At 39.9% G+C, this 288358-nt stretch overlaps 4 protein-coding genes, 1 non-coding gene and 2 pseudogenes across 15 annotated transcripts in view; 3 read left to right on the top strand and 4 right to left on the bottom strand.

The window, feature by feature from the left end:
• WWP2 (WW domain containing E3 ubiquitin protein ligase 2) overlaps positions 1-109669 on the bottom strand; it is a 145487-nt gene extending 35818 nt beyond the window's left edge. Inside the window, exons 1-8 of one of the 3 annotated variants that reach the window (XM_067719815.1) lie at positions 109497-109669; positions 87839-87923; positions 80406-80553; positions 79943-80064; positions 51374-51511; positions 49081-49177; positions 25424-25545; positions 13226-13436 (exon numbers count right to left, since the gene is read on the bottom strand). In XM_067719815.1, the coding sequence (XP_067575916.1) occupies positions 13226-13436; positions 25424-25545; positions 49081-49177; positions 51374-51511; positions 79943-80064; positions 80406-80553; positions 87839-87908 (908 nt within the window). In that variant the 5' untranslated portion in view covers positions 87909-87923; positions 109497-109669. Of the gene's footprint in view, positions 1-13225; positions 13437-25423; positions 25546-49080; positions 49178-51373; positions 51512-79942; positions 80065-80405; positions 80554-87838; positions 87924-109493 lie in introns of all 3 variants that reach the window. The other 2 variants (XM_067719814.1, XM_067719813.1) reach the window with 2 other exon arrangements.
• On the top strand, positions 86198-86306 carry LOC137215764 (5S ribosomal RNA; annotated as a pseudogene).
• TRNAW-CCA (transfer RNA tryptophan (anticodon CCA)) lies at positions 99707-99779 on the bottom strand. The gene has a single exon. It is a non-coding gene; the product is annotated as a tRNA-Trp (tRNA).
• A 4859-nt stretch (positions 109670-114528) lies between the features above and the next one.
• Positions 114529-126531, top strand: NOB1 (NIN1 (RPN12) binding protein 1 homolog). The gene is made up of 9 exons (XM_067718336.1): positions 114529-114733; positions 114855-114987; positions 116837-116967; positions 119384-119455; positions 119664-119792; positions 119887-120087; positions 120693-120790; positions 122953-123097; positions 125836-126531. The coding sequence occupies exons 1-9, from the start codon at positions 114671-114673 to the stop codon at positions 126103-126105; spliced, it is 1242 nt and encodes a 413-aa protein (XP_067574437.1). The 5' UTR covers positions 114529-114670; the 3' UTR covers positions 126106-126531.
• A 12018-nt stretch (positions 126532-138549) lies between these two features.
• Positions 138550-148845, top strand: NQO1 (NAD(P)H quinone dehydrogenase 1). Its single transcript, XM_067718408.1, is given in 7 exon segments — positions 138550-138555; positions 138737-138797; positions 145012-145176; positions 145287-145440; positions 146439-146453; positions 147727-147744; positions 148309-148845. Coding segments are annotated over 7 exon segments (828 nt in total). The 3' UTR covers positions 148718-148845.
• Positions 148846-154427: 5582 nt separating this feature from the next.
• NFAT5 (nuclear factor of activated T cells 5) lies at positions 154428-286500 on the bottom strand. 9 transcript variants are annotated; one of them, XR_010938927.1, is made up of 16 exons: positions 286078-286499; positions 284309-284362; positions 213384-213509; positions 198875-199433; positions 193947-194139; positions 191488-191678; positions 189803-189975; positions 184034-184168; positions 183856-183908; positions 179312-179444; positions 175341-175424; positions 166969-167117; positions 163656-166161; positions 162758-163001; positions 158392-162309; positions 154428-157120 (listed from the first exon to the last, which is right to left on the bottom strand). XR_010938927.1 is itself a non-coding variant. In XM_067718329.1 (15 exons), the coding sequence occupies exons 1-14, from the start codon at positions 286148-286150 to the stop codon at positions 162766-162768; spliced, it is 4662 nt and encodes a 1553-aa protein (XP_067574430.1). In that variant the 5' UTR covers positions 286151-286500; the 3' UTR covers positions 154428-162309; positions 162758-162765. The 9 variants fall into 9 exon arrangements, 8 of the variants coding, with proteins under 8 accessions (XP_067574430.1, XP_067574429.1, XP_067574434.1 ...); XM_067718329.1 differs by having other exon boundaries at positions 154428-162309; positions 175341-175421; positions 286078-286500; XM_067718328.1 differs by having other exon boundaries at positions 154428-162309.
• On the bottom strand, positions 167143-174110 carry LOC137214483 (proline-rich protein 13 pseudogene; annotated as a pseudogene).
• Positions 286501-288358: the final 1858 nt, after the last annotated feature.

The following is a 288358-nucleotide window of genomic DNA, read 5'->3' as shown; positions in this document are numbered from 1 at the left end:
GGTCCAGTGGTTAAGACTTCACCTTCCAATGCAGGGGGTGCAGGTTCGATCCCTGCTTGGGGAACTAAGATCCCACGTGCCTCGTGGCCAAAAAACCAAAACATAAAACAGAAGCAATATTGTAACAAAATTCAATAAAGACTTTAAAAATGGTCCACATTGGGACTTCCCTCGTGGTCCAGTGGCTGAGACTCCATGCTCCCAATGCAGGGGGCCAGGTTCGATTCCTGGTCAGGGAACTAGGTCCCACATGCCACAACTAAGAGTTCACATGCCTCAACTAAAGAGCCCACATGCTGCAACTAAGACCCGGTGCAGCCAAATAAATAAATATTTTTAAAGTTATTTTTCTTTAATGGTCCACATCAGAAAAATCTAAACAAACAAACAAACTCAGCTCTGACTCTCTAGCCCATGAGTTTTACCATGTCACTCTGAAAGGAAGAAAGGAGGAAAAGGAAGGGCAACTGGAACTTATAAGGAACCCACAACCCAGCAGACAAGGTGCCAGGTGCCTTTCCAAAGCCCACCTCAACGTGAACAGCTTTCCCTAGCACAGGAGTCTGGGTAGGGGGACCTATAGGATCAAGACGACTGGGGAGAAATTACAGTAAGTCCACCTAGTTAATTTCTAGGCTCCATTTTAATCACAACCCTCTGCTCAGATACAATCTATGGGAAGAGGCTGCACCTTTTGCACCACTGGGAGGCTTAGCCTGGGAGCAGTGAGGTCTGGTAGTTCCAGACTCCCTCCTTCCAAAAGGGATCAACTACTGTGTTGAGGACCGGAGTGCTATAAACACCATTAAAATGGGCTCGAGAACATTTTCTCTCCTGGGTATTCCCGCTCAAGGTTCTGGTTGAAGCAGATACTGGTGACTTGGCCCAGGTGCCCTGGGTTCCTCCCACTGCAAAAGGAAGATTCTTGCACTTCAGTCAGTATTTTATTGAAAGGGCAGAATCTTCTGACAAAACTGACCAGGTGAAAATAAACACAGGGTAAAGTTAAAGCTCTTCTCCCTCTCGATGCCCTTCTGAATTAAAGACAAAAGAGTAAACAGATATTGCCAGCTCAAAAGACTGGTAGGGATCTGGTGGGGACCCTTCAGCAAAAAGGCTAACATACTGTGATTTCACACCAGCTCTCTAAATTCCTCCTGTCTGCTGGGTAATCAAGCAGCAAATCCGATACCCTCTTTATTCATCTGAATTTGGAAATAAGGAAAGCCTTGAGAAAGATACTTGGCTTAAGGGTAAGTAGTGAAATATGGAAGCTCCTCGGGCAAGGGTAGCAAGCCACTCTTTCATAACATTTGCTCCTAATAAAGACTTAAGGAGCTGAGAATTCCTCAGCATTTCCTAAGAAATTAGCTCTATCCTTCCTGTCCTTGGCAATTTTGTGGCACAAAAGCACCAATAAAACAACTTTGCTCATTTTGCAGTCACTAATTGGAAAACTGACCATAATTGGTGGGTGGGGCTGCCCCTTGAATGAAGACAAAATATGTGTTGTTGCAGTTGGAGAGAAAAGGTGCTAAAACACATTTTTTCTTTATTCCAACAATTCTTTTGTTACAACTTTCATCTTATAAGTGGTCTCGACTTCTGGCTTCTTTTCTATTTCATTTGAGGCAAGGAGAAAACTTTGGTTTTATTATACGTTGGCTAATAGTTTCATTTGAAGATGGAATAATTCTTAAAATTCCATGAATTAAATGCCTTGAATTGACACAGTGGTCTTCCTGCACTGCCAGAAAGGAAATCGGTGTGAAGTCCTCTTTGCTTATATTCAAGAGTTATGACGGCTCCTCCCAAGCCTTCACAAGACCCGTCTATCCTGTCTTTGATCCCAGCTGATCCTAGAAATGAAAGGCTGTCTTTTGGGCACTGTTATTGTCCAGCGAATCTCAGTGTCCTTCTATGAACCCTCTCAATTGGCTTAGCTAGAAAAATAGTTACCAAAATGAACAAGACCTTTCTTCCATTACCTTTCTTTTGATATCTACATTCTTCCTTTTAAAATTGGACTCCTGCTCGGATTCAATGTCCATGTGGGTCCTCCCTGATCCGTGACCTGGCCTAACTGCTTTCCTTAGAGAACTCTCAACTCCTCCCTACCTGCACGGCTCCTCAGAATTCATACAAATCCCTCCCCTCCATTTGTGTAGCAGAGTCGGTTGATTCTATCGTCAATCAAACGAGCCCCCGGATTCTCATTTCTCCGCTGTAACTGCTGACCCATATAGACTGAGCCTTCCGACTGTCTTGGTTTGGTCTCCCCATGCCAAGAAAGTGATACTGGAAGTGACCTTGCATCGGCACATCCCTGGCAGGGGTTAGGTTTCTGAACCTTATAAGCATCTTCTTCATGCTGAGATTAAAAGGCTTTTCAATCAAACTACCCATGGGTCTCGATACTGCATCCTGGTCACGTGGGTCATATCCTCTCCCACTGAATAGCTTTCTTTGATGTTCTCAGAAACAGTGTTCAAAGCACCAAGCTTGATTCACGTCCCTTCCCAACACACTGCTCCTTGGCTTTCGATGTATAGCCTTTAGTTGGAACATGGACTACACAGGGTCTTTCTATTTTGAAAGTACTTAAAAAATAGTCTCCAATTTCAATTAATCTCTGTACTTTTTTTTCAACCTAAATTCCCTTTGCTCCTATGGATTTTAACTGTCCTTTATTCAGTTTGTAATAGGGAAGAGCAAATCTGACTCCATATTAGATCAGTTTCTTTTACTTTAACCTTAGTGCTCTGTTGCCTGTGCTTAGTCATGCTGGCTCCACACCTTTTGTAAAAGAATGTTGCCTATAGCCTGAAATATACAGGATAGCCCATTCTCAAGACTCTGACCTTTAAGAGTCCATTCATTTCGAGATTAAAAAAAGTTGCAGAACAGAGAGTAACATTTGTCTTGTTGGAGGTTTACAGGAACATTGAGACTTGACCTACAGGAGCACTGTGACTTGACCTAGCTGCATGAACAAAGGATTCCAACACCAAGAAGTCTGAGACAACTAACCATGCCCCTCCCTCACCTTGCCTTTAAAAGTGCTTTGCTGAAACCCTTCGAGGAGTTCAGGGTTTGCTGGGCACAAGCCACCCATCTCCTTGCATGGCCCTGCAATAAACCTTTCTCTGCTCCAAACTCCAATGTTTCGGTATTGTTTGGCCTCACTCTCCATTGGGCGCATGAACTTGCATTTGTTAACAAGTTGTATATCTTCCATGCCCATGCCCCCATCCCCCCCACTATCATCGTTAAAAAGGTAAAGGATGAAACTCTCAATTCCATTATTAGGATGGCATCCAATCATTTCTCTCCTATGTTATCTGAAAGGAAATTGTCTGGTCACTAACAGTGACCACACTTTTTTTTTTTTTTGGGTGCACCACGCAGCTTATGGGACCCCAACCAGGGCCCTCAGCAGTGAAAGGACGGAGTCCTAACCACTGGACCGCCAGGGAATTCCCTGAACCACATTTTCTTGTGGAAGGTTTCCTAAAAGGTCTTCAGGAAATCAATTCTCAGTTACTTGCCGTTACAGTGTATATTCAACCATCCTGACCAACACACTTCTTGGTCAGATTCCCCTAAGTTTGGACAGAATCACAGTTTCACCAAGAGTCGGATTAAATTGGGAAGGAATTTAAAGCTGGATAATCCGAGGATTTCAGGTTAGTATCAGAGATGCTATCATCACACTCACAAATTCTTAGTAAGAACATTATTAATTTGTATTATTTATAATTTGTTAATAAATTTTATTAACAAAAGCACTGGGCATTAGTAAAGCTGACTCTCATTCAACATACACTCTCTCCATCAGAAAACAAAGTCATGCCAGAACACTTATGCACCAATAAAGAAAAGATGCCTTGCTGGTTACCTGGACAAAAATTAAACTTCAGAAAAATACACTGAAAGTATTCAGGTATTCTTAAAGCTGCCTATGTAGAAGTTCAACTCCCCTCAGGCAAATATTACAGGGAATTCATATTTTCTTACTTCATGCTCTTATAATAAATTTAAACTCTGAACCAAATCCTATTCCCCAAACTCTGGCCACTTCCTGGGTGAACGGTAAGATTTATTTCCCCTGTAGGGACATTGTCAGACTGTTTTATGAGTCAAAAATCTGTGTGCAGTGGAACACATCTCCTACTCACTGTTTTCATTGCTTCAGTAGGTCCTCTGTAAACTGGGTAGGAAGTGTGTTAAACTCAGACCTTCCCCCAAGAACCCTTCTTGAAATACTGAGCTTTCCTTTAAATCCAAGCACACTAACCCCCTTTTTAAAACTATCAACAACCAGCACTTTATGCCCCTTAATCACAGGGGGGCACAGTAGTAGCTTCTGAGGACTCTGAATTAAGGTCTGTTTTTCATCTCTTTCTTCTTCACCCATCCCATTTTCTTTGCCTTGGAAAAGTCCCCATAGCTCTTCAATGGAAGACGGCAACTGCTTTCAGGACTTCCCTGGTGGCCCAGTGGTAAAGAATCCGCCTTTCAATTCAGGGGACGCGGGTACGATCCCTGGTCAGGGAACTAAGATCCCACATGCCGTAGGGCAACTAAGCCTGTGTGCCACAACTATTGAGCTTGCACGCCTCAATGAGAGAGCCTGCATACCACAAACTACAGAGCCCATGCACCCTGGAGCCTGCGTGCCACAACTCGAGAGAGAAAACACACACGCCACAACTAGAGAGACACCCGAGCGCTGCAACGAGGAGACCGTGCCCCGCAATGAAAGATCCTGAGTGCCACAACTAAGACCCAACACAGGCAAAAAAAATTAAAAAAAAAAAAGATATGCTCTCACAGACAGGCAAGACAATTCCTAGAGACGGTGTCTATTAAAAAAAATTTTTTTAACATTATTGCAGATTTTAAAAACTGTGCAGATAAGTTTGGCAATGCAGGGAAATAGCCACTCTTAAAAAATAGTGAGGGACTTCCCTGGTGGTCCAGTGGCTAAGACTCCAAGCTCCAAGCAGGGGGCCCAGGTTCGATCCCTGGTCAGGGAACTAGATCCCACATGCCACAACTAAAGATCCTGCACACCACAACTAAAGACCCCACATGCTGCAACTAAGACCTGACACAGCCAAATAAATAAATATTTTTAAAAAATAGTTAGTGGGAGCAAAAATGGGTATACTCTTTCCTAAGGGTAATTTGGCAACTCAGTCAAAAACATTTCCTACATGAATACCCTTTAATTCAGCAACTCTGTTTCCAGGACATATCCTAAGGAAATAATTATGTGTCAAAAGATTTAGCTTTAAGTGCATCCATCACAGTATGTTGCAGCATGTTACAGAAAAACTGGAAACAACCTAAATGCTCCAAAGTGGAGGATTAGTAAAATAAATTATGTTCATTCTATAATGGGTATTCCATCATTTAAAATATCATTGTGGATAATATAGATTTGTACAGATGTTTACAATATATTGGGTAACAAAAATAAGTGAAAATATAACATGCATAAGATAATCAAAATTTTGTTTAAAAATTATAAAAATATACTATTTTTCATTAAATCTAAAATGCCACCAATTGTAAGATTTTTTACATACCACCAAGAAAGAAAAAAATGCTGCCAATTAAACTATGACACTCCAATGTTTGTAAATCACATCTTAATTTTTTTTTTTTTTGCCGTACGCGGGCCTTTCACTGTTGTGGCCTCTCCCGCTGCGGAGCACAGGCTCCAGACGCACAGGCTCAGCGGCCATGGCTCACGGGCCTAGCCGCTCTGCGGCATGTGGGATCTTCCCGGACCGGGACACGAACCCGTGTTCCCTGCATCGGCAGGCAGATTCTCAACCACTGCGCCACCAGGGAAGCCTACACATCTTGATTTTAAAGAAGGTAAATGTGAAATAACATGCGTATCAGAATCTACAAAACATGGGGGCAGGGGGATCACGTATGCGTGTAAAATTTTTACAACATCAGAGTAAGGAAGTATTTCAGACAGACACAAAAGGCACGTGAAAAAGATGAACAGATTTGGCTATCTAAAAATTTGAACTCCTGTACAATAAAAAGCAACATTAAAAAGTGAAAAGAGGGCTTCCGGTGAGGGCCGGTGAGGGCCGGTGAGCCATGGCCACTGAGCCTGCGCGTCTGGAGCCTGTGCTCTGCAACGGGAGAGGCCACAACAGTGAGAGGCCCGCATACCGCAAAAAAAAAATAGTGAAAAGACAAGGCACAGACTGGGAGAAAATATTTGCAATGCACATAATTGAGAGGGGATTAGTATCCAGCATATATTAAGAAATCCTGCAGATTAAAAAGACAGATAGCAAACAGAAAAATGGATAAAAATATATGAACAGACAATTCACAAGAAAGGAAACTCAAGAACCAAATTAAAATAACATGTAAGAAGAGGTTTTCAAATTAAAACCAGCAAAAGATACCCTTTCACACCCATTAGACTGGCCAACATGAAAAAAAATCTGACAATTCTAAGTTTTAGCAGGAATGCTATGCATGCTCATGGGAGCATGAACTGGTGAGCTGACTCAAAAAGCAATCTGAGGGCTTCCCTGATGGCGCAGTGGTTGAGAGTCCGCCTGCCGATGCGGGGGACACGGGTCTGTGCCCCGGTCCGGGAGGATCCCACTTGCTGCGGAGCGGCTGGGCCCATGGGCCATGGCCACTGGGCCTGTGTGTCCAGAGCCTCTGCTCTGCAACGGGAGAGGCCACAACAGTGAGAAACCCGCGTACCGCAAAAAAAAAAAAAAAAAAAAGCAATCTGATAGTGTCTACTAAAACTGAAGACCTTCATCTTCCTACAAAGAAGAAACCCTAGTTCTAGTACTTGCACTAAAGAAACAAACATGCACACAAAAAGGCATACACAGAAAAAACTTCATTGTAGCATTGTTTATAAAGGCAAAGATGTAATTATAGTATAAATAAACACAAATATAGAATGTTATTTTTTATATTTTACATTTATATGATATAGAATATACACAGTACATATAAATAAATTTTAATTATAACATAAATAAAATTTTACCTATTCATACAACAGAAGACCATATAGCAGTTTAAATGAATGTACCAAGTTCCATGTATCTCTGTATATAGGGAATGGGACCGGGGAGGGGTTCACAGGGACTTTCAACTTTATTGACAGTCTTCATCAAGAGGTTAAAAAACAGGGGGGAGGGGCTTCCCTGGTGGCACAGTGGTTGAGAGTCCACCTGCCGATGCAGGGGACACAGGTTCATGCCCCGGTCTGGGAAGATCCCACATGCCGCGGAGCGGCTGGGCCTGTGAGCCATGGCCGCTGAGCCTGTGCGTCCGGAGCCTGTGCTCCGCAACGGGAGAGGCCACAACAGTTAGAGGCGTACCACAAAAAAAAAAAAAGAAAAAAAACAGGGGGGAGGTTTATAGCAAATGCAGCATAATGCTAAAGTTTGATACGGCTCGGTAGGGGAGCCCACAGGTATTTCTTATATTACTTTCTATTCTTATCTGCATGCTTAAAATATTTTACAATTAAAAAATAAAATTTAAAAGCACATACCCTAAGACTGTCAAAAAATTTTGGTAGATGCGTGTTGACGTGTACATGTCTGTGTATGTGGTCTTGGGCAAACTGCTTAAGGTTTCCTCATTTGCAAAATAAGGGTGAAAGTAGCTACTACACAGAGTGCTGTGAAGACCGAAATAACCCACGTATGAAACCTAGCACTCCCCAGCACTCTGGAAACATTTAACATATGTTAACTCTCACCAATGATCAGGCAAAAAAATACACAAGGTGCATGAAAAGCACCAGTGGTTAAATCTAGGTGGGTGTGTGTTTGTTATTGCTGTTGTTCTACTTCTTTCTTCTATTTTTGTTTCTAAGTTTCCCCCCTCCCAAAAAAAACTGTAAAAAATTGTAAGAGCTATTGAGAATGAAAACACTTATCCAGTCATTCAACAAACACTTCTCACTCCAGCTCCCTAGGAGCCAAGTGTCATGCTAGGTGCTGGGAATACAAAAACCCAATAATCCCAACTCCTGAGGAGCTCTCAAGAAAGTGTAGCAAAAAATGAAAATTCCTGGGCTTCCCTGGTGGCACAGTGGTTGAGAGTCTGCCTGCTGATGCAGGGAACACGGGTTCGTGCCCTGGTACGGGAAGATCCCACATGTCGCGGAGCGGCTGGGCCCGTGAGCCATGGCCGCTGAGCCTGCGCGTCCAGAGCCTGTGCTCCACAACGGGAGAGGCCACAGCAGTGAGAGGCCCGCGTACAGCAAAAAAAAAAAGAAAGAAAGAAAATTCCTAATTACATATGAATACATACATATAGCAGGGCGAGAACTTCTCATGGGCCAGTCCCAACAACAGTAGAATCTTTGGAAACAAGGCTTTCGTCCTGAGATGAGGAGGAGGGAGCCAGGAACATGTACTATCTGCCATTAACTAAGCATGTAATAATCCCTGCAGAGTTGAGAACTAAACCATACTACTTAGCAGAAAGGCACAGATTCTCCAGTATAATCCTTTAATCCTTTGCTACTGAAGTATGGTCCATGGCTCAAACTGTTACTATTCAGCAACCAGAAAAGTACAGAAGCTTCTAGATGTTTAGAAACTTTTGTACCAATATGACATTGCCACAACATCCAAATATGTGATCTGTAGATCTGCCTCACTGAACAGAACAGAGGACAAAAGTAAAGGTTCATAAGAGATTGAAAAAAAATAATTAAAACAGAACAAACAAAACCAGAAGGAAAAAAAAAAAAAAAACAAGGACTAGTTCTTCACAGACAGTTTCAGAAGCACTGCTTTAAAACTCCTTGGGTAAGGATCTTTGGCTAGCGCCAAAATTGAGTTTGGAATGAAATTCAGTGGCAGCAGCTGTTTTATAACTTAGCAGAAAAGCTGCAAATTCCAACGTCTCTTAAAGTGTCTCTACAAAGAAAACATCAAAGAACTCTTACCAGGTTGTCATCCTTGATAGTGTGTCAAGGACCACCTGGAGAAAGGACCTCTGGGTCTCCATTACTGGGCCTGGGGGTAGGGGAAGATGGCAAATCAAACAGATCCAGAAAACACCCTCCTCAATTATTTCTACTCTGAGGCAGGAAACGGCCAGGGCAGCCAATGACTGCAAGAGGAGAGGGATGGTGTGAAGTGGCAGTGCTGAGGTAAGTCGGCAGAGTCCAAACACAACGGCCTCCCTTATGTAAGAAACCACAGCACAGCGCGGGCTGCCAGGGTGAAATAATGTGCCTCTGTGTGAGAGGGCCTGGGCGAGCTGCAGAGCCTGGGACGCACTTGGAGTTTATCTAAGCCATGTACACACGGTCTGTTAATGAGCATTTGGTCCCCAAAGTGGGCTCCCTGCTGATAAAAACCAGATGCAGGGCCAGCTGATCAAAGTGGCCTCCCTCCCCACTGCCCACTGCCCGGACCACTATCTCACCATGTCTCCCGAGCCTTCCTGGCAGGCACCCCCTCCTTTAACGGACATTTGCCAGCTGAAAACACCATGCCCTTCCAACTAGCTTCTTTCGTGCTAATTAAATTAAAAGGTAGGGAAAGCAGGAGGGTTTGGAGACAGGGAGAGAGAGGAAAGAGATAAAGGGTGTTCTATTTGGATTTATGTGGCCCAGTTTTCGGTGGCCTTCGGTCACTAAAACACACAGACGGACGTGACATCTTTATGTCCAGTCTCATCTGCTGCAAGTTTTAGAAAGGCAATGCAGCAACTGGAAAATTAAGCCCTTGGGATCCCCAAATGAACTGTGCACGATCCCTCTGTAAAGGAGATTGAGAAGGTAAGGTTAGAAAGAGACAAAGTCAGCTGGATGCCATGAAAAAGCAGTCTAGCATGGCTCAGAAATGCCTTAGCAAAGGGGAGACAAGGTTCACAGTGTCTCCCAGGGCATGAGGACCCCTAATGAGCAGGGAAGAGCATCCTGACCCTGTGAGAGATTCATACTTGAACCCAAAGCCAGACAACCTAGCCTAGTTAGTAACCCCTTAGGGTCTTGTTCTTGGGAAGAAAATGCAGTATTCCTGTCATAGTTCCTCTTTATTTGAGGCATCAAAGAAGCAGAAAACATTCATCCAGGTGGAGAAAAAAAAAAAAAAAGATGGCATTTAAATCGATTCATTAATTCACTACAAGTATGTCTTGGGGGCCGACTTTGCGCCAGGCTTCTTGCCATCTTGGCGTTTACAGCCCAGCAGGGCAGAGAGACGCAAAACATGCAATTACACGTGTGAGAAGTTATAGTACACAGGGTGGTCTGACCTTGTCTACCAGGGATAGAGGAAGGATTCCCAGAGGAAGTGCTGATTAATCTGAGACTTGAAGATGGATAGAAAGTAATGGACAAAATTGTGAGGAAGGTTTCAGAAAGGGTAACCGGCATGGCAGAGGGTCCCAAATCCAGAGAAAGGGTGGTACATCTGTCAAACTAAAATAAGTTACAGCTACAGCTTAGAGAGCAAAGCAAAGAATGTCTTCCATGGAAGGCCTGAGGGGTAGATGAGGTCCTACACTGCAGGGCTTTTTAGGTCTTATTAAGATTTGAGAATTTATCCCTAAAGACAATAGGAAGCCATTGCAGCATTCTAAGTGGTGAAATGTCATGCTCGGAGTTTTATTTAAAAAGGTTAAAAGTGGTCCCCTGACTCCTGAATACAAGATACCAGAAATAACAAATGTCGTATATCAACGCATCTACGTGGAATCTAGAAAATGGTACAGATGCACCTATTTGCAAAGCAGAAATAGACACACAGATGTAGAGAACAAACATATGTATACCAAGGGGGGAAAGGCGGGGGTGGGGTGAACTGGGAGATTGGGATTGACATATACACACTACTATGTATAAAATAGGTAACTAACGAGAACCTGCTGTATAGCACAGAGACCTCTACCCCATGCTCTGTGGTGACCTAAATGGGAAGGAAAGCCAAAAAAGAGGGGATATATGTATGCATATAGCTGATTCATTTCGCTGTACTGCAGAAACTAGCACAACACTGTAAAGCATCTATACCCCAATTAAATAAAAAATTTTTTTAATAAAAATAAAATAAAATAATTTCAGAAAAGTTAAAAAAAAAAAAAGATACCAAGAAAAGAGGAATAACTCATCTTGTCTGAATCTCCTAAACTTGTAAATAAGCTAGGGCGGGGACGGTAGGTCTGTGAATTGGAAGGCTCACAGTGGAAAGTGCGCCCTTTCTGGCTTGCTGTCACAGAGCCGAGAACTGAAAGCCTGCCATCCTCACCGCCACACACTCAGCAGTGCCGTTGGCAATCTCCAGGCCCTGAGACAGCCCGCAAAGTACCGGAGCTTCCAGTGGGCACCTGGATGTCCGTCTGGGCTGGAAAACTGGGTCTCGGTACCCTTCTCTGGACCATGATACATGTTCAGGTGGGGAGTGGCCTCCCCAGACCCACACACGGGGCCTCATCCCATTCTAAACGCTCCACGGAGAAGATGCTGTTCAAACTGTACTCAGGAAAAGCGTTTCAGCCTCTGGTTGGGCGGGGGTGGGGGGTAGGAGAACAGGCTGCTCAATCGCCAGATGCAGAATAAAGGGTGTTTTCAAGGCCTGGAGTTTTCCAGCTGCCTGGAAACAGGAAGAGCCCAATCCAGGAGAACAGTAACCCTCACACACGCCCTACATAAAGACGCGTTGAGCCATTAGCCCTAATTGCCTGTGACTGACACCGGGAGTGAAGCCCGCCCTCCAGGCATTTGCTCAGCGCAAAGCAAACAAACAGCTCCTGGAGCACCCGGGCAGCCATTTTCTCTCCTTTCTGCCAAAATGATTCTGCCCTGCTCCCCCCAAATTATATACAGATTTCAAATTATAAACCAAACAAAGGTCTTTCAAGTATTCCTTACCACGTACGAAAGAGAAAAAAAAAAAAAAAAGAACGCCTCTGTAGGGAGGAGTTACACACAAGCAATTGCTTATGAATCTTTTCACAAAATCAAAAACTTCACAGAAGACTTTTTGGAGCCACCTCTCAATACCCCCAACTCTCTCCGGGTTTGAGGTATTAAAAGCTATTTGCAATACTTTTCACGCGTTCATTGTATTTTATTAAGAAACATAAGTTAAGTTGTGTGCCAAATGCTGGGGATCGCAAATGCCTTCGGATTTAGGATTTTTTGCTTAAACAACTGGGTTTTCTAAAGTGGTTTAAGAACAATACAGAATGTTATACATCAAGCAAGAGACCATCCATCCTTCCCTTTTCCTTTGTGAATCAGCCCCACACCACCACCACTGGCCAGACCATGGTGACTGTGGTGATACGGACATTGGTTTCCTCAGTACCAACTGATAAACAGGATGGGCATTGGGACCACAACGGGACTGGCCCTGAAAGTGATCAGTAGTCCTTAGAGAAGACTCTGTTTCCCAGTTCAGAACTGTTCTGTTCCTTTATGCTTCCTTCACACCCACTTAAAAAATATCATTCACCAGGTAAAACACCCACCATTGGGTGAGGGCTGTCTTATCTGAGTCCCTTAACTTCCTGGGGAGATAGATATGCATGATTATTACCTCCACCTTACCGAGATGGTAAGTCACGCAGGCAAAGTCATAAAGGGTTGAGTGGGGAGTTAAACCTAGATCTACTTGATTCCCAGGTCCATGCTTTTAATCTCCACTTGCTTTTGGCCTGCTGGGGCCATCTTCTTGTCATTCAAGGCCTTCAGCATCAGATTTAGTTCTGAACTAAAGGGAGGCTCCAAGAAAACCAGGAGCCCGAGCTAACGTCAGCCCCGGCCATGGGAATAACATACAGTAATATTCAGAGCCTGAAGTCCTCCATGGGCCATTGAGATAAAATGCAAGGGAGAAAAGCTGTTTTCTAGGCAGGATCTAGGCAAATCCAGTGATGCTGGAGGGCAAAATGAGCTCCTTGTTCCATAAAAGCCACATTCTTTGAGTCAAGCTGTGCATTTCAAGTCACGGTATAAGGTACCATTGATTCTGCCCTAGATGGTTTAGATCCTTTTCAAGATTTATGCAGAACGAGCAGTTCTCCCACACCTCCCTTGTTCCTATGCATGGCAGCCTCCCCAGAGACTACTAGCCACCAGGTAATAAATAACCACGTTGTTTCTATGCTGGTGAAGGAGCCTCAGTTGTTTTTTATTTCAGGGGGTGGGGAGGGAGGTGCTGCTGTGGGACAGAAGGCTACTCACCCAGCAGGCAGAGCATCAGGGGCTTGGGCAGCCGCTGGGAGCTGCTGGGTGCCCGAAGTGCTGGGCTCCTCTCCTTCCTCCGGCGTGGCCGTGGCAGGGAGAGTCGCGGTGGCGGGGTTGGGGACCGCACTCGATGCCGCAGCAGGCGGGGACACCACAGCAACAGCAGAGGGTGCTTCAGGGTCAGTGGCTGCAGTGGGTTCGTCATTCACTGAAAATACAGGAACCGTAGTTTAGAGATCAACTCAGCGTTGTGTTCACATTCACCAGGTTTCTCGCTTGACATGGTAACACAGTACCTACAAGGTGACTGTACATGTTACCTGGTGACGGCAAAAAGTTTTACAGAACATAACTTTGGAAAGGACAGCAAGTCAGTGAGGGCCTGCCGGAAGAACAGTGGGAGATGGAGCTGAAATAAATGGATTATTAAATATTACCTCTTTTATATAACTTCACTAAATTTTTCTAACATGCCATGGTTACGTTTACAGCGATAAAAGAGTAGCAGAAAAAATAATGTACCAGCACTAATGTACCAGCACTAACTAATGTTAGTGCTACATGGAGCAAGGCCAAAGCCAAGTTCATAGGGTTGTATACTTTTCTTTGTCACTTGTCTGCTGGGCACAAATAGCACCTTCCTTCAAAAAGCTCCATACACACTAAGAGGTAGAAAACTTCCAATAATGTGCTTGTTCTTTTAAAGGCTCGTGCTCAAAGTGGGGGGCAAGGATTAACACCCTAGACGGAAAAGATGGGGCTGTGAGAGAAGGGACTTGTCTCCAAGGAACAATAGACAAAGAGACAGAAGTGAAATAAGCTGATTCCTGAGTCTCCTCATTTTTCCATTCCTTTGATGATCACTCATGTTCACAAGGATCCCAAGGCACTGCAATATCCTCTCACTCAGAAAGGGATCAAACGCGGTTTCAAAGAATTAAAATTCTTTGAAAACGGATAAGCCATAAACAGAGAATTTTCTACATATGTGATTGCATATGTGTACATTTACACTGGAATTTCGTAGGAAAACCCCTTGGTTTAGCCTCATCTTCCTAATTCAGAAACTCTTTTTGCAGTTCCCCTAACAAATGGCTATCCAGATTGAACATTTCTTCTGACAAACACCTTGCTACAGAGCCATTCCACTGTTGAACACATGTAGCTGCCAGAAAGATTTTTCTTATGTTAAGCTGAATTCCACTAGATGGTTTTAGTCCCCACACCCCAAGCAATACGAAATAAGTATCCGGCCATCCTGTTTCTCATTCACCCTCTCTATTCCAGTAAAAGGCCTATTTCTTTAATGTCTCTAGGTTATTCCTCTCTTCTTATGATCTGGCTGCTCTCTTGTAGATATTTTCTTCTATTGCCTCCCATTTCTAAATAATGGTATCATGAACTGAACATAATAAACAAGATACCATCAGACCAGCAGAGTCAGATTTCCAATATAAATGATATTAGTTATATTTATAGAACACCAGTTATATTTATAGAACACCAGAATGCCAGCCAAAGTACACATCATTGCTTTTTGGATTATCTCATTTAAGCCTCATACACAAGCCCATTTTACAGTTGAGGAAACTGAAGCTCGAAGAGGTTAAATAACCTGCCAAGGTCACAGGGCACCTAATTCACACCCCTGCTGTCTGCCTCCAGAGCCTGAACCCTCATTCACTACACTCTACTTCTCCCTCTCTGCGCATCCTCTAATGCAGCCCGGGATTATAATAACTCAGAAGCAACCACATGAGCCTGTCGGCTGACGTGACACTGGTGGTCAGCTGAAACTAAAATTTCTTCACATGAGATGATGCCAAGCTTGATCTTAACGAACAGCAAGGAGCCTAGGAACTACCTACGATTAGTTTAAATAATCTGCTTTCTCTTCAGCATATGAAATATTGTCTGGCACACAGACTAAATTAGTTGTTTAATAAATGACTATATTTTATGCAACTGATGTTTCCTCAACATAAATGCAAGAATTTTTATTTATATTCCTAGTCTGTCTCGGCTGAGTTAGTAAAACACAACAGATGTCAATTATTTTTATGCAAATCTATAAATTTTACTCAATTCCAATGAAAAAACCATCATGACATTTATGAGAACTAAATAAATTCATTCTAAAATTTATAAGTAAAACTAAACACAGAAGAATAGCCATAAACATTCTAGAGACGAAGAGTCTTGTGTGCATGGGGTGGGGGAGAGGGGAGGAGATAGTTTTCTAAGGTATTAATTAACCCATATTATAAAGCTACAACAACTAAAACAATGTGGCACTGATATATGAATAGGCAGATGTCGATTAAATAACAAGATAGTTCAGAAACAGAATTAAATACACATTGGAATTAAGGAATTTAGTATATGACAAAGGTGACATCTTAAATTCCTGAAGAAAAGACAGACTATTCAGTAAATGGTACTGTGACAAGTGGGTAGTGTATTGGACAAAAACTGAGACATATTCCTACCTCACTCCTTACATCAAAATAAATTCCAAAGAGATCAGAGATTTTGACATAAAAAATGAAATCACAGAGGAACCAAAGAAAATGGAGAACAGTTTTATAATCTCAAAGTGGAAAAGACAGAATCTAAAAGTCATAAAGTATTGATGAATTCAACTACATTAATTTTTTTTTTAATCTAAATGGCAAAAAACCACCATAAGCAAAATTAAAATCAAAAGAAAAACAACAAACTGGGAAAGATTATTATCAATTCATATTACAAACCAGGTGCTAATTTCTTTGATATGAAAAAAAGCGTCTACAAAACAGTAAGAAAGGGACTTCCCTGGTGGCGCAGTGCTTAAGAACCCACCTACCAATGCAGGAGACACGGGTTCGAGCCCTGGTCCAGGAAGATCCCACACGCCGTGGAGCAACTGAGCCTGTGCGCCACAACTACTGAGCCTGTGCTCTACAGCCCAACAGCCACAACTACTGAGCCCACGTGTCACAACTACTGAAGCCCACGCGCCTAGAGCCCGTGCTCCACAATAAGAGAAGCCACCGCAATGAGAAGCCCACGCACAGAGACGAAGAGTAGCCCCCACCTCGCTGCAGCTAGAGAAAGCCCACACAGCAATGAAAACCAAACGCAGCCAAAAATAAATTAATTAATAAAAAAAAAAACAGTAAGAAAAAGACCAAAAATATGCAGACACTTCACAGTTAAGGAAATACAAATTACCCCTAAACATACGAAAAGATGCTCAACCTCAATTATGAGACCAAAAAATGCAATTTAAGGCTATAATGAAATGCCATTTTTTAACCTATCACACTAGCAAGAGTGAAAAATATTCAACCACACTGATAAGAATGTAAGAAAAACTGGATTTTCACATACTGCTGGTAAGAGGAGAAACTGCTAGAACCTCTGTGGAGTGCAGCTGGGCAATACCAAAAATTTAAATACAATAATTGGGAGGTGGGGGGAAGCTTGGGTGGCTACAGAGAGAGGTCGGGGGGCCTACAGGTGAAATTAAAATGGCCATGAGTCAATAACAGTCAAAGCTGGGTGATGGGTTCATTGTAATATTCCTTTTTACTTTTGTACATATTCAATGTCTGTGGCACAGATGGAGTGTGTACTCCCATCAGGAGAGGCACATAATGTCTGGTCATTTCTCTTTTGCAATGTTAGCAGCCATTGATGATTATTGCCTAAATCCACTAACTGGTAAAGAACCGAAAAATAGTAATATTCTAATTCTATCACGCCTCTAAAGAGAAATTTCCCCTATCAACTATCTGGTTACCTTGAGGTTCAGTTTGTAAAAAAAAGGCAAGAGAATTGCTTGAGTCTTTCCTTTCATTTACCAGTTTTCAGAAGAATGAGTTAATACTCTCATGTTCTCCAAAAACAAACAGTGAACTTTTGCTCTGTTTAAAAATCATTATGAGTTCTTGGATTTAAATATATTTAAAGCATTTCAATCTTTTGTGATTATTGTTCTTATTGAAACTAAAATTGTCCCCATCTTTGGCTGGGGTTAGCAGAAGAGGGAAGGGCCAAAGATCTTCAAGGTGGCTTCAAGTTCTTTGGAAAAAATTCTAAGATAATTAATAAGTGGTAAACTGCAGAACAGCATATATATTGTGCTACCATTTGTGTGTGTATGTTCAACGAATATGCTTGTATATTCAAAGAATATCTTGGAAAGAATCATACGAAACACAACAGTGACTGCCTCTGGGGAGGGAAGGGGAAGCTGCAAGACCAGAATAGGAAGGAGACTTTCTTTACACTGTTTAAGCTTTTATACCTTTAAAGTGTTGACAACATATATGTACTGCTTCTTAAAAAATTTTTAATGAAATTTTCAACCAGGAAAGGAACAAAACCAGAGCCCTGTAGCATGCCAGTGGGAAAGACCGCCTAGTCAATACTATTTGGACCTGACCGGTCATGCCGCTGCAAATCTAGTTAGAAGGGTTCCCACCAGGACTGCATCTGTCCACAGAGCTTCCCGAGAGCCTTTGATTCACCAGAGCAGCTCATCTGTTTAAGAGCTTTGTGGTTTCTCGAGTTTAGATTTGGAAACTGAATGTGAAAGCCAGATATCCTAGCGTTGAAACTTTATGTGTCCATGCTTAAACTCTCTGCTCTCAAAGACTCTGTATGTGTGTGCGTACGGGCATACCTCAGAGATATTGCAGGTTTGGTTCCAGACCACCACAATAAAGCAAATATCGCAATAAAGCAAGTTTTTCAGTTTTCTGGTGCGTGTAAGTTTTGTTTACGCTATATTGCAGTCTATTAAGTGTACAATAATAGCATGATATCTTAAAATACAGTGTATACTTTATTGCTAAAATGCTAACCATCATCTGAGTGAGTTGTAATCTTTTTGCTGGTGGAGGGTTTGAGATATTGCAAGAACTGGGGAATTCTCTGGCGGTCCGGTGGTAAGGACTCCGCACTTTCACTGCCTAGGGCCCAGGTTCAATCCCTGGTCAGGGAACTAAGGTCCCACAAGCCACACGGCATGGCCAAAAAAAAAAGAAACATTGCAAGAGTTACCAAAATATGACACAGAGACACGAAGTGAGCAAATGCTATTGGAAAAATGGTGCCGGCAGATTTGCTTGATGCAGCGTTGCCACAAACCTCCAATTTGTAAAAAAAAAAAAAAAAAAAAAAAAGAAGAAGAAGAAAAAATGTAATATCTGTGAAGCACAATAAAGCAAAAAGAGATAAAACAAAGGTATGTCTGTATATACACACATGTTCTTAGAACATAAGGGCTTGAAACCTCAGAAGTAAATCCAAACCATCACAGCTTACAGTCAGAAGAAACCAAAGTTCAGATAATTCAGTTACTGCGTCATGGCCACCCTGGTAAAATAAGTGACAGAGCGCCACACTTGAGCCATGACTTCAAGTAGAGAGAAAAACTGGATTGACAAAGACGAAGAGTTACAATTTCATCATGCCTTAGAAAATTGCTGTATTTTACATTTAAGCTCTATTCAGTATAGCCAGTGTTCTCTATTAATCATAATTATTTGATGTACACAACTTATCTCCCCCAAAACACAGCATCCTTCTTGAGAATGAGGGCAAATTTGTTTTCCTTCATTTTTTGCTACTTCCATTCTCTACCTACTACATTCTTGTCTCCACCCCTTTGCTCACTTCAGCCCTCCTTCCCTAGAGGCTCTCCCCACCACTTCAGCCCAGACGGATCCCTTTGCAGAGCCTACAGCACCTGTGGCCTTGGCTACTCAACCTCGCAGCCCCTGTGACAACTGCTGTGTTGGTACTTGGCTGACTGGGGTTTTTCAGCTTCTTTCCCTGAAACAGACTATAGGGCAGAGGCCTTATTTCATACTTCTTCACACTGTCATAGCACTTAGCAAAATGGCATTCAATAAATATTGATTGAATAAATACTTGTTTAATAGGCCTAATAATCTAGCAAAAGATATATGAAATAAAACCGCCTCACATTTGGGTAACACTATCACTTGCAAAGCAGGTTCTTTTTAAATTTTTTAAATTTTGGAATAGTTTTAAATTTATAGAAAAGTTACAAAGATAGTACAAAGATAGTACAAAGATACTACCTTGCTGAACTACGGCACATTTGTCAAAACTAAAAACATAACATTATTACTATTAATTAAATTCTAGAATTTATTTGGATTTCACCAGGTTTTCCACTAATGTCCTTTTACTATTCCAAGATCCAATCCAGGATCCCGTGCTGCTTTTCACAAGTTCATTCTCATTAGCTCACTTATCCTCCTAATAACCCCATGAGGAAGGTAGTATTATTCCCATTTTACTGAAGGTAAAACTGAGGTTCCCAGAGGTACCACTCAGAGAGGTGCCAAGCAAGTAGCAGAACCAGCACTCAAAACCAGAAGACTATTAAACAAAAACAATGGAAGGAGGTGGGAGGAGGAGAAATGAAGATGGCTTAGATGGCTTTCCTGTGTGGGAAAGAAAAGCTGGGTACCAAGATGAGAGGGTAAATGGGATAAGGTGGTAAAATGGCTGATTTCTGCAACTGTGGGTATTTCACAAGGTTCCCTCTGTGATGTTGGTTAAACATTCTAACTTTCTGAATCAGATATTCATTCAGGACTAAGACATACTCTAGTCACAGTTGGCAAAAAGAGATCAGGAATTGGAAATTCTTTTTCTTAATCCTAGACAGGCTGCCAGCTCACTGTGTGTTCCAAGATCTTTAGGTGTGTGTGTGGTGTAGCACAGACTCTCACTGGACACACAGGTCTTTTCAGCCCCCTCACTCGGGCATGGAGAAGGCGACTGCCGACAATGGAAGCTTTTTAAACTGAAGATCAGCTCGTAACTTATGATACACGGTAAAGCAGTCGGTATCTCTCACCCGTGAAACCCAAGCAATGCCTTCCAATGCAATCGATCAACTCAGCTCTTCGAGGGAGCAGACCAAAACTAGAAAAATATTTCATAATTAGTATGACACAGGGTGGGTGAGGATTATATTTTTAAAAGCAATTAAATTAGATGGAAAAAAAGAAGAAAAACTTAAAAATGGATAAAGCCATACCATGTCACCTGATGGGAAAGTTCAATCTTTCCTTGCTCAATATGTAGATTCATACAGTTTCCACTTACATTCCACCATGCTTCTAAGCATTCAAAGTCTGAAATTTGTTTTGAAAATGTATAAACTATCAAAAAATATCACGGAGAAAAAGCAATAAGGTAGGACTAACCCTTCCAGACATTAGAAAAACATCCTATAACATGTCTATAATCAAAATCACGCAAGACTGGCTCAAAACCAGAAATAAATGGGATAAGTAAAGAGTCCAGAAATGAATACTCACTGCATATAAGAATACAGTAAGTGATAAACACTGAGTAAAACCACAGAAAGAAAAAAAGTAATTAATGTTTACAGGATAACAGGACCCTGCTATAGAGAAAAATTAATTGAAACCCAACTTTCATTATATTTATGAATGTATAGATACAGATAAACCAGTATAATTTCCAGTGGGATATTTTTAACATGAAAAAAAAGTAAAACAGAACATATTTATTCCATCTAGAGACAAGAGAATCTTTTCACTACTGAAGCAAAAGTTAAAATTATAAATATTAAAAAAATGCTCAGGCACAATTTTTTTTAAGTTTTTAACTCCTTTGCTACAAAAACCATAGAAAATGAGACAAAAGGCGAAACAATGATATAGGGAGAAAACTTATAATCATACAAATAACAGATATAACTTGTACCTAGATACTTCACACCCATTAGGACGGCTAGTATGGGAAAAACAAAACAAAACAAAACAAAAAAACCAGAAAAAAACAAGTGTTGGCAAGGATATTAAAAAATTGGAATGCTCATTCACTGCTGGTGGGAAAAGACAGTACAGCTGTTCTGGAAAACAGTTCGAGGGTTCCTCAAACGCTAAACATAGAATTACCCTATGACCCATCAACTCTACTCCAAGGTATACAGCCAAAAGAATTGAAAGAACACACTCAAACAGATACTTGGACACCCATGTTCACAGCAGCATTCACAATAGCCAAGGAGTGGACACAACCCAAATGTCTATCAACAGATGAATGGATAAATTAAACATGGTAAAAACATACAACAGAATATTATTCAGCCTGAAAAAGGAATGAAACCCTGACCCATGCTACAACATGGATGAATCTTGAAAACATTATGCTAAGTGAAATAAGCCAGGGACAAAAGGTACCTAGAATAAGCAAATTCATACAGACATAAAGCAGAACGAAGGTTACCAGGGGCTGGGGCTGGGGGGTAGGAGGAAGGGAGAATGTTTTTGTGTAAAAGGTACAGAGTTTCAGTTTGGGATGATGAAAAGGTTCTGGAAATGGATAGTGCTAAAGTTGCACAACACTGTGAATGTGCCCAATGCTACTGAATCATACACTTAAAAATGGTTTATATGGTAAATTTTATGTTATGCGCATTTTGCCACAATTTTATTAAAAACCTGTACTTAGACTATATAAATCTCTAAAATAAATATCTATAACTCCATGAGACAAATAACTGAACACCATGAAAAAAGTCACTTAAGAGAAAAGCAACTGATAATTGTAGAAATGCAATGAGGTTAAACGATGAGGTGGCACCCAATACCTGTTAGCAAAATGACAAACCAGTATTTACAAGGTCAAGGGAAAAATAAACCTCATATGCCATGAGGAAAATTTTACAGTGCCTTGGGATGTATGATTATTTCAAACCTTTTGGAAGGCACTCTGGTAACACACTTTAGATTTTAAAAATTTGCATCCTTTGACTCGAGAACTCCATTCTGGAAGAAACAAAGTTGTATGCAAAGAATGTTTACATCAGGATTTTGTTTTACAAAAGGGAAATACACAAGCACTGCAAAATGGTTATATGAGTTATGGCATATTAACTATGAAATAGTATGAGGCCACTAAAAAAAGGTAAACAAGAAGACCACTGATACATGAACACGTGTAACAAAAATAATGAAATGGAAAAAAGAATACCTATTCACGCTGCATAATTATAACCATATGAAATTATTCTTAAAGACAAAAGCTAACTGAGAGCTTACTATGTCCCAGGCACTGTGCTAGACATGCTACATGTTTTATATAATTTATTCCTTATAACAACGCTATGAGATATATAATCTTGTCCTAATTTTACTAATGAGAAAACTAAGGCCCAACTAGTCCCTGGGTCTTACACACGTGCTATACACCGGGGGCAGAATCTGACTGCAGTCAGTGTGACTCCCCACCTTACATGCATGGAAATCACATTTAAGGGAGGAATGAGTGAGAGATGTAATTTTTTTTTTTTGCGGGGGGGGGGGGCGGGTAAAGTTTTCAAGAAAAAATTAGAAAGTAAATCATTGCACACAAGTCCCAATAAAGTGCTATACCATTAGCCTAGTCCTTGATTCCACCACTTCTAAAACTCAGAGATATAATATTTATACAGACAGACCGCCATTCACCTTCTTTTTATAAAAACGGATACTTTACAGTTGTGATGTGAAAAAAACACCTGGAAGTCAGCTCCGTCTTTGCCCCAAATGTCTTTTTCATGCATAGCTGCAGAGCACAGCCAAAAAGCCTTGCTAAATAAATCTTGTATGTCTCTGGAAACGTTTCCTGGAAGCACGGCTCTCTACCACCACCATTTTGGAACTGGTCCTAGCAGTTCGAACAGCAGTATATGGAGATGTCCATATACCTGTATGTCCATACAGGGATGGAGATGTCCTCAATCAGCGCCTCAACCCCCTTCTAGTTTTACGCTACCAAAGAGGGGCGCTTCTGTCTGCTCCCCAAGGAAAGGTGAGATCTTTCTGTACCCCCTGGATAGACATTGAAAAGCCTACAAAGTCCAGGCTGGCTGTGAGCCAAATGTGAACCGTCATCAGAGCAGAAAGGAAACAAGATAGGGGCCAAGCCCTGTATTTTAACAGGCAGAAATCCCTAACATTCAATGACTGTCCTTCACAGACATGTTTGGGAACAGTTTGGGCATTCAGACACAGCACCATAAGACATCTCCAAGGCAGTTTGGGGTTACAGATATTTGGCTTTCGGAAGACGTGGCTGGCACGTGCCTCATCTGCTGAAATACATAATGTTCCTGGAGATAAGGACAATACACAAAGGTACCTAAAAATAAGAGTAGGGGAAACACAGACCTGTTTAAATGTCCAATGAGAGTTACTCAAAGACCATCACCACAGAAAGGCAATTTACCCATAGGTGTTTTTTGGGTTTTTTTTTGCGGGGGGGGGGTTGTTTTTTGGGGGGGGTTTGGCTGTGCCACGCGGCATGTGGGATCCTAGTTCCCCAACCCGGGATCGAAGCTGCGCCCCCTGCATTGGAGGCATGCAGTCCCAACCACAGGACAATCCGGGAAGTCCTACCCATAGTTTTTGTAAGACAAGCAGAGATGGCTGGGGGAGACCAGCATCACAACGATGCAGGCCCCTGGAGGAACAAAGAGGCTGGTATCACACCTGTGGCATCCAGGAAACAACTGGTTCCAAAGCCAGTTCCCCTTGACCGTTTGTGAACACCGGCCCTCATCTATGAGTGGCTTTTTTATTTCATCACGCCACATGGCTTGTGGGATCTTAGTTCCCGGACCAGGGGTTTAACCTGGGCCCTGGCAGTGAAAGAGCCAAGTCCTAACCACTGGACCACCAGGGAATTCCCACAAGTGACTTATTTGCTTAAGAGAAACATGTTTACTGGTGCTCGCGGAGCTGCATACAGTATTCTGTAACGCAGTCCACAGCCCCCACCTCGCTGTCCCCACCACACAAACGGGAAGCCAGGCCACCCCCGGCTTCTGTAACTGGCAGTTCCAGCACTTGCACACGATGGTTGGCAAAGGAGCGCCAGGCAGGCTGAGACAGCTACCGCTTATGCCCCTCACCTCCAGCTCACCCTCGTCCTCAAGCCTCGGGGCGAGCTCGCTAACTCAATTCCTGCAGGCGGGTCCCAAACTCCAGGGAGAAAGTCAGGCCACTGCACACACAGTGAGCCTTGCGGGACACAGGCCACTCCACCCTGCAGTCTGCCGCAGACGACAGTATAGCCAAGCACCCTGAGCTATCAAAGGGGCTCTGCAGCCCTCATGCAGTGCTGCAAGAGAACTAAAAGTCATTAGAAAGTAACCCCAATCGACTTCTCCTGCTCAATAAGTTTGTCACACAAAGGGCAGGAACAGTACCATGGTAACGCTTATGTGAAGAAGCTGTGCTGCTCTGAACTTCCCGTCCTTCCTGCCACACCTCTGTTATCACGAGCATCTACAAAATTATTTCAGTGTCTCTTACTGATTTAAACACCTGCATTTCCCCCACCTCCAGCTTACCAAAGCAAATGCCCGTGTCCCTTCCCAACTGCCCCAAATTAAGACAAATTACCAAATGACCAGCAGTCACAAAAGATATGACAATCTTCAAGATGTTTAGGAAAAAAACCTTTTTTTTGGTCCCTTCCCCTTTTTAATTCAACACTGTCTGGATGAGACAGAAGGAAAACACGACAAAAATGGATTTGTTCTGAAATAGGTCCTTCTCTTCCCACTTGTGGGGAAGCAGGATCAAGTGCAGAGAGGTTCCATGTGGATGTGGAAGCGCTATCTGCTCTCAAATGGACCAAATACTCTCAGTGGAACAGCCACAGGAGGCCCCCCAGTGGCAGCTGGGCTTTGCTCCTGGTCCAGCATCCCAACCTGCTCAACAGTGCTGCCATCTTCTCTAAGCCAGCTCTTCACAACAATACTTAGTCTTCTTTCTCCCTAGTCTGATTAGTCCCTTAAATTAAGGAAATGAAAAAACGTGTCATGTGTAAGTAAGATATCGCCCCCCCTCGCAAAGAAATCCAATGTTGATAAGAAATGAATTTAAATATCAATACTTTTCATTTCTGTACAAAGGAAGATTTCAGACGAGCACAGTCATGTGGAGAATAACCTTGGCTGTACACACTATGCCAGAGAGAAAAGAAGATGGGTCATGGAAAGACTGACGGATTCAAATTCCATCTTAGTGTGGGAGTCTTCTCTCGCCCACCCTGCATCCTGACACAGCAGGCAGGGTCCCGACTCCATGTGAGAACAAGTTAGAGGCCATGCTTTAGTCTGGGCTGGTGCTCTGCGCTGTCACTCACCTGTGCCATTGGCCAAGCCACTGTGGCTTGGGTTCTTGAGAGGCTGATGCTGTCGGCTGCTAGTACCGGGGCTCTGCTCACCAGTTGCTGTTCTGGCTGAACCACCTGAATGTCTGTGTGTCCTGGGGGTTCAAAATATAAAGCAGACAGATATAAGTCACTGTGAAAAAGACAGAGGTGTGCCCCACCTAACTCACTGTATTCCCTCTCTTGCTATTTATGGGAAATAAGCCCCGTAATAGTCCTTCTGGTCTTTGACTCAACAGAAGCTGGCCCTGAATGGAGAGACCCATGTAAGCTTCCTTCTTGGTAAAAGCACAGAAGGCAACTTTCGGTAAACTTTTCCATTTGAAGTAAAAAAATCCAGAGTGAATTTCCCCCACATTTGAAATAACTGGCAAAATATCCCGTGACCATCACATTATTTTTATTGGGCTTGAATGTAAGAAATAAACAAGAATCACTGAACAGGCTACAGATGACATGTTTCTCCCATTGGCCAAAAAAGAGCCCAAAACTTATCCAAATCCATATTCTCTATGGCTAGAAACATGCTTGCCTTGGGAATAAAAGTCAAGGGGCATTAGACAACTGCAACCAATGTGTATGTTGACATGTTTTATCTAGGAAAGGTGATTCAACATCCATGCAAGTAAATGAGGAACAAATGCAGAGAGGGATCTGTACCGCAAGGAAAATGGTGGAATACAGCGGCAGAGGCTCGATCTAACATCTTCAGAGGACACAAGGCAACAGACAGTACATGTTCTCACGGTCCTGTGGTAGCTTGATTTTGTTCACTTGATGGAAATGTCTAAGCTTCCCTGCCTTTCTCAGTTTTGTCAAAGGAGGTTATTCTACTTCCTACTCATTATATACTACTTTTCAACAGTGAGATGATTTAAGTACTACCCAGTGAAGAAAAGACCACCCCTCTCCAGGCAGAGAAACAGAGATCCAGAGAACAATTTACAACCACGGGACTCGGGGCAGTGACAATACCACCAACAATAAACGTGAAAACAATGACTATGGAAGAATTTAATATTCATTGAGCTGGAATATTATGTTCCAGGTACCTGTGGTGTGCTGTGCACTTTGCATATATTATCTCATTTAACCTGGCAACCCTAGAGGTGGCTTACTATTATTATGCTCATTTTACAGGTGAAAACAGACACCGAGAAAGTGAGCAATGGAGCAAAGATTCGAATCCAGATGCTCTAAGGTCAAGAGCCCACGCTCTCTGGTTGGAGGCTGGGGGTGGGAAGCCTGGACTTAAGCTGAATCCCTTCCAGGTTATTCATTGGTCATTTGGTCAATGGCGAGACGAAGACCTCTAAAAGAAAGTTCCCAGAAATAGTCACAAATGTAGAAAATAAACTTATAGTTACCAGGGGATAAGCAGGGGAAGGGATAAATTGGAAGACTGGGATTGACACATACACACTACTATATATAAAATAGATAACTAATAAGGACCTACTGTATAATAGCACAGGGAACTCAACTCAATATCCTGTAATGGCCTATATGGGAAAAGAATCTAAAAAAGAGTGGATAGGGACTTCCGTCGTGGTCCAGTGGTTAAGACTTCACCTTCCAATGCAGGGGGTGCAGGTTTGATCCCTGGTCAGGGAGCTAAGATCCCACACGCCTCGGGACCAAAAAACCAAAACATAAAACAGAAACAATATTGTAAGAAATTCAATAAAGACTTTTAAAATGGTCCACATCAAAAATCTTTAAAAAAAAAAAAAAGAGTGCATATATGTATAACAGATTCACTTTGCTGTACACCTGAAACTAACACAACTTTGTAAATCAACTATACCCAAATAAAATTTTTTAAAAAATAAACAGCAACAATAAGAAAGAAAGAAAGAAAAAAGAAAGAAAAAAAGAAAGGAAGAAAGGAAGGAAGGAAGAAAGGAAGGAAGAAAGAAAGCTCCCCCCACTGGGAGGCTCCATACCCACCAGAACATCTCTGCTGGTGAGACATTCTGGTCCCGTATGTTGGGACAAACTTACAGCGCAACAAACTCAGAGATTCCTGGAGGAATAAGAAGTGCCTCCACTGACTACCTTCTCCAACACGATGAGTATAAACCAAAATGCTAACAGTGATTATCTTTGGACGTTGGGAATATGGATGCCTTTAGTGTTTCCTTTGTGCTTTTCTGGGTTTTTCTGATTTTCTTCATTAAGCATGTCTACTTTTGAGCAAGGAAGAAACACAATTATTTAAAAAGAAAAAATAAAGTTTTTTCTTGGGGCCAAAACTACAAAAAAGAAAAAAAAAGAAGAAGAAAAAGAAACCTAGCAAACCCTGGAGCCCTTTGTACCTAAGGCTGCATGGCACTTAAAAATGGATAGAGAGAGTACGACTGAGCTGTGGAAATAAAGATTTAATTTGGACTCTCTTTTTCCGTCTTATTTTTCCCTGAGCTAATTTCATAAATCAAAGCTGTCAATCACACCTCAGTCAAGAAAAATATCTCAGAGTCCCCACTCCATGGGAAGGAATATTAATATTGAGCATTTCACCATAAGTCCTCTTCGAAAGCAGAATGAGTGCAGACTGTTCCAAAGGGAAAGATGGTCGTTAGCCACTGGTGAATGTGCGTATATGTGTTGAGGGCAGAGAGCTTGAGAGAGATCAAATTGGTTAATAGAAGGTTTATTTCAGACAAGAATCCCCTTAAAAGGACAAAAGAAGGGCTTCCCTGGTGGCGCAGTGGTTAAGAATCCGCCTGCCAAGGCAGGGAACACAGGTTCGAGCCTTGGTCCAGGAAAATCCAACATGCCGCGGAGCAACTAAGCCCATGCGCCACAGCTACTGAACCTGCGCTCTACAGCCCACGAGCCACAAATACTGAGCCCGCACGACACAACTACTGAAGCCCGCGTGCCTAGAGCCCATGCTCCGCAACAAGAGAAGCCACTGCAATGAGAAGCCTGTGCACCGCAGCAAAGAGTAGGCCCCGCTCGCTGCAACTAGAGAAAGCCCGCACGCAGCAACAAAGACCCAGTGCAGCCAAAAATAAATTAATTAATTAAAAAAAGAAAAAGGACAAAAGAAAAAAAGCCTCTGTGATTTTTGTACTCACAGCCCACAGCAGAGGGCTCACCCCTCTGGGCGCAGCAGGCCACAAGGCAGGGGGTCGGGGGGCAGCATAGAAAATGCGACACTCGTTGTGTCACACGCACGGACTCTGACAGGCCCGTGATTCCTTCTAAGGTCCTGGGCTCCTTGTCCCTCTGCAGAGCAGCTGGGCGTGACAACAGGGTGGGTCCCATTACTCTCCTAGCCCCTCCCTCCCTTCCCCAAAGGGGCATGTGGTCAGAGTTGAGAGAGAATACTTTCAGAAATGTTCAACCACTAATGACAGCAGCACACTCTGAATGACAGGCTGGTGCAGAGCCGGGATTAGCCTGTAAGCCAGGGGCAGCTGGGACCACTTTGTGTGAATTGCCACCTCCCTGCCCGTGGCCCACGGCCACCCAGCTACCCACCCACCCCATACACACACACACACACACACACACAAACACCCTTCCCCCAGATTCTTCTCTTGCCCTAAATCTGGAGCTTCCACTGTTCCCCTCTTGAATTACCTTTAAAATAAGACTCTTAGAAGGAAGAGAAGGCCTCAAAGTTTGAGGACAATCTTCTCTTCAGCAGTTTCCTCTCTGGGAGGTCACTCAACCCTTAAAAGATGGGACTGTGTTGTGATTAAAAGCTGGCCCAAAAGCTGAAACCACACACCATAAGCCAAAATAGTACCAGGACACAAGCGGGGCGATGGGGTGGAGATGAGCTGGGCCCCACCACAGGCAGCCTGGCTTCGGCTCTGCCAATGACTTCAACCTTGGCCTGATCCCTCCACCACCTTGGGGGCGGGAGGGAGGAGCTATGCAGCCCCTGGGGCAGTCAGAAGAAGGCAGAACGGCAAAATTCCATGAATGGTTTTAAGTCACCTAGTTACAGAGATTCAGCTCTCACTACCCCACGTGCCTCTCAAAATACTGGTGTGAAGTTACCTAAGTTCCTCCCTCAGATCAGAAACTAAGACCCCCCTAAGGAATGCCAGTCAAGGTCAGGGCCCTGGGATTCTCTCTCCACTCTGCAGAAAGAGAACTGATGCAGGTGAGGTCCCCAGGAGAGGGCTCTTGGCTGTCCCTTGCCATTCAAGCTTTGACATTCGTAGCACTGGCCTCAGTCCTCAGCTGACCCTGAGAGCCACAGCCTCCAATGTTGTGGGACACCCTGCATTGCTCTGCATGAAGGCCAGAGAATTGCATTCAATCATTATCTTCTGAGCACTAGGTCCTGTTCTAGGGCTAGCAACAAAACAGAAAGAGTCGCTGATCTCAAGGAGCTTACATCTTAGTGGAAATGCGGTAATTTGTACTTCTGCTCAGAAACAAATTTGCATCACACCCTACAATGCCAGTGTGTGAGAGAGCCACTTGTCTAGTGAGTGAGCCTGCCTGATAACTTGGCATTGTCACCCAGTGCAGCTTTGTTGCTCATCACATATGTAATAGTTTATGTGGGGTAATTAAACAAAACAAAACTTTGTTTAAATAAAAAAGCCAGCCCTAGCATCAGTAATGCAAATGAAAACAAAATGAAGAGTCAAAAAAAGTGATGGCTCACAGACACGAAAACAAAAATTTTTGCTAAATTAAAAAATGAAATTCTAAATTTGGTGGTCACTCAGAATTTGGGATTGATAAATCTACCACATCCTTTATGAGGAAATGGATTTAAAAAGTAGTCGGTGGCTTCATCAAAATTTAAAACTCCTGCTCTCCCAAAGACACTATCAAGAAAATGAAAAGACAGTCCCTAGACTGGGAAAAATCATTTGCCAGATACCTATCTGATAAAGGATTTATTTCTAGAAAAAAAAAACTCAAAACTCAATAATAAAAAGAATAAACCAATAAAAATAATCAAAAGATTTTAAAAGAGAAGATCTACAAACAGCAAATTAGCACATGAAAGATGCTCAACATCATTAGTCATTAGGGAAATACAAATTAAAACGACAATGAGGTACCATCACACAACTGTTAGAATGGACAAAGTAAAAACAAAACAAAACAAACCTAAAAAATCACACACACACAAACAAAAACAAAACAAAAAAACCTGCCAGTAACAGTAGTGGTGAGAACACAAAGCACCTGGGACTCTCAAACACTGCTGGAGGGAACACAACGTGGCACCATCGCTTTGGAAAAGAGTTTGGCAGTCTCTTATAAAGTTAGACATGCACTTAGCATACGAACCAACAATCCTATGCCTAGGTATTTACGCAAGAGAAATGAAAACGTTTACGTGAAACCTGTAGGCAAATTATAGTGACTTTATTCATAATTTCCAAAAACATAAACAACCCAAACTGGTGAATGAACAGACAGACTGTGGTACATCCACACAGTGAAATACTACTCAGTAAATAAAGGGATTGAACTACTGATGATGCAACAACATAGATGAATCACAAATGCATTATGCTAAGTGGAAGAAGACAGACACAAAAGGCTACAGAGTATATCCATCCATTTTTATGACATTTAGGAAGAGGTAAAACTGTAGGGAAAGGAAGCAATTAGTATCTGCCAAGAGCTGGAGAAAGAAGTAGGGGCTGACTATAAAGGGGCATGAGGGAACTTCTGGGGGAGATGAAACTTTCAATATCTTGATTATGGTAGTGGTTACCAGACGCTATACTTTTATCAAACTGTACATTGCATAGGGGGCGTTTTATTGTATACCTCCATAAACCTATCTTCATTATTTTAAAAAGCAATTTGTGTGTTTCAGTCACTGCAAAAACAGCTCATCATGGGCTTCCCTGGTGGCGCAGTGGTTGAGAGTCCGCCTGCCAATGCAGGGGACACGGGTTCATGCCCCGGTCCGGGAAGATCTCACATGCCACGGGGTGGCTGGGCCCATGAGCCATGGCCAATGAGCCTGCGCGTCTGGAGCCTGTGCTCCGCAATGAGAGAGGCCACAACAGTGAGAGGCCCGTGTACCACAAAAAAAAAAAAAAAAAAAAACAGCTCATCACGTGAGAAAAAATTAAAGTTTTAAAAGGCAGGTAACTTGGGACTTCCCTGGTGGTCCAGTGGTTAAGAATCCGCCTTCCAATGCAGGGGACAAGGGTTCGATCCCTGGTCGGGGAACTAAGATCCCACGTGCCGTGGGGCAACTAAGCCTGTGCGCCACAACTAGAGAGCCCATGCGCCGCAACTACTGAACCCACACGCTCTGGAGCCCACGCACCACAACTAGAGAGAAACCCATATGAGGCAATGAAGAGCCTGTGCACCACAATGAAAGATCCTGCGTGCCGCAGCTAAGACCCGACACAGCCATAAATAAATAAATATATAAATTTTTTTAAAGGCATGTAACTTATGGTATGAGGATAGCCCCCTCCCAAAAATAAAACACCCAGAAAACAAGAACCTTGATGGGAATGTGATTCAGGTAATACTCAGGACTCTACAAACACTCTGTATTAATAAATATAGGGATTCTTCAAAGCCTGGGGACACATCTCTCCCAAATGTCAAGAATTCGTGGCTGAGCTTCCCTGGTGGCACAGTGGTTGACAGTCCGCCTGCCGATGCAGGGGACACGGGTTCATGCCGCAGTCCGGGAAGATCCCACATGCCGCGGAGTGGCTGGGCCCGTGAGCCATGGCCGCTGAGCCTGCGCGTCCGGAGCCTGTGCTCCGCAACGGGAGAGGCCACAACAGTGAGAGGCCCGCGTACCGCAAAAAAAGAATTCATGGCTGACTGGATACCGGGTGCCAAGCATACTTTTCTATCTTGGTAAAAGAGGCCCAGGATACTAAAGGGAGGTTCTTTGACCTCAGAATTCAGGCCCATTAGCTCAGCAAAAGAGAAGTTTCAGGGTAGAACTACTGATGGTGGGGTTTTCCTCCATTTAAATTAAAAAAAAAACAAAAAACAGATACAGAAGTTAAAAATTGTCTAATAATCTTTTTTTCTACATCTTTATTAGAGTATAATTGCTTTACAATGGTGTGTTAGTTTCTGCTTTATAACAAAGTGAATCAGTTATACATATACATATGTTCCCATAGCCTAATAATCTTAAAACTCTTCTCACACTCCAATCCAGGGAATCGATTTTTGCCTGGATGACTAGAACCAAGAGGGCGGCCCCTCCTCCAAGTCCTCTTAACTGGGCATTGTCTTTTAATAGCAGCATGGAAACAAAACTGAGTGAGGCTGGGCTGGTTTCCAGTAAAAGAACCAGAAAAAGAAAAAAGAAAAAAACAAAAAAAAACACCAGCCACTTAAAATAGAAGCATGGAGGGAAAAAATGGGAAGTGGTGATGGGAAAAGAAACGTTTTCCACCATTCAGAGAGGTGTCACTAAGCAAACCTGCTCCCACCTACAGCCGCCTCAATTCTTCCTTCTCATTCAAATGTGGAGGGGGGGCGGGGGGAGGGGGAGGGGGATAAAAAGGAGAGGTGAAAAGGGAAAGGCGCAATTAGAGTTAAAAATGGGGCCATCCGAGTCATTCCAAGGGTAATTTATGGCTCCACTCCACACCCTACCTCTAGCTTCCAGCCTCAGAAACGACAGGAAAGGTAAAAATAAAACTGCTGCAAGTCCATTCTACGTGACAGAAAGACAAGTGATTTACTTTTGCCCAACCTGGAATATAGAGCAAGCTTCTCAATGGTGGCAGCTTCCTGAGACTAAAAAAAATCATTTTAAGAGAGAAAATACAATAAATTTTGACTCACCTCATCTCATCCCAGGTTGCATGTTGGGCTTCACTAAAAAGAACACTCAAACGCCCCCCCAAACTTGACCGAGAGATGAAGTCCAGGGGAAGCGGTCACTGTCTCGTTCCACCCCACCCCCGCTCGGGGCAGGAGGGGATGATCTGAGGTTCCTTGAACACAGAGGGCAGTCCCTGACTTATTTGTCCCATGTCCTGAGATGGTACAAGGGCATGGGATGCTCTAGCAGCTCAGGAGATGAGCGTGGTGGACCATCTGCCTCCACTGACATGCAGGAGGAAGCTGCACAGGGCTGACCCTGAATACGGAGCTCCAGCTTCTGCTACAGGTGGGCCAGAAAAGTATCTCCACCTTCTTCCTCCCGGCATCACATCTTGTTTGAACTGGCCCAGCCCAGAGTGTCCCTGTGCTACAGCCCCAGACCTGAAAGAGCCACAGGGGACCCTGCGGAACCAGGGATGACAGTATACGGGGCGTTATTTCTAAGTGTTCTGACAACGAATCGCAAAGGCAGGGATTCAGCAGGAGGGAGGTAAGCTCCTAAAAGAATATGTTCAACGGACATTCCTCCAAACCTCCCTCTAAACTCCTCCCAAGGAAAATTCAGAGCCTTTGCAGATCTACTCGCCTGGCATCCTCTTCTCTGGACTCTTCACCCAGTTGGCTTCTCATCCAAATCTTAGTCTAAATGTCCCTCACCTCCCAGCCTGCACTAAACTCCCTTTAATTCTTTTCACACAGCATTCTAAACTTTTCCCTTATGGCACTTCCATTTGTGATTATATGTTTATCTGTTTAATGTCTGACTTCAACGAGGCCCATGAGGGTAGGACCTTGTCTGTTTTGTGTACCTTTGTATAACCAGCACCTAGAATGCGCTTGGCCCCAGAGTAGGCATATAAAAACATTTGCTGAATGAATAAAAGAAGCAAGCTCTCAAGCACAAAAGCACTCTTGGGCCTGTAACCTCTAATACTTCCCATGGTTGTGGCAACCAGTCCTCACCTCCCCATCTCCCTCCACCCTTTTAAAGAATGGAATCCGTGCTAAGAGATGGAATCCACAATCTACCAGGTATTGAGAAGTGTCAGAGCTAGTGTCTTCCAGAAAGGTTAGCCCTGAACATCATGTAAAAACATTCTCTAGGGCTTCCCTGCTGGCGCAGTGGTGGAGAGTCCGCCTGCCGATGCAGGGGACACGGGTTCGTGCCCCGGTTCGGGAAGATCCCGCATGCGGTGGAGAGGCTGGGCCCGTGAGCCATGGCCGCTGGGCCTGCGCGTCCGGAGTCTGTGCTATGGGAGAGGCCACAACAGTGAGAGGCCCGTGTACCGCAAAAAAAAAAAAAAACATTCTCTAGCATCAGGGTCTACAGATAAAAATCATTTCATTAGACTCATTACTAAAATTGCAAGACAATCTTCAAATCCAACCAAATTTTATTTTTCATGGTTTTTTTTGTTCTAGCTATAATTTTCAAGTGCTCTCCAACAGGTGAAGACTAGGCAAGTGATTAAATATGGGATTTAAGAAAGATACCTTCTGTGCTCGGCAGAATTTCTAAAATGCCCCTCCTCCCAAAGACACCCCACCCTAATGCCTAAAACTAGGGAATATGATGATATATCACACCCTTGATTATGTTATTATATGGCACATGATATTACCATAATAATATATGATAATATTATGATATTATATGGCACAGCTGACCTTAAGAAAGGGACATGAGGGAATTCCCTGGTAGTCCAGTGGTTAGGACTCGGCACTTTCACTGCTGGGGCCCAGGTTCAATCTCCGGTCGGGACTGCCATGCCGTGTGGCCAAATAAAAAATAATAAATGTATTTAAAAATAAGAAAGAAAGGGATATCATGCAGATGGGTCCAATCTAATGACATAATCTAAAAGCAGAACACTTTCTCCAGCAGTTGTCAAAAGTGGAGGGCAGAAGAGAAAATCAGACGGATTCAAAGCACGAGGGAAATCTGACACACCCTTGCCAGCTTGATGATGAGTGGGGTGGGGGGGGGTACATATGAGAAGAAGTGTGGATGGCCTTAATAAGGAGCTGAGTAAGACCTCACTGAGAGCCAGCGAGGAAATGGGAACTCAGTCCTACAATGACTCAGTCAATGGCTCGAATCAGCTTTGAAGCAAATTCTTCCTTAGTTTCCAGATAAGCATGCAGCCCTGCTGACACCTTGATTTTGGCCTTGTGAGACCCTAAGGAGACCAGTCAGCCAGCTATGGTGTCCTCATCTTCTGACCTACAGAACTGTGAGCTCACAAATGATGCTGTTCTAAGTCCTAAATTCGTGGTCATTTGTTACACAGCAGTTGAAAACTAATAGATCCTCTCAGCACAAATAAATGTCAGTTTCCACAGAAGAAGATACTAATTTTCAAATATACGGCTAGGTAATTCTTGCTGAGCACCCCACCTCACTCTGTTAGAAGGCCTTATACAGAGATGGAGATGCCCTATGGAATCAGTGCTCATCTCATAGGGACGCATTTCCACGATCCAAATGTCCTTTATGAGACACGCATTCCTCACATTCAACCATCACTTGGGGATTTGAACAGCTATATATATGTGGGACATTACTGTTCTCAGAGGGTAAGTAAGTAACTCTCTTTCCTGGTAGAGTTCAGGCACATGGACTTCACACATTCTTTTTCCAAGCAAGACGTATTTATGTGTCAACTTATCTCTGATTCCAACGTTAACCTTAAAAGTTGCAAGGATTTGAGTAGAACAGTCCATGTAAAGGGTTCAAAGTGGAAATATCAATCATGAAGAAAAAAACAGGAGGAACAGGAGGGACAGAGCAGGCAGTGGGAACACACCACATTCTTGGTGGTCCGGCTAAGCCTTGGAAAGCACAAGGCCGTCCTGATAAAAAGTCTCCCCTGTAACCTGTGCCCCTGAAACCGCCACTTCTCAGGGAGTCAGGGTGCCAAGGAATGTAAACCAGTAGGAAGACCCACCCCAAAGTCCTGGCAAGTGAGAAGCAGGAACACAAGACTCTTTCAACTCAACAAGGATTTATTGAGCTGCTGCTACGTGCGGCAAAGCACTATTCTAGGCCCTGGTAGGGACACAAAGATGCATAAGGTCCAGATGAGTTTGGCTGAGAACTCAGCACCACTCCCCCTGTACCGCTCCCCACCTCCAAAAGAAGGAGTGCTGTAGATGGAAGAGGAAAAACTAACTCCTCAGGAGTCCCCAGTTCACCATTCTTTTCTAAGTGTAAAGCAAAATTGTATGATGTGATTTAAAATAAAGCTTTTTGCTTACCTTTTTTAAGGTAAATTTTTTAAGGTAAAATTTTAAAGAAAAAGAACCATGTCCTCATCTCCCCTTCTCCTTCACAAAATAACAATTATTCATACCATCTCCTATTCTAGACTTTTGCTAATCTCATGTTAAAAAGTGTTGTTGTTTTCTCATTTTAAAGTTGTACCTTCAAAGGCCATTTATAAGCACACAAAATAGACCCAACACGTAGATGTGCCATAAAAGTCCAAGTAAAGTCCAAGTCCAAACAGAAAATCTTCAGACAGGGAGCCTGGGTAGAAATTCTTGTTCTCTTTACACTGTTAGGTGCAGAATTTCACACTCCATTATCAAATAATCAGTGAGCCAAAGATACCTTCAACTCATCAAGACAAAGAAAAGGCAGGCCAAACACAAAGTTAGCTTAGCAAAGGGAAACAAGGAAGGCAGGACAGATAGCAATTAAAAGGCAAGAAGATAAAAAGATAGCATCTTTGGAGAAGACTCCAAAGATCTCGAGAATCACAAGAAACATAAATGGACTAACCGTGAGAGCTTAAAGATAAAAGGTATCATATTGGTTTGGGGTTTTTTTCAACCTTTTTTTTTTTTTTTTTTTTTTGCGGTACGCGGGCCTCTCACTGTTGTGGTCTCTCCCGTGTGGAGCACAGGCTCCGGACGCGCAGGCTCAGCGGCCATGGCTCACGGGCCCAGCCGCTCTGTGGTATGTGGGATCTTCCCGGACCGGGGCACGAACCCGTGTCCCCTGCATCGGCAGGCGGACTCTCAACCACTGCGCCACCAGGGAAGCCCTCAACCTTTTTTTTTTAATTTAAATATAGTTGTCATATAAATTACATTAGTTTCAGGTATACGACATAGTGGTTCAACATTTATATACATTCCGAATTGATCACCACAATGTCTAGTTACCATCTGTTACCATACGAAGTGATTACAATATTATTGACTACATTCCCGACATCGTACATACGTCACCATGATTTATTTTATAACTGAAAGCCTGCATCTCTTAATCCTCTTCACCTATTTCTCCCAACCTCCCACGCACCTCATACTATTTGTTAAAAATCCCATTAAATGCTGTTGCAAGCAACACCATCTAATATATAAGCATCCAAAAGGCTGAAACTAAATGTGTAGGGAAAAATATGCTGAGAAAACACAAAACAAAGGTCAGCTGGGGAAGCTATGTTAATGTCAAACCAAACAGATTTTTTTTTTTTTTTTTTTTTTTTTTTTTTGCGGTATGCGGGCCTCTCACTGTTGTGGCCCCTTCCATTGCGGAGCACAGGCTCCGGACGCGCAGGCTCAGCGGCCGTGGCTCACGGGCCCAGCCGCTCCGCGGCATGTGGGATCCTCCCGGACCGGGGCACGAACCCGTGTCCCCTGCATCGGCAGGCGGACTCTCAACCACTGCGCCACCAGGGAAGTCCCCCAAACAGATTTTTTAAATGATTTTTAAAATTCAGGCATATTTATTAATACATATAGTCAAATTCACCCTTTTTAAGGGTGCAGTTCAGTGAGTTTAAACAAATGCATACAATCGTGTTACCACCACCACAGTGAAGACATAAAACATTTCCATAGCCCCCCAAAACTTCTTGGTGCCCTTGGCAGTCAATCCCCCCCTCAATTCCCAACAACTGCTGACTGATTTCTGTCCCAATAACTGTGCCTTTTCCAGTATGTTATGTAAATGGAGTCACATAGAATGTAGCTTTTTGTGTCTGGCTTCTTGCACTTAGCATAACGCTTCTGAGAATCACCCATGTTGTTGTAGGCTGTTCCTTTTTATTGCTCAGAGCAAATAAATTTTAAGAGAAAAAACTCTAGAAAAAGAGAAGATCGTGAGATAAGGATAAAAGGTTCAATTCGCCCACAAGACGTACTTCAAATTTGTATTGTGGACAAAATAACCTTGAAATACATAACGCAGAAATTCATGGGAATTCCCTGGTGGCACAGTGGTTAAGAATCAGCCTGCCAATGCAGAGGACACAGGTTCGAGCCCTGGTCTGGGAAGACCCCACATGCCGCGGAGCAACTAAACCTGTGCGCCACAACTACTGAAGCCCGTGTGCCCAGAGCCCAACAAAAGAGAAGCCACCGCAATGAGAAGCCTGCGCACCGCAACAAAGAGTAGCCCCTGCTCACTGCAACTAGAGAAAGCCCGTGCCCAGCAATGAAGACCCAACGCAGCCGTAAATAAATACATTTATTTTTTAAAAAAGGAAAGAAATTCATGGATATAATCTGGCCCTACCTGTTACTGCTGTCACCTCCTATTTTCCCTTCACTCCCTCCACTCCAGCCAGACTGGCCTCCTTCAACTCCAAAGGCACACTCCCAGCTCGGTTCCTTTGCAAGAGCCATTGTTCTGCCCAACATTCTTCCCTGAGATAGCCTCATGGATAACTCTCTCACCTTCTTCAAATCTTTGCTTATAGGTCACCTTCTTAATGATACCTCTCTTTTTGTTTGTTTTTTGCGGTATGTGGACCTCTCACTGCTGTGGCCTCTCCCGTTGCAGAGCACAGGCTCTGGACACACAAGCTCAGCGGCCATGGCTCACGGACCTAGCCGCTCCACGGCATGCGGGATCTTCCCGGACCGGGGCACGAACCCCTGTCCCCTGTATCGGCAGGCGGACTCTCAACCACTGCGCCACCAGGGAAGCCCTAATGATACCTCTCTTGACTGCATTATATAATTGTGCATCCTGCTATTGTGTAATACATTTATATATATATATTTTCACGTGGATCAAATTTGTTTTTTAAATAATGAAGATCAATAAAACCAGAAAAAAGAGGAACACTCTGGGATTCCACACTACTATAGATGCCAAGGCAGGCTACTTTTCCAGAAAGGATGAGTCCACAAGGTGAAACCTGCAGACAAGTCAGCTGGCCTTTTGTGGCTGTAATTTTGGCGGAATGATAGAGGCGGATGCTAGAATGAAGCGAACTAATACACAAATAGAGATAAGGATGGGAGACCCATAGAATATTAAGACTAATATCTTCACTATATTTTCAGTAAGTTATGGGTACATAACAACTTCAGGAACCCCTGTGGCATGTAGAGCGTAAAGCAATATAAATTCCGTGCTTCAGTTCTGTGACTATTTTTACCTAACGCAAAATGAAAAAGCTAAATATAGAATTGTTCCAGTGTTTGAAAGGAGTCGTTCTATTTAGGTTATGGAGCATGCCATCATAAAGACAGTCACTAAACCAAACCCCAAATCTCCACTTCCACAGACCTTGGCACTTTCAAAAGGAGCCATCCAGTGCCAACAGAATCCTAAAGGAAAAGTCTAACCTCACCTCACCAAACCACAACCACAAACACCATGGCTTCAGCAACCCTTTCCCCCACCATCCACATCTGTCCAAAGCATTTGCAGTCAGTTCTATTCCAATCTTTGATCATCCCATACCCAAACTGCTCAAGCTCCCATGACCAAAAAATTCTTTCTCTGAGATGCATACTCTTTTTATTGGTTTCTCTCTAAACTCTTTCCCTTTCAATCACAATTTTCTGGGACTGAGAAGTGCTAAAATCCAGACACAGATCTAGTTAAAATACAATAGAAATTTCACCCCATCCCCTAAATCGTGGAGACACTTATATTGGCCCCGTTGTTCACTGTCAGGAATACACTTTGATGTGCTCTAGATCTCCTAAGTTTGTTTTGCCCTGCATTCCTCCTCCTATGGATACGCTTTTAGAGGAATGACTCCGTCCCAGGTCCACAGAGCCTGCTAAGCACCAATCACAACCGTCATGGGGGATGCCACCTTAAAGTGACAGCTTCATAAGCTGCTCCCCTCCTGCATTTCTTATTTCCATGAATGGCGTCTCAATCCAAGAGCCTGGGAGTCCCCTATATGCCTCCTCATCCTCCACCCTGTCTCACTAGTGAGTCACCCAGTCCTGCTCAATGATTACACCTCCTATAGGTCTTTCTCCTATTTCCTCCCTAATCTGCCACCACCCACAGCTAGTCATCCACTCCTATCTCACCAGTTCCCACAGCAGTCCTCTTATTGGTCCCTGAGTCTAGCCTCAACCTCCACTGTGTCAGACATTCCTACCTTCTTCTATTCCACATGTGTCCCTTGTCGTGTCCCCTCACTGCACGGGCTAGAAAACTCTCAGACTACCATGCCCCTAGGTTCTGGAAGTGATTTAGGTTGCACCAATGAGAAGCTCTTGCAGGAGATTTGGAAAGCAGAAGAAAGGGAGAGACCACTCTTCTGGTGGTGGTGATGGCTGTCAGTAGTTCCAGCAGTCTCCCTGCTTCACTGCCTGGACACCACTTCATGCACATGCAGTGGTTGGAGGGGCAGAAGTTTCCTGACATCTGTCTGGATTGCCACCACAGGACTATGACCTTGAAACCAAGGATGGGGAGGGCCTCATTTCTCCTCCAGCCCACCCAGTGACTTTTATAAATACCTAATTCCCCATATTAAATCCCTTTCTGCTCAAAATACCTAGAGTGGTTTCTGTTTCCGGCAATGAACCCTAACTGATACAACTTCAAATTCATCCAGCAGATACTTACCTGCATAATTTACCACAGAAATAACACAACATGCCCTTGCTCAGAACTCAGTGGTTTCCTATCTCCAAAGAATAAAATCTGAAGTCCTCAGCAAAGCATAACCCTTTGTGAACTGGTCTCACCTTCTTACCATCTCCCACAGCGGGATCAGCATTCTGTAAAGGGCCAGACAGTGAATATCTTAGGCTTTGCAGACCATATGGTCTCTGTCACACCTATTTAACTCTGCCATTGTAGCGTGAAAGTAGCCATAGATAATATGTAAATGAATGAGTATAGCTGTATTCAAATAAAATTTTATTTACAAAAAGAGGTGGTCAAGAGAATAAGAAGACAAGACATAGACTGGAAGAAAATATTTGCAAAAGACATATCTGATAAAGGACTGTTATCAGAACTCTTAAAACGCAACAATAAAGAAAGGAAAAACCTGATTTAAAAAATGGGCAAAAGACCTGAACAGACACCTCACCAAAGAAGATATACAGATGGCAAATAAGTATTTGAAAACCTGCTCTACCGCGTACATCATCAGGTAAATGCAAATGAGATACCACTACATGCCTATTAGAATGGCCAAAATCTGGAACACTGACAGCACCAAATGCTGGTGAGGATGCAGAGCAACAGGAATTCTCATTCATTGCTGGTAGGGGTGTAAAATGGTACAGCCATTTTGGAAGACAGCTTGGCAATTTCTTACACTCTTACACTCTTACCATACAACCTAGCAATTGCTCTCCTTGGTATTATCCAAAGGAGTTGAAAACACATCCACAGACAAACCTGCACAGGGATGTTTACAGCAGCTTTATTCATAACTGTCAAAACTCAGAAGCAACCAAGATTTCCTGTAGGTGAATGAACAAACCATGGTACATCCAGATAACGGAATTTTATTCAGTCCTAAAAAACAAATGAACTATCAAGCCATGAAAAGACATGGAGGAACCTCAAATGCACATTACTAAGTGAAAGGAGACAATCTGAGCTACAAACTTTATGATTCCAATTATATGACATTCTAGAAAAAGGCAAAACTATGTAGACAGTAAAAGGATCAGTAGTTGCCAGGAATTAATAGGGAGGAAGGTATGAATAGGCAAAACACAGGAGATTTTTAGAGCCCCGAAAGTATTCTGCATAATACTACAATGGTGCATGCAAGTCACTATACATTTGTCAAAACTCACAAAGTGTACAACAGCAAGAATGAACCCTAATATAAACTATGGACGTTGGGGGGTAAAGTCCCTCATTATCATTTGGGATAATGATGTGTCAATGTAGGTTCAGCGATTGTAACAAAATGTACCACTCTAGTGTGGGATGCTGATAGCAGGGGAGGCTGTGTGTAAGTGGGGCAGGGGGTATATGGGAAATCTCTGTACCTCATACTCAGTTTTGCTATGAACCTAACACTGCTCTAAACAAACAAACAAACAGGTGGCAGCCTGGATGTGACCTGCAAACAATGGTTTGCTTCAGCTATCATCCTGAATATCTATGTGTCCACGTTACCAAATGACTAATATGTCCTCGAATATGCCAAGTTCTCTTTTTCTCCATTGCATTTTCCCACGCTGCTCCCTCAGCCTGAGTGACTTCCCTTACCCCCACTTCAATGGTCTGCAAACTCCTTAAAAGTACAGCTCAAATGTGTGAGGTTTTCCCCTAAACCCCACCAGGTGGATTTAGGTAAACTTTCCACTGCCACTCACCATCACTATGGGGTCCATTGCACTAAACTAGAATTCTCACCTGTGACTCTGTCTCCTACTGGGTGCCAGTCCTCGATGTCAGGGGCTGTGGCTTTTCTTTTTTTTTTTTTCGGCTTTTCATCTTTTTATCACCACAACCTAGCTCACAGCCTGGCACTCATGTCTGTGGAACAAATATTGCCTCCAATTGCAGATACTTCGGATACTTGCCTTACTTTCTGGCACATACCACACCTCTCTGGGCTCAGAAGAGATGCCCAGTAAAGACCAATGAAATAAATGGATCTGAATAAATAAACGTATAATAGGGAATTCCCTGGCGGTCCAGTGGTTAGGACTCTGTGCTTCCACTGCCGGGGGCCTGGTCGGGGAACTAAGATCCCACAAGCCTCGCAGCATGGCCAAAAGCAAACAAAAAAAATGTACAATAATGTATAATGCATAATTTTAATTAGTGCAGATTTAATAAATAATAATTGATTAATAAATTAATAATTAATTAATGTATAAATTAATGTGTAATTAATCTCCAGGATGACTTTTCGATGTCTGCCTTTGAGAACGCAGTGGGGCTCCTGTCCACAGTCTCAATCCTATTCCTTATACACCACCTGCTCAGAAGAGAGCCCTGAAAGCTCCTTGTGTGCAGGGACCGGATCTTAGCTATCAATGAACGAGTAAATGAAGTACACGTATTCCTTTTTTTACTCCTTTCTCATCCCCAGTAATCGTAGTGAGGCTAGAGTTAGATTTTAAGTAAAAGCTATTGGATGGGAGGCCTGAACTGTAAAGATGCTGGGTTCAGTGTCATGCTGACAGGGTGACATCGCCACATGACTACAGTTCCAAATCAATTAGCCTTTAGTCATCTCAGTGGAAGGACAGGTGAAAGTGGCCAACAATGACAGAGTGCCTGAAGGCTCAGTTCCTATCCACCCCTCGTTACCCCATTAGTTTTGCTTCCCAGGACTCCCAGCAGTGTTCCCAGCAGTCTCAGGCCCCGTTAAGTTTATTTTTCTTTCCTTTCTGGGCTAGGCTGTCTGCAGACACAGCTGATGAGCTATTTAGAGCTCACCAGAGACCTTGCGCCTTTCTATGCCGCCGAGATTACAGCTCTTTTACATCTCCAGAGGTCACTGATTCCAAGGCAAGGGAGTCAATAAATCGGATATGTTTTCATCAAAGCAGGATAAAAAGGGAGAGAGGAAAGGAGGCTGGATGAAAACTTATTACAGGAGGGTCTGAACTTTCACATGTAAAAGAATCGTGGGGGGGTTTGTTAAAATCTAGATTCCAACCAACACTGCCCAGTAGTGACAGTTGATGGAGGACGGAGGCCTGCAGCCCTTCACACCAAACACATGCACACACTCACGCACATTCACATATACTCTTACAATAAATATGTACATAATACATAATAAAGAAAAATTAATTATTTAAGCCCCTATGTCTAGATTCTTAACCAAGATCCCTTTCACAGTTTTCAGACCTATTAATGAAAAACTTTAGGAACCTAAAAGCAAGTTCAATGCATTCTTCCATTTGTTGGTACCGTTTCCCTGTGTGACGATGGAAAATCTACGGGGATTCTGGATGGAGGAGCTAGTTACTCAAGTCAGAAGAAATCTTAAGGCTATGCTTGGAGCAGCAGCAGTGCTCACGGGCAGTCCTATGGTTTCACCCATTAGGTGACATCACCTTAACTCCCTGGTTTCATGTAATAGCTGAGGAGTGGGGAAAAAAATCACAGGTGATGAAGAATCAGCAAACCACAGAGGGACTCCAACGCCCTGGCTTTTCTAACCTAGCGGTAGCTCTGAAGAAAGCTGCCGGTACCAGAGTGGATCCCCTTGCTGGGTTCTTTCCCCCTCCACGTCCACCACAGCACTAGCTCTTCTAGTTCACTAGTTAGCACCCTCACGTGTTAGCCCCTAAGACACTGTACTGAACCTTTGGACAGTGGACAAGTCTCTCTGCAAACCCACGCCCCCCCTCGCCTCGGTCTCTCCCTCTCCACATGCTCATCTCTCCTCTTTCTGAGCTTCCCGTGACACTCGCCATTTCATATACATCGTGTACACCATGAAGACTGTGCGCTCACTGTGGAGAGCAGACACCATGTTTCTGGCAGGCCTCGTGCAAGGCGATGTGTGCACGACACCGCGCACACATGAGAACTGCAAAGCCTGAATTGACTTAGGCACAGTTCCCAAGCTGGCCCTCATTCCAGCAAAATAAAATAAACACTGGGGGATTATTAAAGGGTGTGGTAGGCCCTCCCTGTGCCAACTAGCACACACTCTCCCAGGGGACTCCATAACACACTGGAATAAGGAACGCTGGCTGAGGACGCAGGGCAGGATGGCACACTCACAGACAGAGCCCTGGGTACACCACGTAATGGCCCCTGCTCCAAACACCAAAGGGCCTCCTGGGCCCCCAAGATTACTGCTGTTCTGACACATGATCTGGCAGTGACCAGCTTTCATCTGGAACCCTTTCCCAAGGCCCAAACTAAATTCTCCCACCTGAGATTTCTAAGTAACAGGAGCACAGCCAACAAGGCCAACGTGAAGCATCGCCTTAGAATCCCTGGCTCCACTGCTATAAAGATAAACTGGGCAGAAGAGAAATGAGTGGTCATTATCGAGCCTGGAGAATCCCTAAGTTCTGAAATCTGTCTACCTCGATGGCACACAACAATTTCTCCAACCTAACACCATCACTATACAGTTTACCTAGGTTGGTGGATGACAGTTTTTGTATTATGAAGAATACAGTGTAAACCAAAGAATATATTAAGTATATAGTCAATTGAAAAAAGAATAATAAAATGAACACCCAGGGCCAAGAAATAGCATCCCCCATACCCAGAAGCTTTCACTGTGCTTTTTCCTCATTAAGCCCACCAGTGACAACCATCTTCCTGAATTCAGGGTTAATTCGCATTCCCTTCCAATTTTTATAGTTTTACCACCTATGAAGGTATCCATAAAAAATACATGGTTTCAGTTTACATTTTTGAACTTCACATAAATGACATCATACTATATATTTTTTCTGTGATCTGCTGCTCTTGTTCAACATTATGTTTCTGAAATTCTACCACAGTGATGCAACTATCTTTCCTCCATTTTTGTTATGGGATGCCATTTCATTGTAGGACTAAACAACGATGTACAATATTAACTCTTTCTTTACTCAGCCAGACCCACCGACTGGATACTAACATGGTCTGTCTGCTAATAAATTTATGCCATCGGTGGCGATCCTGTGCTGGCTTCCATGTGGCAGCTCAGATGGCAAAACAACTAGAGATGTTTCACCTGATGATCCCTAAATAGTGAGAAAGATCCCAGTAAGAGACGGAGCTTTGAGGCCTTGTTTAGCAAGCACGTGGTAGCTTTGCTGGATGAGCTTGGGTAGATGAACCTTTAAGATAAAACTCTTACACGGTTCCAGTTCTATGGCTGTATAAAGCAGGGGAAGGAGAGGAAAAGGCTGCTTTCACATTGTAATCTTCACCTTCACGGGCACATCAGAGCACCTTTGATCATGGAGAACAGCACCCAAGTCCAAGAAAAACTAACCATTCAGACGGCGAAAGCTAAATATTTAGTCTGGGAGGCGGCAAGCAGAAGCCCGTCATTCTCTCTGCCACAGGAAACCAAGGACAGCGGAGGACTGTCCCTGAATCCTGAACGTTAGATTCACCACCCTCCTAACTACAGTCTCCTGGACAGGAATGCTTCAGTAATGCCGTGCTTCCCAGGTTTGGGTGTGGGGATGTGGGGCGCAAAAGACCGTCTCCAGATGCAATTCCTGGCCACCTTCACTGAGCGCTCCCAGTGTGCAAGGCTCTCAGACTGACAGAACTCATCTCAGTTAATTCCTACAGTGACCCTGTGAGGCAGGCGATGTCCCCATTTCATGCCTGAAAAAACTGAGAGGCTGAGCATTTCAGTGACTTGTCCAATATTGTATAGCAAGTAAATGACAGGCCAGGATTCAATCTACATCTGATTCCAGAGCCTCACACTCATCCAGCAGACTACTCTGCTACCCCGTGTGCACGGTGACCTTCGTAACTGCGGCAGCAGTGGGGAAAGGGGGGTCTTAAGGATGCAGAAGAGACTGCCTTTGGGCCATACATCCAAAAGTGTTTGCTGCTGAATGGCAGCAGGTTCCATGCGAACACACAATAAATACTTAGATGGAAGAGGCCTGTGAAAATTCAGAGGCCATGCATGGAAAATGCTGCAGTAGCTGGGCAGGCGGAGGAGGACTCCCACACGGCTTCAGCTACCTAGAAGGCAATTTGCCCACTAACAATTAACTAGCATTGAACGTCCGCCATGTGTTATGGGCAAAAATGCGTCCGATTTTCTGTTGAAGTCTGCCTGCTGTTGTAGCACTCAAGAATCCTCAACACATCAGCAAAGAAGCGCTATCCAGACACGTAAATTTCAAGACCTATCAACTAGAGAACTTCAGAGAGCAACAAATAGGTCAAGAACTTAAGTCCAAACGTTAAGAGCTGAACACTGCCCTCCAGCCCCAAATTAAGTGACATCAGTTGTGTTTGACACCAATTTTCCAAGTCAGCTAAAAGACTAAGATGGTAGTTACTAGCACCAGAGCTAAGGAGGCATCATTCTCAGAGTGAATGTCTGAGGTGTTCCTCTCCACCAGCTACTCACCATTGAAGAGATTTTCTTTTCTCTAACTCTGGGCGCCAATCATGCCTTTGTTGATATAAGATTTGCCAGTTATATCGTTGGTCCTTACCCTGTGAGAGTCGACTACTTATCTCAACCTTCAAATCACTCTTCTCTGTGACTCGCTAGATGACTAGTCTTCATGGTATGAGGTAGTTAAGACCTTTGCAGAGGCTTGGAGAAAAGATGACAGGCAAATAGCACCTCTGCTTCTAATGATGCTATAGACAAAAGATCCAAACATCCAACCCCCTCTTGTTCCTGACGCCTGCCAAGCATCAAGACCTCACAAACCCTCAAAACAACCAAATCCAGAGAGGCTGAAGGCTGTCCTCAGAGGGATCTTTCCAGATGTTGTGGGTATTGGTTAAAATATGCTTTGTTTCTTAAAGCATTATTCCCCCACCGCCCGGGATTTGTTTGGGAGGATTTTTACCAGTTATTCGCCTACTCTCTGCAGATACAAACTACATTCCATATGATTCTTTTCCTTAAAATTTCCTTAAAATGTCTGGGGATTTTGTACATTGTAATAAACAATAAAACAGGTTCCCGGGACTTCCCTGGTGGTGCATTGATTAAGAATCTGCCTGCCAATGCAGGGGACATGGGTTCGAGCCCTGGTCCGGGAAGATCCCACGTGCCGCGGAGCAACTAAGCCCGTGTGCCACAACTACTGAGCCTGCGCTCTAGAGCCCGCGAGCCACAACTACTGAGTCCGTGTGCCACAACTACTGAAGCCCGTGCACCTAGAGCCCATGCTCGGCAACAAGAGAAGCCACCGCAGTGAGAAGCCTGCGCACCTCAACGAAGAGTAGCCCCCGCTCGCCACAACTGGAGAAAGCCCATGCACACAGCAACGAAGACCCAACGCAGCCAAAAATAAATAAATAAATAAATTTATTTATTTATTTAAAAAAGCAGGTTCCCAACCTCCTCCCCATCTCTCAAATACACTTAAAATTATTCCTCTGCCTGGGAATTCAGTGACCGTGGAAAGGAGTTTGCACCATTAACACAGGTATAAGATGGGAATGTCGATAAATAAAATTAAGTCATTTGGGATGTATATAACAAGTATAATACAGGTCAGACTCTGTGTGCAGGAGGTCTTAACCAACACTCCAAAGGGAATCATGGATCACCCCCCGCAAATAGAAATGTACAGACAGAAAATTTCACATACAAGGAACCACTGCTCTGAGTGTTCCTATGTGCATCCTGGAAGGATAACTGTGGCTACTGTACCTGATGCATAAAAAGCAGTCAAGCTCTGTTCAATAGTTCCTCTCGGCCAAATAACCCACTGAGTCAGTCCCAAGCTTTGTCAAGGCACCCTTGACCCTTCCGAGAATCCTGAGTTTTGTATTCCTCTCTGGGCCATCTTAACATACTTATAAGTCAGTTATAAGCTCTCTGGAAATTTCCAACAGTTTCTAACAAAAATTGTTCCTCGCCGCTTCCCAACATGTTTTCAAGAGCTCTAAGCAACTTCCAGGCTCCTCCTCATTCACAAGGAGGGAGGTGTCTTACCGGGATCTCCCACCAAAGCAGTTTGTGCTGGGGGGCTGGTGCCGGTTCTCTGGAGTGACAGCCGTCCCGCTGGATTCTCTCGAAGGCGGCTGTGAACCTGGAAAAGGGAACAATCGCACAAAAAAAAGACAGAAACGTTGAGAAGCTCACACCTCTGTTTGAGATGTGGGTACAGGAACAGCGCTAAGTGCATGTTTTAAAGTTACCCACCCCAGGGGGACACCAACGGTCCAGCAAGCTGCAGCCTCCAGCATGACAAGGACAGGGACGGCTGGGTGAGGTCTGATCAGGGCTGCGGAACAGAGGGGCTCAAACCTGGGAAACAGCTCTTCCCAAGACCTTCAAGAATGTCTAAGGCACTTACAAGCATGTTGCCTTATACGTTAAATGAACCACACCCCGTGAGACAGAGGATAGATGCTGGCCATGCAAAGTGGAAGCAAGGAATTGGGCATCTCTCCACATCGCAGCAACCAGAGAGCTTTTAAAAAGCCAAATCAGATTCTATCTAAATCAAATCATGATACTCTCCTGATTAAAAACCCCTCAACAGCTTTCTACTTCTTAGGTTGAGGTTCACAATCCTTACCAAGGTCTTCGAGGCTGTGTGACCTGACTGACCTCACCTCCCAGCACCTCCTTCTCGCTCCCCACGATCCAGCTGCCCTGGCTGCCTCTGTACCCGCTGCAGGCCACGTTCGCTCCCACCTCAGAGCCTCTGCATGTGAGACCCCTCCACCTCTTACTCAGCCGCCCCTACACCCCACACCCCCTGCCTTGGCCTGTCCAAACTCCTTATACTCCAGCAGGACTCAGTTTCCTCAGGGAAACCTTCCCTGGCCCCCCAATTTAGATGAGATTCCCCCTCAAGTAAAGGAATCTCATACCACCCAGTACTCCTCCTTCATAGATTTGTTCACAGTTACAGTTATATAATTATTTCTGTGTTTACTCATTTGATATCTAACATCCCCTGCCCCTGCCAAGTAGATCACAAGCTCTAGGGAGTAGAGACCGTGTGAATTTTGCCCCTGACGTCTGGCTAGCACCCGGTCCAAGAGCTAGTACACACCAGGTGCTCAACTGTGGATGTATGTGCTGAATGAGTGAATGATGCAGGTTTTTCTAGATGCACCAAAAGTACCCCAAGCACCATGGAGGTCAGTTGAGGGAGGATTCTCAGACGTCAAGGCCCATCCAATCACTGAGATTCCACTCAAATGCCCTTCAGATAGAATTCAAACCCCACCCCTTGAAGCTACAGAAAGCCTGCTTGGGGCCTGGAAGGTGCCGTAGTTACATCACGCTTAACAAGAAAAATTATGGAGAAAGCCAACCGGTTTTGGACCTCAGACTTCATGAAGTAATTTCCTGCTAGATCCAAAAGTGACTAATTTCAAACTAGATGAAAAGAAACAAACCGCCAACATTCAGGACAGAGCAGGAGACACTCCAATTTCCCTGCTTCTTGCCTGTATTCAGCTAGTGTGAATCTCTGAGACACACAGTTCCCCTTTTCCAACGAAGGCCATCTCATAAAAGACACTCTCAAGCTCTCCAGGAAGTTTAACTGGATTGAGAAGAAGAAAAATGGGCCCAAGTAACATTTAATAAAGATGTTTTATTTTACAAAGTCCATTTGGGATGAAAACATGTTTTTCTCTGCTCTAGAACCAAAACAACAACACGCTTACAAAGGCTTGGTATTTATTTTGGTCCTTTAACAGAAAACAGTCCTTGAAAAATCATGTCCTGATTGTGATCCATGATGCTAAGAAGTGTCAGGGGGCTTCCCTGGTGGCGCAGTGGTTGAGAGTCTGCCTGCCAGTGCAGGGGACGTGGGTTCGAGCCCTGGTCTGGGAGGATCCCACATGCCACAGAGCGGCTGGGCCCGTGAGCCACAACTACTGAGCCTGCGCGTCTGGAGCCTGTGCTCCGCAACAAGAGAGGCCGCAATAGTGAGAGGCTCGCGCACCGCGATGAAGAGTGGCCCCCACTTGCCGCAACTAGAGAAAGCCCTTGCACATAAACGAAGACCCAATACAGCCATAAATAAATAAATAAAATTTAAAAAAACAAAAACAAAAACTGAGGCTCAAAGCAGTTAAGGGACTTGCCCAGGACCCCTAAGCCTCAGTTTAAAAAAAAAAAAAAAAAGAAGCATCAGGGCTGGCTGTGCAGTACCCAAACCCAGGTACCTGGTAGAGAACCAAGATCTGGGCACCTCCTCTGCCCCGCCCTGCCCCGCCCTGCCCCATCCCGGCACAGCCCTGGGGAGCAGGGCGGCACTCACCATCCGTCACGGCGCTGCCATTAGGCACGCTTCCCAGATCAACAGCCGGCCCATCCAGGAAAATTGTCAGCTCACCACCCGAGACAACACCGCCTTTGTTCTCTGTCTGCAGGTTCAGGGTCAGCTGTGTGTTCTCCACTGTTGGACACAAAAAGCAACATGGATGGACAAAAGCAAATGCACACTGAGTTCAGATTCTGTAAGTTATAAGCTCCCACTTCACTGACTCTGGCTTTCCTGCCAACTTTCTTCTACATCTTCAAACTTGTCTCGTGGCACAGAAAAAGGAACGGGAAGGAATATGCCTAACTGTCACCACGGTATCAGGCTGGTGGGGAAGGCTGTGCTCATTTTTTTCTGAACATTTTATATAGTTAGGTTCACTAGGTAATTTCTACTTTATTTATTTGTTTGCTTATACCTGCAGGACCGTAAGAAAAGAGTAAGAGATACTGACGGCATACAGAGGAAGAAAGCAGTTACAAATAGCATCCCCCCACCCACAGGAAGAGGGGTGGCAAAAAGAATCGAAACAGGTCAGGAGACCCTAAAGAAATGCTATCAGGAGTCATCTCTAGATAAAGGATTTCAGGGACTTATTATTTGGGCTAAAAAGTGTTTTTTAATTTTCAATCCGGAAAATGTTTCACTTTGAAATAAGGCGGAAAAAAGTTTAAAACAACAAAAGTTCAGTACAAGCAAGTCAGCCCCGTCGTTACACGGTCCTGGGTAAGTCCCACAGGGAGAGACTAGTCAACACCTGGCTCCATCAGTGAGGTAAGAAGGCAGCTCAGAGTCACCCAGCCCCTGGAACACTAGGCAAATTCAGCCCTGTGGGTGAACAAGAAACAGAACTAACTGGCACGAGGCAGAAGCACCAAACCCTAGGCAGGCTGGAAACTGCTGCACACACACCCCTGACCCCACCCACCAAGCCTGGCCACACCGAATGGCCTCCATCCAGTTACTGCTGAGGACCCAGAGCCTCCAGTTCAGAGCTGTTCAATAATTACCAAGAAAGAGCAGCGTTTATGAAGATTTCCAAAGAGTATGCAGCCCTTCCATGCCACCCCACATCTTACAAAGCCAGACCAGGAAAGTGCCACATATTCCAACCTCCTTCCCCACCCACAGTATCCATCAAACCGCCACTTCATTTTCTCTCTTTGTTGCTACTGTATTATTATAAGCTGGTTTTCTAGAACAAGGCAGGGCATGTATAAATAACTACCTCCATGAGCATTTCCTAGAGACAACCTCCCCTCACCAAAAAAGTCTACCCTGCATCTCTCCAAGAAACAGACACAGCCCTTTAAGAACCTAGCAAAAAAAAAAAAAAAGTCTCGATCAATTCAAGGATCTACTATAATAAGGTAGAAACCAGTTTTCCCTCATGTTTTCAAGCTCTTGAAGCACCTCTCCCTCCCCTTAACCTTTCTTCCCTGTGATGGATCTCTCCAAATCCTTTTGAGTCTGTTTTCAGTCAGTTTTACTAAGGGGCTTGGTGAGTTCCAAATATTTCTATAAAAGAACACTTGCAACCTGAAAACTAGCTCCTTCAAAAGTCCAAGAGAGGGAAAGAACTGAGGCCTTTCAACCAGCACCACATGCCCGCCGTGCAGACGAGCCACCTTGGAGATGGATCCTCCAGTCCTGGTCTAGCTCTCAGATGATTGCGGCCCAGCCAATGTATCGAGTGCAACCTCGTGGAAGATCCCAGGCCAGACTGCCCAGCTAAGCCGCTCCCAAAACCTGACTCACCGAAACTATGAGGTAATAAATGTTTATTTATTTATTTTTCTAAAGTCAAGGAGCACCTCCCTACTCTATCATACTGAGATCCAGGGTATAAGTCCCTAGCAGGCAGCAAAGCACAGAGGTCGAGGGTGGGTACCAGTCAGACAGACTGCATTCAAATCTCAGTTCTATCTAGTACTATGCGGTACTACACAAATTACTTAACTTGAGCACTGGTCTCTCTACCTTGCAAAACAGGAGCAGTAAGAACACATTGTTCAGGTAACACATGTAAAGAATTAAACAGCGCCTGGTAAATTCCCAATAAACTGTCATTTTTATTATCTCCCTGTTGACTCTCCTGTTTTTAGGCTGAAAAGTCCTGATTTCTCTCAATCTAATTTTTTCATTGTATACTTGCTCTTCTCCTGACCTTTCCAAGCCTTTTTCAGCTTTCGACAACAAACTCCAAGGTCAGCAAAAATCTTCCAAGATCACCCACATACCTATCACAAGGACGTATGGTCCTCTCATCTTGTATCTAGGACACTTCCTAAAGATGTCCGGTACACCACTCTCAGGAACATGCCGGGATGAGAATTCTAGAAGGGCTCCTTAATTCCCTTCTTGATATCTCAAAGGCCATCACTTTACAAATGGAGTGTGGGTACCTTTCCCCTCCTTTCTGGAAGAATGATAATGTTCAACAGGAAGCTGGAAGAGCCCAAGGCCTCTTGCTGCTAATTTCAACCTCCTAACAGCCACCCTGCCATGGTCCTCTGACAAAGCCAGGGGCAGAGCCCACATTTTCCTCTCCACGGTCTCAACTCAAAGCTCCAACTCAGCTCTTCTGTCTGGTTTACCTGCTCATCATGTCCAGCAGAGTCATTATATACATATAGGCTTGGAAGTTACCTTGCAACTCTTAGAGACACATCTGACCTTCAAAAAGAGCCAGTGACAGGGGAGGTTTTTTTTTTTCTTTAAACTAAGCTTTTGAGAACAAAACGCTCTACTGTTCTATTTACTTAAAAGAGAAACAGTTCAGAGAGACCTCTAAGCATCACTTCGATCATAACCAAGTGATCGAAGTGAGCATCACTCAGAGCAAGACAACTCAACACCCACATGCTTCCTTACATGATACAGGATGAAGTACACAACATCACTTTTTTTTTTTTTTTTTTTTTTTTTTTTTGCGGTACGCGGGCCTCTCACTGCTATGGCCTCTCCCGTGGCGGAGCACAGGCTCCGGACGCACAGGCTCAGCGGCCATGGCTCACGGGCCCAGCCACTCCGCGGCATGTGGGATCCTCCTGGACCAGGGCACGAACCCATGTCCCCTGCATCGGCAGGCGGGCTCTCAACCACTGTGCCACCAGGGAAACCCACAACATCACTTTTAAAGTCTTCTTTCAAAAGCATTTAACCTGAATCCAATCAAGCCTCGAAACCTCTTTCCCAGCTTACATGAAATAAGGGAATAGAGGAATAAATTCAGCGATACCACGAGGAAGCAATCAGACCAGCCCAGAATATGGGACATCCATGCGGTAACCATCCCAGACTCCTCGAAAAGTTAATGTCATTAAATAAATTTAAAAGGGGAGCGGGGGCAGGCAGGAAGAAGACTCTTTTAGATTTAAAGGAACAAAAGTACCAAATGCCTTGCATAAATTTTGACAAAACCTTGGTTTGAAAAATACATTCTTGGGACGATTGGAGAAATTTGCATCCAGACTGGATATTGAATGATGTCTGAAATTACTGTTGATTTTCTTAGGTTCACTAATGGTACTGTGGCTGTATTTAGGAATGGTCTCATTCTCGGGAGATCCAAGAGTATATTATGATGATGTCTGCACTTATTCTCAAACTGTTTTGTAGGAAAATAGGCTGAAGTATTCAGGAGTGACGTGTCACGATGTCTGCAGTTTACCTTCAAATGGTTCAGGGAAAAAAACACACACACCCCCACAGGCTCACACATACAGGTAAAACAAATGCAGCAAAATCTTAAGAAGTGTTGGTTCCCGGTGAAGGGCATTTGGGCATTCATTGTGTTATTCTTTCAATCTTTTGTATGTTGGAAAATTGCATGATAAAACATTGGGAAAGGGTTGTGTTTTTTTTTTAATTGGCACAGCTATTAAAGAATTAAACCTCAAAAAAAAAAAAGAATTAAACCTCTGACAATAGAACATTGTTATTCTCTTAAAAAACAAAACCAAAAAGAACACACCTGAGCCAGGGGAGCACTACAATGCATAATGGGACTAAAGAAACCATTAGCTAATTGAGTGACAGACTTGAGCATACAGGGGAGGCTGAAAGGAGTAAGTGTGGCTGGAAAACATATACTGGAATCTGAGCTATAAATAGCAGCATTAGCCACCTCTCCTCTGGGGCCCTCGGGTTTCACTGCGGCAACGCCATCAACTCTACAAAGGGCCTTTCTCTTGCACCAGGTCTTCCCCCACCTTTTCAGGCACTGCTCAAAAATCAAGAAACTGATGAAAACATGGGTGTAGTAAGTCAAGTTCCAGAACTAGAACCAGATTGAGCGTAGGAGGCTCACCAGCCACCGTCCACCTCATCCGGCCCTGCTCCATCTGTAATCATGCAGTCCACACGTGTGCAGCGAGCACAAACTCTTCTGGTCGGTGAGATTCAACAGGCACAGAACAGACAAAAAGCTGTGCCCCGGGGGGTTTATATTCTGGTTGGGGCAAACAGACACTAGGCAATGTTTTTTGTTTTTAAAGTAAATTGCACAATCTGTTAGTGGCAAATGCAGTAGAAAAAAAATGAAAGGAGGGGAAGGGATGAAGAGTGCTAGAGGTGGAGGAGGGTCTGGGGTGGTGAGAAAGTCTCGCCAGGAAAGTGACAATGGAGCAAAGACTTCAAGAAGGATGAGGCAGGGGAGCCACGTAAGTATCTGGAGGAAGGATATTCTAGGCAGAGAGAGAATAAGACACAGAAGCCCCAGATGGGGGCACGCCTAGCAGATCTGAGGAATGGCAGGGAGGTCAGTGTGGCTGGAGTGGATGGGGAAAGAGAGGAGCAGGAGAGGAGGGTGGTAGGAAACCGGAAGGTCACAAGGAAGGCCTCGGAGCACTGGCATGGTCGCTGGCGTTTACTCAGCGGGAGATTGGGAGCCACTGGAGGCTCCTGAGCAAGGAAGGGACGTGACTTCTGTTGCAGCGCAGTCACTCCAGCTGCAGGAGGAGCAAGAGATGAAGCAGACAAGACCGGGGAGGAAGTCACTGCAATACTCCAGGCGGGAGTAGCTGGTAGCTTGGGCCAGGCGATGGCAGTGTCTTCTGGGAGCAGGGTAGCAGAAGGGAGACTCGCCCTTTCCCCCCTTTCCAGCACGTGTTAGGAAAGCCCCATGGCTCCCCACTGAGCACACTGATCAGTCCCCACAGGCCCATCAGGCCCTTGGAATCAAAGCTTTGGGCAAATCATAGGCAGGGGCTGCAAAAAGCACAAACGTAGAGCATGGCTGGGGGAAGTCAGATTCAATTACGACCAAGTGGAACATATACAATGAAAATATTCCGATGGTAAGAGACTTTAGTTCCTCCGAAAAAGCCAAAGTCATGAGCTCACGCTAACTTCAGCAAATGTCCTTCTTCTCTTCTAAGTACCCACTGGTTACCAATACCTTGTAACGCTACTTTATGGAGGTCAACATACAGCGGTAGGGCTGGAGATTAGAAGCTAGGGGAAAAGAATTAGGAAAATCCTCAAGGACTGTGCCAGGAGATCCCTTTAAAAGCCGGCACACCAGAAGAGACAAGAAGACATAGCGTGCTTCCTGGTAGAAACACACACCACCTCATTAAAAAGAAAAAAATAAGAACCTGGATCAGATCAAGTCTCTAGATCTAGATCTCAACAGGTATGAGACTAAAAGAAACACAGAGGGACAGAGGAACATGTTAAAACACATTTCAGGGACACAAACAGCAAAACCCAATATGTGGGAAACTACAGGACAAACTGTCCAGTTTCTTCAACAATGAACTGTAAGGGATAAAAAGAGGAAGGAGAACATATTGGTTAAAAGAGAAAGAAGAAATTCCCTGGCAGTCCAGTGGTTAGGACTCCGAGCTTTCACCACCAAGGGCCCGGGTTCCATCCCTGGTTGCGGGGCGAGGGAGAGGGACTTAAGAGACTTATCAATCCTGTTTGGATCCTGATTCAAACAAACCAATGGTGGGGGGGAAATAATGTTGAAGACAGCTGGGGAAACATTAAAAACTCTCTGAATATTTGATGAGATTAAATAATTACCATTAAGCTTCTCAGGTATGAAGCTGGTATCATGGTTATGGTGTTTAAGAGCCCTTATCTTTAAGAGATCCATACTGAAATATTTGTAAATGAAACATGTCTGAGATTTATGTGAAAATAACCCCGTGGAGGGTGGGGTGGGAATGGCCACCTGTAGCCTGCTGTGGATCTGAGTGATGGGCACATAGGGGTTCATGGACTATTCTTTCTACTTTTGTGTATTTTGACATTTTCCATAATAGCTTTTCTTTTTCAAGCCAGCATACCTAAAGAACAAACAGTGACTGTAAACTAAAAAACGTACACAAATTCAATGTTAGATACACATTTTGAAATATGAAAAGGTAGAAAATATACAATCAAGCTGCTTAGGGAGTAGCTCTGATGGTTATTTTCCCTTACTTCAAAGCCTCAGATTTGCAAGTAGCTTCAGGTTAATAATTTCCTATTGGGAAGAGTTGTTACGTGCAACAAGGATGAGTAATATTTTTCTAAGACTTACTTTTTCCCTTTCCTGACATGGACTTTTTAATATGCTGTTTGCATATGGTACCAATAAGTATAGATAAATAGGGCACGGAAGTTGCCTTCCTCATTCCGACAGAAGAAAAAAACTACATAAACCAGAACTGCCAAACTGTGCCCCTACAGTGCAATTCAGTTAAGTCCAGAAGCCCTGCCTGGGCAGTTTCACTGCAGTGTATGAAGGAACTTTCTGCTTTAGAATCTTCTATCATCGCTGTCCTTCCCTGCTCTCACACCACCAAAATGTATGTGCATGTATACGCTTATATCGTTTAAGAGAAAAAATATTTTCTTCCTAACTCAGAATACAAATGTAAGGATTTACCTGGAAATTTGAGAAAAACAAAACAGGACACAAAGTAGGATATTTTTAAGGGAGACCAAGTACTCTCCGGCCAAGAGTCTCAGAAGCCCGAGGAAGATGTGATTGATTGGCCTTAACAGAGCTGTTCAGTGGAACAAACAAACCTCCTTCTTCCGGCCTCCTTCTGCCCTCAATCCCATAGGCCCATCAAAAGAAAGTGAAAATAAACAGGGCATTCATTAACAGGTCAGTGTTCATTCTACACGTAGCTGTGAAACACTGGTGCACAGAGGAACGGAACTGGAGGAAATTCCAGAAGGGCAGAGAGTAAACAGTCTCCTTTCCCTTCCCTGGCTCCCCGTTAACTCAGACACACACAGACTGGAGGCTACCCCAGGTTTAAAGAGAACACTGTTTCACATTCCCTTCGCAGTAAAGAAAGCCAGAGGCTTCCAGGATTTACTGCTACGATGTCTCTTTGGCTTCCAACCTTAGCCAGAGCCTAACAAGAGAAAGCCTCTTCTACCAAGCTAGCGGCACGTTGTAGACACTGGAATTCTTGTTAGGGTACCAAGGTTGACTCTGCTTCACCCACCTTCCCTCGGCCCCCATCACTCAAGCCTTGGCAGAGACTTCCCAGAACACATGGTGTAAGGAAGCGTCTACCTTGGCCTTGAAGCTTCTTCTGTAGGCTGCTGCTGGGAACGTATCCTTAATTATCTCCAAATTAAAGTCTTGGCTGGGGCTTCCCTGGTGGTGCAGTGGTTAAGAATCTGCCTGCCAATGCAGGGGACACGGGTTCAAGCTCTGGTCCGGGAAGATCCCACATGCCGCAGAGCAAGTAAGCCCATGCGCCACAACTACCGAGTCTGCGCTCTAGAGCCTGCGTGCCACAACTACTGAGCCCAGGCGCCACAACTACTGAAGCCCGCGCACCTAGAGCCCGTGCTCCACAACAAGAGAAGCCACCGCAATGAGAAGCCGCACACCACAACGAAGAGTAGCCCCCACTCACCACAATTAAAGAAAGCCCGCACGCACCAACAAAGACCCAACGCAGCCAAACATAAATAAATAAATAAAAGTTTAAAGTCTTGGTTGACTGACGGTTGCATAAACTCCTCTAAAAATGAAAAGAGCTTCATTTTACAAAGCCAGTTTTTAAACTTTTATTTTTCTCCTTTTTTTCTTGTGCATTCATTCAAGAAGCATTTTCTGGGCATCCTTTATGTGCCTGACACTGTGCTAGAAGCTGGGTTATAATGAGGAAGGTAAATGGACATAGTCTCTGCTTTTAGGAACCTCACAAGTCAGTGGGAGAAACAGAAGTAACTAAATAATGTCACAAAGAAATGTAAAGTTGCAACTGTGAAACAGATTTCATGCAAGAGACCTTATGGTCCCATCAGGATATTTGGTGCTGGATATTTGGCCTGGTCAGGGCATCAGGAAAAGTTTTCTGAGGAACTGACAGCTCAACTGTGATCTGAAGTTTCAGGCAAAGAGCTAGCACGTTGCGGGGTGAAGCAGGTTGGGGAAGAAGACCAGTCAGAGAGGCAGGAGCGAAGTCAGAAAGGAGCCCTGAGAAGGCAGGAAAGGGTGGGCTCCAAAGCATGGATGGAGAGTCTGCCCTTCACATGGGAGGAAGAGGGACGGCTCGCCTCCAACCACAAGAATGATGGAGGAGAGATTAGGCACATGCATCCTCGTTTCGGTACATGACAGATTCGTCAGTCATGATCGTTCTTATTTCTCTTGATTCAGGGTCACAGTGTTCTACAGTCCAAACCCCTGAAGCTACACATGCTTTTCTTTACTTACAAAAAAATAAAAAACAAAAAAAATGGGGCTTCCCTGGTGGCGCAGTGGTTGAGAGTCCGCCTGCTGATGCAGGGGACGCGGGTTCGTGTCCTGGTCTGGGAAGAGCCCACATGCCGTGGAGCGGCTGGGCCCGTGAGCCATGGCCGCTGAGCCTGCGCGTCCGGAGCCTGTGCTCCGTAACGGGAGAGGCCACAACAGTGAAAGGCCCGCGTACCGCAAAAAAAAAAAAAAAAATGCACTGACACAGACACTTCAGAACTGGCTATTCATCTGAGTCATCTATCTAATAAGGTACATTATAGACAAAGAGTCCCTCTTGAATCAACTGAGGGTCCCCTTCATGTAGGAAACAAAAAAAAGCCTCATCTGTCTTGGTGAATCTCACTGTTTGTAAAGCTATAGCCTATTTTTAAAGTGATTTAGAGGAAATAAATACAGATCTGGGAAAGTTGCATTTTTAGGATAAACTGTCAGTTCACATTAATTACTGTGGCCTTGTCATTGGAGCTCCTCTATCCCAAGGCGGGGGTGGTCCTCATCACCCATTAATTCGGAGGATTCCTAGACTAGTCCCATCTGAGCAGCTCATCCATTATCTGAGCAGCTCATCCATTCTCTGCGCTCTCAGGGAACCTCGGTGACTATACCACCTCTCCCCGTTGCACAGAATTGAGGACGTGTCTGTAAACACAGCAGAGAAAGGGTTTCAATGAACAAACCTCCTTTTCAACGGTCTCGGAATAGTGAAATGCAGGAGCCCAGCTAGAAGAGCGCTTTCAAGGTTAAGGTTCTGCTTTTAAACAAATCAGCAAAGTGGAGGAATTGGATGAAGGTAGCCAAAAAGTACAAACTTCCAGTTGTAAGATAAATAAGGACCAAGGATGTGATGGACAGCGTGGTGACTACAGTTAACACTGCTGTATGATCTACTGGAAAGATGCAAAGACAGGAAATCCTAAAAGTTCTCATCACAAGGAAAAAAAACACTTTTTTCCTTTATTCTTTTTGTATCTACCTGAGATGATGAAGGTTAACTAAACTTATTGTGGTAATCACTTCACAATAAAAAAAATTCCCCCTTTTAAAAAATGGCTTTTGAAAAATTAGAAATCTCAAATGAGTGAAATAATATGCCACAATTAAGATTTGGATGGGGCTTCCCTGGTGGCGCAGTGGTTGAGAATCTGCCTGCTAATGCAGGGGACACGGGTTCGAGCCCTGGTCTGGGAGGATCCCACATGCCGCAGAGCAACTAGGCCCGTGAGCCACAACTACTGAGCCTGCGTGTGTGGAGCCTGTGCTCCGCAACAAGAGAAGCCGCCATAGTGAGAGGCCCGCGCACCGCGATGAAGAGCGGCCCCCGCTTGCCACAACTAGAGAAAGCCCTCGCACAGAAATGAAGACCCAATACAGCAAAAATAAATTAATTAATTAATAAACTCCTACCCCCAACATCTTAAAAAAAAAAAAGATTTGGATTAATGATTATGAAGAATGAACAACATGGAAAATCATTTACACTACAATGTTAATTTAAAAAAAAAACAAGAACATGAAGTTATAAAAAGCACCCTATTATTAAAACCCTGTAAAAATAAGTATGTAAAGGGGCAAAGAAATAAATGAAGCAGAGAAAAACAATAAGTTGTGTTTGAAGAGTCAGATTATGAAATAATGGTTTCACTTTTTAAATTTCCATTATCTGCACAGTGCATATGTATTTTTTCTCAATTTCCAATATCAGTTACACACGTATACAGAAGTGTTTACAAATGAAATGACATGATGCCTAAGATTTGCTTTCAAATACATCCCCAAAAAGTGGGGGCTAGAGATGAAAGACAACTGGACACGTGCTCCTCATTGTTCAAAGTGGGTAATGGATACAGGATGACTCAGTCATTATATGATTCTCTCTACTTTTATTTATCTTTGAAACTTTCCATAATAAAAAGTTTAAAAATGTCCCCATTTATGCTATATAATATTTGCTCCACAATAAATAACATTAACTTACAATTTTTTAAACAACATGCTTATTATTAAAAATTCAAGCAGAAATTCAAACTATGAAAAAAAAGAAAAAGAAATTCAAAATATGATGTAAGCACACACATTCCAAACCCTTTCCCCATGACATAGGTCACTGTCGTCAACTTTGTATGAAGTCACCAGACTTGCAAACACCAACACAAAAACACACGTATAAACTACACATGCAAAAGTGAATTCACCCTAGGCCCACAAGTTGTGCCCCTTGACTTGTAAAGTATCCTAAGAATCTTTAAAAATATATACAGAAGCAATCTATCTGTTGAGGAGGGTTTTAGGATTGAGGGAGCAGCACGTTCAAAGGGAATTCAGCCTTTACCACAAAGTCCCCGGCCCCAAAAGAATGAATTCATGTAATACCCGTGTAAATAAACATTAATCAGTTAATTAGGAGTGGGAGGGAGGGAAGACACAGACGTCATATTCTGAGAACTGTGTGCCTTGCTATCCTGTACATAATAAACAGCATCCCCCAGGCCGGGCCTGACGCTAAGGTGAAAATCTCCACTCTGTACCTGACCGTAGCACTGACCGCACCACGCGTGTAACTGTGGCACTCTCACTCTGATCCAGGATCGCTTTCCCTCCCAACTCACCACTCTCCTACAAGAGTAAGTCTCCTGCTCTAAGAAAAATGCGCCTAGAATCCCAGAAGATTGAAGGAAAAGAGGAAATCATGTACTCCGATGAGCTAAACAAGGTCTGATCTTCGTATGACCCCAGCAGCCGCGGTGTCTCCCCTGAAGAACCTGGGAGACTGGATGGGCAGGCAGGCGGGAGCCACTCTCAGGGAACTGGCACAAGGAAGAGGCCCCGTCATCAGATGCAATGTTTCAGGGTTGGTTTTTTTTCTGGCAAGCGGAAGGAAACTGCTCATATCCAGGCAACAGTCTCATTTTCCTATCTCCAGACTGAGATATGCTGGGCGTGTAAATGACACACCAGATCTCATGTGTTAAAATGATAACATTTGGTATATATTGGACTAAAGAAAATAGATCATTAAAACGAATTTTCCCCCTGTTTATTTCTGTTTTTACTTTCTCTAATGTGGCTACTAGAAAACTTTAAATTGTGTCTGTGGTTCACATCACATTTCTACTGGACAGCGCTGCTTGGGCGCCTCCTTCCTGCTGTTTTTGGTCATAATCTTGAGCAGCTGTCTGCCAAGGCCCGGCCAGCCCCGGGGGCCTTCTCTGTGTAACTTGACTGAACTAAGCTTTTTCCTGCCTCCAAGCTTCCTTCAGCCTGGAATGCTTTTCTCCTTGTTGGCCTGGACAATCTCTTGTCATCCTTTTGCAGTTCTGGTGTCACTTCCTCGGGCAAGCCTTCCTTGACACTCCCTGACCCCAGGTTGACTCAGGACTCAGGACTCTAGGTTGAGTCCTGAATGATATACTCCCAGAGCACCCTGCACTTTCCTCCATCGTGTCTGTCACAACTGGAACAGTCTGCACCAGTTATTTGTCCAACATCTGTCCGCTTTCCTCTCTAGATCCTAAATTCCGAGACTGTCTGCCTTAGTTCACTGCTGCATCTCCGGCATCTAGCCCAGTGCTCAAAGGGATTTACTGTGCAAATGCTGGTAAATAAACTTCACACCCACCCTGCCCCCACCCCCGACTCCGCCGCAGGCCCCTCTCACAACCCTAAGAAAATGCCCGATAGAAAAGAAGGAAATTTCCAGTTATACAAAATCCTGATCCAACACTGACAAATTCACAAGTCTAAAAAGAAAAAAAAAAAAAGAAAAGAAAAGAGAGAGAAAGAAAGAAAAGAGGGGAAAACTGTCTGACCAAATACTATGGATTAAAATGCAAAAGTTTTCAATATACCATTAGAAAAAGAAAAGGGGGGACGACCTCAGCCAGCATTCGTGTTTTGAGGGGTGGCATCACTCTTTGTTCAAACAGGCATTCCCACGAGGCTGACGGCCCTCCAAAGCCAGTAAGTTTACAGAACACTCTGGAGGCGGCCTTAAAGCCCAGGCCACACTGAGGCAGCCACGTACAGGGGATGGCTTTCCTGACAGAAAGCTTTTCTTCTTTTTTCAAGTGAGGTTTCACAAGGCAGCCTCTCAGCCGGTGACACAGAGAGCAGGTCTGTTTTACCCTGCGTTGCAGGGGCCTGTGTGTTTACTTTCGAGACTCCTGGCTAAAAGGACCTTTTCTTTCGACCAGCTCTCCACTGACACCAAAGCCGCGAGCTGGGCCCAGCTGTAACTTTGAGAAGCTGGGGGTCTGGGGTCGGGGGAGGGGGTGGCTTTTGGCTTCTTCAGAAATTCCTTGAGGTTCTGGCTTGGCCGTATCTGCCTGAGGTGCACAATGATGGAAAGCAACACACAGGGAGCTTTTCAGAGACTATTAAAGATGGTTTTAAATCCCAATGCCTGGCATCTGGTGCCCATCAAGGAAAGAGGAGTCACTGATACAACTGCAACTGGATGGAGGTAAAATGAAACAAAGCCTTGCATTTGGAGGCTAGGGACGGATTCTGCCTGATACCTCCCCAGAGAGGGCACCCAGCACTTCCCTGGTCCTACCTCTGCCTCAGCGGTCAGCCACGACACTGGCCACAAAAACCACAGTCACATAAAAAGATGTTCATCCTCACTAATCTAATTAAATATGTATATTATATATATACTAATATCATATTATTACATTACATTGTATAATATCATATTATGTTATGGTATATATTATATTATATTATATTATATTATATTATATTATATTATATTATTAGTATCTTCTTTGTGTTCTGGGCACAGGAATGAGGGGATGTACAAGAGTTAACAAAAACCAAACAGTGCCTGCCCCCATGGAGCTCACATTCTAGTTGTAGAGGCCAATAAGTCAGATAAATAAACAAAATATATATATACTATATGGGGATACTGCTAAAAAGAAAATAAAGCAAGGAAAGGAATAGGGAATGTTGTGTAGGGAGGAACTGAAATTAAGGTGGTTTGGTCAGGGCCACATGTATGATTCCATTTGTATAAAGTGTCCAGAAAAGGCAAATCTACAGAGACAGGAAGCAGCGTAGTGGTTGCCAGGGGCTGGGCTGGGAACAGAAACTAATGGGAACCAGAGCTAAGTGAGCAGGAGGGATCTTACTGAGGTGGTGGGAAAGTTCACGGTGATGTTGCACACCTTGGTAAAATTAAAAAAAAAAAATCACTGAATGGATCAGGGAAGCCCTCACTGAGGTGACATCTGAGTGGGCTGGAAGTGGGTGAGGGAGAAAGGCAGGAGGACACACAAGGAAGAAATATTTTGGGAAGAAGGTCAGGGCGGTGCAAAGGCCCTGAGGCAAGAGCAGCAGTGGCCTGGAGGAAGAGCACAAAGGCCTGTGGGCAGGAGGCGGTTTGGTGAGGGTGGAATGATTGAGATGGGGTAACAGAGAGGTGACAGAAAGATCAGGGAAGGCTTTTTAGGCCGTTTGGGAAGGACTTCAGTTTTTACTTTTAGTGAGAAAGGCAACCACTGGAGGAGGGATGTGATTCGACTCATGGGTTGGATCATTCTGGCTGCTGGGCTCAAAAATGAAGTGTAGGGAGACAAACGCAGATGATGCCAGGAGACCAGTTAGGAGGCCTTTGCCTCCTGAGTTGAGAAGTGGTGGTGAGGTGGACATGGGTGACGGCAGCTGTCAGGGTGAGAAACAGTCAGTTCCTCCAAGGTCTCTCGAAGGTAATGAGGGCAGGACATGTTGATGGACCGGGTGGGGGTTGTAATAGAAAGAATGGCGTCAAGGAGGACACCCAGGTTTTCAGCCTGAGCAACACCAAATCTCCATCTCCATTGCCTTAGATGGAAAGCTGATAGCTCAGCTTTTAACATGTTAATTCGAGGATGCTGATTAGACATCTAGAAACACGGTCTCAGGTTGCCCGGAGAAAGGTCCAGGGTGCAAGTCATAGGTGAACGGACCAAATTTAAAGCCGTGAGGCTGGATGAGATCATGAAAGGAAGAGGTATAAATTAACAAGTGGATGCAGGACTAAGCCAACTTGGGGTATCCCAAGGCTTCTGGACCAGCGAGGAGAAAACCAGCAAAGGAGACTGGAAAAGAGTGACTGGAAAGATAGACAGAACACCAGCCGGGCGTGGTGTCCTGAAAACCAAGTGAAAAGAGTAGGTCAAGTTGGAGGGATGGATTCCTTGTATCCAGTCTGCAAGGCAAGTGAGTTGGAAGTGAGAACTGACCCTGGATGGAGTCACACGGAGGTGACCGGAGACCTGGTACAGCATTTGCAGCAAGGCAGCAAGGACAAAAGTTTACCCAGGAGTTCCTCAAGAAGGAAAGGGAAAGGAGAAAAGAAAAGAGATGCAAATTAAAATAACAAAGAGAAATCACTGTCACAGCCGAACAGACTAGCAGAGGTTAAAAGACTGGTAATGCCCAGCGCCACTGGGGGAAGGGAAACAAGTACACGTGCACACACACGGTGGGTTGTGTAAACGGGTCCAGTCTTTGCAGCAGACCCAGGCCACAGATATCACAGAACTTGCAGCGTGCCTGCCTTTGGACCCAGCAATGCATGCCTAGGAATTTACTACCCTAAGGGAAAAAAAGGACAGGAGAACAAAGATATCATTACAAGAATTTACTGAAAAGTCTTGCTTGTAGTAGTAAAGACGCAGAAACGGCCAACAATAAAAGATCTGTTAAACTATGGTGCATTCATACCAAAAAATGCTGTTGTAGCCATTAAAAGGATCTAGTTTCATTGAGGTAGAAAAACTGGGTGGAAAAAAAGCAAGTTATAAAGCAATATGTAGAGTGAGTTCCCAATTTGGGGAAAAAATTAGACACTCACACCTATATATATATATTATATATATATATATAAAATTTATAAAATATATAAAATTATATATATATATATATATAATATATATAATATATATATATAGTTGACATACCCCCAAAAAGCTGAGTGGATATATAACAAAGTATTAACCGGGTTAGCTCTGAATAAAAAAATTTCCATGTACCTTCTCAATTTTGCTGTGAACTCTAAAATTGCTCTCAAAAATTGTCTTTAAAAAATGCAAACAGGGGCTTCCCTGGTGGCGCAATGGTTGAGAGTCCGCCTGCCGATCCAGGGGACACGGGTTTGTGCCCCGGTCTGGGAAGATCCCACATGCCGCGGAGCAGCTGGGCCCGTGAGCCATGGCCGCTGAGCCTGCGTGTCCGGAGCCTGTGCTCCGCAACTGGAGAGGCCACAACAGTGAGAGGCCAGCGTACCACAAAGAAAAAAAAAAAAAAAATGCAAACATTCAATGGAGTTCATAATAACGGAACAAGATTTGGTAGCTTCGTGGGGGGAAAAAAAAGAATTTCCAGTGATTTTTAACCTTCTCCTTCTTTGGAAGGCAGTATATGCAGAGGTTGCAGGCAAAGTCTCTGAGACCAAAAAGGCCTGGGTTAAATCCCAACTCTGCCACCACCTACTATGTGATCTTGGGCAAGTTACATAAAATCTGCCTATTTCCTCATTAAAGGGGATGGCAGTACAACCTACATTATAGGTATGCAGGAGGATTAAATGGAAAGAATAGATATAGACATAGATAGATAGATAGAGATCAAGAATTCAGAACAATGCCTGATACATACTTAGCACTCACAATGTTCTTTGTCTTTTTTTTCAATAAGCATAAAACAACAATAATAATCAGAAAAATAACAGTAACATTTTCAGTTTTAGGAGCATACGTTGCTTTTATTATCAGAAAAAATATTAATAGTCAGCCTCCCCTGCCACATATCCACATGCTCCATATTCTCAGATACAACCAAGTGTGGATCAAAAATAGTCAGGAAAAAAAATTCCAGAAAATTCCCAAAAGCAAACTTTGAACTTGCTGTGCTCCAGCAACTATTTACAAAGCACTTACATTGTATTGGGTATTATAGATAATCTAGAGATAATTTAAAGTATACGGGGGTATGTACATAGGTAATATGCAAATGCTATGCTATTTTATATAAGGGACTTGAGCATCTGCGGATTGTGGTATGGGGGGTGGGGGGGGCACATCCCAGAGATACAATTATACTATTTTCAATTTGGGGAGCAAGAGAGAATTTCTCAGAAATCTTCTGTGAGTATTCCATGAGACTGAAATAACTAGGTCTTAGTGGTTTACCAGGCTCATAAAAGTAACTACTTGGCTATGCAGAACTGGTTTGGCCATTCTCCCATCAGGCCTAATCAAGGCACTGGAGTTTGTAGCTATGCCCTAAATAATAGCTCCCTACCAGCTTACAGGACTGTCACATCCTTCCTTTCACTTTTGTCTCTTGCCCGCCTCCTCCTCATCTGAAGAAACAGTGAATAATTTCTCAAACTTAAATTTAAAATTGTTTTTAACTTAGGAGCAATTTTTTAAAAAGTTTCTCTCTTCTCCTCTGACTCAGGTTCCAAGGATCAGTGGTTTATTTCTCTTTTTGTTGAAAAACTGGAAAAACAGTGTGGTGTTTACTTTAAAATAAATGCATGCACTGTCTGTCAGGCCTGCCTCCTTGAGATGCATGGCCCACCCACCAGAACACTTCATCCTCATGGAAGAGGGAGGGAGGTGGTACAGCACTCGTGACTGGCCTATCTGTTCTTGGAACATAAAGTGCAGTAACAACCCTCTGCTTATAAGATTTTTAAATAAATAGGGAGCTGTTTGCTTTTTCTCCCTCTCTCATTTTTTTTTTTTTTTTAAATCTGGGAGACACACATGGGGAAAGAAAACAGACACGCATAGAAAACGAAGAGCATAAGCAAAAAGCTTTTCGAAGGTACTTCATTTTTCACAGTGGTCTGGGGACAGCAATTCTCTAACCGCCTCCTGTGCATATAGAAATGAGTAAAGATGTGGATGATGGTGAGAGCCAGGGCTCTAGTGGGGAAAGGAGGAAAGTTAGGAAGAACTCTGTGAGGTTGAATTAGAATTGGAGATTTTAGCATAAACTCATCACCTTGAATATATAGACACAGAATAGATATTTATGTGTGTGTGTGTGTATACATAAAGTCTTTCAGGAAAAATGAAGGCTCAAGAGCCAAGAAAGTTTTGAAGAAAAAGAGCAGTGAGGGGATTTCCCTGGTGGTCCAGTGGTAAAGAATCTACCTTCCAATGCAGGGGACACAGGTTCAATCCCTGGTCGGGGAACTAAGATCCCACATTCCGCGGGGCACCTAAGCCTGCACGCCAGAGCTCGCGCGCCTCAACAAGAGAGCCCGCGTGCCACAAACTACAGAGCCCACACGTTCTGGACCCCCGCGCGCCACAACTAGAGAGAAGCCCGAGTGTGGCAACGAAGAGACAGTGCGCCACAACGAAAGATCTCGCATGCCTCAATGAAGATCCCACATGCTGCAACTAAGACCCAACGCAGCCAAAAAAATAAAAATTAAAAAAAAAAAGCAGTGAGAATAGGTATGTCCAAACTGATACTGGCACTCCCTCCAGTGAAAACAGTGACACCGTAAAACCCATAAGGAAAAAATACAACTAGATCCTTGGCCTACACCATACACCAAAAAAACCTCCAGATTGATTAAAGGGTTAAACGTTTAAAAACTAAATAAAGAAAACCAGCACAAGTGTCAGTGTAAGGAAGGTATCTAACTGTATTTTTTTCCCAAGTGGTAACTCAGTGGTTCTAAGACTTGAACCGGCATCAGAATGCCCTGGAGCATTTGTTAAAACACACATTGCTGGGCCCTATCTCCAGGTTTTCTGATTCTGTAGGACTGGGAGAGGGCCTGAGAATTTATGTTTCTAATATGTTTCCAGGTGACGCCTATGCTGCTGATCTGGACACCACACTTTGAAAACCACTGGGTTAACCAATGGTCCCAATTTGTTCACCTTTCTTTACTGATTTTAAATGCCACCTTTATCACATAGTAAATTCTATCTATGTTGGATGATGTTTGGAAAAAACTATATGATGGGGACATGTCCAAAGGATACAGGAGGGGTTCCCTGGTGACGCAGTGGTTGGGAGTCCACCTGCCGATGCAGGGGATGCGGGTTCGTGCCCCGGTCCGGGAGGATCCCACATGCCGCGGAGCAGCTGGGCCCGTGAGCCATGGCCACTGGGCCTGCGTGTCCGGAGCCTGTGCTCCGTGGTGGAAGAGGCCGCAGCGGTGAGAGGCCCATGTATCGCAAAAAAAAAAAAAAAAAAAAAAAAGGATACAGGAGCAAGCTTGAAGAGGCACCCACTGGCCAAACCAGGGATATTTTGAGCATAAAATAATGGCAGTAATAAATTATAACCCATGCATAAAATAAGAATCCATGAGTTGAGACTGATAATACATACCTACATAAAGGAAAAAGAAAAGCTCTTCCTTGCAGCAGTATGTCAACTTATAAATGTAGAAGGAATGACTAAATTGGGAAAAAAATTTTGCGACCATCAGAATATTAACTGATTCAGACAAAAATCATTAATGAATGCAAATACTAGTAGGTGAAGGTGTGATGAGGAACAGATATTTACATAGTCTCAAAGTATGGTATCTCCCCATAAAAAACGTCTTAGTTATAAAGAGAAAATAGTCATTTTACAGTGGAGAGCCTGGCAGACACAACCCTAACCCAATGGTCAAAGTTCACATCATCAATAATGAAACAAGCTGAGTTGTGTGCCCCCTGATCTGACACACTGAGAAGGACGCAACATCACTTCTGGAATGCTCCTGCCAAAAATGTGTAGTACTCTGAATCTAAACTGAGGAGATTCTACAAAAAGACAGCCTGAACTCTTTAACAATGGCAGTGTCATCAAAGACAAAAATAGGCTGAGGAACTGACTCCAGATTTAAGGACAACCAAATGTAATGCACAATCTTGCATGGGATCCTGGAAATCACCTGAAGTGCATTTTTGCAACAATTAGAAAATACAAATTACATAACAATACTGTAAAAATGTTAGATTTCTTGATTAGGTTCATTTATAGTGGTTAGGCAAGTAAATATCCTTCTTAGGAAACACACATTTAAATATTCAGGGACAAAGATGTATAAGATTTATAATTTAAAATGATTCAGCAAATCACCATACATACATATACAGACATACAGACGATGTTAAGGCAAATGCATCAAAATATCACCACATGGATGAAGAGTATAGGGGAGTTCTTTGTCCTAGCCTTGTAACTTGTCTCTGAATTTGAAATTATTTTAAAATAAAGAAGTTTGGATATATTTTTTTAATCTACTTCAAGCCGTATTTCCCTCCTTGAAAGCAGGACAATCTGGTAGTGCCAAGGTCTGCAGTGTTGATGAGTCCAACTACCAGAGAGGAGAGCTACAAGAGAAAAGTGGGTCTCAACTCCTATCTGCTACCAAGCCAGAAAGAAATGAAGATCATCCAGTGGGTGGGTACAGATGAAACATGCTGGTGACTACTGGGGGTTGGGGATTATGTTTGAAAATTCCCCTAATAAAAAGGTTTTTAAAAATCGGTGTTCAGGGCTTCCCTGGTGGCGCAGGTTGGGAGTCCACCTGCCGATGCAGGGGACACACATTCGTGCCCCAGTCCGGGAAGATCCCATATGCCGCGGAGCCGCTAGGCCCGTGAGCCATGGCCGCTGAACCTGCGCGTCCGGAGCCTGTGCTCCGCAGCGGGAGAGGCCACAACGGTGAGAGGCCCGCGTACCGCAAAAAAAATAAAATAAAATCGGTATTCAGGGTACTTCCCCGGTGGCCCAGTGGCTAAGACTCCGTGCTCCCAAGAACTCCAGACGGGGCCAGGGTTCGATCCCTGGTCAGGGAACTAGATCCCACCTGCCGCAACTAAGAGTTCGCACGCTGTAACTAAAGATTTTGCAGGCAGCAACGAAGATCCCACGTGCTGCAACTAAGACCCGGCGCAGACAGACAGATAAGTAAGTAAATAAATAAATAAATTTAAAATTCGTATTCATTCAATTTTTTTAAAAATAAATTTTATTATTATTATTTTTTTTAAAGCATTGGTTCTTGCTTCAGGGACTTAACTTTTTTTAAGATTTTTTAATTTTTATTTTATTGTATTTATTTATTCTTTATTTTTTGGCTGCATTGGGTCTTAGGTGCGGTACACAGGATCTTCATTGCAGCATGCAGGATTTTTTGTTGCAGCTCGCGGGCTTGTCTCTAGTTGTGGCATGTGGGTTTTCTCTCTCTAGTTGTGGTGCATGGCCTCTGTAGTTTGCAGCATGCAGGCCCTCTAGTTGTGGCGTGCAGGCTCAGTAGTTGTGGCACGTGGGCTTATTTGCCCCACAGCATGTGGAATCTTAGTTCCCCGGTCAGAGATCAAACCCCTGTTCCCTGCATTGGAAGGCAGATTCTTTACCACTGGACCACGAGGGAAGTCCCCAAAAAATAAATTAAAAAAAAGCAATAGTCAAACTCAAAAGCTGGCTTCCACACAGAGATGACTAGAACCATCCTTAAGAACCAAACCAGGACTTTTGGTCAAGTCCTCCATGCAGCCACTGCCAGGTCAATGTCCCTGCAGAGTCAGCCAAGGCTGACCATTACGTAACTGCTGGACTCGAGTAAAACCCTCCACTGCAGCATCCCTCGACCAGGGGGAGGCAGGAAACATCAGCTGGGTCTCCCAGTCAACCTCCAAGTCCACCCAGGGGAAAACAAGGGAGCAAATGAAAGAATGAATTATGTCCCATGGAGCAGAAAAACACCAGGTGGGGTAACCGCTACCCGTCACTCCCTTTCCCAGGAAAAGTGGTTTCAGGAAGACCCAGCCACAATGAGAGGAGTCACCTCACCTACTGTAACCCACTACCCTACGAAACCGTATTCATACTTAGACACCACTCTGCAAACATTTCCCGTCCAGCAGCTCCCCAAGGAGCGCAGGCTCCAAGACTGTGGTGCTGGAAAATGTCACATGTTAATAATGGCCTCCCCACTCCACACCCGCAAAGCTTTTGCATTTGTCCAGTCTTAGAATTCTCTCTTGGAACAACCTCAGGGCTGCCTCCCAGTTAGGCAAGGAGGTCCCATATCAGGAAACTGGGTCTCTGCTGTCCATCTCTGGGATTCGTACCTCCCAATCTTTGGGAAGGAAAATATCAGAGGAGACAGAATAATAACTACCATTACTACTACTACTACTACTATAGTATGAACATGTGTCACATACTGTTGTTAGCTCACTTAATCTCAAAACAATATTTTACAGACAAGGAAACAGAAGCACTGAGAAGTTAAGTGTCTGATGTACAAAGCTGGTGGAATCAGGATTCAAACCCCGGGAGTCTGACTCCAGAGTCCACATGTTCTTAACCACTTCTCTACATGACAGATTTGCAATCATCAGAAACAGCCTTGCTCTATACAGAGGGCTTTAGGAAACACAGCCAGAATATTATCTATATTGTCATCCTAGATATGTTTTTCTAAGAAAAAGCAGCCCACTGCCCAAATTTTCCATCAGATTCGGATCTGATGTGCCTCACTACTAAACCCAGCCACACACTCAAAGTGCTAAGGCTGGCGTCAGCAAGAGCAGTAGAAGCTGCAGCCACTGCCACAAGCAACACAGCCCCTGGGAGCCATAGGAAACATCCTCCTGAATCACGCTGGGCTCAAAGAGAAAATCACAAGAGCAATTACAAAAAAGGAGCAGAACACAGCAAAATGTAGGGGATGGCAAATTGGTTCTCCACCAGACAGTCTCTACTAAAGCTAAACATACATCCACCCTATGAAACAAGTCCCCAAGATAGATATAGATAGATAGACACATAGATAGATTTAACAGAAGTGTATGTCTGTGTCTTCCAAAATTCTTGTAGAAGAATGTTCACAGCAGCTTTGCTCACGATGGCTAAAAACTGGAACTAACCCAAATGTCTACCAACAGGAGATGAGACAAATAAATTGTGGTATATTCATACAATAGGATACCATACCCCAGTAAAAAAAAAACAAACTCTCATTACATGCAAAAGCACAGATGAATTGATTTCACTGATACAAAATTCAAGAATAGGCAAAACTAATCAATAGTGATCAACAGTGATAAAATTCAGAATAGTTGTTATCTCAGGGCAGGGCAAGCAAGGGACATGGGGAAATTTCTGGGGTTCTGGGAATGTTCTATCTCTTGATTTGAGTGGTGATTACACAGATGTGAACACATGTAAGTATTCATTGAGCTGTCTCACTTAAGATTTGTGCACTTTTCTTTAACAGAAAAAATTTTGAATACAAAGTGGGGTAAAAATCAAAGACAAATTTAAAGCAAGAATGTTTTTATTATTAAATAAGATGGGACAAAAATAAATGCACTAAGCTTTCAACTCAAAAAGCTATAAATGACTGACTATTGAATAAATAAAGCAAAAAGATGAAAAAGATTAACCAAGTTAAAAATAGAAATTAACATTAGAAAACATGGTATAATTGATAAATAAGTCCAAGTAGTTGTCCTCTGAAAAATAAATTAAAAGCCAAAAGTTAAAACAAGAATGTTTATGCCAGTCAAGAAAAAAAAATGGGGAAAAAACACACAAATACCAACATTCTTAAGTGAGAAAAATTAGAAACATTTTAAAAAATGAGAATGCTATCTCAAATCTTTATATTAATAATTTGAATATCTCATGAAACAGTTTTCTTAGAATATATGAATTAACAAAATTGACACAAGATGAATCAGAAAAGCTGAACAAACCAATCATTATGGGGAAAGAACTGAAAAAGTCATCAAAGAATTATTTCAGAGAAAGCTGCCAGACCTAGTTGGTTTTATGGGTGAGCTCTTTCCTGCACTCATGGAACAGATAATTCCCATGTTATAGAGTCTATTCCCGAAGTTGGAAAGCACTTCAATTTACTTTATAAAATTAGCCTAGACTTGATTCCAAAGATGACAAAAATAGTACAAAACTACAAACAAATGTCACTTATGAATTAGATGGAAAACCCCCAAATAAAATATGAACATGTAATTCTAAAAAAATTTTCAAGGAATAATCTACCATGAGCAATTAGGTATATTCTAGAAATTCTAAGGTTGTTACTACAAGGAAATTAATATAATACATTGAAAGGAGAAACATATAATTATCCCAATGGTTGCTTAAAAGCTATTTGCTGCATGCTGCAACTAAAAGATCTCGCGTGCCACAACTAAGACCCGACGCAGCCAAATAAATAAATATTTTTTAAAAGATAAAATAAAAACATTTGCTCAAAATTCAACCCTTATCCTGATTTTTTTAAAAAGACAACAATGATTAGTAAACCAAGAAGACAGGTTACCAACTAATACCCAACCTGACACCTGAAGAAGTCACTATAAGCTTAGTTATTAGGGGAGAATGCCCACTCCATCACCACTAAAACAGGAAGTTGTATACAAAGCAACTAACAAAGAAAAAGAAGTAAAATTATCTCCTAAGACGATCAAAATTTTTGATCTTAGAAACCACATAAACGTCTACCAAGAAAATCCAAAAGAAACTGTTGAAAACCTATACTAAGAATTCAGCAAGTGACTGATTATATAAAAGAAAATACAGAAACAATAGTCATATACCAACAACACTAAGTTAGAAGACATAATAGAAAAAGATCCCACTGAAAATAATATCAAACCTCCTTTAAAAACTAAAAGAATCTATCTGAAGATAACTTCAAAATGATTTGAGTGAATTTAGAGACATTCCATGTTCCTGGTATGAAAATTCTCCATAAAGAAACTTTACATATGATAGATTCCAACAAAAATCTCAAGAGATTGGGGGTAGGAGAATAGGAAGAGGGGAGAACCTGACAAAATAATGTAAAATTCATGTGATGATGTCATCCATGCAAAGAAAAGAGGCAGGAAGATTTTGAAAAGAAGAGAAACTTGAACTGTCAGATATTAAAAACATAACATAATGTTATACTAGCTAAGGCAGAGTGATTTGAAAAGGCTGATAAAAAACAGCAATGAATGGAAAGTCCCAAACAGGCCCAAATATACATATGTTTTTAATATATGCTTAAGGTAGCAACTCAGATACATGGGGATATAGATAGGTTATTTAATAAGTAGTGCTAAAGTAATCAGTTAACTATTCAGGAAAAATTAAATTAGATCCCTACTCACACTGTACACAAAGATAAATTCATTTGGATGAAGAATTAAATTAAAAAAATAAAATCACAATGAACTAGGGGAAAATAGAGATGATCATTTACCTGATCTCAGAATAAAGGAAAGCCTTCCAAAACATAAAAGAAAAGGCTGAAAATATAAAAGGTAACAGACTTGACTACAGAAAGTTTAAAACATCTGTATGGAAAAAAGAAAAAGCCTGAAAAATTAAAATGCAAATGAAAAACTGGGAAAACACAAATTACAAGACAAAGAATAACAGCCTTAACATATAAAGAGCTCTCTCAAAACCAAAAGAGAAAAATGCACATTTCAGTAAAAAAATGAGCAAAGGACATTAATAAGGCAATAAACACACTTTAAAAACATTCAGGGCTTCCCTGGTGGCGCAGTGGTTGAGAGTCCGCCTGCCGATGCAGGGGACACGGGTTCGTGCCCCGGTCCGGGAAGATCCCACATGCCGCGGAGCGGTTGGGCCCGTGAGCCATGGCCGCTGAGCCTGCGCGTCCGGAGCCTGTGCTCCACAACGGGAGAGGCCACAACAGTGAGAGGCCCGCGTAAAAGAAAAAAAAAAAAAAAATCAGTCTCCTTGAGTAAATTACAGCTTTAAAAAAGGTGGAGTGGAGGGGGAGTGGGGGGACTTCAAAGACATAACCACCAAATGCAATGAGGGGACGTTGCCCAAATCCAGGTTGGGGCAAACCAACTGTAAAACAACACTTTGAGATAGATGGTGAAATCGAATATGAACTGGGTATTAGGTGATAATGAGGAATTCGTGTAAATATTGCCAGGTGTGATAATGGTACAGTAATTATGTTAACAAAAGTCCTTTTTTAATGAGATGCATGCTGAAGAATCTAGGATAAAAGGTTGAAACACCTGTAATTTACTTTAAATACTGCAACCAAAAAGAAATAGATGAAGCAAATCTGGCAAAATGTTAATTATAAAATAGGCTAAAAATATATATATATTTTTTTACAAATAAATCCAATAAATGTTAAAGTGCAATAGAAACCAGCCATCTCAGCTACTGCTGATGGAAGGATAAATGGGTAGAACTTTTCTGGAGGGTAATCTGGCAATGTGTCCAAAACCTTGAAAAATGTTTAAATCCAGCAAGACTATGTTCAATAATTTAATACACATTTTTAACAATTGGTATAAAGATTTGTAAACTTATAAGTTTATCAAAATAGCATTATTTGTGACTGAAATACTGAAAACTACCCAAATGTTCAACCTTAAATTTTCACACAGCCATCTGATAAGACTACTACCAGACAGTCATCAAAAACTGACTTTTGAGGAACAATTAAATATTTTATGGTACAACAGCTATGGAAAACAGTATGGCGGTTCCTCAAAAAATTAAAATAGAATTACCATGTGATGCAGCTATTCTACTTCTGCATATATATCCAAAAGAACTGAAAGCAGGGACTTGAAGAGATATTTGGACACCCATGTTCACAACGGCACTGTTCACTACAGGCAAAAAGTAGAAGCAACCCAAATGTCCTTGGATGGATGAATGGATCAACAAAATGCGGCATATAATGCAATATTATTCGGCATTAAAAAGGTGATTCTGGGGACTTCCCTGGTGGCGCAATGGTTAAGAATCCGCCTGCCAATGCAGGGGACACGGGTTCGAGCCCTGGTCCGGGAAGATCCCACATGCCGCAGAGCAACTAAGCCCATGCACCACAACTACTGAGCCTGCACTCTAGAACCCACGAGCCACAACTACTGAGCCGTCCAGCGGTTAGGACTCCGTGCTTTCCCTGCCGGGGGCCCAGGTTCAATCCCTGGTCAGGTAACTAAGATCCCACAAGCCGTGCAGTGTGGCCAAAATAAAATAAAATAAAATTTAAAAAGAAAGAAAAAAAAGGTGATTCTGATACATACCACGTGAAAGAGGCTTAAGGACATTATGCTGAGTGAAAGAAGTCAGACACAAAAGGGTAAATACTGTATGATGCCACTCATATGCAGTACCTAGAGTAAGCAGATTCATAGGGACAGAGAGTTGAATGGTGTGGGTTGAGAGAAGGGAGGGAGTTACTGTTTAACGGGTACAGAGTTTGCGTTTAGCAAGATGAAAAAGTCCTGGAGACGGATGGAGGTGATGGCTGCAGAATCCTGTCAATGTACTTAATGCCACTGAATTGTACATTTAAAAATGGTTAAGACGGTAAGTTTTACGTTATGTGTTTTTTTTAATCACAATTAAAAATAAAGATATAGTAATACATTTTAAAGAGAAGAATGCATGTTGCAAAATAATAAGTTCATGTATGATCTCAATTTTGTTTCACTGATGTCTTAAATATTAATACACTGCACACAGGGAAAAAAGGCTCAGAAAGGCATGTATCAAAATGTTAACAATAATTATCACTAGGTACTTTGCTTCCAGGAGAATTTTATCTTCTTTGTGTGTCTGTGTGCTTTTGTGTGATTCCCAAGTTTTCAACAATTACTTTTGTAATTGAAAGCAAAAGTATGCCAACTGGACAAATGAAAAAGGAGAGAAAAGGACACTCATGTCGCTTGCTGATCCTAATGTGAGAATGCCCACAAGTCTATTTCCAAATGACATAGTAAATATAATCCTCCTTGAGAATCAAATTATAAAAGGCAGGCTAGCATTTGGGAAAATAAAGACCGACTCAGAAGACAGAGCAGCGGGGTGTTCCCTGCAGAATTAGAATAGAGGCAGATCCTCATTTCAGACGATTCCCGAGTCCAGAGTGGGTTCACCACATCAGTGTGTGCCCAGCAGAAAGAAAAAGACCGGGGGAGCCTCACACCCCATTCAAGAGGCCCATCAGAAAGGACAGGCTCAGAAAGGAAAGACTCTTGAATCAAGCAGCACTCTCCCTGGGACTCGGGGCTCCCCACCCACACATCTCTCTTAAACTAAATCCACGTTCAGAAAATATTTGCTAGACAGCACACATCAAGAAAAGAAGGAGCCTTTCTTTCTGTGGCATTCCCTCGCCACATCTGGTACTGCTCTGAATAGAGGCTTTATGAGGGAGGATCCAGATACCTCCGCCATGGGTTACTCCACTGACCACAAACAGCAATAAACAGACGTGAGGATTTAGATTTCCGTGCAGCCGAGGCATGCTGAATAATCATGATAGAGCTTCCACTGCATTCCAACAACCAGGAAATGTTTATCGAGCGCCTTCTAAGCACAGGGCACCATTTGTAACACCATTCCACGCAGACAGGCAGGCACACATGTACACACCCACCCACAGACGAAGCTCCTTTGTTGTGTTTGAGGGATCAGACTAGGAAAGTAATGATTTAGGCTGGAGGCATTTGACAGTTTGATTTTACACGTCACACATCAGGATCAGAAAAAGAGGGGCAGAGGGAAAGTATGCAGCCCTGAGGAAGGATCACGGGGGGGACATCAGTGCATCCCACCACTAGGGGCCCTGGACCAAGGGGCTGAGTTCCGCAATAGAGGCAGAGAGTAGCTCTCAGCCTTCCTAGAACTCCACGGACCACATCCACGGGGAGTACAGTAACTGCAGCCTCTGGTCCTGGAGGAAACTGCATCACCAGGTTTATCCACCATGTGAGAGACATCCATGCCTTCACATTCTTTTCCCCACCCCCACAAATGAATGACGTCAGGTACCCCTTCCTTGTACATACTTTTGCCCCCATTGTTCTTCAGGACATTGGAGAGGTTGACAGAGGCGGTGCCTAGCAGTTCATTTCTCAAGGTGTGGCAGCTCCAGACCTTCAAATCTAAATGACTCTGGGCCGTGACATTCCTGGAAAACAAATACTTGATTCATCATATCCAAGCAGATCAGTCACTCCTGTAACTTAGAAGAAAACAGAGAAACTACCCTGCTGACATCTTGAAGGTGGGGGGAACCCCAAAGAGGAAGACACTCACATATACCCTTTCCCCCTGAGAGCTGACCCTGTAACCATCTAGCTAACAATGAACACTCTGTGAGCTCAATGATGTAGAAACACCTGAAGAGAAGGTGCCTCAGGTACCAAAGGCGGAAGGCCTAGAGGCTGCTACAGGAAACCTGGATCTCCCACAACCCCTTCCTCTATTCTCCCGGGGGGCCGCATTCGGAGAGAAGGGGTTTTCTCTTACAAAATGATGATCTCGTTCCAGAGAAGCTCGGAGCTCCCAATTCGCTTCCCAGTCTTCTTGGTCTCACTGGGGAGTCCATCCACTGCCACTTCCACAAACGAGTTAATTCGAGGTTGACGACTATGCACCTTGGGCTTTGCTGACACCACTGGACAGGAAAGACAGAAGAAGTCAAGGATGAGTCAGAGGGCTCCCAGCTGCCCCCCTGTGGCAGATGTTCTCCCTCTTTTTTTGTTGTTTCTTTTAAAAAAAGAAATTTTGTCTTTTCCTCATTCTAAAAAGACTTCTTTTTTAATGTGAGGATATAAAAAGAGCATAAGAAAAGAAGCATAAGAGAAAAAATCACTCCTAAACGGAAAACACTGGGATAATTATCATTAAGATGTTGGTAAATACAGACTTTCTAGACTTTCATCTTTTATGTCTCCAATTCTTTAAAAAGTCCTCTCCCCCCAAAATCCATTTTAAAAAGCTGCAATATAAGCCCATTACAAGCATACACCATAATTTAGGCAACTATTCTTTCACTGTTGAATAGATTGCTTCCAACTTTTGGCTCGGGGAAAATGACCACAAATGTATATAGTATCTGCATGCATTTCTGAGTATTCTTCCAAAGGATATGAACATTTTTTAAAGTTCTTAAAACTGCTCAGTTCCTTTCTAAACCCATGTAGACACCTATCAGCACTATAGGAATATATCCATTTCACCAAACACTGCATAGCACTGAGTACTATGTTTTTTTCACCCTTTGCAAATCATGTAGGTAAAAAAAAAATAGTATAAAGATAATAGCTAAGAGTTAATGAGCACTTATTACAGATCCTGTGGTATGCACACATTATCTAACCCAATCCTTACAATGAGGCAGGAAATACATCATCATTCCATTTCACCCAGGAGGAAACAAGCTTGGGGAAGCTAGGTCATTGCCCCAGGCTACACATCCAGGGAGCTTCGAACCACAATGTGCACCCGGCAGCCTGACTCCACACCATGCTATATGCCATTTCCAGACTTTGCTTATTTGTTCTAATGCTTTTCTTCAATTACTAGCCAGATTGAATAGTTTTTCCATGTACTTGTTAACCATCTGCATTTCCTCTTCTGTTCATTTCCTTCATGTGGCAGCATTTCTGATGCTTACACGGCACCAGCAAGCGAGGGGCTCAGCACCAACTAAGCAAGCATAGGCCCAGGGCTGGGTGCTAGACAAGCTCCTTTTGTAGCACTTATCAGCCATGGTGGAAACTCCAGATCACTAGGACAAAACCCATCTGGATGTTTTCTATCCTATGCCCCAAATCAGAGCATGTAACTGACGTTCCTTACCCATGATGACAAGACTGCCTGAACCTGAGTTCCCATCAAGAGTTAGCAAACCTCTCCCTCCTAGACCCTTCTGAGGGATGACAGTCCTATAAGGGTCCACAACTTGGCAAAGGGCAAAGCCACCTCTGATTGTTTTTTAGCAATACGTGTCTTCTCCAGGACCAAAAGAACACTAGAGAGAAAGTCAAGGAACAACAGCAACAAAAGCTGTCGTGAAGATTAAGAAGCAACAAGAGTTGGTACTAGGAAAAAAGGTCGTAGAGCTGGGAAATGTGGCCCAGAGTGGGAAAATGAAAATACTACACACATAGACCAAGGTTAACTGAGGCCACCTGGTGGTGTGAGCGCAGACCCTTAAATGTAAAAATATAGATAAAAAATAGGGACTAGTTATATAGAGTCCTACCATTTTGAGCTAGACAGTTTCTTTGAAATCAACAAGTTCAAACCCTTTATTTAATAGTTGGGCAAACTAAGATCCAGGGAAGTGAGACATATCCAAAATCACGGAGCTAGTCAAAGGCAGTGCTAAGCCTGGAACCAAGCCTCCCAGCTCCCGGGCTGATTCTTTGAACCCTTCCATCAAATTTCCCTTTTGGTCCTTGTTTTTTTAGTATCTACTTTTAAAAAAATTTTTTTTTGATATAATTTCAGACATTTAGAAAAGCTGCAAGACTAATACAAAGATTTCTTATAAACCCTTCACCGGGGACTTCCCTGGTGGTACAGTGGCAGAGAATCCCCTTTCCAACTCAGGGGACGCGGGTTCAATCCCTGGTCGAGGAAGTAAGATCCCACAAGCTATGGGGCAACTAAGCCCGTGCGCCACAACTACTGAGCCCACGCGTCTCAATTAGAGACAGAAAACCTGCACGACACAACTAGAGAGAAGCCCACGTGCCACAACAAAAGATCTCACATGCCACAAAGAAGACCCAACGCAGCCAAATAAATAAATAAATAAATAATTTGATTAAAAAAACCCTTCACCCAAAGTCACCAAATATTAACTTTCTACACTACTTGCTTTATTACTCTCTCTTTTTCTCTCCCTAAATACTTCAGTGTGTCTTTTCTAAGAACTAAGACATTTTCTAACGTTACCATAGTATAAATATCAACACTGGGAAATTCAACATTCTTTAATACTATTATCTAAGGTACAGACCTTATTCAAATTTTGCCAATTACCCTATCAATGTCCATTACAGCAAAAGAGAAAAGATTTTTTTCTAGTCCTGGACTCAATCTAAGATCACATGGTGCAGTTAGTAGTTTTTTGTGAAGTTTCCAATTTACATAAAAATTGAAAGAATAGAATAAATAATTGCACATTATTTACTAACTGCTATCATTTTGCCACATATGCTTTTCTGTCTCTCTCTCAGCGTCTATCATCAATATTACCCAGAGAACTTCCGCAATAATAAAAATGTTCTACACCAGCGCTCTCCAATACATTGCCATGAGATACATGTGGCTATAAAGCACTTGAAATATGGCTAGTGAGACTGAGGACTGGAGCTTTAAATTTTATTTAATTTTAATGTAAATAGTTCTATGTGGCTATACTTGCTACCCTATTGGATAGCACAGGACCCAGATATATATATGACATCTGTATTTAAAAAAAAAGTTAGTTGGAGATATCATGACAGATCGGCCCTGATTACTTTCAGAATGCAATTCCAAACAATAAGGGCATTCTTCCACCTACCACACCACCATTATTATACCTAAAAAAAAAATGTATAGTCACTCCTTCCATCATTTTATACCCATTCCATATTCAAATTTTCCCAGTTGTTCCCAACTTTTTTTTTTAATATTTATTTATTTGATTGTGCCAGGATTTAGTTGCGGCTCTCCAGCTCTGTAGTTGTGGCACGCGGGCTTCTTAGTTGTGGCATGCCAACTCTTAACTGTGGCATGCATGTGGGATCTAGTTCCCTGACCAGGGATCGAATCCATGCCCTCTGCATTGGGAGCACAGAGTCATAACCACTGCGCCACCAGGGAAGTCCCCCAAACATATTTTTATAGCTGTTTTTCTCCCAACCCAGGATCCAATCAAGATGAACAAACTGTACATGTGGGATCTTCCCAGACCGGGCACGAACCCGCGTCCCCTGCATCGGCAGGCGGACTCTCAACCACTGTGCCACCAGGGAAGCCCCATGACAATGATTTTTAAAGACTTCCTTCCACCAGCTGTCTTATAGAATGCTAAATCCTGCATTTTTCTGATTGTTTCCTCATGGTTAGATTTACAGTGAACATTTTTGTCAAGAATACTAACTACACAGGTTAGGTTGTATACTTCTTACTGTACACACCAGGCCATCCTCCTACTGGGGATACTAATTTTGATCCCATGGTTAATGTGGGGTTTGCCAGGTCACTCCACTGTAAAGATACATTTTCCCCGCAGTAATTTATAATTAATACGTGGGGTGATATTTTCAATGTTTCTTGTTCTTAAAAGACAAGCCAGGGCTTCCCTGGTGGCGCAGTGGTTGAGAGTCCGCCTGCCGATGCAGGGGACACGGGTTCGTGCCCCAGTCCGGGAAGATCCCACATGCCGCGGAGCGGCTAGGCCCGTGAGCCATGGCCGCTGAGCCTGTGCGTCCGGAGCCTGTGCTCCGCAACGGGAGAGGCCACAACAGTGAGAGGCCCGCGTACCGCAAAAAAAAAAAAAAAAAGACAAGCCAAAATACAGGTCTCAAGTTTATCTAGAAAGTTTATTTACTATTTGATAAAATATAAATGTCAGTTTCTTATACATGGAGTCACATCTTCACATAGGATTTAGCTTTTAAAGTCAACAAATAAGGCAAAAAATCACATATTTCCAAAATTATACCCCTGAAAAGCTCTTAGGAAGGCAACAGAATAGAGTGTGGCATATTATCCTTCTATAGGTTCCAAACAGCCAGTTTTTTGCTTTGCCGTGCTGTGTTTTCAGTGTTCCTTCAGTTAAATATCAGATAAAATAGTTGGCTTACGTTTGAGGACCTTAGTGTGTTTAAAAAGTGTATTGTAAAACTCTAGGACTGGGGGAGAAGGATAAATTGGGAGATTGGGATTGACATATACACACTATTACTATATATAAAATAGATAACCAGGGCTCCCCTGGTGGCGCAGTGGTTAAGAATCCGCCTGCCAATGCAGGGGACACGGGTTCGAATCCTGGTCCAGGAAGATCCCATATGCCACAGAGCAACTAAGCCCGTGTGCCACAACTACTGAGCCTGCGCTCTAGAGCCAGAGAACCACAAGTACTGAGCCCACGTGCCACAACTACTGAAGCCCTCGTGCCTAGAGCCCATGCTCCGCAACAAGAGAAGCCACTGCAATGAGAAGCCCGTGCACCACAACGAAGAGTAGCCGCCGTTCGCCGCAACTAGAGAAAAGCCCGCGCGCAGCAACAAAGACCCGACGCAGCCAAAAAGATAAATAAATAAAATTAATTAATTTAAAAAATAAATACAATAGATAACTAATAAGGACCTACTGTATATAACACAGGGAACTCTACTCAATATTCCTTAATGACCTATATGGGAAAAGAATCTTAAAAAGAGTGGATATATGCATATGCATAACTGATTCACTTTACCATACACCTGAAACTAACACAACATTGTAAATCAACTATACTCCAATAAAAATTTTTAAAGATAAAAAATAAAAAAATAAATCTCTAGGACTGCACTAGAAGAGGCACAGGGAACTGAGGCAGAGAGGGGACAGCATAGCAACAGCTCCCAAATTACACCAGAGGCTCTATCCACAAAATGCACAGGAGGAAGAACCACCCACACTGTTTAAATGGTTGCTTCTCTCCTCTTTCTCCCCCACCATTTTCCTGGATGGTATTATCAACTCCCTATAGCTTAAGTGCATATATAACGAGGTGCACCTGTATTATCAAGTTAGCTCTCTCCACACTAGTGAGAAAATACACATCAGGGAAAGGCAAGAGAGAAACCTTTAGAAGTCAGAGTGTGTTCCTGAATAACATGGTCCCAAAACAGGGACCTCAGGATATCACCAGTTTCCATGGGCAGGCTTCTGTTCTGACCTAGCCCTGCTAATTATTAGATAGGCAGTAAAGGCTGTAGTCTCGAGTTCAAAACCCTACCAGTTCACTCTATTCCTTCTCCCTTCTCAAAAGGGCTGGAGCAGCCATGAGACACCAAGAAAAGTAATTAAAATATATGAAGACTATAAAAAAAATCAATAACTCAATAAGAAACAGGCAAAAAATAGACACAGGCAACCCACAGAAAAGGAAATACAGATTTACTTAAACATATGATAAGACACTAAACATCACTTATCATTTAATGAGAAGTAAAACTATGCTGAGAGCACAATTTTTTTTAACCAACCAGACTGGCAAAGATAAAAAAAAAAAATCTGACAACATATCATGTTGGTAAAGGTGTGGGGACTACAGCCGTACCACCCTGAATGCCCCCAAACTCGGAAGCTAAGCAGGGTTGGGCCTGGGTAGTACTTGGATGGGAGACCGCTTGGCAATACCAGGTGCTGTAGGCTTAAAAAAAAAAAAAAAAGATGATGTGGGGAAAGGAGCACTCATTGATAACAACAGGTTCCCTCCAGGCGAGGGAACTGGGGAGCTGCAGGAATGGAAACAACTGTAAACTATGTGAGTGCATGAAATAAATGAATAACATTTCCATTTTTCAAACAATAATTTAAAAATTTGGACCAAAGATACAATTTTGTCTCCCAATGATCATGCTGAGAGGCCTGAGCCCAGATACTGAATGCCACTCCTCTCTCCCCAAGCATCTTGTGGTCCCGTGACTCCTCCTCCTAAAGCTACTGGAGCAGCAGGCTTTCATCCGTGTGATATTTACTGAGGCCTCACTATGTGTCAGGCACTGTTCTAGGCTTTGGGGCATCAACAGTAAGCAAAACAGACAAAAACCCCTGTTCTCGTGGGGCTTACATTCTACGGAAAGAGACAGTGAATAAATGAAACAGATTCCAATAGGTCAAACATTAAATAGTGACAGGGGCTGATAAGAAAAAGATAAGGTGATGAAGGGGAGAGACATGAGGGAATCAGGGTAGGGAGCCTTTAGATGGGGGAATCAGGGAAGGCCTCGTTGAAGAGAGTGACTTTGGGGTAAAAACCTGCAGAAAGTAAGGAAGCAGACCAGGTAGATAACTCAGCCAAAAGAGCATTTCATTCAGTGGGAACAGCAAGTGCAAAGGCCCAGGGGTGGGAGTGTACCTGGTAGAGGCAATGAATAGCACGGGAGGTCCATGTGGACCTGTGCATCTAGCCAAAGAGGAGTAAATGTGGAACAGGAAATGAGAAATGGAAGGGGTCATATCACGTGGGATCTTCAGCTTGTATGCGGAGTGAGATAGACAGTCCTTGATGTGTTTGAGCAGAGAAGTGACAAGAGCTGGCTTACACTGTAACAAGATCACTGGCTGCTGTGCGATAAACAGAATGAAGCGGGGCAAAGGGCAGAAGTAGGAAGCCAGGTTAGGAGGCTACCACCTTAATCTAGGGCAGAGATGATGCCAGCTGGTGGGTCAGCAGGGGTGGTGAGAAGTGGCTGAACGCTGCCCACATTTTGAATGTAGACAAAACCAGATTTGCTGAATACAGGATATTGAGGAAAAAAAAAAAAAATCAGGTCAGTTCCAGGCATGTCACATTTTAGACGTTTACTAAGCCTTCAAGTGGAGATGCCAAGTGGGCTATTGGATATAAAAACCTGGAGTTCAGAGACAAGGCCAGGCTGGAGATACAAATGTGGCAGTGATCCTACTATTTGGTGGCATTTAAAGTGATAAGGTTTGGATGAGCTCACCAAGGGAATGAGCGTAGATAGAAAAGAGCCCTGGAGAAGGAAGGATTCGCCATTTTATATAATTCTTTCCAAAAGTTCTTTTTTTCCCCCTCCTCTTCAAAAACTCCAGCTATAATATGACAACCCTATAAGAATGAATAGTTATGCTCGTAAGCCAAAGTGTGGTATAATTCCACCTCTTTCCCAAAGATGGGGCTGGACCTGAAATGACAAACTTCACACAGTGCCACTCACCTTTCAGAATAAGCTGAGACTTCTCAAAAGGCAGGGCGACCCCTGCCCGGCTGGAGCTGGCAGATGCCATGTCATCACCAGGAAACTGAAAGACAAACAAAGCAGCAGGTTTAGAGGATATCTGATAAGAGACTGAGGAACTGAACCCAATTTTAATATCTAAGTCTAAAGAGATAGAAGCAAGAAAATATAAACATCCAGGACTTCTCTAGTGGTGCAGTGGTTAGGAATCCACCTGCCAATGCAGGGGACACGGGTTAAAGCCCTGGTCCGGGAAGATCCCACATGCCACGGAGCAACTAATAAGCCCGTGTGCCACAAATACTGAGCCCGTGTGCCACAACTACTGAAGCCCACACGCCTAGAGCCCGTGCTCCTCAACAAGAGGAGCCACCGCGATGAGAAGTACATGCACAGCAACAAAGAGTAGCCCCCTTCACCGCAACTAGAGAAAGCCCACGCGCAGCAACAAAGACCCAACACAGCCAAAAATAAATAAATAAAATTTATTTAAAAAAAAAGAAAATATAAACATCTAAGCAACTGCAGCCACGCTGCTTCAGGCAGAGTGATGTCTGTCTCATAATGACTACTGAATCTGGGTAGGACTTGGATGGGCTAAGAAGGACACAGCACTGCTATATCAACCTCTTAAGGATGGAGAGCCTAAAATAATATCTCCAAAAAGAAAGTCACAGTTCAACAATTTTTTAAAAAGTAGGGACCTTCCCGGCAGTCCAGTGGTTAAGACCCTGAACTTCCACTGGAGGGGGCACGGGTTCAATCCCTGGTCGGGGAACTAAGATCCCAAATGCCTCATGGTGTGGCCAAAAAATAAATAAATAAAATTTTTAAACATTAAAAAAATTCTAAAGTAATATTAAACCAATTTTTTAAATGGACAGAAGATTTTAATAAAAGTTTCTCCAAGAAGATATACCAGTAAATGTGTTTATTGGCCAAGGAAATGACAGACCAGGATTCAATCTACATCTTCTGATTCCAAAGCCCAACATTCATCCAGTCGACTACTCTGCTATCACCTGGATGTGCACATAGGCCTGGCCAACAAAGCACATGAAATAATTTTTGATGGACCTCATTAGCCATAAGGCATCCCTGTCACTCCATCTTGGCTAGAAGCAGAAGTCTATCTTGCATTTTGAGTGGATCTTTTACTCATACATAATTGTGTAACATCGTCATTTGTCATTTGGAAAATATTTGGTTCACTGAGTTCTATAGATATTCCAAATGTTGACCCATTTCATTATACCCTATCCAAAATATCACATTTGTGAATGTCACCACTGATCTCATCAGACAAGTTTTTGAGTATTGGGAAGCTGTCAAGCTCTTTGTGGTAGATGGAAGTCTTCCAAATTTCTAATTTTCACTTAAAAACTCATATTCTATCATTGGCAACAAGCACTGTCGGTTGTTTTCCTTGAAGTGACAGGCTCACTTCATTCATCTTCAGGAAAATGTCTGCCAAACACCCAAATCTATTAACGCTAGTTTATCTGTTGATTTTTTTTTTAAGTAAAAATGGTATTTCATGAAAAAAGCAACTATGTAATACAGCTTTTAATTCAGTCATACAAGTGCTTTTTCTCAGCACAACAATTATACTTCAGTATGCAGGAGAACCTCAGGTCCTCTTTGCGCATTGACAATACTGAGCTTCTGATACTCGCCCTCAATCCTGTTCCACATCTCAGTTAATGACAACTCCCTCCATCCAGTGGCTCAGGCCAAAATTCTGGGGCTCATTCGTGCTTCCCCTTTCCCTCTCACACCCCACATTCAACCCATCAATAAATCCTATTGATTCTACCTTTAAAATATTTCCAAGCTCAAACATTTCTCTCCATCTGCACTGTCACTGCCTTGCTCCAAACACCATCATCTCTTAGCTGGGTTATTGTTTTTCCTGCTTCTGCTCTCTGCCCCCTTCAATCCAATTTCTACGTTCAGCAAGAGTCCTGTCTTTTAATATGTAATCAGATCATATCACTGTGCTATTCAAAAGCTGGAAGCTATCCAGGGGCTTCCCATCTACCTCAAAGTCCTTGTAATGACCTTAGAGGGACGGCGTGATACACTACCACACACCTCTCTGACCTGGCCTCCCATTTCTTTCCCCTCTCCCTACCTTCCCCATGGGCCTCCTCGCTGTTGCTTGAACATGCCAGCCACGTTCCCCCATCAGACTTCTACCTCTCTGTCTAGAATTCTCTTTTCCCAACTGTCCACATATACAGCTTATTCCTTCACTGCCTTCAGGCATTAACTCAAATGTTGCTTTCTTAAGGGGCCTTCCCTGGCCACCCTGTCAACCTCACCTCTCCACACACACTGTACCCATCCTTCCCTAGTTTACATTTCTGCCTTAGCATTTATCACTGACACGGTTCATAGTGTATTGATTTCTTGTGTGTACTGTCTCCCTCCTCTAGAAGGTAAGCTCCATGAGGGCTGAGATGTGTGTCCCCCTCTTAGCCCTGTAGCCTACTATCTGGAATAGTGCCTGGCTCCTAGTAAGAACTCTATATTTATTGAATGAATGAAGAGGTGCATCAACTTTCTGAAATTCAAAAGGATAATGTTTTGACTCCCTTGAAGTTTTTTTGGTAAAGCAATAAACATATCAACTCTTTTACCCATCAGATTAGCAAGAGATCAGAAGTCTGACAATAGTGTTGCTGAGAAGTCTCACAGGCTTCTGGAAGCAGTGCAAGTTAGACGGTACCTGGCAACCTCCGATAGAGTTAAAGATGCATATATTGTAGTTCCCAGGATTCCACTCCTAGGTATTTGCCAATAAAGATGCATATATTGTACTTCCCAGGATTCCACTCCTAGATATTTGCCAGGGGAAAATCTTCCAACAAATGCAGAAGCAACCGTGTTCAAAATGTTCATCATGGCAATGTTTGTAACAGCAAAAATTTATAAATAACCTAAATGTCCATCAATGAGGGAATGCATAAATTGTGAAATAGTTATAAAATGGGATGCCATATAGTTCTTGAAATGTATGAATTCAACTGATATGTACAAACCCCAAACTATAATACTAAAACTAAAAAAAAAAAAAAAAAAGCAAGTGATAGTTTAAGTGTAGGGCAGTGCCATTGGTATACACTTGAACTTTCACAAAACAATTGTATCTACTGTTGTGGACACACATAAATGGTATGAAAGTATAGAAGCATGGATGGGAAGGAACCACACCAAGTTCAGGACAGAAGTTACCTCTGGGGTAGCGGAAGAGGGAGCAGGGGAACTGCAGTGAACAGAGAGACCAAGGGAACTTCGACTGTATCTGCAACATTTCATGTTTTAAAAGAAGAAGTTCTGAAGCAAATATGGCAAAATGCTACTATTCATTAAATCCAGATGGTGGTTTTTATGACTGCTTGTTATCTTATTCTCTGAACCACTTCATATGTTTGATCTTTTTCATAATTTAACAATAGTTTTAAAGGGGATAAAAAGATGATATCTTGAGTAATGAAGGAAAGATTAATGATTGTAAATTAAGCCTCAGGGCTTTTAGTAACAGGTTAAAGCACTAAAAGCTGGAAATCCATTATTTATAGACTTTAAAAAGAAAACAATTTTAAAATGTTTACATCTACTGGGACTCATTCTAAGGGTAGAAGCAACTTGACTAAGGGTAGTTTTTAAACTAGCTTGTTCTCCCTGAGCTTTAACTGTTTTTAGCCTTTGCTATGAACTAGAGAGAATTCTGGAGAATGAAACGCAAAGCCCTCGCATGGCCTGTTACATGGGAGAAAGACCAAACCTTTCGATCTATACTTCGTGGCTCCAAAACAAAACCAATCAGATAAATTCCAGAGGCGGCTCAGAACAAAACCAACAGGGAAAGTAGTAGAAATAGAGTAGATAAGACTACCATGTTTTCTTCCTCCCATGTCTTTCATAATTACAGGCCACTGTTTACTAACAATAGCCCATGTTATTTATGCACGGCTTTGTCTCCAGATCCATTAGCAAGATACCACCCTAACACTACAAGGTAGGTATCTTTTCTTTTCTTTTTTCTAAATAAATTTATTTATTTTATTTATTTATTTTTTTGGCTGTGTTGGGTCTTCCTTGTTGCGCACCAGCTTTCTCTAGTTGCGGCGAGCGGGGGCTACTCTTTCGTTGCGGTGCACGGGCTTCTCATTGTAGTGTCTTCTCTTGTTGCAGAGCACAGGCTCTAGGCGCATGGGCTTCAGTAGTTGTGGCCTGCGGGCTCAGTAGTTGTGGCGCACGGGCTTAGCTGTTCCACAGCATGTGGAATCTTCCGGGACCAGGGCTCGAACCCGTGTCCCCTGCATTGGCAGGCAGATTCTTAACCACTGCACCACCAGGGAAGTCCGGCAGGCGGATTCTTAACCACTATGCCACCAGGGAAGCCCCAAGGTAGGTATCTTGAATTGAACCTTTGCAATCCATGTATAAAGACAAATAACCATTACTGTTGAAGGGAAAGTACCCCAAAGTACCTATAATTTCTGTCTCAGGGCCCCATATTGGACAGGATTTCCAATGGGCATGAGGTCCAAACTCCTACTAGCCACTTTAGGAAGCTTATGAAACCTGAGACCCAGATTTTACTCTACACCTGTCTCAGCAACACAAATAGATGACTCTGTACATGCACTCAAGTAATTTTTTCCCCTGCTAATAGTGATGAGAAGTGTTTGCATTCAAATCACTTCCACAAAAACTGAGTTAGCATAAGCCTGGGGCAGGCAGGGGGAGGAGGGAGAACATGTTTAAAACATCACCAAAGGTTATAGATGCTCAATGAATTTCATTATTCAAGGAAGTCATGGATTTATCAGGAGAAAAAGGGGGAAGCCAGAACTAAGTGTGGTAGATCTACCCAAATTTCTTGAAAAAAAAAACAAAAACATTATCCTCTGAACTTAACCTCTATGTAAATCTCGACAAGCACTTTTTAAAATAAAATATAAAATAACAGAGTAGAAAATATTAAAGTACACCATACATAAAGGAAAGTATTATTTCATAAAACGTTTGTTCAGATAAATGTACATTTACATCTTCATGTATATTGGGTCATGATATAAAATATGTATATGTCTTACTAAAGATTGTAGTCAAAACCTCTTGAGAACAACTGCTCTACAACAATCCTATCTTACTTAGGGTTTTGGATTAGAGAGACACAAACACTAAGCAAATAGACAAACACTAGATTGGGGACTAACTAGTCACTCAGAGAAATGCCATCGGTTTATTATTATCATTTTAGGTCTGAGAAATTTTCCCACATCTAGGTAAAACAGTATTTATTCAATCATTCAATACATACTGAGCATTTATTCTGTACCTTATACTGTTTTTGGTGCTAATGATACATCAATGAATAAAACATTTAAAAAAAATTCCTACCCTATAAGAGTCTCCTGGTAAAGAGCCAAGAATGCTCCTGGCTCTGGCAGGGGGATGGGAAAAGTAACCATTGTGCTGTATGCCCAGAGTGTTCTCTAACAGCAGCCTTCACTCCAGGAAAAGGACTCTACCAGGACTTATCCCAACTGCGGGGGAGGAAATTTCCCTGAGGCCCCCTCTAGACTTCTTATCGCACTGAGAAAGGAAAACAGTTCATAAACACTTGTAAAGGTCACAGTCCAGGGACAGAGACCCCCTAAAAGACTGAGATTTAATCATAAAATTATAAAATGCTTTCCCTCACCCACACTCTGCCACCATATCGAGGGTCCAATAAAATAACAGTGGATTACAGCTGAAAGAGCTAAAAGGTGTATACTCTATTTAAGAAAGAGTTCTTAGGGAAGACCAGAGATTACAGGGGAGACGAAAACAAGGATACTAGCATAATTTGAGGCCTCTGGTACCTACAATTACATCAATCATTAAACACAAGCCAACTCCTAGCCAGATTACACAAAACTCCCAACTAGATAAAGGCCTATTCACCTCAGTTCCTATTACTTAATACATCCTGCCTGGCTTTCAGTTAGAAATTATAAGTTATGCTAAAACGTAAGAAAAAATAGTGTGAAGAGACAAAGCAAGCATCAGAATTAGACTCAGATATGACAGACTTTGGAATTATCAGACAGGGAATTTTAAATAACTATGATTAATATGTTAAGTGCTCTAATGGAAAAAGTAGACAACATATAAAAACAGATGGGTAATGTAAGCAGAGACATGGAAACTCTAAGAAAGAATCAAAAGAAAATGCAGAACATGGTAACAAAAATGAAGAACGCCTTGATGGGCCCATGAGTAGACTGGATGTGGCTGAGGAAAGAATCAGTAAGCTTGAAAATATATTAACAGAAACGTCCCAAACTAAAATGCAAAGAGAAAAAAAGAATTAAAAAAAAAAAAGAAAATACAGAACTGCCAAGAACTGTGGGACAATTTCAAAAGGTACAAAATACACATGACTGGAATATCAGAAGAGAGAACAGAGCAAAAGAAATATCTGAAGTAATATGGTCAACAATTTCCCAAAATTAACGACATAACACCAAATAATAGATCCAGGAAGCTCACAGAACATCAAGCAGGATGAATACAAAAATCAAAAAATAAACTTAAAAAAGAAGCAAGGACAGAGTGCAGTGAAATATTTAAAGTGTTAAAAGAAAAAACCCGGGACTTCCCTGGTGGTCCAGTGGTAAAGACTCCGCGTTCCCAATGCAGGAGGCCTGGGTTCGATCCCTGGTCAGGAAACTAGATCCCACATGCACACTGCAACTAAAGATCCTACATGCCACAAGCAAAGATCCCGCACGCCGCAACGAAGATCCCGAGTGCCACAACTAAGACCTGGTGCAGCCAAATAAATAAATAAATACTTTTAAAAAGAAAAAAGAAAAAACCCACCAACCCAGAATTTTGTATCCAATGAAGTTACCCTTTAAAAGTGAAGGAGAAAAAAAGACTTTCTCAAACAAAAACCTGCCCTGCACGAAATGTTGAAAAGAAGTTCCTCAGAAAGAAGGAAAATGATATAGATCAGAAACTTCTACCTACACAAAGAAAAGAGCATGGCAGAAGGAATAAATGAAGCTCCAACCACTGGCTTCTTTATACAGTAAAAGACTAATGCTTAGGGGAAGGGCATATGTGGGAAGCGGATGCCAAATAGGGAACAGACAAGAGAACTAGAGAGGTGATGAGAGGTATGGGGAAACACCATGCAGTGAAAGAACACAGGAATTTGGGAGGGGGTTGGAAGTAGAAATGTTGAACATTGTGGACAAGGCAAGTCTCACTGAGAAGGTGACTTCTGAGCAAAGATCTGACGCAGGAGAAGGAGGGAACTGAGGATATCTGTGTTAGAACATTCCAGGCAGATAAAAGGGCAAGAGCTAAAGCTCTTCAGATGGTTGCATGTCTTGAAAGTGTAAGGAACGAAAGGGGGCCAGCGCACGGCTGGAGGGCAGTGAAAGAGGAGGAGGAAGATAGTGATAAGAGATGCACCTGGAGAATTCCCTGGCAGTCCAGAGGTTAGGACCCTGTGCTTTCACTGCAGGGGCCATGGCTTGGATCCCACAAGCCACATGGTGCAGCCAAAAATTTAAAAAATTAAGAAAAAAAAAAAGATGCAACTGAACTTATCCTGTTAGGTAAAATCATCCTTAATGAAATATGAAATGCCTTGGAGCAGTGGTCCTCAATTCTTTCTACACATTTGAATACCTGGAGAGCAATAAAAACAAAATGAAACCAAAAAAACCCCACTGACAACCAAACCCTAACCTCAGAGATTCTCATTGGATTGGTCTGGAGTGGGCCGGGGACAGCTGTGTTATTTAAAAGCTACCCAAATGATTCCAAAGTGAAGTTGTGGTGAGAACCACTGGATCAGTGTTACTGAATCAGCTGAGGCTTCAACTAATTTGACTGCACTGAAAGTAGGACTTTACCTCTATCAGAAGGCTCAAGGTTAAACTAAAATTATGTCCCAAAATTGCAAATGAAAAAGTTGGGGGAACTTCCTGGTGGTCCAGTGGTTAAGAATCCGCCTTCCAATGCACTGGATGCGGCTTCAATCCCTGGTCGGGGAACTGAGATCCCACATGCCGCAGGGCAAATGAGCCCACGTGCCACAACTACTGAGTCCTTGCGCCGCAACTACAGAGCCCACATGCTCTGGAGCCCGCACGCCACAACTACAGAGCCCGCATGCCACAACTACTGAGCCCACACGCCACAGCTAGAGAGCCTGCATGCCACTCTGAGCCCGCACACTCTGGAGCCCGCATACCACAACTAGAGAGAGGCCCGCAAATGAAGAGCTGGCACGCTGCAACAAAAGATTCCACTTGCCACAACTAAGACCCGACGCAGCCAAAAAAAAAGAAAAAGAAAAAGTGGGGTGATATGTAACTCTAGGAACAGAATACAGTGGAGGAGCTGTTCCAGGAGTGGTTCCAAGGAGACTAAGTATTGCACCACCTTCCTTGATGCCAACTTTTCCCACAGAGAGTCTTCCAGGGGCTCTCAATGAACATGACAGATTAAACACCTATATTTATCTCTGCTCCCTTCTCAAACCCCAACAAAATGTCAGGAAAGAAACACAAAGAATGTAAACCCACTAAAAAAGAATGGAAAAGGAAACAACAGAGATGGCAGCAACATTTTGGAAAGTGGCAAGTGAGTCAAAACTGAAATCTAACTGCCTGCGATGGGGGAAGTGGGGTTAAAAACAGGAGGGCTGGTAAAAACCTGCATGGAAAAGAGTGCCAGACTCCAGTCCCCACCCACTTCAGCTAGGCACTCATCCCTCCCTAATCCCAAACAGAGAGTTAAATTTTAATCTCTGGATAGGTTAAATCAGACCTGAGAACTTAAGGCATGGTTGAGAGTAGGGATAAGGCACCATATTGATCCAGGGAGATAAGAGAAAGTCTATATCATGAACTATGAGAGGTTTCCCCATCCCCACTTACCTTCCCTCATTTGGGTCCTAGCACGCTTAAGCATACACAACTGTGGAGAGACTCAGACATAAAAGCCAAATATCAAAGCAAAGAGGAAAAAAAAGAACTCATTGGATAAGCTGATCCTCAAATTCAAAAGGAAATGCAAAAGACCCAGAATAGCCAAAATATCTTGAAGAAGAAAGTCGGAGGCTTCACACTTGCTAATCTCAAAATTTACTACAAAGCCACAGTAATCAAGACCGTGTGGTACTGGTATAAGGAAAGACATACAGAGCAATGGTATAGAACTAAGAGTCCAGATACAAACCTGTTGCAGGAAGGCGGACCCCTTCCAGGGCCCGAGAGAGGGCTCCTGTCTCACACTCGGAAATGAATTGTCCAAGGAGAAACAAGTGCTGACAAAGCAAGAGACTTTATTGGGAAGGGGCGACCGGGTGCACAGCAGCAGGGTAAGGGAACCCAGTAGAACTGCTCTGCCACATGGTTCATAGTCTCAGGTTTTATGGTGATGGGGTTAGTGTCCAGGTTATCTCTGGCCAATCACTCTGACTCAGGGTCCTTCCTAGTGGCACACACATCGCTCAGCCAAGATGGATTTCAGTGAAAAGGAAGAATCCTTCTCACTAGAATCCAGAAGGGAGGTTGATAGGACATATGGACTGGAGTCTCCTCTCTCCTTTTGACCGGTTGCTGGTAGCTTGTTAGTTCCGTGTTTCTTACCAGGACCTCCTATTGTAAGATAACTCAGGCAAGTGGTTACTACTGTGCCTGGCCAGGGTGGGCAGTTTCAGTCAGCGGTTCCCTTAACAATCCCACACTGATGTTCAAGTGATTTTAGACACAAGTGCAAGATACAGTAAGTCCCCTACATACAAATGAATTCTGTTCCGAGAGCACGTTCGTAAGTCCAATTTGTTCATAAGTCCAACAAAGTTAGCCTAGGTACCCAACTAACACAATCAGCTACATAGTACTGTACTGTAATAGGTTTATAATACTTTTCACACAAATAATACATAAAAAACAAACAGACACAAAAAATAAAGAAAACATTTTTAATCTTACAGTACAGTAATCTTACAGACAGACACGTGAACTAACTTACATGACTGGACATGCAAACGCACGTTTGCATCTTTGAAAGTTCGCAACTTGAAGGTTCGTATGTAGGGGACTTACTGTAATTCAATGGGAAAAGAACAATAGTCTTTTCAACATATGGTGCTGGGGCAACTGGATATGCATGTGTAAAGGAAGGAAGTTGGACCCCTCCCTCAGACCTTAGACAAAAATGAACTCAAAATGGATCAAAGACCAAAATATAGGAGCAACTATAGAAGAACCAATTGGTGTAAATCTTCATGACTTTATCTTTTTTTAATTTTATCGAAATATAATTAATTCCATGACTTTATATTAAGAGATGGTTTCTTAGATATGATAGGAGAAACACAAACAATGGAAGAAAAACTAGATAAATTCAACTTCATCAAAAATTTAAAATGGGGCTTCCCTGGTGGCGCAGTGGTTGAGAGTCCGCCTGCTGATGCAGGGGACACGGGTTCGTGCCCCGGTCCGGGAAGTTCCCACATGCCGCGGAGCGGCTAGGCCCGTGAGCCATGGCCACTGAGCCTGCGCGTTCGGAGCCTGTGCTCCACAACGGGAGAGGCCACAACAGTGAGAGGCCCGTGTACCACAAAAAAAAAAAAAAAAAAAAAAGGCAAAAGATTTAAACAGACATTTCTCCAAAGAAGATATACAAATAAACAATAAGCATATGAAAAGATGCTCAAACACCATTAATCACTAGAGAAATGGAAATTAAAACCACAATGAGATACCACTTCACACAAACCAAAATGGCCAAAACCAAAAAGCATACAATAATAAGCACAAGCGAGAACTTGGACAAATTGAAATCCTCATACGCTGCAGGCAAGAAATGAAAAATGGTGAGCAGCTTTGGAAGAGTTTGTTCAAAAAGTTAAACACAGAATTACCATTAAGACCCAGCCATTCCATTTTGAGGTATACACCCAAACGAACTGAAATGTGTCCACACAAAAATTTGTACACAAATGTTCATAGCAGGATTATTTGTAGTAGTTACAAAGTGGAAACAACCCAAATGTTTATCAACTGATAAATGGATAAACAAAATGTAGTATATCCATAAAGTGGTATATTATTTGGCCATAAAAAGGAACGAAGTACTGTTTCATGCTGCAATATGGATGAACCTTGAAAACATTATGCTAAGTGAAAGAAGCCAGAACAAAAGACCCAATTATCATATTTCATTTATATGAACTATCTAGAATAAGTAAACCCACATAAACAGTAAGTAGATTAATGGTTGTCCAGGGCAGAGGGTTGGGGGTCGGAGTGACCGTTAAGGAGTACACGTTTTCTTTTGGGTGATGAAAATATTCTGGGATTGGATAGTGATGATGGTTGCACAACTTTGTAAAAAATACTAAAATCCACTGAGCTGAACATTTCAAACTGGTGAATTTTAAGGTATGTGAATTATATTTCAATTTTTTTAACTCATAGTTAAATGTAACCGTGGTCAGAGAAAACCTCAAAACAATTCAGAGAGATAAGAGAAAATGTTTCATCCATGAAACAAAAACAGAATGTAATTTTAAAGGAAGAAAGGAAGGGAGAGAGGGAAGTTGGTTGGTTGGTTGATTCAGAGAATAAGCAAATGCTCTTGGAAAGGACAGATCTCATAGCAGAAATGAAGTTGATAAAGTGAGGACATATTCTAAGAAATAGAACCAAAAGAAAAAGAAGATGGTAGATAGGAGAGAAAAGACTTTTTTTTTAATTCTTCCTTTTTGTTTTCTTTTTTTTTTTTTTTTTGGCCATGCAGCTTACAGGATCTTAGTTCCCCGACCAGGGATCAAACCTGGGCCCACAGCATTGGAAGCTCGGAGTCCTAACCATTGGACCACCAGGGAATTCCCAAGACTTTTTTAAAATAGTAGATTCATTTAAAATGTCCAATGTCTGACTTAGTCCAGAAATAGAAAAGAGGACAAAAAGAAAGACAGCAAAGAAACGTTACAGATTTTTCTTAAGCTGAAGGATATACATTTCTAGACAGAAAGAACCTGAGTGCCCAGAACAATGAATGAAAAACAAAAACAAAAAAACACACTAAGACAAAACGTCATGAAAGTTCAAAACACGAGAACAAAGAGTATACACGCTTCCAGCCACATTTACAAAGAACAGGAATCAGAATGGCATCAGACTTCACAGTACTACTGGATGCTAGAAGACAATGCAATGCTTCACATTTCAGATAAAATTATTTCCAATTATTAAATAAAATGATTAATCCCAATTTATAATTAAAATGATTTCCAATCCAGAATTCCATAACCATCAGTCAAGCATGACAGGAAAACAATGATATTTTCAGCTTTGTAACGTGTCAAAAAAATTGCTTCCAAAGCTCATTTTCTTATGAAGCTACTGAAAGATACGCTCTAGGGGAGTAAATGAGAAAGTTGGAGGACAGTGTGTATTCACATTGGAGAGGCAAAAGGAATTCCCAGATTAACGATGAAGAGAAATCCCAAGGCATTACTGTCCATTAGCCTAGAGCGCAACCAGTCCAGATGAGAGAGTTCATAAGACGTGTCATCTTTAGATGAAAGAAAAAAACTGACAAAATAGATTAGATGAGGCATCTGATTGCACTGAAAGAAGTATTATTTTAGCTCTATCAGAATGTTTGGGGCTGAGGTAGTGATAGGTACACAGAAAATTATGCGAATGAAAAAATCAGGAAATAAACAACTCTAGTAAAAACAAAAGCTATTATGAGAAAGGAAATGTAATCCTAATACACAGTGTGGCTCAGCTGTGAATAATATTTATAATCAAAATAGCATGAACAATTTAATCAAAACTTGTGATATGGCTGTAATCAGAAGGTGGGGGTAGAAGAGTACATTTGTGGAGACTGGCCAGAAAGAGAGCTCAGCATCCATCCTCAGTGGTTAAAAGGCAACAGATAAAACTGACAAGCTAAGAAATGATGGTGTACGGATGCCATTTAGAGAAGCAGAAGTCTATACCAGAAAAGAGCTCAAAGAGTTAAAAAGCAATAGATAAGGGCTTCCCTGGTGGCACAGTGGTTGAGAGTCCGCCTGCTGATGCAGGGGACATGGGTTCGTGCCCCGGACCGGGAAGATCCCACATGCTGCAGAGCGGCTGGGCCCGTGAGCCATGGCTGCTGAGCCTGCGCATCCGGAGGCTGTGCTCCTCAACGGGAGAGGCCACAACAGTGAGAGGCCCGCGTACCACAAAAAAAAAAAAAAAAAAAAAAAGCAATAGATAAAACTGACAAGCTACACTATTTACAATAGCCAAGACATGGAAGCAGCCTAAATGTCCATTGACAGATGAATGGATAAAGAAGATGTGGTACATATACACAATGGAACGTTACTCAGCCATAAAAAAAACGAAATAATGCCATTTGCAGCAACATGGATGGACCTAGAGATTATCATACTAAATGAAGTAAGTCAAACAGAGAAAGACAAATATCATATGATATCACTTACATATGGAATCTTTTAAAATGATATAAATGAACTTATTTACAAAACAGAAACAGACTCACAGAGATGGAAAACAAACATGGTTACCAAAGGGGAAAGGGCGACAGAGGGAAGGGATTAAATTAGGAGTTTGGGATTAGCAGATATAAACTACTATATACAAAATAGATAAACAACAAGGTCCTACTGTATAGCACAGAGAACTACATTCAATATCTTGTAATAAACTATAATGGAATATATATATGTGTGTGTATATATATAACTGAATCACTTTGCTGTACACCAGAAACTAATAGAACATTGTAAATCAACTATACTTCAATTAAAAAAAAAACTGACAAGCTAAGAAATGATGGTATAAGGATGCCATTTAGAGATGCAGAAGCCTATACCAGAAAAGAGTTCAATGAGTTAAAAGTCATTGACTCTACAGAACAAGAACCAAGAACAAAAGGGAGTGAAACAAGGAAGTGCTGTTGCGTTATGAGCCGTGTAATGCTATTGGACTTTCTAAACTAAGTGCGTGTGTTATTTGGGGCATAAATAAAATTTAAATTCAAGAAAGGAAAAAGGGTCTCTTCAAATCAGGTCATACAATGATGTCCTTATTTAATTTTTACAAGAGCACCCAGTCTACATTTAATTAGTGTAGTGGGTTGAACTGTAGTCCCCAAAAGATATGCCTAGGTGCTTACCCTCTTGGAACCTGTAAATGTGACCTTATTTGGAAATAGATGTAATTACGTTAAAGCTCTCAAGATGAGACCATCCTTTAGGGTGGGCCCAGTGTCCTTATAGGAGACAGAAGAGAGAAGACACAGACACAGGGAAGAAGGCCATGAAGACTTGGACTGAAGAAATTCCCTGGGTGTCCAGAGGTTAGGACTCGGCACTTTCACAGCCATGGCCCGGGTTCAATCACTGGTCAGGGAACTAAGATCCCACAAGCTGTGCGGCCAAAAAAAAAAAAAGACTGGGGCTGAGATTTGAGTCTCACAACCTCAAACCCACAAATGCCTAGAGCCACTACAAGAGGCAAAGCAGGATTTCTCCCCCAGTGCGCAGAAGGATCTCAGTTCTGCTGACACAGTTGACACTTTGATTTCAGACCTCTGGCCTCCAGAACTATACAGGAACAAATTTCGGTTGTTTTAAACCACCAAGTTTGTGATAATTTGTTGCACACAGGAGGAATTGGAAATGAACACGATTAAGGACAAAGGCTTTTGAAAGATGTGGATTTCATGACAGCAAGCTGAAACTGAAAAGCCTCTTCCAACAACACATCCTTGGGGCACTAGATTTCCATATCCACCTGGACCCAGGTCCGGCTGTAACCCCCCTTAAGAAATAGCCCCTGCAGGGATTTCCCTGGTGGTCTGGGGGGTAAGACTCCACGCTCCCAATGCAGGTGGCCTGGGTTCGATCCCTGGTCAGGGAACTAGATCCCACATGCATGCTGCAACTAAAAGATCCTGTGTGCCGCAACTATAGACCCAGTGCAGTCTAAATAAATATTTTTTTAAAAAAACAATAATAATATTCCATTTGTAAGGACAGACCACATTTTGTTCATCGATTCATCAGTCAATGGACAACTCAACATTTGTCTTATTAGGACGGGTTTTCTTTTTTTTTTTTTTTGCGGTACGCGGGCCTCTCACTGTTGTGGCCTCTCCCATTGTGGAGCACAGGCTCTGGACGCACAGGCTCAGCGGCCATGGCTCACGGGCCCAGCCACTCCACGGCATGTGGGATCTTCCCGGACCGGGGCACGAACCCATGTCCTCTGCATTGGCAGGCGGACTCTCAACCACTGCGCCACCAGGGAAGCCCCCCCCTTTTTGGGGGTTGATTCTTTTTTGTTGTCGTTGGCTGAGCCACGCGGCTTGCAGGATCTTAGTTCCCCGACCAGGGACTGAACCCAGGCCACCACGGTGAAAGTGCCGAGTCCTAACCACTGGACCTCTAGGGAGTTTCCAGGATGGGTTGATTCTTGAAGCCAGGGGACTATAACGGTCAAGGGCACCTTCAGCAAGAGGGCAGCCAGCCTTCTGACTGTACCTTTTCCAGACCCCTTTGATTCACCTCATCCAGTCCTGAGCCACGGTCAGTCTTTCAACAGATGCTCATAGACCCCACTCTGTGCCAGGCCCTGGAAATACAAAGCAGAATGCCACGGGGCCCCTGCCCTCTGGGAGTTCAGATATCTTACTCTAAGAGTCCCCCATTAAATAAATCCTCGAAGAGCTTCTGGCAAGAGAAAGCAAACACATGTCAGATTTAGCAAGTGACAGTTCTTGCAAAATCTGAAGTACCTGATTATTCTTATCACCCAACTTCGGCAAGAACCTTTCAGACCAGTAAATCTTTTGGAAACAAATAGGCTTCACCAGTCACTAACCATTGAGTGGCACTGGACAAGTTACTTCTCATCCTCTCTAAATTTCAGTTTCCTCATCTGTGACATGAACCTAATGATAGCACTACCTTATAAGATTATCGTAGGGAATAAATGAGTTCAGGTAAAGCAGCCAGCAAATACTAAGTGCTCTTCAAGTAGTACTACAAGCTAAACTTGTTCTTCTTGATGCTGAAATTCTAGGCTCTGAGATTCCTGAAATTCTTGACCCAGCTTTGAGTCAAGAAATCACTGAACACTGATCTTGAGACGAAAGAACCTGTGTAGCAGATGAGGCAGGGAAGAGCAAAAACGACTCACCAGCACCAAGAGTTTATTTTTAATTAGGCCACTCTGGAAACAGGCAGTGCTTCTTATTTATAAGTACAGATCCGCCCTGTATCCACTTCTTGAAAGATGCGGATGAGAAGGGTCTGTTCAAAAGATTCTTCCTTCCCTCCACCCTCTCATGCTTTTCCAACGCTAATGCTTCTTTCTCCGCCTCTTTCCTCTGTTCAGCATTGAGTTACCTTCCATTCCCCGAAGGCCCATATTGAAAAACAATCAAACAGAACTGAAGTTGGCCAAATGCCATCTGTACAAAGACCAAGCACATAAGAAGAGAGGGAGGGAGGGACATGGGAAGTCACAGCATTGGAAGCGCAGTGGAATTATAAGCTAGTAATAAAAGAGACTGGGGAGTTCTCTGGTGGCCTAGAGGTTAGGATTCTAGGCTTTCACTGGCATGGCCCGGGTTCAATCCCTGGCTGGGGAAGTGAGGTTCCGCAAACCGCACGGCACAGCCAGAAAAAAAAGAAAAGAGAGAGAGAGAGACTGGAAAGCAGTTCTAAGGACAAAACAGGAAGCAAAAGGCATGGGTGACACAGAGAGAAAGAGGACCTGCCCTAGGTCAGGGCTGCCAAGTCTTGATATTCGGTATATTCCTAGAAATGGTGATTAACACTTGTCTGAAAGCACTGAATGTTTGTTTTCAAGCTGCTGGGGGTGAGGCAGGAACAGGGGACTACAACCTTCTCAAAAAGATTCAGTTGGGGGCTTCCCTGGTGGCGCAGTGGTTGAGAGTCCGCCTGCCGATGCAGGGGACACAGGTTCGTGCCCCGGTCCGGGAAGATCCCACATGCCGCGAAGTGGCTGGGCCCGTGAGCCATGGCCGCTGAGCCTGCACATCCGGAGCCTGTGCTCCGCAGCGGGAGAGGCCACAATGGTGAGAGGCTCATGTACCACAAAAAAAAAAAAAAAAAAAAAAAAAGATTCAGTTGGCTCTTTTTAAGAGAAACAAGATCTTCCCTTTTGTCCCTACCTCTCAGAAATTCCAGAGTCTATAATAGTCTGAAGCAACCCAAAGTCACTCACTGACTTGATTCCAGTGGAAGGTGATGTTCATGCAACCACTACTGCATATCTTACTGACAGAAGCATCAGATCTGGGCTCAGAAGACTAAGGTTCAAATGCCAGCTCCTCCATCTCTTAGCTACGTGACCTCATGCGCAGGTCACTTCACCACAGTGAGGTTGTTTGTTTTAAGTCTATAAAACAGCAGGATGCCTGGCAACAACATACATTCAATAATGTTAGGTAGAACCAATATTTTAAACATTAAAAAGCCATTACCCATCCTTCCAAGCTGTCTCTTTCCCATCCTTCTTGGAGGTCTCTAAATTGGTTGCCAACCCAGAAAGCCTGACGAATTCCAGAAACTGGGACTTATATTGATTTCAGTGGCACTACAAAGATGCATGCTTGGAAGAGTAGCCTCCTTAGGAAGAAAAGAGACCCATTAGCTTGTGGTTTTCAAAACGGTCTTTAAATGAAAAGTGAAAAGGAGAGAAAACAAAGTTCCCCAAGATATAATGCAATGCTATACTTAAAATACCTACTAGTATAACAGTATAAACTGAGATTTTTGTCTCAAAATTGAACTTCTAGCACTCCTCTTGGCTATGTATCCACAGTATGCCCTAAGTGACCTCGCTCAGTCTCTTAGCTCTAAATATCAGCTTCCACATGTACATCCCCAGCCCAGCCCGGCTCCAGACTTCCCTATCTAACTGCCCATGACACCTTCACTTGTTTTTCTACTGGGCACTTTACAATCAGTGCGAAAGAAATTCAGCCCCAGCCCTGTTCCTCCTACAGTCTTCCCGTTTCAGTTAACGGCAATTCCATTCTTCCAGGTGTTCACGCCAAAGATTGCAGCGTTGCCGTGACTCCTTTCTTCCTCTCACATCCCACCTCCATACACCCTGTTGGCTGTACTTCAAAATATACCCAGGGCCCAACCGCTGCTGGCCACCTCCATCACTACCACCCAGGCCATCCTTCACCTGGATCACGGCAGGAGCCTCTCAACTTGTCTCCCTGCTTCTACTCCTCACTCCTCTTTGCTTTCTCCACAAGGCAATCAGAGTAAGCCTGTTAGAAGGCAGGATGAAACATGTCCACTCCACTGCTCAAAACCCTCCAATGGCCCAACTCACTCTGAGGGAAAATCAACATCCCCACGAGAGCCTGCAAGGCCCCCACAACTGTCCATCTCTCCCTTACCCCCAACGCCTCTCTGACCTCATCCTCTCCATCCCCCCTTCACCACCCCCTCCAGCCACACCGGCCTCCAGGCAGGTCCACTAACCTGCCAGGGGTGGCCCTTCCTTCGGGCTTTTGAACTTGCTCTTTCCTCTGCCTGGACCACTGTGTCCCCATTTAGCCACATGGCTCATTTTCTCACCTCCTTCAGATTTTTGCTCAACCGTCACCTTCTCAGGAAGACTTTCTAAGGACCCTCTTCAAAACCACAATGCCAGCCAATAACCCACATCCTGCCTCCCTCCTTTATTACAATGTAATGTGCATTTTTCTTGGTTATTTTGTTTATTGTGCCTTTCCCCACTAAAATTTAAGATCCACAAGGGCAGGGGTTTTTGCCTTCCTTGTATACTATAGTCCTGGTGTTCATAATAGCACTGTCCAATATAATTTTTAATTTTTCTAGGAAACATTTTAAAAACTAAATAGGGGACTTCCCTGGTGGTGCAGTGGTTAAGAATCCGCCTGCCAATGCAGGGGACACTGGTTCAAGCCCTGGTCTGGGAAGATCCCACATGCCGCGGAGCAACTAAGCCCATGCGCCACAACTACTGAGCCTGCGCTCTACAGCCTGTGAGCCACAACTACTGAGCCCACGTGCCCCAGCTACTGAAGCTCGCGTGCCTAGAGCCCGTACTCCGCAACAAGAGAAGCCACCGCAATGAGAAGCCCGCGCACCGCAATGAAAAGTAGCCCCCACTCGCTGCAACTAGAGAAAGTCCACACGCAGCAACAAAGACCCAAGGTGGCCTAAAATAAATAAATAAATAAATTTAAAATAGGTACAGCTAAAAAAAAAAAAAATAGGTACAGCTTTAAAAAAAATTTTTTTTAAAAAAATAAAAACTACAGAGGAAATTTCAATTCTATTGTATTTAACCCAATAAACTTTAAATGTTATGATTTATAGCATATATTTGTCATTTATTATGATATTTTAAACAATCAAGGAGATAGTTTACCTCTTTTTTTTTTTTTCATATTAAGTCTTCAAAAATCTGGTGTGTATTTTATACTCATAGCCTACCCCCAGTGTTCAACACTGGAAAGTGACCACCATACTGGACAATGCAACTCTAGAACAATGCCTGGTACAGAGTAGGTACTTATAAATATTCATTGAATGAAAAAATGTTTTCCCAGGAAGAGGCAGCTATGATATAGCATAGGATTTTCTAAATTTCAGTTACACTCCATATTCACAATTTTTGCTGTAACCTGTACTATTTTTCCCTTAAAATGTCATACTTTGTCCACTTGAAAAAATATTTTAAAATAAAACTTTATGTTGCCTCTATAAATGGAAAAGAATGGGTCTAAGGATAAAATGCCGGGGCGTGAGTCCCTACTCAATCACTCACTACTTCCAGACTCTAAAGCGAGGACTTCACTAAGCCTCAGTTTCTTCATCTGCAGAATAGGGACAATTCCAACCTTCACAGGATCATGGTGAAGATTAAATGAGATGCTGTCATAAGCTCTTTACAATTAGGAAAGTAGTCATTAAATAAAGGAGACTGAGAAGCCAACCCAAGCCTTTTCCTCATGACTGTCATGTTCACATGGACCAATAACAGAAAATGGCAAGCTTGTCTGACAAGAGAAGAGCTAAGACTCAGGTTCAAATCTCTTGTCCTCCACTTACAGGTCTGTGACCTTTAGAAATTCATTTATTCACCAAACACCAAGTGCCCACAACATGACAGGCACTAGGCTAGGAGCCAAATAAGTCAAATAAGATATGAACCCTGCCCTTGAGGAATTTGCAGTCTAGCAGGGAGAAAGAGACCAGCAGACAAGAAAAAGCAAACAACTGTCAAAAAATCAAGTCATCTCTCTTAGGTCTGTTTGTTCACTGTGAAATGGGAATAACACCTTCCCAATCTAACTCACAGAGCTGCCACAAAAATCAATTTTTAAATGTTTGTCAAGTACTCCAAAAACCTGAACTCATTATACATTAGCAAAGTACTTTTCTTTTTCCTACTTGTAACCCAAAACAACTCCGGCTCCTGCAAATGTCCAGTTTGAACATTCACTCCAATTGTACCACATCTGTGAAATTCATTCCACTTTTGCAAATGTTAGTAAACATACAGAAAAAGAGGATAAACAGTTTTAGCACAGGTATTTAATCTCAAAATTATGATCCAGGTCACAGTTCTAAGGAACAAAACACAGACCTCTCAGTCAGCTACCTAGGTACAGTTTGTCAAGATAAGCAGTCACATGGTAAAGGAAACTGAATAATTTAAACTGAAGAAAGAGGAAAACTCATGAAGCAGGGTAGGTAGACAGTGTCCAAGGTTACAGCAGTCTCTGCATTGGTGAGGTAATGCTGGGATTAGGTCGTGCTCAACATGGTAGGCTAAAAGTCATTTTACAGCCAGAGCAAAGTGCCCACACTCTTTTTCTTAAGCCTAGAAGTTGATCTGATCTGAGAAAATCTCAAAGAAAGATGATCCCAAGGGCTAGGTTCCCAAGAAGTGGAAACCCTATCCAAGCAGGAGTAACTGGGTGTGACGAAAGCAAGATGATCAAGATTCTGTGATCCTCCCTGAAGTTTAAAAACTGAATGGGACCAAAATCAAAGTCTCGGGTACCAATCATTTACAAAGAGGAAGGAAAGAAAAGACTCTCAGGTGCAGTTCAGTCTGCATCTTCATACTGATTTCTCCTTCTTTCCCCCCATGTCACTCGCCCAATTTCAGGCGACCCATTCCAACTCAGTCCCAAGTCGCCCCTTCCCCTTGTTCCGATCCCTGCACAAAGGTCACTCCTCTTCATCCCTGGCACCTAAGATGCTTTCCCCTTCTGGGAGGACTTGCTGGCCGCCGCACCCATGACTGCCTTCGCGCCCACCTCTGAGCAGCCCCCGCGCACGACCCGCGGCAAGCCCACCCCTCTCGGGCGGGAACCGGGACACCCCTCCTCGGAGGCCGGAACCGCCGCGCCAGGCCCCTCCCACAGGAAGCCACCGCCCCCCAGCGCCCTGGCCGCGCCTCCCCCGGCCCACCCCGCGCCGCCCGCCACTCTCGGACTTCCCCGCGACCCCGCCCGCCCGCCGCGCCCCAGAGCCGGTGCTCGCTACCTGCTGCGGCCACAGAAGCGGCGCCCAACTCCTCTCCCACTTCCGCCTTCCACCGCCCGCACTCGGGCCAGGTCACGTGACCACGCGCGGTCACCTGACCCGGAAAAGGCTGGCCGGACCGCAGGTGTGTGCAACCTAGGCCAGGCCTGAGAACCTCTCGCCAGAAGGCCTTCTTATCCTCTGTAGGTTTAAAAGTGGGAGGGGTTTCCACTCGCTAGATGGTCTCCGAGCAATCAAATAAATTGAGGGCTCGCTGAGTTCCAGGCGCTTCATATACTCCTCCCATCAACCCCGAGGGCGGGCCTGTCTTAGCCCCATTTTACAAGTGAGAGGTGTTCAATCAAGTCAGCAGGTATTTACTGAACTCAGGGTTACCATATAAAATACAGGACGCCCGGTTAAATTTGAATTTTAGATAAACAACCATTAATACGTAGGTGTGCCCCAAATATTGCCTGGTACAGTACATGTTTATACTAAAAAACTACTTGTTGTTGATACTCATATTTAATTAGGCATCTTGTGTTTTAATTTGCTATATCTGACGACCCAAAGCCTACTATGTGCCAGGCATGGTTCTAGGCTCTAGAAACACAAAAGTAGCTTTTGTGGAGCGTCCGTTCTTGTGACATGAAACAAAGGCAGAAAGGCTCCAAAACTCTTGCTGGGGGTCCATAAAGTGCCCCACCACACCAGACAATCCCCATTTCCTTAGTATACAGAGTAGACAGACCTTTATGAACTAGAAAAAACATTTTAAATCAGTATTCTTTACTGATAGTTGAGAACTTCAGCTTTGACAAGTTGAATGAAGGCTGAATTTTTCACTTTTAATCACCATTAACTAAAATTAATACTAATCACCTAATTAGCTCTAAGCACTGTGCACTAATTATTCTGTTATTTTTGGTTCTTCCAGTTTGGATGGATCTTGTTATGCGTACAAATGAAACTGGTTGAGCATTTAGTAATTCCAAATCCATCCAGGAGATGGCCTTTCAAGGAGCTACAGCTCTCTCTTAACACCTTAATTCCTATCTAAAAAACTATTAAAATTTCTCTAGTAACATTGATGGGCGTTGTACTAATTCTCTTTTAGGGGAATTAGGGAAGGCCTCTTTGATTTGGTGGCATTTGAGTAGGTGTTGACCAAAAGGAAAAAAAGGACTAGGCAAGGCAGGCTCTCACTGTGCATTAAAGAAGTAAAAGCTAAATATATACCTGGACCTATAAAGGCTCTAGGTGATACCTCCCACCCCTCCCCTTTGTTTCATCTCATCTCCAACTACTCTTTCACTCAGTACCCTGCTTCAGCCACTCTGGCCTGAGGGCCCTTGGACTGGCTTTTCCCTCTTCCTAGAAAGCTCTTTCCCCAGGTAGTCAGTTGGCTCACCCCCCATCTCTTTCAGATGTTTTCTTAACTGTCCCTTTCAGTGAAGCCTTTCCTGATCACCCTATTTAAAATTGCAACTCATCTCTTCCTTCCCCTCCTACCAGCCCTTTCCTGCTTTATTTTTTCTCTCCATATTTCCTCAGCTTAGCACTATCTGACTTTCATATGAATGTGTGTACGTATGTGTGTGTGTGTGTATATATATATATGTATATGTGTGTGTGTATATATATATATATATATATATATATATATATGTCTGTTTCCCACTACAAAAATTATGAAGACAGGAGCTATAACTCAGCTCTCAAAGCAGTGCCTGGCCCATAGGAGGCCTCTTTAAACAATCTGTTGAATGAATAGACTTCATCAACATTTATTGAGCACTGAACTCATTGCTGAAGGTCCTACAATATAGGAGATTTTTTTTAAGACACAAAAAATCTGAAATATGTCATCATAAAAGTGCCCTGCAAAAGTTAAAAAGTAAATTGAAATGTTCATTTAAGGAGAAAGACCCCTAAAGAAAGACCCCTGATTTCCAACCTACTTAAAGAAGACACACAATTAACTACAATGCAAAGCAGAAGTAATAACTGCTTATTGAGTGATAGAATCAAAATGTCTTAAGTATGGTGAGAAAGAAGGGTTCATATCCGTCCTTGGAGAAAAATCTGATTTGAGTAATGAGGACCAGTTTACAAAGGAAACAATCGAGCTGCTTCTTGGAGACTAAGTACGCAGGGATTGGCCAGCAGAATTTTCAGGCAGAAGAGAAAACAAGGGCAAAGGCAGAGACAAGAAAGTCCAGGACACTCCTAGGAAAGTCCAGAGGAATTCTAGGGATACTTACTGATTTCATGTAGTTTTTCTCTCCCCTACCCCACTGTTAAGCATATAGTTTCATAGCTTGTACATTTTCCAGTCCTGGAAGTGAAGTCAGCTCTTCACTGGCACACAAGACGTTTCTTTCATAAAGGGCCTCACATGTAAAAGTTGTCATTACCTCCAGATAAGTTATACATGGAGTTCTAAATATGTTTGAAAGTGTTAATTTGTTAAGGTAAACTGTTTCAAGTGACCATAATTTCATAATAATGTTTGAGATTTCTTCACTTTTTAAAAAACAAGGAGCTTCAAAAAATTGAAGTGTTTTAGAGTTCACTTCACTTCTGAGAGAACCTGTCCCCAGACACCCTGTGCTACCACAGGCACTACCCTCAACTCCCTGAACACTCCCTTTGGACTTTCATACCTCAATGCTTTTGCCCTACTCATCCTTCAAGATTTGGCTCCAAGGTCATAAGCTCGAAGGTGCCCCTAGACACTACACAAAATATCACTTTGTTCATAACTGTTATATCACCCAAATTGTGGTGGTATAAATTAGCTCTCAGTACTTATTTGTTCACTAAATAAGAGTCCTTCTAAGGCTTCAGTGGACTTGAAGACTAGCGAGCATTACAGGGAAACAGAAAAGGGATTAAACTATTACAAAAAATGACAAAAACTACAAAATGTCAAGAAACCTTTTATATTAACAAGTATTTTTAATATTTACTAGAAAGTGAATGGCTCAGAGCCTGATCTTTCTTTCCCTGGCTATTCCCCTAAATCAGTGGTTCTCAAGTGTGGCCCCAGGTCAGCAGCACCAGCATCATCTGGAACTTATTAAAAATGCAGATTCTCCCACCCTGCCCAGACCTACTGAATCAGAAACTGAGGATGAACCCCAGCTATCTAGTTTGCCAAGCTCTCCAGGTGATCCTAATTCACAGTCAAGTTTGACAGCACTGATCTAGATCATTCTTCTTCACCCTAGTGTCTACAGAATTATTGCCAACTTCAATAAACCTCTTTTATTGTGGAGTCTAGTTTCTATATACTCCCTCCCTTTTTAGGCAACAGGAGCAATTGAGGAAGAACTTAGAGATACAGATATTAGCGTTGAGTGGATTATAGTTTCTAGGCATGAAATAAAAACTTGATTAGAGTAAGGTGAATGAATGGAGAGGAGACCCAGGCACCTCAAAACAATTCAGAAGTGACATCAATAAAGTTTAGGAAGAGTGGTATGGGTTGAGAGTGGGAATAAACATGACTCAGAGATTCTTACCTCGAGTGCCTTTTTTGGTAATGCCATTCGGAAAAATAGGAACTCAACCAGTGAAGAAAGTTTAAGCGGGGTCAGGAGAGAAAACTACCTTAGTTTTAACCTTCCTCCGGAGTGAAGATGCCAAAAATTTCAGAAAGATGTGGCCAATGGCTAGGCTAGGGAATAAACAGGGATTGGACCTGTAGATTCCAAAGGCATTCCTATAATGCGATAATTGTGATAAGCCTTGGGGATAGATAGTATTGGTGAAGGAGAAAACTTAGATACAGAGGCCAAGACAGTTCTGTGGTGGGTGCCCCGTGAGCAACGCAGAAGAGATGACAGTGAAGGAGGGTGAGAGATCATCAGAGACACAGCGGGACCAGGATAGTGATGTAACACCAAAGTGAGGCAAGGAGACAGTCCAGAAAGAGGAAATGGTCAGCACTGTAAAATTCTGCAGAGAAACTGAAAGTATAGAGAAATAAGAACAAAAAAATTGATATGATAGGGAATTCCCTGGCGGTCTAGGCACTTAGGATTCGGCCCTTTCACTGCTGGGGCCGGGGTTCGATCCCTGGTTGGGGAACTAAGATCCCACAAAAAAGAAAAAAAAAAAAAATGGAGACATCTGGGGAAGGAAAAGGGATTTGGGCACCTATTAAAAGACCCCCGAGGGCAGTGAACAATTTTTGGAAGTACGATGGATAAAGTATAACCAAAGGGTGGGCTTCCCTGGTGGCGCAGTGGTTGACAGTCCGCCTGCCAATGTAGGGGACACGGGTTCGTGCCCCGGTCCGGGAAGATCCCACATGCCGCGGAGCGGCTAGGCCCGTGAGCCATGGCCGCTGAGCCTGCGCGTCCGGAGCCTGTGCTCCACAACGGGAGAGGCCACAACAGTGAGAGGCCCGCGTACAGAAAAGAAAAAAAAAAAAATATAACCAAGGGGTAAAAACTAGAGTGAAGACTTGACAAAGAAAGTTTAGAATAACTCAACACCTCTGAAGATGGATGACTGAAAACTCAAGTCATCATTCAGCCAAAATTCGCCAGCATGAATTTCTAATAGACCAGATCTCATAATTATGAAATCTCAGCAAGTAATTATGAGCCTTATGTAAGTGGCGTAAGAGATCCTGGACCCAAGTTGCTCAAAATGAAGCGGGGGTAAGTAAGCAAGCAGCGGTCGGTATGACACAGTAGTAAGAAAGCGGCTCTGAGTCGGTTTGTTTCAGTGTTAATCTCGATACCTCACTAACTACCCATGTTAGCTGGGACTAGTTTTCTTGAGTAGCTACCCCTTACCCGTAAAATAGTACCTATTTCATAGGGTTGTTGTGATCTTTAAATTAGGGCATCTGTATTGATTGACTCTTAACAATGAAACTAATACAGACTATTTGCATTTAAGCGTAAAGAAGGCGCTAAGGAGCAGACGCCAAAGCGAATTTCCTCGGGTGGCCCCCCGCCCCTCCCAAGGTTTGACCCCGCCCACACCTCCCAGGCAGAGCTGGCGGCCTCACCGCGCATGCGCTCGGAGAGCCCTGAGCCGGAAGATGCTGCGGCGGCCGCCAGGAGACGAGGCCTAGCCGCGGCTGCTCTTCCCGGCTCCCAGATGCCCAGATCGGGACAGAGGGGCGGGCGCAATCTGCATGCGCATGCACGCTCCGGCCTCGATGGACCAAGATGGCGCCGGTGGAGCACGTTGTAGCCGATGCAGGGGCTTTCCTAAGGGACGCGGCTCTACAGGTACAGGGAGCTCCGGCGGAGAGGAGCGGGGTCTGGGCTGGTGGCCCCTAAAGGAGCTTGGGAAATCGTGCAGCGCGCTGCGTGGTGCGGGCGGGTATGAGTTGGGCCGATCTCTCCTCAGGACATCGGGAAGAACATCTACACCATTCGGGATGTGGTCAGCGAGATTCGGGATAAGGCCACGCGCAGGCGGCTCGCAGTCCTGCCCTACGAGCTGCGTTTCAGGGAGCCCTTCCCGGAATACGTGCGGCTGGGTGAGTGTCTCTGCCCGGTGTTAATGGCGAAGCTGGTTCCCGGGTTGCTGACTGAACCTGCTCTGGTTCTAATCGGAGTCTGGATACTTTATCAGAGTTGATTTAGAAACTGTACGGTCGGGCAGAAATAGAGACACAGATGGAGAGAACAAACGTATGGACACCAAGGGGGGAAAGTGGCAGGGGGTGGTGGTGATAGTGGTGGTGGGATGAATTGGGAGATTGGGATTGACATGTATACACTAATATGTATAAAATGGATAACTAATAAGAACCTGCTGTATAAAAAAATAAATAAAATTCAAAAAATAAGTAAATAAAAGAAACTCCACGGTCTAGGAGACCGTGGTGGGAGAGAGGAGTTCTGGGTCATGAGTCAGCCAGGCCTTGCCAGTTACTAGTTATGTGCCCCTGGGAATATCACTCAGACGCTCTAGGCCTCGGTTGCCTCCATCTGTAAAATGGGATTAACAGTACCTACCCGAGGGGTTGCTGGGAGCATTAAATGAGGAATAATGTCACTCAGCACAGTGTCCAGCGCTTTGCAAGTATTCAGTAAATTTGTTTGGATTAAAAATAGAAGATGGGAGGGAGCTGCAAGAGGGAGGAGATATGGGGATATATGTATATGTATAGCTGATTCACTTTGTTATACAGCAGAAACTAACCATTGTAAAGCAATTATACTCCAATAAAGATGTTAAAAAGATTTTTAAAAAAATGGAAGAACCCAGGTCTCTTACTCTCGCCCATTTCTTTTCAGTAGATAAGAGTGATGACTGTTTTGGATATGGAGGCCAGCCTCAAGTCAGAAAAAGGGATGGCTTTTAGGCCTTACGTTAGTCCTGAAAGAAAACTAAACAACTCTCACTTGGCTTAGGAGTCAGCGTTGTTCTCTTGTTAGGGATCAAGGCGATGATCCTGCCCAGGAAAGGACCTAGGTGGTTGGAAGTGTCTTAGGGTTTAAAGGCCTGATAATGGAGATGTTGTTACCTACACTATTTGTGACTTCTTTAGCTTTCTCCAGCATCCTAGCTGTGTGATCTTTGACAGGTTACTTAATCTTTCTGAGGAAACACTAACAGTACGTACTTCATAAAATTGGGCTGAAACATTCCCACTCCTGGGCATATATCCAGACAAAACTATAGTAATTCAAAAAGATACATGCACTCCTATATTCATAGCAGCACTATTCACAATAGCCAAGACATGGAAACAACCTAAATGTCCATTGATGATGAACAGATAAAGAAGATATGGTACATGTATACAATGGAATACTACTCAGCCATAAAAAAGAACGAAATAATGCCATTTGCAGCAACATGGATGTAACTAGAGATTATCATACTAAGTGAAGTCAGAAAGAGAAAGACAAATAACCATATGATATGACTTATATGTGGAATCTAAAATATGACGCAAATGAACCTTTTTGAAATAGAAACAGAATCACAGACATAGAGAACAGACTTCTGGTTGCCAAGGGGAAGGGGGTTGGGGGAGGTTGGGGTGAGCAGATGTAAGCTTTTATATATAAAATGGATAAACAACAAGGTGTTACTGTATAGCACAGACAGCTATATTCAATATCCAATGATAACCATAATGGAAAAGAATATTTTAAAAAGGAATGTATGTATATGTATAACTGAATTACTTTGCTGTGCAGCAGTAATTAACAACATTGTAAATCAACTATACTTCAGTTTAAAAAAAAAAAAGATTTGGGGCTTCCGTTTTTCTTGGGATACTGATCCTAAGTTCTTTTCATACTTTCATTATGGTTATCCAAGGTCGTATAGCTCTTTGCTTTTAACTGAAGTTGGGAATCTCTTGTTTACAGTGACTGAGTTTTCAAAGAAAACTGGAGACTATCCCAGCCTCTCTGCCACAGATATCCAAGTACTGGCACTTACCTACCAGCTGGAAGCAGAGTTTGTTGGGGTGTCTCACCTAAAACAAGAACCAGAAAAGGTAAATAAGAAAGATAGTTGGTTTTATCTGTTTTAACTTTTTTTTTTTTTTTTTTTTGCGGTACGCGGGCCTCTCACTGTTGTGGCCTCTCCTGTTGCGGAGCACAGGCTCCGGACGCGCAGGCTCAGCGGCCATGGCTCATGGGCCCAGCCACTCCGCGGCATGTGGGCTCTTCCTGGACTGGGGCACAAACCCGTGTCCCCTGCATCGGCAGACGGACTCTCAACCACTGCGCCACCAGGGAAGCCCTGTTTTAACTTTTTTATTATGAGAACTATCAGATGTACAGAGGTAGAGGGAATAGTATAATGGACCCAGTGTCCCCATCATCCTGCCTCCACAGTTGTCAACTCATGATCTGTTTTCATCTTTACCCGACCCCAGCCCTGAATATTTTGAACTCAGACAGCCTAACATTTCACTGATAGATATTTCTTGGTGTGTCTCTAAAGATAAGGTATGTCTCTAAAAAAAATAACCACAAAACCAATATTACACCTACACAAAATTAATAGTAATTCCCTGATATCATCAAATATCCAATCTGTGTTCACATTTCTCAATTATTTTATAAAATTTTTTTAATAGTTTACTTGTTTGGATCAGGATCCAGATAAGGTTCATACGTTGCAATTAGCAAACATGTCTCAGTCTTGACCTGCAGGTTCTTGGTAACGTTAGTTAAATTTAAAAATGCAGGGACTTCCCTGCTGGCACAGTAGTTAAGACTCCACACTCCCAGTGCAGGGGGTCCAGGTTCAGTCCCTGCTCAGGGAACTAGATCCCCATGCTGCAACTAAGAATTTGCATGCCACAACTAAGGAGCCCACCTGTCACAACTAAGACCTGGTGCAACCAAATAGATAAACTAAATTAAAATAATAAAATGCAGAAAGAGTAAAAATATTCTCATTTTTTTTGGCTGTGTTGGGTCTTTGTTGCTGCGGGCAGGGTTTCTCTAGTTGTGGCGAGCGGGGGCTGCTCCTCATTGCGGTGTACGGGCTCTAGGTGCGCAGGCCTCAGTAGTTGTGGCTCACGGGCTCTAGAGCACAGGCTCAGTAGTTGTGGTGCACGGGCTTAGTTGCTCCATGGCATGTGGGATCTTTCTGGACCAGGGCTTGAACCTGTGTCTCCTGCATTGGCAGGCAGATTCTTAACAACTGCGCCATCAGGGAAGCCCCTCTCACTAGTTTTTTTAAAAATAGAATTCTTTTCCAGAAGGAAGCAAGAAAGAACACTTTAAATGATTACCATTTTTTTCAACTCTTGCTACCTTCAAAATTCTGGGTTCCTGTTGTGCTTTTAGGGACTTGTCCATCTTGGCTAAGTTGAAGAGACTAATGGTTTTGTGCCTGGACCCCATTGCCTGTTTCTAGGCCAGAGGATTTTGAAAGATAGATTATTAACCTTATACTGTAATAAGTAATTTCAAGTAGTGTTTGCAAAGAATTACTTGATCTCCGCTGTCTAAGGTCATCAAAACTGTAGTGGGCTCATGATTCTATTCTAGTCAGAACTGCCTTCACTTGTTTTCAACCAAGTGTAGAGTCCTCCAATCCAAGAAGTCTAAAAGTGATGCCTAAAATATAGACATCTGTGTGTCACCAGAATGTTTTGGGGCGATGGGAGTGAAGGGAATAGTTTCATATAAACTCTGACTTTGTGGCTCAGCTGGGTTTCTGCTTTGGCTTCTGTCAATTTGAGATTCCTAAAAATTGCCCTTTCCTGCAGTCTTTTGGGCAGGAATTAGCTGTTTTGTATCAGAAGCTTTAAAACAGCCTGTCTTTTGACCCAGCAATTCCACTCTTAGGCATTTATCCTAAGGATATAACCAAAGATACTTCCAAGTTTTACACATAATGATGTTCATTAAACCTTTATGTCTAGGGACAAAAAAGAAATGTCCTAAAGTGGTTATTCGGTAGTAGTGGAATCCCTGAATAATTCTTTACGGGCTTCCCTGGTGGCTCAGTGGTTAAAAATCCGCCTGCCAATGCAGGGGACACGGGTTCAGCCCTGGTCTGGGAAGATCCCACATGCCGCAGAGCTACTGAGCCCATGCACCACAACTACTGAGCCTGCACTCCAGAGCCCATGCTCCGCAACAAGAGAAACCACTGCAGTGAGAAGCCCGCGCACCGCAATGAAGAGTAGCCCCTGCTCACCGCAACTAGAGAAAAGGCCGCACGCAGCAACAAAGACCCAACGCAGCCAAAAATAAAAATAAATTTATTTTTTTTTAAATTTTTACATATATTTTTATGTTTCCCACTTTTTAAAAAACATTGAATATCTTTTATTTCAATAACCAGGGGGAAGTATTTTGTTTTCTGTTTTTTAAATTACTCTTCCATGTTGAATTTTCAACCTGCATTTCTTTGCTTAGAGCTGTCACTTTTTTCTTTTCTTTTTAAAGGTTAAAGTGAGTTCATCAATTCAGCACCCAGAAACTCCTCTACACATTTCTGGTTTCCATCTGCCCTCAAAGGTAATTTCTTAGACAGGCCAGGCTCTTCATGCTCTTTTCTGTTACATGTCAGATCTCCACAAATTGTCTGTTTAGAGGGAACCAAATTTACCTAGACAGATAGCATAGTTTGTCCATCCTTGTCTGATCTGGCTTGTATATCGTATATCATTTCATTTATAACCCTCTCAATTTTCAGGTTTTAAAATTATTTTTCTTTTAACTTCAGCCTAAACCCGCACGAGGAACAGTAGAACATGGACACCCAGTCGGTGAGCCTGAGGACCTAGAATTCAGTTCCTTTGTGTTCTGGAGAAATCCTTTGCCTAATATTGATCATGAACTGCAGGAGCTGCTGGTAAGGCCCTGCTTTATGATCTCCTGATGACAAGAGACTAGTGTCTCCCAGCTGCTCCTTTGGGCGAGAAGTTTGAATTCTGTTAACGTTTCAGATTGACAAAGGTGAGGCTATTCCAAGTGAGGAAGAGAACGAAGAGAATGGATTTGAAGAAAGGAAGGACCAAGACAGTGATGATGACGGGGGTGGGTGGATAACCCCCAGCAACATCAAGCAGGTCCAGCAGGAGATGCAGCAGTGTGCCATCCCGAAGGATGTGCGGGTCGGCTGTGTGACTACAGACTTCGCCATGCAGGTGGGTGGAATGGGCATTGGCTGGCCCTGGGCTTGGTGTCGTACCCGTTACAGGCAGTGGTCCTTTGGAGGTTTGGGGGTGTGTACAGGACTGTTGTGTAATGCTTCTTTTCCTGGCTCTAGAAACTTTGCCTGTGCTCTTTGGTAATTTTTAGTTTTGCTTGGAGGTTAGGGAATCATAGTATACCTACAGAATGTATGTGGTGTATTAAATTTCTGATGTTCAGTATTCGTGATCTGTTGCTGCTTTTCTTTCAGTGTGTGTAACGTCCTGTGCTCAGTTAAGTATTTGGAGACTGTAGAGGTTTTGAGTCCAGAAATGAGTATATTTGCTCTCACACAATAAATGTCTCTGTTAAGAGAGATTGCTAAAGGAGGCCTTGGCGAAATGATGTTCTCGGTCCATGGCACCTGAGAGAAGAAAAATCTGGGTCCTTGTCCTAGTTTACATGTCTTGAGAGGTATCCTAAGCTTGCTTTTCTTTAGCAGAAGCCCTTTATGAGCCAAACCAGGGTTTGGGAAGTTCTTTTAACTGTGATTATGCAGATATTAAACAATTCTTCGTTTTGCTATGAGTTCAGTTTCTCTTTAACTTGTTGGTTGCAGAATGTCCTGCTCCAGATGGGGCTGCATGTGCTGGCCGTGAACGGCATGCTGATCCGCGAGGCCCGGAGCTACATCTTGCGCTGCCACGGCTGTTTCAAGTATGTAGCCAATAACCTGGGCTCAGTGCCCCTCTGTTGAACACTCCTCTGTTCCTAAACCTTCTAGAGACTTCTTGAAGGAGAACCTTGCCTTGTGTACAGGCATTCCCTCCACCTTGTCTTTCCTACTCGGGCCAGGTTCTGCCCCCACCAGGGCACTGAAAGCCCTGGGACAGAGGTGGCCAGTGACCTCCCACCTGACAAAGCCAGGGCGGGTGTTTTTTGTCCCTACCTTTGTGTATAGGATTAAGGGTGTGGGTTCTGGAGCAAAGAGCCCTAGTCGTTTAGCAGTAAGTGCCAAAATGTTTATGGATGGGATAATGTCTGGGACTTGCTTTGAAATAAAACAGAAGTGGGAGGAATGGGTGAGGGTAGAGATGAAGCTGGGTGATGGGTCCATGAGGGTTCATCGTGCTCTTTGGTTTACTTCATGTTTGAAATTTTCTGTTTAAAAAAAAAGTGGACTCTGGATCCAGACTATGTGGGTTCCAATCCAGATTCTGTCTCCTAGTAGCTGTGTGACTTTGCAGAAGTTGGTCAGCTTCTCTGTACCTCAGATTCTTCTTACGTAAAATTAGAAAGGTGGTTGTGAGGAACTAGGGAGATCGTCACATAAAAGAGTGCTTGTCTGGCGCATAGGAAGTGCTCCATTGAGGTGAACTGTTTAGTTCACTGACCATGCATTCCTCCCCATTTCTTTTCTGCCTCATGAATTGGTTTTTCTCGTGGTGAGGGCTGGTGTTGTGTGGAAAGGCCCCCAGATCCGAGATCTGGTTGGAATGGAAGAGACTATACTGCAGCCCTGCTGTTGAGTGAAGCGTGGCCCTGGGAACTTGGTGGCTTCCAGCCTTTCCACAGATTCAGTCTAGACATGGTAGCCATCATGTCAGGTATCTAGTGGAGCCCCTTACTGTGGAGGCCTGTGTGCACTGCTTTCTGAAGCAGTAAGGTGTCTCTCCCTGTGTCCCCAGTGCTGTTCCACTGACGGTGGAGTAGCCTGGATGAAGCCCTCCCCCACGTGGCTCGGGGCCCATCTCTGTTACTGTCCTCTGCAGGTCTGCTGGGGAGCCACTCCTCAAAACTGCCTCTGCATTCTTTGAATCTTTAGTGTGTAAACGTGCCAGGCTCATGTCGGTAAAGCTTTTTGCTTCATGAAATCTCATTTCCCCCATTGTCCTTTGTTACAAAAGCTCTAAGTTCCTCAAATTAACATTCGTTCTTAGAAACACTTGGAAATGTTCTCCATTCTTGTTAGATTAACCCCAGTGACTGAGTGGTTTCTTGCACAAAATAATTATTTCCTAGCCCCTGTTGCTTAGTTCACTTGCAGAGACTTCAGGAAAGGGCTTGGCTTCTCTGGCAGTTTCACGCAGCTCTTGTGTCCTTACTACTGGGAACTGAGGGAGAATTCCTCAAGGACAGACACCAGGGCTCCTGCTTGGTCCCTGACAACAGCAGCTTTGCCTGTTCAGGTCCATCGTTGGGCCTTGAGCGGGTGCGAGAGAGGCAAGGCCTGTGGGTCTGCCTCAGCACCCACACCCATTCAGTCATAGCAGCTTTGATAGTGTATCCTGTTGGTTAGTAAATTCTCAGCACCTCCAGAGCCACCTCCTGGCTTAATGCCTAGGCTGATACTTGGGCACAAGGTATTCAGAAATAGTTGAGCAATGTAATAATATGACCCTTGAGAAAGTATGGTGGTGGTAAGAGCACTGACTCTGGAGCCAGATTCCCTGGGCTTATACCTGCCACTTACTAGCTCTGTGACCTTGAGCAAGCTACCTTACCTTGCCTTCGTTTCCCCATCCGTAAAATGGAGATATATCAACTTCATAGGGTTATTTTGACGTTAAACTTGTGGAATAATGCCTAACAAAATTCAGTAAGAGTTCATTATTACTGTAACAACATTCTGCTCAGTTTTCTTACTTACTAACTTGCTCCTTATGTCATTTACCTTTGCCGTGGGAGCCGTGCAGCAGCAGTGTGCTTATATCAGCAGCGTGAGGGCAGGTGGCCTTGGTCTGGGATGTGTGCGGTGCAGTCCAGCCTGTCCCCATTTCTTGTGTCTCCTCCTCTGAGGCCCGAGACTCACCTTGCGCTCTGGGGATGGGGTTTGCTGCCTCTGGCTCCAGTGTGATGCATCTCCTTTGTTTCTGCAGGACAACATCTGACATGAGCAGAGTGTTCTGTGCACAGTGTGGAAACAAGACACTGAAGAAGGTGTCTGTGACCGTCAGCGACGATGGAACCCTGCGCATGCACTTTTCCCGCAACCCTAAGGTGCTGAATCCTCGGGGCCTCCGGGTGAGTGGCGCATCTCCCGCTCCCCTAACAGCAGGGCCCAGGTCGGGGAAGCGAGACCTTTTAGCACCAGGATCGAAATGATCAGAGAGGACAAACAGACCCTCCTGGTTTCTAAAGATAGTTATTGAAAGCCTGTGATCCAGGGACCAAGGCAGGTGGGGAGAGCTCACAACTCAACCTCCCTGGGAGGTTTTTGAGGAGTTTGCAGTCTAAGGAGAAATAACCAGTAATTCCACACGGTAAAAAGCAAGGGCCAAATATATGTGGGGTCAAAGAGGGATGGTTTGCAGGACGGTGGAGGATGGATTTGTGTGGGAATTTGAGGATGGGTAGAATGTCTAGAAGCTTCAAGAACCACAAGGGAAGGTTGTGTAAATACTCAGCACAAGAGAGTCCTGGGCTGGATACACAGTGGGGTGGATTTGTTTTGAGGAATCAGGAGAAGGGTTGACAGGCAGGCAAGTATGAGTGTGGCTGACCTGGCTCTGAGTTCTCCAGGTATGGTGCATGCCACTAACGTTAGAAAGGTTGTTTTTTTTTTTTAACTTTCTATTTTGAAATAATTTTTTTTAATGGTATCTCGTAGTTTTTTTTTTTAGTAAAAAGTTGCCAAAAATAGTACAAATAATTCCCATTTAGCTTTCACTTAGATTTCCCAATTTAATCATTCACTATATTTGCTTTATCATTTATATTTTTTCTTTTCCCCTAAACCATCTGAGAGTAAATTGTGCATGACGCCCTTTTGCACCTAGATACTTCAGTGTGTGTTTCCTGAAACAAGGACTTCGTCTTAGATACCCACAATACAATTACCAAAACCAAGAAGTTAACATTACTTCAATACTATCTAATCTATGAACCATATTCAGACTTTTTTTTTTTTTTGAGTTTATTAATTAATTTATTTATTTTGCTGTGTTGGGTCTTCGTTTCTGTGTGAGGGCTTTCTCTAGTTGTGGCAAGCGGGGGCCACTCTTCATCGCGCTGCGCGGGCCTCTCACTATCGTGGCCTCTCTTGTTGCGGAGCACAGGCTCCAGACGCACAGGCTCAGTAGTTGTGGCTCATGGGCCTAGTTGCTCCACGGCATGTGGGATCTTCCCAGACCAGGGCTCGAACCTGTGTCCCCTGCATTAGCAGGCAGACTCTCAACCACTGCGCCACCAGGGAAGCTCCAGACTTTTTTTTTTTTCTGGCTGTGCCACGTGGCACATGGGATCTTAGTTCCCCAACTAAGGATCGAACCCATGCCCCCTGCATTGGAAGTGCAGAGTCTTAACCACTGGACTGCCAGGGGAGTCCTTAGACCATACTCAAACTTTGCCACAGATTTCTTTTACAGCAAGAGAAGGGCGTTTGTTTGGGGTCCAGGATCCAGTCTAGGATCACATGTTGCATTTCACTGTTGCATTTCATTGTCCTATCTCCTTAGTCTCTTTTAAACTGAAGTAGTTTCTCAGGTCTGCTGTCTTTCATGACCTTGACAGTTTTGAACAGTTTTGAAGAGTACAAAGCAGTTACTTTGTAGACTCTCCTTTACCTTGGGTTTGTCTGGTGTTTCCTCCTGGTTAGATTCAGGCTGTGTCCAATTTACTGCTGATAATAACTTTGATCACTTAGTTGGAGGTTTCTTGTGTAACCACAATATAATTAACAAAACCAAGATTACCAAATTTCCTGTAAGGTTATTATCCGTGATTAATAAGTAACTTAGAGAAAGATAGTCTGATACTGTGTGAATACTGTTTCTCATCAAACTTTTACTGGTTAAAGTCATCTGAATCAGTTTTTACAATGAAGGTTGCCAAATGGTGATTTTCTAATTGCATCATTTCTTCTCCATATTTATTACTTGCCATTCTGCTGTAAAGAGGAACTTTCCCATATATCATTTATATGAGTGTGGTCGTATGTATTTTTATTATAGTCTGTAGGCTGTGATCCATTGCTATCCTTATTTATTTTGATACTCAAACTGTTCATGGAGCCCCTTCAGGATGGCTTCTGTGTCTTTCTGATGTGCCCCAGTTATTCTTTGAACAATTTTACTTTCTGGCACAGCAAGCTGTTCCGACTCTTATACTTCCCTGCCTGTGCCCTGGAATCAGCCATTTCTCTAAGGAGCTCTTAAGTTTTTAGAAGCAAAGATCTGGGCACTGGACAGTGGGTATGCTTATTGTCCTAGGGTGGCATTAATTCTAGGTCCACAGTGGACAAAGATGGCAAATATTATATATAAATACACATATTAATACTTTTTCTCTTATCTGTATTAAAAATTGAATTTATAACTTCAGATTCAGTTCAACACCAGAGTTCATTCTAGCCCTCCCTCTAATATCCATAACACCCTTCATAACACCATTTTCCATAATTATAATTTTGTTCAACTGGAGTGTGTGTGTGTGTGTGTGTGGTTATTTCAGAAGTGCTAACCTATACCATTATGAAAATGGTACCTGCCTACTAGGGTTCTGTGTTTTAGTGTAATTTTTTCCGTCTTTTGTTGAGGGAATGTAGTCACAATACCGTGTTGCTTTTCATCTGTGAGGTGAGAGTAGGCTCAAGTGGGAAGATGCATGTCATGTACTCAGTGCACAGTAGGCAGTGACGATAGACTCCGTTGGTGTCGTCTGCCTGCGTGCAGAGTTGTCAGGTAAGCTTTACGTAACAGGATCTGATGTGTATAAATACGAATCCCCGTCCTCCTAACGGCCTTTCCTCGTCTTATTTGCAGTATTCACTCCCCACTCCCAAAGGGGGCAAGTACGCCATCAACCCCCACCTGACCGAGGACCAGCGCTTCCCTCAGCTGCGACTTTCCCGAAAGGCCAGGCAGAAAACTGACGTGTTTGCCCCTGACTACATAGCTGGGGTGTCTCCCTTTGCAGAGAATGACATCTCCAGCCGGTCAGCTACCTTGCAGGTCCGAGACAGCACCTTGGGAGCCGGCAGGAGACAGTTAAATCCCAATGCTTCCAGAAAGAAGTTTGTGAAGAAAAGGTGAAGCATGAGCTCCACAGGCAAGCTGGACTGATGCTGTGACTGCCCAGGAGACCCATGTCTCAGGTCCCCAGCTGTGCCAACTCCACAACCACTTGGACACAGAAGAGGCCTGGCTTCCATAGTGCTGCCCCAGGACTCACTGTGGTGCCTCGGGTTGGGTTTGTGGTGGAACCCGCCATCCCTTGGCCTGTGTGTATCCAGGAGGTTTATGTGAACATTGTGACCTGACCTACTTGGACATGGACAGCTGCAAGAGCAAAGGATTCCAGCACCAAGAAGTTTGCAACAACCAGCCACACCCCTTCCCTCTTTAGTATAAAAGAAGCCTGAATTCTGACTCAGGTAAGATGGTTCTTTGGGACAGGAGTCCACCATCTTCTTGGTCTGCTGGCTTTCCGAATAAAGTTGCTGTTCCTTGCCCCAACAACTTGTCTCTTGATTTATTGGCCTGTCATGCGGTGAGCAGTATGAGCTTGGACTCAGTAACTCCTTCTACCTATAAAAGTCCTTTATTTTGTACAGCTCCTTGGAGCTCCTTTCTTTGTGCTAGATGGGATGCTGCCTGATTCATGAATCATTAAATAAAGCCAATAAGAGCTTTAAAATTTACCCAGTTGAATTTTGTATTTTAAGTTTTGGTAGTAGTGGTGGGATCTGAAGACTCCTGATGACTTCATAGACAACAAGAAATACACGTGTTGATATCCACAAATGCTTTGAGTTCTTTTTTTTTTTTTTTGGCCAGGCTGTGCAGTATGTGGGATCTTAGTTCCCTGACCAGGGATTGAACTTGTGCCCCCTGCAGTGGAAGTGCAGAGTCTTAATCACTGGACCGCCAGGGAAGTCCCTGAGTTCTCTTTCTTTGTCACTGTTTCTGAGGGCCGTGGGTAAGTTCCTCTTGATACGAACTCCACTCTCTACATTGAGCTCCTGGTCTAATTGGCTTTCCAGTCCAGGATTTATGGGTTGGTCTAGACTGACAGGAGTCTCTAACAGAGCACCAGTCCTTAGCCCTTGGTTAGTCTGTGGTCCCAGGACACAGCTTAATGGGTCAGTTTGAGCTGACACCTGGAACCCAAGTCCCCAGCTCTCAGTTAGTCTGAGGGCTCAGTTAGTCCCCACCCCTTTTTTATTTAAATTTATTTATTTTTAGCTGTGTTGGATCTTCGTTGCTGCATGCGGGCTTTCTCTAGTTGTGGCAAGCAGGGGCTACTCTTCATTGCAGTGCACGGGCTTCTCATTGCAGCAGCTTCTCTTGTCGCAGAGCACAGGCTCCAGGTGCGCGGACTTCAGTAGTTGTGGCACACAGCCTCAGTAGTTGTGGCTCATGGGCTTTAGAGCACAGGCTCAGTAGTTGTGGCGCATGGGCTTAGTTGCTCCGCGGCGTGTGGGATCTTCCTGGACCAGGGCTCAAACCCCGTGTCCCCTGCATTGACAGGTGGATTCTTAACCATTGCGCCACCAGGGAAGCCCATTGGTCCCCTTTTGTTGGGTTCTGCTGGTTCGGTCTGTAGTTCCACTTTGGGAACCATTTGTGATGAGCACCTAAGGTCTTCTCTTGGCCAGTCCACAGTGCCATCTCCTTGGTTACTGCAGTGTCCACAGTTCCGTTTCCTTGGTTACTGTTGGTTTCTGTTAATGTGCATATGGGGTAAAGGAATAATAGATCTATTGTTAATGGGCATCTTGAAGCCAAAACCACAAAATTGGTGGGCACAGGTTGAGCACTTAAAAGCTGATAGAATGCTCGCCATCTAACTGTAAGAATCCTGTGTTAAGATAAATTGGTCATGGAATGGGATAGGTCAACACTAGGTCACCTGCCACCTCAAGAAAATTTCCATACAATGAAGTATATTGTAAAACACCACAAAATCCCCAGACCCGTGGCACATCCCTCTTAGGTATTAATTTGGCTCCAAGAGACCCAAGGCTTAACTAAAGAAATGAGATCTTCACGTTTCAAAGAACTGAGCATGCACCACCTGGCACAACTGCTTGTTTTATGTTTAAGAACTGTGGTCCCAGAAGCTGTAGATATCTACTAAAATGGCAAAATCTTACTAAGGCAATTTAGAGTTGCAATGGCTATTATGGGCAATGTTCTAATTACACAAGTTTGTTCACTTTACGAAGTGCACTTGAAAGAATGGAACACTTATTTTAAGTGGTATGCAGAAGGCTTGGAAAGGCTTTAAGATTGCAAAATAACTTCACTGAAAGAGTCATTGCAAAAGGCTAATGAAAAATTAAAGGTGCAGTAGGTACTTAAAACAAAAGACTTTAAGACGGAGGTAGCTTCTACTACTCCTCTCTATCCTCCTTTCCCTGAGTACTCAGTCTATTAGTCCTCTATCTGAATTGCCTTTCCACTCTGAATAAGCTATAAAACTGTAACAAAAGTAGACCAAGTTAGTGACCTCACAGCTGCAACCAGTTCCAAGACCAGAAACCTGAAACACCTGGGACTCCCTCACTGCACCCTCCTAGGGGTCCATCAACAAAACACTGGCCCAGAATTGGTGTCTCATTTGCAATCAACCAGGACACTGGAAAAAAGATTGTCCTCAAAGGTTTTTGTCAAATCGTTCTACACCAAATTGAATGGCCCCCGTATCCACCCTTGAAGGAGGCCCCCAAGAGGGTGCCTCCCATGTGGATGGGACTCCAAGAGATTCTCTGGTAAACTCTACCAGTTATTCCCTTAAATATCCAAGGGGAAACTAAAATTAAAATTGGCAAAAAACCTTGGCAAATTCTGGTAGATACCTGGGCTACATTCTCTAATTTAAGCCCCATCTGCCCTGGAGCCTGCAGATGGGATCCTGGGAAAACTGACAGAAGTTGGCAAAAGATGAGAATTCTTACAAGAGCCAACTCTCCTGGATCTCTGTAGTGCCCAGTCAAGAGAGGAAGGTAGAAGTCCACATTGTCCCTTCCTTTCCAAATTTAGACTCTCATGAATTTGGTTTTGAGGTACCCAATGGTTACTGATCTTTCTCTCTCAGGGACAGCTATTGCCTTCTCATTTGTCTTGTTTTGTCCTGTGAACTTGGCTTGGCTTTCTGTCTGGTTGTCAGTCCTTGCATAAGCAGGAAACTCAACCATCAGGTTGGGCGCCCCAAAATATGACTGGGCAGAAATGTGGGTTTCACCCTGTTTTCAGCTAGACATGGCCAGACAGATGTGGGTTGCACTCCATTTGCAGTGAGGATCCTACCGACTATTGGCAACTCTCAAGAGAATTGTCTTTATTTGGGCTGTCTTTGGGAAGGTTCTGGATCTTGGGGAATGGAGGGAGGAGTACCCTTTGCACTCTCTTTGGAGACTCCTCTTGTATCCAAGTGGTTGTTTAATACTGACAGGAATATTTACTCTCTGTGCTGGCTGAAACCTGACAAAATATTTGAAAGGATTGTTTCTTTTTTTTTTTTAAGCAGCGCTATGGTCAGAATTGGCCAAAACAGAAGCTGATATTCAGATCCTGATAGGAATTTTGTGAGTGTTTTTTTTTAAGGCCTTTTCCGCTAAGCTAAATGAAACTATGTACCCAGGGGGAAAGAAAAACATCCCAAAGACAAACAGCTCTAAATCTAGAACATAGGAATCTAGGAACCTTTTGATTTCCATCTTAGTTGAAGAGCTTCTCCTTGCTATGAAGAAGCAAATTAAAGATAATGTAGTTGGACGGGTGGATCCAAACAAGTTGCAACCCAATTTTTCCAGGAATTAAAAACAACTGTCCTTGTATTGAAGATTGGGTCTTTACAAGAACTGAAATGCAGCTCTAGAAGCAATTCAAAGCCCACCTTTCCTTTCTACCAATTCCCAAACCTCCCCTATTCATCTTAAAAGACTTGTAGATATTGTAAAGCATCTGGACTTAGGGAACAAAAGTCTTTCTTGGTGAAACTTACATTCTTTCTCTGTGCCTTTTGAGATGGAAATGTTCTACCTAGTTCCCTCTAGGAACCAAGGTAATTCTTATCAGAAGCGGGGGGGGGAGGTTATTTGAAAACTAGGCCCATGAAAAATCTTAAAAATCTTCACCACAAGTATTACTGAAAAGCTTTAGTTACCTAAGCAGGACACCTTAACTTATTCCATCTGCCAGAAATACAATTTGGATCCGACTGTTCTATTTTAAACTAGTAAATTTTGCATTATTGTACCTGTCCCATAGCTAAAATTATAAAATGAAACCTATAAGATCCTATTTGCATCTGTATGTTTATGTATGTCTATATGTTATAAATGTGTAATTTTTTTCTACCTCCAGATGGTATTTGTAAAGAGTTCTATTCAAGTTCATGTGGTCTAGGATAATCTTTGGTAAATAAAAGCTAGTTTGTTTGTGGTTTAATTAAAACAGGCATGCCTTTAGAGTTGTCAGCATTAAATATAATACTTTTATTCTACCTAGGTTTATTAAAAGTCAGATAAGTTCATGTTATCTCTGTTACAGAATTTGTCAGCAAGAAAAAGAATTTAACATGACGGTTAGCTGTTTAATGTCTCATGAAATTTTCTTGAGTAATCTAAACATAATTTTTAAGAAAAAGTAAATTAAATAGAGGTAAGATAAAATTTTAAAAATCCTCAAAAAACTAAAAATAGAGTTGCCATATGATCCAGCAATCCCACTCCTGGGCATATATCCAGACAAAACTATAATTTGAAAAGATACATGCACCCCTATGTTCATAGAAGCATTATTTACAATAGCCAAAACATGGAAGCAACCTAAATGTCCATCGATAGATGAATGGATAAACAATAAACAAGATGTGGTGTGTATGTGTGTGTATATATATATATATATACACACACACACACACAGTGGAATATTACTCCGCCATAAAAAAGAATGAAATAATGCCATTTGCAAGCAACATGGATGGACCTAGAGGTTATCATACTAAGTGAAGTAAGTCAGAAAGAGAAAGACAAATACCATATGATGTCACTTATATGTGGAATCTAAGATACAACACAAATGAAGATATCTACGAAACAGAAACAGACCCACAGATACAGAGACAGACTTGTGGTTGCCAAGGGGAAAGGGGCACGGGGGAGGGAAGGATTGGAAGTTTGAGATTAGTAGCTGCAAACTATTATATATAGGATGGATAAATGACAAGGTCCTACTGTATAGCACAAGGAACTATATTCAATATCCTGTGATAAACAATAACAGAAAAATATGAAAAAAGAATACATATATGTAAAACTGAATCACTTTGTTATACAGCAGAAATTGACACATTATAAATCAATATACTTCAATACAATTTTTAAAAATTTATAACTGACCTTTTCAACAATAATTATGCTTCACAGTATGTCAACTTAAAAATAGTTTCCAGGGGGCTTCCCTGGTGGCGCAGTGGTTGAGAGTCCGCCTGCCAATGCAGGGGACACGGGTTCGTGCCCCGGTCTGGGAAGATCCCACATGCCGCAGAGCGGCTGGGCCCGTGAGCCATGGCCGCTGAGCCTGTGCGTCCCGAGCCTGTGTTCCGCAACGGAAGACGCCGCAGCAGTGAGAGGCTCGCGTACCGCAAAAAAAAAAAAAAAAAAAAAGTTTCCAGGAATTCCCTGGCAATCCAGTGGTTAGGACTCTGCGCTTTCACTGCCGAGGGCCCAGGTTGATTCCCTGGTTGGGGAACTAAGATCCCACAAGCTGCGCGGCGCAGACAAAAAAAAAAAAAAACAGTTTCCAAAATCTTTTTGGTACTTGAAACCTTAAAGTTATGCTGAGATAAGTTAAGTGATGGATATTCATTAAATATCTAGGTCATTTCCAAACAAGATAAAATACTGAAACATTAATTACTGGTGTATCCACTTTTGGTTTCCTTTTACAGAGAAACTAAAAATATTTGGGTCTATCAGTAAATATCTTGTGTGCCACATAGAAACATTTACTATGAGAAAGAATATACTTCTAGAAATTATAAAATGTATTCATAAATTTGCCAATCCATGGAATGCTAGTGTAACAGACAGTCCACAGTTGCTTACTTCTTAGTTTCAGGAGGAATAAAAGATTCTACGGGTTAAAAATTCTAATATATGTAATTAAAATGACTTACTACAGCCATTATGAAAAACACTATGGTGGTTCTTCAAAAAGTTAAAAATTGAACAACCATATGAAACAGCAATCCCACTTCTAGGTACACATACAAAGGAATTCAAATTAGTATCTCAAGAGGATATCTGCACAACGATGTTCATTGAAGAATTAATCACAATAACCAAGATATGGAAACAACCTAAGTGTCTGTCAACAGATGAAAGGATAAAGAAGATATAGTAAATATATACAATGGAGTATTATTCAGCCATGAGAAAGAAAGAAATACTGCCATTTGCGACAAGATGGATGGACCTTAAAGGTATTATGCTAAGTGAGATAAGCCAGACATAGAAGAACAAATACTGTATTATATCACTTACATGTGGAATATCGAAAAACTGAACTTGTAAAAACAAGGGCTAGGGGGTGAGGGAATTAGAGAGATGTTGTTGAAGAGTACAAACTTACAACCAGGAGATAAGTTCTGGAGATGTAATGCATAGCATAATGATTATAGTCAACTCTACTGTATTATAAATTTCAGTTACTAAGAGACTAAATCTTCACTGTTCTCAATACAAAAAGGAAATGATAAATATGTGACATTATAAAGGTGTTAGCTAATGCTACTGAATAATATTGCAATACATAAATGTACCAAAGCAACACACTGTATACCTTAAACTTACACAATGTCTATTACATCTCAATTTTTAAAAATTTTATTTCTATTTTTATTTTTTCATTTTTTGGCTGTGCCACATGGCATGCGGGATCTTAGTTCCCCAACCAGGGCTCGAACCTGCTCCCCCTGCAGTGGAAGTGCCAGAGTCTTAACCACTGGACCACCAGGGAAGTCCCTCAATTTTTAAAAACTACTTAGAAAAATTAACAGTTAAAGGCAACAACTGTATGAAAAGTAGATAAGGAAAGTAAAATGATTCATTGTTCCAGAATGAGAAAAAGGAAAAAAAATAAACAGGACAAGATCTGAATGGACATAAAAAAGTTATGAGGTTTATAAAAAAGGAATCCTGGGAAAGGAACTTTATGTGTAGTCAAGCTGGCTAAGATTGGAATGAATTTAAGTTTTTTTTAAAAAATAAATTTTAATATCAACAGTATACTGGTGCAAAATTAGAATTTAATTTTCTCTCTGTTAAAAGAAAAAAGTTTTATTGGACTTTTGGTCTGCTTTTGAAAGACTGTGGAAGTTTCCTTAAGTTTTAAGTAATCTGCTCAGAAAGCAAAGATTCTGTGTCTTATCAAAATAATTTACTGTGCATGTTTTCTTAAGTAATCAAAAACCTGATAAAGACAACACTGTCTTCTCAAAAGAGCTAAGTTTTGTTTACACTTAGGTGAATTTCTGTATTTGCCTTTAACATCATCTATTGTCATTTTGGTTAAATAGATAATTCAGTATTATTTCATAATGATCTGTGATCCTATTTAATCAAATGTTCAAACCTTTTGACATTTTCCCCAAATCAGATTCTAAAGAGAACCACAGAAGACCCAGAATTGCCAAAGCAATCCTGAGGAAAAAGAACAAAGCTGGAGGCATAACCCTCCCAGACTTCAGACAATACTACAAAGCTACAGTAATCAAAAGAGCATGGTACTGGCACAAAAAAGAGACATATGGATCAATGGAACAGAACAGAGAAACCCACACACCTAAGGTCAATTAATCTCTGACAAGGGAAGCAAGAATATTCAATAGAGAAAAGATAGTCTCTTCAGCGAGTGGTGTTGGGAAAGCTGAACGGCTGCATTTAAATCACTGAAGTTAAAACACTCCCTCACACCATACACAAAAATAAACCCAAAATGGCTTAAAGACAAATATAAGACATGACACCATAAAACTCCTAGAAGAGAACATAGGCAAAACATTCTCTGACATAAATCGTAGCACTGTTTTCTTAGGTCATCTCCCAAGGCAACAGAAATAAAAGCAAAAATAAACAAATGGGACCTAATCAAACTTATGAGCTTTTGCACAGCAAAGGAAATCATAAACAAAATGAAAAGGCAACCTATGGACTGGGAGAAAATATTTGCAAAAGACGTGACTGACAAGGGATTAATTTCCAAAATATACAAACAGCTCATACAACTCAATACAAAAAACCCCCGAACAACTCAATACAAAAAACCCCCGAACAACCCAATCAAAAAACGGACAGAAGACCTAAGTAGACATTTCTCCAAAGAAGACATACGATGACCAACAGGCACATGAAAAGATGCTCAACACAGCTATCAGAGAAATGCAAGTCAAAACTACAATGAGGTATTACCTCACACCAGTCAGAATGTCCATTATCAAAATATCTACAGGGGACCTCCTTGGTGGTCCAGTGTGTAAAACTCCACGTTTCCACTGCAGGGGGTGTGGGTTCGATCCCTGGTAGGGGAACTAAGATCCCACCTGCCATGCAGCGCTGCCAAAAAATATATATATATGTATATGTGTGTGTGTATATATATATATATGCACGTGCACACACACACACAAATAATAAATGCTGGAGAGGGTATGGAGAAAAGGGAAACCTACATTGTTGATGGGGATGTAAATTGGTGTAGCCACTATGGAAAACAGTACTGAGGTTCCTTAAAAAACTAAAAATAGAGTTGCCATATGATCCAGCAATCCCACTCCTGGGCATATATCCAGAGAAAACTCTAATTTGAAAAGATACATGCACCCCAATGTTCATAGCAGCAATATTCACAACAGCCAAGACATGGAAGCAACATAAATGTCCACTGACAGATTAATGGATAAAGAAGATGTGGTGTGTGTGTGTGTGTATATATATATATACATATACACACAATGGAATATTACTCAGCCACAAAAAAGAATGAAATAATGCCATTTGCACTAATATAGATGCAACTAGAGATTATCATACTAAGTGAAGTCAGAAAGAGAAAGACAAATACCATATGATACCACTTATATGTGGAATCTAAAATATGACACAAATGAACTTCTCTACGAAGCAGAAACAGAGTTACCACAGGAGAACAGACTTGTGGTTGCCAAGGGGGACAGGCGTGGGAGAGGGATGGATTAGGAGTTCGGGATTAGTAGATGCAAACTATTACATATAGAATGGATGGATGAGCTCCTACTGTATAGCACAGGGAACTATATTCAATGTGCTGGGATAAACCATAATGGAAAAGAATATAAAAAATAATGTATATATATGGGTAACTGAGCCACTTTGCTGTACAGCAGAAATTAGCACAACATTGTAAATCAACTATACTTCAGTAAAAAAAAAAAAAAAAAAACACAGAACATTTCTTTCCATTCTACCTTCCCTCTCTGTCCTTTTCTCAAATCTTTTTTTTTTTTGGTTGCGCTGTGCAGAATGTGGGATCTTAGTTCTCTGGCCAGGGATTGAACCCATGCCCCCCTCAGTGGAAGCACAGAGTCTTAACCACTGGACTGCCAGGGAAGTCCCTCCTTTTCCCAGTTCTTACACCATGAAGGTCTTTATGATTCTTTTGCCTTGCTCTGGCCTGGAAAGACAATGCCACTATTCACATATCTCAGGCCATTGCAAAGGGGGATAATCAAACCTCCAAATGACTGTTAGACTTGCCATGCTGCTGCGGATCCTGTAGTTCTACCCATCACAAAATTCCCCCAATTTCTTTTTTTTTTTTAATTAATGAATTTATTTATTTTTGGCTGCGTTGGGTCTTTATTGCTGTGTGTGGGCTTTCTCTAGATGAGGTAAGCGGGGGCTACTCTTCACTGAGGTGCATGGACTTCTCATTGCGGGGGCTTCTTTTTGTTGTTGTTGTTGTTGCAGAGCACGGACCCTAGGCGCACGGGCTTCAGTAGTTGCAGCACGTGGGCTCAGTAGTTGTGGCTCACGGGCTCTAGAGCACAGGGTCAGTAGTTCTGGTGCACGGGCTTAGTTGCTCCACGGCATGTGGGATCTTCCCAGACCAGGGATCGAACCTGTGTCCCCGGAATTGGCAGGCGGATTCTTAACCACTGCGCCACCAGGGAAGTCCCCTCCCTGACTTCTAATGCCTCAGTTTCTCTGGAACAAACTTAGCTCCCTCTCTATTGTGTCAGACTCCCTAGCCCTGGGGTCCATTTCCCTGACTCTGGTTAACAACCGCAAACCTGGGGAAACTTGCATCCAGGCTTCATACAAAGACACAAGATAAGGGTAACCAGAAGAAAACTGCCTGTGCAGTCTACAGACCTTAAATTTTCCTGGTTGTCACCTTTCCAGTCTCAAGTCACAGAGTCATACCGAGATTACTAGGAGGCATCATGATTCAAACTTTGCTTCCGTTGGCAGATCCCTACTGCCCAGGCTAAGAGTAAGTACAAATGAGGCTATGATCAAGGATCTCTCCTTAACTCTTGAAGATATCACAGAATCTGCTGCTAAAGCAATATCTGCCCAACAAAAATCGCTAGACTCTCTGGTCAAAGTTGTTCTTGAAAATAGGAGAGTCCCTGACTATCTTTTGCTGAGCAGGGAGGTAATTGCGCTGTAGCCCATACCACTTGCTACACTTGGACTGACACTTCTGGGAAAGTTGAGACTCAGTTACATAAGACCATTGGATAAGCCAGTTGACTTTAAAAAGTGACTCCTTCTGGACTTCCTTGGTGGTCCAGTGGTTAAGAATCCACCTTCCAATGCAGGGGATGTGGGTTCGAGCCCTGGTCAGGGAACTAAGATCCCACGTGCCGCAGGGCAGCTAAGCCTGCACGCCACAACTAGAAGAGCCTGCACGCCGCAATTAAGACCCAACGCAAAGGGTGAGCTGTGACAGGGCGAGAGAGAGTCATGGACATATACACACTAACAAACGTAAGGTAGATAGCTAGTGGGAAGCAGCCGCATGGCACAGGGATATCGGCTCGGTGCTTTGTGACCCCCTGGAGGGGTGGGATAGGGAGGGTGGGAGGGAGGGAGATGCAAGAGGGAAGAGATATGGGAACATATGTATATGTATAACTGATTCACTTTGTTATAAAGCAGAAACTAACACACCATTGTAAAGCAATTATACCCCAATAAAGATGTTAAAAAAAAAAGACCCAACGCAGCCATAAATAAATAGGTAGATAAATATTTTTTTAAAAGTAACTCCTTCAACAGGGTCTTTGACTTACATGATTCTGATTGGTTTGGGTCTTGGGGACCGTGGCTCTCAAATGCACTCCAGACACTCCTGCTTATAAAAATCATAGTTGTCTCCAGGTGTACTATATTTTCTCAGAAGTTTTTTTTTTAATTTATTTTTTATTTTTGGGTCTTCGTTGCTGCACGTGGGCTTTTCTCTGGTTGCTACTCTTCATTGTGGTGTGCAGGCGCCTCATTGCGGTGGTTTCTCTTGTTGGGAGCACGGGCTCTAGGCGCACGGGCTTCAGTAGTTGTGGTGCATGGGCTTCAGTAGTTGAGCCTCACGGGCTCTAGAGCGCAGGCTCAGTAGTTGTGGCACACGGGCTTAGTTGCTCCACAGCATGTGGGATCTTCCCGGACCAGGGATAGAACCCGTGTCTCCTGCATTGGCAGGTGGATTCTTAACCACGGCGCCACCAGGGAAGCCCTCAAAAGTTTTAAATGCATATTTGCAACTGCTAACCACCAAGCTAATGATTTCCCTAAGACTAGAATCTCAGAAGAGGATCAAAGAGAAAGACCGACTTAAAGAAAGTGAACACGATACAGCATTGTCAACTATGAATAAATACCACACACAGACTCAGCAAAAACTTCGAGAATTCCAGAGTTTAGTTTGGAGTAGCACTAGAGCCTGAACAATTTTTTTATTTTTTAAATCACATCTCTCAGGCTGAGAGTCTGATCAAAACGAGGCATTGTTTAAAACAAGACAACAGGGACTTCCCATTTCTGGGGGCCTAGAGTGGAAGCATCTGGGAGCGGCTGTTTCCCTCTAGGTTATTCCTTCTTCAGCTGTCTGGAGGGCACCAATACCTCTCCTGAAATACTAGGGTGAAAACTATTTCCTGATTTTCTAATTCTACAGAATGTTCTGTATTTATGTGTAACTTAGACAAAAAAAAGGGGGGGAGCTAGTGAGGGAAAATGGGAAGATGTAGATCTTGTATAACTAGTATTAGCCTACCCAGCTAACCAAATCTCGAGGTGAACTGAATCATCCAGAGAACTTGTTTGCAAGTAACAGATGCATCCAACCAGCAGCACATTCCTTGAGGAATTCAGTGAGCCCAGAGAGTAGAAGCAGAATGCATGAAACTATTTGACTATTTGAGGGTCTGCCCTTATTATATTTCCAATAGGTTTGCCTTGATTGCTTATTCTTCCTGCCAAAACGATCATGCGGGTAAGATGTCTATTACTGCTAAAGAGATCTAGACATGCTTTACATTGACATGATGAACCACAATCCTTTCTGTGCCAGCTTTATCTTTTTTGTCATTAAGTTCTATGTTGGTCATCAATGAAACTGCAGGTTGACAGAGTACAGTTTGATCTGAGAGGTTAGTAAAAACTCTTGGTTTCAGATTGGCCTGAGTATGAAGCCAGAGAATTGTAGGAATGTCAGAGCAATAGATGGGGACAGAGGTCAGCCCCCGAGAGACAGGATGATCTGGCCACCAGAATGTACTCTCCACAAAGACAAAGATTTGTGTCTCTTTTGTACACTGATATATTCCAAATGCCTAGAGCAGTGCCTGGTGTGTAGTAGGTGCTCAATAAACCATGGTGGAGAGGCTGAGAGGATGGGTCAGTGAGAACATTAGCATTTCAAGGCAGGGAAAGAAGGTTGGCTAGTGTGGATGTGGGGTGGAAATAGAAAATGTAGGATGGTGAAGAAGGCACAAGGGCTTTCAGGACATAAAGAAGTGACACTGGATTGGGGGCATATTACTTAGGGCCTGAGATCTGAAAGGGAACCGGTGCAGGGAGAGAGAAGCACTAACAAGATGTGCTTAGCTGTGTTAGATGGTCACTTCTGTCGATGTGCAGGATAAGAAAAACTGAATGATAAACTAGAGGTACTGGTAATAATCCCGTTTGTCTTTCAAGACAGCTCAGATGGCAACTCCTTCTGAAGGCCTTTGCTGAGGGGTCAGCCCTGAAGTGAACAGTTTTCCTCTATTAGTTATTAGTGTATGTGTCTTACGCCTTTCTTAGGGTAAATTTCAAGAAAGTCAAGCCTGTCATGTAGCTAGTTAAATGGCACGAAGGGAAACTGAACCCTCCAAGTCCAAAAAAACTCAGATATGGCCGTGAAAAATGACTTGGAAACAAGCAACTGGGGCTTATGCTTTGGTAGTAAATCTCTTTCTTTACCCTTATCTCTGGCAAATACACATGACCTTTCTGTTAATTGCAAATGAATGCTCTGTTAATTGCCTATTCATAGCCTTTGACCATTTTTCTACTGGGTTGTTTTTAAGAATCTATATATTCCAGATACTGAACTTTGTTGGTTATATTTCTTGCAAATATATTCTTCCTGTTTGTATCTCGTCTTACTTTTTTCTTATTTTTGAAGGTAACTGTCATGCCTATACTGTAGTTAGTAGATGGTAAGCTCTTTGAAAGCAAGGGATAGATGTCCTGATTTTCTCATTTTCTAGGAAGCGCCTTTATCTTTTACTGCTTACAAAATGCTTGTTAGGGCTTCCCTGGCGGCGCAGTGGTTAAGAATCCGCCTGCCAATGCAGGGGACACGGGTTCAAGCCCTGGTCCGGGAAGATCCCACATGCCGTGCAGCAACTGAGCCTGTGGAGCAACTAAGCCCGTGCACTGCAGCTACTGAGCCTGTGTGCCTAGAGCCCGTGCTCCGCAACAAAAGAAGCCACCGCAATGCACCATAACGAAGAGTAGCCCCCCACTCGCTGCAACTAGAGAAAGCTTGCACACAGCAACGAAGACTCAATGCAGCCAAAAATAAATAATTTTTAAAAACTGCTTGTTGGGCTTCCCTGGTGGCGCAGTGGTTGAGAGTCCGCCTGCCGATGCAGGGGACACGGGTTCGTGCCCCGGTCTGGGAAGATCCCACATGCCGCGGAGCGGCTGGGCCCGTGAGCCATGGCCGCTGAGCCTGCGCGTCCGGAGCCTGTGCTCCGCAACGGGAGAGGCCACAGCAGGGAGAGGCCCGCGTACCACAAAAAAAACCCAAAAACAAACAAAGAAAAAAACTGCTTGTTAATGTTGATAAGTAAAAAATATATATATATTGGGCTTCCCTGGTGGCGCAGTGGTTGGGAGTCCGCCTGCCGATGCAGGGGACGCGGGTTCGTGCCCTGGTCTGGGGGGATCCCGCGTGCCGCGGAGCGGCTGGGCCCGTGAGCCATGGCCGCTGGGCCTGTGCGTCCGGAGCCTGTGCTCCGCAGCGGGAGAGGCCACGGCAGTGAGAGGCCCGCGTACCGCAAAAAAAAAAAAAAATATATATATATATACACACACATATATATATTTTTAAAAATATGTAGGTAAGGAGTAAGCCAAGAGAATAAAAACTGACAAAGCAGTATTTAGTAAACACTGATGTGACTAATGCAAAGATAAATCACAAAGAAAATGCATATCAGAGATTAATATACTCACATCGCTCTCAGTAGCGTTCAGTCCATGAGTTGATAAGAAAGGGGGGTGGGAATTTGTTGAGGCAGGCTCAGGAATTCCTTTCCATTTTCCCAGGCAGCGTCAGAAGCAGATATATCACTTCTGTAGCATTTAAATCCTCATCAAATTTATATTCCACCAAATCTGAGTTTATGGAGTCTGAAACGCCAGGACCAAGCTTGGAAATCCTCTATTTTGGCAAGCGCCAAAAGCTTGCCTGAAGCTTACACGTGGCTGAAGCTTACACGTGGCTGAATTTAAGCCAGTAGGAGCTGCCTACACCAGGTGTGGTTAATACTGAAAGCAGGGCAAGAACTGAAGCCTCACACATCCCTTTCTAGTTAATTTTCTTCAAACAATAGCGAAAAAAGTTGCAGGTGCATTCTCTCCCAGCTCCACCCAGTCGCTGCTGTTCAGAGTTCTTAAGGTATGAAATTGTGGCACCAATTTTCGGGAGAACGGTGGTGGTAAACTTCCTTTCTCTGGTACTCCTCCCCACGCCCTACACGTTGTTGCATAGATTTATCTATGTCTATATATTTTTAAATTATTCCAGCTTCACCACGTAGTATGTACATTTGGGTAACTGCTTAAGGTTTCTGTGCTTGTTTTCCCATCCATAATATGAGGATACTAATTCTGTTTACCTCATAGGGTTGCTGTGACAACTGAAAAAGAATACAAAGCACTTAGAACAGTGCCTAGCACGTAGTTAGCACCCTTTACATGCTGCTATTGCGAAAGTAAAGCAGGTTCGTTCTAACAACTTTATTAACACAAAGGAGGTCCAAGAAAAAGTTCACCTTTCCCCTCTGCCTCTACCCTCTTGCCATCTCTTACTTACCTAAGGAAACTAGTAACGGTTTCATGTGATCATTCCACATCTTTTTTCCCCCTCATACCAATATACTGCAAATCTACCTATATATATGGAGTTAATAAAAGTGGATTCACATTCACTCATTTTATCATTTAACGATATATCCTGGATATCTTTCAGGGTGACTATGTGTAGCTAACTCATTCTTGTTAAGAGCAAATATTCTGTAGTATGTGTGTATCGTAATATATTCAAATGTGCTCCAGAAATAGATAATCGGGGTTATGTCTAATTTTTGCCAATGACTAGAATGGTTCAGTACACATCCTTGCTCTTCCATCCTGATGCTTTCAGTCTGTAGGACAGATTCCCCAAAGTTGGACAACTAGATCAAAGATTTATGTGCCTTTAAAATGTTTAAAGATTCAGCCTGATTACCTTCCCCAAAGGCTGAGGCAACTCATATTCCCACCAGCAACGTGCCAGTTTTCCTGAAATCTTTTTTTTTTTTAATTTACCTCACCCTTCCTCGCCTCCTCCATCTTCTTCTTTTTTTTTTTTTTAATTTATTTATTTATTTTTGGTTGTGTTGGGTCTTCGTTTCTGTGCGAGGGCTTTCTCTAGTTGCAGCGAGCGGAGGCCACTCTTCATTGCGGTGCACGGGCCTCTCACTGTCGTGGCCTCTCTTGTTGCGGAGCACAGGCTCCAGATGCGCAGGCTCAGTAGTTGTGGCTCACGGGCCTAGTTGCTCTGCGGCATGTGGGATCTTCCCAGACCAGGGCTCGAACCCGTGTCCCCTGCAGTGGCAGACAGATCCTCAACCACTGTGCCACCAGGGAAGCCCTTCCTGAAATCTTAAATTGCCCTTGATGTTATTTGTCTTAAATTGTTTTGCCAACTGATCGGTATATAATGTCTCATTTTATTTTTATTTTATTTATTTTTTTGCTACACCACGTGGCGTGTGGGATCTTAGTTCCCTGAGCAGAGATCAAACCCGTGCCCACTGCAGTGGAAGTGCGGAGTCTTAACCACTGGACCAGCAGGGAAGTCCCATGATGCCTTATTTTAATTTGCTTTTCCTTGCAGGCCTGACAGGGCACGTTCTCATTTGTTTATTGTTGTTTGCAATTTCCTTCCCTGAATCATGTGTTCATATCCTTGACTTTTTCTTCTATTGCATTGTCTTTTCCTAATTATTTGTAGGCATTCTTTAGGATTTTAACTCTTTGTGATGAGTTCTGGATATCTTCTCCTGATTGTCTTTTGCTTCTGTATATGGGACCTTTTGTTAAATACAAATTTTTGATGTTTATATGGCTTTATCTCTCAGGCTTTTCCTTCACGGTTTCTGAATCTCTAGTCTTTCTTAAAAAGTAGCCTCTGTCCAGAGGTTATACAAATTCTCCCTTTCATCCCATACTATTCTTTTTTTTTTTAAAGGTTTTTAAAATAACATTTATGGGGCTTCCCTGGTGGCGCAGTGGTTGAGAGTCTGCCTGCCGATGCAGGGGACACGGGTTTGTGCCCCGGTCCGGGAGGATCCCACATGCCGCGGAGCGGCTGGGCCTGTGAGCCATGGCCGCTGAGCCTGCGCATCCGGAGCCTGTGCTCTGCAACGGGAGAGGCCACAACAGTAAGAGGCCCGCGTACCACCAAAAAAAAAAACCCAAAACAAAACAAACAAACAAAAAATAACATTTATGTCTTAAAAGTTAACATGTGCATAACAGGAAACCAAAAATCATTAGAAGCAAAAAACAAAGTTATCCATAATCACAAATAGTTTACTGTTTGATGTGTCCTTCTAGGTCTTGTTTATGTAGGTAGCTACACAACTAAGCATCCATTTTTATGTAAATAAGACCATACAGTTATGTATCATGCTTTTTCACATATCACGAATATCTACCATTTCAAAGTCCCAAAGCTATGAGTATTTTCACAACCAAGAATACACTATACCAACTCAGTCTGGAAGGGAAAAATGTAATCTTGCCTTTCTTGGCGACAAAAATTTCATAAAAGACAAAATGGCAACAGGCCTCTAGATAAAGATATTGGCAAGAGTTATGATTAAAATACTGCAATCCCTTAATGTTCAATTAAAAATGAGACATAAAGCAACAGAGTGCACAAAGCATCCTATACTATTCTTTTTTTTTTTTGGTGGGGTTTTTTTTTAATTTTATTTATTTTTTTATACAGCAGGTTCTTATTAGTCATCAATTTTATACACATCAGTGTATACATTTCAATCCCAATCGCCCAATTCATCACACCACCACCACCACCACCCGCCGCTTTCCCCCCTTGATGTCCACACGTTTGTTCTCTACCTCTGTGTTTCAATTTCTGCCCTGCAAATCGGTTCATCTGTACTATTTTTCTAGGTTCCACATATATGCGTTAATATACGATATTTTTCTCTTTCTGACTTACTTGACTCTGTATGACAGTCTCTAGATCCATCCACGTCTCAACAAATGACCCAATTTTGTTCCTCTTTATGGCTGAGTAATATTCCATTGTATATATGTACCACATCTTCTTTATCCATTCATCTGTCGATGGGCATTTAGGTTGCTTCCATGACTTGGCTATTGTAAATAGTGCTGCAATGAACACTGGGGTACATGTGTCTTTTTGAATTATGGTTTTCTCTGGGTATATGCCCAGTAGTGGGATTGCTGGATCATATGATAATTCTATTTTTAGTTTTTTAAGGAACCTCCATACTGTTCTCCATAGTGGCTGTATCAATTTACATTCCCACCAACAGTGCAAGAGGGTTCCCTATCCCATACTATTCTAATAGTTTCATTTTTTAAAATGTAGATCTTTAATCTGCCAGCAAATTGTTGCTGTATGTGGTGTGTTAGTGGGATAGTTAAAACCCAAAACTTTAATACAATAGACACACTGAAAAGCGCACAAGTTCTAAGTGAATTTTCACAAACGGAAGACACACTTGTGTAATCTGCACCCAGATCGAGAAATAGAATACGGCCAGCACCCCAAAAGCCCATTTGTCCCCTTCTAGTCACTATCCCCTGATGGAGGGTAATTGCTATACTGACTTCTAACACCTTACGTTAGTCTTCTAAGGGGATAATTTTATTTTCATGCAGATGGCTGTTTAAGTATGCCAACACCATTTACTAAATTAGCCACTGTTTTCCCAGTGAGTTAAAATGCCTCCTTTGATTGTTGGTACTTGTAAGGAGAAAATATATTTTTTGATGCAGTGGATGGATTGCATAACCCAAGGTCTAACAAAGTCACGTCTTCCATTATGGATCCCAGCTGGGCTCACCTGTAGCCAGAGCTTTGCTGGTTGGTGACTGATTTTCTCCATGTTCCTTGTGTGTGTCTAAATAGTTAGAAAAGCACTGATCCTACTGGCCCACTCAGAGAGGACATCCTTCAACTATGCCATGAAGGAGGCCGCCGTAGAGGCTTTGAAGAGGAAAGGATGGGAGGTCACTGTGTCGGACCTGTATGCCATGAACTTCAATCCCGTCATCTCCAGAAACAACATCACAGGTGGGAGCAGCTCTCCCCTTTAATTAGGTCTTTGTGGAACTTCTCGCCTGTGGGTTCTCTGGCCCCACCTTGGCCCCTCTGGCGTCAGCCTCTCTTTTTCCTCTCTGCAGGTAAACTGGAGGACCCCGGGAACTCTCAGTATCCTGCCGAGTCTGTTCTAGCTTATAAAGAAGGCTGTCTGAGCCCAGATATTGTGGCCGAACAAAAGAAGCTGCAAGCCACAGACCTTGTGATTTTTCAGGTGTGGCTAAGACATCAAAAGGGGTGTTGGGACACTTGCGTTCTTTTTGTCCTAGACCTGGCACCTAATTAGCTATGTAATCTTAGGAAAGTAACAGCCACTTGACTGCATTCTCTGTAGAGAAGGGTGATTACTTCAAAGGCGCAGTGTTACACAGATTTACAGATGTCGTGAATCTGGCTGTACTACTCTTTGAAAATATGACTGTGATGGCAGAGATGACATTTGAGCCTTGAGCTTTTTTTCCCTAGTATGTTTAATCTTTTTCTTCAGTTAGTTATTTCTTGTGGAATCACTCAAGTTTGCAATTCTCCCCCGCCCCCATCTCCATAAGCATCCTGAAATTAGTTTGTGGAGCTGCTATCTGGAGGATTTGGACTCCACAGAAAGTTCATTAATCCCCCTGAAGGGTCACTGAAAACGAGATACCTGAATTGGGCAGAGAATGATATTCATGTCCCCGTGGATACCCTGCAGAGAGTACATGGAGCCACTGCCACCAGTGGAGATGGAAAGCACTGCCTTCTTATTCTGTAAAAGAAAAGTCATTACCTTCCACATCTCCTTGGTGACAGGAAGTTTATGAAACAGCCCCAGGGGAAAGAACACAAAGGTCCCCCCTCCCATCTGTTGTTTATGTTACTTCATACATTGGCTCCTCTGAGCCTCACAGTATTGACTCTGCAGAAATACCAGCCTGGAAGATGGTACACAGAGGGGCAGGCCCAGGATTCCATACTCCTGGATGTGGCAAATCAGGTGAAGGTTGTCATGGTAACACAAAATCAGTGCTGACTGCTGGTGCCTAGGTGGAGTTATTTGTTGTTTTTTATCTATCTCCGCACACTGCTAGGCATGTATCTAGGCTTGTAATCCAGGAGCTCTAAAAATGTTTCTTGTATAGTTTTGGGTGTCTGCAAAATGAAGACAGACTGACTTTTTTATTACGGACAATTTCAAACATACATAAAGAAGAGAAAATAGTATAATGATGCATCCACCACCCAGCTTTAACTCTCAGTATCCCCTCACTCCTGTTTTTTCCTGGAGTATTTTAAAGAAAATCCTGAACATCATGTCAAAATATCTATGAAAATATCTATTAAAAATTTTGGGAGAGACATGCATCTCTCCCTAAGGGACCTGGAGCCTGATTTTGGTATCTAATTGTGCTCAAAACTCTGCCTCAGGACAGAATCTACCTAGAATCCAGGTGTTAGAAAAAGCAGAACCATCAACCTACCCAGAAAGGTCCCTTGTCATACACGGCAGCATACGAGTAAGCAAACTCCCCTATGAGCACTCACTCAAACCAGCCTTTCAGGATGGCAGGGACTCCAAACCACTGCAGGGGGAACTGTGGGGCAGAGGACAAAGAGGTCAGATGGGGAACACCCCCAAAATAGAAGACTTAGGGTGCTTAGCTGCTGCCCATGATGTCACTGAGGGGCGAACTTCCTTCAGGACCTGTCATCCCTTCTGGAGGAGTTAGCACATTCAAGAAAAGAAAATTTTAAAGAAAAGAAAATTATTGTCCTTGGTCAGTCAACTTGACACTCCTGTTTCTGCCTAAAAATACAAATATTGGGTGGGTGTGAAGAAACACATGCAATAAGATTTGCTTCTATGAAATCACATTTGGCAGCCAAGTATGAACAGCAAGGATTGCAGGCAAAGTTGGCTTCAGTGTGTGTTGCCTAAATCAATATTTTCCCAAGAGCTTGCTTTTGTGGGTGTGGTTTCAAAAATACGAAACCTGTACCTTGTGCTCACGGATTTAAAATCCTATCATTTAGAATAAACAGAACCACTCACATATGCAAACAAATGATCTGTGTGACTTAAGTTCATCAGGGAATTGCCATGAGAAAGACCTATTGGGCCTCTTGTCCTGGTAAAAGCTAAGCAAGGACATACCAGTATTTCTTCTTCTCCTTGACTCACTTAAAGGCAGTAACAACAGGAACATGCCCAGAGGTTAAAAAACAAAACTAGGACAGAGAAAGAATTTTTAAGACTTGATAGGTCTCTCTTTGAAGGGTGGTTGACCTACAGGAAAGGGGATAAGGAAGTAGAGTTTTAGGACACGACTGAGAATGAGACCTGTATTCTCACCCTGAATCTGCCAGTAATTTGCCTCATCAGTAAAAAGAGGGGCTTGAGGTATCTCTAATAGCTTCTCACATTCTCACATTTATGATGCTCCAATTGTGAGGGGCCAGATCTGCAGCTTTTAGGATAAATGTGCAGGTTGTTTAGGCAAGTAGATTTGGTTCCTTGTGAATGTTCTACAGTCAGGGCTGAAAAAGAATTGGTTGGTTTGCCAGGTATTAAAAGTTTACTCTCTCAAGTTGTTCTTGGAGGGACTTCCCTGGTGGTGCAGTGGTTAAGACTCCGCGCTCCCAATGCAGGGGGCCTGGGTTCGATCTCTGGTCAGGGAACTAGATCCCACACGCATGCCGCAACTAAGGGTGTGCATGCCGCAACTAAGGAGCCCGCCTGCTGCAACTAAGACCCAGCGAAACCAAATAAATAAATATTTTTAAAAAAGGGGCCACCTATAGGATTAGGGAATTAATATTAACATTGGAGAATAAATGGTAAGAATAATTTATCAAGACTTGTCTAGTAATGTAGGGAGGCAGAGAAATGCACATGTGCATGCCTTGGCAAGGGTCAGTTGCCAAGAAGCTGAAACTCACCCTTAGGTAATAGAACTTTGGGCACTTTTGGCAGAGAATGCCAGGCTGGCACAGTTTCAAGGTTTTCTTCATTCAAAGAAGAGCACAGCTGAATAGGCTAAAATAGGTAACAACTAGGTACAGAAAGCACAAGGTGAGAGGGTGGAGCTATGAACTAATTTTCCAGGGTGCCTCAGGCCTCCACATCAGAGTGTCCTGTTGGGAAACCCAGATTAACTTTTGTTGTTTGTATATGGTACAAGGTCTGTGGGGTTTGATCTGTAACTCACCTCTGTGCTTTGTGTATCCCCAGAGTGGCACTCTGCATTTCTGTGGCTTCCAAGTCTTGGAACCTCAACTGACATATAGCATTGGGCACACTCCCGAGGATGTCCGAATTCAGATCCTGGAAGGATGGAAGAAACGCCTGGAGAATATTTGGGATGAGATGCCACTGTATTTTGCTCCAAGTAGACTCTTTGACCTAAACTTCTAGGCAGGATTCTTAATGAACAAGGAGGTACAGGATGAACAGAAAAATAAGAAATTTGGCCTTTCAGTGGGCCATCACTCGGGCAAGTCCATCCCAACGGACAACCAGATCAAAGCCAGAAAATAAGATTAACAAGACTTGATTTCCTTCTAAAATATAGCCAAATCTAGACTTCTTTCTTGGGGTTCCTTGACTTGCTTTAGTTTTTAAGATTTGTGTTTTTCTTTTGCCACAAGGAATGGATAGAACAGACTATATTCATACATTTTTGTATAGTTTTGTTAAACATAACCAATTCTGTTTTTTTTTTAATTATTAATTTATTTATTTATGGCTGCGTTGGGTCTTCATTGCTGCATGTGGGCTTTCTCTAGTTGCAGCGAGTGGGGGCTATTCTTCGTTGCGGTGCACGGGCTTCTCATGTAGTGGCTTCTCTTGTGCAGCACAGGCCCTAGGCGCATGGGCTTCAGTAGTTGTGGCACGTGGGCTCAGTAGTTGTGGCACGTGGGCTCTAGAGCACAGGCTTAGTAGTGGCACACGGGCTTAGTTGCTCCGCAGCACGTGGGATCTTCCTGGACCAAGGCTTGAACCCGCGTCCCCTGCATTGGCAGGCGGATTCTTAGCCACTACGCCACCAGGGAAGTCCCAAATGTAACCAACTGCTATCATGGCAAAATCTGATTAGGCTCAAAAGGCCTCTCAGGCTTAGGACGTAAAGCCGGAGAGAAGGGTGTAGAAAGATCCCAGACAGTATTCTTTAAGGTCCTCTACACAATTTAATTCCTCTCTTTAGAGATACATTTTTAGGAATAAATCTGGCTAGAGAGCATCCAACTCCTCAATGATCTATTTTTCTTTTAATTACCTCTCTGTGGTTTATGGCAGAAGGGAATTGCTCAGAGAAAGAAATGACGAAATCTGTCTGACCTAAGGGACTTGTTTAGTAATTACTACTCTCTGCTTGTTTGTGAGATATATTGGCTTTAATTACTACACAATGAATATTATGCCTAATACGAGTGTCATTCTCCTTCAGCTTTTGTTGTTTCTATACAGTGCACACAGACACCTTGAAATGAAAAGCTAAAAAAAACCTCTTTAATTCAATCTTCTAATTTAATGTCTGCAAATAAACCAACACCTCTAAACACTACATCTGCTACAATGAATGAATTCACGAAAGGAAACAGTACTCCCAGTATCTAAAAACAGCTTGCCACAAACAGTACTTTATTTCAGATCCATGTAACTAACCTTCTGGAAGTTTTTCCTGTATCATTGATAAACTGATGACTTGCCTTTTAAAGATGTGTTTTGGTTTCATGAATTTAGGGACAAAATTGTGAGCCTAGAGTTTCATTAACTTTGGTGAACAATTTTGGCGTAACATTCTAACTTCCTATTTAAATGATTGAGGTGCACCTCTACTCACTGTTGGTATAACCTAAGTAGAAAATGATGAAAGAACGCCCTCTTGTGGTGCACAGAAAGAAACATGAGAAAATGATGCAAAGCAAGGTTGCATGAAACTGGGAACAGCCTCTTACCTGCCAAGGAAATGATGGCGTCAGGCTGGAGAACCTCATGTGCTAGATGCCAGCAGGCACTGGGTATTCTTTCCACAATATCCACAATGGCAGATGGCTGGGTGCTTCAGTTTGAAAACATATGAAAATATTTACTGTTGCCTTCATCTTCACTGTAGTTTTATGTAAATTTCTAAAAGTTCCAAATGAAATAAATAAAATCCATTTCTACAAAACAGACCCACACTCACTGGTTTCAGAGAAGCTAGTGACAGAGGCATTCAGGCAAAAGTGGAATCTACTGGGCAAGAAGCAATCAGAGGATTCAGTGACAAATTGTGGCCAGAAGCCTATATGGTGACTTGGCTTGAGAGCTTGCCCAATAAGGCTGCTTCATTCTGAATGGCAAGGGAACCTACTAAGATTCTCTCAGGGAATTTAAAGGACATTTAAGGAGATCCAGGAAAGACAGTGGTATAGAAATCAAGAAAAACACAGAATGCAATAAACAAATGCCAAGGAGCAATATTTATTCTGATTTCCCTGATTTATTCTGATTTATCTAATCAATGGGCCAGGCATTCTTCTAGAGGCACTGGGAATACAGCAGGCAAAAAACCTAGCCTCATGAAGTTTGCATTCTAGTAAAGAATGAGAGAAGAACAAATGTCAGTCAGGTGGTGATAAATGCTATGAAGGAAGAGCAGGGTAAGAGGGTTAGAGATGGGATACGAGTTTTATACAGGGTGATCAAGAAAGATCTCTCCTATAAGGTTATATTTGGGCAAAGCCCTGATAAAGTGAGAGAATGATACATGTAGGTCCCTGAAGGAAGAGCATGCCAGGAGTGATGTGAGTGCAAACCCATGAGGCAGCAGCATGATCAGTATGCTTTAGGGAGAGCAAGGAAGTTAGTGTGACTAAAGCACAGAAAGCAAGAGAGGGATAGGTCAGACACAAAGCTGGAATCAGACCACAAAGGGCATTATAAGCATTGTGAAATGTAGAGATAGGAAGTCACTAGAGGGTTTTGAGCAGAGGTGTAACATATGACTTACATTTAAATCTGGCTGGTATGTCAAGAATCAAGTATAAGGGGCAATGACAGAAGCAGGGAGAACTGCTGGGAAGCTGTTATGACAATCTAGGCAACAAATGCTTTGGATCAAAGTGACAGCAATAGATGTATTGAGAAGTGGTTGGATTCTGGAAGTATTTCAGAGGACAGAGTAACAGGATTTGATGATGGATTGGATCAAGGTCAAAAAACAAACCAACCAACCCTCAAAGGTATTTTGGCTTAAACAATTAGAAGAATGGAAATTCCATTTGCTTACATGGGGAAGAATCTGGAAAGAGTATTGGCGGCAGAAGTTGGGAGTGGGAAGGGGAGAATCAAAATTTCACTTCAGACATGTTATTTCTGAGATGCCTGTTAAGACTGTCAAGTAGATAGTTCGATAATAGGAACCTGGAGTTAAAGAAGTTATGGCTGGAGATATACATTTGGAAATTTTCAACACATAGTCTATAAAGCAATCTGACTGGATGAGCACACCTAAAAATTGTTATGATAGAGAAGAGATCTGATGATTGACTTCTAGGGTTCTCCAATGTTAGGAGGTCAAGAAGACGAGAATGGAAAAGGCCAGTGTAGCAGGAAAGATGAGTGCGGTGTCCTGAAAGCCAAGTGAAGAAAGTGTTTCAAAGCGTGTCATATACTGTTGATAAACTGAGTGAAACAGCCCTCAGAATTGACTTTTGGGTGGCCATTGGTGATGCTGATGAGCTATTTCAGTAGAGCAGGGTGATAAAACCTGATTGGAATGGGTTCAAGAGGATGAATAAGAGAAAGTGGAAATAGTATGTATGGGGGATGTGGGGATGTGTGGTCAAAGAAAATTGTTTGATATTTTTAAGAGATGAGGGACATTACAGAAAATTTATATACCAGTGGATATGACTCAGAGAGAAAGGTTTTCATGCTGGAGAAAGAGGACAATTATATATGTATATGTATAATTGAATCACTTTGAATCACTTTGCTGTACACCTGAAACTAATATAACATGAAACTAACATACATAAAATCAACTATAATTCAATATAAAATAAAAATTAAATTAAAAATTAAAAAAAGAGGACAATTAAAGGAACAGGAGGATGTATTTGAAAAAGCAAAAGGATATGGATCCAGTGCACCAGAGGCAGAAGAGCAAAGTAGCAACAGGACTGGTACACTTATTAGGCACTTAGCTCCTGTGTGCCAGGAACTAAGTAGTTTTACACTGATTAATTTACTTAATTATTATTATTTTTTTTTTGCGGTATGCGGGCCTCTCACTGTTGTGGCCTCTCCAGTTGCAGAGCACAGGCTCCGGATGCGCAGACTCAGCGGCCATGGCTCACGGGCCTAGCCGCTCCGCGGCATGTGGGATCTTCCTGGACCAGGGCATGAACCCATGTCCCCTGCATCGGCAGGCGGACCCCCAACCACCGCGCCACCAGGGAAGCCCTAATTTACTTAATTCTTATAACAACCCTAAGAGGATCATTCATTTTTCTTTCCACTTTATAAATAAAGAAATTGAGGAATGGAGTGGTTAAACAGTAGGTATAGGAGCCAGAACTTCACCCAAGCAGGCAAACTCAAGAGCCTATGCTTTTGGACTTCCCCGGCGGCACAGTGGTTAAGAATCTGCCTGCCAATGCAGGGGACACGGGTTCGAGCCCTGGTCCAGGAAGATCCCACGTGCCTAGGAACAATTAAGGCCGTGTGCCACAACTACTGGGCCTGTGCTCTAGAGCCCGCAAGCCGCAACTATTGAGCCCATATGCCCTAGAGCCCGCGTGCCTAGAGCCCATGCTCCGCAACAAGAGAAGCCACCACAATGAGAAGCCTGAGCACCACAACGAAGAGTAGCCCCCGCTCACCGCAACTAGAGAAAGCCCGCGCGCAGCAACGAAGACCTAACACAGCCAAAAGTAAATAAATAAGTAAACAAATTTAGTTTTTAATAAAAAGAGCCTATGCTTTAAATACTATGCAGGCAGGGACAATGACAACATGAAATAGAGCACAAGAGTAGTAATCAATTGTCTTCCTGAGAGAAAGACCATTAAGTGTTGCTGTCGAGAAACTATAGCTGCTTTTATACTTCTAGAGTCCCTCTGTGTCCTGAGCAGGGATAAATGGTGTTCGGTTCTTTTACAGGCCTAATTATATGGCCGCTGAGAATTGTCTGCTCCTCACAAGATAATAGAGCAGGACTCTTACCAGCTTGGAGTAAAGCAGGACAGCTATCTCCCTTGTTCTGCACACTGTAACTTAAATTATGTAACCCAGGATTGCATCAGCCTTTCCGGCAGCCACTCATATGCAGTCCCATTTTCGGATCAGTCTTTTGCCCACATACGCTGTTTTTTGGACCCCAGTACTTTTGATATTTATACTTATTTAAATTCATTTGGTTATTACTCCCTTCCAGTGCTGCTGCAGTCAATAATGCCAAAAGACAACTTTTAAACATATTTAGAACAATAGCAGCATTGTTGTCACTTTAGACTCCTAAAGTGACAACTCATTTATATATAAACATTTGGATGTGTTAAAAAAATTCAGTCACTTTCACAGAATCAACAGACACTGTCTATAATTGATAAGAAGGTATAAGCATACTGTTTAAAGCAGTGCTTCTGAAGCTTCAGTTATTTATATATCACATACATGATATTCATGTATCACCTGTATTAGTATTTATTTAGTATTTGTCTTTGACTCACATTTCCCCATAGTCTAGTAAGTAGACACATTATATATTTTTCTAATGTACATCCAAACCTTATATATATATATATATATGTTTAAAGATAATGTTTACCCATGTATCACCTGAAATCATTTTGGGTACCACTAGTGATATATGTACCACATTCTGATATATATATATATGGAAATAACTTACAGAAAAATAAAAAGAGATTGCCTCTGGATGTGGGACTGAGGCCTGGAGAGACGTGGTTTTCATCAAAAGTACCTCCATAATACAAGATTTGTCACCACATGTATATAGTGTTTTACTAAACATGAAACATTTAAACTAAGTAAAACAAACAAAAATTCTATTACACTAAGTCACTTGGTACACTTCCTGGTACAATGTAACTATTCAAAAATATTTCTATATTTCATACCTTTTCCTACTGATTTTTTAAGTTCAATCACATACTCATGTCGCTCAAAACTGACATTCACGGATATGACTTCATTCATAAAATCTGAGGAAAAAAGACAGTTAACTACTACAAAATGAAAACTTTCAATGTTTTATTTTTGACTGCAGCTGTTTACAGAAATATAGTTGCAAGTATACAAATGTTCCAATAGAAGCAAAATATCTTCTTAATATTTAACAAGTTATCACAGATAGCTAAAAACATAGATGCAAATGAAATTCCCTCAGAGAATAAACTGAAAATATCTGGTGTCAGTGCTCTGAAATCCCAACTATGAAAGCCATATACACAAAAATGTAACCCTTACTTACATCATTGCAGGACAATGGAAGAAGGCAGTTCAGTGGTTGATCAGTGTGCTCAAGCAAATAAAATTAAATAAAAAAATTAAATGGCAGAATGGTAGCTAAACCACTTGAGAACAGGTTAATAACATAACTGTAGTATATTCATTAAAAGACTAAGTAAAAGAAATGAATGAAACAGTAAAAACTGTCAAAAAAGGTAATAAATACTTGGAGCTTATCAATTCAATGTAAGGGAACAAGGTGAGCAGATACATTCATTAGATCAAAGGAAATTAGCTCAATATCATTGGAATCAGTTTGTCGCTATGAAAGTCATAAACACTTCCATGCAGGACAGTTCTTTATTGGACACAGTCTGATTCCAAAGCCACTCTCAAACATCTGAGATGTGTGTGTGTGTGTGTGTGTGTGTGTGTGTGTGCGCGCGCTGTCCTGAGGTTCGTTAGCTAAAATAATAATAATAATACAAACTATTTCAAATCAGGCAAGTTACTTCTGGAAAAAAAACAAAACAAAACAGGGTGATACGGTTAAACACAGAGCCTTTAAAGGAAATATTACAAGTTGGAGTTGAACAGAATTGTGGTATGGTATAATGCTTTGGATATACAAATACAGTATGCAATAAAGCGGGGAAGAGGGGAAGGGGAACAAGAAAGGAGGAATGTAGCTAGAGCATCTCCCAACAGCTTGCCTATGTATTTCCAGCACCAAAGTTTGCAGAGTAAGCCACTTGTATTTCCACTGCTAGTTTTAAGCAAAGATAGCAGTGGTGATTTTCATAAAGTGAGTGTACAATTATTTTCATTTTGAAATGTTTACTTTTCTTACATGAGTTTATTAATTGGTGATTTGTAAACACCAACAATTATGGAGGTACTGAATTATACAGGGAGATTAAAATGAATGAATAAATCTACTTATCTTATGGTTAGTTTACATTTAACAGGATGCATATAACTGGGAAGGGAGAAATGCTCAAATTAAATAATACAGTGTCTTGTTTAACATCTTGTCTGAAGCATAAGTTCCAAGGATAGTTATATTTCTAGTGCATCAATTCTCATACAAAGCAAGCTATTTTAAAAGAAGATTTATCTATTAAAAAAAGAAATTAAATAAGATGTTTTGTTGACCTGGCTAGCTATGTTGTTTAATAGCTCAGATACAAATGTAAATATAAGGAATGACAAATAATTTTGTTCTGAGAGTTGGTCTAGATGGGCCAAAATTGTGGTCTGCTGGTAAAGTAAGAGGCAATGAAAAGAAAGCTTTTATTATCACTGCCCACAATGTATCCATTTTATGGATAAACAGGAGACTTTAGCACCCGTCAATTGTATTAGCTACTTAACTGTCATAATAGTTAAAATAAACACAGAACATTGCACCTATATATTTAAATCAGTCATTTAATGTAAACTTTTTAGTAAGTGGTATGAAAATGCCAAACTAACTGAATTATCAATAACTAGACTAATTGTATATGTACATAAAATATACTGTATTTCTATAGGCAGTACTGAGAATAAATTATCATTGCCAATAAATGATTATAGATAACCAGGTTAAATTGAATTTACATTAAAAACAATGTATAACTGTGTCTGTGTGAGTGGGGAAAAAAAGCCCTTTCTAGATCTTACTGTATACAGTTTACACCAGTGGTTCTCAAACTTTAGCATGTATCAGAATCACCTGAAAGGCTTGTTAAAAAACAGATTGCTGAGTCCCACTCCAGAGTTTCTGATTCACTATGTCTGGGATAAGGTCCAAGATTTTGCATTTTTAACTAGTTCCCAGGTGATACGGATGTTGGCTGGTGGGCTGAGGACCACACTTTGAGAACCATTGGTTTATACATACTATATATATAGAAAACTATATACTATAATGCTATTAATATGAAACAAAAAATATAGGAAGAGGGCTGGTTTTAATTAACTCTCAAACATATCATTAGAAAGCCGAACATTTTAATGTTTCTAAAATGATTTTCTGAAGTGTAATAATTTCCCCTTATAGTCAGTTACATTTCAAAGTCTTAAGTCCTACTATACTTTTTAGAAAATATTTCCATACCAAGTTGGCTATCCAAAATAAAAAGGGACATAAATATTCTAAACAGTTAAGATATACTCATCAAGAAGGAATCATAACTATACAGCATTCTTGACTTCTTTGGAATGATTAAAGTGCATAATATCATTAGGGTATTGAGAATATTGCATAAAGGTTTGCAGTCTTTAGTGCCACTAACAGTCACAGAAATACTCACATGGGGAAAGCAGCTCTATCCCTAAGCTACTACTCTCCTGACCTGTTTGTTGCTGATGGCTCTTTCTTCAGGCACCACCACTATGGTAAGGAGCTGGAACATAGGCAAAATTAACAAAAAACAGAGGGATACTCAATCCAACTGTATTTGGCTGCAAGGAATTATTTTAGTTCTGGAGGGACTCAGATACAACTTCATTTCCTTTGACACTATTTTTCATAGGCAGATTTCTAAAGTTCTGATGGACGAGAAGTACACTATAATGATTTGACTCCGTATGGTTAGAAAAATTGACATTACTAAGCTTTACCTAAACTATGTGTTAGTGGTTTATTTTCACCCATCTTATAATAAAGATCAGAGAAGGTGCTTCAAACACTTCCTTTCTGAAATTTAACTATCCATATTTGTGTACATAGTCTCACATATAGTAAAATTTTCAATAGCATTCAGATAAGACCTATTATTAGTTGGTCAAGATGAAGACAAATTTAGCTAATTTCTATAAATGCTAAATAGTATAATTTTGTGATCTTTTACTTAGCCTCCTTCAAAGAAACAATTCTAGCTATGTATCTTTTCTGTTCCTCTTATGCCAAAGGGTGTTAGAAAGTTATGAAGTTGTTTCTATGGTGATCAAGAAATGGAGAAAAAAATGACTAAATAGAAAAAATGAAAGTTGAGGCTATTAAAGTCATTTGCTATGTGTTTTTGGCAACAGTGAAAAATGAAATTACAAGAAAGGGGCACTAACATGGTAAAAAGGCACTTTTCCATAAGCATTTAATCTAGATCTAAAATATTAATTTAAAAAATTTCCTGAAAGAGAAAATGGAGTAAAAATAGAATTTTATTAATAAATGAGCCTAGAATGACACAAAAACAAATGGGGATTAAAGAAGCAATTAGAGTACTGGGACAATTCACAAATGATATTCTAGGTATTATTCTGATATTTACTACAGTATGAACATTATCTTCATGATTTAGCTCTAGTGACACAAATAAGCAGAGAAGAAAACCATTTTTAATACATGTTATGAGATTCTAAAGCTGATGAACTATATACAGTCTCTCTCTCTCTCTCTCATTAAGGCTCTCCATATAACCAAAGGCATGCAGATATAATGTGGCTGTCTTGGCCAGGGATGAAGCCTGTGGTCATGAAGCAGAGTAAAGCTAATAGGTCTCATATAATTTTCAATTAATTAGAAAAAAAACAACTGGAAAACAGATACTAGAACAGAAATTCTCACCAGAAAGATGAAACATTCTCAAATTACTCCTAGTGAATGTTTATAAACCATGCTGAATTTGAGATTTTGGTTATTAAAGCATTTAATTTCTGGTCTATAATTGCTGACGCATCTAAACAAACTTCACTTTTCCAAAATAAGCATCTATAATGGCTTAAATGGTCAAAAGGAATTATTATCTTAGTTTTGGAGGGACTCAAATATAACTTCTTTTCTCATTCCCTTTGACACAATTTTTCCTAGGCAGATTAACTGAGGTTCTGATGGGCAAGAAATGCACTATAATGAAATTCCCAAGTACAGCATATACAGTATTACAAAAAAAGAAAGGAAGGAAGGTCCCTCATTAATACTGCTTCTATAATAAACAAAGCCCTTTAAAAACCTGTTCTAGGGAGACTGGCGAAAACAGATTTGCATTGGTTAGATAACAACATGATACTCTATTTGTAATTAGAATAAGGTAACATGATAAAGCTCAGAAGCAAAATATGACTTCTAATTATTTTCTCCCATGTTGGTGTGGATATATAATGGAATGACAATAAGGAATAAAACACACACACACACACACACACACACACACACACACACACACATGCGCGCATGCGCACACACTCATGCAGACACACAGGTAAGCTCCAAGCATTAATGTGAGTTGCTAAAAGCAAGAACGATTGAATGTAACAATAAAAAGGAATAAAATGTGATTTATAGTTTATTTAGGTCCTTCTGCCATAAGTAAATTTAATAAATTGTTGTTTCCAAGGCCTCTGTTGGCTCATGGAGTCTCTCCTATATGTAGATATAACTTGTAACAGTAATCTTGAAACTGCATTATTAGCACAAGTATCAACCACTGACTACTAAGCTAACTCTTCAATAAGAAGACGAGTACTTTTTGTAACCAAATAGTATGTTCTGAATGCTATACTTAACATTGACCTTTTAGGGGTAAGGAACATTTAACAATGTAAAAAAAAAAAATCATCATTATTGAATAAGAATATGGTATCTTAGCACAGCCCTTGTACAAATAACCACAAAACTTATGAAAATAAAAATTGGGTTTTCTGCCTCCATCCAATCAAACCACTACAGTTCAGGTGTATGTTCTGTTCTAAACTTAGATATTATAAAACAGAAAATTGGTCCCTGGTGACTTGGCATTGGCAATCAGCATTTTACAATGATAAACTTCTTGCTAAATAACAGAAGTCAGCACCCAAGCCAGTCTTCTTGCCACCACTTTATCCATACAGCAGTGTTAACATTCTAACTGGAACTTGATGAACAAATAGACTTCCTGAGTCTCCTGTGTAATCTCTTGGGAAAAAATTCAGAAAACTCAGAAATAAACTTACAGCATTTTATTTCTACTTCTTATTTTTATACCACTGGATAAGCTTACTGACATGAGTCAACCCTCTGCAGTTAAGAGTTTTACATTTTAAAACTGGAGCACTGGATTGTGTGGTCCTTCTCATACCCTGAACTATACTGGGTAAATTTTCCTGATGGGGTGGGGAGAGAGAGATATATTGAGGAAAATGCTTTTGGTTTAGAGAATTTATAAAGTAGCTCTGGATATTACAAGATGGGGAAAATGTTATTAAAATTACAAACATGGGTTTTTTTTAGTGTCTTTATAAATAAAAGGCATAGAATACAGAAAGCCAATTAATAATAACAATAACAACAATAATAAAATATTAAATATATAGTGAGCAAAGACTGAATGGCTCATTCTTGTGAAACTCAACTTACACAACTGCCTGGATGGGTTTCCTTACTCTAACGTTTTGCTGAGTGAAAGATCCAGCGAACACACAGTGAGCTGCCTTTAGCCCACTAATCACATCAAGGAACCGCCTGATGGAATGGCCACAGATGAAAAGGTCATTTGTTTCAAAAGATACTTAAATACTCAATGAAGACATAACAAACCCCCCCTCACTTTTATCAGACGCCACGTTGTGGTAGAACATCAGACAAACTCACAAATTTACCACAAAAATGTGTGGCAAAAAAAGAATAGTTTATATATATGTATATATATAAATTTCTATATTTATGCCAATGTACTCACTCAGTACAAATAGCAAAATAGTATACCATTTCCTAAATACAAAATATAGCTTTCCAAAAAAATGAAACACACATTAGATATAAACCATCCAAAACTTGAACGATTGAAAACTGTATTCAAAATTAAATGACCCAGAGTAGGTCTCTTTCTGAAAAGTTCCCTTCATATCGGCAAGAAGCCTGTACTACTGAAAACATAATTCAATGACTCTCAATCAGAGAGAGAAAGAAAGGGTTGGGGGTGGAGGGAAGAATAAATGAGAACAAAGAGAAAAAACAAATTAAAGAAGAGCACAAAGAACCAAGGAAGACCATCACAAAAAGGGGGAAAAATCTGACTGTATAAACAAAACCAACACCACAATTCCACAAAGTTCAGCTAAATGTATCAGATAGAAAAAATAAAAAACAGAATTGTAGCCTTCAACAAACAATTAACAGGCTATTTTTTGTACACTTAAAAAATAAATGAAACTGACAAGAATGCCAAAACATCTTATCTACATATAGAAGCCACACACAATTTGGCCTTAAACTGTATTAACAGCTTTCTACATGCCAAAAGGAGAGTAAGACATAAGCATGTGTCCAGACAACAGGTTGTAGAGAGAAGCAGGCATCCCATGGGTGGTGCGAACACCCAAATCTGTATAACTAATGCTACAACTGCAAGTTCTGGAGTGTGTTATTTTGCTCTGTATAGATGTAACACAAATTAATTCTTCATATTAAGTCAATGATATGACCCTGTAAAGCCTAAGGCTTGTGGGAACCATCAGATAAGTGACCACTTCAAACTGTAAAGCACTGAGGTGACAAGTGAATTACACTCACTGCAGCTCAGGGAGAAGTGATGTTTCAAGAAATTTTAGTTTGTCTTTTTTTTTTTCAGGTTAACATTTACACTGTTTCCTATTAGAGGGAAAAATTTGAAGACGTCAGAACAGCACCGTTCATGGAAAAAAAATGCATTGTTTCTTGTTTCTCAGGAGTCAGCTCCCCTCATTCCTGAAAGGATACCCCCCGGCCTGTGCTGCAGGAGTTGCTGGGTTACCCCAGATCAAAGTGGTCTTTTCATTTAAGTTACTACAGGATCACAAAGCTAGTAATATATTACTAATTGTCTAAAATAAAGTGAAGAAGAGGGGAAGAACAGTATCACTGAACATAAAAATGGAATACCAGTTCAAGACTGGGATAAGAAGAAAACAGACTTGAATTACTCTGTCAGTTTTAACTATTGTAGGAGGATATCAGAACATAATTTACCATATATTATCCCCTTCATTTTTAAATAGAGCAAGATGTTTATATTTTTCTATGCACAGTTATGGCTAAAACCCTTAACAGAAACACAGAGAATTAACAACTCTCTGAAAAATAAAATCAATAGCATTCCAGCTGTTCCCAGTTTGTGTGTTGTCTGTGATAAATAGAGTCCTCTTATCTGTGTAGAGCTCTTAATACAGCTTACCTGTCAGAATGTTACCCCTTCAGTTTCTCTATAAAAACTGAATGAAGACTGCTTCACTTTAGCCAATAGCTGTGCTTTTTATATTGAAAAATCACAGCCTAAGTTATGATTTGAACTTTCCTTTTTCAAAAGCCACTACTTGACTAAATGCAGGAAAGAAAATCTGAATGAAGAACAAAAGTAAACATGAAACATGAATTATTTTCTAATAGCAATAATAACTGAGTGATCCAGCTTATCAATTTAAACTGTACTTTTAAAGAAATAATGCCTAGGAAAATAGCAACAATTAATTCTGTCAGCTGGAAACTCAAATAGATTCTCAGTCATCACTGTTATTAGGAATATAAAATAAAAAGGTGTTAACAATGGTGGTTAATCACTGCAATAGGCAGCACAGGTGTGCTCTTTTGCAGTCAGAGTAAAATCCATCCATTTATTCAATCACAGTTTTTCATATTTTGTTTTCTTTTTAAAGTAACAGTTCAATAATCCTCATGGAATCACAAGATCTCAGGGTATCTTGAAATCAGGATTTTCTTCATGGAATTTCTAAAAAAAGAAGAAGTTTAATATAACTCAATAGGGAGGGAAAGCCTTTACAAAGTTCCCGTAGCCCTGAATGATCCCAAAGTATATTACAGTACTACAAATGATACTTTATCATATTTATACTGTCAGACTTTTCAGATTCAATATTTATTTCTTGAGGAACGGAGATATGAGTCATAATTATATCTGATATATAGTACATTCATCGGATGTTCTGTCATTCCAAGGAAAAGAAGCTTAGAGCCAGAAGGAATGCCCAGTATTAACAATATGACCTAAGCTATCATTCAGAGTAATTTATTTAGGGTAAAAAAGTACTATCTTGTGAGAAAGCCATATTTTAAAAGATCAGAGTCCTAACAGTGTTATTACTTAACTCAAATCTGCTAAGAATAATAAAATTTATTGATGCTTTTCAATAAGAAAAAAGCCAAAATGCAATACTCACATATCCAGTTAAAAGGAGCCAGTTAAGTTGTTCCCTTGGTTTTGCAATGAAACAAGCAAATCAATCTTTTCAATGTTCTGATTGGTGTTTATAGAGGATGCCAATGGAGAATTCTCTGGCATTTGCTGAGAAAGAAGTGTTGTCACAGGTGGCTGGCCCTCGTTTTGCGGTTGGCCTGGCTGACTTATGGCCATCAACTGATCTGGCAATGTAGCTGGTCCAGAAGTTAAAAGCTGACTACAGTCTGCAGAGATATTTAAAATAGAGAAGCTACCTGATTAGTTATTTTCTGTTAAGATTCATAAGAAGGTATTTATTAGTGGCTGGGATAAATTCATTACTGTGTTTGCTCATTATAGAGTTAAAAGTGAGGCACCTGACAGCCTCCAAAAAGGTTTTCATTGAACAGTAGTAGAATTCATCCTAGGTTTCCTCTAAGCAGTATAAAAATACAACAATGCTTAGTTATCACCGTAAGTCCTATATAATTTCCTTGCTATATAAACATTTAAAGAAACATGGTTTTCTACCTCCTTGGAAACTACTTACTTTAATTGGCTGAAAAATTTTCTGTCATTCTTACTTCATTTTCCTTTCAAGTTTATATCTTAAAATGGCAAACACATACATTTATATATGTTACCACATTTAATCCTCCCAATATCCTTTTCAAGTATGTAATATTACCACCACTTTAGATATGGAAACTGAGGTTCATGCAGGTCAAATATCCTAAGGTCTCAGTCTGTAAGTGGTATAGCTGGGATTTGAACTCAATTGTGTCTAACTACAATCTGTGCTCTTAAAACCGCTACGTTGTGCTTTCTTCTAGTAATAATAATGTGACCATTTCGACCAATAACATTTAAGAAATGAGAAATTAGAAAGAGTTTCTTACTATTTTGAATGCCAAATAAGAACATTCCTGAAGTCTGCTGAGAAGAGCCAGGAGAATTTTGTAGTTGGTTCATTGTGCCTCCTGTAGTGTTGTGAAATAAAGTAGCCTGTGGTTGAGGTGAAGATGTGGCTCCCTGGATTCCAGGCATGTTGTTCTGAGGGGAATAAAGGGGAGACTGTTGCATGTCTTGTTGGTTTATACTGTTCTGCAATGCAGACATGGATGCTGGAGAAAGGAAGAGTGTTACTTGCTGCTCTTGAGAACTGGGTGACCCTTGGACCAACTGAATCTGAGGAGAGCTATGGAACAAGGAGGTCTGTGATGATTCGGACTGGGCAGGACCTGGGTTCTGAAGTGAGGAAACTGTGGGCTGGTTCTGAAATTGCATGGGCTGCTGTTCTTGATTCATTGGGGCCATATTATTTTGTTGATGAAAAATTGACTGGTTCTGCTGCTCTTGATTAGCCATTGGATTGTGACTTGGGTTGAATATCATGTTTGGTGGTGGCTGCTTTTGAGATGCCATTGGAGCCATGGTATTCTGATTGCTGAATAAGATGCTCTGCTGTTGCTGCTGCTGCTGCTGCTGCTGCTGCTGCTGTTGCTGCTGCTGCTGCTCCTGGGATGCAGAGTTACTCTGGATGGCAACCATTGAGTGCTGTGACTGGAAGATTGTTCCTTGTTGGTTTTGAGGCATTGGATTAGGAGGAAGGGAGCCCAGGGAAACCTGAGGCTGAAACAGACCTTGCTGGGAGGGTTGTGCCTGTTCTTGGGAAAGCATAGGGGTCTGGATGTGTGATATTGGAGCCTGCTGTTGGAATGCAGCTTGCTGCTCAGTGTTTGATGTTGACTGAAGTGGAGAAATTGAATTCTGAGCTGCAAAAAATGAAATCTGTTCTTCTTGGGCTACTGTGTTAGTTTGAAGATTATTCATTGGACTCTGGGAAAGAAATATGTTGGCTGACTGCTGGTCTTGAGGAACAGAAGAGCCCTGTAGCACAGCCATGGTATTTTGAGAGTGAAACATTGGAGGCTGCATTGGTTCAGAGGAGGTTGTAGAAGTCTGACTGTGGACAATAGGACTTGGACTATGAAAAATAGAACCTTGAGTTTCCTGGGAAAGGTTCTGAGCATCAGCAATAGGATTCTGAGGATGAAAGAGTTGAGCCTGTGATTGAGAAGACTGCTGCAAAAAATTCCCTGATTGGAGTGACATCATCTCATTACCTTGCTGGAATAAACCATTACCTTGCTGCTGAGTACCATTATTTTGAACACTTATCATACTTTTCGTAGATGAAAAAAGGCTAACTTGAGGTTGACTCTCTCCACTATGTTGCATTTGGACCATGGTCTGAAAGACACTGTTCTGAATCTGTTTTGCTTGTGTTCCAGTTTCTTCTCCATCTGCTGAACTTGATGTCTGAAACATGGTAGTGCCAGGAGTTGCAACCTGCTGTGTGGTGGTTGTAGCAGTTTCATTTCCAGAAACTGCAGGAGGAGAAGAAAACAATTCACATTGCATTTGCATGTCCTCATTGGCTGATAACGCACTCATCATATGAGAAGTCTGCTGGTAAACTGGAGACTGCTGAAGGTTTCCATTTGCTGAAGCAGTTGAAGGAAATAGCTCTGACTGAATCTGGGCAGCTGCCTGGCAGATACTCTGTTGCATCTCTATCACCATTGCAGCTGATGATTCCATCACTTGCTGTTGCTGTTGTTGCTGTTGTTGATTAGATAATGTGTTTTCATTCTGTGGGTGAACACTTTCAGCTCTTCCAGCTATTAAATTATCTGGTCTGGTATGGACTGCTGGCTCTGTTGAGGAAAACATTCCAGGGCTTACGCTATTTTGAATTTGACTGACTTGTTGAAAAATGTCTGCACTAAGCTGTTCTTGAACATTCTCATTACCATCTGGAGCAGAAAATAAAACTGAAGATAACTGTTGTTGTGCCTCTAAAACTTGTTGGACCAAGTCAACATTTCCATTGCTGCCACTAGTAGTACTGCCTGTAAAACTTCCTGCCTGCAGCTGTTGAATTGTATTCTGTAGCTGCTGACTCACACTATTTGGTGATGGGAAAATATTTGATGAAATCTGCTGCTGTAAAGTCTGTGCTTGTTCTTGTAGTGGTGACTGCTGCTGTTGCTGTGATGCCTCAGTCAGGTGTGACAAATTAACCACTGTACCATCTGACTGTAATACCTCTCTAGACTGAGTTTCTCTTGTCTGAAACTGTGTAGCCTGCTGCAGTAGTGCATCACTGTTGGGCAGCTGACTAGAAGCAGAAACTGCTGGAAAGGTACCAGGCTGTGAAATGTCCTGTGTTTGGATAGTTGTCAGGGTCTCTGGGTTGTATGCCTTGGGCTGAATCTGTTGTTGCTTTTCGTTTTCAGAAGGTAAGTGGGAAGATGATGATGATGATGAAAAAGACCCATTTCCTGCTATGTTAGAGATATTTTCTAATGTTTGTTGAGTGGATCCAACTGTCTTTGTAGTCTAAAAAATAAAAATTGCCAAATAACATGTACATATAAATATTAAATGAACTCATATGATACTTCAAAAATTATTATTATTATAAAAACATATGCAGGGCCAATTTTACCCTCTATATTATTATTTGGAAAACAGGTGTAAGACTGTGATTCTCAGTGATAACATTATGTCTTACTGTCATCGGGATTTTTAAATAAGTATTATAAGCAAAGATAGTCAAATAAGTAGAAGAATAATCAGCTGCTGGAGAGTAAGAACACAATAATTCTATGGTTGATGAATTAATAGCCAATTTAAAAATATGTCCATTTGTGGATCACTGGTAACATTATTGAGAGGGGGGAACAAAGGTAAAATGGAAAAGGAGCTTTAGGAAAAGACTGGTGGAGAAAAGGAAATAAAATGTCTCTAGTTTTGAAAATGCTAAAACCAGTACTTTCATTAATACCACACATCACAAAGGTCTAGGTAATGTATTAATCCCTCCCTTGTCAAAAATGTATATTGGCGTATAGCTGATTCACTCTGTGATACAGCAGAAACTAACACACCATTGTAAAGCAATTATACTCCAATAAAGATGTTAAAAAATGTATATTGGAAGTTGCTTCGCAGGCTATTTTATTTGAATATAAAATCATTTACTCTGCAAAGCAAAATTCATTAAGTGAATCCGAAGAGAAACAGATATAAAAGAAATAGGAGAAGTAAAAAGCATAAATATGGGGAAAAGAAGTCAAACTACTCAAAATATAGCAATTTTTATATTTGAGGTTAACATGTGGGGCACTAGTCAATGCAGCTCACCTTAAAAATAGGGGAAGATCTTTTCTCTGCTGTTACTTCCATTGGAGTAACATCTTCACTCTTAATCACACTGCTTGATATGAGTGGAGTGATCAGAGCATTAGGAAGAATATTTACCTTATCTAAGTTACATCCAGCAGTTTTCATTGCTGCACACATATCAAAAAAAGAAAGAAAAGTTTAAAATCACTGAAATCATCAACTATTTCATTCTACTGTGTGTTGACATTAGTCATGATTTAAACGTCTATTTTTTGATGCTATGATGGTAGCATGAGATACAAAACTGGTGTATCAAAATGTGCCCTCTTTTTTTTTTTTTCTTGGTCATGCTGCGCGGCATGTGGGATCTTATTTCCCTGACCAGGGATTGAACCCAGGTCCCTTGGCAGTGAGAGTGCAGAGTCCTAACCACTGGACCACCAGGGAATTCTTTGCCTTCCCTCTTTTTAAGTATCAGTGCCCTGAGGACTCCTGGTAAGAGCCTGAGACTATGAGTTAAATATCAACAATTGAGCATTTCAGTTATCAAGTGATACTCCCCAGCCCTTCCAAGGTGCCTGAATGAATACACTGCTTAACATGACCATAATATATTATAGGATACAGCTTGGAAATCTCTAGGAGGTTCAAGCTACTCAATTACAACTGTTATGTTCTCCTCTTAGTATCTGGCTGCCTGGCAGTATAAAGCCAAACTTTTTAAAGGCCATAGGATTGTCTGAACATTTCTTTCCTCAACAAAACTCAAGCTTCTCATTAAAAGATGCCACCAATTAACCAAACAGATTTCACTTTTCTAAATTAATGTCTTAGAAGACTTGAATTTGCCAAGTTGACACATGAACACATTTCTCTTTTAGATAGTACTTAAACTTCTGAAAAGAAAACATTTTAAGTCCTATTTTAGGTTTACCAATTAAATTTCCAAAGCAAAACCAACAAGTATTTTTCTACTTCCATCTACTTCTGTTTTCAGAAGTAGTTATAGATTAACAACCAAGGAAAGGCAATACACAGCAGATAGGTAAGTTCTACCACTTCATTATAATTATTTTTCCCTCTTGATTCTCTTTCTTCTTTTTCGTCTATTTAAGCCTGCTATTGGCACTTAGTGGAGCGTACTGATAATCACTAATGGCAGTCTTCTAAATTGAACACATAGCCAAATTCTGATCTAAAGGTTTACCACTACTTTGAGACCCTGTGTAAAGAAATATAGATTCCCCAGAAGGCTCAGCTGTTAAACTTTTTTATGAATTATAATTAACATACAATATTATATTAGCCTTAGGTATACAACATAGTGATTTGATATCTTTATACATAGATTTCTTAATTTGATATTGAGAAGAAATCCTGGCTACAAAGAGGGTTTTAAAATGGAATATGGTATATGAGCAGGATAGTTATCTTCGTAAATATTTTGATTTAAAAATATTTGAAACCTTCTAGTCTTTATTCAGCTTGTCTCACAGCCAGCTGGCTAGAAACAATTCCTATGGAAATTGATTATACTGGGGGAGGGCAAAGTGCCCATTTAACTTTCAATATTCTACGCTTTATTACTCTAAGAAATTAATTATTTACTCATGAGTTCTCTGGACCTATTTTCACCTAGATACTATCAATACCAATATGATTCAACTCACAATCCAATTCTGTCTGAGACAAAGCTTCAGATCATGCACAGGGCAGGCATTTAGAAGTAATTCAGGCCCACGCCACAAGACAATCTGAAAGACCATTAGTGTTGTCTTACGTTGACCCTGTAATATCAACTGCTATTCTTGCTTTTGAATTCTATTAGAATATGAGTTCCATGAAGGCAGAGATTTTGTTGTTGTTGACTGATGCATAGTAGGTAATTAATAAATATTTGTTGAATGAAGAAATGAATGAATTAATTTTACTTTTCCTTTATCGTAGTCAATTTAGTTTGTTGTGGGCTATTTGGTTAATCTTATAGTGTTACATATTTTCATGAACAGTATTTCTGGCCTAAAAAATTTCAGTATCTAAAACCAAGTTTATATTACATTTCAATTAGACACTGCATATAAATATCCATTGACAAACAAATGCATCACCTACACAGTTACTGCTTAACAGATCTATATGCATATTTGCCCCAAATTTATTTAGGGAATAATTCTCTCTCTCTCTCTCTCTCTCTCTCTCTCTCTCTCTCTCTCGACCTCACTGCACGGCTTGTGGGATCTTAGTTCCCTGACCAGAGATCAAACCCTGGCCCACGGCAATGGAAGCCCAAGTCCTAACCACTGGACAGCCAGGGAATTCCCAGAGAATAATTCTTATTAGTGTGATTTTTCTTCTTCTGGAAAGTGAGAATAGGTGGAATAAGTTGAGCAAGAGTCTTTTACTTCTCCTAAGGAGACTATTCACAAATAGGTATGTCTACTAGCATAGAGAAACAAGGAAAGGACTTTTTGTCTAATGCTCACTCAAAGATACAAGTCTTTCTATGGCCATATGCATAAAGTCTTTGTACGGCCAATGATAATTTAGTTTTCTGAGCCCTATTCTGGTCTGCTTGTTGTGTTAGCTTTGCGTGAGCTCCAGCTGGAATCCTGCTGGTGCTGCCTGAAGGAGTGGAAGGTGCTTCCCTGGGCTGCCTGGTGTCATTAGGTGGGGGTGAGGGGTGCTAGACCTGGAGGAGGGAAAACCTTTCTCCTGGTATGTTCTCTGGTCTCCTGGTACTAATGGGATTCCCATTATATCACTGTTGGTGCTGCTGGGGAAGGGAAGCAACTACATGTGCTCTCTTTTGCCACTGGGTACAAGGTCAAGAACTGTGGGGTCTGGGCTGCATAGCTCTCTGCCACTGGGCAGAGGTTTGGGAGACCCTGGTCTAGTGTACCTTCTGCCCCTGGATTGCCTTCTGCCATTGGATAGAGGGTTGAGAGACACTTGGTCTGGATCTTACTATGGCCCTGGTGGAGGGCCAGGTGTTGCCAGGTCTAGTTCTCTCTCCACTGTTGGGGGAAGGATAAAGACACACAGGGCCTACTGGTACCACCAGTGCAGGTGGAGGGAGCCTGTGTGCTGCTGCCTGCTGTGGGGTGGAGGATGGGTTGGCCCCCTGGGTTCTGCCCTTGCCACTCCTGCAGACATACTGACCTGCTGCTGCTGGCACATAGAGCCCTGTGTTTTGGGCCTCCTGGTTCCACTGTTGGCAGATCAGGTCCATTACTAGTTGGCGGATGTGGGGAATGGGGTGGGCTAACCCTTCCAAATTCTGCTGTTGCTATTGCAGGTTTGGGTAGGGGATGGGTTGGCCCCCAAACACTGCTAATGGGTCAGCTGCTGTCACTTGGTACGAGTCATCTCACTAAGTCTCTACTGGGCTTTCCCTTTCCTGATCTTTTGGCCAAAGAGAACAGGCTTTTCATGCTTATTTACAGATTTATTATTTTGTCTATGCCTGTTGCCAGTTCTGAGTCGCAACTGCTGCCCGACTCAGATAAATTGGAGATAAAAAGAAAACCAGTTAACTCACTTGGTGTTGTTCTGTAAGTTCTAAGGTCTTTAGCCAGTCCTATTCCTTTTTTCTATATTTCAAAGTCATTTTATACTGCTGAATATTTCCAAGGTATTAAGTAGATTTAGAAAGGAGGAACAGGGAAAAGTGAGTCTATACTATCTCCCCCACCACCCCCTCAGGAAAAACAGCTTTATTTGGACTGAGAATTGGAGATGAGAGGAGGACCTGAGGGAGCATACTGAGCTAAGGAGTAGAGATTAGTTTCCAAAATGGCAGTCAGAGCTCATCAGCCAAAAATGGGCTCCACTTCCCAGCAGGCTTGCAGTAAGTGCAATCAATAAAAGGCCTGCTGGGAAATGTTTATTTGCCACTAAATCACCCAAGCATGCCACAATTACAAGAAAGGTACAGGTTGTTTTTTTGTTTTCCATAATTAAATTTCCACAGCATCTCCCCAATCAAAAGTATTACAAAAAGTAAAAAATCACATTTTACAGATCTTAGACTTGTCTTCAGCATTTTGCTCAAATTTCACCATCTTCAAAAAGTAAAACTCTTGTAAAACTCATAAGCTAAAAGTTCTATCCGGGCTTCCCTGGTGGCGCAGTGGTTGAGAGTCCGCCTGCCGATGCAGTGGATACGGGTTTGTGCCCCGGTCCGGGAAGATCCCACATGCCGCGGAGCCGCTGGGCCCATGAGCCGTGGCCGCTGAGCCTGCGCGTCCGGAGCCTGTTGCTCCGCAACAGGAGAGGCCATGGCAGTGAGAGGCCCACGTACCGCAAAAAAAAAAAAAAAAAAAAAAATTCTATCCAAGCAGTGAGAATACGGCCTTCGCTAGCCCATGGCAATTCTTTTCCCATTTTCCCTAGCCAGTTAGGGTTGAAAAGCAGAGTGAGGCTCAGATTGCAGGGGTGGGGAGGGGAGAGACTCAAGGGCTAATTTCCCCCAGTACAAGATGGCATCTGAAGCTTGACGGGAAAGCACAACTGGAGGGATTTGAGGGAAGGGTCCAGGCCCTGTATTCAGTCAGAGTCACTGCTGGAAGAGGAGGAAGAGGAGGAGGAGGAGGAGAAATGCTTGCCATGCTTGTGGTGTTTGTGCTTCTTTTTGTGAGCTTTTTTCATTTCCTTCTGCATCTTCTTGTGGATCACCATTCCTGGTCCTACCATGCCAGGAGCCAAAGGATTCACAGGATGCATGCCAAGGGCAGGTGGTGGGTATGCAGGGGGGTAAGGACCTGTGGGTTGGCATCCTGGTTACGTGGTTGTGGCACAGGATGACAGGTCCACTAAGGGGCAAAAGCTGGATTCCCCTGGGGTGATCCTGGGGGAGTGGGAAAGGGGCCTGGAGGAAAGGTAGGGTTGGCAGGTGGTGGATGGGCAGGATTGCAACCTCCAGGGTACCCGATGTTAGGGGGTATGGATTTGGCCCTGGCTGCCCAGCATTGGGATTCCACATGTTCAGGTGTTTCCTCCAATCCAGGAATGGAGAAAGAAGGAAACTGAGGAACCAGATGTCCCATCACCTTTACACCACCGCCTGGGCTAAGTCTACACTATCTTTTCTCAGAACCCACAACTGTATGTTAACGGACTTGCAAATAATACTAAATGGCTTTTAATATCTTTTCTTCCTACATTTTCACTATGTATTTAATGAGCCCTTACAAAGTTCCAGGCACTGTTCTAGGTTATGAGGATCCAGTGATGAATAAGATGGATAAAGCCCTACTACCTGGAGGTTACATTTTAGTGAAGGAGGAAAATCATACAAACAAGTAAGGTCTGTACTACCTAGAAGTTGGGGGAGAAGTTTTAAGCCAATTCAGAAAATCCACAAAGTAAATTATTAATTTTTATTTTGGCCATGCCGCATGGCCTCCGAGATCTTAGTTCCCTGACCAGCGAATCAAACCGAGCCCCACGGCAGTGAAAGCGTGGAGTCCTAACCACTGGACCACCAGGGAATTCCCCAGAAAGTAAATTAGACAGACATATTTAACCATCCCCATATCCATTTGAATTTATGAAGAATACTGTTATTGATAGTTTATGCCAAATAATTTTTAAAGAGTGTTCTCCTTCCATCCATGCCAAATAATAACAATTTTGGAAACTTAGAAAAATCTTTGCTAAGTTTGTTGTCATCAACCAGCACTTAGGTCATATATAAATACATTTGGTTAAAATACAAATTAAGATTTATAAGGGATGGAAATAATAGAGTAAAAAGAATACAGAGTTTTGGGGGAAATCTAAGTTGCAACCTCTGTCAGTTATTAGCTGTGTGACCTTGAGCAAATCACTTAACTTCTCTAAATTTTGGTTTATTTACCTGTAAAATGAGATTGAACTACATTATCTCTATGATTCCTACAAGCTCCTAAAACTTTTCACATAATTGCAACCAGTTAGAGAAAAACATATGCTGGCAACTATTTTTTCACATTCATCCAATTAACCACTCTTTACAAAGCTAAAACTGAGAGACTGCACATCAATACTCTATCCCTGGGTCCTAAACCTGCATCACAGAGTTTTTGAATGATCTGTCTAGAATGTTCACTTACATCTTCCTGTACGTATACAGATATAGAAAACTTTCTGGAAGCTGTTAACAATAGTTTACACTGTACACTTTATCTTATGTAATTTGTATTACTTTTGTGTTAATATATACACAGTTGGGTAAAACTGAAAAATGAACCATGATGCTTTACCACTAGCCTTAATATCTCACTGAGCAGTTGTGCAGTCATCCCCCTTACTCTCCACCTCCCCCTGCAAACCCTCTCCGAGGAATGAGAAACTTGTTGCAGAGTGAAAGCTTTCAATGTCTGGCCATAATGTCCTATTTACGTATCAAGTTCTAAATCTTACTGTAATTGATGGCTATTTTAAAGAATGTTATATGAAGGGTTATGCCATAACACAAATTTAAAAGTCATTTATGTTGCTCAGTCTTCATCATTAAAGCATACCTAATTAAATCTCTCAGAGGGCACCTGGGCATTATACCAAAGCTCTGATTTCAAGGAATCACAAAAATAAGCTATTTGTCAAGGGAAATTCCTAGTTGAAAGCTATTGTTGGTTTAACTGATCAGGAATCTCCAATTAATGATACTGTATTTAAAAATGACAAATGAAAAATTTTAACTGATAAGATAGTTTAGTATTTAATTTTATATCTTCATAAAATTATTTTACATGATTTCAGTTGATAAAATTGTCAAAATAAGAAGGTCTGAATTGTGAAAAATAATAATATGTGTATGTGTGTTTCTTACCCATTTTTTAGGCTTGTAAGATTTTGATCAAATGACTAAATCATTTTATTACCAAAAATTAAACATAGCATTTAAAACCTTTTAACCTTCACTATGAGAAATTTCACACTGGATTACATTAGTGTCCCACCAGCCTGATACTCTATGAAAGAAGCATGAAGGAGTTTTTGCAGAAAAGCAGGAACACGTCAAAGTTGGCAAAGGACAGACCATAAATGTCCCTGACTTTCTTTAATGATTGATTAATTATGGTATTATTCATCTAATAAACATCGTTTGAATTATTATTGCTTAGATGTTACCTTATACACTAAAGCTCGACCTGTCTTTTTATTATTTTATTTATTTATTTTTGTGTGGTAAGCGGGCCTCTCACTGTTGCAGCCTCCCCCGTTGCGGAGCACAGGCTCCGGACGCAGACTCAGCGGCCACGGCCCACGGGTCCAGCCGCTCCGCGGCATGCGGGATCCTCCCGGACCAGGGCACGAACCCGCGTCCCCTGCATCGGCAGGCGGACTCTCAACCACTGTGCCACCAGGGAAGCCCCCTCGACCTGTCTTTTTAAATTCCTCTATGGAACCTTGATTTCCTCACCTGTGAAATGACAATCATAAATTTCCTATCTCATAGACTTGGCAGATTAAATGAGATAATGGTGGTAAAGAGTGTGGAATGCTGCCTAGCATTTAATATATGTTCGAGAAACATTAGCCATGGTTATCCCTAGCAGAGACTTGTAAATTTTCCTGTAGTTAAATCAGATCATTATGCACTTACTTGTGCATAATTCCTAATTAATCTATTTTGGAACTGTTGATAGAAATTATAATGGCAAGCTATACTAAACTGAATATATATATGAATGCTGAATTTTACTATGACAATAGGAAAAAAAATCCACTGTATTTGATAAAATGTATTAAGCATATTATGCCCCTTAAAAATATAAGTATACAAAATTTTAAAATTTAATTTAACTCATGAATTTCATGGCAGAAAAATATAAGTAAAAGCTAGAATTACAGGAATAAATCAATGGCCACTATGCAATTGACATCTTCATATGTAATGGCACAAAAGCACCATAATTGAGAAACACATTATAACATCCTGAAGATATCTTCATTTTCTGTTTGGAAATAATGGTGTCAGAAGAAAGAATGGTACCTAAAGAACCTAAAGCAACTTTTTCAAATGCCAATAGTTTCTATTTTGGTCTCTTTAGTCTCAATGGCAACTACTCTTATTGGCAGCAAGAAGCTTTATAAAGCTGTTTTATATACATTATTGTATTCTATATATACTTTTAAGATTTTTAACATTAGGGAATACAAAACAAAAACTTCTCTATTCCAACACATGTTAATAAAAAAGTTGTTTATATGGTAAATGAAGGGAAATATCAAGTTGGGAAGCAAGTCTCTGCATTCAGTAAAGTCAAACAAGTATTTATTTTACAACATGGAAGATAACCTGCAAAGTGTTCCGAGTACACAAGAGAAAATAAAATAGTAAGGTTTGCTAGAGAAAATATATAGCATCACTAATTTACAATTTTTGAGCAGAATTAACTTGGTACCTTTCATGGCCTCTTCGAAAGAGCAAGGTCTTGCCGGACTAGATATTTCCTTCTTCACGTTTACATTCAAAGCAGCAGCTGCTGCTATTAAGACAAACAAAAAGGATTAATGTATTTACTTAAACTTATCCTAACAAAACGTGTACCTTAAAATTCTTTAACTGGAATATCTTCTCACAAAGCACTATTAAATTATTTGTTTAGCAGAAATTCTAGGTTCAGATGAGTTTTATAATCACCAGTCTACGCTCTAAAATGCACCTGTCTCCCAGTGGGCAGAAGCATATGCTTACTTATTAAAACAAAATAAAAACAACCGCAACTTCAAAAAATCTTTCTTGTAACAGTACACATATTTATATGAGATGAGTAGAAGACTGATATGAGATTTTTAAACTTACCAAATATACTGTAACACTAGCATGAAAAAAAAATTCACCATTTACCTACATAAATGATTTATTTAAAATAATACTGATTCAGAGTCAATTGAGCTAAATTTTTTTAAAAACTGTGATGAATATACAAAATCTATAACATTATGATTATTCTTTTTAGCAAGCCTTAGAAAACATAATCTTTGCTATTATTAAAGGAGAATTACTACACTACTATATCTATACATATCAAGTACATCTACTATGAAAACTTTAAATTTAATGAGCGTGAGAGTAGAGAACAGTTCTGAATGGTAAAGTTAAATAAATTCCAAATAAACAGGTTTTTACTTAAAATGACTGTATAATAATTTTATTTAAATAGATGTTAATTTCTATTTTTCATTGTATTTATTTATTTTACTTATTCCCTTATTTATTCAAAATGGGAATTGAGTCAACTTATTTTCAATTTATTTTTCACATGACAATACAAAATGATGGTTATAGAGAACATAAAGAGATAGTTAACTGTGAATAAAGAGACAAAATGTACACATCTCCTAAGAATGAAGTAAAAAAATTTATCTAAGCATGCTGCACTGCACAACAAATGATAATTTGAATGAACTATCAATTGAATGAAATTATCAATTGAATAGAATTGATGAGAAAAAAAAATCCACAGACAATTTTAAAGCATAACATTAATTCTAATAATTACAGATTTAAAAATGGAAACTAATCTTTGAAAAATTTTTAAATTTCTACTTTTAAAACAAGTTTTAGTCATTTGTCTTTAGAGCAACAAAAAATTATGAATAAATACTTTATCCTCCATTTCTTATAGCAATTACTACTGCAGAGTCACTGCAAAAAATAACTAAGGAGACTTCTGTGTCTTAATAGATGGAAGTAAAACAAATTAATGGCTAAGCAATGCTTCAGTGACTAATTGGCAATGAAACAAAGGTTTTACGACTCTGCAAAGTTAAGTGCCTAAGAGCATGTACATGCAATGTATTTTTGGCAGTATAGACTCAGAAGGCTTTAGAGGGGCTTGTGTCTGGCAGAGCATGCAGAGCCAGCCAGTTTATGTACACTTGAGCCCCTGCCCCAATCCTACTTTTAGACCGTGTACCAAGTATACAAGATCCCCAAATTTTCTGCACAACTACTCTATAGACCATGTGTGAAATCTCAGGCCTATAGGGTGAACAGAGCTTATGAGCACTGGCCAGTGCATCAGGGCCCTCCAGGTAGAGGATGGAGCCAGGAGAGGGAAAAGAAGGGTGCCAGCCTGGGGATTCCTCTTTCTTCATGTTGTCATATCCCAGTTTGGACCTCCAAGCAGTTTGAAAATCCTCAATTCGAATCTGGCCTTCCAGGTTATTATGAAGGTATTTTGGTCAAATTAGGAGGACAGAATATACTTTATTTAATTATTTGTTATTTTTATCTATAACTTTTAAATATTTAGGCAAAATGGTGTAGCAGTTGCCATTTCTACTCTTGACTCACAAAAATTATGCTGGGCCTTGTTCTAGCTGTTACAATTACTATACACCACTGACTATTCAAATGTTTAACCACAGTCCCTGGAGGAATCACAAAAGCAATTAGTTTATCATAATGAGACAGTACAAATTTTCTATAACCAAGTTTTCCTGAAATCATATTCTCTATTCTCTCACATGAACACCTAAAAAGATGCTCACATTTTATAAAATATAAAAAAGTGAAATTGTGGGAAGATTCTTTAATTAGCTATATCATAAAGGCAGAAACTGAAGCATTGGATCTCACTATAAAATTTGCATATTATATATTTATTCAATTAAGAGTTTCTGAGGGCGACTGCTATCTATGATATATATAAGGGAGAAATACTTAAAAGAATAAACGTATGTTAGTGATTGCCTAAATGTGGCCAAATATAGCCGATTAGTGTAGGCTTTAAAACAGAACACTTAAAAGCTGTTTTATTTGGCAATTTATTAAAGGGAAATTTTTAATAATCAGCATTCAACACTAAGAAATGAAGATTCATAGTGCTGATGCTAAGCACTTCAAAGTCCTGAAGTTCTTTATTATTGATCATAAAACCAAACAAAAACAACAAAACCTCAGTATTTTCAGGATGGCAAAAACTTTAAGGCTATTTCCACACACACACACACACACACACACACACACACACACACTTCCTTCTTCCCTTCCCACACAATTAATTACTGTATGCCATTTTTCTCCCCCTATGAGCAAACTCCTCCTCACACAAATACTAAATGTTAATATTTAGTAACTAGCAGTTACTAAAATGCTTTAACTACCATTAGTTTTAAATCAAATTTTCTTGGATTTTTGAGGCCTTCTTAGAAAGAAAACAATCAACTATTTCATCTTTAAGTATAAACCAATATCCTCTTCCCTAGTTTTGTTGAAGCCAGTATATTATTGCCAAACTTTGTCTTTTTCTGTCTGAAATTTCTACTTGTGATCTTTTATTCTGAGATAAATACTAAAAGGATTTCATTAGTGCTATACTATGGCACAGTTTTGTAGCAAACTGGTGGGAAATAACCAATATTGTGAAACTCAGACATGATTAAAAAGAACAAAAAGGGAACAGATCACATTAAGTGATAGAATGTAATTATCAAGACTAGTTATAACTCTGTCCTAGAGACTGTTTCCATCACTTTTGTTGCCAGGGTTTTCTTTCCTTGCTACCATTTTTCACTTTGTACCTCACTGAATCCTGAACTATTTGGGAATAACACATCGGTAAACGTAAAGATATGGAAGAACTTCTAGCTCTAAAGATTCCTGAGATAGGAATGGAGTAAACCATGGTAAGCATGGCAGAAACCAAGCCTAGGTCAACAAAACATGTGAAGAGTTTCCATTTCCAAAATGTTCTCTCTGCTTCTCCAGGAAAAGCCTTCTCTTCTTCAGGCAACTAAACTAATGTAGGCAAAAAACTCTTAGGACACTTCTTACCCAGAGATCTAAATTTATAAGCAACTGCTCTGGTTTCTAAAGCACCTGTTTTACCTAAATGCTTAAAATTACATATAAAATATTTATTCACCAGAAGTCTTTGATATTTTTGATAACACAAATTTGAAAATGTTACAGGCATATGATTCTATTTGTGATATTATCACTTATCATTCCAAGCTATCTCTCACCTCTCCCAAAATGCATCCTATAAGCCAGCCAGACTAAAAACTATTAGCAGTTTCTCAAAGTCGTCACTTTCACCTTTCTGCACATAAGAGGTACTCAATGAATGGTAATTCTTAACAAGGAGTAACTTGTATGACAACTCTGCAGAGCCTGACTTCAGAGCATTTCTAGCTTTTCTTTTTTTATTAGAGCATAAGGCAGAAACAGTTCCCTTAATATAAGAGTAAAAGCAGTGTTTGGTGGCCATCTTCTTAGGAAATAATGCCATCTTCAAAAAATACTGATATCAATTCATCTTAGCACACAACTTTCTCTTTTAAATTGGCTGGTCTTCTTCATATTCTTCCAAAGAACTAGAAGTTAATTATTCCTTTTGATTCAGAACTTTTTATTTTGACATACCTGGGTCTGGAGTGTAAGTGAATGGCTGAACATCATGAGATCTTCCAGCATTGGTCACTACGTATATTCCCACTGATACTGGCAAAGTTATATGTTGGTCATGATATGGGGGAACCTTCACAATAAGATGATTCTAATTGAAAGAAAATTACAAGAGTCAGAAAAGCAGTAATGTTTAAATTAAAATTTTCAAATAAAATATGATAATTAAGTACATTTCCTGTTAGTTGTAAAGTTTAAAAAGTCTGACTAGGGGAAAAAACGTAGTATTTAAAAGCATCAGGACATTAATCTTAAAACTGCTTTTAAGGTAAAATACCAATGTTTTACAATGGCTTACAAGGTCCCTGCCCTGTCAACTTTATCTCATTCCCCTTCTCCTCCAGCTTGTTACACTCCAGTTACATTGACCTTCTTACACTAACACAGTAAATTCATTCTTTTAACACACTAAATTCATTTTTACCTCAGAGCCTTTACAACTTTCTGTTCTCACTGGAAAACTCTTCCTTTACCTCTTCAAATGGCTAGTTCCTTATCCATTTTCAGGTCTCATTCAAATGTCATCTCCTCCGAGAAGCCCTCTCTGACAATCCTATTTAAAGTAGCACCCCTCTCCAATCTGACCACATAATCTTGTTTATTTCTAAAATAGCACTTATCACCACCTGAAATTACTGTGATTATCTGCTTCTTTTTGTCCCTCTCCAACCAAAAGAATGTAACCTCCATGAGAACCTAGGATGTTCTGTTCTTCATTCTATCTCCATGGTTAAGCACCTCACACAAAATATACTCAAATATATTTGTTGAAAAAAAGAATGAATATATATTCAGGAAAAAAATATGTCCACCAAGCATAATGTCAGTTACCATATGTTTTGTAAACCTTAACAGTGAGATGTATCAATACTTCGCAATGCAGTTCACTACTTCCTAACCACTTTAATTCTCATTTAAAGTCAATAGGGTTCAGTTTACCCAAACCTCAGTAGATCAAAGTCATTTTTTTGTATGTGAAAATAGTGGTAGAAGCATCCTTTTAAGAGAAAGGAAGAGTTCCATAAATGCTTCAGCAGCACTTATTCTTCTTAGAAGACACAATGAACCACATTTGACTTGTTCTCTTCTTCCCTAGTATGTTATAGTATTGGGAAGGAATATCAAGGAGTAGTGATTATTCTTTTTATACTGAGTATGTGATATGCAGGAGGCCAACGGTGATAGCTGACGATGAAGTGAACGTGATGACATTTTTTACTTAGTTAGATTATAGTAGTTGGTTGACTCAGTTGAATAGAACATGTGACAAATGAGGCCAAGATTTTGATTTTTGAGCACTTAATTTGTTTCTAAGCCATCATAAAACACTCTCTGAAATAGTCACATTATACATTTAAAAATAGCTTCTTGGGGCTTCCCTGGTGGCGCAGTGGTTGAGAATCTGCCTGCTAATGCAGGGGACACGGGTTTGAGTCCTGGTCTGGGAGGATCCCACATGCCACGGAGCAACTAGGCCCGTGAGCCACAACTACTGAGCCTGTGTGTCTGGAGCCTGTGCTCCGCAACAAGAGACCACGATAGTGAGAGGCCCGTGCACCGCGATGAAGAGGGGCCCCCTCTCACCGCAACTAGAAAAAGCCCTTGCACAGAAACGAAAACCCAACACAGCCAAAAATAAATTTAAAAAAAAATATATATATAGCTTATTTATGGCATTAATAGAATGCTTCCTGAGTCCAGTTAGCCATCTCAAAAAAAAATCACACTTCTAATTCAGGTGCAAAAACATATATAAATGTGTGTACATCCACAGGTATTAGGGGGCAAAAATCTGAATGCACATATTCAATTGCCCATGAGGCCATCAAAAAATGTACCTACAGTGATCCAACTTCTAAGAAAGAGAATCTTAAAATCTTGCCCACCTTCCTTTGTTTAAACACTGCAACTACATCACAAAGCAGTCCTACCTACAGTTAAGGAGATGGTTGAATGGATGGATTTGTGAAGTATCTTCCCGGTCTTAAAATTACATATTTGGCAAACTCAATAACTGAAATTATTCTTCTGAATAAAAACTTGTTTTTTGGTAATTAGTAACAGAATTAGTATCTAAAAGTCAGATGCATATTTTATTTAAACAAACCTTTTACTCCACTTGCTTTGGAGAGCGTATTTAAGCAAATCTAATTTGAAACCTTTTATTTATTTATAAAATTTATTTTATTTTATTTTATTTATTCTATTTTTTGGCTGCATTGGGTTTTCGTTGCTGTGCATGGGCTTTTCTCTGGTTCCGCAGAGCGGGGGCCACTCTTTGTTGCAGTGTGCGGGCTTCTCACTGTGGTGGCTTCTCTTGTTGTGGAGCACGGGCTCTTAGGTGCGTGGGCTTCAGTAGTTGTGGCTCACGGGCTCAGTAGTTGTGGCTCGTGGGCTCTAGAGCGCAGGCTCAGTAGTTGTGGTGCACGGGCTTAGTTGCTCTGTGGCATGTGGGGTCTTCCTGGACCAGGGCTCAAACCTGTGTCCCCTGCATTGGCAGGCAAATTCTTAACCACTGCACCACCAGGGAAGCCCTCGAAACCTTATAAAAGCCAAATGAACCTATTTTCATACTAATTCTTCTTACTTCCTCAATCTGAATCCAGAAATTCTACAAGTGGTTTGAATTAAAAACTAAGTAAATTGTAGGTAGTGATAGTAAGCTTTTTAAAAATACTACTCTCAAAAATTAAGAGCAATTAACTACCACTGAGCTAGGAGTACAATACAGACAAAACACACAAAGGACTGGGAGACCTGTGGAGCAGGCAGAATGTTCTCTGAGGTAAAAAGAGAAGAATATCTGAAATTTAATTTTTTTATCTTTTAAAAATATTTATTTTTGCTGCGCCGTGTCTTAGTTGCAGCATGTGGGATCTTTTAGTTGCAGCATTCGAACTCTTAGTTGCAGCATGCGTGTAGGATCTATAATACTTCCCTGACCAGGGACTGAACTGGGTCCCCTGCATTGGGAGTGCGGAGTCTTAGCCACTGGACCACCAGGAAGTCCCTGAATTTTAATTTCTTAGAAAAATCTGCTTGGATTCAAAGTAACGACTTTCTTTTTTCAGCAGATAATCTTTTTCAGAGCTTACAAGCTCTGAAGTGGGAATGGTCTGATCAACAAGTTATACAAGAAATCATAAAATGCCAGAGTTAGAAGGAACCTCAAATAATCTAGTAAAAGAGTTTATCTTATAGATTAGAAAAGTGGGGCAAAAGAGAGACTTGTCTTACACAGGTAACACAGATTGTTAGTGACAAAGAAGGTACTAGAATTTCAGTTAAGACTAGTCTAGCAGAGATTATCTGATGGTAAATGTGACAAAGGAATGGCTGCTGAGTCCTATTATCTCTTCTTGACAGCATGTAGGAAAACTTTCTGCATAGCATTTGTCTAGGTATACAGGAAGCTCCACCTTAAATGATACTATGTAGTGAAGAATTCATTTAACTCAAAGTGAGGTCTAGTCTTTTCCCTTGTCTACTGGGAGGTGATCTCTAGGCCCCTAGAATGTCCTGTCTGACAGAAGTATCTTCGTTTGTTTAGGGGCTTTGGCCACTGAAAAGTCTAACAATGTAATTTATGAAGAGAGCTTTGAAACATGTCATATCATTTCCAACCTCTGGGGGAACTGGAGACTAAAGGTTAGCTGCACGGGCAGTATGTGATCCAACCCAAATAAAAACTCTGAATACCAATAGCTTGGATGAGCTTCCTAACAGGCAGTACTCTGTATGTACTGCCTATGTTGTCACACATCAATGTGCTGAGAAGGTAAGGCATCCCTGAGGACAGGAAGCTTCACCTTCAGGACCCTCCCAGACCTTACTTTATGTGTCTCTCCCTTTGGCTGGCTCTGATTTGTGTTCTTTTGCTTCTCTGTTCTTTATGAACTGTACTTATACATACCAGTCTTCTGCGTTTGCCTTATATCTGATTTACTCATAAGTTTGTCTTTCTCTTTTGTTAGTTTCAACTTCTATGAGGTTGGTCTTATCTGCTCTACATACTAATTCTTAAGTCAGTTCTTTATCCTTGTTTTCAAACTTTTTTCCTTGTTATTTGGAAAACAATATATAGCAAGGTCCTACAAATATAGACTCTTTAAGTGTAACAAGTAGTGCTTCTGAATGCAAAAAGGTAACTAACAAGTATAAAACACCTGGCACATAGCAGGTACTCAATAAATGTTTCCCTTTGATTTAACTAAATAGTACGTTAAGATAGTCCAAATCCTCAGAGCAAATAAATATTAGGAAATCTTTCATTCATTAACAATGGTAATTTGCTAATGCTCTTAACTTTTTCAAATAGAGAACTGTCATTTCTAACATCAGTGGAATAAATCTATTTCAGTTAAAGAAACCCAAGAAAGAAACTTTAAATGATTTATGTCAACCTCATATAAAGAAGAAATTTGTTAATGCAGGAAAATTTTGGAGCAAAATTCAATTTCTCAGAGAGTAAGCAATCAAACTATAAAAAGTTTAAATTATACCTGATGAAATAATTCCATGTCGATTTCAGCTTCTGACTTCCAAGAGTTTTCATCTGATTGAAATAAAAACAGTGACTTACTAAAATTGTGAAAAATTTTTTACTTTGTAGCTACAACTATATCTTTATAACAAAGTGAAACACGCAACAATTTCTAAGGCAGTATTGTGCCTACTTACCAGAAACATTTTCTTGGAAAATAACTTTAGTTCCTTTCAGAAAGTTCTTGCCGATTAAAAATACTTCTTCCTCTCCTTTCACTGAACAGCTATGTAAGCTCTTCTTTAAGATTTCTGGCACTCCTGCTGGCTGAGCTGTAGACATATATAAGCATTCCATAAAAAGAACCACCAACACTTACTTCTTATCTAAAATCAACTCTCAATTATCCAGTTCTATAAGTTGTCGTTGTTGACCCCTGAATTTGACTTCTTTTATTCTGCATATTAAATTTTACCATAACAGAAAGCAAAGAAAAAACAGAAAAGTCTGTATTAATGTTTAATAACTATTGTAAGATTTTATAGGGATGGATTAATGTCTGCGATGACATTTTAATTTATTAGATGTCATCTTTGTTTTCTCTTTACATGAACAAAAAAAGGTGTAAAATATGAATTTGGTCATGTTTTTGTCTTAATATTTTTTAAAAATTCAATTTAAAAACAACTTTATCTCACAATCTTAACCTTAAAAATGTCAGCTATGCTATGCCATTACAAGACTTCTGAGGCAATGTGAGCCTATGGGTGGTATTGAGGGCATCTTTAAGGATCTAGACCCAGGACTCAGGCCCTAAACCGAAAGAACACCTGAAAACAGACTGAATGCAATTCAGAGTAATTCTTTCTACCAGGGGATCTCCTTGAACTAGGATACCCTGAGGTTAAAGATAAAATGCACTTGTTTTTCAATTACAAAGACTAACTAACCACTAGTACAATTAACAAAGAGGTTGACTAGTACTGAGCAGGAGCCAGATCTAAGAAATTGTAACTGGCCTACCAACTTCCTCATGTCATGATTTCCTTAAGAAAATTTAATATGTACTGCATAGTAAAACAGGTTCCAAAGTGTATCTGGGAATTACTGAGTTAAGCAAAGCTAAATGAACAATAGGATTTCTCCAAGCATTTCACATTCTGATGTACACTGTAAATATCCAAGAAGTGAGTATAGTACACAGTCCCCCCAACATATCTGACTCCAGAAACATTCTTCCATATTGATGCCTAAGGACTAGTTTTCCACCAGAATACTCCCTGGGATACTGGTTAATGCAAATACATACTTTTTAGGTACTCAAAAACCTGCTTCCTTAAGATTAAGTACTTTGAAATAGAACACACTATTTGTTGTTTTAGTAAACCCTAACAACATATATACTGCAAAGGTAAACTTTAACATGGTTGTATAACTTATCAACTTCTAAATTAATGAGATAGTCTATTAAACTTTAGGAAAAGTTTAAGTTTTTTTCTCATTAAATACTTACATATTTAATAGGTAATTTTATCTTTACAAGAAAGTAATATGGGAAATTATCCTTGTCAAAATACTGCCCCTCTTTCCCTAGGCCTGCCGTTCCTTGTGGGAAGGCTCTTGCTCCACTCATGTAAGGACTGGCCATGTGACTTGTTCGTATAATGAAATGTGAACTGAAGTAATGTGCCACTTCCAGGCTTTAAGAGCCCCACGTGGTTCTACCATCTTCCTCCACTACAAAAATGGCAATATCCCAGAAAGGGGCAGCTTCTAAAGCCTGGTTCCCAGAGTGAAGAAAATGGAGCTGCTTCCAAACTACACCCAATATTATCATAAAATGAGGAAGAAGTAAAACTTTGTTGTGTAAGCCACTTAGATTTTTTTGGTTGTTTGTTACTGTAGCACCGTTTAGCCTCACTTATTTTAATACAAACAAGTATCTTATCCTAATTCAATATCTGAATGGCAAATAATATTTTCAGCAATGTCTGAGTTTAAAAGAAATTGTGATTGTATAAACATATACACTGTCTGGAACCCACAGGGTTAATGTATGAACAGAATGGAAACAGTTACTGGTCACACACTGGTAATTACATACCCTTTTAAAGAATTAAGTGAATTTATAACTTTCTGGAGTAACACTGGAACTAGATACTTATTTTTATATAACATTCAAGAAAAATATGATAAACATTATTTTGATTAGAAAACAAGAGGTGCAAAATTATATGCACATATTGTATTAACAAAATGAATGGAAAGTCTATAACCTCCCCCCCCACTTTCAAAATACTATATGGAAATTCCACTTCATTCATGATTATCAAAACTTTTTTCCTACCTCATTTTTTCCTTTTATGTATTAAAGGCTTAAGATGGCCAAATGAGGCCCCTCTGAAGGTACAATGTGTATTTATCTTTTATATATTTGTATTTACATTACACAAAGAACTAGTCTGTTCAAGACAATTTAACTTCTAACTTTTGACCTTAAAAGGTCTTTCCTATTAAAAAGTTTAATGGTTACCTAACAGGACATACTCCATACTAAACAGAACTGAAGTCAGGATTATTTACGCATTAACTGTTTTATTTTTATCTTTAAATAATTAGTAAGCTGACTCTTGAAAGTGATCACATTGCTTTAAAAAACTGTAACAAAAAAAGCAGGCACCTTTCTGGTATTATAAAAAACAATGTGCTTTTAGATGCTGTTCTAATAGCGGCCACAAAAATAAAGCTGAGGGACTTCCCTGGTGGCACAGTAGTCAAGAATCCACCTGCCAACACAGGGGACATGGGTTTGAGCCCTGGTCCAGGAAGATCCCACATGCCATGGAGCAACTAAGCCCATTCGTCACAACGACAGAGCCTGCGCTCTAGAGCCTGCAAGCCACAACTACTGAGCCCTCATGCTACACCTACTGAAGCCCGCATGCCTAGAGCAGCCCCTGCTCGCCACAACTAGAGAAAGCCCTCGCACAGCAACAAAGACCCAACACAGCCAAAAATAAAAAGCTGAAAAAAATTAATGAACATCTGAATACTGAATATCTGAATACTGAAAAATAACAAAGCAAATATTTCAACCTGTCAAAAGAATTAGTAAGGCTTTTTAATGTCTGTGAAGAGAAGAGAAGTTTACTCAATGATATTATCCCTTTTCTAAAGTTGTGGAAGAGCTAGAAATAAGGAAAGTAGGAACTCGTTAAATTCAGTAAGATTTAATACAATAAGCATTAGTAAGACAAAATCTAAAATACATTATACTGAAGAAAGCGATGATTAATTTTGCCATATTAAAAAAATTATTATAGAAGGGTGGATACTAAAAAGGTATGAAAATTGATATTCTTAATTTGATCTAGTATACATGTATTATCTGGAGACATCTAAAGGTGTGAAGAATGTAAAAGGGGATGATTTTTCTATCCCCTTAACAACAAACAAACAAAAAGACAATGGATCCAATGGCCACTGTTAAACCAACAAGTAGAAGCAGGACTGTTTTTCTAAGGTCACAAGGCACAACATGAATTCTGGCATTAGGCCTTCTTTCCACTGAGTGTTTCTAGATGGAAGATCAAGTATCTGTTTCCTCTCCTCCCTTCCAGCTCTAGAACCTTTTGGCCCCTCTTCCTTTTCTACCTCCCTCTCATCTTCCTGTTTCCTTCTACCTCCCATTCCAATTCTAACCCTTCTTACTAACCTATTTCCTTTTCACCTCTCATTCTACTCCAACTGCTCTAACCTGCCAAAAAGGTTATATTCACGGAAATAAACACAAACCATAAACCCATAATGGAACATAGAGTGGCTATGGTCATGCTCAAAGTATTAGATCACGTAAAAGAAGAACTGCACATGCCCCACTAAAATTGAAACTCCATTCTAATAATATTCAAGTTGAGACATATTGTGATTTACAGTAAATTAGCACCTAAATTAGAAAAGCTTTATAACTCAATAAACCATCTACAGATTATTTACTCTGTCCCTATCTGAACACAACAGAATGGACATGGAACCTAGAAACTTTAAAAGCAGTATATTTATAACTGAACGTTATCCAGAAATAGCCCAAGGAAATACTAGTATCAAAACAAATTTTTCATAATAATGAAAAACAGAGAAATCCAAATGAGCTCTCTTTATTTTTATTTTATTTTATAAAAATTTTTTGGCTGCATTGGGTCTTTGTTGCCGCACACAGGCTTTCTCTAGTTGCGGTGAGCAGGAGCTACTCTTTGTTGCGTTGCGGTGTGTGGGCTTCTCATTGCAGTGGCTTCTCTTGTTGCGCAGCACGGGCTCTAGGCGCATGGGCTCAGCAGTTGTGGCACGTGGGCTCAGTAGTTGTGGCTCACGGGCTCTAGAGCACAGGCTCAGCAGTTGTGGTGCACAGGCTTAGTTGCTCCGTGGCATGTGCAATCTTCCCAGACCAGGGATTGGATTCTTAACCACTGTGCTACCAGGGAAGCCCCAAATGAGCTCTCTTGAGATCAGGAAGATATTTACTACTTTCTTTTTAAAATGAGGGTGGGGCTTCCCTGGTGGCGCAGTGGTTGAGAGTCCGCCTGCCGATGCAGGGTACACGGGTTCGTGCCCCGGTCCGGGAGGATCCCACATACTGCGGAGCGGCTGGGCCCGTGAGCCATGGCCGCTGAGCCTGAGCGTCTGGACACTGTGCTCTGCAACAGGAGAGGCCACAACAGTGAGAGGCCCGCGTACAGAAAAAAAAAAAAAAAATGAGGGTGTTTGCCAAGCTAACATAGGGGTACAGTCACTTCTGAGATGAATTAGAAAGGAAGGGAAAAATAAGATTTACCAAGGGTGAATAATTTGACAAAACTAAGCTACAATTAAATAACAAAGGCTTTGTAAGTATCCTGGGGGTACCAAGGTCATAATACCCATAACGACCCAATAGGAAATTCAAGTGAATGGAACTCAGTCTCTTCTGCTCTTTTGAATTCAGAAGCAAGGCCAAAGAAAATAATAGTTAATGAAAATCTTCTTAAGGGATGTACAAAGGAAAAAGTTTTCCTATTTATTACTTGTAATAATACTCATTACAGGGAAACCAGACTATATCTTGAAGCACATACAACATGACTGAATTTAAATACACACACACGGACTTCCCCGGTGGTGCAATGGTTGAGAATCCCCCTGCCAATGCAGGGGACACGGATTCGATCCCTGGTCCGGAAAGATCCCACATGCCACGGAGCAACTAAGCCTGTGCGCCACAACTACTGAGCCTGCACTCTAGAGCCCGCGAGCCACAACTACTGAGGCCACATGCCACAACTACTGAAGCCCGTGCACCTAGAGCCCGTGCTCCATAACAAGAGAAGCCACCACAATGAGAAGCCCGCACACCGCAACGAAGAGTGGCCCTCACTCTGCGCAACCAGAGAAGAGCCCATGCAAAGCAATGAAGACCCAACACAGCCAAAAAAAAAAATTACGCACACACATCATTTACTTTCTATGCCAAGGTTAGCAAAGTAAGAATTTCATTTCCCACTATACTATAATACTTTAATTTGTAATCAGAACTCCAACTGCTATATATTTACAAAGTTCTGCTTACCTTATTTTTTCTTAAATTCTAATACAAACACTTAGAATCACAGCGATTTATCACACTATGAAGATGCTGTGAAAATCCTGTGCCTTTGCAATTTACTTCAGGCAAACTGTTCAAACTACTTTTTAAATCAGTATAGGATGATAAAAGGAAACTACAAAATGCTACATTCCTTTTGAATTTTATTAGAAATTACCCACCTTTAATTTAGCCTAGAAAATTTAACTATAGCTTTGAAAATGTTTCAAATTTTTCATGATCACAAGCTGGAATATGAAAAACAACTGATATTTAGAGATATCAAAAGATTGATAGAAAATGAAAAAAAACCTCCATATATTTAATATCTCCATATTTTCTTACTTACTACATAAAATCGGAGAAGAGGGTGTTTGCAGTGTCAAAGTGGAGCCATCTTTCCTTGTGATATTAACTCGAAAAACCAATCTGGCACGAGTGCTTTTTTTCTTGGAACCAGCAATTCCTATTCTGGCTTCAACATCAGCATTCCTCAATTTCAATATCCCTACGCAGTCCACCCTAATACAGAAAAAATATATTAACTGATATTTTCTGTTGTATAAATAGTACAATATTCTTAATCAAACAAGTTTTCTTTTTAAAAATAATTTGCTTCCTTTTTAATTTTTGAGTATGTAATATAATTATACGGTTCCAAATTCAAAAAACAGAGAAGGGTAAGTTCTGAATATTCATAACTTCTCATCTTGTCAACTTTTCATTTATAATAATAATGGAAAAAATAGTACAGAAGTAAAATCACTATTTCAAAATCTGAACATAAGTAATGGTTTACAAGAGTTACTTTTGCTTTAAAAAATTAAATTTATCCTCTTTCTTTTTGCACCTAATTCAGATATTAAAATAGAGAAACGGATTTTATTTGAAAAAAATTAGTAACTGTCTCCCCCCCAAAATGTAACACTGCACAGCCATTAAAACATATGCTATAAATAATATTTAATGTTATGGGAAAATGCTCATGATAAGTGAAGAGCAGGTTACAAAGCAGTGAGTAGAGTATCATCGCAATTTTATCAGAAAAAAGGATGGAAAAATAAATGTCAAAACAGTAATTAGTTCTATTAAGTTGGAAGTTGGCGTTTGAGGGGTATGTTTTTAGCTTTATATTACTACTAAATTTTATTGAGATTTTTATTAATCTGTATTTTCAACTTATAAGGAATAAGTACTATTTTTATAATCAGTAACTCCCTATCTTCCACCATATACATTTATTTTTACAATTTCAAAAGTTAAAAAATAAACCTTCACTAAATATGTTTCAAAATTTCCCTTTTCAAACTATCCTCTCACTAACTTATTCAAAATGGTTTTCAAAAAAAAAAGAACAAAACGTGAAAACCAAGTAGAGAAAAGTCTTTAGCTATCCAATACGGATAATTACAGAACAGGTCTATCCCAGATCAATATTTGCTGCTGTTATGGTTACTGTTAGGATTAAAGGTCCTTAATAAAAGGATTAAGGAAAAAAATTAATTTCAATCATTTCTAATATATTTCAGGAAATGAAAATGCATAAGATGAAAAATAGGTAGTCCCAGGACATAATTTTTTAACATAGGAAAATAGAAACAGAAGGTAAATTTAGACCAGCAATATGCTTTTTCATACCAAGATGGGTCAAGGCACCATGAATGATCTCTGTCAGTTTCTACTGCAAACACTAACAAAAGAGAATTTAGGAAAGCAAATCAAATTGTTTGTAATTTTATTTTTTAATGTTAATATTATTAATTCCAACATATAAGTCTGTATTATTTTCCAAAAAGCCAGCATTCCACCTGGCTTTTATATCCTTGTCTTTCACTATGGGAATTCTCTAGCAAAGGGCAAAAGAGTTCGTTTTCACCCATTACCATTCTGCAATAAACTATTCTTTTTATTTGTTATGCTTAAAACATTTCAGTACAATACTCAATATCTTTTATACATTAGAAACTAAAAAATTTTCCTGCCTACTGCAAAAGTGTAACGAATTAACAAAAAATTTTTTTACTAAGTACTCACGCCAGTGTCATATTGTTGCTCGGATCAAGGCCGACTTCTATAACAGTAGTGCCTTCAATGTCCACTTCTTTGCAGGGAGTTGTATTTCGCCCAGTTACCCTGCAGGCCTGATAAAATCCATGTGGTTTCACTCGACCAGAGTCATTGCCCACAAACACCTGCAACACTACTGGCTCATTATGGCCTTCCAGCTGGAGTGAGATAACAGGGAGCATAAACACTAATCAGCATTTCAAATAATCTAACTGTAAAATCAAACATTTAAGACCAAGTTCTATATTATTATATTTATAACTGGATTACAATAAAGAAATAACAAGTCTTCCAGAAAAAGAGGTAAAATATTTTCATAAAGGAAAATTGGCTAAATTTTTGCAGAAAACTCTAAGTTTTAGTTCTACAATAATCACATTTTAATTTTAGATGTTTAATGATAAATTATCATTTGTAATTAATTTGTACAACCAGATGAGAATGCATACACAATCCTTTAAGGTATTTATAAATTTACGGACTGCCAAAACATGTGGGTTACTCAGGATTTACCACCACCACTAATGGAAAATTCACTAAACTGTGCTAGTGGCATCATTATCATCATCATCAAATGAGAGTACATCTACTAAATTTTTACTCTGTTAAAGCTGTTTGAGTAGCTATATAAATACTAGGGGTATGGAGCTCATTTTCATAGACTAGATACATATATACAACATCACAAAATCCTAGGCCAAAACATTATGGTCTGAAAAACTGCTGGTTCAAACCAGGACCTATGGGTCATTACAGATCTCTAGCAAGCCTTCATAAATTAAATTATAATTTGTATGCTGAAGAATAAATAAATATTTAAAAGAACACTTGGGAACAAATGTTTCCAATGCTGGTTCTTGATAAGGTTTGTAAACATTGAAGCTGCTAATACAGAATGCAGAAAATCACAAAATAACTTGTACAATCCACATCAAAGTGCTTATAAAAAAACTCATATATCTTCTCTATCCAAGAATAACTGTATCTCTGTATCTATGGGTATCATCATAATGAGTCAAATAAGCAGCAAATAAGCAGTCTACCCAAATTGTTAGCAGTACCTTAGATCAGTGTCTGGCACATAGAAGGGTACGGTATTTGCTGAATGAGTGAATAAGTAAACTTTTAAGATCAGCCAATTCACTCCTTATCACAGGCAATTAATCTAACTACTTCTGCAGACAAGTATTTAGACAAAGCATAACTTAAAGTCAGAGCAATTAGGTTAAAAATATTTACCAAACTATCAAAATGTCTGGTTAGACAAATATTTATACAAAGCATAACTTAAATTTCTCACTTGCCTGTTACTTGTCCTAAGATGGGGGGACTGAAAAAGGATTGGCGTGGTGAGTAGTAGAGGGGTAGGAATGATACTGTACATGTGATTATTAACAAACCGTATAATGGTCATGAGTAAGCTTCTTGATCCCAAGTTTCTACCATTATTTCTTTCAAGTATAAAACGAAAGGCAGTTCAATTAAATATTGTTCAACTAACACATTTACACAAACTGTATTTACAAGAATCTACCATATGACTAGCCAAAACTCCTGTTTAGTATTTTGCAAGGGGTAGGAACACTTGTTAAATAAACATCCCCTACTCCACTTCTTTTGGTTTGTCTTCAAAGAGAAATAGTCTTTTCAATAAGGTATCCCAGGTGCTAAAATTTAAGTGTCCCCTCTTTCTTCTGTTAGTCTAAGTTCTGAAAAGATAAAGACTCAACTGATATCCTGTTTTAAATTTTTTTAATTAATTAATTAATTTTTTTTGGTGGTACGCAGGCCTCTCACTGTTGTGGCCTCTCCCGTTGCGGAGCACAGGTTCCGGATGCGCAGGCTCAGCGCCCATAGCTCAGGGGCCCAGCCGCTCCGCAGCATGTGGGATCTTCCCGGACCACGGCACGAACCCGTGTCCCCTGCATCAGCAGGCGGACTCTCAACCACTGCGCCACCAGGGAAGCCCGATATCCTGTTTTTTAAACTGAAGACTTAAGTTACCTATCAATCAATTATTTTCTGAGTTGAGTAGTCCTGATTGCTTTAGCCATCTCAAAAACCTTATTTTCCAAGTCCAAGATAATTTCTACAATATTTCTTCGGACTCACTTTAAAATTTCTTCTTAAATATAAGGTGTGAGAAGAATCTAAAACAGTTGCTACCAATGTCAAATATAAAGGGAAGATAATTCATGATTGCCATATATTTTACTTGTTAGAACACACTTTCATCTCTCCTTTCATTTAAACTAAAATTCAAAGGACATCAGAGTAATCATATTTGGCCTATAATTCAGTCAGACTTTTAATTTCTAATATATACAACTATTAGTTTTATTTTAGGCAGCTCTTTTTTGGTTAAAAACAAAATAATAAGTAAAAGTAGATAAAATTCTTCATATATTGCTAACTAAAATAAGTACCTTTACTGTAGGAAAGCCTTGCTGTGTTCTGTCCTTTACTGAGCCACGACTACCCTCAGTTAGGTACCGAGCTCTGTGCTGGGTCTCAGGTTGTACAACTATCTTCAGCTCCTTTCCCTCACTTTTAACAGGATACTGTCCGCACAACATAGGGCTCTTCTTTACTCCAGTTCCTTTTTGGTTTTCCAATGTTCTGAGAAGTCAAAGCACAAAGTGGAAAAAGTATCAAAAAGAGTTTTCTACAAAAGTCATCTAAGATAAAGGAAGAAAGAGAATAGGCAATAACATTAAAAACAACTGATTATCTTACTGACAAAATAAAAGACAGCCTAAGGGACACTACTACATTCCATAAGTAAAGTATCTTTAAAACTTTTGTAATTAAAGAGAATGTATATATGTATATAACTAAGTCACTCTGCTGTATAGCAGAGATTGGCACAACACTGTAAATCAACTATACTTCAATTAAAAAAAATTGAAAATAAAATTTGGTGGTAAAGTTGGACAGGGATGACAAAGAATGCGTATGTGTGGCAGGAGGAAGGAAGACTGAATGCAATAAACCAAGAATAACAGGAAAGACAATAGCTAATGTCACTGTAACCTTTCACATTGCACTTCATTCAAAATAAAGTTTAAAAATTACATATATGTGTGAGTGTTACCTAAAGCTACAAGATTACTATTATTTTCTAATAGGACTTACAAAGCAAAAGAAAAGTGGGGGTAGCACAAAGACACAAACAAACAAAAAAACACAAAAGGCCTTAAAGAAACTGAAGGAACATGTACATATTCTTTTGGATATTTTCCTTAGTACATCAAACTGAGAAAATTATACTAAAAAAAAAAAATCAGTGATTCAATTTTAATTTGGAAATTAGCTTTACTCTAAACAATCTTTCTCAGAAGTTAAATTTTTCAGAGTACTTTAATTTGTGATTAATTAAATAATTAAAGCCCTCAGCATATAAAAAATTTATAATCTGTGCTTTACAGATAGGCAATCTAACTTATTTTTTTTAATTGGGTTTCTAATGTTTATTTGTATATTATGCATTTGCTATGCAGAATGTATGTTCAGAGAAAAATATTTCAAATGGTGGTTAGGACTTCAGGTCAACACATTTAATCTGAAGTACTGTATATATGTGATAAAAATAAATAGAAAACAATACTATTAGTTTAAAAATTACCTATGTATATTTAAAAATAGAGTCAGGGCCTATAATGCTTTCTGTATCACTTTCCCAGTCCTAAGTTTACACTCAAATTGAAAATAAAGGAGCCAAGAGATGACTGTGGACAAAATCCTGTCCAAAAGCAAACAGGTCCTAGGAGAAATATTATGACTTCAAACATAGAGGAGCAATGGTGGCTAAGCAGCCTTAAATCTAGCTCTAATGTTTACCTCTTCATTTCTAACCAAGTTGTTAACTCAGTCATCAATAATAAAGAGGGAAAAGGCTATGTTCTCAATGGAATTTTGGATTGGGGTGAATCCATGGCTAGGATGCAGTAAGGTATGCAGTTAGACTGACTGGGTGAGAGGAAGGGTTCTGAAGGGAAGTACTTTGCTCAATCATCTTCATATTCCCTAAACCTTGCACAATTCCTGAAACAAAAGATGCTGAAAAAGTATTTGTTGATGAAGGCAAACTTGTTGATGAAGTTTGACATAATTAAGTCAAAGATTACCTGTGTAAGTAATTTAAAAGGCCCTGGAAGAATAAATTCTATGAACAAAAGTATCAAGTCAAAGTCAGAACAAAGGGCAATAAATCCTATTTTTTCATCATTCTGGGTAGAAATTCAAATATTTGCACTGAATACAATGTGCAGTACTTTGCATACTATAATGATACTGTTTTATACTCATTAAAAAAAATCAAAGCAAAAATATTCATCTACTTAAGCTATGTAAAAACATTCTCTAAATATGCACTGAAAGGGACTAAAAGAAAAAACAGCAAAATCTAATAGTTGTACTGATTTATTAGATTATAGGTTATTTATTTTCTTCTATTTTTCTGCATTTTTCAAATGTTTGTAATTAATATCTATTAATTTTATAATAGGAAAGGGAACACTTTAGTCTGAAATATAAGGAAAATTTAGCATATCATTAATTTGGCAAGATGTGGCTTTTGTATTCATTTATGCTGGCCAAGCTAATATTTATGAGGGTAAATAGATGATATTGAGTTTTACTATTTCAATAAAACAAAATATTTCACTTGGGATGAAAATTTTAAGTTGATAAAGTATACACATTATGGCTTAAAGAAGAATAGCACATGTAATCAAACAATTTCTGAAATGATACCTTTAAAAGCCCTTAAAACTAACTTTATTCTCTAGGCTTAAATGTAAAAATTGTATACATACATATTTAGATCCCTAGCTGTGTAAAACAATAAAAACATCAACTAATTCTTAGAAAAGCAGTCATTCAAATTACTAATTTTTAATGCATTATGGCTTAAGGAAAAAACAAGAAAATAGTAGCTAATTATATGGGATTTTACTTCTAAGTGATTATCTAAAAAGAAAATCCACTGTCTTGGAATATTCTATTCAGAACTTAAAATGACACTAATTCCTTTGTGCTGTACATCCTTCTGGTTGCCTGTCACAAAAATAATTTTCACTATAAAATGCCTAAAACAGGTTTCACATGCAGGTGACATCATATCTTAATTTCTAGGAATATCTAAAGAGACATTGGCTACTGATTCTCAGGACATTTAGGTGAAGAATTTAAGAAAAATATGGCTAGGAATGTTTAAATACTGAGTAGTTTTTTAAAAATGATTTTGTTTTCTTAATAAACTCTTTCATATAACATTTTATTCATACAAAAATGCTATTTCCATCTTGAAGATCAATAAAAACTGCTGTACTCAACATGTTTGAGGGTACATTTTCTATAATTTAGCATTATATAAATAGAAATTTTATGGCAAAATTTCTTTCATGTTTCTAACATCTTCCTTATTGAAGAACATAGAACTTTAGTTTGAGATCCCCTTAAAAACTGTTTTCAAAGGCCTATTTTTCTATATTTATATATGGTTTTATCCTTTCCTTAATATAGTTCTTATAAATTCAAAGTTTAAACTTCTTCTATCATTTTCATATGCTAGTGTCAAATATTTTTCCATTACCTAAGAAGCTGGACATTTCTTCTGCTGCTTGATGAGTTTCTGTTCCATGAATTATTTCATGAGAGATTTTGTCTTGACAAATGTTATTATACTTTCCCTGGGTAACCTCAAATCATTTCTAAGATATATCTATCATACAAAAGCAGAAGCAGAAAAGATGTAGGTCAAGATATCTCTTTAACAGCAACTGCAAATCATGTGTGTTGACTAACTATAAGTCAAAATTTTATTTGTTCTTCATTCTGAACTTTAACATTTATTTCAGTATAAAAATGAAAATCTCTCTTACGGAACTTAAAAAAAAAAAAAAAAACACTTTCTCCACAGAAGCCCGAATAAACACATACCTGTATTTAATGATAGACACATATGAGCCTTTTAAATCTCTGCTACTGCGTTTCAGAGCATTTTCTATAGATAACAGTTCTACAGATATGTCCTAGAATTGTTGACTCTGCTAATGGCAACACTTTAGGAAAGGGTATATGTTGTTTTCTTTTAGATAGTTTCCTAATCTGGACTTTCTAAAAATGAAAAATATGTAAATGTGCGTTTTTATTTACTATTATCACCCCAAAGGAGTTTTAAATGAGAGTAGAGAAGAAAGTAGTATAGAATAATCATTACTTAAATGGTAGGTATTACTTTAAAAATATACTGAGAAAATATTTAAGGACAAGTTTAATACACATTAAGAATATTCTCTATAACTCTCAACCAGATTTTTAACTTAAAATATACCAATGATGTAATCAAATAGTGAAACAATCAAAAGCATCTCCATCATATTCTGTGACAGCCTGAAATTGTAGGAGATCCTGGGTCAACTAAAGGACCATACATACCCTGCCACCCAAAAAAGTAATCTCTCAAGATCCAGTGAGTTAAATTCTATCAAACTATGCTGAATATACTGTAGGAAAATCTAATCAAAAGTCTAGAAATTAAATGTTACAATAAAAGTATTAAAGGAATCAGAAAGTTAAAAATAAGTCATAGTATTCTCTACTTCAGAAGTGAATATTCTATAATATAGCTATTGAAACATATTTAGTGAGTGTTGTGAACTGGCAGAGATGAATGAAAACTCAAACAGGCACCATGATCCTGGTTCTATCACCCTTTAGATATATAACCCAGAATCACAGAAAAAAAAAAAAAAAAAAGTGATACATTTATTTTTTTAAAAATCCTGAATTGGCATAATATATTAAAGAAAAAGCTTAAAATAAATACATGAATCTAAGTTGAGAATCAAACTATCAATTTAGTTTTTCTTGTTTTCATCAAATAAAAGAAAAAAGGGAAATAAAGACTAAAATCTTCACAAAAATGGAAAATGACTGAATCATTTGGGGAGACAACATGAAAGGGAATACAAACTAGCCCTCTGTAAATGTTTGTTTTAGCTGGAGTCATTGCATCACTAGTTATTTCTATGAATAAAAATATTTTAAAATTCTTTTAAAGTATAAGTCCATTTGAAATTAAAAAATTATTTCTAAACAGATTATTTTCATTTTCTACTAAATCTTACCCATACTAAGATAACTATTGGTAAAATCTACTGGTATTTTATTTTCTTCTCTAGTGAAACCTGATAACTTTAAGTTATAATTTTCATGTTATTTCAATGATAAAACTAGTATCTTTGCTTTAGATGCAAACTTGAGCTGAGCAATTAAGAAAAATGAGGAATGATTTATTTTTTTGTTTTGCATAATGGTGAGAGAACTTTAAAAAAATGTGAATACCAACCCATTTCCTGCTTTTGAGTTGCCTTTGTTGTCCGTGGTAAGCTGAGAAAGCACATAGTGAGGTGCTTTGGCACTGTCGGCATCAAATATATCCATATTAGACTCTTCACAATCTCGTCGTTTGACCCCCGGCCTCTGCTTTGGATTTCGTTTTCGTGATTTACGAGGTACCTCAGTGTTATCATTGTAGGAACTGGTGCTCATGTTACTGAAGTTGGAGGGGGAATCCTCCATCCACATACTGCAGCTCTGCTCAGATTCCAATCCACACCCCTCATCCTGGCAGGACATCCGACTGTTATCCAGCAAGTCCTCAGGTGGTGGTGAGATGTACAAGACTGTGTGCCTCTTCGGTGTTGATGGATGCTGCTGAACTGTGTTACTGGTTAACTGCTTTTCACTTACCCCTCGGTTACTTACCCCCAAGGCTGAGGAGCAGCTCTCCACTTGCATAGCCTTGCTGTCGGTGACTGAGGTAGAATAAATGGTAGGGCTGGAAGAGGTGGTAAAGGAGCTGCAAGCACCGCCCATGGAGGAAGAGGAGGGAGCTGAAGAAGCATCTGCAGTGTACAATTTAAGAGTAAATACACTATACATGTTTTCACCTATGCTGGCTAGCAGTCCCATTGAAAATGTGATTTGTGAACTGATTGTTTTTCCCCAAAATGAATAGTTGGAATTTGGTTAAGTTTTAGAATATAAATGCTTCAAGCAATACAAGGCCTAAAAAATGCAATTTTTAAAAATGCCCAAATAGCATTATTTTACTTGTGTTATAATTGATAGATTTTTTAAAATCTAATTTAATGTTTTAAGCTGTAAAGCAAAAACAAAGCTTTTATTGCCTCAGCTGGATAGTTCCACTGAATTTTAATCATTTAAAATAATAAAAAAAAAACCCAATATGAAATATATGCTTGTGGTCCACATTCAATGCCAATTAAATAATTCATTATAGAATTTGAAAAGTGGGACTGTGCTTAGCCACAAAATATTAAAATAAGTTTCTAACCTATGAAGCAGAGAACTACAGGTCATTTTTAATGCAGACACTCCCTGCTTCAGAGGCAAATCCTGGAATAAAAATATGAGAAAATAAATGAGAAAAGAGCTGCTGATTATTCCAGATATCAATTATAAAATGAGAAATAAATAGAAAAAATATATAATCGACTGAATTGGAGGCAAAATGGAACTGGTACCGTCACTATGATTGTTTTAAAATCTACAAGAATAAAAGTGAAAAAGGTTTGATTTGGAACATGCTGGGCTGTAGAAGATAAGCAAGTTAACCACTGAGGGTCTCCAGAAGTTGGAAGTGGCAGTTCAAAACCATGATCTCTAAAATAAATAAATCCACCCTTTATCACAGAATGAAAAACAGAAGAAGGACGTATTATTGGATGGATTTTTCTTATTGGCAATTGGTTACCACTGTCCATTTCCTCTCTCTTTAAAAGGCCTCCTTGATTTTAACTATTAAGGGAATTTCTTCAGATGAGTTAACAGTAAATTTTATTGGCTGAAGTCTAACAAAAAAGAGTTAAACAGAAAAAAATCTCTGGAGAGAACCAGAATTAGTTCTTATAAAAAGGTTTTTTATAAAACCATTTACCTATTATGCCTAACAAAAAAAGTCAAAAGTAGATCTTTTCAAAATGTGTGGCAACTGGCATAACAACTCATTGAAAAATGCTACTACTAAACCCTTAACAACATAATATCAAGAGGCACACTAATAATGTTAAAGTTGGAAGTTATCAGTCCTATACAATTTTATCTTGTATAAGATAAGGAAAGGTTTACAATCATAAACACATACAAAAATGAAAATAGGTAACGTGACAGACAACTAAAAATGTTTAAATCTAAAATTAATTTTTATCTATAGCCATGTATGCTACTGTTTTAAAGTGGTGTAATATGATAAACTTAAAACTGTGATGTGCAGTTACTGGAATTGCAACATCCACATCAATTATATAAAGAGTGAAATGTCAGAATGCCAATATTTCGATAATCAAAAGCCAAGTGCCAAAGATCTATTTTTAAATTGAAAACATGCACCAAAACACTTAAACCATTTGAAAGAACTAAATGCACCCACAATTTTTCATTGCTGTCAAGGCTGAAGAGCACAGTTATTAATATTAGCCATCAATAATGAAATCTACATAATGCCACATGGAAAGATTTTTCTCAACTACCATGAGTTAAAGCACTTAGAGCATTTAGATGATACCAGTTCCATTTTCCAGTTTGTATCCTTGTCAAATGCAGTAGCTGAAATTGGAAAATTCAGTCACTTTAAACTGCATTCCAATTTAAAGAAAAATTTTTTATCAATTTCGTATCATGCATTAATGCAATGTTTTCTTAGTAAATAAATATTTTAAAAGATTTGTAAAAACTACAAAATCTAGATACTAATGTCAGTGACAGTTTAGGAGCTGATTTGTAGCCACTTTGGGTTTAAATAACAAGGTTTTTCCTTATTTTTTGAAAAATATTACAGAATTCATTTTAGAAAAAATAGAGAAGGTATTATGTCTAACATTCCTCCATCTGTTCCAACTATTGGCAAAAAAGTAACTAAACTTTTTGTGTGTATGAGTCTATGTTCATCATTTTCAGAGAAATACAAGTATGCAGCATGCAGTATTTGCAGTGGAACACACAAAGCATGCAGCATGAATTCTGTGAACTTGTATTTCTATAAAGCAGCTTTCCCCCACCCACTCTTTTTGAATCTAAGTACCATGCACATGAGAATGCAGAATATGAACATCTCAGGGATCCCTGTCCATGACAGACGGAAAGTTAGGTGAAATGTAATCATGAACTCAAAAGCAAGTTATATATTTATGAATTTAATATGCAAGCTATAACCTAGCATTGCTCTTTGAAGTATGTGTGATTTCATCTTGCAAATCTTATTTAAAAATCATGGTTATAAAACCCAATTGATTTAACTGTACGTAAATATCTGTTCTGGGACAGGTATGCCAAACTGTGATCTCATACCCTACATAAGTTAAAATATTCTATACATTTTCCTTTGACACCTAACACACATTATGAATATTTTACCTGCAGTTTCCTGGATATACTTACTAAATAAAAAGGTTCATTAGCACAAAACTATAAAGCTGAAAACATAAACTCTGTCAAAAGACAGTAGTATCATTTAATTTTAAAAAATTACTTTTTAAAGGTTACCTCAGTTTGATCCTAAATTACAAAGGTTCTACTCATTTTAAGAATACAATGAATATAAGACAAATTTTTTTAAACTATAAAACTCTTTACAATAGTATCATTATCCCTCTGATGATGATGAAAATGGTGTATAAAACCCTTCACATAAGCATGTTACATTCTGGTTAGCAAGACATCACCTAAGTGCATTAATAATGCCAGGTGAGGTGGTGAAGTAATAAGGGATAAGAACTATGGGCCCCTAGAGAGTATGGACAACATCTTTCTCATCTTAGACCCTCCTGACACCTAACATACTATGACTTGCATGTAGTAAAAATTCAATTTTTTAATTAAATTGATTTATGAGAAGCCAATATTTGATATGTATGATGAGTTACATTAAAGTTAAACTGGTAAATAAATGTACCAATGTGTTCATAATGGACACATTATCAGGTCAAAAAAAAAAAAAGATTTATACCTTGCTATAATAGCATTAACTTATACAGGGAAGGTTCAGAAGTAACTTAAGAGTTTAATGGTAACTACTCAATATTTCTACAAAGAATGTGCTAATAACTTTCTTTCTTGAAACATACATAAGCCAAATTACCTACTTGTGTATTAATCCATAAATTCACTAAAAATAACAAATTCTTAATATTATCTATTAAAAAGTAAATGCATAACATAATAGCAAGAACATTTTAGATTTCTAAACAGTAATTTGTCATTTCTAAGCATTCCCAGAAAAGCACAATGAATTCCTGGGAATATTAGAAATGTTCTTAAAATATTTACAAAAACGTTTTAATCTATATATTATTAAATTTCAAGAAATAGCTTAACTGACATTCCATAGAATTAAAATGCTAATGTAATCCTGCCTCTTCTATATATTCCTTTATAAACAAAATATGCTAACTACCCCTCCCATCCCTTTTTGGGTTTGAATGCCCATCTTTATCTGTTAGGAATGTAGAGACTATGTTTAATTGCTGCTTATTAAAATAAAAAACTCCAGCATAAAAATGTTTTAATAATTGCTTTTATTTTCTCACCAAGCAGAACAGTCATAATGTATTCTTTTTATAACCTTATAATTTATTTGTTTTTTAAATCCCTTACCAATCCTTCATAAAGTTGAAAGTTTCTTCCTCTTAAAATTATTTACTCACCTAAGTAATGTGTGAATAAATTTTTATTATTTCTTTTATGAAAAAACTTATCTTTGAACTTAAAAGAATTTTATTTTTTTTTTCACTTTTTAAAGAGTTTTCTTTCTTTCTTTTTTTTTTTTTGATGTGGACCATATTTTAAGTCTTCATTGAATTTGTTACAATAGTGCTTCTGTTTTATGTTTGGGGGTTTTTTTGGTCACGAGGCATGTGGGATCTTAGCTCCGGGACCAGGGATCGAACCCGCACCTGCACTGGAAGGCGAAGTCTTAACCCCTGGACTGCCAGAAAAGTCCCCAAAAAGAATTTTATTTTTCCATAGCTTTTTCTGTGACCACAGAGAGCACAGCAACACCAAAGAGAAAACTGATAGACCATTTTTATAACTTACTGACAGAAATTTATAATCTCAAAAGAATAATTTTTAAATTTACAAGAAAAGCATCACATCTATAGTATTCTATATCTAAACATAAAAATTTCAGACTTGTTAGATTTATTAATTGGCAGTAGCCAATTACTAGGCCAAATGCCAGTAATGATGGTGAACTTAAACTGTATATTTGGCTTCTTTCAAGAACTGATGTAATCATTAACGTTCACTATGAATATTCAAAGCACTTGGGATAAAAAGAATAGCAGATAATATCTTCCTGGATATTACAGAATTTGCAAGTACAGTTTACCCTTGAACAACACAGGTTTGAACTGCGTGGGTCCACTTATTCACAATTTTTTTTTTAAATAAATACATACTACAGCACTAGGCAACTTGTGGTTGCTTGAATCTGTGGATGCAGAGACAAGGATAAGGAGGGCTGAGTGCAAAGTAAGTAATACATGGATTTCTGACTGTGCTAAGGGTCAGTACCCCTACCACCCTCGACCCCGTGTTGTTCAAGGGTCAACTATATTATTAATTTGATTGGAAAGATGAAAATGGAGTTTTAAGTGGTACCACATAGAGAAACCCATGTAGTTTATATACTGCTTTCTTAAACTGTATTTTAAAATTAAGAACCATTAGTTCTAGATTTGTAAACGAGAAATTATTTAAATTATCATTATCATTTTAGTGCTTTAAATACCATAAAAAAGAGATGATACTTTATGTGGAACTAACCCAACTTTTAATAGAAACCTTTGAAATTAGAAACATTCTTTAAAGTCCTCAAAAGAAACAAATACCTTTCACTGATTTAAAAAAATATGACAGAAATGACATTTAACTAAGCTTCCAAGATAAAAATGTGGTCCCTAGCATTTAAATATGCACTTATATTTTATAACTTCTCAACATCAGTGCAAAATCAGTTGAGTTACCTTAAAAAAGCCGTAAAAATTTGCAAGTGTGCTAAGTGAACCAATAGTGGAACGGAGAGGGAGTAAACTACTGACTGTTCAGAAAATAATAATAAAAATCAACACAGGTCATTTGGAAACAATTTCTGGTCTAAAACCCTTACTGTTCAGTCTCAGTAATTCTTTTTAAGTATTTCCATTTTTCTTACTGGTAACAATGACTTCAAATCTAAACATTTGTCTGATAAAAGTCACCAGATACAAGAATATATTTTCAGATCAAAGAAGAAAGATATTGAGAGAAAAAAATTATAAGGCCAACATTCATGTTGCCAAGGGACTGAAAAATCTAGAACACACAAAGTGGCTGCAAACCTGCTTTGTCAACACCTTACATGCCAACCTTCGTTTTCTACTTTTCTTCTTCTTCTTCTTATAATATTAAGGTAAAGTTTAAAACTTTACAAAAAAGTTTTAGTTTCAATCAGTATCAATCCACTATTTAGAAACAAAAAAAGAAAGGAAGGAAGGAAGAAAGAAAGAAAGAAAAAAGACTTAAGAAGAAGTCTGAAAACGAGACCGACCTATACCCTGGGTGAGATTGGATGGGTTAAATGTCTCTGGCACTATTTGTCTTCACTATTGACAGACACTGTCACACAACCCACCACACGATGCCTGTCTCTGAATGGCGAAGCTAGAATGCAAGTTAAGTGTATTAATAGAAAAAACAACTAGCATCCCAGCATATAAAATTAGCAATCCAGATTACTTTACCAAAAAACAAAAATAAAAACAAAACAAAAAAAACCAAAAAACCAAAATTGTAGGGTCGATCATTTAATTTACATGTTTAAAACAGTTCTAATTTCCCATTTGTACTTTTCCCACCCAACATAGGTTTACATGCTACTATAAGCAATGTTTTAAAACAAACTTTAAAAAATTAAATTATTAACATCCAAATAAATGCATGTGGGTAAATTTCTTATTCAAAATTTTTGTTAACTCATATTCACCAATTTGTTCTCCTGTTTACTAATGCAATCTAATCCATAAGCCAGAATGTTCTCTCTAGGTGTTTTTAAACTATGCCCTTACCCAAATTCCCTTAAAGAGTATACGACGATATGTTCTGACCAATACACTCAAGCACTAAAAAATATATACATTTTACCAGCAAAAGAGTAGTTTCATTTCTCAGGCCAACTTCCAAACACTTCCTCATCACCCCCCCCTCCAAAAAAGTTACTAATTTACACTTTTTAAAAAGATTCTTGGCCATGCCGTGCAGCATGGGATCTTAGTTCCCTGACCAGGGATCAAACCCTTGCCCCTGCATTGGAAGTGAGGCATCTTAACAAATGGACCACCAGGGAAGTCCTAATTTACACTTTTAAATTAGATATGTTACTGTGCATAAAACGTTTGATCCTAGAGGCTCTATTTAAAAAAAATAATTAGCACTATTGCTGAAGCTGAAGGGGTTGTTACTGATTTACTAGAGACCATCCTTCTCTCCTTCAGTCCATCAAACTGCCAGTCATAGTTCTAATACTACACAATAATTACGCTCCCGCTTTTAATCTAAATTCTCCTAAAATAATTATTTTTATCTTGTCTGAGTGCCATTAATAAACATTCACAGAGTATTTATTAAAGAATGTTTCCTGAAAAATAAAATGCTTACAAAATTTGTAAGTGTCCTGACACTGAGAGCAATGTTTTAAATATATATTTTATCCTATTCAACCCTAAGTATTTAATCACAGTGTAAAATAGGTACTAGGTACATATTACACAATCTGTTTTTTAAATCCTTTCCTCTTGGAAGACAAAGATGCTTTCTATCATCCAGTGATTTAAGTACTACAGGGTAGCATCAGTCATTGATACTGGGTGGAGACCAAAAATCCCAGAAAGAATCCTCACTCTCAAATAATTTAAACACAAAACGGAATAACTATACTAGCTGATGACTACATTTATTGTTGTCAAAGACCCCAAGAAGAACAGGGTTTTTTAAACAAAAAGACAGCAATTATACTACTTGAAAGGTAATGTTTACTTTAAGACAAAAAGAGAGATTACCACCACATTAACTTAAGAACTGGAGAGAAAAAAACAGTTCTGAGGGATGCTATTTGAAGGTCACTTCAATGCTTTATCATATAATACCTTTTAAAATGGTTTAAATTAAATAATAAAGTCATTCCTATCAACTCTAGTCCAATGTCTTCATATTTCTTCTTTTTCAGAGGTGAACAAAAAAGGGAAAATAGTATTTGTATCATTAAAATCTTCTGATATAATAATTCAGAATGGTTTTACAACTGGATCTGGATTACAGTGTACATTAGATCCAATTGTAGATAAAATGTCTAGACAAAAAACAGAAGTCATAAATTGCTCTACTAGAAGTTTTGATAATTGATCACGCAACTTTATCATTTCATTTTTTAAAAAGTGGGAAGAGAATTCTAGGAAGAATACTTAATCAGTCAACTTTGCAGAATCATCCCTTTGGGAAGTGTCTGTTCTCCCTATGATTCATCATCCTCTAGCAATGCTTCTTTTATTTACAAGGGCTCCTAGTGAGAGTGTCAACATTAAAGAGTAAGTCAGAAAGGAAATCCCATGGCCCATGTGTTGTCTGATATGCAAAACTTCAAAATGAGGTAAAAAACAGACTGAGAATGGAAAGAAAGAAGCAAAATAAAGCTAAAAAACTTGTTTTTATAAAAATAAGATCTATTTTTTAAAACCTTACTAACAAATGAAAGGAGAAATCCATGTGGGAGGGAGGTCAATGTTTACCGAACGATCACTGATTATCAGGCAGTATTAAGTATTTTACATATTTACCTTCATAATAATCTTAAGAAAAAGTTGTTGTTACTGTCTACTTACAGGGGTAATATGAGAAATTTACTGAACTTCCACAAGGTTCTGTCTATATGATAGAAATGATATGATAGCAATCAGATTCAAATTAGGTCTTTATGATTCCAAAGCTCATGCTAATTTTATTATATTTCACATATGGGAAAAGAGAAATAATGTCATAGAAACAGGTGAAGTCTTTTGTTGTATCCTACCCTAATCAATTCCCCTCACTCCAGTCCCAGCTGGAGTGTTTTTATACAACTTTATTACTATTATTTATACAACTAATTATTATAAAACAATTAGTTATGGCAATACTTTTTGCTTATTATCAATCTTATTGGTAGCATAAAAAAAGTAAGCCTACTTCTGTGCATTAATTTCTTAATGTGAAATTCTACAAAACACATAAACAAAAAAAGAAATTGTGTCTATTTGATGTATGTAATTTGTCTATGAATGGCTGAAAATCTGTGTGCAGTTTTAAAATGCTATTCTATAGACTCAGGTAATATAAAAATCTGCTTATTCTACCAGAAAATGAAAAAACCACGATATTTATAAAAGTTGCTAAAAATTAGCAAGAGGACCAAAAAAGGTAAACATTTAGGGAATAAACGATTAATAGGCCATGTGTACTTTCTGTCAGTGAAAATGTATAATATGGATAGTCTCCTGAATTGGTAACTGTTTCTGAATTAACCATTATGGCCCAAGTTTGCTGATGCTCTCCATTCTAATAACGCAGATGTTAGTAGTACACATCTATACATACGTACATACACACATATTTCTATATGTATAAATGTATGTATTTAGATTTACTATGTAATTTTAAAAGTCAGAATGAGGAGAAAAGTTTTTAAACATGTTGTTACTTCAACGTGTTTGTAGCTAGGATCTGACTTCCTTCTGGAAGTGGTCCAGTTTTCTAGGAAAAGTAGGAATGACCATATGGAATAACCAAGATCAATTCACACTTCAGCTCACAACATCAATATGTAGGTTACATAGGTGAATTACTTTTCCTGTTAATGGGCTTTGGGTTTAATCTTCGGAATATATACTACATAAATGGCCCAAATTCTGAAATATGTTAACCTAGTTAGCCCAGGAGAGCAGTCAAAGGCAAATTTGCTCCTTAAATTTAGTCAACTCAAGAAAATAAGAATTACATAACTGCAAGTATCTTCTAACACTAGTAAACAAGTTACAATAAATTCAATGGGCTAAGTACTCTGTTACTGTAAATAACTTTTATAAACAATTTATATTCTTCTAGAAATAATATTCCTATTTTTTAGATCCTGAAACTTGCAGAGGAGAATGAGTATGGCTTTTTCAACTCAATGTCCTACACACTGCCTAGTCCAGGATCTTGTGTTTCCCTAATTGAAGTGACAGAACATTATGCTAAATTCCCTAAAGTACAATGGCAAGGAGAAAAGAACTTAGACCTTAGTGGGAAAGAAGAGAGGTGTCTTGTGACTGGAAGGATTGAGTTATGATATGATATGATGGACGGATCATATATATATGATATCCATATCCACACCATATGATATGATATGGATCATATGGATCACTTCATGTAAATTGTAAAGTACAATTCCTATCACATAGTAGGAACTCAAAAATGATAGTTTATATTTTCTTCAACCCAATTTTTGTATAGTTTTGCTGTTATGGATGGTCTACAAATTTCTATGATTTTAATTTAGGTGATTAAGGTGTCTGAAGTATTGGGATAGCCAAAAAGTTCATTCGGGTTTTTCTGTAACATCTTATGGAAAAACCTGAATGAACTTTTTGGCCAAACCAATAAATTAAAGCATAGCTGTTCTTTGATTATAGGACATTATTTAGTTCTCTAGTGTCCCCTCCTATACTGTAAATAGCACACAGTTAAGTTCTTTCAGTATAGAAAATACCTGTTAGGTACTTGCTGTAAGCATAAAATTCAAAGCACTATTTAATAAGTCTCTTCCAACAGAAAAGTTTATTATATGGATCACTTCATGTAAAATTATTAACTTTAATTACAGCCTTTAAAAACTTTTGTATGTGCTTTATTAGTGTATATACCTATACATGTTAAAAACTGCTACCAAATATTCATATACTGAGATATTATTTCTAAAGAGGACTAATATATAATTCCTGAAAGTAAAATAACAACTTTATGAAAACAACAAAAGAATTACTAACTAGTTATTCTTAAGATTCTCTGGCTGAATTATAAAACCTATGGTTTGATTAATTCATTGTTTATTTCAAGAATTAGAATTAAAACATTTTAAAGAAACCTGAAATAATTACCCTAGCAAAATATTTTGATATAAACTAATAAACATGATGCTACATCCCAAGATGAGGACAAATAGAATTTAGGATAGAACAAGAAAATAATTTGATTTCTTAAAATGAAGAGTAAAGTTTATTGTTCACTTCTGTGAAAGACTCCCTATTTTAAATAAATTAAGACAATCTAAGGATAAAACTGTAAACATGTAAGTAGATTTTTAAAAATACTCGATTGGTATGTGAATTGTATCTCAATAAAGCTGTTATTTAAGAAAAATATCTGCCATATCTCTTTTCAAAAATCCAAAATTCTAGTGTAACTGTTTTAGTTCTCCTTAATAATATTTCTTATATTTTAGTTCCTTCCAACCTATACTGTAGGATTAAAGAAACAAACAAAAAGAATCCTTTCACAACTTTCATTTCTTCTTGATCAACTCCTTATTTTGCCAGAATTTATCAATTCATGTAGATAACTTTTTTTTAATAAGTGATAATTTTTAAATTTATTTATTTATTTATTTATTTGGGTCTTTGTTGTGGTGCACTGGCTGCTCTAGTTGCAGTGAGTGGACTCTAGAGTGTGCGGGCTCAGTAGTTGTAGCACGTGGCCTTAGTTGTAGTATGTGCGATCTTAGTTCTCTCACCAGGAATCGAACCCTGGGCCCCCTGCATTGGGAACGAAGAGTCTTAACCACTGGACCACCAGGGAAGTCCCTGGATAACTTTTTTGTGTTAGGAAAACAGTCTCTGTCTTAATTACTAAGAACCTACAATATTCTTCAGAAAGTCTGTACTTCTAAAACTTTTATTCATTTATATATTGAACCTCAAACTCCTAAGAAACTTTCTAGTGCGACAAAAACAGATGCCTTTTAAAAATGGGGAAGAGTACGGATTTCAGACTGTTGATTTCCAACTACACCTCCCAGATTGTGACACTTGGCCCTATGGAGAGGGGAGGAGTTGTAAGGAAGTAAACCTCTCCCCCATTCCCAACTCTGGGTCTTACCAGATAAAAGATGTTATTAATGAGAGTATGTAAAAGTGTGAATAGTGTAGAAGCAGAAAAAAGGTTTAAGAGATATTCTTTTTACCCAGTATTCTGGATTGTGGATTAGCAGCATCATGTTTACTCATTCCTTCAGTAATACATAAAGGGAAAAAAATCTAGATTGGCGAATCTGAGAAACACATTTTTAATAATTAAATAATTTAAAATGTACATGAACACCTATATGCCCAGCCTCTAAATTTTAAAATTTAAATTGATTTAGAATTTGTGAAACACAAACCTTTATGGCAGAACTAGAAGTCTGTTCCCACCAGGCCCTCATACCTGATAGCAGCCAATCCGGCTCCTTCAAAACTCTGAAGAATTAACTACATCAAGAGTCATCATTTTTATGCATTTCATATTTAAACAGCAAATGCTATAGATTAAAAAAAAAAATCAAAGAAGTCTAAATTAATGTATCTTTCCCTAAACATCTAGTCTTTTGGCCAGGAAACACTGAATAACTGCTAAGTTACTCCAAATCTCTTTGACATGTATGTCACTAAGGACATTAATATGTCAAATAAAAAAAGCAACTCTAATTATACATACTAACTGATATCCCTACTATAACTATTCTGCAATTTAAACTCTCTTACCTATAATGTTACATGACAAAGACTCTATTCTACCAATAAGACATTAGAATTCTAGAATAAGACTATGTTGGTTAAAAGTAAAGATGTGTAAAAAAAATTACAAACGACTTGGTTTTAGATCGTAGAAACTTTCTGTGTGTGAATATATGAAAATTATCAAGGTCACCTCTTTACTCTCTTCACAATCTTTACAATGCCAATAACTTCTTGATCTAATAAGAATTCATTACTTCAGAATACTTCCTTTGGTTAATTCTTATTTTCATGATTTTTCAACTCAAAGCCTTCATTCAAATTTATCTGGAGAGGATTATGGAGGGAGGGAGGGAAGGAGGAAACTTCAACATTCCATTAGTGACTCAAATTCAAAAACTTTCAATATTTATATATAAAAACTTCTAAAACTGAGTTTGGTATTATTTCAAAGGAAGTGTTGTTCTTTTTCCAAACCTAGCTAACATTTTTTCAGCTTTTAAAAGGAACTGGATCTACTGTCAACAGATGTTAAAAAGCACAGAAGAAACAGACTTTTAGTTCTATACAGATTCAACATGTCTTTAAACAAATCTCAAAAGATACAAAAGAAATCAGTTAGTCAATTTCTACCTGTGGATTTAAAGTGAAATATTTCATTAAAATTAAAAAATATATATTTTATTATCTGATACTATTTTAAAACTAGATTAAATATTTAAATTTCAGAAAAAATATTCAGTGCATATAAAGTGAAACCAGGTCATCTTAACAATTCAATTACTAAAATGTTCACAATTAAATCCACAGAATCTGTTAGAAAATGTCTGGCAACACATGAACAGTGAGCAGGGCTGGTAGGTTTCTTGGCCATGTTTAAAGTTTTCCTGCCCTCAACCAGGAAGGCTGCATATTGCACTATACGGCTCAGGGGAAAGATTGGTACACAAGGTTAACTGGACTTAGGTTAATGCAAATAAGAAAAGTACCCAAAGTTCTATTATAGTACCAATATCCTCATTTAAATCACAACCTTCCGCTTCACTGTTCTTTTTGAAACAAAAAGAATTTACTGAAAACAATGTTTTGATGGATTTTAAGTACCATTTTAAAAGATGAGAGGTATCATATTAGGCAAGAAACCTCTAATTAGTAGGATAGATTAAACTTCAGAGTATATATATGTAATTTTCTAACTTTTTTAAAACACCAAACACACTTAGTAGTCTATAAACCCAACTAAAAAAAGAATTACAGTTGGGCAATCTAATATTACTGAAAGCATTCTTTATTAATTTATCACTAATCAAGACATTTTTCAATTAGCTTGTCTGTCAATCTTGTAATTCAATCAAAATTTGAACCAATTTTATATAATTATAAAGTGTATGATTTGAGAGCTGATTAAAAATAAACTTGATAAATTTCAAACATTACTTTCCATACTTTTTCACTGATATAAGAAAATGTCTTTATATAAACATTACATTCAAATCTTCCATTTACTTTCAACTGAATTTAAAATAAGTATAAAGTCACATATGTTTTTAAATGTAGGGAAAAGGTTACAGTAACATGCTACAAACAGAAAAGACACTTGAGTGCTTGAGTCCTTTTTTCAGATTATACAAAATAAAACATTTTCCCCTTTGAGCAAATTTTTTAAAATAATTGTTTTATAGAGACTCAAATATAATTTTCTACCCATAGCTTGGTATTTATAATAACCTTTTTATGTGCAGTGAACAAAAAAACTTTAAACTTGTTCCCATAGTTGAAGATAAGGTCCATTCTGGGAGATGGCACTAATAGATGTGCCAACGTGAAATTTTAAGAAATAACAGTTGTATTAAGAATATTGTATACTGAAAGTTTTTAATGTTAAAAGTATGTAGTTTAAAACCTCCTAAAACAAACCCTCAAATCACACTCTTTGATATGAATTTTGCCAGCACTGTTCATGTTGACCAGATAATACTTTTTCTTTTAAAAGTAAAATGAAATGCATACCAGCAGCAACTACAGCTGGAGGAGGCGAGCCTGCCTCACCACCACTTGTCTGACTCATTGATGCTACAGATGGTTCTCTAGATGGAGGTAACTGTAACTCCTTTGGGAGAAGATCATAGACAGATTCTGTTGGGGGAAAGGGAAAAAACTTTTTTTAAAAGGAGTATAAGTCAATAACCTAATTATGAGCACAAAATTAATGTCTTTTCACTCATAAGAAGAACTATATTATTCATACACATACACTAAACTTCATATAACTACTGTTGTAAAAATTATTAGCAAATATTTTTCTATTATATACTTTTATTGAACTGAATAATGAATTTTCCATTCATTCTAACCCCTGTTTTCTTCTTGGTTTTATCCCTCATGCTTACGATGATCTACAGAAAAAGTTATTAAAATTTTAAAACTGTATAAAACTAGACAGAAGAGATGTCAAATAATCCAAGATGCTCCAATATCTTCCTTTGAAAAAAAAAAAAAAAGAGCATAACTTATCATCCTTTACATATGAGATGGCATGTACTAGTGTATATCAGCTTTAAATTGGCTTCTCCAATTAGACCAATCGTCTACTGCTCTTTTACTCAGCACCTTTATCAAATATTTTAATTTGCTATCATAATGCATTTTTCCCTCCTAAAGAAGAGAAAAAGAGAAATGTTATGGCTCAAGGAACTACTTCTTACTCTGAGGTATCTCCAACTCTAGAAAGGCACAAGTATAGGATACTCTTAAATCACTAAGCACAAGTGCCTATATTAGATTATGATTACTTTTCTATCCCAGATTAAAGAGTACTGTATCTTTTTAATATATTTTATAATATTCTAATTGTCCATAAAATCAAATTTACATCTACTATTTAAAAATTGTTTTATAGTTATTATTACATGGTTTTTGGACAGAAATAATTATCAAGATATCCACTAAAGGTAGTAGAATCAATGTTGGAAGAAACTTCAAAAGACCAGTTAGAATCATATGTCTATTTTCTAAAGAATCGAGGCACAGAGTTTAAGGGACTTGCCTAGTATTCTAAGAAAAGCAACATTCCAACTATTAAAGAAGATTATTAACTATTTGTACTAAGTGATTAAAAAAATAAAGGTAGCACTGTAAGACATTTTATCCTTGGTAGCAAACAATACTGTCAGTTAACTGATTACTGAATTCATAAATACTTTGATCCTCCCAGTTAAAATACGTATCCTGAGTTTCATATGGATAGGAATAAGAAAGAATATCATGAAGGAAAGCTAAAATTAGAAGTTGTAGTATTAAATGATCTCTGTTCACAGTAAAGAATCCACTTAAAAATTTTTCTTTCGAAAAACTATTACCTAACACTTGAAATTTTCATCTTCAAATCATTTAGCAGATGTTACATCTGTCTGAATATAATATGCCCTGACTAAAATTTTTCAGCTTGTTAAAATGTTGCTAAAAAACTTAAGTAGATTACTTCCATCTTTCAAATAATATAGGGGGGATAGTACAAGAAACTAATTAAAACAAATGTCACATCATCAAACATAGATTTTAATACAATTATTTTTCTCAATCCACGTTGAAAACGAGACCCTTATACATAGAAGAAAAGCATATTCAAGACCTTTTTTTGGGGGGGGGTGTAGGAAAATAAACAAAAAGGAAATATGAAAATAAAAATTAGCTTAGAGAAAAAGAGAAAGGATCTACCAAAATGCATTTATGTCAAGGGAAAAAAAACTTAACCTAGTAAAGCCCCATCACTAACCACATTTCACTTTCCCAAAGAAGGACATAGAGTCTAAATTAGAGGTATAAAAGCAATGTCAATAAAAATACATTGGAAAGTAACTAAATATAGAACTTGTTATATTTCAATCTTCCCTATAGCCTACCCCCAAACCAAAGTAATAAGCAAGTCAAGTGGAAGGTGTAGGAAGCATGGATTCATTCCTTCACCAAAGGTATTTTCTGATTAACTGACTCAAGTGTTTGGAAAATTAGAGAAGTCAGAAGTTTCTTCCTATCTATCCAAGGAAAACAGCAGGTAATACAGTCCTTACCATCACAGGCTCTGACTTCAGACAAAACTGTGTTGGCTCTTCTACTTTAAACAACTTCTCTAAGACTTAAATCCTCACTGAAACTCTTCTTTTACCCCATTATCTCAAAGATTCCCTCCAAGATATAACTGTACACCATGACCACATACCTTGGTCTTACTCTCAAGCCTGCTTCCCATAAAACATAAAAAGATTAAAGGGATATAAATTATGCTGTTAGTACTATTGTCCTTTAGTCCTAAATTCAATCCAAATTAAACACTTATACAGTCTCCACTAGCCAATGAGAGAACTCCTGAACAAGAGCACAGGTCCTTTAAATCCATGAAAACAACAAATAGTCCTCCCTCATGTTAAGCTGCCATATCTATTTTTCTTGCATTATCTTTTAAATCAGTTAAATAGATAAGGAGGAATGAAATTCTAGATTTATAAGCAAAGAATATGAAGAAAGAGAATGGGAAATCTATAACGGAAAGGCAGTTTCCTGAGACGACTTCCTTAGATAACTATAACCTCTACTACTTTTTTTTTTTTAAAAACCTACTAGATTTTAAAAGAATCTACTAGATTTTTTTTTTTTTAAAGAGAAAGAATGGTTACAAGGTTTCTTTTCGGGGTGGTAAAAATTCCAAAATTAGATTATGGCAATGGCTACACAGCTCTATAAATATAAATAACTAAACACCACTGAATCTGCACACTTTATTTATTATTTTTTTTAAATTTCCTTACCTAGAGGAACTTACAGTTTAGCAAAAAGCAATACTCTGTTCAACCCTCAGTGCTCAACCTTGTTTGTATAATTCCGCTTATATGAAATGTCTAGAACAGACAAATTTATAGAGACAGAAAGTAGGATAGCGGTAGCCTAGGGCTGGGTGAATGAAAGAAAGATGGGTGACAGCTAAAAAAATATGGGCTTTCTTTTGGGAGTAGTGAAAATACTACAAAATTGATTCTGGTGATGGTTTCACAATACTGTGAAGAGAATAAAAACCTTTCAACTGTATACCTTAAATGGGCAAGTTGTATTATATGTGAATAAGATTGTTAACAAAAAACCTACATAACCGAACATTTGTTATCTCATATTTTCTGTGGACCAGGAGTCTGGGCATGGCTTAACTGGGTACTTTGCTTAGGATCTCACAAAATTGCAATGAAGGTGTTGGGCAGGGCTGTAACCATATTGCTCAGTGCTCAAATTTATCTATTTTTGAAAATTTATTGTATTTTTTATTTTTTTTTATACAGCTGGTCCTCATTAGTTATTCATTTTATTCGTATTAGTCATACTGACATACATATATGTCAATCCAAATATCACAATTCATCACACCACCACCTCTCACCCCCGCCATTTTCCCGCCTTGGTGTCCATACGTTTGTTCTCTACATCTGCCTCTCAATTTCTTTTTTCTTTCTTTTTTTTTTTTTTGCGGTACGTGGGCCTCTCACTGCTGTGGCCTCTCCCGCTGCAGAGCACAGGCTCCGGACGCACAGGCTCAGCGGCCATGGCTCACGGGCCCAGCTGCTCCATGGCACGTGGGATCCTCCCGGACCAGGACACGAACCTGTGTCCCCTGCATTGGCAGGCAGACTCTCAACCACTGCACCACCAGGGAAGCCCCGCGTCTCAATTTCTGCCCAGCAAACTGGTTCATCTGTACCATTTTTCTAGGTTCCACATATACGTGTTAATATACAATATTTCTTTTTCTCTTTCTGACATACTTCACTCTGTATGACAGTCTCTAGATCCATCCACATCTCTACAACTGACCCAATTTCACTCCTTTTTAAGGCCGAGTAATATTCCATTGTATATATGTACCACATCTTCTTTATCCATTCATCTGTCGATGGGCATTTAGGTTGCTTCCATGACCTGGCTATTGTAAATAGTGCTGCAATGAACATTGGGGTACATGTGTCTTTTTGAATTATGGTTTTCTCTGAGTATATGCCCAGTAGTGGGATTGCTGGGTCATATGGTAGCTCTATTTTTAGTTTCTTAAGGAACCTCCATACTGTTCTCCATAGTGGCTGTATCAATTCACATTCCCACCAACAGGGCAAGAGGGTTACCTTTTCTCCACACCCTCTCCAGCACTTGTTCTCTGTAGATTTTCTGATGATGCCCATTTTACCCAGTGTGAGGTGATACTTCATTGTAGTTTTGAGTTGCATTTCTCTAATAATTAGTGATGTTGAGCAGCATTTCGTGTGCTTCTTGGCCATGTGTATATCTTCCCTGGAGAAATGTCTATTTAGGTCTTCTGCCCATTTTTGGATTGGGTTGTTTATTTTTTGTTTTTGTTTTTTTCTGGTACGCAGGCCTCTCACTGTTGTGGCCTCTCCCATTGCGGAGCACAGGCTCCAGACGCACAGGCTCAGCGGCCACGGCCCACGGGCCGGGCCGCTCCGCGGCATGTGGGATCCTCCTGGACCGGGACACGAACCCCTGTCCCCCACATCGGCAGGCGGACTCTCAACCACTGCGCCACCAGGGAAGCCCTTGTTTTTTTAATATTGAGCTGCATGAGCTGTTTATATACTTTGGAGATTAATCATTTGTACATTGATTCGTTTGCAAATATTTTCTCCCATTCTGAGGGTTGTCTTTTTGTCTTGTTTATAGTTTCCTTTACTGCACAAAAGCTTTTAGGTTTCATTAGGTCCCATTTGTTTATTTTTATTTCCATTACTCTAGGAGGTAGATCAAGAAAGATCGTGCTGTGATTTATGTCAGAGTGTTCTTCCTATGTTTTCCTCTAAGAGTTTTATAGTGTCCAGTCTTACATTTAGGTCTCTAATCCATTTTGAGTTTATTTTTGTGTATGCTGTTAGGGAGTGTTCTAATTTCATTCTTTTACATGTAGCTGTCCAGTTTTCCCAGCACCACTTATTGAAGACACTGTCTTTTCTCCATTGTATATCCTTGCCTCCTTTGTCATAGATTAGTTCACCATAGGTGCGTGGGATTATCTCTGGGTTTTCAATCCTGTTCCATTGATCTATATTTCTGTTTTTGTGCCAGTACCATATTGTCTTGATTACTGTAGCTTTGTAGTATACTCTGAAGTCAGGGAGTCTGATTCCTCCAGCTCTGTTTTTTTCCCTCAAGACTGCTTTGGCTATTCGGGGTCTTTTGTGTCTCCATACAAATTTTAAGATTTTTTGTTCTAGTTCTGTGAAAAATGCCATTGGTAATCTGATAGGGATTGCATTGAATCCGTAGATTGCTTTGGGTAGTATAGTCATTTTCACAATATTGATTTTTCCAATCCAAGAACATGGTATATCTCTCCATCTGTTGGTATCATCTTTAATTTCTTTCATCAGTGTCTTATAGTTTTCTGCATACACGTCGTTTGTCTCCCTAGGTAGGTTTATTCCTAGGTATTTTATTCTTTTTGTTGCAGTGGTAAATGGGAGTGTTTCCTTAATTTCTCTTTCAGATTTTTCATCATTAGTGTATAGGAATGCAAGAGATTACTGTGCATTAATTTTGTATCCTGCAACTTTACTAAATTTATTAATTAGCTCTAGTAGTTTTCTGGTGGCATCTTTAGGATTTTCTATGTATAGTATCATGTCATCTGCAAACAGTAATAGTTTTGCTTCTTCTTTTCCAATGTGTATTCCTTTTATTTCTTTTTCTTCTCTGATTGCTGTGGCTAGGACTTCCAAAACTATGTTGAATAACAGTGGCAAGAGTGGACATCCTTGTCTTGTTCCTGATCTTAGAGGAAATGCTTTCAGTTTTTCACCATTGAGGATAATGTTTACTGTGGGTTTGTCGTATATGGCCTTTATCATATTGAGGTAGGTTCCCTCTATGCCCACTTTCTGGAGAGTTTTTAACATAAATGGGTGTTGAATTTTGTCAAAAGCTTTTTCTGCATCTATTGAGATGATCCTATGGTTTTTCTGCTTCAATTTGTTAATATGGTGTATCACATTGATTGATTTGCGTATATTGAAGAATCCTTGCATCCCTGGGATAAATTCCACTTTTTCATGGCGTATGATCCTTTTAATGTGTTGTTGGATTCTGTTTGCTAGTATTTTGTTGAGGATTTTTGCATCTATATTCATGAGTGATACTGGTCTATAATTTTCTTTTTTCTAGTATTTTTGTCTGGTTTTGGTATCAGGGTGATGGTGGCCTCATAGAATGAGTTTTGGAGTGTTCTTCCTCTGCAATTTTTTGGAAGAGTTTGAGAAGGATGGGTGTTAGCTCTTCTCTAAATGTTTGATAGAATTCACCTGTGAAGCCATCTGATCCTGGACTTTTGTTTGTTGGAAGATTTTTTTTTTTTTTTTTTTTTTTTTGCGGTACGCGGGCCTCTCACTCTTGTGGCCTCTCCCGTTGTGGAGCACAGGCTCCGGACGCACAGGCTCAGCGGCCATGGCTCACGGGCCCAGCCGCTCCGCGGCATGTGGGATCCTCCCAGACCGGGACACGAACCCGTGTCCCCTGCATCAGCAGGCGGACTCTCAACCACTGCGCCACCAGGGAAGCCCTGTTGGAAGATTTTTAATCACAGTTTCAATTTCATTACTTGTGATTGGTCTGTTCATATTTTCGATTTCTTCCTGATTCAGTCTTGGAAGGTTATACCTTTCAAAGAATTTGTCCATTTCTTCCAGGTTGTCCATTTTATTGGCATAGAGTTGCTTGTAGTAGTCTCTTAGGATGCTTTGTATTTCTGCAGTGACCATTGTAACTTCTCCTTTTTCATTTCTAATTTTATTGATTTGAGTCCTCTCCCTCTTTTTCTTGATGAGTCTGGCTAATGGTTTACCAATTTTGTTTATCTTCTCAAAGAACCAGCTTTTAGTTTTATTGATCTTTGCTATTGTTTTCTTTGTTTCTTTTTCACTTATTTCTGCTCTGATCTTTATGATTTCTTTCCTTCTACTAACGTTGGGTTTTGTTTGTTTTTCTTTCTCTAGTTCCTTTAGGTGTAAGGTTAGATTGTTTATTTGAGAGTTTTCTTGTTTCTTGAGGTAGGCTTGTATAGCTATAAACTTCCCTCTTAGAACTGCTTTTGCTGCATCCCATAGGTTTTGGATCATCGTGTTTTCATTGTCATCTGTCTCTAGGTATTTTTTGATTTCCTCTTTGAATTCTTCAGTGATCTCTTGGTTATTTAGTAAAGTATTGTTTAGCCTCCATGTGTTTGTGTTTTTTACGTTGTTTTCCCTGTAATTTATTTCTAATCTCATAGTGTTGTGGTTAGAAAAGATGCTAGATATGATTTCAATTTTCTTAAATTTACTGAGGCTTGATTTGTGACCCAAGATGTGATCTATCCTGGAGAATGTTCTGTGCGCACTTGAGATGAAAGTGTAATCTGCTGTTTTTGGATGGAATGTCCTATAAATATCAATTAAACATATCTGGTCTATTGTGTCATTTAAAGCTTCTGTTTCCTTATTAATTTTCTGTCTAGATGATCTGTCCATTGGTGTTACTGAGGTGTTAAAGTCCCCCACTATTATTGTGTTACTGTCGATTTCCTCTTTTATAGCTGTTAGCAGTTGCCTTATGTATTGAGGTGCTCCTATGTTGGGTGTTTATACATTTATAATGTATCTTCTTCTTGGATTAATACCTTGATCATTTTGTAGTGTCCTTCCTTGTCTCTTGTAACATTCTTTATTTTAAAGTCTATTTTATCTGATATGAATACTGGTACTCCAGCTTTCTTTTGATTTCCATTTGCATGGATATCCTTTTCCATCCTCTCACTTTCAGTCTGTATGTGTCCCTAGGTCTGAAGTGGGTCTCTTGTAGACAGCATATAAATGGGTCTTGTTTTTGTATCCATTCAGCAAGCCTGTGTCTTTTGGTTGGAACATTTAATCCATTCACGTTTAAGGTAATTATCGATATGTATCTTCCTATGACCATTTTCTTAATTGTTTGGGTTTGTGTTTGTAGGTCCTTTTCTTCTCTTGTGTTTCCCACTTAGAAAAGTTCTTTTAGCATTTGTTGTAGAGCTGGTTTGGTGGTGCTGAATTCTCTTAGCCTTTGCTTGTCTGTAAAACTTTTGATTTCTCCATCGAATCTGAATGAGATCCTTGCTGGGTAGAGTAATCTTGGTTGTAGGTTCTTACCTTTCATCACTTTAAATATGTCATGCCACTCCCTTCTGGCTTGTAGTTTCTGCTGAGTAATCAGCTCTTAACCTTATGGGAGTTCCCTTGTATGTTACTTGTCATTTTTCCCTTGCTGCTTTCAATAATTTTTCTTTGTCTTTAATTTTGGCCAATTTGATTGCTATGTGTCTCGGCGTGTTTCTCCTTGGGTTTATCCTGTATGGGACTCTCTGCGCTTCCTGGACTTGGTTGGCTGTTTCCTTACCCATGTTAGGGAAATTTTGGACTATAATCTCTTCTAATATTTTCTCTGGTCCTTTCTCTCTCTCTTCTCCTTCTGGGACCCCTATAATGTGAATGTTGGTGTGTTTAATGTTGCCCCAGAGGTCTCTTAGGCTGTCTTCATTTCTTTTCATTCTTTCTTCTTTATTCTGTTCTGCAGCAGTGAATTCCACCATTCTGTCTTCTAGGTCAGTTACCCATTCTTCTGCCTCAGTTATTTTGCTACTGATTCCTTCTAGTGTATTTTTCATTTCAGTTATTTTATTGTTCATCTCTGTTTGTTCTTTAATTCTTCTAGGTCTTTGTTAAACATTTCTTCCATCCTCTTGATCTTTGCCTCCATTCTTGGTCCGAGGTATTGGATCATCTTCATTATCATTATTCTGAATTCTTTTTCTGGAAGGTTGCCTATCTCCACTTCATTTAGTTGTTTTTCTGGGGTTTTATCTTGTTCCTTCATCGGGTACATAGTCCTCTGCCTTTTCGTCTCATCTGTCTTCCTGTGAACATGGTTTCAGTTCACCAGGCTGCAGGACTGTACTTCTTCTTGCTTCTGCTGTCTGCCCACTGGTGGATTAAGCTATCTAAGAGGCTTGTGCAAGGTTCCTGATGGGAGGAACTGGTGGTAGGCAGAGCTGGCTGTTGCTCTGGTGAGCAGAGCTCAGTAAAACTTTAATCTGCTTGTCTGCTGATAGGTGGGGCTGGGTTCCCTCCCTGCTGGTTGTTTGGCCTGAGGCGACCCAACCCTGGAGCCTACCCGGGGTCTTTGGTGGGGCTAATGGCAGACTCTGGGAGGGCTCACGCCAAGGAGTACTTCCCAGAACTTCTGCTGGCAGTGTCCTTGTGCTCATGGTGAGACACAGCCACCCCCCACCTCTGCAAGAGACCCTCCAATATTAGCAGGTAGGTCTGGTTCAGACTCCTATGGGGTCACTGCTCTTTCCCCTGGGTCCTGATGCACACACTACTTTGTCTGTGCCCTCCAAGAGTGGAGTCTCTGTTTCTCCCAGTCCTGTCGAAGTCCTGCAATCAAATCCTGCTAGCCTTCAAAGTCTGATTCTCTAGGAATTCCTCCTCCCATTGTCAGACCCCCAGGTTGGAAAGCCTGACGTGAGGCTCAGAACCTTCACTCCAGTGGGTGGACTTTTGTGGTATAAGTGTTCTCCAGTTTGTGAGTCACCCACCCAGCAGTTATGGGATTTGATTTTATTGTGATTGTGCCCCTCCTACCGTCTCATTGTGGCTTCTCCTTTGTCTTTGGATGTGGGGTCTCTTTTTTGGTGAGTTCCAGTGTCCTTCTGTCGATGATTGTTCAGCAGTTAGTTGTGATTCTGGTGCTCTCACAAGGAGTGAGCGCACGTCCTTCTACTCCGCCATCTTGAGCCAATCTCCTGTACACTTTAAATGTGTGAATTTTATGATATGTAAATTATACATGGGTAAAGCTGTTTTTAAAAAAAGAGAAAGAGGAATAGAATAAGAACAACTGAGAACTGCACAAGAGCGAGCTAGGTCTCTCAATGTTCCTAATAAACTTCATGGACAGAAATATCTTTTCACATAGTTTCTATTTGTGAAAAGTGAAATTATGAAAGCTAAACTGCAAACTAATCTAATTTCCCTTTTAAGGCTCATCTACTGTATCAAGAAATTACTACAGGCATAGGTATCCTATAGTCAGTAAAATGATGAAAATCTTACAAAGTTCTTACGAGCAATATAAGAAATGTAGACTTCATAAAACAGATGACTCTAAACAACACCACCCAAAAATGTATGGGTTCCCCCTTGAGGAATGTGGTTACTACATCAACAACTTGAACAGAGATACAGAATTTGCAAATGACACAGGCTTAAGAGGAATATATCATATGTCATAATTCATCACAGATAATGAAAGGCTGGAATACCTGTGCAAAGGAATAATCAAATTTAATACAGATCAATGTAACATCTGGTAAAAACTGCTTTTGTGCAATGTACTTAAATGCACTCACTCTCTTTCTCACTCTTTTTTTCAAAATCTAGGAATGATTTCACTTTTGTTTTCTAAAGAATTCTTTCCTTGGTCTGCCAGAATTGGGGTGACTGTTGTCTCATATTTTTTTCTATTAACGTTGCTAATAATTTGAGCAATAATAATGCTTAATCAACTCACTTAATGGTTCATTATGAATTTCAGTTGACCAAAATCCCAATATAAGTGTCCTGCTTAAGTATCCATGTAATAGACTTAGATCAAATATGATAAAGTAAATAATTAGTTAACATAAATTATTTTTTTAAATAAATTTATTTTTATTTATTTATTTTTGGCTGTGTTGGGTCTTCACTGTTGTGCATGGGCTTTCTCTAGCTGCGGTGAGTGGGGGCTACTCTTTTTTTTTTTTTTTTTTGGTGGTACGCGGGCCTCTCAGCGCTGCGACCTCTCCCGCCGCGGAGCACAGGCTCCGGACGCGCAGGCACAGCAGCCATGGCTCACGGGCCCAGCCACTCTGCGGCATGCGGGATCCTCCCGGACCAAGGCACGAACCCGTGTCCCCTGCATCGGCAGGCAGCCTCCCAACCACTGCACCACCAGGGAAGCCCACAGGGCTACTCTTAGTTGCAGTGTGCGGGCTTCTCATTGCAGTGGCTTCTCTTCTTGCAGAGCAGGGGCTCCAGGTGCGCAGGCTTCAGTAGTTGCAGCACGTGGGCTCAGCAGTTGTCACTCGCAGGCTTCAGTAGTTGTGGCACGTGGGCTCAGTAGTTGTGGCGCATGGGCTTAGTTGCTCCATGGCATGTGGAATCTTCCTGGACCAGGGCTTAAACCCGTGTCCCCTGCATTGGCAGGCGGACTCTTAACCACTGCGCCACCAGGGAAGTCCCAACATAAATCATGAACATAAGTGTATGAAAAAAGCAATTAGGCAGAAGAGAAAACAAGTTCAGATCAAGAATTTGCCTTATGTTGGTGCAATAGTGCAGAGCCTTGGGCGATTAGAGGAATGAAATCATTTTCAGATATTGAAAGCAAACTAATGCTTCCCAATGTTTGCTGGGAAGGTGAACAATGTAAAAATGGGCTGACTGGTTGCCATATGTGTTCAGTCATTCAGTAAACTCTAAATGATCCTTTTATGTCACTGATTATTTCTGGGAGAATTTGGTCTTTTACCCTTCAACACTGGCTATATGGGGAGGAGAGGGTGGGAGTACCACCACACTGCATCAAATTCAAGGAGAGAGAAATCCTATCCTGCCTTTCACAAGGCAGTGAAAGAGAAGGAAAAACTTGTAACTTAATACTGCAGCATTTTTTTTTCTTCTCACTTAGAAACTCTGGTTCCCTAACTGCTGATCAACCAAATTCCACTTTACTGTTTTGTTTTACATGTTGCTCAGTTCCAGAAAAAAATGAAAAGACCTCAAACCCCCAAACTCCTTCACTTTACCCCAGAAGAGTCCAAGGAGATAAACAAATGAAACAGCTGAGAAAAGGCATGCTTTTCTAGTTCTTCCCTTTGCAAAATAACAACATTGATAATACAGTTACAGCTACCATTTATTGAGCACTTGGGAGTGGGGACAGGCACTGTGCAAAAGCTCATTGTATACATATTCTCACTTAATTTCAAAACAATTATGTGAGGTCGATTTTACCAAGAATGTGAAACTTGTGTAATAGTAAAAAAAAAAAAAAAGAAAAAAAAAGAAAGAAAGAAAAACACATGTGATAAAACAAAAGAAGGGAATGATAAATATAAAGTTTAGGACATTAGTTTCCTTTGATGGTGAGACAAAGATACAGGACAAAGGAGTAGCAGAAATAAATTGGTCTGGACACTGGGCTCATGAATGTTCTTTTTACTAAACTATATAATCTAATCAAATCAATAAATACAATAAAAATTAAGGCTATGCATGGATAGTGCATAGCTTCACAGAGTTGCTATGTAAGGCTTAAATAAGAAGAACTGTTAAAAAGAACTCTGTAGGGACCTCCCTGGTGGTCCAGTGGGTAAAACTCTGTGCTCCCAATGCAGGGGGCCCGGGTGCGATTCCTGGTTGGGGAACTAGATCCCACATGCACGCTGCAACTAAGAGTTCACATGCCGCAACTAAGAAGCCCACATGCTGCAAGTAAGACATCCACATGACGCAACTTAAAAAAAAAATCCCGCAAGCCACAACAAAAGATCCCGAATGCTCCAACTAACACCCAGCGCAGCCAAAATAATAAATAAATAAATTAAATAAGTATTAAAAAAACCTCTGTAAATTATTATTCCTTTTTTAGGAATTTTTATCGCCACTTTACCTTTGTTGACCTGACAGCTAACAGCATTCGATATTCAGCTGCTTTAGGGTCAGAAAGTAAAGACCAGAATTGTCAGAGCCCATCTACTCTTTAACTTTTCTGAAGACTCTTATTAACTTTCAGGTAACATAACAATTCAAAATTGTACACAACTAATACCACAGACTTAACTTCATGCAGAGATGAACAATAAAAGGCGGGGGGAAGCTCTGTAAATAAATTGAACTCAATTGTCGAGCAAGCAGCTAAATGGAAGTATTTGTGGTAAAAAGGATGATACTTTGTGTTGGGAATGCTTAAAAAAACTAAAAAACGGTGAATTAATGCTCAGCACAGATATTAGTTATTCAAATAATAAATGCTCCCTGATATTAGATGCAAACACTCTAATACTGGAAAATGTATTTATAAATGTTTGTATTCTGTTTTTAAAATGGGATTTTACTTTTTTTTTTTTTTTAAACTTTGTATTACAGGGACTTCCCTGGTGGCGCAGTGGTTAAGAATCTGCCTGTCAATGCAGGGGACATGGGTTCAAGCCCTGGTCTGGGAAGATCCCACATGCTGAGGAGCAACTAAGCCCATGCACCACAACTACTGAGCCTGTGTGACACAACTACTGAGACCGCATGCCTCAACTACTGAGCCCACGTGCCAAAACTACTGAAGCCCACGTGCACCTAGAGTCCATGCTCCGCAACAAGAGAAGCCACCTCAATGAGAAGCCTGCGCACCACAATGAAGAGCAGCCCCCACTCACCGCAACTAGAGAAAGCCCACGCACAGCAACGAAGACCCAACGCAGCCAAAAGTAAATAAATAAATGAATAAATTTATATATATGTTAAGAAAAAGCAGCACATTAAAGAATATTATAAAATAAATAAATAAACTGTATATACAAAGCTACTTAAGCACCCAAAAGAGTTAAAAGACTTTCAAAAAGTTCTTGCAAATGGTTTGGGAACTAATTGCCTTACTCTTCCATGTCTCTATTAACTATCTCAATAAGCTGGTGAATCCCAAAGCTATGGTTTCACATCAGACATTCTAAAACAAAATGCCTGGCACCTCCACTGTGCCAACATAGTTCTGCGTTGAAGAGAGACAGCATTCATTCTGTTAAAAACACTTTTAGGCTTGACAGTCATCATAGTTGGCATCTCCACTGGAAAATGTACTGGCTGCAGGTCTACCGGATATTTGTTTTCTAAAAGATTATTAAGTCCGAAAATAACTTGTAAGTGATCTCTGTTTTAATAAATTTTTCTCAGCTAAGTTTAAGTCAATTTATTAGTTTGCTGTTACTTATTTACTTAATCATATCACCTCTTCCTGATTATATTTTATTATAGTTTTCCTCAAGCTGGTATTCTACAGTAATTTTAAATAATATACAGCAGCATAGATTACAATTATTTCAGGAATAAGAAAAATAAATTGAGTTCCACAATCATTTTAACATAGTACATCATATATTTTTTTCTAATAGTTATTACTTTTCACTTTAAAATTTCACAATTATTTGCTACATAACAACATTTATAAGATACAGAATGGAGTATACTATTTAACTAACCATTTTTGTTATATACTTTAATTTATTTATATTATTCTCAGAAGATGTTATTACTTAAGTCTGTTCTAGACAGAAGACTTTCAAAGTCTTATCTATGACCTAACTATCGATTAAAACCTTTATGGCTTATTTATAATTTTCAAAGATCTTACAATAATACTTTTCAATAGAGCTTTAAGAGCTGTAGAGTTCAGAGTCCAAGAGGAGTAAGGAGGACCGGTGTTGAGTGTCAGAAGCCCAGTGGAGTGAGAAGGGAATCCACAGTGGGGGTGGGGGTAGCAGAGGCCTGGCAAAGGGTTTCAGAGCCCAAGCAGGGTGAGCGGGAAAAGATAATCAGATGCAGAATCCAAGCAATGTAAATAAAATATCCACAGCCTGGTGTGTGGTGTCAGAGCCCAAGCAGAATGAAGACTATATCTGGGGGGAGTGGGGAGGGGTGGAGAAGAGTGGAAGGGTGGGATGGAGTCAGAGAAAGCAGGATGAGAAGAGGGAAGCCTGACACACAGAGGGAAAACCTACTGTGGTGGGTTAGAGCCCAAGCAAAGTAAAAGTCTCCTGGGATGGGTAGACCAAGCAGAATGAGGATGGTTATCTATGGGAGGGAACGCAGAGAAGCTAGCATAGGGTGTCAGAGCCAGAGCATGGTGACGAATGCACCCTCAAGGGGATGGCACAGGGCATCACAGCTAAAGCAACTGAGGTGATGGAGGGTAGCCAGCACAGAGAAGCAGAGCCTGAGCAGGGGGAAAAGGGTATTTGTGCAGGGGCACTTGGCACTGGGTGTAAGAACCCAAGCAGTAAGGAGAATGTCCATATAGTAGGGCTGCCTGGGCTGGGTGTCAAAGATTAAGCAGGAAGCAGAGTGTGCCCATGAGGAGTGTGGAAGTCCAGAATGGGGATTAGAAACCCAAGCAGGGTGGGGAGGGCATTCGTGTGAGGCCTTCGAGCCTGAGCAGGATGAAGAGGACATTCCTATGGATGGACAGCCCAGCATAATATGCTGGAGTTCCAGTGGGTAAGCAACACATCCATGGGGGTTTTAGGAGCAGGAGCAAAGGGTACCTTTAGGTAAGAGTATCAAAATCCTAGTAGGGTGAGAGCTATAGGATGATATCTGCCGAGCAGGGCTGCCCAGTGTGGGGAGTCAGAACCCAAGCAGGGTGAGGAGGGTGTCAACAGATAAGCAGGAGGGCAGCTCTGGGTGTCATAGCACACATGGGATGAAGAGAGCATTCCTGTAGGAGGAAAGCAGCCACAGCCTGGATGCAAGTCATGGGTGTCCAAGTTGGATAATTAGGTATCAACATGTACAAAAGACAGAAGCAATGGCCACAGAAGCTTGATTACACAGAGGAAGATTGCTCAAATAAGTAAATATATTAAAATTAAAGGGAATCAAGTTTTGCAATGTTGAACAAAAGAGTTACAAACATAGGAAGAAAAACAAGAAGGAACCCTATGGTACTGAGTTGCAACTGGAAGTATCAGTATGAACTCATGAGAGAAAGATAGAAAAATAAATAAAGACATTATGTATGTATATAAGCATACATATATTCCCTAGCTCTGTCTTCTGAAAGATTCTGTGAGCAGCAGTACTCCAAAAGCACACTCATGGAAAATAAGCACACCTAGTATCCAGATCTTGGTTTCTAAATACTCTTTTTTACCTAAAGTAGCTAGGGCTTCCTTGAGAAATAGTTGTTATCAGAACTGGGATACGGAAAGTACAAGATGAGCCTGAAATACATACTGTTTTGCTAAAAGTAAGGAAGTACTCAAAGAATTATGGGGGACATGTCAAAAGAATACAGAAACCATCTTCAAGAGGCTCTCACTAACCAATATGAGACAATATGAGCATGAAAATAAGTCATGGGAGTTCCCTGGCGGTCCAGTGGTTAGGACTCAGAGCTGTCACCGACGTGTCTCGGGTTCAATCCCTGGTTGGGGAACTAAGGTCCGGCAAGCTGTGCAGCACAGCCAAAGAAATAAAAATAAAAAATAATAGTAACAGATTATAATCTAATGAAAACACAGGAGTCCATACTGACATAAAATAGTAATGAATAAACTGAACGTGTGAGGAGGAATGAGATATTTAAATAGTTTCAAAGTACAACTCTTACAAAATATTGATACTGATTACAAAGGAGAAATAGGGTAACTTTAAAGTAGAGAAGTCTGACAGAAACCATCTTAATTAAGTGATCAAAGTGAGTAACATCAGTAATGACACAAATCAAAATTGCATGCTACCCTAGAGGATTTGGTAAGAATACATCATTATTTCTGTGGTATTTGTGCCAAAGATGCATAATTTGAATGTAATCATGAGGAACATTCCACAAAATAATTGACTTGTAACTTTCAAAAGTATCAGAACCATGAAAGTCCAGGAAAGACCAAGGAACTATCTCAGATTGAAGGAATCTAACAAGACATGACAACTAAATGGATATGTAATTGTAAACTGAATGCTGATGTTATACAGCAGGGGTCCTCAACACCCAGGCCGCAGACTGGTAGCAGTCCATGGCCTGTTTGGAACCCGGCCGCACAGCAGGAGGTGAGCAGCAGGCGAGGGAGCAAAGCTTCATCTGCCGCTTCTCATCACTCGCATTACTGCCTGAACTATCCACGCCCCCCCCAACTGCCATCCGTAGAAAAACTGTCTTCCATGAAATCAGTCCCTGGTGCCAAAAAGGTTGGGGGCTGCTGTTATATAGGACATTACTGGGGCAACTGGAGAAACCTAAATGGGGGTCTAAGGATTAGATGGAAAAAATGTATCAATGTGAATTTTTTACATTTTGGTGGTTATATTGTAATTATGTTGGAGAATATCCTTGTTTGCTGGCAATACATACTAAAGTATTCAAAGGTGATGGGGCAGGCATCATGCTGGCAACTTACTCTCAAATGTTCAGAAAAAAAGTTCTTTGCACTGTACTCACAACTGTTATAAATTGGCCTCTCTCTCACTTTTGCTACCATTTCTGCCTAAAATCAATCAAACAAAACCAAATATTCTGGTAGAGGAAGGTAGTCTGGGTTACAAAATATATCACAAGTTATCTTCTCCTGGTCATACTCACTTGTTTGACACCTTATATGCCACTCACAGGCTCAGTATTTTTAGCTATGCCATCCCCTCTTCACTAACACCCTCAACCTCACAGAAAACAATTAATTTAAACATTCATTCAACATTTATTTTGCTCCTGTACTGGACTAAAGTACACACTATAAGAGAAAATCACTCATGAAGTTCACAGTTGAGAGAAAATAAAATTAGTGAAGTTTAAAATAATGCAATATGCTACAGGGAGAAAATAAAATTAGTGAAGTTTAAAATAATGCAATATGCTACAGATGGGAGAAAATATTTGCAAATGATGCGACGAACAAGGGCTTAATCTCCAAAATATACAAACAGCTCATACAACTCAACAACAAAAAAACAAACAACCCAGTCCAAAAATGGGCAGAAGACCTTAATAGACATTTCTCCAAAGAAGACATACAGATGGCCAAGAGGCACATGAAAAGATGCTCAACATCACTAATTATTACAGAAATGCAAATCAAAACTACAGTGAGGTACCACCCTCACACCAGTCAGAATAGCCATCATTAAAAAGTCTAATAACAAATTGTGGAGAAGGTGTGGAGAAAAGGGAATCCTCCTACATTGTTGGTGGGAATGTAAGTTGGTACAGCCACTAAGGAAAACAGTATGGAGGTTTCTCAGAAAACTAAAAATAGAGTTACCATATGATCCAGCAATCCCACTCCTGAGAATATACCTGCACAAAACTATCATTCAAAAAGATACATGCACCCCTATGTTCAGAGCAGCACTATTCACAATAGCCAAAACATGGAAACAACCTAAATGTCCACCAACAGATGAATGGATAAAGATGTGGTACATATATATAATGGAATACTACTCAGCCATAAAAACGAAATAATGCCATTTGCGCAACATGGATGCAACTAGAGATTATCATACTAAGTGAAGTCAGAAAGAGAAAGACAAATACCATATGAGATCACTTATATGTGGAATCTAAAATATGGCACAAATGAACCTATCTCCAAAACAGAAACAGACTCATAGTAGACATAGAGAACAGACTTGTGGTTGCCAAGGGGGAGGGAGGAGGGAGAGGGATGGACTGGGAGCGATTGGTAGATGCAAACTATTACATTTAGAATGGATAAACAACAAGGTCCTACTGTATAGCACAGGGAACTATATTCAATATCCTGTGATAAACTACAATGGAAAAGAATGTCTTTACGTGTATAACTGAGTCACTTTGCTGTACAGCAGAGATTGGCACAACACTGTAAATCAACTAAACTTCAATTTAAAAAAATGCAATATGTGCTTTAATAGAAATATGGGACGCTATGCAAGTCAAGAGGAATCCTTAACACTATCCGGAAAGGATCACAGAAGGCTGCACAGGGTATGTGACACCTGAGGTCAGTCTTGAACACTGAAATGGGTATTTGACAAACATATTTGTGAAGAAGGAGGAGAAACTTAAAAGTAAATCTGAACAAACAGAGTATTTGTATTTTGGTTACTTCAGTTTTTCAAGTAATTCAGTTAAATTAGAATACAGTAGTTACATGGAGGAGTAACATGAGATGAGGCTCCCAAAGACATGGAGGGGCTAGATCATGAAAGGCCTTGTATAATCATTCTAGGCAATAAAGATTTTATCCCTCAGCACATAGGGAGCTTTTGAGTGTTTCAAGCAAAGACATGATAAGCTCAGACTTATATTTGAGGATGATCATCCTCCCAGGTATATGCAAAATAGACTAGGTCCTAGAGGTGGCAAAGAGTAAGTTTTTTTACAATCCTCTAAGTCAGAAATAATGAGGTCCTGAACCAAGGCAGCTGCAGTGAGAATGGCAAATAGGATACGAATTTAAAGGTGCTCAGAAAACTGATGAACTGAATTGGATGACTAGCAGCAAAGGGAGGGAGGGAGGAACGATTGGAGGGAGAGGGACAGAGGGAGAGAGGGGGATGGAGAGAGAGTGAGAGAGAGAGAGAGAGAGAGAGAAATAGTTCCAAACAGCGCACAGGAATTCTGGCACGAGAAAATTAATGGAAGGTGGTGCAGTTTCCCATGATAGAGAGAGTAAGAGTAAATCTGGAAAGACAATGAATTCCGTTTTAAATGATGAGGCTGAGGTACCTATGGGGCATCCTAGTGAATGTATAAACAGGAGAGGGATCTAGCAATTGATGATGCTGGGCACATAGACTGCTTTACTTTTCTTTTTTTTTTTTTGCGGTACGCGGGCCTCTCACTGTTGTGGCCTCTCCCGTTGCGGAGCACAGGCTCCGGACGCGCACGCTCAGCGGCCACGGCTGACGGGCCCAGCCGCTCCGCGCCATGTGGGATCTTCCCGGACCGGGACACGAACCCGTGTCCCCTGCATCGGCAGGCGGACTCAACCACTGCACCACCAGGGAAGCCCTACTTTTCTTTTTAATACAAATCCTATCCTAGATCTGGGATAGAAAATTATTAATTTATTTAAAGTTATTGTTTGCTTTTAAAAATACAGATATGTATGAAATAAAAATAAATTTGCCCATGATCTCACCATCCAAAACACTAGTATATTTATGTTTCCCTTCCCTATTTTTCTATGCATTTTTAAAAAGTTGAATAATAATGCACATAAACTTAATATCAAACTTTTCATTGAACATAACTTTAATTTCTCATATGTACTGTAATTTTGATACCCTCATATTGCTATGTATCATCTTTATGTCTATTTTCTATCTCTCCAATTAACTGAAAACTCTTCAAGGGCAGAAACTGTGGTATGTCTTATCTGAATGACTAAAGTTTAGCAGTACCATACTTACAACAGGCACTCAATGTTTGCTGATGAGGTTATTAAAATACTAAAAGGTTACTGGGTCATAATTTTAAGTTATGAAATAAGCTTCAGGAAAATTTCTAATTTTCATATTATTTCAGAAACACTGCTAATAAATAAAAGAGGTAATAAATAACATATCAGTGGTGACAACACTGTACCCCCTAGAGAATGAAGCACAGTCAATAAATATTCTCATTCTTTTATTCATTCACTCAACAAATATCTACTGACTGCCTGATGTAAGCCAAGCATTCTCTTAGTTCCTGGGGATACATCAGTCATAAAACAGACAATCTGTGCCATGGACCTTCTACTCTAATGTACTTAAATTATGGTAACTGCTTGCTTGCTAAAAAGAGAAGGGGGCTGCAGTGTCCTGTAATTTTCGACCCTTACTAAGCTCACATTTAATTGTAGCATTAGTAAAATAAGTTCATTTCTGGAATATAAGCAGTACAAGCATCTCAAAACACATTTATTTTAAAACTTTATAGTATATACAGTATAATATATACATACTTAAAATTTAGCTTAATGTTTCCAAAATCAATACTTAATAGAGATCTGTTCCACTGCTTAACAGTCAACCATCTTATATCATACATTTAATAAACTAATGATGTACTTATCAATGTATGTAATAATCAATGAAAAGAAATAAATAGGATTTTTTTTTTCTTTTGGCTGCATTGGGTTTTCTTTGTTGTTGCTGTGCATAGGCTTTCTCTTAGTTGCGGCGAGTGGGGGCTCCCCTTCGTTGCGGTGCGCAGGTTTTTCGTTGGGGTGGCTTCTCTTGTTGCAGAGCACGGGCTCTAGGCGCGCGGGCTTCATAGTTGTGGCTCGCGGGCTCTCGAGTGCAGGCTCAGTAGTTGTGGCGCACATGTGGGATCTTAGTTGCTCCACGGCATGTGGGATCTTCCGGGACCAGGGCTCGAACCTGTGTCTCCTGAATTGGCAGGCAGATTCTTAACCTCTTAGCCACCAGGGAAGTCCCGATAAATAGGATTAATGTTATATTATTTTATGCATTTTGAACTTGAAAAGACAGTTTATAAATGATGATTTGCTTATCATTCATAAAGCACATTATTTCATTATGTGCCAGGCAAAATAATAAAGTAAATAAAATAGAGGTCTTAACTTTAATGCTATTTCTAATTGCACAGACCTTGGATTACAAGGTACCTCAGGAACTTAGTTTCTAAAAGAAGAAAAACATAATTTAATCACCACTAATTCTTTTTTTTTTTTTTACCACTAATTCATTTTGTGTGCGTAAGTGCAGACACTAAAGTGACCTGTATCTATCTCTGTTTTCAAACATTCACAGTCCAGTGAGGTAGACTACAAGTAAATACATAAATAACCAATGGAATCAGTACCAAGCCACAGATGTTATGTGCAAAAAAGGAAAGTAAAAGAAAACAGATATAAAGATGGCAAGGGAAGAATGGTATGAATAGAATTAATGTAGTTTTAGGAGATTAAAGTTCACATAAAAAAGCACAGAATTTTAGAGGTAGAAATGGTAAAAGTACCAGTGTAACCCTCGGTTTTTACAAAGAAGAAATTATGTTCCAATCAGGTTATGATTTGCTTAGCATAGCCAAGACTGGTTAAAGCTGGGTCCTGAGCAGGAGACTAGCTGGCTGAAAGACAAATTCTTTTCTTTACAGTACGCAGGCCTCTCACTGTTGTGGCCTCTCCCGTTGCGGAGCACAGCCTCCGGACGTGCAGGCTCAGCGGTCATGGCTCACAGGCCCAGCCACTCCGCGGCATGTGGGATCTTCCCGGACCAGGGCATGAGCCCGTGTCCCCTGCATTAGCAGGCGGACTCTCAACCACTACTCCACCAGGGAAGCCCTGAAAGATAAATTCTTTATCCAGCATTCCTGTCTATGCAGTTAGAAAGAACACTGAAGTAGAAACTCCATCTCTTTTATTTATTATATTATTACTGTGTGTGGCACTTCAATAATGTGCTTAGTGAATGAACCGAATGAATGAGTGAACCATCTACCTTGATTGACTCTACTCAAACAATTCTAAAACATCATTCTTATTTTTATACTCATAATCTTAGTGAGGGAGAAGAAAATAATGAACAAAAATCTACCTTTTTTCATTGCTATCATTACCAAAATGTCCTACCACCTCAACTAAAAATGTCATTTTTCTACATTATTTCTGACCCCAAATACCCTATTCCCTCATGTCCCTTCTTCCAACTTCTACCCTATCATCATCTGAACAACCATTTTTCAAGTGAACAAATAAAAACTACTTTTCATGTTTTAGAGTATTCATTTTCAGTGATTAAACTTATTTCCTATCAAATTTCTTTTTTTCTATTCATATAACATGATTTTTTTTAAATACTCTTTTTTTGGGGGGGGCTGTACCGTGCAGCATTTGGGATATTAGTTCCCCTAACAGAGATGGAACCCACGCCCCCTACATCGGGAGCGCCAAGTCCCAACCACTGGACCACCAGGGAATTCCCCATGTAACTTGATTTTTTTCCTCCTTCAAGCCAATACTGAAGAAATCAACAAGACTCACTTTGTCTTTTCTATTCTACACAAGGATTATCAACAACAAACAGAAAAAATGTGTAAACCTCACACTTTTAGACATAAGCTGATTGTTTACAAAGATTAAAAATATCTGCCTAGGGCTTCCCTGGTGGCGCAGTGGTTCAGAGTCCGCTGGCCGATGCAGGGGACACGGGTTCGTGCCCTGGTCCAGGAAGATCCCACATGCCGCAGAGCAGCTGGGCCCGTGAGCCATGGCCGCTGAGCCTTGCGCGTCCGGAGCCTGTGCTCCGCAATGGGAGAGGCCACGACAGTGAGAGGCCCGCGTACCGCAAAAACAAAAAAAACTCTGCCTACTGTGAGCGGCAATAAACAAATGACCAAGTTATTACTTCTGCCTTTTAAGAGAGTGGTAATCAACAAGGAATATCAGAATTGCATATATAAATACATATTTTTTTTTCCTGAATGAAGATGCCTGGGATTCCAGCATAGACCTACTGAATAAAGGTTTTAGTACATAGGATCACATAATGCATATTTTTATGAAGCTCCACAGATGATTCTGGCTAAGAGCCATTACTTTATTTTATTTATTTTTTAACATCTTTATGGGAGTATAATTGCTTTACAATGGTGTGTTAGTTTCTGCTTTATTATAAAGTGAATCAGCTATACATACACATATATCCCCGTATCTCCTCTCTCTTGCGTCTCCCTCTCTTACCCTCCCTATCCCAACCCTCTAAGTGGTCACAAAGCACCAAGCAGATCTCCCTGTGCTATGCGGCTGCTTCCCACTAGCTGTCTATTTTACATTTGGTAGTATATATAAGTCCATGCTACTCTGTCACTTCCTCCCAGCTTACCCTTCCCCCTCCCCGTGTCCTCAAGTCCATTCTCTACATCTGCATCTTTATTCCTGTCCCCTAGGTTCTTCAGAACCATTTTTTTTTTTAGATTCCACATATATGTTAGCATATGGTATTTGTTTTTCTCTTTCTGACTTACTTCACTCTGTAGGACAGACTCTAGGTCCATCCACCTCACTACAAATAACTCAACTTTGTTTCTTTTTATGGCTGAGTAATATTCCATTGTATATATGTACCACATCATCTTTATCCATTCATCTGTCAATGGACACTTAGGTTGCTTCCATGTCCCGGCTATTGTAAATAGAGCTGCAATGAACACTGTGGTACATGACTCTTTTTGAATTATGGTTTTCTCAGGGTATATGCCCAATAGTGGGATTTCTGGGTCGTATGGTAGTTCTGTTTTTAGTTTTTGAAGGAACCTCCATACTGTTCTCCATGGTGAGAGCCATTACTTTAAAGCATGAAATTCAGCCTCATACTGGTCTGAGTTTACTGTCTCTTTAAATATTGCTAGTGGTTTTTTTCCTAAACAGTATTTATATTTACATATCAAAAAGAGGAAAGGAATGTTGTTTATCTTTCCTGACTAAAATGACAATTGCTATTTCACATGGTGGTAGATAATTTTAGTTATTTAGATTTGATACAACCATGTAGACTTTAATAGTACCTAAAATAATGAAACAACTTAGCTCATCTGTCATTTTGAGCCTGAGAGAAATTATTCAGAAATACTTCTTAAGGGCAAAAACCAAAGAAATTCAATGGGTAAAACTCGCCCACTGACAGCATATGGTAGTCTTCCAGAACTCTCTTGGCTATTCTCTAATACAAATAATACTTGTTATATAAAAGTTTAATACTTTGTTTCTAGCAAAAAAAAAAAAATAGCTTGATTGTGAGAACTGACCAGATGTCACTTTACTGATCAATGAAGCCACTCTTTTCATTAATTTTGATAATGATTTTCAGTTGTCATTTTACAATAGCAAATGAAAGGGTAGCTTACATAAATCTTTGTGCCACAATGTGGTCCATAAACAGAAACAGAAACAGCTCTAGAAAATTGAAAACTGTTCTAAAAATAAATTATATCTGATAATATTACAGTTTAGAGCTTACAAAGTACTTTTATATTTATAATCATAGAATTGATATATGTGTAAAGTGCATATAAATAAGATAGATATTACTAATTTTAAAATTACTAATAACTTCAGAATAGATTCTTTTTTAGTGTTTTAATTTTTTATTAAAGCATAATATATACATATAGTAAAGTATACATATCTTAAATCTTGAACTTGAAGAATTTAAGCTAAGATTAAGCATCCTTCATGCTTTCTCCCAGGAACTACCCAACAAGGTAACCAATCTTCTGACTTCTATCACTACAGATTATAGTTGTGCCTGTTTATAAACTTTATATAAAGTAATCATATAGGATATCTCTCTTTTGTACCTAGATTCTTTCACTCAGAATTATGTTTGTTCAGTTTATCAGTGTTGTTATACTTACAGCAGTTCATTCGTTTGCACTGCTATATATTATTCTGTCAAGTGACTATTCAACAATTAAATCCATTCTGCTGTTAAACAACTGAGTTGTTTACAGTTTTTACCTTTTACAAAAATACTGCCGTAAACATTCTTACATGTGCATATACGTACTTCCCTTGGATACATACCTAGAGTGAAACTGCTGAGTCAGAAGGTATGTGTATACTCAACTTTAATTGATACTGCCAAAGAGTTTTCCCAAGTGGTTGTACCAATATACACTCTCAACATCAGTGTATGAAAGTTCTTGCTACTCCACAAGCTCAGTCATAAGAAAATGCTTTTATAATTTTTTTATAAGTGATCTGGTAGAGATGGAACGGTATGACACTGTGGTTTTAATTCACATTTCCCTGAAAATTAATGATTTTGAGCACCTTTTCATATGCCTATTGGCCATGTGGTTATCTTCTTTCCTGAGGTGGCTCTTCAAGCCTTTTACCCATTTTTAAATTTGGTTGTCCTTTTTTTAAAAAATCAATTTGTAGGAGTCCATTATCTATTCTAGATGCAAATGCTATGTCAAATATACATATTGTAAATGACTTCTCCCATATGTGGTTTGCTTTCCACCCCCTTAATGATATCTTTAATCAACAGGAGTTCTTAATTTTAATGAATTCAATCTATCAATCTTTTCATTATGGTCAGTGATTTTTGTGTCCTGTTTAAGAAATCTTTGCAATATCCCATGGACATGAAGATATTCTTCTGTTTTCTTCTGGAAGTCTTTTTGCTTTACCTTTCATATTCATATCTCTGATCCATCTGGAATTGGTTTTATTGTATTACCGAAGCCAAAGTTCATTGTTTTTCATATTGATGCCCAATTGATTCATCAAGGAACATTTGTTTACACTCCAAAAATATAGTCTCAGAGGGATTCACTTTTGGAAAGATGGAGTAGACACACTTTTCCCTATTCCTTCTACTAAGTTCAGTGAAAAACCTGGGACATTACATAGATTTAAAAAAAAAACAACACCTAATAAGACTGAAAGGTGGTGAAAAGAGGTAGACCAGCTAGGGATGGTAGGACCCAGGAATGATGCAGTTCTCTGGGTTTTCTTTTTGCCTCATATATACCAGACTGGGTATCAGGGAGGCCAATAATCTGGAAATGCCAATGGGAACAGGCTAAAAAAGCCACAAGTCATTTTTAAATCAGTTTCGATTTATTGATTTTTCTCGTTACATTTTGAAATTTTCTGCCTCTTTCCATGACTGGTGATTTTTGATAAGATAAAACAAACTTTTAGAAACACGGTGATGATTTTTCATTGGATGCCAGACATTGAGAATTTTACCTTGTGTGCTGGATATTTTCATATTCCTATAAATATTCTTGAGCTTTATTTTAGGATATGGTTAAGTTACTTGGGAATAATGTGATCCTTTCAGTTCTTGCTTTTTTAAGCTTTGTTAGCCATGACGAGAGCATGTTTAGTCCAGGGTTAATTTTTCTTTACTACCGAGGCAAGACCCTTCTTAACACTACCCAAGTGTTAGTTTTTCTACTCTTGCTGGTGCAAACAGGCATCATATCCAGCCCTCTGTGAGGTCTAAGCACTGCTTCCTGGAATCCTTTCAGGTAGTTCTTTCCTCAGTCTTGGGTCGTTTTCCCACATGCATGTAATGATCACCACTCAGCTGAATACTCAAAGGAGACCCTCTGCAGATCTCCAGAATTCTCTGTGTCCATTTCCCTCCTTTCTAATACTCTGCCATGAGAACTCTAGCTATCTTGGCTTTCCCAGACTCTGAACTCTACCTCCTCCACTCAGAGAGATTACTGGGCTCTATTTGTACTTCCCCCCTTTCACACAAAATCCTGGAACTTTCTCCAGGGAGTAAGCCAGGGCCCTTGTAGGGCTCATCTCATTTGTTTTTTTCCTTAAGGATCATTTTCCTTCATTGCCTGATGTTAAAGAGAACCATTGTTTCATATATTTATCTGGCTTTTTAGTTGCTTCAGGCAAGAGGGTAAATCTGGCCCCTATTACTCTATCTTGGCTAAAAACAGAAGTCATTATAATTTTAACCCATACTAGTTGTTCTTTACTTTAAAGAACTTTTTTAGTTATTTAATTAAATATTTGATAAATATTATATGTGCCCTATGTAAGAAATACTGGGTTAAGCCCTCGGAGGTTAAAAAAAAGAGAGTCTTAATCTTGTAAAAGTACAAAAATACTCTGTACATGAAGACACATACAGCTGTACCCTTTGTATTCTTTGCACAAAGGAATATTTAAAAGAAATTAAAAACACGGTAGGCTATGCCCTCAAAAAACTGAAAATCTAGTTGGAATAAGGTAATAATATATATTAAACATTTAGAGAATAAGAATAGGTTATACATTATTGACAATGATTATAATTAAAGCTCAGACATCAGAGGCCAAGGTTTTGAATAATCAATAAGAGTCTTTGAAGCTTTTGCGTCAGATCTAGTTACATAAGCAGCACAAACCTATCGTAAGACCAGTCTACAGCAATAAGCAATTATCACAGACTCAGGTATCTTCTAAAACCTAGTTTTGATTGTTCATAGCAGCAAGCGTGAAACTAGGCTACTATGGGCTTCCCTGGCGGCGCAGTGGTTGAGAGTCCGCCTGCCGAAGCAGGGGACACAGGTTCGTGCCCCGGTCCGGGAAGATCCACCATGCCGCACAGCGGCTGGGTCCGTGAGGTGAGCCATGGCTGCTAAGCCTGCGCGTCCGCAGCCTGTGCTCCGCAACAGGAGACGCCACAACAGTGAGAGGCCCAAGTACCACAAAAAAAAAAAAAAGAAAAGAAACTAGGCTACTAAAGTCTATAATTATGTGGCAGTATAACTATAAAATAACACACTAATTAAATACTTGTTGAATGAATATTTACATGAGTGCTTACTTTATGGCCATGCAACCTTATCCCTCTCCATTCTGCTCTTTCCCTCCACACTCTCAAGATACAATGATTTTTCAATACTTCAGCAATGCACTCCCTTACCTTTATTTCTCTGCAGATGCTATCGTTTCTGCCTGAAACACTGACCTTCCCACAGCCCCTTTCAACTGTTACTTTTTCCAAAAAGCTTTTCCCAACCACTCCAGTCTTAGTTAGGTATCCCTCCTCTGTATTTCCTCTACCAGAACACTTATTATCCATCGTTCCACAATTACCAGTTTATCTACCTGTATTTCTTATTATGCTATACATGTCATGAGGACAGTGGCCATGTCCATCTCATTCACATTGTCTCCTCAGCAATAGCACAGTGCCTGGCACAAATAGGCACTCATTCGATGAATGCATGAATGAGCAAGAAAACAGAAACTGTGGAAATACATAAGAATGCTGACAGATCATATAATGAATGAAGAGGCAGAAGGGTTAGAGTGAGAAAAAAAGCCAGGAAAAAAGCTAGAGAAGAAGAGTCAGAGGATAGCCTGGAGAATAGAGTGTCAAAAAGAAGAATCTTGGAAGTGGATGCCCCCAAATGAAAATGGCTCATTTAGTTCAAGTAAGAAAAAACTTGAAAGAATGTTTTTACTTAATGTGGCAAAAGGTATTTCTTGATACCTTTGCCAAGGAAGTTATCAAGGGAGTGATGGGGATAGAAGACAGAAGGCAAAGAGTTGAAGACGAAATGGAACTGAGGAAGTAAATGCAGTGTAAGCAGAAATATAGACTACTATTTCACAAAGCCCTTCCAAGGAGAAGGAAAAGAACACTTAAGGAGACAGGGCCAAATGAAGGGTTTGCTATTTTATTGTGTGGAAGAAGAAATTATGTATGCTTGACAGTACGAGGAAAACAGCCAGTAATGAGGAAAAGTTTGAAGATGCAAGAGAGAACATATAGAAGAGATTTAATTAATTAAGATAACACCATCACATTTGACAACTGTGAAAACATAACTGAATTTCTGTGAGAATGCCTACATGCTAATAAAGGGTTAAGGGACAGTTAGATGGTGAAGAAGTTCAGATTAGCATAGCAATAATATAATAAAACAGTTTTCTAGGGCAATGTTATAGAATTATACTACCATAAGGAATTTGTTTTCTAACTTTCTTTTTAAGTATAATTTCTTTTGGAATTGTATCATGTGCAGTGGCAACTCCATAGAAAGTGGAGTTAAACAAAGTTTGGCAACTACTGCTATAAGGAAACAAAAACATGACAGAAAATAATGAAAAAGAAGAGTTGAAAAATATTAAAGCAAGGTAAAGTATGTCATGGAATCAAGTCCAGGAGATTGAGGGCGCCTTAGAAAAAGACTGGGCATTTCTTCTGCTAACATGAAAGAAAAAGAAAATAGAAAATGAAAAGACCTAAACAAATTTTTGAGATGAAGAGGTAAAAAACTGAGGGACTTCGGTGGGAGAACTTCAAAGTCCTCTAGAAGATAATTCAATTATTTCTTTTTGCCAATGGCTGTGCTCTAGAAGCAGATGCTTAAGAGGCAATGTACAAAATCCTTCTATACCTATTAATGTTTAAAGGACCAATTATACTATATAGAGGAATTAGGGATTAAGACTCAGGGTAGCCGCAACTAAGACCTGACACAGGGACTTCCCTGGTGGCGCAGTGGTTAAGAATCCACCTGCCAATGCAGGGCACACGGGTTCCAGCCCTGGTCCGGGATGATCCCACATGCCGCAGAGCAACTAAGCCCGTATACCACAACCACAGAGCCTGTGCTCTAGAGCCCAGGAGCCATAACTACTGACGCCCACGTGCCTAGAGCACGTGCTCCACAAGAGAAGCCACCGCAATGAGAAGCCCACGCACTGCAACAAACAGTAGCCCCTGCTCACCACAACAAGAGAAAGTCCACGTGCAGCAATGAAGACCCAATGCAACCATAAATAAATAAATAAGTAAATAAATATTAAAAAAAAAGACTTGACACAGCCAAAAATAAATAAAGACAAACAAACAAACAAAAAAGACTCAGGGTATAAAACTTCTAATACTAGGGGGTGTTAATATTATTATTAAACAAAAGTACATGAATTCTCATTTGGCTTAAATCAGAAAGTCAGTATCATGAGATACTATATATAGCAGATGGTTATTAGGTATTTCAAATATTATTGCAATCTTTTTTGCATGAGGGGGGTAGTGAGGAAGGAGAAAGCCACAAGGTTACATAGAAATGTATAAAAGCAGTATGATCCTTGTATCAGGATACCAATTTGTTCACAACAAATAAGAGGTAAGTAGCATGCCATAATGAAAGAGCAAAGGTAGTGAGAACTGGGCTTTCATTACAGCTCTATCACTTATTTTCTGACTTTGGGCAAGTTACTCATCACAGTAAGCCTTTGATTGTCTCATTTATAATATAACAGTAATATCTATCTACCTTGTAGAGTTGTGAGCACTAGCAATAATGTGCATAACATACCTAGAACAAATTGTCCAGCATAATGTAGGCATACAATATGATTACTATGATGACAAGTAATTAACTCATTCAAAAGTAATTTACTGGGAGCCAAGGATACAAAATTGAATAACACAAAAAAGTTCCTGTACTTAAGGATTTTTTCTGTAATGAGAGAAACAGAAAAACAAGGAAATAATTTTTAACAATTCAAAGTGGGATGAATGCTATGACGAAAACAAATAAGAATCTGTGATAAAGAATAATACTTTAAGAGAAAAGAGTCAGGGAAGGCCTCTCTGAAAGGTTCCTGGAGATAAGAAGAATCAGCAACTCAAAGAGCAGAAAGAGAAGTAAAATAATCTGAGGTAACAACATGTACAAAAGTCCTTAGGCAGGAAAAGACATGGCATGTTTGAGTAACTGAAAGGTGCACAATGTGGTTAAAACATAGTAATCAAGAGTCTGCTTCCTAGCATGAGATAAGGTTAATGCGGATGGTAGAGGGCAGATCTTACGAGGCCTTGGCCTCTTTGATAAGGTCAATATAATGTTTACTAAATGGATGGATAGATGAATGGATGCATGAAACAGAATTCGAACTTCATACAAAGGACTCAGAAGAGAGAAATACCTAATGATGTGGCCAGCACCTTTAAAAAACAAAAATAAAAACAATGAAGTTCTACTTACGCAAATCAGTTCATTTTTTAGGGAAGCGAAACAAAGTAAAAAATACAGAAACAGGGCTTCCCTGGTGGAGCAGTGGTTGAGAGTCTGCCTGCCGATGCAGGGTACACGGGTTTGTGCCCTGGTCTGGGAGGATCCCACATGCTGCGGAGCGGCTGGGCCCGTGAGCCATGGCCGCTGGGCCTGCGCATCCAGAGCCTGTGCTCCACAACGGGAGAGGCCACAACAGTGAGAGTCCCGCGTACCGCAAACAAACAAACAAACAAAACAAATAATTACTATCGTCCTAATAAGGCTAAAAATATAAACGTGACAGTAAACAAGAGCTAAACACACACTAACAACACAGTACTGCAGCTGTTTCCCCAACCTAAAATCTCCCAACCTATAATGTGCCAAAAGTTTACACGTGAACTGGTTAAAATCTGTGGTTGTTTCTGCCATAAATCTATAAACTTTGTTATGAAGGGAGCCACAGCTGCTAAAATTACATGCATTCAGTGAGGGATTACCAGGAACCAATGAGTTATGGAGATATTAATTGGAGCTACTAACATAAATAAAAGTCAAAATCCCTGTCCGCAATAAGGTGTGCAATGAGGAGGTGTTGTTGAGATATTCTATGAGCATTATATCTTTTACTCCAAAGGCAATTGGGTGAATACTTCATGACCAGTTCAAGATGACTAATTTCACTTTGAAATGCACAGCTCTTCTTTCTGCAGGTCTTGCAGTTTCTACAGTACATAACTGGACTTGCAGAAGTGTTCTGTCTGGCCTGCACAGTGTTCCACATTCTGAATTAGTAGTCAACATTTAATAATGTGATTTTACATAATCCAGATTTCTGGCTTCTCTTGACAAATCACAAGATCTGGCAACATTAAGTATATATTCTGACAAGGAAAACTTTTTTTTTTTTTATTAGTCATCAATTTTACACACATCAGTGTATACATGTCAATCCCAATCGCCCAATTCATCACACCACAATCCCCACCCCACCCACGGCTTTCCTCCCTTGGTGTCCATACGTTTGTTCTCTATATCTGTGTCTCAATTTCTGCCTGCAAAACAGTTCATCTGTACCATTTTTCTAGAATCCACATATATGCATTAATATACGATATTTGTTTTTCTCTTTCTGACTTACTTCACTCTGTATGACAGTCTCTAGATCCATCCACGTCACAACAAATGACCCAATTTCATTCTTTTTTATGGCTGAGTAATATTCCATTGTATATATGTACCACATCTTCTTTATCCATTTGCCTGTCAATGGGCATTTAGGTTGCTTCCATGACCTGGCTATTGTAAATAGTGCTGCAATGAACAATGGGGTGCATGTGTCTTTTTGAATTATGGTTTTCTCTGGGTATATGCCCAGTAGTGGGATTGCTGGATCATAGGGTAATTCTATTTTTACTTTTTTAAGGAACCTCCCTACTGTTCTCCATAGTGGCTGTATCAATATACATTCCCACCAACAGGGTGATAGGGTTCCCTTTTCTCCACACCCTCTCCAGCATTTGTTGTTTGTAGATTTTCTGATGATGCCCATTCTACCCGGTGTGAGGTGATACCTCACTGTAGTTTTGATTTGCATTTCTCTAATAATTAGTGATGTTGAGCAGCTTTTTATGTGCTTCTTGGCCATCTGTATGTCTTCTTTGGAGAAATGTCTATTTAGGTTTTCTGCCCATTTTTGGATTGGGTTGTTTGTTTCTTTAATATTGAGCTGCATGAGCTGTTTATATATTTTGGAGATCAATCCGTTGTCCATTGATTTGTTTGCAAATATGTTCTCCCATTCTGAGGGTTGTCTTTTTGTCTTGTTTATGGTTTCCTTTGCTGGGCAAAAGCTTTTAGGTTTCATTAGGTCCCATTTGTTTATTTTTGTTTTTATTTCCATTACTCTAGGAGGTGGATCAAAAAAGATCGTGCTGTGATTTATGTCAAAGAGTGTTCTTCCTATGTTTTCCTCTAAGAGTTTTATAGTGTCCAGTCTTACATTTAGGTCTCTAATCCATTTTGAATTTATTTTTGTGTATGCTGTTAGGGAGTGTTCTAATTTCATTCTTTTACATGTAGCTGTCCAGTTTTCCCAGCACCGCTTATTGAAGACACTGTCTTTTCTCCATTGTATATCCTTGCCTCCTTTGTCATAGATCAGTTCACCATAGGTGCATGGGTTTATCTCTGGGCTTTCTATCTTGATCCATTGATCTATGTTTCTGTTTTTGTGCCAGTACCGTATTGTCTTGATTACTGTAGCTTTGTAGTATAGTCTAAAGTCAGGGAGTCTGATTCCTCCAGCTCCGTTTTTTTCCCTCAAGACTGCTTTGGCTATTTGGGGTCTTTTGATTTTTTGTTCTAGTTCCATAAAAAATGCCATTGGTAATTTGATAGGGATTGCATTGAATCCGTAGATTGCTTTGGGTAGTATAGTCATTTTCACAATATTGATTCTTCCAATCTAAGAACATGGTATATCTCTCCATCTGTTGGTATCATCTTTAATTTCTTTCATCAGTATCTTATAGTTTTCTGCATACAGGTCTTTTGTCTCCCTAGGTAGGTTTATTCCTAGGTATTTTATTCTTTTTGTTGCAATGGTAAATGTGAGTGTTTCCTTAATTTCTCTTTCAGATTTTTCATCATTAGTGTATAGGAATGCAAGAGATTTCTCTGCATTAATTTTGTATCCTGCAAATTTACCAAATTCATTGATTAGCTCTAGTAGTTTTCTGGTGGCATCTTTAGGATTCTCTACGTATAGTATCATGTCATCTGCAAACAGTGATAGTTTTACTTCTCCTTTTCCAATTTGTATTTTTTTAATTTCTTTTTCTTCTCTGATTGCTGTGGCTAGGACTTCCAAAACTATGTTGAATAACAGTGGTGAGAGTGGACATCCTTGTCTTATTCCTGATCTTAGAGGAAATGCTTTCAGTTTTTCACCATTGAGAATGATGTTTGCTGTGGGTTTGTCGTATATGGCCTTTATCATATTGAGGTAGGTTCCCTCTATGCCCACTTTCTGGAGAGTTTTTAACATAATTGGGTGTTGAATTTTGTCAAAAGCTTTTTCTGCATCTATTGAGATGATCCTATGGTTTTTCTGCTTCAATTTGTTAATATGGTGTATCACATTGATTGATTTGCGTATATTGAAGAATCCTTGCATCCCTGGGATAAATCCCACTTGATCATGGTGTATGATCCTTTTAATGTGTTGTTGGATTCTGTTTGCTAGTATTTTGTTGAGGATTTTTGCATCTATGTTCATGAGTGATACTGGTCTATAATTTTCTTTTTTTCTAGTATCTTTGTCTGGTTTTGGTATCAGGGTGATGATGGCCTCACAGAATGAGTTTGGGAGTGTTCCTTCCTCTGCAATTTTTTGGAAGAGTTTGAGAAGGATGGGTGTTAGCTCTTCTCTAAATGTTTGATAGAATTCACCTGTGAAGCCATGTGGTCCTAGACTTTTGTTTGTTGGAAGATTTTTAATCACAGTTTCAATTTCATTACTTGTGATTGGTCTGTTCATATTTTCTATTTCTTCCTGGTTCAGTCTTGGAAGGTTACACCTTTCTAAGGATTTGTCCATTTCTTCCAGGTTGTCCATTTTATTGGCATAGAGTTGCTTGTAGTAGTCTCTTAGGATGCTTTGTATTTCTGCAGTATCTGTTGTAACTTCACCTTTTTCATTTCTAAGTTTATTGATGAGTCCTCTCCCTCTTTTTCTTGATGAGTCTGGCTAATGGTTTATCAATTTTGTTTATCTTCTCAAAGAACCAGCTTTTAGTTTTATGGATCTTTGGCTACTGTTTTCTTTGTTTCTATTTCATTTATTTCTGCTCTGATCTCTATGATTTCTTTCCTTCTACTAACTTTGGGTTTTGTTTGTTTTTCTTTCTCTAGTTCCTTTAGGTGTAAGGTTAGACTGTTTGAGATTTTTCTTGTTTCTTGAGGTAGGCTTGTATAGCTATAAACTTCCCTCTTAGAACTGCTTTTGTTGCATTCCCATAGGTTTTGGATCGTCGTGTTTTCATTGTCATTTTTCTCTACGTATTTTTTGATTTCCTCTTTAGTTTCTTCAGTGATCTCTTGGTTATTTAGTAAAGTATTGTTTAGCCTCCACGTGTTCGTGTTTTTTATGTTTTTTTCCCTGTAATTCATTTCTAAACTCATAGATTTGTGGTCAGAAAAGATGCTAGATATGATTTCAATTTTCTTAAATTTACTGAGGCTTGATTTGTGACCCAAGATGTGATCTATCCTGGAGAATGTTCTGTGCGCACTTGAGATGAAAGTGTAATCTGCTGTTTTTGGATGGAATGTCCTATAAATATCAATTAAACATATCTGGTCTATTGTGTCATTTAAAGCTACTGTGTCCATATTTATTTTCATTTTGGATGATCTGTCCATTGGTGTTAGTGAGGTGTTAAAGTCCCCCCACTATTATTGTGTTACTGTCGATTTCCTCTTTTATAGCTGTTAGCAGTTGCCTTATGTATTGAGATGCTCCTATGTTGGGTGTATATATATTTATAATTGTTATATCTTCTTCTTGGATTGATCCCTTGATCATTATGTAGTGTCCTTCCTTGTCTCTTGTAACATTCTTTATTTTAAAGTCTATTTTATCTGATATGAGTATTGGTATTCCAGCTTTCTTTTGATTTCCATTTGCATGGAATATCTTTTTCCATCCCCTCACTTTCAGTCTGTATGTGTCCCTAGGTCTGAAGTGGGTCTCTTGTAGACAGCATATAGATGCGTCTTGTTTTTGTATCCATTCAGCAAGCCTGTGTCTTTTGGTTGGAGCATTTAATCCATTCACTTTTAAGGTAATTATCTATATGTATCTTCCTATGACCATTTTCTTAATTGTTTTGGGTTTGTTTTTGTAGGTCCTTTTCTTCTTTGTGTTTCCCACTTAGAGAAGTTCCTTTAGCATTTGTTGTGGAGCTGGTTTGGTGGTGCTGAATTCTTTTAGCTTTTGCTTGTCTGTAAAGCTTTTGATTTCTCCATCGAATCTGAATGAGATCCTTGCTGGGTAGAGTAATCTTGGTTGTAGGTTCTTCCCTTTCATCACTTTAAGTATATCATGTGACTCCCTTCTGGCTTGTAGAGTTTCTGCTGAGCAATCAGCTGTTAACCTTATGGGAGTTCCCTTGTATGTTACTTGTCGTTTTTCCCTTGCTGCTTTCAATAATTTTTCTTTGTCTTTAATTTTGGCCAATTTGATTGCTATGTGTCTCGGCGTGTTTCTCCTTGGGTTTATCCTGTATGGGACTCTCTGCGCTTTTTGGACTTGGGTGGATACTTCCTTTCCCATGTTAGGGAAGTTTTTGACTATAATCTCTTCAAATATTTTCTCGGGTCCTTTCTCTCTCTCTTCTCCTTCTGGAACCCCTATAATGTGAACGTTGTTGCATTTAATGTTGCCCCAGAGGTCTCTTAGGTTGTCTTCATTTCTTTTCATTCTTTTTTCTTTGTTCTGCAGCAGTGAATTCCACCATTCTGTCTTTCAGGTCACTTATCTGTTCTTCTGTCTCAGTTATTCTGCTATTGATTCCTTCTAGTGTATTTTTCATTTCAGTTACTGTATTGTTCATCTCTGTTTGTTTGTTCTTTAATTCTTGTAGGTCTTTGTTAAACATTTCTTCCATCTTCTCAATCTTTGCTTCTATTCTTTTTCTGAGGTCCTGGATCATCTTCACTATCATTATTCTGAAATCTTTTTCTGGAAGGTTGCCTATCTCCACTTCATTTAGTTGTTTTTCTGGGGTTTTATCTTGTTCCTTCATCTCATACATAGCCCTCTGCCTTTTCATCTTGTCTACCTTTCTGTGAATGTGGTTTTTGTTCCACAGGCTGCAGGACTGTACTTCTTGCTTCTGCTGTCTGCCCTCTGGTGGATGAGGCTATCTGCCGGGTGTAGCATGGAAGCAGCTGGAGGGAGAAATGCCCAGGCTTTGTGTCGAAAAGGCTCATTTGCTCATCTTCAGGAAAACTCTTTTAGTGTGCTTTCCAGTTACTGAAAGTACCATTCAGCCAATTTCATTGATTTACATTACACTGAGTTCTGTAGGCATCTGATTTTTCAATATCTACACTAGGAGTTTTATGACTGAGATCTTCTTACGAAATAAGAGGAGGGAAAGATAAAAGAGTCTTTCCTGAAGAAACTTTTCAAGAGCTTAAAAGACTAAAATGGTGGTCTCAACTTTCTTGATCATATAGATCATAACTTTCTTGATCCCTCTCCAGAGACAAATTTAATATGAGAAAGAAACTGTATATGTTAGTCAAGGGCTGGGAAGTACCTGATCTTCCAGAGGGTGAAATAAAGATGCAGTACCAAAACAGTTCGTAGTTTTAAAAAAAGTATAGACTTTCACAGAACTTAAAAATCTGATTTTTAAAGAGTTTATTTACTGTACTTCCTTATGTTATAGATATAGGAACTGTATCTATATAGTTCATAGATATATAAACCTTATCTATATAGGGCCAGAGATTAAGAATTTGCCCCAAATCAGATAATTGACAGCAAAATCAGAATTAGAAAGCAGTCTCAAAACCAATATTTCAATTTAACATTTACTAAACATCTAATATTTTAAAGTCTCCATGCAAGATGATAAAGATATAAATGTGTACGACAGTACTTTTTAATATATTGCTTTCCCACTTTTTTTGTTAATATTTTTATAGGATTTTAAAGAATCCAATAAAGGCCACTTTTTTTAAAACAAACAAAAAACCTACCCCAAAGAACTGAAAGCTGGTACTCAAACAAACACATGTATGTGCATATTCACAGCATGTGACTAGCAGCACTATTCACAACAGTCAAAAGGTGGCAACAACCTACATGCCCATCAGAAAATGAATGGATAAACAAATTGTGGTATCCATACAATGGAATCGTATTCAAAGAATGAAGTACTAATAGATGCTACAAGATGGATACATCTTGAAAACATGCTAAGTGAAAGAGGCCAGACACAAAAGGTCACATATTGTATGATTCCACTTATGTAAAGTAACCAGGTGGATAAATCCATAGGGACAGAACACAGATTGGCAGTTACCAGGGGCTAGGGGGAGGCGGAGGTGGGGAACAACTGTTTAATGCATACAGGGTTTCTTTTCGGGTGATAAAAATGTTTTTGAGATAGATATATAGAGATAGTGGTTGCATAACACTGTGAATTGATCACTTTAAAATGGTTAATTTATGTGAATTTCATATCAATAGACTTTTTAAAGAACAATTCCTTATTTGACCACCAGGTGGAATATGCCACCTAAGTCAAAATAATTGCTCTTCCTATTAGGAAAAAATAAAGCCAAAAAACAACCAGGGACTTCCCTGGTGGTGCAGTGGTTAAGACTCCACCTGCCAGTGCAGGGGGACACAGGTTCGAGCCCTGGTCTGGGAAGATCCCATATGCCGCAGAGCAACTAGGCCCATGTGCCACGACCACTGAGCCTGCGCTCTAGAACCCACAAGCCACAACTACTGAGCCCGCGTGCCACAACTACTGAAACCTGCATGCCTAGAGCTCGTGCTCCACAACAAAGACAAGCTAGCAAAACGAGAAGCCCATGTACCACAATGAAGAGTAGACCCTGCTTGCCGCAACTAGAGAAAGCTCGCACGCAGCAACAAAGACCCAACGCAGCCAATAAATAAATTTATTTATGAATATTAAAAAAAACAACAACAACCAAAAAATCCCACAACCACAGACCACCTACTAGGTACAAATGCAGTGCTAGATTTTTTTTTTAAGAGTTAGCTTTTATTTATTTAATTTTGGCTGCGTTGGGTCTTTGTTGCTGTACACAGGCCTTCTCTAGTTGCGGTGAGCTGGGGCTACTCTTCATTGTGGTGCGCAGGCTTCTCATTGCAGTGGTTTCTCTTGTTGTGGAGCATGGGCTCTAGGCGCACAGGCTTCAGTTGTGGCATGTGGGCTCAGTAGTTGTGGTGCAAGGGCTCTAGAGCACAGGCTCAGTGGTTGTGGCACACGGGCTTAGTTGCTCTGTGGCATGTGGGATTTCCTGGACCAGGGATTGAACCCCTGTCCCCTGCATTGGCAAGCGGATTCTTAACCACTGTGCCACCAGGGAAGCCCCAGTGCTAGATGTTTTAAATATAAATTATCTCAGCAAATCTCGCCAACAACCAGGACAGATAAATTTATCATGGGGGGGAGGAAGGGAGAGGCGGTTCTGGTACCAAATTGAGTACCATCTGAATGCCAGTTCTACTGCTTGCTACCATGTACCCCTGGACAAGTTACTTTCAGTCTGTTTTCTGATCTGTAAAACAGATTAGTTACGATGCTACCTACACTTCACAGGGTTGTTCTGAGGATTAAATGAGATAATTCAAGAATTTAATGACCCAGGCTCTTTGAAAGAATTAAACAAATTTTAGCCATTGTTATTTATATAATTAGTCATTAATATAATATAATTAATCATTAATAGAGCTAATTGCATTAATTAATATTAATGCCATTGAAAATCTGTAACTGGTTGTTCTCTCAATCACCAAAAGCTGCTTGTATATAATGGTACTGACAAGTAAATTGTTCAGATCTCAAGTTCTTTTGTTTAGAATATATATGAAGGAAATGACAATCCTGAAATTATACACAAAACAGAAGCAGATCTTAAAAGCAAAAATACATTCTAAGTCCTTTAATGCATTATATAAATGAAAAACATGAAGAGGACTTAGAGGGCTGTAATAAATGCAAACACTGAAAATTAAAATCTGTGAGGAAAAATTAAAAAGATGGTATCATAAAAGTTTCAGGTAGGGGGACTTCCCTTGTGGTCCAGTAGTTAAGAATTAGTCTTGCAATGCAGGGGATGCTGGTTCGATCCCTAGTCAGGGAACTAAGATCCCACATGCCATGGGGCAACTAAGCCCATACACCGCAACTACTGAGCCCACGCCACAACTAGAGAGCCCACGTGCTGCAAATACAGAGCCCACGCACTCCAGAGCCTGCGTACCACAAATAGAGAGAAGCCTGTGCACTGCAACGAAAGATCCTGCATGCCAGAATTAAGACCCAATGCAGCCAATAAATATTAAAAAGAAAATGTTCAGTTAGTTACAATGTTCTCTTGGGTTGGCCAAAAAGTTCGTTCTGGTGTTTTCCATAACATCTTATGGAAAAACTGGAATTAACTTTTTGGCCAACCCAATAATACACGAAGCTTCCTATTTTAACATTTTAATATTTCATTAAATTATAAAATTGATAGGCAAAAAAAGATATATAAAGGATAGATCATTATGGAAAATGGGGATTTTTTTAAGTATAAAGGAGAAAATTAAGTCACTTCAAATCCCAATTCTCAGAGATAAACATTCTAACATTTTAATCTATTTCCTACTAGACTTTTTTTTTTTTAGTAAAATTGGGATCATGGTTTTATATTTTCCTTTTTAAAAATTTAACATTCATCATGGACATTTTCTTTGATCATTAACTATTCTTTGAATACATGATTTATAGTAATAGATCTTATGAACATTGTTTTTTTTTTTTTTTGGCGGTACGCGGGCCTCTCACTGTTGTGGCCTCTCCCGTTGCGGAGCACAGACTCCGGACGCGCAGGCTCAGCGGCCATGGCTCACGGGCCTAGCCGCTCCGCGGCATGTGGGATCTTCCCAGACCGGGGCACGAATCCGTGTCCCCTACATCGGCAGGCAGACTCTCAACCACTACTCCACCAGGGAAGCCCTTATGAACATTTTATAGACAAAAGATAACAAAGAATTCTTTACCTTCCCTTAACTTAGAAAAGGAAATTCTAACATTAAATTGCATCCTGAAGGATTTTAATTAAATTTTTTAAAAACTAATTATTATTTCTTCTTAGTTATAAAATTTTCCCAAGGGAAAAAAGGTATTATGCTTTAAATGTCTTTCATTTAACAAACTGGAAAGCTAAAGTTTAGAGTCCTACAACTACAGTAAGTAGCACAGCAAGAATTTGAATCCAGATCTGTTCTGACTCCAAAGCCTAAGCACTTAACCAAAACATTATAGGATGGTCTGGATGTGGTCTTATCTAATTACATGTGGGTAGTCTTACTTAGTTACTCCATTCTCAAGATGAAGCTAAAAGATGCACATCTGAAGGATTCCCTCGAAATTTAACAGCAGAACAAATTTAAAAGTAAAAGTCAAATTTAAGTGCTTAGGGCTTCCCTGGTGGCGAAGTGGTTCAGAGTCCACCTGCCAATGCAGGGGACACAGGTTCGTGCCCCGGTCCAGGAGGATCCCACATGCCACGGAGCGGCTAGGCCCATGAGCCATGGCCGCTGAGCCTGCGCGTCCAGAGCCTGTGCTCCGCAACGGGAGAGGCCACAACAGTGAGAGGCCCGCGTACCGCAAACAAAAAAAAAATTTAAGTGCTTAGAATAGTGCTCGCCATAGACAAAACACTACATAAGTATTAGCTATTATTACTCACAGGAAATAACCATACTAGTACAGAAAAAAAAGTATCCATGGTGTTCTTTATAGTGATGTTTATAACGGTTAAAAAGTAAAAAAAAAAAAGCCCATCATCAAAGATTGGCTGATTTAAGTATAATTTGTTATTACACTATGGAATACAGTCAGCTCTTGGGATCCCCAGGTTACACATCGTTGGATTCAACCAACCACAGTTTAAAAAAAAAAAAAAAAAATTCAAGAAAGTTCCAAAAAGCAAAACTTCAATTTGCTACAGACTGGCAACTATTCACGTATCATTTACATTATATTAGATATTATAAGTAACCTAGAGATGATTTAAAGTATATGGGAGGATATGTGTAGGTTATATGCAAATACTAGCTATTTTACATAAGGGACTTGAGCATTTAATTTTGGTATCCTTGGGGGTCCTGGAACCAATCCCTGGTGGATATTGAGCGACTACTGTACTTTGCAGCTATTATAATAATTATAATAGATCTATAAATAATAATATCAGGAAGTAGATAAGAAAACAGGATGTACTGTATCCCATTTATGCAGAAATGTACAAATAAGTAGATGTGTATACATACATAGAGTACAGAGAGATATGGCTGAAAGAATAACATGTTAATGGTGCTCATATCTAGATACAATGGGCTTTCATGGGATTCTTGTTTTGTACCCTTCTATATTAAAAAAATTCAAGATACATAAATATATAAATACATATTAATTATATAGATTAAACGTAAGGCAGCATTAACAGTGAAAAGAAACACAAATGAAAAAGACCAATGGAGGATAACTTCAAGGAATAGATGAGATTGTATCTTGAAGAATTCCTTTACCCAGCCCTTATTGTTTTTCTAACATATTCACCCTATTAATCATGCCCAATCCTCAATAACCTCATCTTCAATATTCCTGAATCAGTGTCTATTCTTTTTTTTAATTTATTTTATTTATTTTTGGCTGCATTGGGTCTTTGTTGCTGCGCGCGGGCTTTCTCTGGTTGCAGCGAGCGGGGACTACACTTCGTTGTGGTGCCCGGGCTTCTCTTGTTGAGGAGCATGTGCTCTAGGCACGCGGGCTTCAGTAGCTGTGGCATGCAGGCTCAGTAGTTGTGGCACACAGGCTCTAGAGTGCAGGGTCAGTAGTTGTGGTGCATGGGCTTAGCTGCTCTGCGGAATGTGGAATCTTCCCAGGCCAGGGCTTGAACCCGTGTCCCCTGCATTGGCAGGCGGATTCTTAACCACTGTGCCACCAGTGAAGTCCTGGTCTATTCTTTTTTTTTTTTAGAAGATGTTGGGGATAGGAGTTTATTAATTAATTAATTTATTTTTGCTGTATTGCGTCTTCGTTTCTGTGCAAGGGCTTTCTCTAGTTGTGGCAAGTGGGGGGCCACTCTTCATCACAGTGCGCAGGCCTCTCACTATCGCGGCCTCTCTTGTTGCGGAGCACAGGCTCCAGACGCACAGGCTCAGTAGTTGTGGCTCACGGGCCTAGTTGTTCCGCGGCATGTGGGATCCTCCCAGACCAGGGCTCAAACCCGTGTCCCCTGCATTGGCAGGCAGATTCTCAACCACTGCGCCACCAGGGAAGCCCCTGGTCTATTCTTTAATGGAGAAAATAAAAACACACAGACTAGTACTACTATGAATTCATGATTTTCCTCAGAGTAGCTCAGGAAATCTCTCTTTTTTTTTTTTTTTTTGGCCATGCCACATAGCTTTCAGGATCTTAGTTCCACCACCAGGGATCGAACTGGCACCCTTGGCAGTGAAAGCAGGGAGTCCTAACCACTGGACTGCCAGACAATTCCCTCAGCTCCCCCATCTTAAAGCCACCAACCTCTATCTATCATTCTTGGCAAATGAGTGTTTATTGCTCCAGAGAGAAAATAGGCAGGCTATAAGGCATGAATTCCCCATACTTCCTTTCCCAGACACAAATTATCCTTACCTGTGTCCCTTTAGGTCCAAGAGAAGAAGCAATCCTATATACTAGATCCCTTTTTCTTCCTTGGTCCTTGAAAAGTTTCTTCTATTAATAAATTCCTATCCTTTATCTTCAACTCCCTCATTCCACAAGATTCCTATTCCTACTGTATCTCTTTCTAGTTGCCACTTTCCTTCACAACCACACAGTACAATAGTTGTCTTCACTAGCTACCTCTATTTCGTCTACTTACAATTATTACTCAACCTACTACTACTACTTGGCTTCTGTTCCCACTAGTCCATTAAAATTTCTCTGTCACCAATAAACTCCTAACTGACTTATTTGCAACTTCTGACTCTACTACTGGAAACCCTTCTCTCCATTATCTTCTATTTCTTTTCCTCCCTCTTTGATTCCTCTTTAGTCTACTACTTTTTCCATTCCCCTTAAATATTTTGGGTGTTTTCCCCAGGGAAATGAATCCTCAACCACCTTCTTTCCTATTTTTCTCCCTTTATTGTTAATTTCAACTTGAACCATAACTGCATGATATTCATAAGTTGACGACTATCAGTGTTTGCTTCCAGTTCCAGATTGTTAGATATAAATACTGACTCAATATCTTCATTTGGATACTTATATAGACATTTCATCCTTAATGCGTCTAAAACCAATCTCTTCATTTACTTCTCCCCCACCCCACCAGAGTCTTTACCATCTCGTTAAATGAGAACTCCATTCTTCCAGTTTGCTCAGTTCAAAAATTTTGGTTATCATCTTTCACTTTTCTTTTTCTCTCACACTACACACCTAATCCATGAGCAATTCCTGTCTGCTTTTCCTACAAAATATATCCAGAACTCCACCACTTCTTGCTACCTCCACTACCACAATCCTGGTCTACTTGTCTCACCTGGACTAATGCGAGCGCCTCCTAACTGAATTACTATTTCACTCCTATAGTTTGTTAGCTACACTGTAGCCTGAATAATCCATTTAAAACCTAATTCGGGGGCTTCCCTGTTGGCGCAGTGGTTGAGCATCCGCCTGCCGATGCAGGGGACACGGGTTCGTGCCCCGGTCCAGGAAGATCTCACAAGCCGCGGAGCGGCTGGGCCCGTGAGCCATGGCCGCTGAGACTGTGCGTCCGGAGCCTGTGCTCTGCAATGGGAGAGGTCACAGCAGTGAGAGGCCCACGTACCGCAAAAATAAATAAATTTTTAAAAAATAAAATAAAACCTAATTCGGATCACTCCTCAGCTCCCATGTCAGAGTAAAACCTAAAGTCCTTACATGATCTCAGCACACCAACATCTCTCTCTACAACTCTCCTCCCTACCAACGCTGCTCCAGCCACACTGGCCTCCTTACTAGTAGTTTCTTGAACATGCCAAGCACCTTCCCAACCTCAAATCCTCTGAATTTACTATTCCTCCATCTGGAAAATTCTTTCCCTAGATATTACCATAGCTTACTCCCTCAATTCCTTCAGGTCTCTGTACAAATGAGGCACCACTTCTTTGAGGCACTCTGACCACCCTATATAAAATAGCACCCACTAGCACTTTATTATCTTTCCTAATCCTGCTTTGTTTTTTTCACTCCCTGCCATTTTTAAAAAAATCGAGATATAATTTACATAACAAAAGTGTACCCTTTAAACTGTACAGTTCAGTGGTTTGAGTTTATTCACAAAGTTTTACAGTCATCACCACTACCTAAAGTTCCAGAACACTTTCATAACCCAAAAAGAAACTACATACCCATTAGCAAGTCATTCCCCACTCCCTCATGCCCCAAATCCCTGGCAACCACTAATTGACTTTCTCTCTCTATGGATTTGCCTGATCTTACCCTCTGACACTTGATTATTTGTCTATTGTCTCTTTCCAACTACCAGAATATAAACTGGTGAAGGCAGGAACTTTGTTTTCTTTAATTCTGTGTCCCCAGCATCTAGATTAGTGCTTGGTACATAGTAGGTGCTCAATATCCCACAACAGTCTTAATTTCAACATATCCAAAATGGAACTCATTATCTTCTGCTGCCTTATTTTTAGCATGAAACTATTTTAAAGTAGCACTTACCAAACTATGCTGAAATTGTGTCTGCCTGCCCTATTAACAATGGTAAGCCTCTTTAAAGCACTGAGCACAAAATATATTGAATAAATGGCCACCTCCCCAAATATCTTAATATTCAGTATATTAACAACCTAAATTTATGTTTAAAAATTAACTAAATACTATTATGGCAACAAATCATAATTTCCACCCCTCCATTCCTACTTTCTCCCTAACATCTTCTCTAGACAACAGAGATAACTATTAAGGTCTATCAAGGGTAACCCTCACTTACTTATATATCCTCTATTAACTTTGGGTCCAAGACCTGCTTCAGAACACGTTGGAGGAAGATTAACCCACACATACCAGAGTAGGGAAGCCAGAGTAGAAATGGTTGCAAAAGAATCTTATAGCCAGAGGTGATCTCCAAGATTCACCAAGGTGAAGAGTGCAGAGTTACCTGTTTTCAACTATTAGGATCATGTGACCTTCACTGTACAAAGAAAACACAAGACATATGTAATAACTGTATAAAATATCACTAGTTGACTATGATATCTCTATCACATTTATTCAGCTTTCTATGATACCTAACGGTCTCTTCTCTGCATTGTGTTGCTATTCAGGTTCTTATCATATCCAGCCTTGGTTTATCACATCTTACACAGCTATACCTTTTCCCTCCCTTATTCTACTCTTCCCCAATCTCTAGCTCTATGATCCAGCTATATTGAATTTCTTTCAATCCTCCAACATACTAAGCTCTTGCTCATCTCCAAATTTTCCAACATGGTAGTCTCCCCTTTGCCTAAAACATTCTTCCTCCAACACAGCCCCTCCACCTTCACCTTATGAATTTTTATACTTTCAGGACTGAGTTTGGATGTCATCTTCTATCAAAAGCCCCTCTCTGATTCCCTGGCACATTGGTACCTTCTCATGTCCCACTTCATCAATCTGTATTTCCCTTTCAGAGCACTTAGCATACTACTTTTAACGGATTATTTACTAGTCTGTCTCCCCAACTAGAAGGTAAGCTCAGTTAGGGCAAGAATCATGTTTTTGTCTTTTACTATTATATGTGCAGTCAGTAAATAAATGATCTTGGCCAAGGTTAGAGAAAAAAAAAGGAACAGATCAGAAGTCAGAATACCTTTTTTAAACCTAGCTGTTCTACTGATTAACAGTGCCAACTTGGGCAAGTCTCTTAATCATTTGGGGTTTTGGTTTTATCATCTATAAGATGTAGATGATAACTATACCTCTTAGGTGCAAAAAGATTAAATAAAGTAATGTATATCAAAGTGCTCTACAAAGTTGTGGGCGAAGTGTAATACAAAACTAATGTAAGCTATCTACTTGCCCACTCTCCTATAATAGAAATAATCCTACTTGTTGTTTATTATAACATGGTAAGTCAGTCTATTAAAGTTAAAAGGAACTTTTCTCAAAATGAAATCAGATTTGGAAGATATACTAGAAGCAGAATAGTTCCAATTGCAGCTCTTAGCAGTTTCAACTAACAAGCAGTAGATTTTTTTGAACCTATTAGTCAAGTGCTAATAGGTTAATGAACAACTAGGTAGACTGGAATAAATTCAGCCCTCTAACAGCTACAGCTGAAAATAGCACCTGGGAAAAAAGTTCTAACATGAAAACAGGTTAAAATGCAAGTTTTTATATTTAAAAAATGCTGATAATCTTATATTCTTATACTGTATCAAAAAGTGTCATAGTTTCTTATAATAATAAACTCATTTCAATTTACTGTTTTCCTCCTCTAATTTGCTTCCTTTTCCTCATCCTAGTCTACACACCTGCCAGTTTTAGGATTACAACCTTTATATCTATATTCTCAAAATTACTCTTTTTTTTGCGATATGCGGGCCTCTCACCGCTGCGGCCTCTCCCGTCGCGGAGCACAGGCTCCAGACGCGCAGGCTCAGCGGCCATGGCTCACGGGCCCAGCCGCCCAGCGGCATGCGGGATCCTCCCGGACCGGAGCGCGAACCCGCATCCCCTGCATCGACAGGCGGACTCTCAACCACTGCGCCACCAGGGAAGCCCTCAAAATTACTTTATTAAAAATGTAACTGTGCTATAATACTAGAGGTGAATTAAAGTTATTGCAAATGCCATTCCAGTCTCCTTCTTAGATGTTATGTTTCACTATAACATCTTCTATAAAGACAGAGAGATATAGGAACTCAGTAAGAGTCACATTTTTAAAAACTTGACCAGTTAAAATAAAATTCTGACTAAGATTTGTTGTTTAGGGACTTCCCTGGTGGTACCGTGGTTAAGACTCCGCACTTCCACTGCAGGGGGCATGGGTTGGATCCCTGGTAGGGGAACTAAGATCCTGCATGCCACGTGGTGCAGAAAGACTGAATTCATTTATTCATATTTAGTAAAGGTACACACATATCTATAATCTTCAAAACACATTGGTAACCTAAAACTAGCTTATTCATTTTTGGCACTAATATAACTAGAAAAAATGTAGTTAAATCTGGCATTTTCTCAACTCTTCACAAAAAAATAAAATTACCATTAATTTTGAATTTTAAAACTATGTCTGTCAAATACCCATTTCAGTGTTCAAGACTGACCTCAAGTGTCACATACCCTGTGCAGTCTTCTCTGATCCTTTACGGACAGTGTTAAGGATTCCCTCTTCTCCACTTGCATAATATCCCATATTTCTATTAAAGCACATACTGCATTACTTTAAACTTGACTAATTTTATTTTCTCTCAACTGTGAACTTCACTAGAGTGATTTCTTCTTATCTTGTGTTCTTAGTCCGGTAGAGGAACTAAATAAATGTTGAATGAATGTTTAAATTAATTGTTGGTCTATCAGGTTGACAGTGTTAGTGAAGAGTGGATGGCATAGTTAAAAATACTGAGCTTGTGAGTGTGACATATGTATGGTATCAAACAAGTAAGTATGACCAGAAGAAGATAACTTGTCATATATTTTGTAACCCAGACTACCTTTCTCTACCAGAGTATTTGGTTTTGTTTGATTGATTTCAGGCAGAAATGGTAGCAAAAGTGAGACGAGAGGGAGGCCAATGTAGATTACCTTTTTACGATCATGCATCCAAATATGAAGATGTGAAATAAGCTTGTTTTCTTTGATATATTCATTTCTTTGGAAATTGCAATTTTAAAGAGTAAAATTACAGTTATGGAACTGAATATTTGGATTACATAGTAATTAACTATTAAATTTTTAGTGAAAATGTGTGCACGTGTGCCTCTATGTACTTTTTGGAACAATCTTAAATTTATAAAACAGTTGTGAGTACAGTGCAAAGAACTTTCTTCTTTTTTCCTGAACCATTTGAGAGTAAGTTGCCAACATGATGCCACATCACCTTCGAATACTTTAGTATGTATTTCCAGCAAACAAGGATATTCTTCAAAATATTTTCTCCCATCCATAGGTTGTCTTTTTGTTTTTTCTATGGTTTCCTTTGCTGTGCAAAAGTTTTTAAGTTTAATTAGGTCCTGTTTGTTTATTTTTTGTTTTTAATTCCACTACTCTAGGAGATGGATCCAAAAAAATACTCCTGCGATTTATGGCAAATAGTGTTCTGCCTATGCTCTCCTCTAGCAGTATTATAGTACCTGGTCTTATATTTGGGTCTTTAATCCATCTTGAGCTTATTTTTGTATATGGTGTTAGAGCATGTACTAATTTCATTCTTTTATTTTTTTGGCTGCGTTGGGTCTTTGATGCTGCGTGCGGGCTTTTCTCTAGTTGCAGCAAGCAGGGGCTACTCTTCGTTGGGATGCGCGGTTTTCTCACTGCGGTGGCTTCTCTTGTTGACGAGCATGGGCCCTAGAGCATGTGGGCTTCAGTAGTTGTGGCTTGCGGGCTGTAGAGCGCAGGCTCAATAGTTGTGGCACACAGGCTTAGTTGCTCCACGGCATGTGGGATCTTCCCGGACCAGGGATCGAACCCGTGTCCCTTGCATTGGCAGGAGGATTCTTAACCACCGCGCCACCAGGTAAGTCCCTAATTTCATTCTTTTACATGTAGCTGTCCAGTTCTCCCACCACCACTTACTGAAGACACTGTCTTTTCTCCACTGTATATCCTTGCCTAATTTGTTGTAGATTAATTGACCATAAGTGCGTCGGTTTATTTCTGGGCTTTCGATCCTGTTCTATTGATCTATATGTCTGTTTCTGTGCCACCACTATACTGTTTTAAAAATGAAAACACAACGATCTACTTGTATCTTAATCCTATAAAGCACATGTAAAATACTCAAGATCTGTGGATCTTTGGAGTTTGAGATGATAACAAGCTTACAGCCACTTTACCAATTTTTGACAGAAAAACATCAATGACAAATAATTACCACATTTCATGCAAAAGAAAATAATTATAATTTACCTTTTTAGGAAATTTTAAATCAATTAGGAGGAAAATGAAGACTCCTATAGCAAATTTAGCAAAGGATAAGAACAGACAATTCAAAAAGATACACAATGGCCAATATATACATGAAAAATATTCAATTTTAATGGCTAAAAGAATAAGACAGCATAGCATATGAAACTGTAATAGTCTTTAAAAAATAATACTTGGTGCTGGCAAAGGTTCCAGGAAATTGGTATTGCTAATGGATATAAACTGGTAAAACCTCTTTGGAGGCAATAAGGCAACAGGGTCATTGTATTTCAAATGTGTACATGCTTTTTCCCAGTAATTATACTTTTATAAATTTAAATTAAGAAAAAAAATATAGTTAAGTTTGCAAAGATATGCATATACAAAAATGCTCTCTGCAGCATTGTTTATAAAAATGAAAACCAGAAACATCCTAAATGTCATCAATAGAGTAGTTAAATAAATGATGGCAATGATGGTACATCCATATTATGAAATATAATGTAGCTATTAAAAATAAAAACACAGATCTATTTGGACCACAGAAAACATCTATAACTTATTGTTGAGTAAAGGAAGCAGGCTATAAACAGTATAAAACCATATAAAAATCCCATTTACATAAAAAATATATATATGTGCATAGAAATATAACAGTGGTTATCTATGAGAGGTGGGATCTTTTGTAACTTTTATTCTTTGTATTTGTTATATTGTTTGAAGTCTTTATAATTTTAAAAAAAGCTACATTATGTTCCATTTATTAACCTAGAGTGGTGTCCAAAACATTCTAAGAAAAAAAGCACAATATGATTCTATTTTAGAAAAAAATAAATAAATGTAAAATGCCCACATTGCGCAGAAAATAATACAGAATGACATACTGTATGTCAAAATGTGAACAGTTGTTATCTCTGTATGGTAGGATTATATATTATTTTCCTTTTCTACTTTATATGCTTTATATGTAATACAATGACCTACCCTTTTTGTAATAAGCATAAAAGTATAATTGTATTATAATCTGAAAAAATTAAGTTTTCAATTTTTAAAAAATTTCTATGAAAAATATCTTAAACACCCCAAAAGAATAACTTGTCCTAAAAAATTAACATTCTTTCCTTCAATATATCTTCGACTTTTCCTCAAAATATCCAGAGAAAATTGGAGGTTCACATTCAAATAATGTTTAAAGGCACTAGGGCTTCCCTGGTGGCGCTGTGGTTGAGAGTCCGCCTGCCGATGCAGGGGACACGGATTTGTGCCCCGGTCCGGGAAGATCCCACATGCCACAGAGCGGCTGGGCCCGTGAGCCATGGCCGCTGAGCCTGTGCGTCCGGAGCCTGTGCTCCGCAACGGGAGAGGCCACAACGGTGAGAGGACTGCGTACAGGAAAAAAAAAAAAAAAGCACTAGCATAATGAAAACCATTATTTCATATAAACTTCATAATAACCCTGTTAGATAAAGAGGAAATGAGGATAAAAGGATAAAAAGAAATACGACTAGCAAAACGTGAAACAGGTATTTTAAAATACTATGTTTCTTTTTTTTTTTAAGAGCTTTAACTTAAGCCATTTAAAAAATATTTATTTATTTATTTATTTTGGCTGCGCCGGGTCTTAGTTGTGGCCTGTGGGATCTTTAGTTGCAGCATGTGTGCGGGATCTAGCTCCTCGACCAGGGATTGAACCCGGGCCCCCTGCATTGGGAGTGAGGAGTCTTAGCCACTGGACCACCAGGAAAGGCCCAATACTATGTTTCCTAACTATAAATTCTGTACTTTTTCCCCCACCACAAAGGTACCTCTAGATTAACTGAATTGCAAATAAAATACAAAAGTAAGTTAATTTTTCCACAGAAGCCAGTCTGGTATTAACTATCTAAAGCTTTTTCCCTGTGTCTCATTCTCCCAAAATAAGAAAATGGAGCCTTAAAACACAGACACTCTGGACAATACAATCATTAGTAAAGAAGAGATTGCTGGCAGCACAGTTTCTCTTGCACTGGCACAAATTCTTGTTTTCAAACCCAAGAAACTTTGGTACTCTTATAATTCCTAAAGTCAGATATATCAAGAAACCACCCAAAGAAATATGGCCATAAACATAGAATGCCAAAAAGACCAATACCGATGTTTATTCTGCTTTAAGATGTGATGTCTTCCACTTTTTCTTTGGCACTAATGATAGTAAAATAAAGGTATATTTTTTATTCTTTTCAAAAAAATATGTAGAAACTATATTCCAGTAATAATAACATCAACTTAAGTAGCCTATGCTAGGCACCCATTCTAAGTACTTTACTTCTATTAACTCATTTAATTCTCACAGCCCTACGCTGTAAGCTCTATTATCAACAGCACCTTACAGATGAGGAAACTGAGGCAAAGAGAGGTCAATGAACTTGTCCAAACTGCCACATAGCCAGTGTATAATATAACCTGAACCTGAACCCAGGCAGTCTTGCTCCAAGGCCCATATCTTTAGCCACTATACACACTGCCCTCTCCATATTATTAATATATTATTTTGGGAGAGAATATGGTAACAGAATGAGAAGAAAAGTTTTTTGAAATTGCCTTAATGTTTTTAAATTCTATATGGTCAGAGAATAAGAATATTGCTGTTGAACAAGAATACTGGCCCCATGGGACTTCCCTGGCAGTCCAGTGGTTAATTAAGACTCCATGCTTCCACTACAGGGGGCACGGGTTCTAACTCCGGTGGGGGAACTAAGATCCCGCATACTGCCCGGCGCAGACAAAAAAGAAAAAAGGAGTAAAAAAAAAAAAAAAGAATACTGGCCCCACAAAATGGGATATGAAATGTTCCTATGTAGTTGGGCATTAGACCTTGGAACTGGATCCGCTATAGAGAATAGAGTCTCATGACATAACTTCTGTGTGATCCTTATTTCAATGGAGAAACTGAGTGAGGCAATAGAGCACAACTACCTGACTGAAATGTTAGAAAACAACTCACCTTTGAGACAATGTCTCAAAGACTCAGTGTCTTTTTTTATCCTTGGCCCAAAGGCAGCCATTTAAAAATATGTTTAGCAAAACTGAAAAATAATTACAATGGGACAATCTCTAACCTGTCAGGCTAAGGGGGGAAAAGTCTAGAAAAAGATATAGAATACAACTTGAAATTTACAGAACATTAAACTTAAAATATGACTGTCTAAACCACTTTAGAAGTTATTTTCTCCTTATAATCTTCTAACCTGAGACAAAATAACTGTGAACAACTTTCCAATATTTACAAGCTGAAATTCAACTGTTTTTTTTTAATGATACAAAGAAGAAATAATACTGTTCTGTAATGTGAAACACCTCTCCTGAAAAATCCTGAACTTTGACTAATATGGTTTTTTGGTTTTTAATAAATGCTCAAACCTAAAATTATCAGGAAACCATTCTGTTGTATATCATCACCTAATTACCTAAAACAAGATTTGTCAATTTACTGGTTCATTCAGAATACTTGTATTAAATCACCCGGTATTTAGCACTCATTAAAATCTGTACCAAGAAGACATACAAATGTCAAAGTAAGGAGCTCTTTAGATATCTGGGGTGTCAGAGTCACCTATGATGAAAGACAAAATACACAGAGAGAATAATGAAAAACAAAGTAACAAAGTATCAAAAACAAACCCTTCCTGCTGCAGATCCAAAAAAAAAAAAAGAAAGAAAAAAGACACTTCTCTTTTATTTCCTGGATTTGGAATTCAAGAGCCTTACTTACCCTGAATACTCAAAGGAGAGATTTGAACCATCCTGAAGTTTCTAGTCAATCTTAGTTGAATACCAAAATTAGGGATATTGCTTTTTACTGTCTATATATAGCTACTTTAACTCATAAAACTTTTTTACTCTCTTATTTTTATCCTTTGAATTTCCAAGTTGAATTTCCTTTGAATTTCCAAGTTGAAGTTTTATCTACATTTAAGGATTTTTAGCAATCCAAATGTGGATTTGCTTATCCGTCCTATTATAGCACATCCACATTTGGTTGTTACAAAGGTACTGTTCTCACAGGACACACCATCCAGTCCCTTTATGAAGAGCTATGCTTAATACAATCCATGATCTCTGCAATACGCAATTTATGGACAAGTAGATGAACAATATCCTACTAAAAAGGAAGCAGGAAAAGAAGAGGTGCAACACACTGGGAAGGACCCTCCCTGTAATGCTCTGGTCTATCTTTGTTCCAGAACTAGACAGTGGTGAATATTCAAATAGTTCTTAATGGAAGAAGGCCTAGAACCTTTTTTTCCCACCAATTTCCCTCTAAATTGGCATATCCAATGGATATGCTCTCTTCTGGGCAATAGTATAGGGTCCAAACTACAGTGATTTTTCCAAAAGACCTTACTTCTCATAGTTCACTTTTTCTGTTTTATTTTGCTCACATAATAAACGACTGCTAAATTTCACTTTTAAATCTATTTGATTTGGGAGATTCCAAAATAGAATTTGTTTCTATGTTGGTTGACAGTTGATGTTTCTGAAAAGCCCTAACAAGTTCAAGAGATACTAGTATAGATCTATAGGAGAACAAAGCGCATCTAAATTTAAGGGAAAATGCACTTTGGGTTCACACAAATAAGCAAACAAGTATGGTGAGAACACAATCGGTAGCTATCTTTCAGCTCTAGGTTACCTTTCTATTTTTAGAATTAGCAGCCATCTCCCCTCTGAAGTTTGCCATCTCAAGCAGCCCATTGTAATTCCAACACATGAGTAAAGGCAACCGTGATTACAGACCTAATCTTAAGTATTCTTAGGAGTAAGTTGGTTTCTATTATTAGGGGAAATATTAAGCTTATAGGGTACTCGAGGAATCTATGATGCAATTAGTACTCGGTAAGAGCGCTAGTCAGTCTACAAAAATTATTGTATAAATTACCAAAGTGCCTAATTTATACCTAAAACATTATTTATTCATAAAGCCTATTCATACACAGATTAATATGCCTTTACCAGTAAACATACGAGTACTGGTCAAGATAAATTTAACTTCACTAAACTGAAGTAATGTTCAACATTGAATCATGTTCAAGTTCTCTCACTTATTCTCAAACTTAAAACTTGAGCTGTGGCAATAATTTAAGAAAACATCCTTTTAAACAGAAAATATTTTAGTAGTTGAGGACCATAACAAATCAAAGAAAAATAAATTAAGCACTTTCATGTTCACACAAAACAAATACTAAACTAGCCAGCAATGCCTCTTACTCAGGAACTCTGATGAATACAGTTATACCTATATTTAATCTAGCAGTATGTGAAATAGATGCATGTGTATGTATACATGAATCACTTTGCTGTATACCTGAAACTAACACAACATTGGTAATCAACTATACTCTAAGACAAAAAGTTAAAATAAATAAATAAATAAAAGATACCATTAAGAAAATGAAAAAAAAAATCTAGCAGTTATCCAGGGTCTTCATTATCTTCTACTAATGTCTAATTAATAATACAAATACAAAGAGAACGTTTCAAGACAGTAGGGTTTATAGTTTCCACTGCTACAGAAGTGTATCTCACTTCACTTATGCAGTTTTTCTTCCTCCTAGCTCACTGTCACAATTCTGTGACATTTATTAGAAAACTGCAATCCTCTTGCTACTATTAAACATTTGCTTTCAGGAAATCAACAAAATGAATCAACCATGCATATTAATAGTCAAAAAAATTTCCAAACTAAACAAGGTTAATCTACTTCATGAATTTTTCAGTCATCTGTTGCCTAATCTTGCTCATCAAAATTTTCTGATTATTCAAGATGTAGCACACTCAGTATCTGATCATCCTATCTACATTTAAAGCACATTTAGATGATTTGGACAACTAAAATATACTGTGTTAAATGGGAAACTGAAAAAAGTCTCCCTTCCATGTGCCACCACACAATTACCTCTGTCTCAATAACTTTATAAAAAAAGTTAGTATATCTCAGAGTCTTAAAATTATTTTTTGTTTTTTTAACATTTTGTGTGTGTGGTAAAATATACATAAAATTTACTACTGTAGCCATTTTTTTAAGTCTACAATTCAATGGCATTAAGTTCATTCACAATGTTGTACAACAATCACCACTAGTATTCACTTCCAGAACGTTTTCATTGCCTCAAACATAAACTCTGTACCTATTGAAGAATACCTCCTCATTGCCCTCTCCCCATAGTCCCTGGTGACCACTATTCCACTTTCTGTCTCTATTCTAGATACCTCATGGAAACTTATAATATTTGTCCTTCTGTATCTGGCTTATTTCAATTAGCATATGTTTTCAAGGTTAATCCATGTTGTAAGATGATATCAGAATTTCATTCCTTTTTAAGGATGAATAATATTCCACTGTATGTACATACCACATTTTATTTATCCATTCATCTGTTGGTGGACACTTAGCTTTTAGTACACTCAGAGTTGTGCAACCATCATCACAATACATTTTAGAATATTTGTATCACTCTCAAAAGAAACCCCAAGCCCTTTAACTATAATCCCCCTCACTCCCCTCCACCCCAGGAACTACTAATCTACTTTCTGCCTCTCTAGATTTGTCTATTCTGTAGATTTCATATAAATGGAATCATACAGTATGTGGTCTTTCATGATTGGCTTCTTCCACTAAGCATACTGTCAAGATTCATCCATGTTCCAGCATGTATCAGTAACTGATTCCTTTTTATGGCCAAATATTATTCCATTAAACGGATATACTACATTTTGTTTATCCATTCATTCATTAGTTGATGGACATTTGGGTTGTTTCCATACTTTGGCTATTATGAACAATGCTGCTCTGAACATACGTATACAAATACACATGTATATTTTATGTGTACAGATGTTTTCATTTCTCTTGGGTATGTATCTAGAAGTGAGATTGCTGGATATGGTAACTCTATGTTTAACTCTTTGAGGAACTATCAGATTATTTTCCAAAGTGGCTGCACTGTTTTACATTCCCACCAGCAGTGTGTGAGGTGATTTCTCCACATCCTTGCCAACACTTATTATTATCTGTCTTTTTGATTATAGCCATCCTAGTAGGTGTGAAGTGGTATCTCACTCTGGTTTTGCTTTGCATTTCCCCAATGACTAATGATGTTGAAAATCTTTTTATATCCTTATCAATATTTAACATATTTTTATTGCATCAGTGCTTTTATTTTAAAACATTTATGTTTAGCAATATATTAAAGTCAGTATGTTCTTAAATATAACAAATATGTTTAGTAGCACAAGCAGTATTTTGCTGCTTGCTATTAAACTAAATATACAGAAATAGTTGTCCTAATCAATAAAATGAAGTATAGTCAGACTCTTCATATTGTATTTGTTTATAGCCAGTCACCTAAGTGTTTCTCTCATTTAACTGACATGTTTTTGTTTAAATATAATCAATTCCTGTGCTCAAGAATGCCAATCAGGTGCAGCCACTACAGAAAATAGTATGAAGATTCATCAGAAAACTAAAAATAGAACTACATGATCCAGCAATTCCACTGCTAGGTATTTACCTTAAGAAAACAAAATCATGTCTTGAAAAGATATCTGCACCCTCATTTTCACTGCAGCATTATTTACAACAGTCAAAACAAGGAAACAACCGAAGTGTCCGTTAACAAATGAATGGATAAAGAAGATGTCATACACACACACACACACACGCATGTGCGCACACACAAGAATATTACTCAGCCATAAATAAGAAGGAAATCTTGCCATTTAACACATGAATGGACCTTGAGGGCATTATGCTAAGTGAAATAAGTCAGAGGAAGACAAATACTATATGATATCACTTACGTGAGTAATCAAAAAATTATTTTCTTCAAAATTGAACTAAAAGATACAGAGAACAGATTGGGGGTTGTGGGGGCGGGGAAGGTGAGGGCTGTGAATTAAATGGGTGAAGGTGGTCAAGCTTCAAGAGAACCTTCTTATTTGAGTATTCCAGATTTAGTGAACAAATCCACCTCCATTTGCATCTGAATTACCTAAACCTTTGTCTTTACTAATTAAATAGCTCCAATTTTTTAAAGGTCTAGGTTTCCACCTATAATCATTTTAATCCAATTATTATTCCAATTAAAGCTTTCTACATGGTTGTATATAACTAGAGCACAATCATTTCACACTTCCAATACTATTCCTTCCTTCTTTTCTGGATGTGGTATTCATTCATTCAAGCACCTTTTGGATATAAGCGCTTGTGCCAGATGCTAAGAGAATGTGAGGTATAGTCCCTGTCCTTGAGAAAAATACCATCCAGTATAACTTTTTAAACAAAACTGGACTTTACTAAATGTTCTTTATGGTTTACTGTGGCTTTAATTCCATGGCTGATTCTAATATTGTACAATTACCTTATTGTGGTTTCGGTTTCATTTCCTGAACACACGCATGATCTAGTACTTTATTACCAAAGCTCGGGCTTGCCTGGTGGCACAGTGGTTAAGAATCCACCTGCCAATGCAGGGGACACGGGTTCGAGCCCTGGTCAGGGAAGATCCCACATGCCGCGGAGCAACTAAGCCCGTGGGCCACAACTACTGAGCCTGTGCTCTAGAGCCCACGAGCCACAACTACTGAGCCTGTGCTCTAGAGCCCACGAGCCACAACTACTGAGGCCTGCGTGCCTAGAGCCTGTGCTCCGCAACAAAAGAAGCCACTGCAGTGAGAACCCCACGCACCATAACGAAGAGTAGCCCCCACTCAACACAACTAGAGAAAGCCCGCGCACAGCAACGAAGACCCAACACACCCAAAAATAAACAAAATAAACTTATTAAAAATAAATACTAAAGCTCTCCTAAGTTTTGAGAGACCTTTCTCCAAATTATTTCCATAATTTTATTAACACTTAAAAACAATGATTAAAAAGAATAAAATACTTAAATGTTTAAAAAGTGTAAAACTTATACTCTGAAAACTACAAAACACTGTTGAAAGAAATTAAAGACCTAAATTAAAGGAAACACATCCCATGTTCATAGACGATAAGACTGAATACTATTAAGATGGCAATGCTCCTCAAACTGACCTACAGATTCAATGCAATCCCTATTAAAATCACAGCTCTCCTTTTTGCACATATTGAGAAGCTGATCCTAAAATTCAAATGGAAATTCAATGGATCCTGAATAACCAAAACAATCTTATAAAAGAAGAACAAAATTGCAAGACTCACTCTTCCCAATTTCAAAGCTACAGTAATCAAGACAGTGCGTTAGTAGCATAAGAATAGACATACAGATGAATAGAAAAGAACTGAGAATCCAGAAATAAACCCATATGCCTATAGTCAACTGATTTTCAACAAGGTTGCCAAGACCATTCAAAGGGAAACAATAGTCTTTTCAACAAATAGTACTGGGGGCAATTGGATATACACATGCAAAAGAATGACACACCACAGGCTGTACACCATAGACAAAAATTAACTCAAAATGGATCAAAGACCTAAATGTAAGAGCCAAGAATATTAAACTCCCAGAAGAAAACACAGGTGTAAATATTTGTGACCTTGGATTAGGCAGCAGTTTCTTAAATATGACACAAAGCATAACCAACAACAACAAAAAAGATAAAGTAGACTTCGAGAAAATTAAAAACATTTGTGCATCAAAAGACACTACCAAGAAAGTGAAAAGACAGCTCACAGAACAGGAGAAAATTTTGGCAAATCATATATCTAATAAGGGACTTGTATAAAGAATATATAAAGAACTCTTACAATTCAACAATGAAAAGACAAATAATTCAATTTTAAAATGAGCCAAGCCTTGAACAGACATTTCTCCAAAGAAGATATATTAATGGCCAATAAACATATGAAAAGATGCTCAACATCATTAGTCATTAGGTAAATATAAATCAAAACCACAGGAGACTGCTTCATACCCAACTAGAGATAGCTATAATCAAAAAGCTAAGAGTAAGTGTTGACAAGAATGTGGAGAAATCAGAACCCTCAAACATTGCTGCTGAAAATGTGAAATGGTGCAGCCACTGCAGAAAGCAGTTTGGCAGTTCCTCCAAAAGTTAAATATACAGTTACCATATGATCCAGCAATTCCACTCCTACGTATATACCCAGAGAAATGAAACGCGTGTACACCCAAAAACTTGTACACAAATGTGCATAATAGCCAAAATAACCCAAATGTCTATCAACTAATAAATGAATGGATAAACATAGTAGTATGTAACCATCTAATGGAATATTATCCACCCATAAAAAGAAATGAAATACTGATACATGCTACAACATGAATGAACCTTGAAAACATTATGCTAAGTGAAACAAGAAGTCACAAAAGACCACATATTATATGATTTCTTTTATATGAAATGTCTAGAATAGGCAAATTCATAGAAACCAAAAGCAGATGAGTGGCTACCAGGAGCTGGGGATGTGGGAGGGAATGGGGAATGACTGCTAAATGAGTAAGGGGTTTCTTTTTGGGGTGATGAAAATGTTCTGGAATTATATACTGGTGCTGCTTACACAACACTGTAAATGGACTACAACTCACTGAATTATACACTTTAAAACTGTTAAAATGAGGACTTCCCTAGTGGCGCAGTGGTTAAGAATCCACGTGTCAATGCAGGGGACATGGGTTCAATCCCTGGTCCAGGAAGATCCCACATGTCGTGAAGTAACTAAGCCCATGTGCCACAACTGCTGAGCCTGCGCTCTAGAGCCCACATGCCGCAACTACTGAGCCCATGAGCTGCAACTACTGAAGCCCGTGCACTCTAGGGCCTGCGTGCCACAACTACTGAGTCTGTGTGCTGCAACAAATGAAGCCCACATGCCTAGAGCCGGTGCTCCACAACAAGAGAAGCCACTGCAACGAGAAGCCCACGTACCTCACGAAGAGTAGCCCCCACTCACCGCAACTAGAGAAAGCCCGCACGCAGCAACGAAGACCCAATGCAACCAAAAATAAAAAATTAAAAAAAAATTTTAAACTGTTAAAATGATAAACTTTATGTTCTATGAATTTCACCTCAATTAAAATAAAAAGATAATCAGGAACCAAGTCTTTAAGAATGTGGATTTCACCCTAAAACCCATGGACACCATTACAGGATTTTTAAGTAAGCAATATGATTAGATCTGTATTTTAGGAAGATTAATCCTGCACAACATAGTGCTGTGAATGCCTAAACCTTAGTATATAAATTTAGCAACATCTTATTTGGGTGTTCAGAAGCTTATGCATAGTAATAAAATCCTGGTTTCTTGCTACATCTTGAGTAAGTATGTTTGTCAAATAACTTACCTGTAGATATAAATTTTATTTTACTTATTTAACAAATACTTATATAGTGCTTACTATGTGCCAAGCATTATTCCAAGTTCTTCAGAAATATTAACTCATCCAATCCTCATAACAAATATATGAATCTACTATCTCCACTTTATAGAAGAACAAACTGAGGGAAGAAAGGTTAAGTAACTTGCCTAAAATCACACAGCTATTAAGTAATGCGTGTTTTTGAAACTGGGTTTCTATTCACAAGTCAGATAAATAAATGGGACTTTGATTTACTTATTATTATCTCTACCACTTTTAATTTCTAAGAAAAACTTCATATTCTTCTATTTCAACTCTTCTGTTTATTTGTTCGCAATTCACTATGCACTAAACTATTTTTTCTGTGCAGAATTTACAGTGTTGATTCTATCCATTCTTGTGGTTTGATTGAAAAACATTCTCAAGAAAATTATTTTTTAGTTTTTATTTACTATATACTATAAACATGTTATTTATGTTTACTATAACAGAGTAGTAATTTGGTTAACTAATTACTTTCTGTTCTTCAACTACTTCATTACCCAGTTTTTTTTTTTAAGCAATGAGTTTTTTAAAGGAATTAAGTAGTAATTTTATCCAAAGCATGTTATTCAAGTATTATATATAAATTTCCATCCTGTACTCAATATTATAGGTCAAAATAAACTAAGAAAATGAAAAGTTCTTCAAAAATAATTTTAAAATTATAAAATTCAACTATATGTTTATATTTCCCATTCATTCACTCTACATTAGCCTAATAGTCTAGAGAGTATGACCTAACAATAAAAATGAAAAAGGAATATAGAAAAAAGTCTTGGAGGTCACAATACAATTTTATAAAAACTTACTCAAGTAAATTTTTGATTTACAGTGTTTCTAAAGTACTTATAACTGCCCATTATCTAGGCACTTATAAATTGAGCCTATAATGTTCACAAGTTATAAATTTATAACTTGTGAACATTAATTTATTATCATTAATTAGCATTTACAGTAGTATTTTTACAGTTAAGCACAAGAGAGTACTCACATGGGACAGAAAGCTCATATTGTTTTTACCTAATTTTTGCTTAACCTACAGAAATAATCAGAGTACAAATAAGTACATACCCCCTACCTACATACTCTTCAGCTCTATAACCCTCTGAAGACTAAAACTATTTTAAAAAGAAAGTTTAAAGTTTTAAACTTCATTTTACAGTTATTAAGTATAGGGGCAAACTATATGCTCAGGTATACTTCGCACATAAGTATTTTCCTATTAACAAATAGAAACTTCATATTAACTTCATTCTTCATTCCAGACTGAATTACAAAACCCTTTAAAACTCTGTGTTACACTGTTTATTTACATACAATCTCTTTTACTAAACTATAAGCAATATGTGGCCAGGATATATGGGTGAATTCACTTTGAGTGAATGAATAATAATAATATTATTATTATAATATTACTATGTAATACTATAACTATAATAATATTATGACTAAGTAACCTTGCACATAAGCATAAAAAAATCATCTCTAAAAAACTACACTTGGCTACATTATAGAATATAGGAATATATAAGAGAATAAAAAATGCCTTATTAACTTTATGCCCTTTAAAAAACTAGTTTTCCTTTCTAGAAGGTTATGGTGGTTGAATAACAAAAGTTAAAGAGAAAAGAGTACACACTGTATACTGTAAATATAGTGTGTACTGCATAAATCCACTTAAACAAAGTTCTGAAGAAAGGCAAAACTAATCTTTGGTAAGGAAAAACATCAGTTTTCCTGAGGGGCTGGAGTGGGCAGAATTTACTACAAAAGATCAAGAGGCAGCTTAACGGGATGACTGAAATGTTCTGTATCTTGTCTGTAGTGATTACACAAATGTATACACCTGTTAAAAACTCAAGGAACACTTGAAATGGGTGTACCTGTGTACCTCTATAAGGATGGTTTGTTTTTCTAAAAGAGAGGAAAGAAAGGATACAAGAACAGCAGAACCAACAAGCAAAATGTAGAGAGTACCATGAGAAAATGGAGACATGGGTAGAATGGGAAGATTGGGGGAAAAAAAGAGACAGACAATGGAAAGAAGAACCAAAGTAAATTAATAGGGCCCTATGCAAAATATCACTATTCGTATAGCATTTCATAGTTTTCAAAATCCTCTAACATTATTTCAGTTATTCTTCCTCACAACTCTTAGGTAAGCAAGCCTGATGACAATGTCTCTGCTGAAGAAAAGGAATGCTTACACGATTTTCCACATGGTCTCAAGGCTTAACTAGAATTAAAACGCAAATTTTCTACTGCCTAACAGAATTTTCAGGAAGTTCAAAAACAAACACCAACCACGACAATAAATAGAACTAACTCCCAATGCTCTATGAGTACTGCTTTTTCTGTTACTCATCTCTTCTCAGGTTTAGTTACGCTCTGAAACATACCAGCAGAAATAGGGTGCAATGACTTCTATGCTTCCATAAAACTACTGCCAAAGAAATCAAGAGCCCCATGGCATCTTCCGTTTTTAAAGCAGTTCTCCTTAGGTGGTGGCTTGCCCTTCCTTTTCACTTTTGAGCACCATCAACAGTCAAAACAGAGGTGGTTCAACCAGCAGTGTGCTTCAGCAAAATCTTGATTTACATGCACCAAAGCCAGGAAATGATTTGCTAATTTTGAGTGCTAAAATATTCCTAAAAAGGGTTATCATCATAATCTTTACTGATTTTTTGTGTGGCTTATAGAATTTCCCTCCTTACTTTATGGGAACTGTTAAGCTAAAGAAATCTACACAAAGTACTCTTTATATACCATCTGAACAGTGGTGTAATCTTTTTAGGGCCTGAAGTGTAAATGCCAATTATCAAATGTTTGTATTGTAAGAAAGTTAAGTATAAACTCAAAACTCTGGGGTAAAATAGTCAAGTTTCAAATACCAGCCTCCTCCACTAGCTATGTAACCTTAAGAAAATCAGTGAATCCCTCTGTACCTCAGTTTCCTCGTTTATGAAACAGGGATACTGATACTATCTCACAGGACTTTTCTGAGGATTAAACGTGGAAAATATCTGTAAAATGCTGGTACATACAAATTGCTCAAAAAATGACTTCAATTATTACTAACACTGAATTTATTATTCTTTATTCTCTTTACCAACACTTTCTTTTGACATGTCCTACAAAGACTGCTTTACATAGATTTTTTAAAACTAAAACTAAATTTATAAAGATAAGAGTAATCAACTTGGCTCACTATTTATTAGTAACTTTTCTGTTCTTGTCTCACCTTCAAAACCAACTACCAAATTTACTAAAGGACTAATAATAACATTTCTGAATGGGAAAGAAATGATAAGGATTCATGGCTGGCCAGCAGTAATAATCAGTACCTACTTATCACATAAATATTAAAAATAAAAGCAAGAGAAAAAATCTATTTTTAAGTTATTAAGAATAAATAAAAGTAACTGAAAAATCTCATGTATCACATCTTTAGTTGAAACCATCAAATATATAGATCCTTCATCACAACATCAGGTTTTATTTACATTTGGAAGCTGAAATCATTACCTGTAGTTAATCCATAGACTATTTCTACCTTTTCATTCAAATACATGTTTATAATTAGTGTATATACCTCATTAGTTTTTTAACCTTGATTTTTATTAAGGCAACAGGAAATAAAAGACGTGACTCTCTTTCATGTAACTTGAAATAAAATCTTAGCAACAAGAAAAGAGCGTAAGATAATAAGCAACATATCTATTGAAGAAAGTCTTTTACTTCTCATAAAGTTAGCAGAATTATCCTGTCACTACATAATCAGGCCCAACTGGTATCTCAGATTAATTTGATCTTTATTTTTTTCTAATTACCTGTTATTCTTAATAGAAAATAATCCGATGGGTCAACTTTTTCTAATAAAAAGTGGTTATTTTTATATATAACATTGACCACAATAAGAAATGTTTATCTGTACTACCATTTTCAAGTTTTAGGGGACTCCTGGAATAAATACAGTAGAGTCAAGAATGAATCAAGAGCAGACCAAGGACCATCTGATTAAATATGAATTTCTATCATCTTATTGTAACAAGCAATAGAATTCCAGTATTGAATAAAAATAAAAATTAAAAAAGCAGAGTTTAGGAAGAGACACAAAAACAAATGATAGGAAATCAGAGAGTGATGGATCCTAGAAACAAAAAGTTGGCAGGAACTAGGTATGATTCTGTCATATGTTTGAAATTCATTTCCATAATTATTTCCTCAATAATATTTTTAGTTTATTAAGTATGGAGCAATAGAGAATACTAGATACTAAACAAGAAAAGAATCCAATAGATTACTTTTAATGTTAAATACTTTCAAAAAGTCCTTTCCAGTAAGATATCTTCATACATTTCATCATGTTAAGAGTTAATGGCCTGGGGCTTCCCTGGTGGCGCAGTGGTTGAGAATCTGCCTGCCAATGCGGGGGACACGGGTTCGAGCCCTGGTCTGGGAAGATCCCACATGCCGCGGAGCAACTGGGCCTGTGAGCCACAACTACTGTGCCTGAGTGTCTGGAGCCTGTGCTCCACAACAAGAGAGGCCGCGACAGTGAGAGGCCCGCGCACCGCGATGAAGAGGGGCCCCCACTCGCCGCAACTAGAGAAAGCCCGAGTACAGCAACGAAGACCCAACACAGCCAAAAATAAATAAATAAATAAAATAAATTTATGGAAAAAAAAAAAGAGTTAATGGCCTACCTTACGAACACAGGCCCTAGGAAAGAAAGAAATCAGGCTTAATGGTAATTCAGAAATATTCCATAAAATCAGTAAAAACACTGTTACTATTTTTAGGATTTTCATTTTTGAACTATAAAGTAAAATTATGCATGGTACAATATCAAACAGATTGAGAGTAGTTAAAAAAAAAAGGTTATTTTCCCCTTACTCAATGTAATATTTCATATTTTCTTTTAATTTGATCCATATGTAATTTCTTAACTCACTTTTAAAAGCATTTAAAAATTTTAATCCATTGTTTTTATTACTTTACTTCTTCCAATTTGCTTATATTATTTTTCCTGTTTTATCTGATTTTTCTACCATCTTATCTTACATCTCTATAGGTACTTCTAGAATGACCTCTTATTATTTGCTTATTTAGTTTAATTTTTAATCTCAGTTTTTATATAGCAAACTATATATGCCAAAATCAACATTTTTTAATACAGAAAGTGTAAGAAATGGCACCTTTTTTTTCCTGTAGTTGAACATTTTTTCCAGGTCCTCCAAAGAAGAACCCTAGCCTTAAAGTCTGAACACTGTAAGTGTAAACCATTTTATTTTTAAAAAAAATATATACAAACTACCTTCTTTAAAGAGGTACGGAAAATGCAAAAATAGAATCAAAAAGTAAAAATCTGTAGTATATACTTTTGTCCAGGATTTTTTTCTATGCAAGCTATTTTTAATATAATTGCAACAATATCTTTTATTTACTTATTAGGAGTTTCACATGTAATTATGGGGTCACCAGAAACATTATTTTAATGGCTACATATCATTACATTAAATAGCTAAACTCTTTTCCCATTGTCAGGCAATCACCAAATTAAATAAAACGGTATTAGCAGAACTATGCAGGGTGACGGATGTTAACTAGACTTATTATGGTGATCACTTCCCAATATATGTAAGTATCAAATCACTGTTGTGAATTTGAAACTAACATAATGTAATATGTCAACTATATCTCAAGTAAAAAATAAGAAACTAATTTCCTATTCTTTTTGTGTGTGTGTGTGTGCGGTACGCGGGCCTCTCACTGCTGCGGCCTCTCCCGTCGTGGAGCACAGGCTCCGGACGCGCAGGCCCAGCAGCCACGACTCATGGGCCCAGCCGCTCCGTGGCATGCGGGATCCCCCCGGACTGGGGCACGAACCTGCGCCCCCTGCACCAGCAGACGGACTCCCAACCACTGCGCCACTAGGGAAGCCCTAATTTCCTATTCTTGAAAAGGGGGAGAGGGAGTAGAAGGACCAGCATTGATATGAAAGATAAATGCAAACTGAATAGTAAAGAGATTTTAAATCTATTTTTGAAGCTAAATACCCAACTGTAGGTTTTCCAACCTTGTCTTCCTTAAAAAAAAAAAAAAAAAAAACTTTTAATTTGTAAAACCTATGTTCTCTAAAAAATTTAACGAATTGTATGATAATAATTAAATTCCCTTCACACTGGGCTGAGTTTTTTAGTTATTAGATAGAAATCTAGACTACTGGACTTCCCTGGTGGCACAGTAGTTAAGAATCTGCCTGCCAATGCAGGGGACATGGGTTCGATCCCTGGTCGGGGAAGATCCCACATGCCACGGAACAACTAAGCCTGTGTGCCACAACTGCTGAGCCTGCGTGCCTAGAGTTCGTGCTCCACAACAAGAGAAGCCACCGCAATGAGAAGCCCGCACACCACAATGAAGTGTAGCCCCCACTTGCCACAACTAGAGAAAGCCTGCACGCAGCAACGAAGACCCAACGTGGTGGCGGGGGTGGGGGATTAAACCATTAAAAAATACTTTGTTAAAAAAAAAGGAAAAAAGAAACCTAGACTATTGATGTAAAGCATACATACATAAATATTACTAGACAATACTTCATATTATATATCGTAGGGAGTCAGTACAGTATGGTACTTAAGATAACAGATTCTGAAGTGAGACTACCTGAGCTGGAATCTTGGCTCTACAACTTACCAGCTGTGTGACTCTAGGTAAGTTACTGAAACTCCCTATGCCTCCTTAGCTTCCTCATCTGTGAAATGGGGTAATAGTAACAATCTCAAACAGCTGTTATGAGAATTCAGTGAGTTCATATTTGTAAAGTTCCTGGCACATAGTAGGAACTATATAGATGGCTGTTTAAATTTTTAAAATTTTAAATTTAATTTTTCAAATTTAGCTGACATTTATAGAGCTTACTATACACCAGGTTAAATGCTTTACACGAATTTGCCTCAAATAATCTTAACAACACCTCTGATGAAGATATTATTGCCCCCATTTAAAACAGAGAAAATTGAAGCACAGAAAGATTAAATGACTAAGCTGAGGTCACGCACAAACATCAAACAAGGATTTGAACCCAAGTCTGACCACATAACCTACAAACTTAGCACAGATTGCTCTTATACACTAGGAGCAGTAGCCTCTTGCTGTACAATATCTTGCTGAAATAAGAATTTTTTGTATTTCCTGGAATACAGTATTTTAAAAAGTAATATAAAAAATATCAATATGATACAAAAGTATTTATACATGAAATGATTATGATGTCTGGTATTTGCTTTAAAATAATACAGCTTGGGGGGAGGAGAGAGGATTAAAAAAACAAGAGTAGACATACTTTGATAGCTATTAAAGTTTGGTGATGGGTACCACCAAACCCATAAATAAATAAATAAACCCATAAACCCATAAATAAACAAAATGATGTGTTCATCATTTTATTCTCTCCACTTCTGTGTATTCTTTAAAATGTCCATAATAAAAGGTTGAAAATAGAAATAGGGTACATAGATTAAATCCTTTCATCACACAAGCAAACAACTTTCTTATGATACCTTGTATCAAAGATATGAGAACATGACATACTTGATACTTACACATTTTACAACTTATATATAATCAATAAAGGGTGGTATTACTTTAAATAATTGAGTATCCTCTCAACCAAAATGAAAAATTAGTGAAAGTATTTTGGCATAAACATGTAAATATACATACTAGATTGTTGCCTGCATTTCCATCAACTTGTTAAAAATATTTGCTTAAATAATTAACACTCGTTTTTTTTTTCTTATCTTTCTCCTGCCTGATAATCTCTATGATTATAACACTCTGGTTTGCTGCCCAGAAAATGGATGAGTTTTTGTACAGACAAATATAACTCCACAACATGGTCACAAATTGAACAATACAAATAGAAACAACAAATCTACTTCACTAAGAAACACTTCTAAAAATTCCTTGCCTCAAAGTGTAGTTGATTTTCATACTAATATATACCATAGGTATATATATACCTATGGACTTTTATAAGTATAAATATAATCAATAATTAATCTGAGAACTTTTATATGCTTTAAATTATAGTTAAAACAATTTAGCTGATACTAAAGGAAAAAAAATTTATTAAGCCAGACACTATACTAGGCATTTTCATACACATTAGCTCACTAAATTTAAGAGATTATATACATCTTTATAAAAGAACATTAAAGTTTAGAGAGGTAAAATCAGTTGCCCAAGGTCACAGAGCTAAAGGTCACAAGTAGCTAAATTGGTATTCAAATTTAAGCTTAATTACAAAACCCACTTTTTCCCTTGACACCTACACTCAAGTCGAACTTAAATATTTAGGGCCTTTTTTAAGTGGACCATAAAATGCTTATGTTACTGGTTACATATATATTTTACAGTGGCAGCCTGGCTTTGGGTAAAGAGCACCAACTACAACACAAAAGCACTGTTTGTTTCTACTACCGTATGATTTTTTTCCCCCCAAGTCTCTTAATTTCAGCCTCAGGTTACTCATCTTTATAATAGGAAAATTAATATCCTTGCTGTCCAGTTCCCAGGATTACATGATTCAAAAATGACATACGTGAAATCACTTCAAAAACTGCAAAAACAAGTAGTCCTTTTTTTTGTCTTAAAATGCTAAAAACAACACAGAATAATGTTTTCTAAAGTAATCGTCAGCTGTTTAAATTATGCTACACATTCTAACATTTCCAGAACTTTCTAAAACCCTTTTTTCTAAGCATAGCTCAATCATCATCTCTATTACTTGGCTTTCCTTATCCTTAAAAATGATGCAAGAGTAATGACATCAATGCTTCTGTAATAAATAATTAATATGCCATTCTGAAATGCTCAGCATATGAAAGTTCTAAATTCTGACTTTCCAAACTAAATATGTGTTTGGTGTCACTCTTTTAGTTATGTTCATGATCTTAATGTTTGAGCCTTTTCATATTCAGTTTGTTTTGTAAAAAACTAGAATCAAGATATGGAATTCTACAGTAGAATACCCAACACATAATTTTTAATAGTTTTGTGGGGTTTTTTCCCAAGGCTTCTCGAAACAGATAAAATAGCTAACAAGGACATCAAACACAGTAACAAAATCCACTAAAACATTCAGCTGCTCTAAAAGAAGGATCAGGCTCTTTAGGAGAAAACTAGATTGTATGAGTTTGCAAAGTTTAACACTTTCTCATTTAAACTCCATTTCAGAGAAAGCCTTTGCATACTCACACAATATGCTTTAAAATGGCACTTTGCTGACCTTCCAATAGTCCAGCTCTATGAAAATTCTGTGATGGGTGTAACTTCAGAGAATCTGAAAAACACAAAAAGCATTAAGTACTTTTTATGCTGAATGACTTAAAAAAAAAAGCCAAGGATAGCATACATCTCTTATATAATTGTCACGTAATTTTAAGAGCTGAAGTCCCTATCTGTGAATATATTCTCGCAAAAGAAGGCTGAATTGCCTCTACACTGGTCTCTATACTAAACTTAGATTTTCATAAAGCATTTGTTTCATGGAAAATTATCTGATGATTACTGCACAAACGGTGTTAATGTCTTGACTATTCTTAGCACCCAACTGTACCACATTAGCCCTTCTCTAAGAATCACCTCTAGATATCGTCTCTTCCTTTCTGACACTCAAAACTACAATATTTCCAAACTATTTCAGGATGGTGACTGCCAACTAAAGTCATCAGAGCAACAGACAATGGCTACAGTTACTAAGTAGGACTCTGTGTACAAACTCAATCGTCAGTCTATAAAGTCCAGCACCTTCCAGAGAAAACCACCTCACTCTGATTCACTTCAAAAATTTTAAATACATGAATGTTAAGCTGAAGACCCCCTTTTTGCAGGGGGTGGAATCAGCGGATGGATACATCAAATCAAAAACCGAAGAAACCCTGAATTTCTCAGGAAGGAGGTTCACAATGGCACACAATGTTTTTTTTTAACATGGTAAAATAGCCCAGTTATGTCTTTTGCCCCCTCCCAGTGATTTAAAAAGTGACTAAGAGTGCAGTGGGAGCATTTTGGTTTGATGGCCCTTGCACAAGGAACCTGTTCTAACACATTCTTGTGGTGTCCAGTATAGGAATTTAACCCCAATAGCGATCAGCTCAAGTGTTAATATTTTATATCCCGGGAATCCCCTTCAGGCCTTAGCCAAAAGAGTTTTAAAACGGGAAACTGTGTCCGATGCCCCCTCCCTGCAAGGAGCCCTGGAACGGCAACGAAAGAGAAAATTCTCAAAGGGCAGCAACTGTGCCTGAGCCGGTACCCCTGGGACAGGAGAGAAATAAAACTAATTCAGGGAGAGCACCCCTCTCTTTGTAAAACAGAGGCAGAAGTAAGTAATTAGAATGCCACAGAAGTGCAAAGAGAGGAAAAAAACAAAGAAAGAAAAGGAAAGAAAATTCGGGCTCTTTCCAGACATAAGATGACGAGGAAAGAAGGACGCCTGGTCGAGGGGGGCCGTCCCAACAAGGGGAGGGAGTGGACTAGGCCGGAGGGAGAGGGGGGCAGAACGACGGCGCACAAACAACCTGGAGAGGGAGAAAAATGGTGACCCTGAACCCAGAACCCGCTCCAGACTATGCCACCCGTTTGGAGGCAACTTTGCCGGGGACGATGGTCCTGGTAAGAGGAGCCGCAGCAGCCGGATCGCGGCGGCCCCAGCGCAGGGCCCAGTCCGGGGTGATCCCCGAGCCGGGGAGGCCAGGGCCGGCCGCTCGAGGAGGGTGGCGGGGCCCGACCGCCGAGGAGCGCTCAGAGCCACCGGGTCCGCAGAGACCCGGGGGCCGACGGCATTTGGGCCCCGTGCGGCCGGCGGCTCCGCGGGGGAGGGGCCGCCACTCCTCCCTGGCCCCTTCCACCAACCCCCGACCTCCTCGGCCTCTCCCCACCCCCCAAGACAAGCCATCCCGGCAGGGGCTCGGCAGCCGCCCCCGACCGGGACCCCTCCGGCTCCGCGGCGCTGGGCCTCCCCGCCCCCACGCCCCAGCCCCCAGCCTGACTCACCTCGCGAGTACAGGGACTTGGGCGACTCCAGGTCTAGGTCCGCGCTGAGCAATGAGATGAAGTCCGAGGGCATCGCAGCTCGACCCAGCCCGGCCCGAGGGCAGCGGGAGGGGGGGAGCGGCGGTGGCGGCGGCACCTCCTCTCCGGGACCGCGGACACCGAACCGGGGGCGGCAGGCGAGGGCGGCTGCCGCTGCCTCCTCCTCGAGGGCAGTGACTTCCACTGAGCCGAGGACCGAGGAAACGGCGTCGGGGTGGAGGGGAAACTCCACGGAGACTAATTTTCGGCGAGCCAGGAGGGGGGTTCAGGGCGGGGAAAGGGAGGGGGAGAGCCAACGGGTCCGTTTCGTGCTTCTCCTCAGCGAAAACTGACGGTCGCTGCCGCCACCGCCGCCGCCGCCGCCGCCGCCGCCGCCGCTGACAGGAATCTGAGCCCCGCCTCCCGCGGGGCACTGCGCAGGCGCGGAAGGGGGTCGCCCCAGAGCGGGGAAGAGCCCGGGCGACGCCGGAGGGCGGAGCGGCGCACCACGGAACAGCATCAACAAGGGCTTCGCTTCCTGCGAACAGCGGCCTGGGGCTGCTGTTCCCGAGCTGGGAAAGGTCCCCGCTGGCAGGGAGGGAGGGAGGCTGGGAGGTGTCCGCGCCTGGGGCCCCGGGGAGGGAAAAGGTATTTGCACCGACCTGGTGGCGGCGAGCCGAAGGCGGCCAGCCCAGCGCCGAGCTGAGCGTAGGAGGAGATAGAGCTGGGGAGGGGGGGAGCCGAGGCGTCTGCGAGAAGAGGGGAAAGACCCCAGAGTCGGAACGTCCTGGGTGGGCAGGCTTGGGGTCTCGCAGGGGAAGAGAGTGTCGACGCTTGCACAGTCACCACCCCTTTGGGGTTTGCAGAGCGATGTCTGAATTGAGTTGGTCAAAAGCCTGTCAAACTCATTTCTTAATTAGGAAATGACGGACCATATCCTGAAGACCTCGCGTTATTGGTTGTTTTTTCATTAAAGTACCCTTTCCCCTTCCCCTTTTTTCTCTCCCCCCTCCCCCAACCTTTAGGGGCTGAAAGAAAAAATGCTTTTTAAGTCTTTCTGATTGTGCTGGGATGGCCGGGTTTATTCGGTGTGGGAGATAAAAGTCGATTTAAAAATTGAATCATATTAATCCACGTGACTGTTGTAGAGGAAAAAAGCAAACTTAAAAACCATTCTTCCAAACGGTTTTCATTTTTTTACCTTCGGACTAGGCAAGGATGGGGGAAGAACACATTTGAGTTTTTGCTATTCTGTTCATGGCGGCCAAAAGTTTCCGTTGCAAAAACTGAAAATCTTCACCTACACCGCAGACCGTTTCCTGACTCTAATAGACTTATGAGAAATTTTTAATCAAGTTATTAAAATATCAATTGGAGTGCAGGGTATGCTACTTGGGAATTTTAATCTTGTGTAGAATATTGATGCCAGCGGTCACTGGGGCAACATTTTTAAGCTATTTGAGTTGGTTTAGTTTCTCTTATTTTATCTACAAAGATAGTTACAAAGTTTAAAAATTAGTGTTATGCATACATATGTATACACACACACAGTTTATAGAGACTTTCCCCTAGGAATTTGAGCAGTTCATCTGGACTTGGAGTGGCGGGGATGGGGGAGAAGCTCTCAGCAAAGGAGGCCCTTGTGCAGATGTCTCTGGGGTGGGTCCCTCTGCAAAGCTTTACCCGCAGACCTAGAATTTAAACTTGTGTCATCAGAGTCTACCTATCTTTCCATCTGAACATCTGAGTCAGGTTGCCCAATTGTCTTTACTGCATTCTGTGTAGTAATCAACCCTGTGAGCATTTTCTTCCTGTCAGAGGTAAGAAAGCTTTTCAGACCCACCCCAAGATGGCAAAGCAGAACAAGAAACTGTCCTCAAGTCTACATCACCACTGTACCCTGTTGTAACAAGTCCCAACGGAAGTCCCTTCAAAACTGGTCCGAGTCCCACTCATTTAAGAGAGGAAGATTCAAACCCCACATTGCCCAACGGGCTAAGGCCTAGGCCAAAGCTTTTGAATCTGAGTAGGTGTAAACACCTGTTGGAGACCTCCCCCCTCCATTAGTCAATATATAATGTGAGGAGAGGAAAGTGCAATGCACCAGGCAAAACCCCAATACAAAAAAAAAAATAAATGGGGTGAGTCACTCTGAGTGTATCCCTCTTCCCCAGACCTATGTAATCATTCAACAAACTTAGGGTATAGGAAATCCCCATTGCTGTTCTGACTCTAATTAACAAGTCAAGAATTGGCAAGGCCT

This window comes from Pseudorca crassidens, chromosome 20 (genome assembly GCF_039906515.1).
Source record: "Pseudorca crassidens isolate mPseCra1 chromosome 20, mPseCra1.hap1, whole genome shotgun sequence".
Taxonomy (NCBI): Eukaryota; Metazoa; Chordata; class Mammalia; order Artiodactyla; family Delphinidae; genus Pseudorca; species Pseudorca crassidens.
The sequence above is the reverse complement of the archived record's forward strand: the minus strand, read 5'-3'. Positions and strand labels throughout refer to the sequence as shown.

Coding starts and splice junctions, on each gene's coding strand:
- NOB1 (XM_067718336.1), top strand. CDS start 114,671: ATGGCGCCGGTGGAGCACGTTGTAGCCGATGCAGGGGCTTTCCTAAGG. Junction 114,988..116,836: donor CCCGGAATACGTGCGGCTGG/GTGAGTGTCTCT, acceptor TCTTGTTTACAG/TGACTGAGTTTTCAAAGAAA. Junction 119,456..119,663: donor GTTTCCATCTGCCCTCAAAG/GTAATTTCTTAG, acceptor TTTTAACTTCAG/CCTAAACCCGCACGAGGAAC.
- NFAT5 (XM_067718328.1), bottom strand. CDS start 286,150: ATGCCCTCGGACTTCATCTCATTGCTCAGCGCGGACCTAGACCTGGAG. Junction 166,162..166,968: donor GATCTTCCCCTATTTTTAAG/GTGAGCTGCATT, acceptor TTTATTTTTTAG/ACTACAAAGACAGTTGGATC. Junction 163,002..163,655: donor CTTATTTGGCATTCAAAATA/GTAAGAAACTCT, acceptor ATATCTCTGCAG/ACTGTAGTCAGCTTTTAACT.